Source organism: Pseudophryne corroboree, chromosome 3 (assembly GCF_028390025.1).
Source record: "Pseudophryne corroboree isolate aPseCor3 chromosome 3, aPseCor3.hap2, whole genome shotgun sequence".
Lineage (NCBI taxonomy): Eukaryota > Metazoa > Chordata > Amphibia > Anura > Myobatrachidae > Pseudophryne > Pseudophryne corroboree.
Window position 1 is genome coordinate 738645615 of NC_086446.1, and position 288358 is coordinate 738933972.

General features: G+C 46.4%; 1 protein-coding gene and 1 long non-coding RNA gene across 2 annotated transcripts; one reads left to right on the top strand and one right to left on the bottom strand.

The window, feature by feature from the left end:
- Positions 1 to 55012: 55012 nt before the first annotated feature.
- Positions 55013 to 67139, bottom strand: LOC135056733 (uncharacterized). Its single transcript, XR_010244056.1, has 2 exons — positions 66169 to 67139; positions 55013 to 55367 (listed from the first exon to the last, which is right to left on the bottom strand). It is a non-coding gene; the product is annotated as an uncharacterized LOC135056733 (long non-coding RNA).
- A 393-nt stretch (positions 67140 to 67532) lies between these two features.
- Positions 67533 to 241124, top strand: ENTPD1 (ectonucleoside triphosphate diphosphohydrolase 1). The gene is made up of 10 exons (XM_063962248.1): positions 67533 to 68052; positions 175396 to 175523; positions 204314 to 204431; positions 212111 to 212261; positions 212507 to 212666; positions 220608 to 220841; positions 236631 to 236897; positions 238149 to 238262; positions 239559 to 239696; positions 240418 to 241124. Exons 1-10 carry the CDS (start codon positions 68037 to 68039, stop codon positions 240622 to 240624), a joined length of 1533 nt encoding a protein of 510 aa, XP_063818318.1. The 5' UTR covers positions 67533 to 68036; the 3' UTR covers positions 240625 to 241124.
- Positions 241125 to 288358: the final 47234 nt, after the last annotated feature.

Here is a 288358-nt window from a genome sequence, read left to right on the forward strand (position 1 = left end):
GACAGAGGACCTGGACCAGGCCCCCACACGGAACCTCATGCACCTTTGTTGGAGGCAAACCATCTGAACTGAGGAATCCATATTTACCACCATACCAAGGAACTGCAACATTGCGGGATGCAGAGCCGCTTAATATTCCTTGACAACCTGTGGTAACTATTGCTAACAAAAGACTTTTCTGTTGTTACATTTGGATACAGAAGGGGACTATACTATAGGAACAGGTCCTATCACCTCCTCCATCTTTTCTAACAAATTGAGTCCGGGAGATATGTCATATACCCTTTTCTAGGGTTTATTAACATTTCACGTTATTATTTTTTGTTCCATGGATGTTTTAGTGAACTTTTAAATAAATTGTTTGTGTATTAATCTGCTCATCTCATATATGACCACTTAGCGCTAGAATTTTATTGTTGTTGCAACCTATTGTGGTGCCTGCGGCTACTCGGGACTTGGAGGATTCCAAGTTGCTGGACGTAGTCCGGGCCCTGAAAATCTATGTTTCCAGGTCGGCTACAGTCAGAAAAACTGACTCGCTGTTTATCCTGCATGCACCCAACAAGCTGGGTGCTCCTGCTTTTAAGTAGACTATTGCTCGCTGGATCTGTAGCACGATTCAACTTGCACATTCAGTAAAACAGTAAAAGCCCATTCCACGAGGAAGGTGGGCTCTTCTTGGGCGGCTGCCCGAGGGGTCTCGGCTTTACAACTTTGCCGAGCTGCTACCTGGTCGGGATCAAACACGTTTGCAAAATTCTAGAAGTTTGATACCCTGGCTGAGGAGGACCTTGAGTTTGCTAATTCGGTGCTGCAGAGTCATCCGCACTCTCCCGCCCGTTTGGGAGCTTTGGTATAATCCCCATGGTCCTTACGGAGTACCCAGCATCCACTAGGACGTCAGAGAAAATAAGAATTTACTCACCGGTAATTCTATTTCTCGTAGTCCGTAGTGGATGCTGGGAGCCCGTCCCAAGTGCGGACTTCTGCAATACTTGTATATAGTTATTGCTTAACTATAGGGTTATTGTTCTGAGCCATCTGTTGAATGAGGCTCAGCTGTTGTTCATACTGTTAACTGGGTATAGTTATCACAAGTTGTACGGTGTGATTGGTGTGGCTGGTATGAGTCTTACCCTGGATTCCAAATCCTTTCCTAGTAATGTCAGCTCTTCCGGGCACAGTTTCCCTAACTGAGGTCTGGAGGAGGGGCATAGAGGGAGGAGCCAGTGCACACCAGATATAGTACCTAATCTTTCTTTTTAAGAGTGCCCAGTCTCCTGCGGAGCCCGTCTATTCCCCATGGTCCTTACGGAGTACCCAGCATCCACTACGGACTACGAGAAATAGAATTACCGGTGAGGTAATTCTTATTTTTACACATTGCGGCAGGCAGATTCCCCCTTTTTACACATAGCGGCAGGCAGTCCCCCATTTTTACACATAGCGGCAAGCAGATTCCCCCTTTTTACACATTGCGGCAGGCAGTCCCCCATTTTTACACATAGCGGCAAGCAGATTCCCCCTTTTTACACATTGCGGCAGGCAGTCCACCATTTTTACACATTGAGGCAGGCAGTCCCAAGAAAGAAAGAAAGAAAGAAAGAAAGAAAGAAAGAAAGAAAGAAAGAAAGAAAGAAAGAAAGAAAGAAAGAAAGAAAGAAGAATTATACTTACTCTCTCCGCTGGCTCAGGCTCCTCGGTGCAGCATGACGATTCCCGGGCAGTAGAGAAGGAGGAGGAGGGAGGTGGAGGAGGGAGCCGCAGCAGCGCTGTGTTATTGGTGGAGGCGCTGCTGCTGCTGCCCCTCTGCTTCACTATAGGCTGTTCTCGGAAGACAGCCTATAGTGAAGCAGAGGAGCAGCAGCGCCTCCACCAGTAACAAAGCGCTGCTGCGGCTCCCTCCTCCACCTCCCTCCTCCTCCTTCCCCCGTACCGCTGCTCCTCTCCTCTCTCCGGGCGGCTGTGCGCTGCGGGCAGCGGTTGCCCGCAGCACACAGCGGCATGTAATGAGTCAGTTTGACTCATTACATGCTTTTGGCCCCTGGACAGAGGCGGGCCCCAGTGCAACGCACTGTTTGCACTGGCGGTAGTTCCGCCTCTGCCTCAGGCTGTAATAGACCACAATTTCTGGTAAGCGACACACGTGCTGTGCTGCATGATATAGTGTTACCCTTTCCCTCCTAAACAGTTGTATTTCAAGAGCTTCATCTCCTCCCAGTCTTCAAACACCCAGTGTCTCTTTTCCACTTTCAACCCCCTCCGCTGCCCACCCCTACCTCGACTCCCCTCCTCACTCTCTGCCCTTGACTTTGCCACCTACTTCACATCCAAAATTGACTCCATATGTCATCACATACCACCAGACCCTCAGCAACCCGCTCCCTCCTTTCCCTGACCGCCCCACCGCATCCATCTCACCAATTCTGACTTCCATTTACTCCTGTATCTAGAGAAGTGGAGGCTGCATACAGAGACGTCCTCCATTTTTCTGCTAGATGAATTCAGTGGCGCCCTCTAAGGGCTGGCTCCCTTAAGCAGCCACTTAAATCTTCCTAAAGGTAGAGCCTTCACTGACTGAGATACTTCTTACTGCAATCTAGAGGGTAACCGTGTTACACAAAATGTATTTCAGTCTTCAATATTTTAATCTTTGGTTATAATTTTCTTTATATCCCAAAAACTAAGGGGGTGATTCACATCTTATCGCTGCTGTGCGTTTTCGCACAGCGGGCGATCAGATCCTAATTGTGCATGCGTATGCACCACAATGCGCACGCGCGTCGGACAACAACAAAGGGCATTGCCAGTCAGCGATGGGATGGTGCAAAAAATCAGATTACATGGGCATTTGCAAGGTGATTGACAGGAGGAGACCATTCGTGGGTGGTAAATGGCTGCTTATTGGGAGTGTCCGGAAAAACGCAGGCGTTCCTAAGCGTTTTCATGGAGGGTGTGTGACACCAGCTCCGGCCCTGATCAGCCTGTTCTCAGTTTGCAGCCCAGTGATCAGGTCTGAATCACCCCCTAAAGGTGGGTACACACTGGCCGATATATCGGCCGTTCTTTTGAACGGCCGATATATCACGGGTCCGTCGGCCAGTGTGTACGGGGGATATGTCTGTGAAGTCTGTCGTTCACAGACATATCGCGTCGGCCCTGCAGCACAGCCGACGGCCAATATATCTACCGATATATTGGCGCGTCGCTGTGTGTGTACGGGCGGTCGGCCGACCGCCCGTACACATGCTGCAGCGGCCGGCGGTGATTGACAGCTTAACGGGGCGGGCATGTGTACCCGCCCGCCCAGTTCATGACGTCAGTCCCCGACGGATCGGGCAGTGTGTATGCTCAACACACTGCCCGATCCGTCCATAGATATATCTGCCGATCAATTGATCTGCAGATATATCTATCAGTGTGTACCCACCTTAAGACAGTATCTTTTTTTTAATCCCCTGGCCTTCATTTGACGTGTAGCCAACAACTTACTTAATGCTATGCCCAGTTAAATATTTCAGAATTGTAAAGTTAAACAGTCTGACACACAGTTCAAAACATTGGATTAATGCTTCCCCTCTAATGGATCCGGACATTCAGTTCAATGTGCTGTAATCATTTTTAAGAAGTGCAGTCTAAGAATCTTTAGGTACACGTCCATTACTACAGTAATTAATTCTGTTTAGATCTATTAGTCTGTAGCCAAATCGTTATTTAACTTTATCTACAAGAAATCCTTTTCACATTTTAGTCTCTGCTTAAATGTGACACTAACTGACCCCATCAATACACAGCTTAGGATTTTTATTATACTTATATTTAGCCATAACAGACTGGATGGCAAACCATTTGTAATTGCATAGTCCCTATAATTAAATGGGTGTTTTTATTATTATATGTTGGAACATACAGTCAGTCTTTTCACTTTGGATGCATATTAAAGACTTTCCTTTCACACAGACCTTGACTGAATGTTGTCTTGACTTCCAGCTATTTATCGTACAAGTCATTAATTTTTTTCCATTGTTTGACTTTGAAAATGTCCTTTTGTACTGACGTCACCTCCAGAAAGACACGATTCAGGCCTGGAATGTGCCTTTTGGCCTTGAATATTCATGAAATCTCTGCATAGTACGAGTGTATCAGCATACTAACTGAGAGCAGGAAAATAGGATGACACTATGCCACATGGAAAATGTTGCGCAAACTATTTTGGTTTTGCGGAGTACATTTTTATGCAGAAAATTTATTTAGACACATTCTTAAAGAGCGAGTTCATTGTGTAAAAATTATTTATGTTTCATTTTTCCAGTAAATCTTCCAAAGGCCTTTGGTACTGTATGCAATATGATTCTGCTCTAGTCTCAAGCTGGAAATTTGTCTTTCTCCATTCATAGTGATCTTGGCTTGTCGGCCATTCAGTTTCCTGCAGGCAGGGCCCAGGTACTTTTCAGGGGGCGTGGCCTAATCATAGGAGGCGTGACCATGCATCCTTAGAAAAACAATACTGAAAGAATTGTATTTTAAGCGCCTCCCTGGCCACACTGCAGCCCAGTACTCAGCAGCATGTGCTGGGCTGAGGAGAAGAGTTACAGCTACTGCTGCCAGTTAAGGGGGAGGGGGCCAGGGGCCCCCACTGGGTCCTCACTGGGCCCCTCTATTAGAAGTGGGCCCGGGTAAATGATACCCTCTCCCCCCCTCTCTCGGCACCAATGCCTGCAGGTACAAGCAGACATTGTGCCTCTTTTCCCAGTTGGGTCTAGTAAAGTCTTCCAATGTTGGACCATGTGGATTTAGTTTATCACTTAAGACACTTTCCACAATGGTTATGTTAAAATATATTAGTTTCTCCCCCCAGGGCTTGAGAATTCCACATTTGGAGCCATAAGCGTATTGCAAAAATCAAGGACATATTTGACCCAGGGGGAACCATACCTCCCAACTGTTCCAATTTCTGCTGTGTCCCGCGGTGGGGGGGGGGGGGGGGGGGGCAGTTGGGAGAATAGACGCTGTGTGCATGCGCACAGCATCTATTCACGGGAGGTAGAGGGTCAGGGGGCATGCCAGCAGCTCACAGAGCGCGCGGCATGCCCCCTCAATGACAAAATCGGGAGGCGTGGCTTGAAATCACGGCACCCCCATGAAGCCACGGCCCTTTCTCTGGGGCCACCCCCCCTTTTCAGGCGCAGACACGGCTACACCGCACCGAGGTCCTGAATTCAAATGAAGCAATGTTGGGAGGTATGGGGAACTGTTATCCCATTCAGCACTCTTCTTGAAAAATGTATGATCCCTAACAAACAATTCTTCATGTACCTGCAAATTACACACTATGCCAAATCCGTTGTTAAACAATTACCGATCTTGGGTTCCCCTGATCCACTCCACTCCTTGATGGCATTCTTAGTGCTCCACACATAAAAAACCAAACACCTTAGCTCTGAATTGGCGGAACATACACCAACAAAAGTGTGGAAAAAATCATTGACTATTTATAGTGGCGATATTTCCTCTATTACTTCTGTAGATATTTTGTTGTATCACTTTGATACTTACTTGAGATATTTGCATTGTTCATAGTTACAGGAAGTCCATGTAAAGACAATCAATCGAGTGCATATTTCTCAAGCTAGACGTGTGGTAATGGAGGAGTCTTAAGTGCAAACGCCCCAAAGCAACTTTTTTTCACAACTTTTGGCAATGTCCCAAAATACAGAAATACTGAGGTAAAGTTGTTAACTATATCAATTCTATTTTTCATTTGAAGTGTAAATCGTACTTGCCTACCTGACCCTCTCCATGAGGGAGAAAATGCTCTGTTCCTGGACTTTCCTGGTACTGTATGATTGCCATCACCTGTGGTGAAACACCTTTCTTATCAATTCACTAGCTCACCACAGGTGATGGCAATCATATATTACCAGGAAAGTCCAGGAACAGAGCATTTTCTCCCTCATGGAGTGGGTCAGGTAGGCAAGTATGGTGTAAATCAGACCCTCTTGCCTTGTTGTGTGCAAATCTTTCTGCTTGGTATTTGGTACTTCATAAAGCTTCGATTTTGCCTTTATTGACAAACATAACTATTGCAAAAAAGTTATAGTGTGTAACTGGACCTCCCCATCCCCCACCTTTTTGAGTGCTGTTAAATCCTTGGCCCTACAAACTTTGTATCACAATCGGCAATCTGGTTTTCCAGCATTGGAAACTGGAGTAATTTTCCTTTTTAAGAAACGGGGTGCGCTCATTGAATACCTGGGCCAGAGAGTGCGGGGATTGGCATGGGGACTGTAGGGGGCGTGGCCTAATCATAAAGGCATGACCACTGCCCTGTACTTGCTTCATTTCTGGGATTCTTTCATCCTCGATTCTCCCTCTCTTTTTTTTTTTTAATAAGATTTACATAAATCCTAATGATAATGATTACTGACATCACGGTAAGGGATAATTACCTCCCACAGTAACACCAGAAGGAGGCTCAATAGACTTCTCTAAACATTTGATTGGTGGCCAGTTGTTTAAAACACCCAGGCAACCCAATGTATGGGTTACCCACACTGAGAAAGCACAAGATGCAAAACTTGCATCGGCTACTCTGACGAGTCGGCTCTGTCTGGAGTTGAATGGAATAAACAGCACAGCAGTGAACTCACATGTCTCTGTGTCCTGATGACTGGATTTACAAACATATGAACAAAACATGGTGTCAGAAGAATTTTAACTTGGACTGCTAGTGCTCTCAGAGTGTGAAAGAATCTTGCAGAAGTCTGTAAGGCTGTGATAATAAGTGTCTGCAAAGCCTTCCGTGTGCTCCTATCTTCAAATAGTGAGTAACCATGGATAAACTAGCTCCTCCAACTGGCATGCTGATGTCTGGTAACTTGTCTGAAAACTGGAAAAGATTTAAGCAAAGGTTTAATATATATCTTGGTGCATGTTGAGCTGATACAGAGGCTGACAAAACGAAGGCATCCATTTTCCTCCATGTGATAGGAGAGGATGTGCTGGACATTTATAATAGTTTTCAGTTTGCTGAGGAGCAGAATATGGTGCTATCTTCTATAATGCAAAAGTTTGAAGATTACTTTGTGCCAAGGATAAATGTGACATATGAAAGATATAAGTTTTTCACATGTGATCAGAAGTCTGTAGATGGATTTGATCAGTATATTACAGAGCTGCAATCACTCAGTAAAACCTGTGAGTTTGGTGATTTAAAAGATTCACTGATTAGAGATCGTATTGTCTGTGGAATACCTGATAATGGACTCAGAGAGAGATTGCTGAGAGACCTAACACTAGAAAAGGCAGTGACTATGTGCAGATCTGCAAAAATAACTAGATTTCAAGCCAAAAAGTTACACAAGGAAGTTGATGCTGCTGTCCATGTAGTGCAGGAAACAGAGCCAAGCAAACCTCCATTCTCAAGAATGAAGCAGTCTAAGCCACAGTCTAACAAGGAAATGTGTAGTAGATGTGGAAATGCTCACAATCCTAAAATGTGCCCTGCTTATGGTAAAACCTGCATGAAATGTGGTAGACTTAATCATTTTGCCAAATGCTGTAAAATGAAAAGGGAAACAAGCAATGTGCATGCTGTTAAACAAACAGAGGAATTCTTTGTGGATTGCATTGAACTTTGCAGTGCAGATAAGAAAGAATGGATTGTCCCTTTAACTGTGAACAAGATTGTCATTCCATTTAAGCTTGATACTGGCGCGAAGGTTAATGTAATATCGTTTCAAGACTATAAGACTTTTAGAGTAAAACCTAAAATTCATCCAGCCAAAGTGAAAGTTACAGGGTACACTGGGGAGGAAATTCCTGTGAAAGGTACATGCTTAGTGACACTGAAATATAAGGGACAACAGTTTAAAACATCTCTACTGATTGTGGATAAAAATGTGTAACAGATTCTAGGATTAAGTTCCTGTGAGAAACTAAGCTTGCTAAAGAAAGTTTTTATGGTGACATCACAAGTAGAAGATGACTGCAAATCGATGTTTACAGAATACAGATACTAGATTGAAGTTCTAGGTTGTTTGCCTGGAGAGCATAAAATAAATATAGACACGCAAGTTTCTTCAGTGATACACCCCTGTAGAAAAGTGCCGTTTGCGCTGAGAGAAAAACTGAAACAAGAGTTAAATCACATGGAAGCCTTGGGTGTGATACAGAAAGTTGATGAGCCTACTGAATGGGTAAGCTCCTTAGTTATTGTTGAAAAGAAAAATGGACAACTCAGAATATGTCTAGACCCCAGAGATTTGAACAAAGCTATTAAACGAGGGAGCAAAATGGTTCAGTAAATTGGACGCATCTTCAGGATTCTGGCAAATGAAGCTAGATGAGGCCAGCTCAAAGCTTTGTACATTTAATACACCAGAAGGTCGATACAGATTTCTTCGACTACCATATGGAATATTGTCTGCTCCAGAAGTATATCACAAAAAGATACACATGATTTTTGAACATATTCCAGGTGTTGAAACAATGATGGATGACATTATTGTCTGCGGATCTACAAAGGAAGAACATGATTCTAGATTGAGACAAGTAATGGAACTTGTCAAGAAAGTGAATCTAAAGCTAAACAACTACAAATGTGAATTTGGCGTGAATACACTTACCTTTATGGGCGACGTGGTCTCGGATCAAGGTGTAAAACCAGACCCAAGGAAAATATCAGCCATAGTAAACATGGAACGTCCTAACAACAAAGATGACGTCAAAAGATTCCTAGGAATGATTACTTACTTAGGAAAGTTTATTTCTCAACTCTCTGAACGAACAGCCTCTCTTAGATAGTTGTTGGTGGTCACATGAACAAGAAGAAAGTTGGCAAAACTTGAAACAGATCATTACAGAGCAACCAGTGCTAAAATTCTTTGATCCTGCGAAAAGAATAAGAATCTCAGCAGATGCTTCGCAATTTGGCCTAGGCTCAGTGCTGTTACAAGAACATGAGGATACATGGCAACCAGTAATCTATGCATCAAGAGCACTGACAAGTGCTGAAACAAGGTATGCTCAGATAGAAAAAGAACTTCTAGCGATCACATATGCATGTGAGCGATTTCATCAGTTTGTGTATGGTCAAACATTTACAGTGGAAACTGACCACAAGCCATTGGTAGCTATCATGACTAAATCATTACATGACGGTCCCATGAGAATTCAACGAATGCTTATCAGACTACAGAAATATGATGTACACTTGCTGTACTGTCCCGGCAAATACATGTACATTGCTGATACACTTTCTCGTGCTGTGGACAAAAGTGAAGGTTCCAAAAGTCTGATGGATGAAGAGATAGAAGCCTATGTTAATTTGATCGTAGCTTCTCTACCAGTGTCTCTTGCAAGACAAGAACAGATTAGGAAAGAAACTGAGACAGATGACACAATGAAAGTGTTGAAAGATATCATTCTGAAAGGTTGGCCAGCAGAAAAACATGCGTGCCCGCTTTCTATCCATGATTATTGGATGTACCGCAGTGAGCTTACAGTTGTCGATGGTATTATTTACAAAGGCAATAGGTTTGTCATACCTGTACGACTAAGAAAAACTATGCTGTGCAAGATACATAAAGGCCACTTAGGAGAAGAAAAATGTAAGTGGAGAGCGCGTAAAGTTATGTATTGGCCAAGAATGAACCAAGACATAGCACAGACTACAGCTACATGTGAATTATGTTTTACGTATAGACCGAAACAACAAGTCGAGCCACTGAGTCCTCACACAGTGCCAGAGAGACCGTACCAGAAAGTTGGCACAGATTTGTTTGATTGTAATGGGAAAACATACATTGTCGTGACTGATTATTACTCTAACTACCCTGAGGTGAAGACCCTACATACAACTACTAGTATAGCCGTAATCAATTGCATGAAGTCAATCTTTGCAAGGCATGGTGTTCCTATGGAAGTGTTCACTGACAATGGTCCTCAGTTTTCCAGTGCTAAATTTAGACAATTTGCTGATGAGTGGGAATTTGTCCATACTACGTCAAGTCCCCACTATCCACGCTCAAATGGGTTGGTGGAAAGTTCAGTAAAAACTGTAAAGAGTCTCATGAAAAAAGCTCAAGAAGGTAAAGAAGATTTCTACAAAAGTCTTTTAATCTACCACAGTACATCTTTACAGAATGGACTTTCTCCTGCACAAATGCTAATGGGAAGGAGGATTAGAGCAAATCTCCCGATGCATGATGAACTGCTTAATACACATAACTCAGTGTTGGTCAGACTGAGTAAGGAACGTCAGCAGGCGAAACAGAAACTGTTCCATGACAGGCGAGCAAAAAGCTTATCTGATCTAAAATCGGGTGACCAAGTCCGTCTCAGAGATCACGAGAAAGGTATTTGGGGGCAGAAAGGTATTGTGCATGCACCAAGATCTTATACTATACGTACAGAGCGTGGAACGGAAGTAAGAAGAAATCGGGTGGATTTAAGATCTCAACCTAACCATAATGAAGACAACATGACTGAAGAATACCCTTCATCTGACATGTATGATGATCCTCATAATGGTGAACAAACCACGATTCTAGAAAGGTCCAACATGGTAGATGGAACACAGACTGTGTATGAAAGACCCAAAAGGGAAATACGCAGACCTGAGATACTCATTGAAACGTTTTAGATGATGTTATTAATATGATGTTGTTAATAGTTGCATTGAAGCGTATAGGGCTAATCTTTAAAGAAAAGAGGATGTGATGTTAGTGTATTAGAATGCTTAATATTTGTAGACACTCCCTTACTAATCTGTGTAAACCTGAATCTTCAGTGATGGTCCCTGGGACCAGGGGGATGCTTGGAAGTGGGTGGTCCAGTGTGTAGTGTGTCTTGAGTTGGATGGAATAAACAGCACAGCAGTGAACTCACATGTCTCTGTGTCCTGATGACTGGATTTACAAACATATGAACAAAACAGGCTCCTACACGTCTTTAGTGTATGCTGGACAAATTAAGATCTCTGAGACAGTTAGCAGGTCCTAACAGATTGAGATGGATACCCTAGTACCTCCCCTCCTGTAACCTAACCCTAAAGCTCTGCTGCCTCAGACTAACCCTAACCCTCCCCTTTGTGCCTCATCCTAACCCTCCACTCCTGTAGCATAACACTAATGCTCCGCTGCCGCAGCATAACCCTAACCCTCCCCCTAGTGCCTCATCCTAACCCCCCACTCCTGTAGCCTAAACCTAATGCTCCGCTGCCACAGCATAACCCTAACCCTCCCCCTAGTGCCTCATACCCTCCACTCCTGTAGCATAACACTAATGCTCCGCTGCCGCAGCATAACCCTAACCCTCCCCTTTGTGCCTCATCCTAACCCTCCACTCCTGTAGCATAACACTAATGCTCCCCTGCCACAGCCTAACCCTGACTCTCCACCTAGTGCCTCACCATAATCCTCCACTCCTACAGCCTAACCCTAACCCTCCCCCTAGTGCCTCATCCTAACCCCCCACTCCTGTAGCCTAAACCTAATGCTCCGCTGCCACAGCATAACCCTAAACCTCCCCCTAGTGCCTCATACTAACCCTCCACTCCTGTAGCATAACACTAATGCTCCGCTGCCACAGCATAACCCTAACCCTCCCCCTAGTGCCTCATACTAACCCTCCATTCCTGTAGCATAACACTAATGCTCCGCTGCCGCAGCATAACCCTAACCCTCCCCTTTGTGCCTCATCCTAACCCTCCACTCCTGTAGCATAACACTAATGCTCCCCTGCCACAACCTAACCCTGACTCTCCACCTAGTGCCTCACCATAATCCTCCACTCCTACAGCCTAACCCTAACCCTTCCCCTAGTGCCTCATCCTAACCCTCCACTCATGTAACCAAACCCTAATGCTCTTCTGCCACAGCCTAACCTTAAGCCTACTCCTAGTGCCTCACCCTAACCCTCCACTCCTGCAGCCTAATCCTAACTTCTCCTCCTAGTGCCTCACACTAACCCTGCACTCCTGTAGCATAACCCTAAAGCTTCACTGCTGCATCTTAACCCTGACTCTCCACCTAGTGCCTCACCTTATGTAGCCTAACCCTATCGCTCCTCTCCACAGCTTAACCCTAACCCCCCTCCTAGTGCCACACCTTATGTAGCCTAACCCTATCGCTCCTCTCCACAGTTTAACCCTAACCCTCCTCCTAGTGCCTTGCCCTCACTCCCCCCTACCATAGCATAACCCTGACCATCCTCTGCTGCAGTCTAACCCTAACCTCCCCTCCTGCAGCCTAACCCTAACCTCCTAGTGCCTCACCCTAACCCCCCACTCCTGTAGCCTAACCCTCCCCTACCATAGCATAACCCTAGCACCCTTCAGCTGCAGCCTAACCCTGACCTTCCAATGTAGACACGTCCAATATCGATATTTCAACAATGTCGACATCATAACTGTCAACATTTTTGTGTCCGCATTATGACTGCCGACAATGTAAATGTCGTCATGGTAACTGCATCCCGCCTATTGATATTGGCAAAAGAAGATAGCCCTATATACGCATGCACACAAAAAATATACATTGGTTTAGATCATGTCCAAAAAAGAATTCTGCATAGATCTCAGTATGAATGATAGTGTAAGCGTAAAGGAATTCTGTGCCAGGGGGCAACTCAGGTTTGTTGTTTCATCTCTGGGGCATACATGGGTATCTGGCTCAGTTCAGAATGTAATAAGCGGTGGTATGCAGTCACACGCTGTCAGCAGGACAGATGTGCCTTGTGTGTTCTCTGTGACCCTCTTTAACTCCCACTTTTTGGATTTGCATGCACTGTTTTTGCTGTCAGTAGGGGTTTCACGTAGATTATGAAGTCGTTTTGTACATAAAGTAACAGAGACAGGTTTGTTGAAACAGCAGGTTGAGAAAATTAGGTATATTAATGAAAGAACAGTCATTTAACATTGGGGATTTAAATGATTGATACTTTTACAAGGATTAAAAAGTTGTGGCGGTGTGATGATGGGAAACATGCAGTGTGCGCTACCTTCAGCTTATTATAGTGGATTGTTGTTTTGTGCCATTAGGTGTATACATAAGCCCAGACGTGAATCAGGCACAATCAATTATCCTCTCAATTTTTATATTTGGATTGTTTTTGCGCTGAATGTATGATTGCAACGGACACGTATTTCAGAGGATCGCTAGGCAAACTAGGTAATGGTACTTTGGGATGCGGTCAGAATCCTGGCAGTTGGGATCGTGACAGTCAGAAGACTGACAGCAGGATCCCGCTGAATCCCAGAGGTCAGTACAGGGGTTGGGTTAGTGTTAGGAACTAAGGGGAGGGTTAAAGTTAGGCTGTGGGGGTGGGAGGGTTAAGGTAGGCTGTTAAAGGGGGGGGGGGGTTAGGCTGTGGGAGTCACGGGTTAAAGTGAAATACTTACCCAGAAGCCATCAGGATAACTCGGGATGCCGACTGCCAGGATTTGATACGCAACTCGGTACATTTGATATCTGACATTTGCAGAACCTATATCGTTTCTCAGTTTCTCCATTTGCAGCATTTAAATTGAACCATGTCAGTGTTTCTATTTAAACTACTTATGTGTTGGGCCAGATTTGCATCCCGTTTACTTGCTAGGATTACAATAACCATTGATAAACCATTGCTACCCAAGCTGAAGTCCTGGCAGTATTTAAGTACCAGTAAGTATACCTGGATTTGTGTGAAAGGCAGCTGTTAGGCAGACTTTCTCCATTTCAAACTTATGCTCTCATCCTTCAGTGCTGCCCTTTCTCTTGCTAAACAGTCATACTTCAAGAACCTCATCTCCTCCCAGTCTTCCAACCCCCGACGCCTCTTTACCACTCTCAACTCACTCCTCTGCCCACCTCCACCTCGTCTCCCTTCCTCACTCTCTGCTCTTGACTTTGCCACTTACTTCACATCCAAAATTGACTCCATACGTCAGGACATCACATCACACCAGACCATCAGTAACCAGCCTTCTCCCATCCCTTACCAACCCTCCCCATCCCTCGCATCAACTCTGACATCTTTCTCCCATGTATCTGGAGAGGAAGTCATGGCCCTCATTCGTTCCTGTCTCCTCACCACCTCCCCACTTGACCCTATCCCCTCCCGCCTCCTCCGCTACCTCTCTCCTTCTGCTTGTTCCCATCTTTCCCACCTTCTCAATCTCTCCCTCTCATCAGGCACTGTCCCCTCTGCCTTCAAGCATGCACTCATCTCTCCTATTCTTAAAAAACCTACCCTTGATCCAAACACTCTCTCCAACTACCGACCCATCTCTCTCCTCCCTTTTGCCTCCAAACTCCTTGAGCGTATTGTCTACAACCGCCTTACTTCCTTTCTTTCCTCACACGCACTGCTTGACACATTCCAGTCTGGCTTCCGTCCTCTCCACTCCACTGAAACTGCCCTTACAAAAGTATGCAATGACCTCCATGTTGCTAAATCTAAGGGACACTACTCTCAACTTATTCTACTGGATCTCTCTGCTGCTTTTGACACTGTGGACCATCCTCTCCTACTGCAAATCCTTCACTCCATTGGTCTGCGTGACACTGCCCTTTCTTGGCTGTCCTCCTACCTTTCTGACCGTTCATTCTCTGTCTCCTCTTATGACTCTACCTCCCCCTCACTTCCACTAACTGTAGGGGTACCCCAAGGTTCTGTCCTTGGTCCTCTACTCATCTCTCTCTACATGTCCTCACTAGTTAAAGCTCATTAGTTCTTTAGGTTTCCAATATCATCTCTATGCTGATGACACTCAAATCTATCTTTCCTCTCCAGACCTCTCCCCTGCTCTCCTCGTATTTCCAACTGTCTCTCTGCTACCTCTTCCTGGATGTCCCAGCGCTTTCTTAAACTTAACATGTCTAAGACCGAGCTGATCATCTTCCCTCCCTCCCGCATAACCTCACCTCCTACAATCTCATTATCTATTGATGGCACTACTATCTCCTCTAGCCCCCAAGTGCGCTGTCTTGGAGTAATCCTTGACTCCTCCCTCTTCTTCAAACCACACATTCAGCACCTCTCACAAACCTGCCGTTTTCATCTAAAAAATATTTCCAGGATCAGACCCTTTCTGACCCAGGATGCTACTAAGACTCTTATCCACTCACTGGTCATCTCCAGACTGGACTACTGTAATCTCCTCCTAACTGGCATTCCTGACAAATACCTCTCTCCACTCCAATCTATACTCAATGCTGCTGCCCGGCTCATCTTCCTCACCAAACGCACTACGTCCAACTCTCCTCTCTTACTAGACCTTCACTGGCTCCCCTTCCCTTTCAGAATCCATTTCAAGCTTCTCACACTTGCTTACAAAGCCCTCACCCACTCCTCTCCCATCTACATCTCTGACCTTATCTCCCTTTACACTCCCACCCGTCCTCTTCGCTCTGCTAATGCACGTCGACTCTCCTGCCTACGGATTACTTCCTCCCACTCCTACCTCCAAGATTTTTCACGTGCTGCACCACTTCTCTGGAATTCCCTACCTCTCCCCCTCAGACTCTCCACCTCTCTTCAAACGGGCTCTCAAGACCCACTTCTTCACCAAACCCAGCCAAATCTCATCCTAAACCTCTGTTCCATGCTCTCTATGTACCCCATCTGTCTCACCCCTGCCTGTCTACGCTCACCTTTAGAATGTAAGCTCTCACGAGCAGGGCTCTCTTCCCTCATGTGCTTATCCTTTTCTTACTTTAATAATATTCAACTGCACCAAATCCAGCAGTCTTCTGCCACCTGATACTTATTCCAGTGTCATCTGCTGATGTAGCTATGTTTATTTACCCTGTACTTGTCCTATATTGTCAACTGTAAATTGCTGTTTTCCTGCTTGATTATTTGTTTATGTACTCTGTAATTGGGCGCTGCGGAACCCTTGTGGCGCCATATAAATAAAGGATAATAATAATAATAAATACAAGTGAAACATATGGTTTTGTTTTTTAGTGTGATTCATAGCAAGATATAGGTTACAGTGAAGTCTAAAGGTAGTCTACTCTTCCCTTAATTCTCTCTCTCTTATCTGAAACTATTCTTTTTCTCTAGGATATATTTCCTAAAGATCAGTTTTTAAAGCTGCAAACACTCGCAGCTTTGAGGGCTGGAATTAAAAAGGAAATAGGGGGGGTCATTCCGAGTTGATCGTAGCTGTGCTAAATTTAGCACAGCTACGATCATTCACACTGACATGCGGCGATGTCTTTGTACTTCAAGAGTAGCTCCCGACCAGCGCAGCTTTAGCGTGCTGGCCAAGAGCTACTCATCGCTCCCCGGCCCGCAGCGGTTGCGTGTGACGTCACGCAGCCGCCGCGGCCCGCCCTCCCAACGGTCCAGCCACACCTGCGTTGGCCGGAACGCTCCCCCTCCCGTCCGCGACCGCCTCTGCCTCAGAGGCGATCGCTGGGCAACAATGGCTGCCATGTGCCTGTGCACTGCGGCGCCGGCACATGTGCAGTTCCGACCCGATCGCTGTGCTGTGACAAACTGCAGCGAGCGATCGGGTCGGAATGACCCCCAGTGTGTCTATGGTTGATGTATAGAGCTGCGGGTGCTGGTTAAACGGCTGGTAGATGCGGCTGATGTAGTGAGCAACCCAATTACCGGCCTAAGCAGCGCTGCCAGGGCAACCATCAGGGGGGAACTGTGGGGACTGGAGTCCTGGGCCCTTACGGAGAGGGGGCCCAGCCCTGGCTCTTACTACCAATACCTGTAGAGCTGCACCAGGCTGTGAATCAACAGAAGACTGATGCGCAGGAATCTCTCTGAGCTGTTCCTGTAGGTCCTCAACACTCCACCTATATGTGATGTCACAATTTATGACATCACATAGGGGTTAAGCAGTGCGGCAGAATCTTTTTTGGGGGAGAGACGGGCCCTGTCTATTTTGTCAGCCCCGGGCCCCACATATTCTGATGGCAGTCCTGAGCACTGCATATGAGTACAATGTCCCGCTCAGCAGCTGATCCGGGCCCACACCGATCCTCTCCAGGTTATCAGTACCTGCTCCCCCCCACACACCCTCTAGGTGCCTCCGCCTGAAAGGAGTAACATAAAATTGCCACAATCTTAGTAAAAAGGGGAAATTTTGCATATACATTTAATCAATCAGCATGTTCTGTAGAATACTGTAAATAATTTTAAGTTTTCAACAGATATGATAGGGTGTGTGAGTCTACAGCTCTGATAAACACACTTGTAGCTGTGCATCTCAACAGACCATCTGTTGCACTTGCACATATAGCCAGCCGTTTACTGGAGTGTCTATCCATTCAATGTATTCTGCTGACATTTACACCCCATACCTCACGGGAGTGTTCAAAAATGACATAGCAGAGACAGTTTGAGCCAAATATATTAAGCCTTAAAAAGTGCTAAAGTGGAGATTGCTAAAGGGGTCTATTCATGAAGCAGTGAAAAGTGTGTAGAAGTGAGCCTGTGGAGAAGTTGACCATGGCAACCAATCAGCTGGTACGTATAATTTTATAGAATGCACTTTATAAATGTTACCTTAACATAGGCAACTTCTCCACTGGCTCACTTCCCCACTCTTTTCACTGCTTCATAAATAGACCCCTTACAGTGATAAAGCACCAGCAAATCAGCTCCTAACTGTCATTTCTTAAACACATGGCAGTTAGGAAGCTGATTGGCTGGTACTTTATCACTCATTGGGGTCTACTCATGAAATAGCGAAAAGTGTGGAGAATTGAGCCTGTGGAGAAGTTGCCCATGGCAACCAATCAGCTAGTACGTATAATTTTATACAATGCACTTTGGCTTGTCACACTGCTGTTCAGAAGCTACTTATACCCCTTTTACATCGCACAAATAACCCGGTATCGACCCGGCATATTGTCTTGTCGACACGGGTCAGCGTGCAGTGTGAAAGGGGCATAGCCGAAATCCCGGGTCGCCTGACCCGGCAATTCAACCCGGGAATAAAGCAGTGTTATACCCGGGTTGAATACCGGGTCGGTGGCTGCGTAACCGGGCTCCCGGGTCGATGCGACTTGGGACCCGTTTACTAGATAGGGAGAGGCGGCGCGGAGATGAGCTCATCTCCCAGCGCCGCCTCCACTTCTGCCCCCGCTGCCAACTCCGCCCCCCACTGCTATGGCAACCCGTCCGGCATATTGCCGGGTCGGGGAAGCCAGCAGCAGCGGCCAATGCCGGATCCCACCCGGGAAGGACCCGTTTCCAATTCCCGGGTGGGATATGGCATTGGCGGTGTGAAAGGGGTATTATTGGCATATTTACAAAGCAGTGGATTTTCAAACCCCTTGATTTCTATAGGTATGCCTGCTATATTTAACAGCGGGCAAAAATCGTGTGTTTTGAAAATCCATTGCTTAGTAAATATACCCATTAGGCATTTTAATGTACAGATTTTCAGATGGTGATTTTTTTTCTGCCACCAAAATAAACTATATGAAATATTGAGATTTTTCATTGCTGTTTTCAAACTGAGTTACCTGCAGAGAATCTCTAAATTATAGATATTGTTTACATAGAGGGAAGAAAAATGAGCAATGTTTATTATCACATTCTTATTAACTAACTAGAGTTTGCCTGCGGCTTCACTCACATGGATGTCTGTTATTGGGGGTCATTCCGAGTTGATTGCTCGCTGACGTTTTTCGCAGCATAGCGATCACGCTAAAAACCAGCTGTTCTGCGCATGCGTATGGGCCGCAGGGAGCACGCGCCAAGTAATTTCACACAAAACTAAGCAATTTTACACAGGGGCGAGCGACGCTTTTCAATCGCTCTGCTGATTGGTGAGTGATTGACAGGAAGTGGGTGTTTCTGGGTGGAAACTGACCGTTTTCCGGGAGTGTGCTAAAAAACGCAGGCGTGTCAGGCTAAAACGCAGGAGTGGCTGGAGAAACGGGGGAGTGGCTGGCCAAACGCAGGGTGTGTTTGTAACGTCAAACCAGGAACTAAACGGACTGAGCTGATCTCAATCTAGGAGTAGGTCTGGAGCTACTCAGAAACTGCAGGAAAAGATTTTTGAGCAATTCTGCTAATCTTTCGTTCGCACTTCTGCTAAGCTAAGATACACTCCCAGAGGGCGGCGGCCTAGCGTGTGCACTGCTGCTAAAAGCAGCTAGCGAGCGAACAACTCGGAATGAGGGCCATTGTTCAGCAGAACGAATTTTACTAAAATAGTAGTGCCATATAATATTGTGATGTATATTTTATATTGTCCACATTGATCATAAAATGTATTTGTAAACAATATTTGCAGTTTTTCCTTCAGGGATTAACACAAAAAGATGCTTGGGGCTACTAACTCGTGAGCAAGCCACGTAAAGCTGCGCATGGGAGAAGCAGCTGGTGCTGAGATCTACACTTGCAGCACCGAGCGTTTGCCCCTGCGACTTGTTGATCGTCATAGTGAAGCAGACGCTAACATGAAACTGCAAGCGCTTGAATTGAAGAGGAAAATTATTGGGGATATAGGGTATACGTGGTGTAGACACAGTCTCACCTGCGCCACTTCCTGTTTGTGTTCTGGGTATGCAATATATGTATGTATTGTATATTTAAATCTATATAGTCATTTTGGACTTGAGCCTGTGCAAATTCCAAGAAAAGGGAAAAAATGCTCTGCGCACCAAAAATCACTTAGAATTAATTAATTGATTAATTAAGTGCAGTCTAGCAAGTAGAATGATTGCATATATATGTATTGTTTGTTCTATATATTTTGTTTTGTGTCATTTATTGTTTGATAAAATATTTTTTATTTAAAAAAGGTCAAGCATCATTGAGTCAATCATTCTACTTGCTAGACTGCACTTAATTAATCAATTAATTAATTCTAAGTGATTTTTGGTGCGCAGAGCATTTTTTCCCTTTTCTTGTGCTTCAATTAGTTGTTCAGCCTAACCAGCTGTTTTGCTCAGCAGCCCATTAGGTCACGATTTTTATTGATCACCATCTGGTAAATTATCACCATATATTGTATTTCAGCGCCAGATATATATACAGTTTGAGATCTATCTCTAGCTGTATGTGTTTATAATTTTCCTGTGCAAATTCCGCAAAAAAATAATAATTTTGTTTCCATAGTTCATAAACAGTCCCAACAAATATATATTTATCTACATATAATCATTTGTGGCTTGAGGAGCCTGTACACTGCATGCGCCGAGTGTCAAGCATCTGTTTTTTCCTTTATTGCTCCTCTCCCTGATGTCACACCAAGATAATACATACTTCAGTTTCTGTTTAGGTCACTAAGCTATTCAATAGTGGAAACGCCATCCAAATTCCTCCAGCAGTTTTCGCATGATGCCGACACAAGCAGACAGACAAAAATTCAGATTTATTTTTTTTGTCTTGATAGTTCATACACAGTCCCAAGAAGTACATTTCTCCCCAAAAAATTCTATGTACAAACACAACCATTACAACTTTATTATAAGCATATGTAAATTACAAAAATGTCAAAATTCCCCATCTCCTATGTCATCTCCTGGTTACAGATGACATTGCCACAGCCACACCTACCTCATCCATGCCACACTACATCCTGGCGCCCCAGTATGCACCAGAAAGTGTGTATTCTGTATATTGGGGTCATTACATAAACAAATTATGGGGCAGATGTATTAACTTGGAGAAGGCATAAGGAAGGGATAAACCAGTGATAAGTGCAAGGTGATAAAGGCACTAGCCAAGCAAATCCTAACTGTTAATTTACATATTGGAGCTGATTGGCTGGTCTCTTTATCACCTTGCACATATCACTGGTTTATCACTTCCTTATGCCTTCTCCAGGTTAAAACATCTGCCCCAATATTTGGTAAAATGACTGGAAATCGAAGGTCAAGATAGCCGTTACCAAATGACCTTACATTCTAGGAGGTGTAGCTGGTGGTGGGGAATGTGTATGTGTTATTACTGTAAGGCTGTATCTTTAACAGTCACAGATAATAAAGCAGCCATCGGGTACAGCCAGAGCCGGCCCTAACCAATATGATGCCCTAGGCAAGATTTTGGCTGGTGCCCCCTAGCACCACCGCTAGTTCTGCAGGAGATGCCTGGCATGAGTCAGCTGGCAGCTCTGCTAACGTCAGGCGCATTTTGTTTATGAAAATGCATCTTATTTGCATTGCCGTGTGACTAGAATGCACAAGCAGCTTCTGCTGATTAAAATGAAATGTGGCATGCCTATATTCTGTGTGTGACTGCGGCTGTATCTGCATACGAAATGCTACATTACAGTGATTTCTAGGAATACACGCAACGTAGCATTTCGTATGCAGATACAGCCGGTCACACACAGAATATAGGCATGCCGCATATCATTTTAATCAGCAGAAGCTGCTGGTGCCCCTAAGCATACCAAATGCCCTAGGCATTTGCCTAGTTTGCCTATGCCTAAGGCCGGCTCTGGGTACAGCTACTGTGCAGCTACTGGGGGTATGGTTGGAGTGAGGTGAAACAGTGTGGCTATTAAAACTCTTCACCGCCTTCTACACATTTTGCTGTGTTAGAACATTAAACCTTGATGGATTTAGCTGAAATGTATTCACATAAATCAACACATAGTACTCATTAAATGACCCCCAAAAATATAACCCAACCTTTCACCTCCTTCCAATAGCCATACAAGATTTCTTCTGAAATAACCAGCATTCTACACAATTCACATAAATAGTGTATTGGAGCCCACCAGTGTGCAAGTAAGGGATGTGGAGCTGACCTGTGTGCAGGTAAGGGACGTGGAGCCCACCAGCGTGCTGGTAAGGGATGTGGAGCTGACCTGTGTGCAGGTAATGGATGTGGCACCCACCGGTGTGTGAGTAAGGGATGTGTAGCCCATCAGTGTGCTGGTAAGGTATGTGGAACTGACCTGTGTGCAGGTAATGGATGTGGCACCCACCGGTGTGTGAGTAAGGGATGTGTAGCCCATCAGTGTGCTGGTAAGGTATGTGGAACTGACCTGTGTGCAGGTAATGGATGTGGAGCCCACCGGTGTGTGAGTAAGGGATGTGGAGCTAACCTGTGTGCAGGTAATGGATGTGGAGCCCACTAGTGTGTGAGTAAGGGATGTGGAGCCCACCAGTGTGCAAGTAAGGGATGTGGAGCTGACCTGTGTGCAGGTAAGGGATGTGGAGCCCATCTGTGTACAAGTAAGGGATGTGGAGCCCACCAGTGTGCAGGTAAAGCATGTGGAGCCCACCAATGTGCAGGTAAGGCATGTGGAGCCCACCAATGTACAGGTAAGGCGTGCAGGGCCCACCAATGTGCAGTTAAGGCATGTGAAGCCCACCAATGTGCAGGTAAGGCATGTGGAGCTCACCAGTGTACAGGTAAGGCGTGTGGAGCCCACCAATGTGCAGGTAAGGCATGTGGAGCCCACCAATGTGCAGGTAAGGCATGTGGAGCTCACCAGTGTACAGGTAAGGCGTGTGGAGCCCACCAATGTGCAGGTAAGGCATGTGGAGCCCACCAATGTGCAGGTAAGGCATGTGGAGACCACCAATGTGCAGGTAAGGCATGTGGAGCCCACCAGTGTGCAGGCAAAGCATCCGGAGCCCACCTGTGTCCAGGTAAGAGATGTCACATGACTACAGTAACTGTCTCATCAAGCTCCCCATGCAGTTGTGGAAGATATAGTATGACTGAGTGGAGGAAGATTCTATTGTACGATAATATCAAAATCAAACTCTTCTGCCACAAAGCTAAGTGGTATGCCTAGCACAAACCTGATAGCCTAATACTACATATTCCAGTAAACACACCATTACTACAGTGAAGGCGGAGAGTATATACAAAATTAACCCCTAACTCTCCCCAGTGGCGTGTGTGTGTGTGTGTGTGTGTGTGTGTGTGTGTGTGTGAGGCAGTTCTGAGTACCTCATATGTATATGCTTCACTTAGTTTGCTTTATCAACGAGTTCTGTGACTAATTCAAACTGCCCCTTCAAAAAGATTTATCTACCGACATGGCATTAACCCAGAGCATACAACAGAAGTCTGGAGTGGCTTAAAACAATAACAGTTAACGTCCTGAAGTAGCCTAGCCAACGCTCAGATCTCAGTCCAAATGAGCATCTGGGGCAGCATCTAAAAATTGTTGTTCACCAAAAATCATCATCCAGTCGATAAAGATTGAGTAAGAAGGGGGTGAATAGTAATGCAATCACTTTCAGTTATTGGTTCCTAATTAATTTTGACAAAAAGTTGCATTCCCCCACAACACTATGCTGATCTTGAGGCTGCCAGGGCCGATCTGAATAAACTGCTCTCTGATAGGGTTACATTTTCATATAGGAAGTGCCGTAGCAGATATTATCAATGGGGTAACAAACCCGGGAAATTGCTGGCCAAAGCCCTTAGAGAACAACGTGCACTCACTTTTATTCATTCAATTAAAAATGGTCATGGTCAGCCCCGACATGAGACACCTCAAATTGCTGAGGCCTTTCGGGCATATTATTCCACCTTATACAATCTTTCTGGTCCGACTGGTAAAGTTGATAAATTGTCCCATCGAACAGCCATAGCTAATTACTTACAAGCTGTCATGACTGAGGTTTTGTGAACCCGGTGTTAGTGAAGTCTGTGCGGGCGACTGGAGAGTTATATGAATACTACCACTGACCTGGTTTGGGAGTGTTGTGGACTCGGGGCTTCTTCCGGTGACTGGGAAGAGGAACCGCAGCAGAGATGGCCGAATCTAGGTTCTCCCCATGCAGGATTAGGTCAGCAGACAGGGGGCACGTGTGAACGCTGAAGGTCTCCTGAAAGACAGAACTGGGAAGGCGCTGATGAATCAGTGAAGAATACCAGGTACAACTGCGCTAAAGTGCACTGGATGCTTGGAGACACTGAGGTGCTAGGAGGCACGGAAGTGCTTGGAGACATTGGGGTGCGTAGAGACACTGGGGTGCGTAGAGACACTGGGGTGCGTAGAGACACTGGGGTGCTTGGAGGCACTGAGATGCCGGAAGCACGGAGATGCTGAAGCCTGAGACGCTGGAGGTACAAGGTGCTGAGGCACAGGGGTGCTGAGGCACGAGGTGCTGGAAGCACGGAGGCGCTGAGGCACGGAGGTACTGGAGGCACGAGGTGCTGAGACACGGAGATGCTGGAAGCACGGAGGTGCTGAGGCACGGAGATGCTGAGGCACGGAGGCACCGGAGGCACGAGGATCCGAGACACGGAGATGCTGGAAGCACAGAGATGCTGGAGGCACGAAGTGCTGAGGCACGGAGGTGCTGAGGCACGGAGATACTGAGGCACGGAGATACTGAGGCACGGAGGTGCTGAGGCACGGAGATGCTGAGGCACGGACATGCTGAGGCACGGAGGTGCTGAGGCACGGAGGTCTGAGGCACGGAGATACTGAGGCACGGAGGTGCTGAGGCACTGAGGTACTGAGGCACTGAGATGCTGCAGGGATACGGGAGCTCTGGAGATCACAACTACAACAGCAGTAAAGATGAACCACGGCAGCTGTGGTTTTCAGTTGAGACTATGGAATATAATACTGTGCCTTTAAGATGAACCACTGCAGCTGTGCCTTTACTTTGAGACTCGTGGAAATAGTGATCATCAGTGGCAACACAAAAGTAAACCAAACAGGGTAACAAGGAACAGAGTTTTCACAGGAACTAGAGTATAAAGGTTACCTCTAGGGAGCTCAGCTTGAAGACTCACACATAGCTGTGAGTGTGACACAAGGAACTGGCCCAGTTTCTAACTCACACTACAAACTTATACTTCCTGGTTCTTGGTGATTGGTGAGCAGGATTAGGTGATGCAGAGAGTCTCAGGCTGGCAGAGGATTGGACAACTCTGGATCAGGTGAACAGTCACTGTCATGTGACTACTCCAGACTAGGCTGTGATGTAGAATGAGGCCTAGCAGGCCGAGAGAACACTGAAGCCTGAACTTCATATTACTGAATTCAGCCTCACACAGGAGATCACCACAGGTGGAGCTAATTAACTATTACCTTTCAGGCAGAGAACTCAGGAAAACTCATAGTGCTGACAAGCTGTTTAACTCAGTGAGTAAAAAGACACAGGATCCGGGACAGATGGCACGGGTAAGTCACCAAATATGAAACCTACAGTCAGGATTGTGACAGTATCCCCCTCTTCAAGGGTGGACTCCGGACACCCATCTTGAATCTTAGAGGAACTTGAGAAATTCATACGGAAGAATTTAGGACCTTCGTTGATGCCTCTTCTTCTTACGGGAACATTTGGTTTTGACCAGGGAGAGTGGAATCTCCTGTAAAGAAAAAACTTCCTTAGAAAACATGGGACCTCCCCTGAAAGAAGTAGCATCATGAACTGGACCAAATTCAGAGTCTGAGTCCAAGTCTATTGGAAGATACCAATCTTCTTTGGATACACAGTTTGCAGATGAAAAGGAGGTGCACTGGAGTTTTAAATTCTCTGGGCTAGGAGAGACTCCTACATGAGCAATTTTAATGGTCGGATTCTTACCGAAGGAGATTCTGAGATTATCCCTGGGAGGACAGCACAAACTTCCTTCTGCATTCCCTTTAGAGCGTGATTCTTTTACCAAGTCAGATTCCAAAGGTTTAGGACTAAATTCTTTAACTACAGCGTTACTAAAAGTCTGTAAGTCATGGAACACAGGATCATTACTCTCAAAGAGCATGTTGGCCCACTCCAAAGCTCTTCCTCTGAATGCCAGGAACAGATATCGAGTAACGTTGGAAGGAGTTACTGCACCTGAAGGATCAGACTCCATCAGAGAGAGAAATTGTTCAACCAGAGCGGCATATTGCAATAAATCTCCATCAAAGTAAATAGGTGGTAAACCATCAGACGAAAACTTAGAGGCTGGAACTGGAGAAATCTTTGGCTGGACGAGTAGTACTGGATTGGATCCGAGGATACTTGAATTGGCTGGAGCCAATGGAGACTGACCAGGCTGGTCCTGGAGTATCGCTGGACCGGATGGAACCGGGACGGACTGACCAGGCTGGGCCTGGAGTATTGCTGGACCGGCTGGAACCGGGACGGACTGACCAGGCTGGACCTGGAGTATTGCTGGACCGGCTGGAACCGGGACGGACTGACCAGGCAGAGCCTGGAGTATTGCTGGACCGGCTGGAACCGGGACGGACTGACCAGGCTGGACCTGGAGTATTGCTGGACCGTCTGGAACCGGGACGGACTGACCAGGCAGAGCCTGGAGTATTGCTGGACCGGCTGGAACCGGGACGGACTGACCAGGCTGGACCTGGAGTATTGCTGGACCGGCTGGAACCGGGACGGACTGACCAGGCTGGACCTGGAGTATTGCTGGACCGGCTGGAACCGGGACGGACTGACCAGGTAGAGCCTGGAGTATTGCTGGACCGGCTGGAACCGGGACGGACTGACCAGGCTGGACCTGGAGTATTGCTGGACCGGCTGGAACCGGGACGGACTGACCAGGCAGAGCCTGGAGTATTGCTGGACCGGATGGAACCGGGACGGACTAACCAAGCTGGGCCTGGAGTATTGCTGGACCGGCTGGAACCGGGACGGACTGACCAGGCTGGACCTGGAGTATTGCTGGACCGGCTGGAACCGGGACGGACTGACCAGGCTGGGCCTGGAGTATTGCTGGACCGGCTGGAACCGAGACGGACTGACCAGGCTGGGCCTGGAGTATTGCTGGACCGGCAGGAGCCCCCTCATCAAGAGGCTGGGCTGAGGCAAGAACCCCCTCTTCACGGGGCTGGGCTGAAGCAAGAGCCCCCTCTTCACGGGGCTGGGCTGAAGCAAGAGCCCCCTCTTCACGGGGCTGGGCTGAAGCAAGAGCCCCCTCTTCACGGGGCTGGGTGCACTCTGTAGACTCTCTGGCTGGGCAGCACTCTGTAGACTCTCTGGCTGGGCAGCACTCTGTAGTCTCTCTGGCTGGGCAGCGCTCTGAAGACTCTCTGGGGCTGGACCCTCTGAACCCCTCTCTGGGGCTAAAGACACGGACGCCCCTCGTTGGGCTAAAGACACGGACGCCACTCCTTGGGCTGAAGACACGGACGCCACTCCTTGGGCTGAAGACACGGACACCCCTCCTTGGGCTGAAGACACGGAAGCCCCTCCTTGGGCTGAAGACACGGAAGCCCCTCCTTGGGCTGAAGACACGGATGCCCCTCCTCGGGCTGAAGACACGGATGCCCCTCCTCGGGCTGAAGACACGGATGCCCCTCCTTGGGCTGAAGACACGGACTCCTCTGTGACTCTAAATGGCTTGAATATTCTTCTCTGGACACCCAACTTGGGATAAGGTCTTTTAATCACCGGACCCCAGTCATAAATTTGAGTCTCTTTCAGAGTAGCCATCTTGATACCCCCATCAGCAGTAGCAGGATCGGCTACTGTGGATGACTTGTAGACATGAGCACTGTGATACTGAGATTTGTCACCATTCCCTGGCTTACGAAGAATGCAGTCTTTAACAAAGTGACTGGAATTTCCACAGTAAAGACAGAGGTGTAGCTCCCTACGCCGCTGACGTTCAGCTTCAGAGAGTTTGGGCCGTGGATAGCTCTGATGAACAACTTTTCCTTGCACAGAGGAAGAGACTCTATTAACTGGATGGGACAAAACAGGATCAACAACGTTGGTAGTATTCCTGAAGAGATCAGGCATCACAGAAAGAATACTAGACAAAAGTTCTTGTAACTGTAATAACATCTGTTAGAAAAAATGCAGTTGGTCAGGAGTCTTAGTGCAGAAGGTCAGAGAATCTCTGGAGAAAGAATTCCGCTGCAGACACTGTGCTAATTGATGCTGAGTCGACTCCAGACCTTCCAAGCGTCCTGCAATATTGCTTAGGAGGTCCTGCGTCAGACAAACACTTTCGGCCGGGTCCATGAGGCCAGTTCCTACTGTCATGACTGAGGTTTTGTGAACCCGGTGTTAGTGAAGTCTGTGCGGGCGACTGGAGAGTTATATGAATACTACCACTGACCTGGTTTGGGAGTGTTGTGGACTCGGGGCTTCTTCCGGTGACTGGGAAGAGGAACCGCAGCAGAGATGGCCGAATCTAGGTTCTCCCCATGCAGGATTAGGTCAGCAGACAGGGGGCACGTGTGAACGCTGAAGGTCTCCTGAAAGACAGAACTGGGAAGGCGCTGATGAATCAGTGAAGAATACCAGGTACAACTGCGCTAAAGTGCACTGGATGCTTGGAGACACTGAGGTGCTAGGAGGCACGGAAGTGCTTGGAGACACTGGGGTGCGTAGAGACACTGGGGTACGTAGAGACACTGGGGTGCGTAGAGACACTGGGGTGCTTGGAGGCACTGAGGTGCTTGGAGGCACTGAGATGCCGGAAGCACGGAGATGCTGAAGCACGGAGACGCTGGAGGTACGAGGTGCTGAGGCACAGGGGTGCTGAGGCACGAGGTGCTGGAAGCACGGAGGCGCTGAGGCACGGAGGTACTGGAGGCACGAGGTGCTGAGACACGGAGATGCTGGAAGCACGGAGGTGCTGAGGCATGGAGATGCTGAGGCACCGGAGGCACGAGGATCCGAGACACGGAGATGCTGGAAGCACGGAGATGCTGGAGGCACGAGGTGCTGAGGCACGGAGATACTGAGGCACGGAGATACTGAGGCACGGAGGTGCTGAGGCACTGAGGCACGGAGATGCTGAGGCACGGAGGTGCTGAGGCACGGAGATACTGAGGCACGGAGGTGCTGAGGCACTGAGGTACTGAGGCACGGAGATGCTGCAGGGATACGGGAGCTCTGGAGATCACAACTACAACAGCAGTAAAGATGAACCACGGCAGCTGTGGTTTTCAGTTGAGACTATGGAATATAATACTGTGCCTTTAAGATGAACCACTGCAGCTGTGCCTTTACTTTGAGACTCGTGGAAATAGTGATCATCAGTGGCAACACATAAGTAAACCAAACAGGGTAACAAGGAACAGAGTTTTCACAGGAACTAGAGTATAAAGGTTACCTCTAGGGAGCTCAGCTTGAAGACTCACACATAGCTGTGAGTGTGACACAAGGAACTGGCCCAGTTTCTAACTCACACTACAAACTTATACTTCCTGGTTCTTGGTGATTGGTGAGCAGGATTAGGTGATGCAGAGAGTCTCAGGCTGGCAGAGGATTGGACAACTCTGATCAGGTGAACAGTCACTGTCATGTGACTGCTCCAGACTAGGCTGTGATGTAGAATGAGGCCTAGCAGGCCGAGAGAACACCGAAGCCTGAACTTCATATTACTGAATTCAGCCTCACACAGGAGATCACCACAGGTGGAGCTAATTAACTATTACCTTTCAGGCAGAGAACTCAGGAAAACTCATAGTGCTGACAAGCTGTTTAACTCAGTGAGTAAAAAGACACAGGATCCGGGACAGATGGCAGCGGTAAGTCACCAAATATGAAACCTACAGTCAGTGACACAAGCCTTAGACTTCCCTACACTGTCCACAAAAGAGATAGAAGATCTGGATGCCCCTTTCTCTACTGAGGAGGTTCTGAAAGTCATCGACTCTTCTCCCAACGGCAAAAGTCCAGGCCCTGATGGGTATACCATCGCATATTATAAAGCTTTCAAGGAGAAATTGGTCCCTCTCCTCACGAAAGCCTTTAACACTGTATCAGAAAATTCGCATTTTCCCCCACAATCTCTTGAAGCCCATATTGCAGTCCTTCCTAAGGAGGGCAAAGATCCCAGTCTTTGCTCTAGCTATCGGCCAATTTCGCTATTGAACATAGACATAAAACATTTTGCCAAACTGATTGCAAATCGCCTTAAACTATTATTGCCCAATCTGATTCATGGAGATCAGGCTGGATTCGTTTTAGGCCGTGAAGCCAGAGATAACACCTCTAAAGTGCTCAGTATGATTCACTATGCTGGCCAGATTACGTCCCCTCAAATATGTTGTCGACCGATGCTGAAATAGCGTTTGACAGGGTTGACTGGGACTTTTTGTCTGGCGTCCTGAAACATCTTGGGCTCAGCAGTACCTGTCTCCATAGAATCCTATCCCTCTATACTTCCCCGTCCGCCAAAATTAAGATTAATGGCTCCCTTTCTGATTCCTTTTCTATTACCAACGGCACACGACAAGGTTGCCCACTATCCCCATTGCTTTTTGTCCTTTGCATGGAAGCATTAGCTCGAAGCATCAGGGCCAATTCAAATATCTCTGGCTTGCGAATAAGGGGGACTGAATATAAATTAGCTTTATATGCTGATGACTTGCTCGCCATAATTTCAAAACCGGTCACCTCACTGCCAAACCTGATGATGGAATTTGAGAAATTCGGAGCCCTCTCCAATTTTAAGGTAAATTATTCCAAATCTATTGCTATGAACTTAACTACTTCTCCTGATGTAGTAGAGGGTTTGAAACGCTCCTTCCCTTTTACTTGGCACGACCACAAATTAAAATATTTGGGGGTACTACTATCCAATGACTTTTCCAAATAATTCTCCCTGAATTTTAGCCCCCTGTTGGCGAAGCTTCGCCTCGACTTCCAGAAGTGGAGGAAATTACGATTATCGTGGTTTGGCAGGATCAATGTTGTCAAAATGAATGCCCTCCCTAGGATATTATTCTTCCTCCAAACCCTTCCTATACACATCCCCTTACTTTGGCTCAGAGACGTTCAGACTCTCATTCGTGCATTTGTTAGGGGATGCAATACACCTAGATTTAAGCACAATATTTTATATAGGAGAAAACATCAAGGCGGGCAACAACTTCCACACATTTCTAGCTACTATCATGCTGTACATCTGAATAGGATTCTGGAATGGTCACGGGCTAAAGATCGTAAACAATGGGTTCTATTGGAGGAAGGTTGCCTCCCACATTATATTGAAATTATACCCTGGCTTCCTACCCTTCCGAAGATTACCCACCCCACGGTCTCCCCCACGCTTAAACTATGGGCCACACTGAGGTCTAAGAGCCATATATCCTCCAAATGGTCCCCTTTAACTTCTTTTCTCCATAATCCCGAATTTGTTCCAGGTCTCCATGGGACAGCCTTTGCTCCATGGGCGAAAGCCGGGATCTTCAGGGTCGGTCAGCTGGTGAGCTCGGGTAGGGTGCGCTCATTCTCAGATATTCAGTCTCATTGGACTACACATAGTTCTGATTTTTGGAAGTTCCTGCAGGTTCATAATTTCATAACATCTTCGAAGAACCTTTCTAATATAACTAGGGCTCTCACCGTATTTGAAAAAATGTGCGTCTCTCCTAGTTCTCCTACACATACTATCTCCCAAATTTATGCGCTTATTATGGAAGACCTGTTTCCGCAACCTCCTACCTTTATGGCTTCCTGGGAGAGGGAACTGGCAGGGCTCCCTACACAGATCAATTGGGACTCTGTATTTAGTAACGCCCAGGCAAGCTCTTTATGTTTATCAACATTAGAGACTCTCTATAAACTCATATATAGGTGGTATAGGACTCCTCTTGTTCTTCATAAAATGTTTCCCTCTCTGTCGAATCTTTGCTGGAGATGTAGAAACGCCCCAGGGAGTTTTGTGCATATATGGTGGGACTGCCCTCTCATAACTCCGTTCTGGACAGAGGTATTGAAATGTTCCGAGCTGATAGTGGGGGATGTAGTCCCAAAAGACCCTGGATTTTGGCTCCTAAATCACACCTCCGCGGACGCGCATTCCTACAAATGCTCTCGATTGAGGCATCTTGGCAATGCTGCAAAAGCGGTTATCCCAACTCTTTGGAGATCCACCTCACCGCCCTCGAATAAATTATGGTTTAAAAAGATTGATTACTTTTTGGATATGGAGGATCTTATCTCCTTCTCATCAGGGAAGACCATTGACTTCACAGCCATATGGTTTCCTTGGTATGACTTCAAGAAGTCACCTGTGTATCGGTCTTATATGACTACTTAGTTTTTCTCCCATTATGTACACTGTGTCTTTCTAGCATGTTTCAGTTCACTATTTGAATGGGTCCTCCCCCTTATCTCCCAATGGACTCATCCTTCCTATGCAGATGCTCTTGCCTACCTCCACATTTCACAACTTTCCCTTTTTCTTTTCCCCTCTTTTTCCCTCTCTTTCTATTCTTTCCTATATTTTCATAAGCTGTTTTATTGAATGTCCCTCTTTTACATGTGTGATGTTAGAAAATAAGCAGACGTTTTCCATGCTTTGGGTGCTCAAATGTTATATATTGTTATATACGATATGCGATGATCATGTCCCCCCCTTTTTTTTTTAAATGTACTGTTGTGATGATTTGTCTGCTGTCTTAATAAAAAACAGTTTAAATAAAAGAAAAAAAGTTGCATTCCATTTTCTTGTCATGTTATTGAGTATTTTGTGTTGATTTGTCAGAATAAATGTAAATGAAATCCATCGCGGTTACACGTGGTAGCACAGCAAAATGTGAAGTGGGACTGAATGCATTATATAGCCAATATATAAATCCTGTCCTGGACTAGTCATTGTAGAAATCTTACAGTAGTCATCTGCTGGCCATGACCACTGTTCGTCACCGCTAATATCATCCTTCCTCTCCTGATTCAGGATAAGGGTGGTAATTTCGAGTTGTTCACTCGTTGCCGTTTTTCGCAACGGAGCGATTAGGTGGAAAATGCGCATGCGCATGGTATGCAGCGCGCATGCGTTCACTAATTTAACACAAAACTTTGGAGATTTGCTCGAGCTACGTTTTTTCATCGCTCGAGTGATCGTAGTGTGATTGACAGGAAGTGGGTGTTTCTGGGCGGAAACTGGCCGTTTTCAGGGAGTGTGCTAAAAAACGCAGGCGTGCCAGGGAAAAACGCAGGAGTGGCTGGAGAAACGGGGGAGTGGCTGGCCGAGCGCAGGGCATGTTTGTGACGTCAAAGCAGGAACTAAACGGACTGAGGTGATCGCAATCTAGGAGTAGGTCTGGAGCTACTCAGAAACTGCAAGGAATTATTTATTAGCAGTTCTGCTAATCTTTCGTTCGCTATTCTCCTAAGCTAAGATACACTCCCAGAGGGCGGCGGCCTAGTGTTTGCAATGCTGCTAAAAGCAGCTAGCGAGCGAACAACTCGGAATGACCACCAAGGAGTATGGTTTTGTGCAGCATGGGCTTGTGGTTGCCATTCTACTGAGCCCAGTGAAATAGTTTGGTATCATACCCACTGCTGGACACAGAGCCAGGAGATTTGTTCCCCATGTACAAATAAGTCATGGTAGTGGTTGCTGCTACCAAAGAGTCTACGGAGACCATGGAGCATGAACAGGGATAGCCACAGAAAGTTGAGTGGAGATGGTATTCAGAAGATCTACAAAACAACTGTGTCACGATCCGGGTATCTGGACGCCATTTCTTACCTATCAGATGCCTCCTAAGGCTGGCTCAGCGCTCCAGGACCGGATCCCATCTGTTATCCTGATGTGCACATTCCCGCATCCTCTCCTGTCTCTCTGGACGCAGTCACAGTAACGCCTTATACATCTGGCATGGCGTCTCCCGCGGCCTCCGCCGCCGTCCCTGAGCTTCTGCATTCAGAGTGGCGACTACGTCAGCCGCGGCCTCCGCTGTGTCCGCGTGGTCGGATGTGCATCTGTCAGCCTGGCGTCTCCTGTCTCCGGTGGCCGGCGCCGCCATTACTGTTTTCCAGACCACATGGATTACAATCCAAACTTCCCTCCAAGTGTCTGCATGGGCGCAGCCATCTTGGATTCTGTCAGCTGATCATTCCTTCCAATCCGTTGTCAGTATTATTAATTTGCATAATTGCCTAGCCAATGCCTTCCTTGCTGCAGGTATAAATAGGTTGTGCCTGAGCAAGGAAGGCGTCAGTGCTTTGGTTGTCAAACCTAGTTCCAGTTTGTCTCTCTTCTGTGAATGTCTTCCAGGTTCCAGCTCCTGTCTCCAGACTTCTGCTATAGAGACCCGCACCAGCATTCCATCTGCGGTGTAGCCTGACTCTCCGATCCATTCTGGACTCACCTGTTTCCAGCTACAACATCACCTGCTTCCAGCTCAGCTTCCAGCAGTGTACAGCTTCTCTTAAAGGGCCGGTGTCCTTTCTGCAGTTTACCACTCTCCACCGGTATTATTATTTCTCCGCTCTCAAATTCTACATTTCATCTACATTGCATCGCTCTCAAGCTTTATTTATTATTTAACTGGTTCCAGCCAGTATCCACTCCGTGCCAACACCTGTCTGGTTCTAACCAGTACCCACAGCAGCATTTTATCTACAGCAGTCCAGCTTTCCCTGGAACATCAGCTGGTACGACCCTGGGCTTTCCTCATTGCTACAGTTGAGCCTGGTAAGGACTTTCCAACTTGTAGATAATAAGAACTGTCTCATACCACCAGAGCTCTGTGGCCCCTGCCACCCTGTAGTACCCAGGAACTGGATTATTATTTCTCTGCTGATTTTTATGTTACTTTTTACTGCTACTGTGATGCATGGAGTTTGTCATAAATAAATATCATTGACTTTTACTCAAGTTGTCGTGGTCACGCCTTCGGGCGGTTTCTCTTCATGTTACTTACATGTCCAGGGGTCTGATACAACCTCCCAGGTTCCGGTACATCTCAGCCCCTACAACTGAGGCTGCCTTCCGTCAGCTCAGGCCCTCAGTTGTGACAAACTGTCCTTGACAGACCTGTCAAGAGCTGAGATGGGCCTGGGTACAGGGGGCATGGCCAATTACTGAACACATGACCATTCCCTTCCCCCCTGCACCCACCCCACCAAAAAAATGAATTCAAAATGTAATAAATTAAAACTCGGATAAATCGCCCCTTTTACCCATGACAGCATTGAGTGATATGTGTGAAGACATTCTACGTGCTGCCGACGTCAAATGTATGAGGTGAAAAATGTGAATCGACCGTATATATGGGATGAGTCTACCATATCCAAAAATGCTTGAGACCAGCAGAAACCCGAGTCTAAATACATAAATGTTAAAATACCGTGGCTAATTACCTCGCCCGGGGCTATCCAATTAGCCGTGATGCCATCACTTATCGTGATTTTGTTTTGCCTGACTCAGGCAGGCGAAATCAAATCTGCAATAAGAAATCCTTATTCACCGATCGCAGATGCGAAATACATAGGTCCATAACTTTTTGCGGATCCTATGTGTTTTCGAGAGAAAACCAAAAACATTTCGGACATAAAAAACACGGTTTAATTGAATACCCCTAAAAAAATTGGGCACATTTTTTTTAAAATAAAAATTGCCAACATGCAAAAAATGCTTGTGGCTAATAGGATAACCTCATAGCCTGAAGATAATTTTATAAAATATATTTAATAATGTTTTGCATGAACAAAGTTGGTTTACAAACACAAAATGTATTTACTATATGTTTCATATGCACCTTATACACATAGCCTGAAGGTCATTTTATACAATATTTTTAATAATTTGTGCAAAGTTTGTGGTACACTGAACTGAAAGCAAAGGTATCAGTATCTCTATAGTGCTGAAATTGTGGGGGATTTTCGGAATATTTCAGATATCAGATTTTCGGTTATAAAAGATTCAACCTGTAACTAAATAAATCAGTGAATACAATATGATAATGAATATAGTAAAATTAAAAATGACAATAACCAATTTACTTTTAAAAACTACTTTAGCAGTTGGATAATTTAATTAAAATGGAAAAAAAAAGTAGAAATTTAATGCATATCTATTTGGGGATTTGTAAATGGCCATTTCAGATACTTAAAAGTCTCTGGTTAAAAAAAATAATAATAATTAAATTAAAAACACTTTGTAACAAATCTGAATAGCTTAATTAAAATTAAATTTTCTAAACCTATACTAGTGAATTAGACATATACTGTAAAAAAAATCCTTAGCTAATGGTCATAAATAAAAAATGTACATCAGTGAGAAAAATCTATATGTCCAGAATAAAAAGTATAAAATTATAAAAATTTATTTGTGTTGGTTAAAAATAAAAGATAAAATAAGTAGATATTACCAGTAAAATTGTGCAAAACCATGGCTTAAAATGTAATATGGATGGAAATCCTCTCTAATAATAGACTGAAGAAATATAAAACCAAATATGATTATTCTAAAGAACAAAAAAAAAATATTGCTTCCACTTTATAGGCCAGCGTCAACCAGTTCCTATCATCTTACTGCAATCACAATGACATAGTTAGCATGATATTAATTATTATTAATTATATCTTAGTGCAATGGAATGTGGAACTGGGCCAGCACGTTACATGGGTTTACCATGCTGTCATAGTAGTAACAATACCATAATTATGTTTACATTAGAAGCACCTGCCAAAGCACGAGATACACCTTGTTCCAAATATTAGGATATTTCTTGTTCTACCAGCCACAAGCTTAGACAGATATCAAAATTACCCAGTGACCACAATGTATAATACAGTTATCTGACAGTTGACATAAAATTTGATCCATGCATCATCATTTAGAACTCCATTGATCTCTAAATTGATCAAAGTCTTGTCAAGCCAGAAAACTATGTACATTGCAAACTTCACCTCTACCTTCACAGATGTACAAATCACTGAGCCATTTATAACTCTGTCAAACACGTGTCATACAGTATGTCTTCTAGAAAACACAACAATCTAAATCTACTGTAAGGTTAGGTGCAATGAATATAGTGGTGATAGAGCTACCTGTACTCTGTCCTCCTCGGACATGGAAGTTTCTATGGGATGTAGTCAAAACATCGACAATAACAAGTCGACGGTCACTATGGCAACACTAAAATGTCGATATTTATGTCAACATTGTTAAATGTCGACATGCAATCTGTGAGATGTCGACATTAGAAGAATGTTGACATTAGAGTAAGGAGTAGTGTTGGAGGTATGCCAGATTATGGGAAACCCTTTGAATTGTACGGTACGGAAAGTGCTGGGTGTGCGGCAGGTGTCCTAACCCAGAGACATGGTGATGCCAGCAGGCCGGTAGCTTACTACAGTGCACAGTTGGACACCGTAGCGCGGTCTCTCCCCACATGCTTGCACAGTGTTGCAGCGATAGCTTTGCTAGTAAGTAAAAGTGAAGACGTAGTGTTAGGACACAACCTGACCATCCATACACCTCATGCTGTATCAGCCTTACTGAACTCTGCCCAAACCAGACATGTCTCATCCGCGAGGTTTACAAGGTGGGAATTAGCACTAATGGCCCCTGTAAACATCACCATAAAGAGATGCAGCGCACTAAATCCTGCAACTTATCTGCCAAGTGTGCCTGGACAGGCACAAAGGGTGGAGGATGAGAATGATGGTGAAGGAGGATTTAGTGCAGACACTGATACGCATGATTGCATGGAATACCTGAATCAGACTTTCACTGCGAGACCTGACATTAGTGACAACCCATTGGAAGGCGTAGATTTTACCTTTTACACTGACGGTAGTTGCCACAGACAGACGGACTCGGGAGACCTGTGCACTGGATACGCAGTTGTAGACGACAGAGGTATCATAGAAGCTGAACCCCTGGGCCCACCGCACTCAGCACAAGTTGCTGAGCTGGTCACCCTAACCAGAGCGTGTGAATTGGCCAAGGGTAAGTCAGCTAATACATATACACAGATTCTAGGTATGCCTTTGGAGTGGTGCATGATTTCGGGGCCCTATGGCGCCTCAGAAATTTCATGACGGCAGCTGGCACACCTGTAGCGCATGCGTCCCACATAAAAAGGCTTCTAACAGCGATACAAGAACCAGACAGAGTGGCTGTTATCAAGTGCAAAGCACACACTTACAACCAAGACCCAATTTCACTTGGTAACAGCCGGGCAGACGAAGCTGCTAAATCAGCAGCCAGCACCCCCATACAAACAAATATCACATCACTGATGACATTCAACACAATCAACACACAAAAATTAATTGAAATGCAAAATTTGTGTTCTCCACAGGAAAAGGCGGTCTGGAGGTCAAAGGGGTATGGCCAAGAGTCCTCAGGACTCTGGACAGGTGGACACGGTAAGCCAGTGGCCCCCAGAGCATATCTTCCAAGCTTAGCTGAGGCAGCACACGGTCTGACTCATCTGGGTAAAGAGGGTATGTGTAAGCTGGTGAGAGCAAACTGGTGTGCGCCAGGATTCTCTTCTCATGCAGGTAAGGGAGCAATGACATGTCTTACTTGCTTGAGGAAGAATATTGGAAAGTCAATACCAACAGAGCCATCCCATATCCCTCCGACAGACAGACCTTTTCAGGTAATACAAATTGATTTCATACAGTTACCACCCTGTAGGAATTTAAAATATGTGTTAGTCTGTATTGACGTATTTTCAAATTGGGTAGAAGCGTTCCCTGCTGCCACAAATACTGCTACGTTCACTGCAAAGAAAATTGTGCAGGAATTTGTGTGTAGATATGGTATCCCTAGAATAATTGAAAGCGATAGGGGTACCCATTTTACAGGTGAAGTCTTTCAGGTTATGTGCAAACTGATGGGAATTAATAGCAAGCTACATACTCCGTACCGACAACAGGCGAGTGCGAAGGTGGAGAGAGTGAACAGCACTATTAAGAACAAGCTGAGCAAACTGATGGCTGAGACTGGATTGTTGTGGCCAGAAGCTTTGCCACTAGTATTGTACAGCATCAGAACCACTCCCATGTACCCCCTTAACCTGTCACCCTTTGAGATTCTTTTTGGCCGACAACCCCATGTAATGATAGACCCCCAGGATGATTTGAAATGCAATAACGAAGTGACTGTGAAATATTTGGTTAGGATGAGCCAGCAGCTGAGAAATCAAAATAGAAATCTAAAGCTGGTGATTCCTGACCTACCGAACAGTAATTGTCATGACATTGAACCTGGGGATTATGTAATGATTTGAAATTTTCTACGCTCAGGTTGCCTCATTGACAGGTGGGAAGGACCGTACCAAGTCTTGCTAACCAGCACGACAGCATTAAAGGTTGCCATAAGAGAGACTTGGGTCCACTCGTCCCACTGTAAGAAGGTCGCTGACCCGGAGAGAACCCGTGAATAAGAGCAGAGTGTAGAGAACATCGTATCACTGGAGTGTATGTTCCGGGAAGGTTGAGAGGCAGGACTGTTGAGACGGCACCTGAACGCGGAGAACAACAAGACCAGAGGTGGTTGTCGCACCAGTTTTTCTTTTTTTTCTCCATCTCCCCCTACCCTCCTTCTCTTCTCTTTCTCCCCTCTTCTTGTCTCCCTTCTCTTCCCTTAACAAGATGGATCTACCCCAAGAGACTGCGTTTCGGGTTTTCCTGTTAATCCTGTTGTTGACCAGGACAGTCTGTTTCGGTGAGGGTCCCAGAGAGGTCGAGCAAGGATCTGGAATGGGTTCTGATGGCGAGGATGGATTTGTAGAATCTCAAGAGCAACGCATTACTCGAGCAAAGGCGAGTATCAGAAAGCGCTCTGGTAGTCAAGGAGCTCGGAGGCACTGTGAAGGGTTATTGTCTGAGGAAAATTGCATTTGTAGGAATTGTGAGAACATAGTCGAGGATGGGTGCATCCAGAAATGTCAGTCCAGCCTTAATATCGACATGGACCGTCATCCGTTGAGTGATTACCACTCACTAGTGGGTAAGGTCTTAAACCAGACAGAATGCTGGGTGTGCTCACAAGTACCTCAAGGTCAGAGCAAGTCAGGATCCTTTAGCAATAGATGAGGTACTCGAATTACGGGGTGGGAGACCGGTGGACAAGAAATTCAACATTTCTAGGCCCCCTAGTTTGAAGCTCCACCAGTATCATGTAGATAGATCCTTGTTATGTTTCAATATTTCCAATTACCGAAAACCGGGAAATTGGGAAGTGACGTGGAATAACCAGACAATGACCTTTTCACACAGAGCTGATAGGATACCCATAGACTCTGAACTTGTACGCCAAATAGCCAACAGTGGAAGGTATTTTCGGTATAGGTATACTCGAGGAAGCAAGACCATGTGGGTTGGAAAAGTATCACCAGGGTACTGTGCTCATATCATCCAGTCCGATACTTGTACTGAGCAGATGGGAGAACTAGGGATTGGGTTTTTCACTTGGAAAGTTTGTAATATGGTAATGTCATATTCTGTCCCTATGTTCTCCCCAATGATGCCTATTTCATATGTGGGAGGAAGGCGTACAAGTGGCTTGCCCCGAGCTCAGAGGGATTGTGTTATATTGGAAGAGTACTGCCAGAGGTCATGACCATAACCCATGATAAGATGAAAGATGTTCACCGCAGTGCTCAGGCTCCTTATACTCATACTTACTATGAACATATCGTCAAGAGACACCTCATAGATAGGACAGAGCACGCAGCCTCTGATTTGATCCACGAATCCACCGGGATTCAATTCCTTCTCGCATTAGACATCACCGGTACTGCCAGAGGAATTATAAATTATAGGTATATCCATGCGCTAGCGAACTTGATAGATAATATCACTGAGATGTATGATGACACCTTCAGGTATACGGGAAGGGAGTTACAAGCTTACAAGAAGGAACTGATTCAGCACAGGATGGTCCTAAATTATATCACAGCCATGACGGGTGGGTACTGTGTTACTCTGGCAACTCAATATGGTGTGAAGTGCTGTACATATATCACGAACAGCACTGACGACCCCATGGAGATAATCGATCAAAAGATGGACGATATCTTGCAGTTGAAGTGGGAGTTCCGGAGGAGACACAACCTTACCCTGACGGCTGTGGGTAATGAGCTGACCGGCTGGGTCTCATGGTTGAACCCACGAAATTGGTTCTCAGGATTAGGAGAGTGGGCTCAAAATGTTATTATGAGTGTAGGGAAGTTTCTCCTTTGTATCCTGGGAGTCGTCATAATTATTGGCTTGATATTTAGGTGTGTTCGAATTCTGATGCGGCGCAAGCACGGCACAAATTTGATGAGTCTAAGGAGCGAGGGCATTGTTATAGCAGCAGATTTAATTTATGACCCATCCATAGAGACAGTGTTATGATAAGGATTGCAAATGAATTCCATGGCCTGTTTCTTTCACCCGTTTTTCTTTTGTCTCCCCCTCTGCCCAGATACACCCATCCGGAAAAAGACATCAGCCCTACCCAAGAATGTTTATGTAAATGTTTATGTGAATGTATTTTAGATATGTGTCTTATTTTCATCTCTACAAACTTCAGTTAATGACACACATTGTCGACAGGTGATATCCACATATACTAGCACTCACATATGTTCCCCCTCCATGTATCATCAACTAAATGTGCACCCCATTTGTTGTAACAAGAAGCTGAAAAGAGCTTGGTAGTGTTTGTCGGCCCACTTACAGACCCTTAATACGGGATAAGAAGGATTTAATGTATACTTCGCAATACCTCGAAGCTTATTTAGAACATATACGGCACGATGATGCATGCCCCTCAGACATGGATTCATACATACATGCTTTTTACTATCCCACTAGGTCATACCTTTCCTACCTACCACTCTCCCCCGACCATCCAATTTTCTGTAGATATTGTGTAGATATTTTTCTGTTTAGTGATTAGATAGTGGCAGTTATTGGTGACTGCCAAAGGGTGGACTGTCAAAGTCGAAAAATATTGCAGTACACACATCACGTACAAACAACACACAGATGGCCTCCGCGCGTGTACTTGTTCTGCTGTGCGTGCACATATTCGCAATTTGCGTATGTCGCTCCCGCGGTCGTGCACATCAGTGCGTGGTATGGGTATTTACGGTAGAGTTTGTGAACGCATGGAGAGCTATCAAAACACATTACATATTTAATCCAAATAGTGCACAATGTACACATAGTCCCCCTGCACCACACCAGAAAGTAACAACAGTTTAAATGATTCCAGAACAAAGGGATTCACCTTTACAGGATAAGAGGGGACAGACTAAGGTTATAAGGTGGTGTTTGGTATCCAGCTGTAGGGTATTTTAAGGGTAACATTCCGGTGTTGGTCTGCGGAAGATCGCATGTTCCTGCGGATAGTTATGTGCAGAAGCAGAATATAGATATAAACTATATTTACTGTATATTATGTATGCGGCGGGAATCCAGAGGAGACCACCCACAAGAGCAGTTGGGAAAGACATCGCCTACCTTTTCAAATCGACCTATGACCTCTCCTGTACTGTAAAAGTGCATTCCTGTGTCCAATGGACAAAGGGATTACAGTATCCATTGTATTGCTTTTGGAAGAATTGTATAAATAAAGCCTGCTGCAGCCTGGCCTGACACAAGACTCACAACGTTATCTATTAGATGACGGAGGACCGGATCGGGAAGCGCACGCGAATATACTCACGTATGTACATTGACTGTAGCCATTTACTCTGTTATATTGTAGTGTATTATTTGTTTTGTAAACCTCCTTTCAGCAATAATCCACTGTGGTGTCGGAACCCAGCAGTAAAATCACAATTGGTGTCGTGTCCTCATTGCCCTGCTAAGGTTTAAAGTGTTTTATCATTGCATTACATTACTGTTAAGGTTTAAAGTGTTTTATCATTGCATTACATTACTGTTAAGGTTTAAAGTGTTTTATCATTGCATTGCATTACTGTAAAGGGTTAAAGTGTATCTCTGGGTGTGCGCGCGCTGTGTGTACTTTGTACCCCCAGCGCGGCGTTTGTACGCAAAGTCCGTACAGTGATACGGGACTCCGTATGCAAACAGTGTATAAAGTACGTAGCGTGTGTACTAAGGTAAGCGGCCGCAGCGGCTCCATGGTAAAGTGTATTCTAAGTGTGTGTAAGGTATAGCTTTCATTCCTGTAAGATAATCAACATTATCAGCATGGTTCACAATATAGTGCCTACATACTTGACGGTGTGAATGATATATCGGCTGCAGATCGTCGAGTGTGTACTCAGCCTAAGCCTGCAGCCGGTAGGGTTAGGCTAGGAGGGGGGATGGAGGGGGTTAGGCACTAGAGGGAGGGTTAGGGGTAGGGATTATGTACAGGGTAGAAATACTTACTGGACCTCTGCAACATTGGAAATCTGACCTGGAAGCGAAGGTCACATGACTGCCAGGACCTGTAAGACACCACTAGAACCGTTGCGGCCACCAGGTGAAGGTAAGTAACCGTAGGGCCACCAGGTACTATAGTCGACATGTCAACATTTAATCAGTGCCTACATGATGAATGTCAACATAGTCAACGTCAACATTATTACCATGTTGACACTGGCGTCGACATGATGAATGTCATCATTGTGACTATCGACATATCATTCACAACCTGTATCTACTTCATATAATTCTTATTCTCTGTCTTAAAAGAAGAGAAAAAGCCTATAGGGTTGCACAGAACTCAAGGGCCTCAAAAGAATCATTGCCTAGCCGCTTGTTGCCCACCAGTGAGTTAGGCAACGACAGGGCACTGTCTGGGTTTTAGTGGTGCCCACTGGGGCTTCTGGCCCTGCTTGTGCTGCTACTCCTTTCTTTGCCAGTAAAGCTTTCACATCACCCAGCCTGGGAAATTTCTGGAAGCAGCATTAAATAGGGGGTGGGTGAGAACCATGGAGAGCAGACATGGGTCAAAGTACTGGTGGGGCGTAGCAAAATATGGGGAGACGTGGCCACCCCCCTCGCAAAAAAAATCCTCCTCTACCCTTATTCTATGCCTTTCAACACCCTCCCCCGCCCTTTATATATCTTATGCCCATCTCCCCACCACATATACAGTATTTTAAGCGAATCAGCCCACCAAACACCCCTTTTGCTCTTGTATAATTTATACACATCCACCTCAACAGGGTTTTCCAGTTTCCACAAGGCTGTAAAGGTGGCCGTCTAGGGTTCTGTGGACCCCAGTGGGCCTGCCTCCCAATTGCCTGAAGTATCCACTGATTTGTTGTCAGCCCATACCCTAAATCCTATTCTCTTATTCTGCCTGTCGTATGGCTGTCTGGTGGGAGGAAGCTGGGGGCGGATCACCTGCTGAGCCAGAAGCACATAGAGAAGTCAGTGCCAGAGGGTGCGGGGTGGTCTAAGCAGGTGGGGCTAATGCTGGCCATACATTGGTACGACTCTAACTAGATGCGAGTCGTACTACGATCCCCTCCGCCAGACCCTGGGCATGCAATAGATTATTACGGTGCTTTTGCACCGTACAATCTATCGTACCACCCGCAATGGATCCCTACCCGGATCGACTGATCATATGTGCAGCATCGCGCATCACATTGTAGGGGTCCATAAAAAGTATACGTTATGATGCATCAAAATCATGCATTCGTATACGATACCACGCAAGTGTATGGTCAGCTTAAGCTGTGTGTGTGTGTGTGTGTGTGTGTGGGGGCAGGGGTCTGTATCAGAAGGGGAGAGCTCTGTGAGGAGGGGATCTGGGTGAGGGGGAGAGCTGTTTGGGGGATCTAAGCGAGTGGGGAGGGGCTGAGTTGCATGTATGGCGTTGGGTGGTGTGGTAAGAAGGGGAGAATTCTGTGAGGGGGGATCTGAGTGAGGGGGTGAGCTGTGTAAGAGGGAGAGAGCTGATTGGGGGGGATCTGAGTGGGTGGGAAGAGGCAGAGCTGTGAGTGGAGGGGGAGTTGTGGGCTCTGCCCATATATATTTTACGTTGCCACCTAATTTATCTTTAGTTGGCTGGCTGTGGCTGGGGGCGGTTCTTTCAGGATGACAGGTTCCTCCTGCAAGTGTTTTTATCTCCCACAGGCAGACAAGAGTGTAGGAGGCAGGGAGAAAAAGATGAAGGGAGACAGGGAAAGCCGAGACCAGGTGCATCACTAGCTCGTTATTGTTCGGCAGCAGCTGTTCAGTGTAGTGTTTGGGCTGAGGCAGGCACCGGCCGCACTAGTACACTCACTGAGACTCTCCTCAACTTACACTGCAGCGCTGGTTGTCATGCCATGGGCACCGCAGCCCAGCCCCAGGAAACAGTGGTAGCGGCAGCAGTGGGGACCCCCTGCCCTGTGAGGGGAGGGGAGGTGGCGCTGCATAGCTGGGCCTCATTGAGCTTCCGCACATTCACAGAAGCTGTCTCCTTGCAATTCCTGATCAGAGCTGAGCTTAAATCTCAGCAGCCAGCCTGGCGAAGTGGTGAGTGAAGGCCACTGAGGGGAAACCGGGACCAGCCTAGCGGCTACCATCCCAGCCTCCCGGCGACCCAATCTGCCCCTGAGTACTAGCACTGTACTAGTGACATTCCAGGGTTCTTGAAAACACTTCTGTAATGGCGGGGCATGAATCCAAGTGATAATTAGACACATAGGGAAAGCAGTGTCACACGGATCTCCAGCCTCATGTATCACAGAAGGACCCTGATAACAATGGGGGTCAATCCGAGTTGATTGCAGCTGTGCTAAATTTAGCACAGCTACGATCAGGCACTCAGACATGCGGGGGGACGCTCAGCACAGGGCTAGTCCGCCCCGCATGTCAGTGCCCCCCCCCCGCAGAAATGCAAAAGCATCGCACAGCGCCCACTCCCCATCCCCCCCCCCACCGCAGAAATGCAAGAGCATTGCACATGCTTTTTCATTGCTAGAGTAACTCCCGGCCAGCGCAGCTCTTCGCTGCCTGGGTCGCAGCGCCTGCGTTGGCCGGACAGCACCTCCAAAATGGTGGCCAAACACTGCCGTGCCCCCCCTCCCGCCCAGCGACCGCCTCTGCCTGTCAATCATGCAGAGGTGATCGCTAAGGAGTGACGGCCTTTGGTTGTCCGTCATGCACCGGCGCACAGCGGCGCCGGTGCATGCGCAGTTCCGACCCGATCGCTGCGCTGCGATGAACTGGAGCGAGCGATCGGGTTGGAATGAACCCGCAATGAAAAAGTCTATGGCTGTATAAGAAAACACATGTGTGCTGTACATTTTTTGCCAACTCTTTTATAAATTCTAATAAGTGATTTTATAATTATAGAATTTTTTTCAAATCCTGCTTATAATACACACACACACACACACACACACACACACACACACACACACTGTAGCAATTACAGTATATACAATACAAACTGCTGTGCAAACGTTGGGATAGGTATATACCGCAAATGGGCTGTCTGGTTGTTCCCAGGTGGAAGATGATTGAGAACCACTGCGATAGATTGTAAGCTTGTGAGCAGGGCCTCTGATTTCTTTGTCTTTTACTACCCAGTCTTGTTTCATTACTGTGTTCTGAAATCTAAAGCACAAAAGATATAATGCCATATAAATGCTCAGAATAACTTCCCATCCGCCAGTTCAAACGTCTGCTGCTCCAGACAACCAGGCACTTTGGCAGCAGAAATCTTGGCTCAACAGTGCAAATGGAGTTAATGCTGCAAAGTTATTTAGTACTGCACTGCTTTGTGTTTCGTAATGGCCTCCAGTAGAAGCCATACCTCCCAACTTTTGGTCCCAAGGACTCAGAACCCTTGCGCGCTGCAGGGGCACCCGCCTGAAAAAGTGTAGTGACATTGGTTGGAGGGGGCGTGGCATTTAATGAGAGGGGTGTGGCTTCATTGTACAACCCTGTTTTCTGCATCTTGGGGGCGTGTCTAGCATGCGCACAGCATCTATTCAGTGATCACCCGCTGCTTTGTAGAGCAGAGCAGCATTGATCAAAGGTTCCACTAGCCTTCCCTCCCACTCAACGAGACATTGTGGCCTGTGGGTGGGACAGCAGGACAGTGAACGGACTCTTCCGCTGGAAACGGGACAGTTGGGAGGTATGAGAAGCAACCATTTTGTGATCTGAGCAGATATTATTGAGAATGTAGCCTATTAATCCACTAGGAAACACGTAGATCTCTGAGCCACAAGATTCTCTTACACTAAGTTAAAGATCACAAGGGTGCAGCTTTCTTCCTCTTAATATATATTTTTGACAGATGCTAAATGAGAAATAAGAGTAATAACTTGAATCCCTTCTTAATAAATTGTGTTTGTTGATGCATCCTAAGACTTGTGCATCTTCAGGTAACTGGTCTGTTGGTGCAAAACTAGTTTTTCAGAACGTGTGTCCTTCTATTGTTTAAGTTTTAGTTGATGTTAGGTCAGTGGTGGCATGCGAAAGAAAATTACATTTGTGTTCAATAATCTGAACAGGAAGTGACAAAATTGACATGTGGGTGTTAATCTTACATGTTCAAAGAGGGTTCTTAAAGCCTATATAAACACACTATAATGCTACTGGATCATTAAACAAGGCTAGTTAATGCACCAAACACACACACCCTTTCTAAACCCAAATTTGACATTGCCTGTAGCATTCAAAAAGTTAATGGTACGACATGATGGAGTCTTATAGGAATACAGTACACTATATATTTCAGGGAAGATTTTTTTATGACAGCTATGCACAAGCCCTTATTATATGATGCAGAAGAAGAACCCCCCCAGCCCATGTTAGATGAATGCACTAACATACAATTGGCAAATAAATGATCATTCGCACAAGAAGATCCTCCAAACTCAAGCGTTCTGAAAACATACCTCTTGGGGAAATCTTATCAAGTTCCTTGCACAGCCTGAACACAGTTACAGCCTCAACACAGTTCAAACAAAACTTACATGTGTTTTCTTTCTACGCTGAAACCACCCCCCTGACCAACATTGCTGTGTGACTGGCTCATGTGACCCACTAAGCACTTACAGGTTGAGTATCCCTTATCCAAAATGCTTGGGACCAGAGGTATTTTGGATATCGGATTTTTCCGTATTTTGGAATAATTGCATACCATAATGAGATATCATGGTGATGGGACCTAAATCTAAGCACATAATGCATTTATGTTTCATATACACCTTATACACACAGCCTGAAGGTCATTTTAGACAATATTTTTTATAACTTTGTGCATTAAACAAAGTGTGTCTACATTCACACAATTCATTTATGTTTCATATACACCTTATACACACAGCCTGAAGGTCATTTAATACAATATTTTTAATAACTTTGTGTATTAAACAAGGTTTGTGTACATTGAGCCATCAAAAAACAATGGTTACACTATCTCACTCTAACTCAAAAAAAGTCCGTATTTCGGAATATTCCGTATTTCGGAATATTTGGATATGGGATACTCAACCTGTACTAGGTTTACAATCTGGAAGGACCAATATGCAATATGTAGCAGTTGACCTTGTATCAAATTCCAATGTCCATATAGATTGCAAGCTTGCAAGCAGGGCACTCTTACCTCTTGGCCTGTCAGTTAATATATAGCCTCTTGTTACTGTGTTCCCAATTATAAAGCATTTTTAACAGATTTTTTTGGCGCTATATAAATAAAAATGTTTATAATTATTATTATTAATAATAATAATAATAATAATAATAATAATAATAAGTTTATCTTTCACTGTATTGTCTTTTCCATTTCTGTGACATTGAAAGGTGGAAGTGTTTACAGAATAATAGAGACAGTGATCTCTTTGCTCATGTGTTTTGCTGTAGAGTTCTAGAAATAGCGCAATAGTTTAAATAATGTCTAAAAAAAAGACATTAAGGCACTGATTCAGTCATGCGCAAAGTGGATGTAGTTGCGGTAGACAGGTTTACTACCTTATCCTACCTTATGCTTTGGAGGCATAAATTTATCCTTTGGACAAAGTTGTATTGGAAATTATTTCGTACTTACCTTTTAAATGTTCTTTGATGCCAACCCCTGAAGAAGTCCTCAGGACGAAACGCGTAGGTTTTCAGTTAAAAGTCCAGTTGAAATCCTTCCCTGAGCTCACACCTGAACAAGGTGGAGGAAGGTTACTGTAACAACTATCTTGCATTGGTTGTGGCCCACTGATTTCATTTATGTATGTAAAACTATTGTTTCTAAAAGAATACATCATTATATTTTATAATTGAGAATAAATATTTGATATCTTTTAATGGTTGGCCATTTGGCTCTTCTTTTGGGTGATTTTTCTGGTGATAGGGTAGTTTTACAGGATTGCGTTCTTGACCAATGTTAGACTAAATTGGCATAGTAAGAAGAACCTTACATACTGTACAAGAAATTTCTCTTCAAGAAAATTCACTCTACCAATAGACATTCAAGTGTGAATAATTGAAAACAGAATAAAATGCAATTGCATTATATACCAGCGCACTCTGGAATTTTTTTATGTTTATGTATTGTATTGGTTCCTACTAACAGGGGTTCCTCTACAGTTGCAGCTTGAGTGCACATGCGCAAACCACCGGCTGCTATAGACTGCATCGGCAGCAGCCCATAGAAGACAGATTGGGCTGACGACTAGTCCCAAAGGAAGCCAGCTCTCTGCTAATCGCAGCCTGGTCTGGCAGTCCCACAGGTAGGAAACACCTCCCAATGGGACTTCCGGTAGTGTCTGTGACTAACAGGTAGGACTTCCAATAGGAAGTCCTAGCTAGTCACAGTGAAACCAGTGCCTGTCATGCACTGCATCTGGCTTCACCGATACTGAGCTCAAGTGGCGGATATTAGCTGGGGATGCTGCAGTCCTGCTGCCCATAGGTAAAATCTGCCACTGCTCCCAGCAGTCCTGATATTGGTTGAACAATCCTGCTTTTCAGGTCGCATTGTCCCGTAGTAGTGGTAGACCAGGACGCCCCCTCTCACCTGCTGCTCTGCTTAGGTGAGCAAGTGGTGACTAGATGCTGTGCACATATATGGGGCATCTATTCAGTGCATGAAGAGACTGGGGGCGTGTCCAGCAGCTCCCATAGCGCTGGGCATGCACCCGACGTGATGAAAAGGGGTGGCTCACAGGCACAGCAATCCCCATGAAGCCACGCTCCTTGCTGTGAGGCCGCGATCTATATATAGCATAAGTTTGGAGATATGTCATTAGTAGCTGCACCTGCACCAACTGCATGCTAGGGGCAAGAGAGCCGTCAGAAAGGGTGTGGCTCATTAGTTCAACCAGAGTTAGGTCAACAGTCAACACCCCATATGGTCGACATGCAAATGGTCAACAGGGTCAATAGGTCGACATGTAAATGGTAGACACTTTAAAAAGGTAGACAGGTTAACACAGTAAAAATGTCAACATGGAAATGGATGACACAAAAGGTCGCCACAATTTGTATTTAGTGTTTTATTTTCATCATTAACCCACATGGACCTCCAATTAGTACACCGCATCCCGTTGCAGCTCCGGGCAAGGTGCCTTGCTGCATTCGGCACAGGTTACTATTCACGATCGCATTGTCACCGACCAGTTCACACCCCAAACATCCTGGTGGAAAGAAATATATGTCCGAGCTCTGTCCGATTAGGATGAGACATACACAAAGATGCGCAAATTCACATCTGTGAACCCGTGCAACTCAGAATGAGCCCCTAGAACACTATCTACCGCTAACACTCCACAACGATGCACAGAGTCCGTCCTGGCTTAGAGTTGCTCTGCAGTGTAATAACACCTTTATAATACAGCAAGGAGATATGTGACAACTTATTTTTCCCCCTCAGCTCTATTAAGAAATTCACATTCATGTGCTAAGGGCTGTCAGATTGCCAGCAAGTGTCCTCGCCTTCTGCTTGTATCTCCCATACAAACACCCACGTGAGGGAACAGATTAAGTTTATCTCCATAACACCAGGATCCCCGTCTTCTCCTCCCACATCCTGCACAAAAGGAGGGGACCCTGTGACGATATTGTAGCCACACAGATGGATTTATTTTCTGGCGTTTTGCCTCAATTCCCCGGCAGAGCTCAGAGAATCAAAATTCCTTTAATGGAGTTATCACTGGTACTTGCACGTCGTCTTTGAGCAGCGTTGCCTTCTTACGTATTTGTGAATGAAGTAGAACAGACTGCATTACTCTCGTGATGACTAATAAGGCAATCGCCTGTAGTAATTGTTACACCTATGTTGTAATTGTAATGGCAGAGAATAGAATGAGGCCCTATGATTTTCCCATGGACTGCAGCATCCTCATTCTCCGATATCTCCTATAGAAACGTACAGCAATAGATAACATAAAAATAAATAATCACCACTGCCTCATCCAAACCACTTGTTTATTAACATTTACTTATATAGCGCCAACATATTCCATTGTGCTGTAAAACTGGGAACAAAACTGTAGCAAAACGAAACTGGATAGTAGCGATGGCAACTGCCTGTTTAGTTAAGGGGGCTTGCAACTGTGTTCAAGTGAGATCCGCACCTGTGCACAAGAAAACAAAACGGCTTCTAGGGACTGCATCAGCTGCAGTCCATAGAAGTCAGATAGGACAGGTGGATTAGTATGGGAGTGGCAAGGCAGTGTACAGTAGCGGTTCTTGTTGTGGGCAAGCAGGCTTTTTGCCCGGGGCGCCGCTGCCCTGAGGGTGCTGACGCCACTGCTGTGGCAAGAGCCGCCCGCTACTGTGCCGTGCACCTGACGTCATCACGCACAGCATTGTGTGAGTGGCTGCAGACGCTAGGAGTCATAATTGACCTCTAGTGTCTGTGCAGTGTGTGGCGCTATGGGAGAGACGTCATGACGTCTCTCCCATAGATCCAAGGAACAGTGGCTGGAGATGGAGGATAACAGCAGCAGCAGCGGTCGGGAAGCAGGAGCGGGGCTGGTGAGTATTTATTTTTTAAAGCGCCGCTAAGAGGGGCAAAGCAACAGGGGGCACATCTACTGAGGGCACAGCAACAGGGGCACAACTACTGAGGGCACAGCAACAGGGGGCAAAACTACAGGGGCACAACTACTGAGGGCACGGCAACATGGGGCAAAACTACAGGGGCACAACTACTGAGGTCACGGCAACAGGGGGTAAAACTACAGGGGTACAACTTTTGAGGGCACAGCAACAGGGGGTAAAACTACAGGGGTACAACTTCTGAGGGCACAGCAACAGGGGGCACAGCAACAGGAGGCACATCTACTGAGGGCACAGCAACAGGGGCACAACTACTGAGGGCACAGCAACAGGGGGCAAAACTACAGGGGCACAACTACTGAGGGCACGGCAACATGGGGCAAAACTACAGGGGCACAACTACTGAGGTCACGGCAACAGGGGGTAAAACTACAGGGGTACAACTTTTGAGGGCACAGCAACAGGGGGTAAAACTACAGGGGTACAACTTCTGAGGGCACAGCAACAGGGGGCACAGCAACAGGGGCACAACTACTGAGGGCACAGCAACAGGGGCACAACTACTGAGGGCACAGCAAAAGGGGGCAAACTATAGGGGCACAACTACTGAGGGCACAGCAACAGGGGCACAACTACTGGGGGCAGAGCTGCAGGGGGCAAAACTACAGGGGTAAATCTGGGGGCACAGCTACAGGGGGCACAACTACGGGGGGCATATCTGTGACCATGCACCTTCCCTATAAACCATTCCCCTTCCCTATAAAGCCATGCCCCTATTTTTTGCATCACGCCCACGGCACACACGGGGGGGGGGGGGGCAAAGGAAACTTTTGCCCTGGGCACCACCACAAGGTCTAGAACCGGCCCTGGCAGTGCAACAGATGTATTGAAAAGGGTCTTTCACCAAGTAGAAACAAATAGCAGCCATATCAAGGAGGGGTTACCCGCTAGGCAAACTAGGCAATTGCCTAGTACCCAGCCGCCGCTGCTGCTTCTGGCAGTTAGCAGCAGGTGGCAGTGACTCTAGAACCCCTGACACTGCACTTCCCTAAGAAGTAGATGTACTAACCCTTGAAGTGTGATGAAGTGGAGAGAAACAACCAACCATCAGCTCCTAACTGTAAGCTTTCAAATACAGGGCGGGATGTACAAAGCATAAAAATGCAGCCAAAACTGAGCAAATGCCATTTTCAGAGTTTTGGCCGCATTTCCATATATACCAAGTTTCTTGGTGCCATCTTTAGATGGCATTACCCAGTACAAGCCTATGGGCTTCTCTTCATGTTCCTTCTGAGAATGATCAGTACCCCCTGCGGAGGTGCACGTTATTCTGCTCATGCGCAAAATCATTCCTGGGTCATAGCTCCGGCACTCCTTCTATCGCAAAGGTCAGCTCTTATCAAGAGAGCTATCCTTTGAAATTTTATTCACATTTCTAGGTATATCTTAACACTGGTATGTACCCGATAAGTGTCAGGATGCAATATGTAGTACATTCTGCTCCCAGTCTGTAACATGGCATTTAGGACCTGACGTGCTGGTACTTTAGCTATCTCCACAGCTTAGTACATCTGCTCCTTAGACCCTTTCTCTTCTTTCTCCAAGGCTTCACCCCTTCCCCTTTAACCTACATGTATCCTTCTCCTCTTCTTAAAGTCCTACCAGTTCTCTTCTGGACCATATTTCTGTGCCTCTCCTCCCCTATTTCCTGCCCGGGCCTCTCCTCTACCCCTGGGCCGTCTCAATCCTTCTCCAATCCTCCACACTGTGTAGAGACCAGAAAGCCTCTTCTTTCATCTGAGATAAGTATATGGAGAGGGGTGGGGGAGGTCTGCTAAAGTAAGCAGTGGTGACTTTCCCATTAGGGGCGCGATGTGTGAGGGGGTGGTCACTCCGAAATTTCCCATTAACTACAAAATATTTCCACTGTATTGTAACGTAGCCAACTTAAGTGTAAAGTGGTCAGGTAGGACATGTGCAGGTTGCCACAGTAAGTTGTTAATAAATAGCTAATAATAAGTTTTAAAGTCATAGTGTATGGCTTGTTTTATTAGTATATTATATTCAACTGCCAATCTCCAAATGAGGGCTTATAATCAAACGATGACAATTATAAAATTGGGAGGTGGCCTGTACTGTTGTGCCTAGGGACGTCCTGGCCCTTAAATTCGTCCGTTTGCAGGTGGATTTAGGGGGTTTATTGGTAGGAATCAGGTGGAAAAGGGGCTGACATGTAATCGCACAAGTACGCAATCATCGACATTACGTGCACATTGCGAGAGACTCAGAAGCAGGCCCAGGCCCAATGTCCCCCCCCCCCCCCCCAATGTAAGCAGATACTTCAGACTTATGTAGGCGTCTCCACAGAGTGACAAGAGAAATGTCTGGCTAGTATATCGGAGTGAGTCCAAAACAAGTACAGCGCTGGACAAGTGGCCACTGATGGAATCTGCATAAGTAATGCTGTGCGCTTATCCACATTCACTCACAAAAAAAGGCTTTTGGTATGCATCAAATAACCGCAATCAAACATTGGTTCTCAAATCTAGTCACGCTTACCTTGGCAAGTGGTTGGCGGGAGTGGAGGGTGGGTTTCTGCTAGAGAGGATAGATGGGTAGTTATAGATATAGAGAATTGATATAAGTAAAGTAAGACTAGGAAGTAGTGGCTATAGCTTATTGAGCATTTATAGAGTACTCAGAGACAAAAAGTTTGGTATATTTAAGTGATATCCTTAAGGGGCATCTTTATGCAAGTTTGTGTTTTTTTAACATATTTATGATGTTCCTTACCCTTTTAACCAAGAAACAAAATAATAGCCAAACAAAATGCATAAAATAAATAATCTATTCTAAAGTTGTCAATTACTGTGTCTGGGGATGTGGGTGCCCTTGCCTCTCTGTCGTGGTATGAGGTGAGAGAAGGAGATGAAAACGACTGCAGCAGTCACAAACCTCTTCAGGAAACCTGTGAGCAAGATCCAATCAGGTATTTTGTTCTACCAAGTACAGAGAAGTCCTAGCGTATACAGTTTGTTCTGAAGGCAAATAGAAAATGTAAAATTATAAGCCCTGGAGAAGTTATGTGCCCATATAATTTGTTCTATAAATGGAACACCAATGTGATCCACATCCGGGTTGACCTGACCCAGCACACAGTAATGAAAACCAAGGTTGAAAATGGTTAGTAAAAATGGCTCAGCAGCAATCACAGCAAGGCGGGATGCAATAGTCACAACTGTACAGTTTTCGCCAGAAGTTGATGGGCAAGAGTTTGCTACATCTGTTGTATTACTTTCTCGGGAGGCTACATCAGGATGTGATGGGGGGGGGGGGGGGGAGCACAGAAACCAAAGGACTTGGTCTTCATTGGCTTATGGTAGAAAAACCAATGACAGAGAGATTTCTATCATGGGTCAGTCACTTTGTTTTTTTTTTCTTTTTAACTAAAAACAGGAAGTCATTTATTTTTAACCTTTGTACAATCATGTATACATGTGCAAGTGGTTGTTCAATTTATTTATTTTTTTGTTTGTTTTTTAAGAACTTCAACCAAATTTACATTTTTACTGGGAGTTGTGTACTTCTAAAACGTGTGATGTCGTTCCTTATGTTTTCCCAAAGCAAAGAAAATAATAGAAAACCTTTGTTCTATCTGCTCTGATCTATGTTTGGAAAAATGTGATATGTAAACAACCACAGAGGAAAAACTGCTCTAGCCTAACATGTGGCTCACAGGTTTATTATTGTTTCAAGTCAATGACTAAGCACGTGAGAGGAACTTTCAGGAAGATATGCCATTACTAAGAAGTATACCGTGATCAAGCTCCTGATTCATTGTATGGTTATCCAGAAAGCATTCTGTAGGGCAAAACAACAATCAGCTCTCCTGTAACATGTCAAAATATGTTTTGTGGTTATAGCATCATGCAGGGCTTAAAGTGGTCCTGGAGAGGTGGGGGAACTCACCTCGCCCGCAACACCGTAGAAGGGGTGTGGCCTCACAAGGAAGGGGTGTGGCCACACAAAGTACCACCAATTCAAAATAATGCTTCACATTTCCCGCCCCACATACTAGTGCCCTTTACACACACAATGTCCACAATAGCAGAGTCCCCCTTTTACACAGTACGGCAGACAGAGCCCCCTTTTACACAGTACGGCAGACAGAGCCCCCTTTTACACAGTACGGCAGACAGAGCCCCATTTTACACAGTACGGCAGACAGAGCCCCATTTTACACAGTACGGCAGACAGAGCCCCATTTTACACAGTACGGCAGACAGAGACCCATTTTACACAGTACGGCAGACAGAGCCCCATTTTACACAGTACGGCAGACAGAGCCCCATTTTACACAGTACGGCAGACAGAGCCCCATTTTACACAGTACGGCAGACAGAGACCCATTTTACACAGTACGGCAGACAGAGACCCATTTTACACAGTACGGCAGGTAGAGCCCCCTCCAAGGGCAAACGCAGGATTTATGAGGGGGTTTTCCAGCTAGATATATACATATATACATACTGGGGGGATGGTGAGGGCATGGGGGGACACATACTGGGGGGCCGGTGAGGGACATGGTAGAACATACTGGGGGGCCGGTGAGGGACATTGGGGGACACATACTGGGGGGGTGAGGGACATGGGGGGACACATACTGGGGGGGTGAGGGACATGGGGGGACACATACTGGGGGGCCGGTGAGGGACATGGGGGGACACATACTGGGGGGTGAGGGCCATACATACTGGGGGGATGGTGAGGGACATGGGGACACACATACTGGGGGGGGGATATGGGAATGCACATAGTGGGGTCAGGTAAGGGATATGGGGACACATACTGAGAGATGGGTGACTAGTGACACACTGGGGCCTGGGTGGGAGGGGACCTGGTTACATGCACATGTACATTAGAGCCTGGTAGATCAGCATTGCTCCCCTCAGATTGTGAATGAGCTGCACCCAGCAGAGGAGGAGCTCAGGCAGCACACAGGACGCAGTACACAGGACGCTGCAGATCCTGAATAAAGATCCTTCCATCGGCTCCACCATAATTTTTTCTATTGACCTGAGCGTTGAGATGAAAGAGAAGTGACAGGCAGCAGTGTACACTGCTAGAGCCTACCTCACTCTATGTCAGCACTCGCGGCTCCGCGTTCCGCCCCCACATGTAGTTGCAGCCGGTGATCATGATCACTGATCAGTGATACTTTCTCCCCTCACCCTGCACGCAGCGGCGCGCGCCCGATTCCACTTCCTGTATGGCAGAACACTAAACACATTCTGCCGGGGGTGACAGGGAGAGCGGAAGTGAGCAATGGAGGAGGGTAGGTGGGGACAGGCAACGAACATGCAGCTCCAGCCCCAGGCAAATCCAGCAGCGGCCAACGAGTGAGCATGGAGTGGGTGCTTCACATCCCTCATGCTGTTCCACTCTGTTCCGCCCTTTAATTGTTAGCGCTCATAGGCAGCTGCCTAGTGGTGGCGCCGGCCCTGGGAGAGGGCACTTTGAATCTGGCGCCGACTGTGCGCCATTCACGGCTCCTGGACCGCCAGCTAATGAGAAGCTGCCACTTGGCAGCTTCTCATTGGCTGGCGGTCTGCGAGCCGTGATTGGCTCACGGCAGATTTTAAAAAAACCTTCCCTTCTTCTGATTGGTGCTGCAGCCGGTCCGCAAGCCATGATTGGCTGGCGGCCGCTGCCACCTTTACAATGGAACAGGGACATGATGCTGTGGCCGGGCGGAGGCGGAACTGGTTCCGCCTGCAATTAGAGGTGACGGAACGCAGTTCCGCCCCGTTCCGGCCCACTTTAACCACTGGCATCATGTAACAGTGACTTGTACTCCAATGTGTCTGAGTGTCACTCTGAGAGGATACAGCACACTAGGATATATAGTTCCAGACAACGGTTACTACACAATACATTCCAGAGCTTTTTTTTATGAGGTTGAAACTCTGGGGGTAATTCCAAGTTGATCGCAGCAGGCTTTTTGATAGCAATTGGGCAAAACCATGTGCACTGCAGGGGAGGCAAATATAACATGTGCAGAAAGAGTTAGATTTGGGTGGGGTGTGTTCAATCTGCAATCTAATTTGCAGTGTAAAAATAAAGCAGCCAGTATTTACCCTGCACAGAAACAAAATATCCCACCCAAATCTAACTCTTTCTGCACATGTTATATCTGCCTCCCCTGCAGTGCACATGGTTTTGCCCAACTGCTATCAAAAATCCTGCTGCGATCAACTTGGAATTACCCCCTCTGTCTGGACATCCATGAGGAAGTTGAACATTGTTAGAGTTATATTGGTAGTAAATTGCATTCACATCTTCATATGTATAACCTACAATAGGTCATTGGTTCTCCGCCTTTTGGCATTTTAAGCTCGGAACCCAAGAGGCAACAAACAATTGTTTTCTGGGATCCTAAAAGAGGCAGTTTCCCAATAAAATGTATTGCATTGTCTTACAATTAAGGGGCCAGAAAAAAAAGGTTATGTGAACCAGAGGTCCAATTTCACAGGTTTGACTGGTTATTGGGTGATTTTGAAAACACTGAAAGAGAGGCTTGCTTTAAAGGAAGTAGTAAATACATTTTTGGGGACCTTCACAACTACAAGCAAATTGTGGAAAACATGCTACAAAAATACAAAGCATTAGGTTGTTCAATGAGCTCGAAAATGCACTTTCTGAACAATCACTTGGAAAATACTTTTGCAGCAAGGATAAATATTCCATCAGCCATTGCCCCAAAGTAAATAATGTTTAACCGCAGTATTTATATGATCATCATTCATAGCAAGAAAGAATCTACAGAGATTTCTGTGCAAATCGGCAGGGAAGGTCTGAGCGAGACAGTTATGTGGCAGAGGGGGGACACTTGAGATTCGATGAGGTCTCTAACTGTGGTGATCTGCAGTACTATTGCTGTATGCTCACGATCAATGCCATCTGACAAGGGTGTTCAAATCTAGTTGAAGTGCAGTCTCTTTCCTCATACCAAGGCAGGATGTGTACTTTTAGATGGTCCTCTACCGCCACACCTCCTACAGCATAGAATTGTGATCTGCCAATGTACCACTCAGAGTGATGTACCACCACGTGTTCCATGCTCTGCCGTTGTTCACTGCCCAGGGACGTGCAGTGAGGTAAATGGCTGAGGAGGCACTGGCTAGTACCAGAGCCAGATTTACACACAATACATGAGCCAAAGGGTTCATGTGGGCAATATACACAGGTGCAGCAGTATATACATGTTGGCATTATACACAGGTGCAGCAGTATATATACATGTGGGTATTATACAGAGGTGCAGCAGTATATACAAGTGGGTATTATACAGAGGTGCAGCAGTATATACATGTGGGCATTATACACAGGTGCAGCAGTATATACATGTTGGCATTATACACAGGTGCAGCAGTATATATACATGTGGGTATTATACACAGGTGCAGCAGTATATACATTTGGGTATTATACACAGGTGCAGCAGTATATACATGTGGGCATTATACACAGGTGCAGCAGTATATACACGTGGGTATTATACACAGGTGCAGCAGTATATACATGTGGGTATTATACACAGGTGCAGCAGTATATACATGTGGGCATTATACACAGGTGCAGCACTATATACATGTGGGCATTATACACAGGTGCAGCAGTATATACATGTGGGCATTATCAGCAGTATATACATGTGGGCATTATACACAGGTGCAGCGGTATATACATGTAGGCATTATACACAGGTGCAGCAGCATATACATGTGGGCATTATACACAGGTGCAGCAGTATATACATGTGGGCATTATACACAGGTGCAGCAGTATATACATGTGGGCATTATACACAGGTGCAGCAGTATATACATGTGGGCATTATACACAGGTGCAGCAGTATACACATGTGGGCATTATACACAGGTGCAGCAGTATATACAAGTGGGCATTATACACAGGTGCAGCAGTATACACATGTGGGCATTATACACAGGTGCAGCAGTATATACTGCTGAAACTTTGGTAAGTTTGTATCGATGTGTGGAAAAGATAGGTGCATCACCTGCCATAGACTTTTACTCCAGCGTTCTGGCTAAAAAAATTATTAGAATAATACAAATAATAAGAATTTACTTACCGATAATTCTATTTCTCGGAGTCCGTAGTGGATGCTGGGGTTCCTGAAAGGACCATGGGGAATAGCGGCTCCGCAGGAGACAGGGCACAAAAAGTAAAGCTTTAGGATCAGGTGGTGTGCACTGGCTCCTCCCCCTATGACCCTCCTCCAAGCCTCAGTTAGGATACTGTGCCCGGACGAGCGTACACAATAAGGAAGGATTTATGAATCCCGGGTAAGACTCATACCAGCCACACCAATCACACTGTACAACCTGTGATCTGAACCCAGTTAACAGTATGATAACAGCGGAGCCTCTGAAAGATGGCTCACAACAATAATAACCCGATTTTTGTAACTATGTACAAGTATTGCAGATAATCCGCACTTGGGATGGGCGCCCAGCATCCACTACGGACTCCGAGAAATAGAATTATCGGTAAGTAAATTCTTATTTTCTCTATCGTCCTAGTGGATGCTGGGGTTCCTGAAAGGACCATGGGGATTATACCAAAGCTCCCAAACGGGCGGGAGAGTGCGGATGACTCTGCAGCACCGAATGAGAGAACTCCAGGTCCTCCTTAGCCAGGTTATCAAATTTGTAGGATTTTACAAACGTGTTTGCCCCTGACTAAATAGCCGCTCGGCAAAGTTGTAAAGCCGAGACCCCTCGGGCAGCCGCCCAAGATGAGCCCACCTTCCTTGTGGAATGGGCATTTACATATTTTGGCTGTGGCAGGCCTGCCACAGAATGTGCAAGCTGAATTGTATTACACATCCAACTAGCAAAAGTCTGCTTAGAAGCAAGAGCACCCAGTTTGTTGGGTGCATACAGGATAACAGCAAGTCAGTTTTCCTGACTCCAGCCGTCCTGGAACCTATATTTTCAGGGCCCTGACCACATCTAGCAACTTGGAGTCCTCCAAGTCCCTAGTAGGCGCAAGACACCACAATAAGCTGGTTCAGGTGAAACACTGACACCACCTTAGGGAGAGAACTGGGGACGAGTCCGCAGCTCTGCCCTGTCCGAATGGACAAACAGATATGGGCTTTTTTGAGAAAAAAACCACCAATTTGACACTCGCCTGGTCCAGGCCAGGTCCAAGAGCATGTTCACTTTTCATGTGAGATGCTTCAAATCCACAGATTTGACTGGTTTTAAACCAATGTGTTTTGAGGAATCCCAGAACTACGTTGAGATCCCACAGTGCCACTGGAGGCACAAAAGGGGGTTGTATATGCAATACTCCCTTGACAAACTTCTGGACTTCAGGAACTGAAGCCAATTCTTTCTGGAAGAAAAATCGACAGGGCCGAAATTTGAACCTTAATGGACCCCAATTTGAGGCCCATAGACACTCCTGTTTGCAGGAAATGCAGGAATCGACCGAGTTGAAATTTCTTCGTGGGGCCTTCCTGGCCTCACACCACGCAACATATTTTCGCCACATGTGGTGATAATGTTGTGCGGTCACCTCCTTTCTGGCTTTGACCAGGGTAGGAATGACCTCTTCCTGAATGCCTTTTCCCTTAGGATCCGGCGTTCCACCGCCATGCCGTCAAACGCAGCTGCGGTAAGTCTTGGAACAGACATGGTACTTGCTGAAACAAGTCCCTTCTTAGCGGCAGAGGCCATAAGTCCTCTGTGAGCATCTCTTGAAGTTCCGGGTACCAAGTCCTTCTTGGCCAATCCGGAGCCATGAGTATAGTTCTTACTCCTCTACGTCTTATAATTCTCAGTACCTTAGGTATGAAAAGCAGAGGATGGAACACATACACCGACTGGTACACCCACGGTGTTACCAGAACGTCCACAGCTATTGCCTGAGGGTCTCTTAACCTGGCGCAATACCTGTCCCGTTTTTTGTTCAGACGGGACGCCATCATGTCCACCTTTGGTAATTCCCAACGGTTTACAATCATGTGGAAAACTTCCCCATGAAGTTCCCACTCTGCCGGGTGGAGGTCGTGCCTACTGAGGAAGTCTGCTTCCCAGTTTCCATTCCCGGAATGAAACACTGCTGACAGTGCTATCACATGATTTTCCGCCCAGCGAAAAGTCCTTGCAGTTTTTGCCACTGCCCTCCTGCTTCTTGTGCCGCCCTGTCTATTTACGTGGGCGACTGCCGTGATGTTTTATCCCACTGGATCAATACCGGCTGACCTTGAAGCAGAGGTCTTGCTAAGCTTAGAGCATTATAAATTTACCCTTAGCTATATTTATGTGGAGAAAAGTCTCCAGACTTGATCACACTCCCTGGAAATTTTTTCCTTGTGTGACTGCTCCCCAGCCTCTCGGGCTGGCCTCCGTGGTCACCAACATCCAAAACTGAATGCCGAATCTGCGGCCCTCTAGAAGATGAGCACTCTGTAACCACCACAGGAGAGACACCCTTGTCCTTGGATATAGGGTAATCCGCTGATGCATCTGAAGATGCGATCCGGACCATTTGTCCAGCAGATCCCACTGAAAAGTTCTTGCATGAAATCTGCCGACTGGAATTGCTTCGAAGGAAGTCACCATTTTTTTACCATGGCCCTTGTGCAATGATGCACTGATTTTAGGAGGTTCCTGACTAGCTCGGATAACTCCCTGGCTTTCTCTTCCGGGAGAAACACCTTTTTCTGGACTGTGTCCAGAATCATCCCTAAGCACAGGAGACTTGTTGTCGGGATCAGCTGCGATTTTGGAATATTTAGAATCCACCCCTGCTGTTGTAACAGTATCCGAGATAGTGCTACTCCGACCTCCAACTGTTCCCTGGACTTTGCCCTTATCAGGAGATCGTCCAAGTAAGGGATAATTAAGACGCCTTTTCTTCGAAGAAGAACCATCATTTCGGCCATTACCTTGGTAAAGACCCGGGGTGCCGTGGACAATCCAAACGGCAGCGTCTGAAACTGATAGTGACAGTTCTGTACCACGAACCTGAGGTACCCTTAGTGATAAGGGCAAATTTGGGACATGGAGGTAAGCATCCCTGATGTCTCGGGACACCATATAGTCCCCTTCTTCCCGGTTCGTTATCACTGCTCTGAGTGACTCCATCTTGATTTGAACCTTTGTAAGTGTTCAATTTTTTTTAGATTTAGAATAGGTCTCACCTAGCCTTCTGGCTTCAGTACCACAATATAGTGTGGAATAATACCCCTTTTCTTGTTGTAGGAGGGGTAATTTAATTATCACCTGCTGGGAATACAGCTCGTGAATTGTTTCCCATACTGCCTCCTTGTCGGAGGGAGACCTTGGTAAAGCAGACTTCAGGAGCCTGCGCAGGGGAAACGTCTCGACATTCCAATCTGTACCCCTGGGATACTACTTGTAGGATCCAGGGGTCCTGTACGGTCTCAGCGTCATGCTGAGAGCTTGTCAGAAGCGGTGGAACGCTTCTGTTCCTGGGAATGGGCTGCCTGCTGCAGTCTTCTTCCCTTTCCTCTATCCCTGGGCAGATATGACTCTTATAGGGACGAAAGGACTGAAGCTGAAAAGACGGTGTCTTTTTCTGCAGAGATGTGACTTAGGGTAAAAAACGGTGGATTTTCCAGCAGTTGCCGTGGCCACCAAGTCCGATGGACCGACCCCAAATAACTCCTCTTCCTTTATACGGCAATACACCTTTGTGCCGTTTGGAATCTGCATCACCTGACCACTGTCGTGTCCATAAACATCTTCTGGCAGATATGGACATCGCACTTACTCTTGATGCCAGAGTGCAAATATCCCTCTGTGCATCTCGCATATATAGAAATGCATCCTTTAAATGCTCTATAGTCAATAAAATACTGTCCCTGTCAAGGGTATCAATATTTTTAGTCAGGGAATCCGACCAAGCCACCCCAGCTCTGCATATCCAGGCTGAGGCGATCGCTGGTCGCAGTATAACACCAGTATGTGTGTATATACTTTTTATGATATTTTCCAGCCTCCTGTCAGCTGGCTCCTTGAGGACGGCCCTATCTATAGACGGTACCGCCACTTGTTCTGATAAGCGTGTGAGCGCCTTATCCACCCTAAGGGGTGTTTCCCAACGCGCCCTAACTTCTGGCGGGAAAGGGTATACTGCCCATATTTTCTATCGGGGGGAACCCACGCATCATCACACACTTCATTTAATTTATCTGATTCAGGAAAAACTACGGTAGTTTTTTCACATCCCACATAATACCCTCTTTTGTGGTACTTGTAGTATCAGAAATATGTAACACCTCCTTCATTGCCCTTAACGTGTGGCCCTAATAAGGAATACGTTTGTTTATTCACCGTCGACACTGGATTCAGTGTCCCTGTCTGTGTCTGTGTCGACCGACTAAAGTAAACGGGCGTTTTAAAACCCCTGACGGTGTTTTTGAGACGTCTGGACCGGTACTAATTGTTTGTCGGCCGTCTCATGTCGTCAACCGACCTTGCCGCGTGTTGACATTATCACGTAATTCCCTAAATAAGCCATCCATTCCGGTGTCGACTCCCTAGAGAGTGACATCACCATTACAGGCAATTGCTCCGCCTCCTCACCAACATCGTCCTCATACATGTCGACACACACGTACCGACACACAGCACACACACAGGGAATGCTCTGATAGAGGACAGGACCTACTAGCCCTTTGGAGAGACAGAGGGAGAGTTTGCCAGCACACACCAAAAACGCTATAATTATATAGGGACAACCTTATATAAGTGTTTTCCCTTATAGCATCTTTTTTATATATTTCTAACGCCAAATTAGTGCCCCCCCTCTCTGTTTTAACCCTGTTTCTGTAGTGCAGTGCAGGGGAGAGCCTGGGAGCCTTCCCTCCAGCCTTTCTGTGAGGGAAAATGGCGCTGTGTGCTGAGGAGATAGGCCCCGCCCCTTTTTCGGCGGCCTCGTCTCCCGCTCTTAACGGATTCTGGCAGGGGTTAAATATCTCCATATAGCCCCCGGAGGCTATATGTGAGGTATTTTTAGCCAAAAATAGGTTTTCATTGCCTCCCAGGGCGCCCCCCTTCCAGCGCCCTGCACCCTCAGTGACTGCCGTGTGAAGTGTGCTGAGAGGAAATGGCGCACAGCTGCAGTGCTGTGCGCTACCTTAAGAAGACTGAGGAGTCTTCATGCCGCCGATTCTGGACCTTCTTCTTGTTTCAGCATCTGCAAGGGGGCCGGCGGCGAGGCTCCGGTGACCATCCAGGCTGTACCTGTGATCGTCCCTCTGGAGCTAATGTCCAGTAGCCAAAGAAGCCAATCCATCCTGCACGCAGGTGAGTTCACTTCTTCTCCCCTAAGTCCCTCGTTGCAGTGATCCTGTTGCCAGCAGGACTCACTGTAAAATAAAAAACCTAAGCTAAACTTTTCTAAGCAGCTCTTTAGGAGAGCCACCTAGATTGCACCCTTCTCGGCCGGGCACAAAAATCTAACTGAGGCTTGGAGGAGGGTCATAGGGGGAGGAGCCAGTGCACACCACCTGATCCTAAAGCTTTACTTTTTGTGCCCTGTCTCCTGCGGAGCCGCTATTCCCCATGGTCCTTTCAGGAACCCCAGCATCCACTAGGACGATAGAGAAAAGAGATTTATAATATATACTTCGTATATATTATACAAAGTATATATTATGGCGTATACGTTAGTATGACAGGAAAGGCTCTGCCTCACCACACATCACTGTCACTGCCATGTCCCCGCATTCACACTGCAAAGGTCAGTTGCCAGGGTGGGGAAAGAGGGCAGTCATGTGATCAGTGTTTTAATAGTGAGGTATGAAATGTCAACATGAACGTTATGTCAGGGCCATGTCGACCGTTGGCATGTTGACATAGTGCTTTTAGTGTTTGAGCCCTAACTGAAACTAACCCTAATACAGTATGTACTGTCAACATTTAAACTATCGACTTTCAAAAGTCGACATAATGACTACATAACGTGTTTTAACTATACTTTTTCAAAGAGAAATTTGATCAGAATCAGGAGTAGTTTATCAACTTATACGCCTTTCAGGCCGAAGCCCCGACTCTGACCCGGGCCATTTAACATGGGTCAGTAAGGAAGTTTCATATCGCCGTCGGGACCTGGGTCGTCGCTGTTCACACAGGATGCTTGCAGATGACATCATCACTAAGCGCTCCTGAGCCCACCAATCAGCAGCCTTTTAGGCATGACCCTGGTCTGCTTTTCTCATTGCCTGGACCCAGGTCACGTCGGCTAGCCTCGGCAATAACCCGGGTCATAGTTAGTGTGAAAGGGATATTAGTGTTTTTTTCCCTGATTACGGAGAAATTTGGTTATGACCGGACCAAATATCCTTGAAATCAGGAAAATGACCTTTTCAGTTTTGGTAATTTTAAAAAAAATCTCCTTACTGTACTTCGTTTCGTTATCTTTCATGTTATGTATGTACCAGGAAAAGCATGTAGAGACCTGAACTTCTAGAAATGTGAAAGTGACATCATTCACATGGACAGCACAGTTGGTAGTGGTTAGCATATCTGCTTCAAACCCCCAAGGACACGACTACATTGCCTAAGACATAATGGGTGTGGAGTTTGTATGTTCTCACCATATTTGCATGGGTTTCTACGTGTTCTCCGGTTTCCTCCTACACACCTAAAAAATAAAAATACTTGTCGGTTAATTGGCTTCTGACAAATAAAAAACCCTTGTGCGTGTCCATATATTAGGGAATATAGATTGTAAGCTCCACTGGTGCAGGGACTGAAGTGAATGACTGAAATATTAAACCGCGGCGTAATATGTGCGTCATATAACTTGCGCACACACTCCTCCAGGGGCTCATTCTTTGTGAATACAAATTGCCTAGTATACTAGTTTAAGTTTCACTTCAAAATCAAACATTTTATTTAGATTTTGGGGGGTCATGTCCAATCTGGTCAGGGAGGGCATCCGGTCTTTAGGTCGACAGCACTTAGGTCGACACTCATTAGGTCGACATGGTCTATTTTTCGACATGGTCACTATGTCGACATGGACAAAGGTCGACATGAGTATTCCACTTTTTTTTTTTTTACTTTTTCATACTTTACGATCCACGTGGACTACGACTGGGAATAGAAACCTCTGCCAAGCGCAGCGGCAGTGGAGTGAGGCACCTCGCCCAACGTTCGCTCGCCGATGTGAGGGGATACGGTGCACTAATTGGGGATCCCGGTCACTTTACGAAGGAAACGACACCCAATTTTTTTTTAACCCCATGTCGACTTTTCCCGTGTCGACCTAATGACCGTGTCGACCTAATCACTGGCGACCAATAGTGGTCAACCTAATGACTGTTGACCTAGTTACTGTCAACCCTATGATCCACACCCGTCAGGGAGCATCACCCTGGATTCCCCTTTCCAGCGCTCACCTAGTCAATAGCTCTGGCTGGTTATTAATCCTGGAATAGAAAGGATCATTCCTATAATTTGAACTCTAACCACACCTTATAATTATCTGCATTTATTTAGTGCCAACCCATCCTCTCCATTCTCTTTACCAAAAAAAAAAAAAGAAGAAGAAGAAGGGGGTCAAAGCAGACGTCACAGACGTGATACCGAGTGCAAGAGCTCGGAGTTCTCCCACCAGGCATCCCTGCTGCTGCTGGGAGTAACGTGTCCACATGCGATGCCTCCCCTGGATGATGCCAGCAGCCCTGTGCCCAGTCTCCTAGCTGCTGCTGCTCAGCTCTCCCAGCCCTGCAATCAGTCTGAGCAATGAAAGGTGATCTCATAGAAGACATTGCTGCATTGCTGCTGCTGCTGGGAGTAACGTGTCCACATGCGATGCCTCCCCTGGATGATGCCAGCAGCCCTGTGCCCAGTCTCCTAGCTGCTGCTGCTCAGCTCTCCCAGCCCTGCAATCAGTCTGAGCAATGAAAGGTGATCTCATAGAAGACATTGCTGCATTGATGCTGCTGCTGCTGCTGCAGGCAGGACTCTGGCTCTTTAACAACAGGGACATTTAACTCTCTCCTCTTCTTCTTCTCCTCATATGTATTCCTTCCAGTGCTGAGCTGCTGCTGCTGCAAAGAATGAATAATGACCGCCTCTGTCTGCAGCAGCCCAGGGTTGTTGTTGCTGCTGCTGCTGGATGCACAGAGCTGGGGATACATTGCTCTCCTGGGCAGGGAAGCTGAAGGCAATGGGCTGTCTACACCGGAGAGCTGCTGCAAGTAATCCATCCTGCTGAGGGGTCGTGTGCATGATCTACCAGGCCTGTGTGTGGTGGTGCCTCCATCCCTAGCCAGCCAGCCAGCCCAGCATCCACACAGACTGACTGACTGACCTGCTGGCTGCTGCTGCTGCTGCTGTTGGGAGAGAGAGAGTCCACCCACATGCATAGACCGTTAAATAGGCAGCGAGTCTCATGTGCATCTCTCAGTGAGACCGCAGCACTAGGCACAAGCTGAGCAAAGGAGCAGCAGAGCTGATGGAAGAACCAAAGGGTGAGTGGGGTGCTGATTTACACTGTGCTGCTGCTGCTGGCTGATTAACCCTTTCCTGCACAGCTCAGCAGGGGCAACTCCCAACTTTTTTTTATTTTTGGGGCTTTTTGTTTTGCAATGTTCAGATCTTTCAAAAACAATCAGATTGACAGTTTGTTCATTCGTTCATTCATTCATTCATTCATTCAAAAAGTCAAAATTGCCTGAATTGTTTTTGTTTGTTTGTTTTGTTTTGTTTGTTTAAGAATTGCAAAAGTTTTCAAATAATATTGGGATAAGTTTGCGTTGATCACAGCAGGGTTTTATTATAGTAATTATCGGTCATCTGCCGCAGAGTATCTAATTGTTTTATAATATATTAGTGATTGTACTTATTTGACCTTTGGCGGCATATACTGTGTGTCAGTGTATCTTATTGTTTTATAATATATTGGTGATTGTACTTATTTCACCTTTGGCGGCATATACTGTGTGTCAGTGTATCTTATTGTTTTATAATATATTAGTGATTGTACTTATTTTACCTTTGGCGGCATATACTGTGTGTCAGTGTATCTTATTGTTTTATAATATATTAGTGATTGTACTTATTTTACCTTTGGCGGCATATACTGTGTGTCAGTGTATCTTATTGTTTTATAATATATTAGTGATTGTACTTATTTTACCTTTGGCGGCATATACTGTGTGTCAGTGTATCTTATTGTTTTATAATATATTAGTGATTGTACTTATTTTACCTTTGGCGGCATATACTGTGTGTCAGTGTATCTTATTGTTTTATAATATATTGGTGATTGTACTTATTTCACCTTTGGCGGCATATACTGTGTGTCAGTGTATCTTATTGTTTTATAATATATTGGTGATTGTACTTATTTCACCTTTGGCGGCATATACTGTATGTCAGTGCTGCCTACTGGTTGGACTGTAACGACACAAGGGTCTATAACCAAGCTCCCTATATGGAGTATGTTATGTCTATTTGCATAGCGCCAGCATATACCGTTCTGCTTTACTGCCTTCTGTACAGCCCGTTGGCAGTCTGTATTGCAACCCAAATACATGACTATTTTTCCATCAAAATGACACTATGGCTCTTATCATTAATCTGTTTGATCACTTAGGGCAGGGATAGGGAACCTTTGGCCCTCCAGCTGTTGCTGTACTAGACATACCAGCATGCCCTGCAACAGTTTTGCAATTTGGCCACGCTAAAACTGTTGCAGGGCATGCTGGGATGTGTAGTTCAACAGCAGCTGGAGGGTCAAAGGCCCCCAATCCCTGACTTAGGGGGACATTTACTAAGCAGTGATGAGAGCAGAGAAGTGCGCAAGTGGAGAAGTTGCCTATGGCAACCAATCAGCACTGAAGTAACATCTATAAATTGCATACTATAAAATTATACAGAGCTGCTGATTGGCTGATGGGGCAACTTCTCCGCTCTTACCACTGCTTAGTAAATGTCCCCCTTTACGTCTGTGAATTCACCTTACGACCCATGGTATCATTTTGTTACTGTATTGTCTTGTAGTTCCATTACTATTAGCTGTAAGTTAAGTGTGTACTATATATATATATATATATATATATATATATGCACAATGGGAAATAAGAGGCGGCACTCAGCAGACTTGTGAAGCAAAATCAACGTAGTGTATTCAGTACGGCCAACGTTTCGGGGACCACCTCCCCGTCTTCACGACCATATATATATATATATATACACTAAACTATTAAGAAACTGAAGAGCTGCTACAAAATGCTGTAATACATTGCATTGATTCACATTGTATATTATACTATACGTTTGCAAGAACGGTATCATTGGGACCTGCGCTAAATGACATAGCAAACCATCTTTTGTGCCCAGACCTATGTATTGTACAACATGGCAAGCTGTGTTGGAGTTTGAATAGGTGCACGTTACAGTATGAGTGCCAAGAGAAATAATAGGGTGGAATATCTGATGATCTGAGTCCTGCAACTTTGTGTCCAGCAGCTGTGAAGGAAGCAGGTGTTTTTGCGCTACTATAGGTAAGGGTCTCCTTGTGTCCTGTGTCTGTGTTCCCAGAGAGTTGGGAGGTATTTGTGAAGCAGTGGTGCATACAGTCTGCATTATCTGTATAGATCTGAGGCATGCTCCCCCCAATGTTTGTACTCCCTGCTCTGGAAAAGCAGTGTGGTGTTAGTACCCTTGAGCCTGAGTTACTCATCTGAATGGTAAGGGGGAGGGGCACCAGTCCTCATTCCTGGGGTGCTGCTAGAAGTTATGTTTCTCATTTTGCAGAACAGAATGACCTTGCTGTGAAGTCAGATAGCGCTGGGCAGAAATGCTGAGAGCTCATCCTCACGGCTTACACTATTGGGGGTCATTCCGAGTTGATCGCTAGCTGCCGTTGTTCGCAGCGCAGCGATCAGGCTAAAAAATGGCTTTTCTGCGCATGCGTATGCACCGCAATGCGCACACGTGTCATACAGGTACAAAGCCCGTTGTTGTTTTGCACAGGTTCTAGCGAAGTTTTCAGTCGCACTGACGGCCGCAAGAAGATTGGCAGGGAGGGGGCGTTTCTGGGCGTCAACTGACCCTTTTCAGGGAGTGTTTGCAAAAACGCAGGCGTGTCTGAAAAAACGCAGGCGTGGCTGGGCGTTCGCTGGGCGGGTGTATGACGTCAAATCCGGACACGAATAGGCTGAAGGGATCGCAAGCGCCGAGTAGGTTTAGAGCTACTCAGAAGCTGCACAAACTGTTTTTGCAGAGCACGGCTGCACATGCGTTCGCACTTCTGCTAAGCTAAAATACACTCCCCAGTGAGCGGCGGCATAGCGTTTGCACGGCTGCTAAAACTAGCTAGCGAGCGATCAACTCAGAATGACCCCCATTGTACAGGAAATGCTGGTTACCCTGGTTTTGGATTTGCACCTGTGATGGAATTGTGCACGAATCGATTTGGGGAAACCTCTTTTTTTTTTTTACTTTCGAGTTGGCATATGAAGATCTCCACAGTTAACTTTTTAAATGACGCGTTATTTCATAGGATAGAAAGTGTCTCTCTTCTCTCCGTCTTGGCCGATGCACTGTCACTAATCTGTTACTGAGTCAGAGCTTTATCTGCTCAGCACAAACATGTAGCCAACATTATCTGGGAAAGCCATCTTCGCAGCGACCTTATCAGACACTGTCGGCGGAGTTTGTCGTCACAAACCGCTAAATGTCAACTTTAAGACCTACTCATCCTAAGATGCAGCACATATAAAGTGTAAAAGAACTTGGAATTCATTTCAAACGTACATTTTGATAGGTGGGGTTCCCTGAAGAACTACTGTACTGTGACTATAAAGTGGCTCATCTAGTATCTACCTATCCTTTTTAAGGTATATTTCACTCTAGAGAGATTTTGTAAAGGTTATTAATGTGTAGGTCCCCACCCCCTCATGGTCTTTCTAAGTAGATCAACCGCAATTCTAACCAGTGGGAGGGAAACTAATGACGGAATTGGGTTCTTCATTTACAGGTACACATGCTTCAAAGTAACCAATTCATTTAACGGAAGATTAGTCATTTTTTGACAGTAGACTCATACTGCCCCCTTATCACACTGTATGTGGCCAGTCTGCAGAGGGGGTGTGGCCTGCCACCTCATTGGTTTGACTAACCATTAGAGAGTGCAATGTCTGGGCCCCTTCATAAATATATACAGTAAATTCATCTGCTGCATGAATGATAATGTACCAGATTAATAACAGCAATGCACTGTAGAAAATACACCATAGTCCAGTATAAATAAGGTAATATATGTATAATGTATAATTCAAGTGCACAGTCTGATTCTTAGAGCAGGAGATGGGCCCCCAGGCAGTGGGGCCCACCAGTGATTTCCCCTGCACCCCTGTGGGCCAGTCCAAGCCTGCAGATATACTATAATATGAGCCATTGTTTTTGCATGGCTGTCCCTGCAAGTGCTGCAGGGGGATGCGTCTTATGGCTGCAGTTTTATGTCACGCCTCTCAGTCAGTGTACGTCAACTTTACCCACTTTACCGCCGCCCCCAGGTGTTGTTTTCACAGTCTCCCTGAAATGCTAAAAAGTAGGCAAGTTTGGTGTGGGTGGAATAAGGTTTGTGGGCACCTCAGGGCACAAAAGTTGTGGGCACCCCACCAATACAATTGCCAAAATGTTATACTGACAATGCTATTAAAAGGTATAAGGGCCCTCATTCCGAGTTGATCGGTCGCAAGGCGAATTTAGCAGAGTTACACACGCTAAGCCGCCGCCTACTGGGAGTGTATCTTAGCATCTTAAAATTGCGACCGATGTATTCGCAATAATGCGATCACAAACTACTTAGCAGTTTTAGAGTAGCTCCACACTTACTCTGCCTGTGCGATCAGTTCAGTGCTTGTCGTTCCTGGTTTGACGTCACAAACACACCCAGCGTTCGCCCAACCACTCCCCCGTTTCTCCGGCCACTCCTGCGTTTTTTCCGGAAACGGTAGCGTTTTCAGCCACACGCCCATAAAACGCCGTGTTTCCGCCCAGTAACACCCATTTCCTGTCAATCACATTACGATCGCCGGAGCGATGAAAAAGCCGTGAGTAAAAATACTTTCTACATAGCAAAGATACTTGGCGCAGTCGCAGTGCGAATATTGCGCATGCGCACTATGCGGTATTTCACTGCGATGCGATGAAAAATACCGAGCGAACGACTCGGAATGACTGCCAATGTGTAAAGGTGCATACACACTTAGCGATATAGTAAACGATATCGCTCGTTTTCCCCCTCCTGAGTGATATCGGTTACTACATCGCCCAGTGGGTATGCAGCTGATGATGGCCGATGCGCGGCCCTGCGGGTCATAAACGACCCTCTGTGTCGGCCGTAGATGCAGCTTAATTTAGACTCGGCGTCCAAAGCTGTATGTACAGCCCGGCCGTGGCATGACGTCAATGTGTGATATCGCTAGCGTTATCGCACAGTGTGTATGCCCGCACATCGCCTAGTGTGTACCCACCTTGAGTCATCCCAGCACTACAAATGGGCTGAACAGGATGTAGTGCCCCTATTCACATCATTACACACAGTGCCTCCTGTTCACATAACGGAATACAGTACACTCAGGCGGTCCTGGGCGATCGCCCCAGCTGCCCTGTTCTTCATCCAGTATTGGGTCTGGAATGTCGCTTAGGTCTACCAGGTTGTGCGCTAAATATTGTACCTGTTTTCTGATTGGTAGTGCTGGTTGTGCTGTAGGAAGGGATCCGGACTATGGGTCGACAGTCATTAGGTCAACCCCATATGGTCGACAGGCACACGGTCAACATATGAAAGGTCGACACTAGAAAAGGTTGACAGGTTCATATGGTGGACATGACAAAGTTTTTAGACTTATGCCATCCTTGACTATCCATGTTACAAATCATAACCTTTAGTAACTTTGCGGTGAGCAAAGCGAGACACCGTGCCAAAGCGCGGCAAGCGGACGTGTTTCTACAAATGGTGGCCCCAATGAAAAAACTATCCACACTATCCCCAATAATGCAAAAAAACATTTTTGTGTTGACCTTTTCCACTGCCGACCTTTCATACAGTATGTCGATCTTTTGTCCATGTCAATCTTTTACTGATTCCATGTGGGAAGATGCCTTGGTACTCCAGCATAATAGGAATCACATATTGGTAGCGTCTAGTTTCTCTTCGTGCAGAGGACCTTTTCCATAATCCCCTGGGTCCATGTCACAATCTATTTGGAATAGAAAAGTGTGGCGAGCGAAGCGAGACACCGAGCCCGAAGCGTGGCGAGCGAAGCGAGCCCGCGAGGGTCCAATGCTGCATAGAAAAAAAAAATTCTCCCAAACGAACGGAGAACGAAGAAAACATTTAGGAGCTGTAAGGGCGGAAGTTCTCTCCTGCCCACTCATTTTGTCACGTCCAGGTCCTGAGCACGAAGGTAACATAGACACAACCGTCACATATTGCACGAGTCTCTGTGGTACATTTTTGCTGAATTTTTTCATATGACCATTTCAGAATATTCAAGGCAATTGTCTGATTTAAGGTGCGTTACTTACAGCATTAATCTTACTCCATAAGTACCTGTCTGCATTACAGTGCACTACCTGCCTTTAAAATATTATTTCACACTGAGTTACATTTTCATGATGATCAAATCGAGAACCTCAAATCATTTTGTGCCTTGGTAACTGTAATATTATATGCTGGGTTGTTAGAGCTGAACCTCTGGAGGCTACAGAGAGAAGAGTATTACTCTGGAGACTCTCTATGCTTTGTTGTAAACACCAAATGTACTTTTTGGAGCTGTACAGCTTGGATAACCATTAGGGAATGAGGCAGGTATACACGTAGCACTTGTGTAAAAAGCTCCTCTCATTCTCCCATAACAAAAATTAAACGTTGGGTTCTTGATAATGTGAAACATCTGCCTTGGTGAGTGTGGTGAGTGCATTGGAATATATGGGGCGAACGGCTCTAGACTGCACTTCCTAATTTCTAGCAATGAAAGGTTCTGTCTTGCTGAGATTTATAGTACTACTCATAGAAAAAATAGATGCAGATGCAATGTGCAACCATTACTACTCAAAATATCATATAAGAGGTTGTTAGCATAGATTTGGCCAAAGAGACAGGCCTGCCCACCAACGTCAAGGTCACCTCTTGTCGGGCAAGTCCTTAACACTCTGCTCCCCATATGTGAGCCCCAGAGTGTTAGGGACGTGCTCGGTAACAGGTGACCATGACATTGGTGGGCAGGCCCGTATCTTTGGCCAAATCTATGCTAACAACCTCTCATATGATATTTAATTGTGATATATATTGCAATTATGAGTAGTAATGATTTCACAGTGCATCTGAATCTTTTTCTTTCTATGCTGAGTACATTGGCAGTAAGATGGGAATTGTAGCACTTACATCACCAATGTTACATTTAGAACTTATGAGTGAATCTATAGGGTCTGGTGCATTCTCTAAGTACTTATGGAGTTTGAGAAATCCTGCTGCAGCATCTTTTACCCCCATAAAAAACCCTACACTCTTTTGCATATGGCAAGCATGCAAGTAGGGCCCGATTACATCTAAGTCTGTTTGCTCATAAACAGTCTTTTTTTTATTACAGTCTTCAATTCCGACTGTAAAGCGATGCATCATCTACTGGCGCTATACAAGGAAATGATAATAAAACGAAATTTTGCCTATATAATCAGTGGCGCACAAAAGAGGGGGTAGATCATATAAACTGTATAAATCTGGTGATACTAAAATAGATATCCTATCATCAAATGGGTGATGGGGCATGTGTCAACAACATCCAATTTCCAGGTCACCGTAGAGACTAGATAATTTACAGTGGTTCTAAGTTTTTAAGGAAGGGGGGGGGGGGGGGCCCATCCCAGGTCTCCGTCTATCTTCTAACTGTCCTGGGTTTCTAACACTGCTGTGATTGTCTGGCAGTGGATCTATATGAATCACTGCCAGACTGTTACTCATTTGAAGTATTCCGGAGCTCTTAGAGAGGCATGATCAGTCCCACTCATGATACTAAGCTTGTCACCAAAGCAGGCTTGTTGCTGCTGCCTGGCCACCCATGAAGCCACCTCGCAGGCAGCACAGGTGGGAAATTATACTTAGAAGTTTCTGGTACCTAGGTTTTGGGCATTGTTCCTTGGCCATGCCTCTATAGACTGCCCTATGTCACCTGCATAAAACTAGCAGGATGTATGGAATGGCAACCTACAGCTTGTAGTACTGCTCAGAGCGCCCCCTGCAGCCTGTACAGTTGCTGAGGATACTCCTGGTAGTGCTGTACTTCCTAGTGCTGGCGGCCTGCACTAGGACTTGGCTTGATGTCTTGCAGTCATGTGTTCAGGGCACAAAATTGCCCTGCCCTTAGCTCTGGTATAAAGACAGCATGTTGCATATGTCATATACTAAAGTACTGTATATAAGGTATGCGGTCTTTAGGTCGACAACACTATTGGTCAACATGCATTAGGTTGGCATGGTCACTAGGTCGACATGGCAAAGGTCGACACATGAAAAAGCTCATCATGAGTTTTTCAAAAGAAATTTCATTGTTTTAAAAACTTTTTCATACTTTACGATCCACGTGGACTACGATTGGGAATAGTAACCCGTGCCGAGCGCAGCGAGTCACCTTGCCCGAAGCTCGCTCGCCATGCGAGGGGGCACTAATTGGGGTTCCCGGTCACTTTACGAAGAAAACTTCACCAATTTTTTAAAAAAAATTCATGTCCACCTTGTTGACCTTTTCCATGTCGACCTAATGATCGTGTCAACCTATTTCAGGTGTCGAGCTAGACACTGTCGACCAATAGTGGTTGACCTGATGACCCTAGTACTGACATAGCACCTCCTGCACCCATTGCAGCTATGCCTCTATGTAGAAACCAAGGCTGACTTTATATATTGGCAATACGGAGGGTGTGATGGTGAGCATTACTGCCTCACAGCACTGAGGTCATGGGTTCGATTCCCACCATGGCCCTAACTGTGTGGAGTTTGTATATTCTCCCCGTACTTGGGTGGGTTTCCTCCGGGTACTCCGGTTTCCTCCCACAATCCAAAAATATACTGGTAGGTTAATTGGCTCCCAACAAAATTAACCCTAGCGTGAATGTGTGTACCTGTACATGTGGTAGGGAATATGGGGCCAGATGTATTAACTTGGAGAAGGCATAAGGAAGTGATAAATCAGTGATATGTGCAAAGTGATAAAAACAGCAGCCAATCAGATCCTAACTGTTAATTTACATATTGGAGCGGATTGGCTGGTTTATCACCTTGCACATATCACTGGTCTATCACTTCCTTATGCCTTCTCCAGGTTAATACATTTGCCCCATGGATTGTAAACTCCACTGGGGCAGGGACTGATGTGAATGGGCAAATATTCTCTGTACAACGCTGCGGAATATGTGTGCGCTATATAAATAACTGATGATAATAATAATAATATAGGATGTAATAGCTGCAGAGCTACACAGTGCAAGCTATCAATATAATAAACAGGCCAGGGATGTTTTCCTGAGCATTATAAAGCATGAGAAGCAGGTGTGTGAGCCGCTAGGTGTTTTCATGCTCATCTTGATACTGGTTCTGTTGTGTAAATAATCTATTGTCATCACACCTCTGTCAATGTGACACAACAATGCAGATCCATTTACGATTGTTCTCATCTAGCTCATGACCAAAACCCAGTGCTGAATGACTTATGGGGAGATATATCAATACTTGTAAAGGATTTGCCTAGAGCAACCAATCAGATTCCATCTATCATTTTATGGAATGTACTCGTTACATGACAGCTAAAATCTAACTGGGTGTTACAAGCAGCATCTCTACCTGTCCCCTTTAAAAGGTTTGGTTCATTAAGCCCTCCCAAGACGCAACAGCCTCCTAATGCTGACTGAATGGTAGGTTCCCTGGTGGGAGTCAGTTGTCTATCTCTATTCCATCGTTTCATTTTATAATCATCGGAGCCCTCCGCAGTGTGTCACCATTTTACATGACAAATCCAAGTACTCCCTGAAACAGAAGGGTGTGGATCATAGGGTCAACAGTTACTAGGTCGACAGTCATTAGGTCAACCACTATTGGTTGACAGTGACTAGGTCGACACCTGAAATAGATCGGCACAGGCATTATGTCAACATGGTATAGGCTGACATGGAAAAAGGTCGACGTGAGTTTTTTGTAAAAAAATGTTGGTGTTGTTTTCTTCGTAAAGTAACCGGGAACCCCAGTTAGTTCACCGTGTCCCCTTGCATGGCTCGCTTCGCTCGGGAATGCTCACTATTCCCAATTGTATTCCGCGTGTATCGTAAAGTATGAATACGTTTAAAAAAAATTACAAAAATTTGAAAAACTCATGTCGACCTTTTCATGTGTCGATCTTTGCCATGTTCACCTAGTGACCATGTCGGCCTATTGACCATGTCGTCCTAATGCATGTCAACCAACAGTGGTTCACCTAATGCGTGTCGACCTAGACCGGATCCCAAACAGAACATCCTCTCTTTCAGTAGAATTATTTATTATTTTTTTATTAACAGTTTCTTATATAGCGCAGCATATTCCGTTGTGCTTTACAATTAGAACAACAGTAATAGAACAAAACTGGGTAAAAACAGACAGACATAGAGGTAGGAAGGCCCTGCTCTCAAGCTTACAATCTATAGAATTACCTGTGTCACTCACACCTTCAGGAAGTGGCTTGGTCTGTACCTATTTGTAACTCGCTTTATCATACATACGTACATACATACTGTATAGTGCTTATCACATCTTGTGCTACAATCTGCTATGTGATGAATAACCGGCTGTGTCATATTACAGTCATTTACTTCTCATTTCCTCACAATTTTCTTTTAAGAATACAGGCTCTCTTCCGGCAGGGCTTCCCTTCCTGTTGTTTCCATATTATGTAAATGTTACATTGATGTTCTAATACCCTTCATGTGCTGTTGCCTCAGTGGAGCCCTGTAGAATAAGTTGGCGCTTAATAATACAGTGGAATACAGTGGTAATAAGAGTGTTGGGGGTGAGAGCATGATCTGTTGGGGTGGGAGCATGATCTATGATACACTTTTGGAGTGGAGTGTTCCTCTTCTAGCCGGACGGTAAGGTTCCGAGCTGCAAGTGTTCTTACGTGAAATATACTGTGGGGGAGATATATCAAACCTTGGAGAGAGATAAAGTGGAGAAAGATAAAGTACCAAGCAATGAGCTCCAAACGATCCTTTTACAGGCTGTGTTTGAAAAATGACAGAAGCTGATTGGCTGGTACTTTTTCTTCTCTCCACAATATCTCTTTCCAAGGGTTGATACACCACCCGCTACATATATCCTGTCCATTGAATATTTTCAATATAAGATTCCCTTTGAAATATTTGCATTGATGGAAACAGCATGGACGTTGCTACAAACTGAATGTTCCTAATTTTGTACAGTTATACTATTTTTTGTGCATGGTTATTTATCTTTGTGTGATGACATTTTGATCATATGTGTTTTACTATTTGGAAGTACATATTTGGGTTACTTTTGTAACCTTACTTTTGTGTTTGTAAACACAAACTGTTTCTTGGTTTTACTTAATGTACGACTGCTAGTATTCCTGCTGTACTTCCCGTCGCTTGTTATACAGAAATGAGGAACCTGAAAATAAAGGAAGTCGGGATGGCACAACTTCTACCACTGCGCTTTTCCTCTTCCCTTATCACCAACGTTGTTATTATTATTCATTGTTATGTACCATTGATATACCATGCTTGTAACCCCTCTTTCCCTGTTTAATGGGAATACTACTGATAATTAGTGCCTCCACCAAAGCTGTTTGATGGGTAAAAGGTCCTGGCTTTCCTCCAGATACTTTACTCCCACAATCCAAATACATACTGGTAGACTAATTGGCTTCTGACAAAAATTACCCCTGGACCCTGTTGGGGATCACAGCACTGAGTCTGATTCTTATGGTATTGGTATGGTATGGCTCTTGGTATACAGAGCCACCTGGCCCTATTCTTCCAAATACCCTGATGAATTTGTCCACTGATCTGATATTGCTGGTCTGAGAACACAAGTGAACAAGTGGGGGAAAATGGCCAGATAAAGTACCAGCCAATCAGCTACTAACTGTCATTTTTCAAACACAGCCTTTAACATGGCAGTTAGGAGCTGATTGGTTGGTACTTTATCTTTGTCCCCTTTATCTCCATCTAATGCTTAGTAGATAGACCCCATAGTCCTTGGCAAACCGCCTTAACGTTTAAGTAGAAGAAGCTTTTTTAATTTCCCTGGCCATCTAACGTTCATGGCCATGCAGATCAGCTGCTGAGGCTGCACAAACTTGTAATGTTTAGTTTTATTAAACACTTGCAGTGAAATGCAAACCATGGTAATGACCATTAACCACTTAACTGACAATTTGTCCCTTCAGAAGCGTTCATAACATTGATTTAAAAATAAATACATTTATTTTTATTTATTTAATATAGTTAAAAAAGTATTTAAAAAAAAATATTTAAATATTATATTATGCACGTCTGCAGAAGGGTTCTCATTGTCAAAAACTGGGGGACACAGTGGGGCAGCCTGGTCGCATGTAATCTGGCCATGCCAGTTAATTGGTTAAGAGCCCACCAAGGCCAATTGTCCTTTTATTACTATCTGGGTCAAAGGAGGTGCCAGGTGGCCTTAAGCATTTATTTGCAAAGACTCAGACACTGGGCCTAATTCAGACCTGATTGCTGGTGTGCGTATTTGCAGCGGTCTGCGATCAGATAGCCGCCGCCCATAGAGAGTGAAAACCTGCCCCGTGCAAGTGTGCAAATGCATATGTACACCGTGCGTAAACTTCACCAGACAGCGGATATCTGCAAATCCATTTCGCAACTCACTCACCACCTAATGAGTTTTCCAGTCTTTGCAGTCTGTGCGTAACTCCTACAGTGCGATACAAACAGGCTGATCGGGGTCGGAGCTGACGTCACACACCCTCCCAGAAAACGCTTAGGAACTCCTGCGTTTTTTTGCTGACAGAAAACTGCCAGTTACCACCTACAAACGTCCGCTTCCTGTCAATCACCTTGTGAACGTATAGCAATCAAAATTGTTGCACCATTCTGTCGCTGTTTGGCGTCGTGCCTGCACATTGCGGTGCATACACGTGAGCAGTCGTTCGAGAATCAGCCGCTATGTGATTTCGCACAACAGCGATCAGGGGTGAATCGGGCCCACTACCTTTTGCCATACTGGGTGGCTGAGATACACTGAAATATAGGCCACATCTCTGGGGGCTGTTGTAGAATATTGCCACTACATAACCAAAATGTTTTTCTTTTTTTTTGTTAAATGACCAAAATGTCATTTTAAACATACCACCCAACATTTCTGACTAAAAAACTGGGATGCTTTTGCGTTGTGCTCAAATATACCCAGGAAATGCCCTGTCTTATCCAGCCATGCCACCAATTTAACCCCCCCCCCATCGCCGCCCCCCCACCCCCCCCCCCCACCCACACACACACACACACACACACACACACACACACACACACACACACACACACACACACACACACACACACACACATGTTAGGCACAACCAACTGTCTTTTTTATACAACAATTTTGATTGGCCTTTAAAAAATGGAAAACCTAGAGTATGAGTATTTTTAAATATTATCTGTGTGTGTACATCTTCTGGAACAAGTCCACTGCTAACTTTTACCGTCAATCGCCATAATTAACCTTTGCATTCGGGTTAAGCAGGTTCAGCACATGACCTCTTTCTGCATTTCCTTCCCCAAAAGCACAGACGTTGTATTTACATGGTCATGAAATCTGAGCTTCTTTGTGTCACTCTGTACAGAAAAAAAAGGAAATGCTTAAATTCCTCACACACACCATTACATTATTCTCAGAAAACCATTCACAAGTATACTTCTCCATAACATAGAAACATAGAATGTGACGGCAGATAAGAACCACTTGGCCCATCTAGTCTGCCCCTTTTTTATCCTTTAGGCAATGTCAACCCTTTTTGAACCTTAATTCTTAGTAATGATATTCATATGCCTATCCAAAGCATGTTTAAATTGCTCTACAGTCTTAGCCTCTACCACCTCTGATGGGAGCCTATTCCACTTATCCACTACCCTTTCTGTGAAGTAATTTTTCCTTAAATTTCCCCTGACCCCCCCCCCCCCCCTCTCTCTCCCCCTCCTGTCTCAGTGTATGTCCTTGAGTTCTAATACTTCTCTTCCTTTGTCTCCTTCCTGAACTTTGTTAAGACCCTTGATATATTTTAAAGTTTCTATCATGTCCCCCCTTTCCCTTCTCTCCTCCAAACTAAACATGTTAAGATCTTTTAGCCTTTCCAGGTAAGTTTTGTGATGTAGGCCTTGCACCATTTTAGTTGCTCTTCTTTGTACACTCTCTAATGTATTTATATTCTTCTGGAGATATGTTCTCCAGAACTGGACACAGTATTCCAGATGGGGCTGTACCAATGACCTATACAGTGGTATTATCACTTCTTTTTTTCCTGCTACTGATTCTTCTCTCTATGCAACCAAGCATCTGACTTGCCTTTCTCATTGCTTTGTTGCATTGCTTTCCTGACTTCAAGTAACTTGAAATAGTGACTCCTAAATCCCTTTCCTCCTCAGTAGTTTCCATTATAGTACCCTTGATACTGTATTTAGCCTTTGGGTTTTTGAGACCCAAGTGCATTATTTTGCATTTTTTAGCATCAAACTGTAGTTGCCACGTTCTTGACCATTTCTCAAGCCTACCTAGGTCATCATTTGTTTTACACCTCCCGGTGTGTCTACCCTGTTGCATATCTTTGTATCATCTGCAAAAAGGCATACTTTCCCTTCAATACCATTTGCAATGTCACCAACAAAGATATTAGAACTGGACCACGTACAGATCCCTGGGGTACTCCACTGGTAACATTTCCCTCCATAGATTGCACTCCATTTACTACAACTGTCTGTTTCCTATCCTTCAACCAGGTTCTTATCCATTTACCTGTTTTATAATCCACCGCCATGCTTTATTTAGCAGTCTGCGATGTGGGACAGTGTCAAATGCCTTACTAAAGTCTAGATATGCTACATCTACAGCTCCCCCTTGATCTATTATTTTTGTCACAGAGTCAAAAAAGTCAATAAGATTTGTTTGGCATGATCTCCCACCAGTAAATCCATGCTGCTTTGGATCCTGTAAGTTGTTTGATTTAAGATATACCAGAACTCTTTATTTTAATAGTTTTTCCATTACTTTCCACACTACTGATGTAAGGCTTACTGGTCTGCAGTTACTTGCTTCTTCTTTGCTTCCACTTTTGTGCAGTGGAACTAGATTTGCTCTTTTCCAGTCCTCTGGAATGGCTCCTGTATTTAGTGACTGGTTAAAAAATTATGTTAAAGGTATAACCAGCACATCTTTTAGCTCTTTGAGTATCCTTGGGTGTATCCCATCTGGCCCTATTGATTTATCCACTTTTAGTTTTGAAAGTTCCGTTAGGACCTTCTCCTCTGTAAATGTAGTTTCATCTACCTTATTTTTTATGAATGTCCTTGCAACTTAACTGTGGCCCCATCCCTTCACCTTCTATAGTAAATACTGAGCAAAAATAATTATTTAGGTGATCTGCTATTGCCTTGTCTCCCTCCACCAAATTCTCACTCTCTGTCTTATGTCTTATTATTCCTCCATTTGATTTTCTCCTTTCACTTATATACTTACAAAAAGTTTTGCCCCCTTTATCTACTGACTGGGCCATTTTCTCCTCAGCTTCTGCTTTTACACGTCTGATCACCTCTTTGTTGTTATTATTTTGAGTCTGTTTGTATTTCCTAAAAGCCATCTTTTTTGCTTTCACACTAGTTGATACTTCTTTTGTGAACCGCACTGGCTTCCTTTTCCTGGTGCTTTTCCTAACCCTTTTGATACAAAGGTCTGTTGCCCTTATTATTACACTTTTCAGTTTTTCCCATCGCTCCTGCACCCCTTCCAAGTTCCTCCAGTCCACCAATGAATCACTTAAACGTCTCCCCATTTTTGCAAAATCAGCATTTCTAAAATGTTTTTGTGTGACAGGAGTTGGATCCTGTCTTTATACTAAACCATATTGCTTGATGATCACTGGATCCCAGGTGCTCGCCCACATATATGTCGGATATCCTGTCACCATTTGTAAGAATTAAATCTGATATTGGGGGCGATTCAATTGTTTGAAAAGTCAGTTGGGTGTCTGTTTTTTCCTATCTAATAGACAGGAAAAAACAGACACCCAACCGACTTTTCAAACATTTGAATTCCCCCCATTGAGTCTTTGCGAGTGGGCTTCCTCACCAATTGCTTGAGAAATGCTCCCTGTAAGGAATGTAGAAATTTGCCACTTGTAGCTGAACTTGCAAAAGACCCCTCCCAATTTACATCAGGTAAATTAAAGTCTCCCATGATTATGACTTCTCTCTTTAAAGCCATCTATATATTAGTAGCGTAAGGACGATTTTTGTGAGTGACTTATTTTTATGATGCTGTTGGCCGAGCAATCATATACCAAATGCTCTGTAGATGTGCAGAATGGAATACATAGGTATTACCGGTGGCCGGAATTCTGGCTGTCATGATCCCGACAGCAGGATCCCGGCAACCAGTATGGCGGCAGCGGGACGATCGCTAGAAAGCCCCTTGCGGGCACGGTGGCTCGCTGCCGAGGACACCCCTAGAGGGATAAAAACCGGGGGGGCGGGATAACGGCGTCAGTATTTCACCGTCTGTCGGGATCCGCATTGTGACTGTCGGGATCCGAACAGGCGGTGTAGTGATTGCCTCCCTGCAGAATTATGTTGGCGTTGTAATTGGTTGCTTTGTTCCGGAGTTATGTGGCGAAAGTCTGCCTGCCAATCACAATGCATCACCACTGTGTTCCTGCCAGGTGACCTGGAACATGTGACCTGCCGAATGGTCTGGAAACTGTGACAGCTATGTGCAGCCACTCACTAAGCAGGAATACTATGGGGTATCGACTTTCTTTTTGTGGGATGAGATTATTAAGATGACAACGTGAAGAAGATGTATTTTCAGGGGAATTTTCTGGTTTGCACACAGGTGAGACTAAACCGCAGTCTTTAGAACAAAGGGGCAGATATATTAAGCCTGGAGACTAGATAAAGAAGTGATAAATCAGTGATAAGCGCAAGGTGATAAAGCACTAGCCAATCAGCTCCTAAATGTCATTTTTAAATCTGTAATGATTGGCTGGTGCGTTATCACCTTGCGCTTATCACTGCTTTATCACTTCTCCAGGTTAATACATCTGCCCCAAAATTTGAAAAGTTTAAATGAAAGGGACGTTCTTAGAACGACACGCTATTGGTCATTTCAGTGATGTTTTTGCTTCTGTACATGGTCAGTTGGACCAGCAGTCCCGCAATAGGTTCTGGTTCCAGTGACTAGGATGTGAGTTTATTCTCTACACGTATACACAATTCAACATTCCTAAATGACTTTTATAGAGTCAGATGCTCTTATCTGAAAAATAGCTGGATGAGATCTGGTTTCAGCAAGGTGAATATTTATACTAGTAAAATGACCTGGCATATGACGGGTCACCATGGCCCCTGCCCCTGCTCCAGACCCTCCCCACTACATTCCAGCTGAATACTTAACCGGTTCCCCATGACGGCAGAGTGGTCCTTTGTCTTCTAGGGTATGTCCCTTCATTCTCATTGACTCCCACTGTGCATGTCGGAGATGGAACAGACCGAAACAAATTATTATATAGATTCTAGGCCCATCGTATATGTAAATTCATTGTGGCTTTTTGTCCTCTTAAAGTTGTTCATCTAATGTGCAATATGGACTGTAATGCATTGGGTGTTTTATAACAATTTTGTTTTGGTTCCAACGTGTGTAGAAAGTAAGGAAGTTAGGCATGTTATGGTATGTAGAGGTTAACACTTACCTTTGTACAATTGCGCTACAGTTCTGTTAACCCTTACTACTCGGCAAACCTCATCATTGCACAATATAGAACTGTAGAAGTGTAACAGCAAGTAGCAGACTTGAAACGGTGAGATAAAGCGTCATATTCCAGCAATTGTAGTATAAATCTGTAATAGTCCTATAAAAGTAATAGGACCACAGCGTATTCTGTTGTGACTCTTGTACAATACTGACAATAACTGCTCCTCCTGACCTTTCAGTAGGCTTATCCAGAGATGGTGAGAGGAGGGGATGGAGTGTGGGTGCCTGGCCTGTTGGAGGGGGGGGGGGGGGCTCAGCCACAACTCCAAGATGGCGTGGCCACATGTCATTCAGTGGATGGTACAGCATGTATATAGTGCCCTGGTATACACTGTGGAACATGGCAACCCCCCCCCCCCCCTTCTTACATACTTGGTCAGGAACCCTAGTACCCTGGACTGATAGATTTCCTGGTGGCCTTGGGCTCACCTGGACGTCTGCATCACACATCTATCAGACCTTCTAAAGAGGATAATTGGAAGTGTTGCCCATAGAAAACCAATCCATGAAAACTTTGCACTATTTTTTTATTTCCCTTTTGGATGTTTTACACAATTGGTTTGTGATTACATACTGTAGAAATTATTATTTTAAAAAAATTCTAAAAAGCTGTGTTGCACCAACCCACAGGGGATAATTCAATTGTTTAATCGCGCCCAATCACCCATCTAAAGTAACGTGTGATCGCGGGGCGATATTCAGTTGTCCCCCGCTATCATGAAAATAGTCCAGTTTGGGCGCCCAAACCGGTCACTTTTTGCGCATTTCAGCTCACCACTCCCCTGGGTTAGCAAACTGAAATGAAGTTTAAGTGCCCATCGGCAGCAACATTTGAATATCTGCCGGCGCGCACGCGTGAGTGCGAGGGACCGCAATAACGCGAATTCTCCCCCACAATGTCTTTTATTTGTATCTTTTATTTTTATTTGATTGAAGCAAAAACAATCTCTTTTATATCCCATTGTCATTCTGTCACTGTGTTTTCCTTTTGGCATGTGATAGTAGAGCTATATTAAAATTACATGTTGTTGTTTTTTTTATGTTATAGGTCAAAACTCATTGGCATTTATCAGAATAATACAACTGTCACTATTTATAAAAGGCCTGTAATACCTTCTATGACTAAGAATTTCCTATGCTAACGTGTTGCAGACGGTCTCGAACGGTATCTCAATGTGTGTTCGCTATGTGCAGCTAATAATATATCAGGCCGTGATAGATTGTGTGAGTGATAGAACATGAATCCGCACTGTAGTCCATCTTCTCACAAACCTATGGGGTCTATTTACTAAGCCTTGGATGGAGATAAAGTACCTAACTGTCATTTTTCAAACACAGCCTGTGGCATATCAGTTAGGAGTCGGTTGGCGGGTACTTTTTCTCCAGCAACTTTATCTCCAGCCAAGGCTTAGTAAATAGATCCCTTAATTGGTCATAAGAAAGAAACTGCGTTTAATTCTTTTGGTGATAAAATACCTTCCACGCAGCAATAGTTTTCCAACGCCTGCGTGTACGGAGTCGCTAATGACATCATATCCGAGGGACACGGTCCCAGGGTAGAGCAATAGCTGACAGTTTGACATATCAGATGCTACTTACTTCTTCTACTTGTCATCATCCAGCGTTCCATGTGAGGGCGCCAGTGGGGAATTTGCAGCACTGAATGAAAAATCCCCATTTTAAGGTCAAAATGTTGGGATTTGGGGGGTAATTCAGACCCGATCATAGATGTGCAAAAAAAAAGCACACATCTACAATCAAATTCTTTGACATGCGGGGGGACGCCCAGCACAGTGCACGTCCGCCCTCCATGCGGGGTCCTGCCCCCTCCCTGCAGACATGCGAAAGCAGCGCACGGTGGCGATACTTTTGCTTGTTTTGAGTAGCCCTCAGCCTATGCAGCCTAGCTACCCGCCATGTTTTGGGTCACGGCTGCGTGTGTACGTAGCCGCCACGACCCGCCTCAGCAGCGGTCCGGACATGCCTCCATTGTCCGGACCACACCCCTTAAACGGAGCATCGACGCTCACAAAACGCGGCGTCGACACCCCATTCCCGCCCCCCTCCAGGTCTTAAACTGCGTTCTGAAGAGAATGCAGTTTAGGACCTTGCACATGCACGTACCGGTGTACGGTCATGCGCAGATGTGCAAAGATCTATCCGTAGCGATTTTCGCACATCAGTGACGGAGTCTGAATAATGCCCTTGGTTTTGTACCTCCGAGACACCCTACTTGATGACTAATTAGGCCCTTTTAAGTTTTTTATTATTTGTAATTGGCCAATAATAAAAAAAATTTGAGGGTGAAAAAATGCAAAATGATGGAAATAGGGGTACAAGCTATGGGACAGGTATATTAGGGTGCTTTATGATTAGGACAAGTGTTTTTTAGGCTTACAGATGGGAGTAATCAATTTTTTTTGGGAAGGCTTAAAATGACCCAAACAAATACTTACTGTATACCCATTGTTATGTACCCCTAATTTAAGTAAAGTATTTATTTTGTACAAAAACACTTGCTTTCTATCATTGTTTAACTTTTTTTTGTAGAAAAATGCATATAACAACCATGTAACCCAATTTAAGTACCCCAAATACTTCCCGTATGACCACTAATACACTTCTATACTGTTATCCTATTATTAGTTTAGCATTTTTTGGCAAAAAAGCACTTTTTTGCACAATATGTGCAAAAAGTTTACTAGCTGCAAATTACTGCGTTTTTGCGGACAATGGTCCGCGGAGAGATAAATAATCCCCACGTAGCAATAAAATGAATTGTAATAAATCAAACACATGCATAATTAAACAAATAAATTAAAAATATGTTGTTTTTCTTTTCTTTTTAACAAAAGGAAATGATTTTAATAGTAAATAAACGTTTATTCAGAGAACAATTAATAGTGGACAGATTCTGATGTATTGTATGCAGTTCTTAGAACGGATGGATCATAATAAATTACAGAGCAGGACACTCCTGCGTGCGATGATTAATGGAAGCCTCAGCGATACGCTCAGCGGGGACGTATGCAAATTAGAGCGCGTTCGTTGTATAATAATAGGAAATAGGAGTAAATTTGCACTTTAATGTAAGCGTCTTGTGATCGGCTTGTCAGCTCCTTGGTATGTTTGTGGATGTACATGTGTTCCCCGGTGGGGAGCGAGGAATCCACCCACTTGTTCTCCCTCTGCCCCTTTGTTTGGTTACTAGATGCTACAGAAGTCTGACTGGGCCAAGAAGCTACATGGAACGTTAATTACTCGCCCCGCTCCCCAAACTATTTTGAGTATTATTTGTAATACCTCTCAACCCTTCAGCTTTTTAATTGGCAGCAGTGTGTGCTTTTTGGCAGTGATCTACACCAGGAAATGTGGCGTAGTAGTGACATGATATCCTGAGATAGTGATAACTGGTATCGTGGAGATCCAAAACTGTTTAAAAAAAAATAATAATCCTAATAAGGCGCATCCACAGCAAAACAGTATACGGTTATCATACCGTTCGTCGGGATCCCGACTGCCACAATACCGACGCCGGGGATCCCGACGGGGGCACCATGCCGCCACCAGTATACCGGCGAAGTAGGCGATTCCCACTCTATGGGTGTCCTCAACACCCGCCACTGAACCCGCAGCGTGGTGAGCGCAGTGAGCCCGCAAGGGGCTTTGTTGCGCTTGCCCCACTGCCGGCATTCCACCGCTCAGGATGCCAATGTCGATATACTGACATTCGGCATCCCGTGCGGTGGGATATCATACCGAATCCCAGAAAAACAGCACTCAGTCTGTACCGGAGGCACCGGGATGCCACTTTAACTGCACAGGAATTCTTTTTGAATATGTACAAAGTCACAAATGAAGCACATTTGAATTTGGCTGGGAAAAAGCTGCGGCTGCTGCATGGTAGCACTTTGTCTACTGACTCAGACGCTTTTGCACATAGATGTACAAGTGTAGCACATCAAAGTAATCAGTGCCGTGTCATTAAGTGCTTTTGTCACATCCAATTGTTTCATTTGTGGTTTCATTTGAGCGACAAGGACACTTGGCTCAGGCTGAGTTGCGTGAGGATATGGTGCACCGAGCAGGGCCGTTTGGCACGGCTGCTGCAAGAGTGTATGAGGACAAATCTGGTTTTGGCTTATGCTTGTCTCTTACGCCAGAGATTATGCACTGTAAAGTTTCAGAATTAAATGACCACTAAACCTAAACTTTCCACAGAAGTAGATTTAAATGTAAGTTCAAACTTGATAAAAAATTAAAAATGTTTTTTTTCCTTCAATATGTAAGCCAGTCCTTGTAAACATAATTTATACCCTTTCACACCGCACAAATAACCTGGTATCGACTCGGCATATTGCTGGGTCGACACGGGTCAGCGTGTGGAGTGAAAGCGTCATAGCTAAAATCCCGGGTCGCCTGACCCGGAAATTCAACTTGGGAATAAAGCAGTGTTATTCCTGGGTTGAATACCGGGTCAATGGCAGCGTAAACGGGCTCCCGGGTTGCATCCCGTTCACTCCAACAGGGAGAGGGGGGCGGAGATGATCTCCCAGCGCCGCCTCCGCCCCTGCTGCCGTCTCCCCCCCCCCCACACTGCTATGGCATTGGCAACCCGTGGTCGAGGAAGCCAGCAGCAGTGTTCAATGCCGGATCCCACCCGGGAAGGACCCGTTTCCAATTCCCGGGTGGGATCCGGCATTGGCGGTGTGAAAGGGGTATGAGTCACGCTGGCCGGTTCTTATTTCAGTCCGAGCGCTGGATCACTTCCTCCTGCATCTCCTATGACCTTATAGAAGTTGTCTAGCTCGCCTCTCCAGTCACATAATGTGTTACGACCCCACTGGAATAAGGAAATGTTGGGGACAAAGGGGAGTGCATTTACCATGTACATTTCTCAAAAGAGCAACTTTGCAGCTCTAATCTGTTACACACATTCCTCAGAAGTTTCTTTTGTATGTATCTTGTAACTTTGTAAAATGTTACATACAGCAGTGGTGCAATATATTACCCCATACATACCTAGGAACAGGATTTTACGTCAGATAAGAACCACTTGGTCCATCTAGTCTGCCCTAAACACGTGTACACACTTACACACTAGGGCTCATCCAGTCAGTAGCCAAATAATGGACCAGTATATATTTGTATTGTGGGAGGAAACCGGAGTACCTGGAGTAAACCCACGCAAGCACGGGGAGCATATACAAACTCCACACAGTTAAGACCATGGTGGGAGTTGAACCCACCAGTGCTGTGAGGCAGTAATGCTAACCATTACACCATCCATACTGCTTATTTATGCATGCATAAAACCAAACAATCTTGCAATGTTTCATTTTAGGAAACACTTTCCTAGACAGCCTGTGGGGTGAAAATTCATCTGGTCACCATACTCTCTCTCTCTCTGCATGGGGCAACAAGAGTTCAAGCCTGATCGCAGGACTTTTATTACTCCAATATTGGGTAGTGACTCTGCAGATGCACATGTCGGTCATTCTCAAATTTCTATGTACTAAAGAATTTGTAATGAAGTGTAATGACACCCAGGTCTCCTGCACAGAGAGAAAGAAAAGAGAAAATATCAATAGAAAATAGATCCTCCCGATGTTGCCTGGATGATGCGAGAGCCTCATATGGCATGGGTTATGGATCAGTGGGTCAACCTGAAAAGGTCGGCAGTGTTTAGGTCGGCCCAAAAAGGTCGACAGGCACAAGGTCAACATAAGAAATAGATCGACATTGAAAAAAAGGTCAACACGTTAAAGGTTGACACAGGAAAATGTCAACTTGGGTCTTAAAAGAAAAATTGGCGGTTTTCTCCGTAAAATGACTGGGAACCCCAATTAGTGCACCGCGTTCCCTTGCATGGCTCGCCATGCTGTGTGCAAGGTGCCTCGCTCCGCTACCGATGCACTCCACACAGGTTACTATTCCCTATCGTAGTCCACGTGGATAGTAAAGTATAAAAACGTTGAAAATTGATTTTTTTTTAAAAACCCTCATTTCGGCCTTTTCCTGTTGACCATTGCCATGTCGACCCTTTTGTCTAAGTTGACCTAATGCATGCCGACCAATAAAAGTTAACCTATTGACCTATCATCCAGCACACCATGGGCGGGATGTACTAAGCGGAAAATGCGGTAAACACCCTGTTTACCGCATTTTCCTGATGTACTAACCCCCGGCCGGCAGGTCAGCGCCGCGGCGGGGTACGCCAGCTTTAGCTGGCGATAGTCCATAGAAGCCTATGGGCTTCTCTCCGCGGCGCTGTGTGAGGGATCCGGTCGGATCCCTCCCAGCATGCCCTGCGGCCGTCCCCGTCACCCCGCGCATGCGCAGACTGACTCCTGGGGACGAATCCCGGAAGTCAGGCTGCCGCTGCGCATTGCGGAGGACAGCTCTTATCGGAAGAGCTGTCCTCCGCAATGCTGATCGCATATGTTAGTACATATGCGATCAGCATCGTGGCGCAGGGAGGCGATGGGCGCTGATGTACATTAGTACATCCCGCCCCATACACCTTAGGGCTGAGACATATTATACTTATGTATATGGAATGTAGGAAATATACCCACACCCATTTGTGTATTAGAAACGACGTTGCACAAAGAGACACGTGCAGCTGCTGATTGCTTAATCGTTCTATTTTTAAAGTAATTAGCAGCATCGTCAGTTTATGATTCTGCAGGGCAACGTGGACATACATCCAGTGCAGCAAAACAATACATGGAATCAGAGTATTAGAGGATTGTATCATCTTGCTATATTTGTATGAAATGGGGCGTGTTCATACGATGGTGTTCGCCCGCTGAGAATTCTGTCCTGCTCCATCGCCTTACCTGCAGCCGGTAACGAACATGTAACTTGGCCAAATGCCAGAAGTATAGACATAAGAACCCTTTCTACTGCATGCACAGTATACAGAGAGTCCTCAGAATTGTATACATCTGCCTTGTAATGATATCTTGCTGAGGAAGGGGGGAGACTGCTATTTCAGTCATCCAGCGCCACAGGTGGGCAAGCATGGCTATACTTAAAACCTGGCCTGTTGGGGTGCTTACGTGCAGTACATTGCATGTGAGATCAGCGGCAGAGCACGCAAGAGCAGAGATTGAGGAGTTTTACCGTCTCGTTTTAGTCCATTGGGGGTAATTCTGAGTTGATCGCAGCAGCAAGTTTGTTAGCAATTGGGCAAAACCATGGCCCTCATTCCGAGTTGATCGCTCGCAAGGCGATTTTAGCAGAGTTGCTCACGCTAAGCCGCCGCCTACTGGGAGTGTATCTTAGCATCTTAAAATTGCGAACGATGTATTCGCAATATTGCGATTACAAACTACTTAGCAGTTTCAGAGTAGCTCCAGACTTACTCGGCATCTGCGATCAGTTCAGTGCTTGTCGTTCCTGGTTTGACGTCACAAACACACCCAGCGTTCGCCCAGACACTCCCCCGTTTCCCCGGCCACTCCTGCGTTTTTTCCGGAAACGGTAGCGTTTTTTCCCGCACGCCCATAAAACGGCCTGTTTCCGCCCAGTAACACCCATTTCCTGTCAATCACACTACGATCGCCGGAGCGATGAAAAAGCCGTGAGTAAAAATACTATCTCCATTGTAAAATTACTTGGCGCAGTCGCAGTGCGAATATTGCGCATGCGTACTAAGCGGAATTTCACTGCGATGCGATGAAAAATACAGAGCGAACGACTCGGAATGAGGGCCCATGTGCACTGCAGGGAGGGCAGATATAACATTTGCAGGGAGAGTTAGATTTGGGTGGGTTATTTTGTTTCTGTGTAGGGTAAATACTGGCTGCTTTATTTTTACACTGCAAGTTAGATTTCAGTTTGAATACACCCCACCCAAATCTAACTCTCTCTGCACATGTTATATCTGTCCGCCCTGCAGTGCACATGGTTTTGCCCAACAGCTAACATATTTGCTGCTGCGATCAACTCAGAATTAGGCCCATAGGGGGTAATTCCAAGTTGATCGCAGCAGGATTTTTTTTAGCAGTTGGGCAAAACCATGTGCACTGCAGGGGGGGGGGGGGGGGGGGGCAGATATAACATGTGCAGAGAGAGTTCGATTTGGGTGGGTTATTTTGTTTCTGTGCAGGGTAAATACTGGCTGCTTTATTTTTACACGGCAATTTAGATTTCAGTTTGAATACACCCTGAGGATCTGGTGAGGGGGACCTGCTCAGGGCCAGAGAAATGGATACCTAGCAACAGGGCCGTAACTAGACATTTTAGCACTGTGTGCAAGAAACGGCATCGGAGCCCCACCCCTGCATGCAAAACAGGGGCAGTGCGCGCCGTAGGCGCGCGCAAAAATACATAGTGGCGTGGCTTCGTGGGGAAGGGGTGTGGCCACAAAATAATAGCAATTCATAAAACGGTGCACAGTGGTCTCCATTCTTCAAATTACGCCGCACAGTAGCACCACTACACCAGGTAGAGACCCTTTTACACCTTACAGCGGACAGATTCCTCTTTTTACACATAACGGCAGACAGCGTCCCCTTTTTACACACTACGGCAGACAGCGTCCCCCTTTTTACACATTACGGCAGACAGCGTGCACTTTTTACACATAACGGCAGACAGCGTCCCCTTTTTACACATAACGGCAGACAGCGTGCCCTTGTTACACAGCGGCAGACAGCGTAAACTTTTTACACATAACGGCAGACAGCGTGCCCTTGTTAAACATAGCGGCAGACAGCGTACACTTTTTACACATAACGGCAGACAGCGTCCTCCTTTTTACACATTACGGCAGACAGCGTGCACTTTTTACACATAACGGCATACAGCGTCCCCTTTTTACACATTACGGCAGACAGCGTGCCCTTGTTACACATTACGGCAGACAGCGTCCCCCTTTTTACACATTACGGCAGGCAGATTCCCCCTTTTTACACATAGCGGCAGGCAGATTCCCCATTTTTACACATAGCGGCAGGCAGTCCCCCCTTTTTACACATTGCGGCAGGCAGATTCCCCCTTTTTACACATTGCGGCAGGCAGTCCCCCGTTTTTACACATTGCGGCAGGCAGATTCCCCATTTTTACACATTGCGGCAGGTAGATTCCCCCTTTTTACACATTGCGGCAGGCAGTCCCCCTTTTTACACATTACGGCAGGCAGATTCCCCCTTTTTACACATAGCGGCAGGCAGATTCCCCATTTTAACACATAGCGGCAGGCAGTCCCCCCTTTTTACACATTGCGGCAGGCAGATTCCCCCTTTTTACACATTGCGACAGGCAGTCCCCCATTTTTACACATTGCGGCAGGCAGTCCCCCATTTTTACACATTGCGGCAGGCAGATTCCCCCTTTTTCCACCTAACGCTGCCTTTTCTCCTGCAAGAAGTTGCCAATAAATAAAAATGGGGAACAGCATGGTTAGGAAAAGTTGGGTTACGACAAGGAAACTGTATCTAAATAGTTGCAAATGCCTGACAATTGAGGACACACACAAGAACTGTGCCTATGTATGGAAGTATTTAGTATATAACGTTATGTGACTATTTTATGAGTCTAGTCAGTAATGTAAGCAGTCTGTTATTGTGTGCTGCCCAAGTCTAATAGCAGCCATATGTAACTGCGTTCTGCAGTATAACTGTACAAGTATTTTCAGAACAATACTGCAGCAAGGTAAAGGATGCAAAGGAGTAATACTTATGAAGCAGTATTTTTACCAGACTACTGTGGTGAATGGGGTTGTCTCTCACCTGAATAACCCACATTCCTGTGTGATTAGCTCCCTCCTAGGGAGATTAAAGCAAAACCTGCACAGTTTGGCAGTAGCAGTGGACAGTGGTGCCGTAACTAGACATTTTAGCACTGTGTGCTAAAAACAGCATCAGCACCCCCCCCCCCCCCATATTCAAAATAGGGCAAGTGCGCAAAAATATAGGGGCGTGGCTTTCCATGGGGAATGGGTGTGACCACAAAATAATACAAATTCATATTACGCTGCACAGTAGTCTTCATTATTCAAATTTTGCCACACAGTAGCGCCACTTACAAACATTACACAGGTAGAGCCCCTTTTGCATATTACACCAGTTAGAGTCCCTGTCACACATAACTCCAGGTAGAGACCCATTTTACACATAACTCCAGGTAGAGCCCCTATCACACATAACTCCAGGTAGAGACCCATTTTACACATAACTCCAGGTAGAGCCCCTATCACACATTACTCCAGGTAGAGACCCATTTTACACATAACTCCAGGTAGAGCCCCCATCACACATTACGCCAGGTAGAGCCCCTATCACACATTATGGCAGGTAGAGTCCCCTTTTACACTTTACGGCAGGTTGTTGTTCCTCCTCTTTAACGTTAACCAGCAACCATTTTGATTTTTATGTGTGTCTATTACAGTAGTCAAGCATGAAATAAATGTGCATATATTTGTTAATATATATAGGGGTAAATTTACTAAAATTCGTATTTTTCCGAATGAGGTTAAAGTTCAAACACGAATGACATCGAAAGTGTAAATTTGCAACTTTTTGAATTTATTACGACTAATTTACTAAGCTGTCGTATTCTGCATTTTCGTATTTACCGATGTCGATGTCATTCGTATTTTTTGGCAGTGTTTTACGGGAGTGAATTGTAAAACACTGCCAACTTTAACACAATGAATCTCGGCCGGATCTGTGAGATCCGTGCTGGGCTTCATTGTGCAACTTTCGTAAAAAATACAACATTGTTAAAAATAAAAAAATAAAAATGCGTGGGGTCCCCCCTCCTAAGCAAAACCAGCCTCGGGCTCTTTGAGCCGGTCCTGGTTGAAAAAATATGGGGGGAAAAGTGACAGGGGTTCCCCCATATTTAATCAACCAGCACCGGGCTCTGCGCCTGGTCCTGGTTCCAAAAATTCGGGGGACAAAAAGCGTAGGGGTCCCCCGTATTTCTGAAACCAGCACCGGGCTCCACTAGCCAGGTACATAATGCCACAGCCGGGGGACACTTTTACATTGGTCCCTGCGGCCCTGGCATTACATACCCAACTAGTCACCCCTGGCCGGGGTACCCTGGAGGAGTGGGAACCCCTTAAATCAAGGGGTCCCCCCTCCAGCCACCCAAGGGCCAGGGGTGAAGCCCGAGGCTGTCCCCCCCATCCAAGGGCGGCGGATGGGGGGCTGATAGCCTTTTTGTCAAAATGTGAATATTGTTTTTAGTAGCAGTATTACAAGTCCCAGCAAGCCTCCCCCGCAAGCTGGTACTTGGAGAACCACAAGTACCAGCATGTGGAGGAAAACCGGGCCCGCTGGTACCTGTAGTACTACTACTAAAAAAATACCCCAATAAAAACAGGAGACACACACCTTGAAAGTAAAAGTTTATTACATACATCCACACCTCCAAACATACATACTTACCTATGTTCACACGAGGGTCAGTCCTCTTCTCCATGTAGAATCCATGGGGTACCTGTGGGAAAAATTATACTCACATAATCCAGTGTAGATCGGTCCTCTTCTGTTCTTTTTGTAATCCACGTACTTTGCAAAAAAAAAAAAAAACGGACACCCGACCACGCACTGAAAGGGGCCCCATGTTTTCACATGGGATCCCTTTCCCCGACTGCCAGGAACCCCCCCTGACTTCTGTCTAAGAGGGTTCCTTCAGCCAATCAGGGAGCGCCACGTCGTGGCACCCTCCTGATTGGCTGTGTGCTCCTGTAGTGTCTGTCAGGCAGCACACGGCAGTGATACAATGTAGCGCCTATGCGCTCCATTGTAACCAATGGTGGGAACTTTGTGGTCAGCGGTGAGGTTACTTTCGGTCAACCGCTGACCGCAAAGTTCCCACCATTGGTTACAATGGAGCGCATAGGCGCTACATTGTATCACTGCCGTGTGCTGCCTGACAGACACTACAGGAGCACACGGCCAATCAGGAGGGTGCCACGACGTGGCGCTTCCTGATTGGCTGAAGGAACCCTCTTACAGAAGTCAGGGGGGGTTCCTGGCAGTCGGGGAAAGGGGTCCCATGTGAAGACATGGGGCCCCTTTCAGTGCGTGGTCGGGTGTCCGTTTTTTTTATTTTGCAAAGTACGTGGATTACAAAAAGAACAGAAGAGGACCGATCTACACTGGATTATGTGAGTATAATTTTTCCCACAGGTACCCCATGGATTCTACATGGAGAAGAGGACCGACCCTCGTGTGAACACAGGTAAGTATGTATGTTTGGAGGTGTGGATGTATGTAATAAACTTTTACTTTCAAGGTGTGTGTCTCCTGTTTTTATTGGGGTATTTTTTTAGTAGTAGTACTACAGGTACCAGCGGGCCCGGTTTTCCTCCGCATGCTGGTACTTGTGGTTCTCCAAGTACCAGCTTGCAGGGGAGGCTTGCTGGGACTTGTAGTACTGCTACTAAAAACAATATTCACATTTTGACAAAAAGGCTATCAGCCCCCCATCCGCCGCCCTTGGATGGGGGGGGACAGCCTCGGGCTTCACCCCTGGACCTTGGGTGGCTGGAGGGGGGGGACCCCTTGATTTAAGGGGTTCCCACTCCTCCAGGGTACCCCGGCCAGGGGTGACTAGTTGGGTATGTAATGCCAGGGCCGCAGGGACCAATATAAAAGTGTCCCCCGGCTGTGGCATTATGTACCTGGCTAGTGGAGCCCGGTGCTGGTTTCAAAAATACGGGGGACCCCTACGCTTTTTGTCCCCCGTATTTTTGGAACCAGGACCAGGCGCAGAGCCCGGTGCTGGTTGATTAAATATGGGGGAACCCCTGTCATTTTTTCCCCCCATATTTTTTCAACCAGGATCGGCTCAAAGAGCCCGAGGCTGGTTTTGCTTAGGAGGGGGGACCCTACGCATTTTTTTTCAACAAATTTAACACTTTCCCACCCCTTCCCACTGATAAACATGCACGGATCTCATGGATCCGTGCATGCCTATCAGAACACGTTAAAAAAAAGCAGGTCTGTTTTATTTTAGCACTTTTTTACGATTTGTATTTTTTCACGGCAGTGTTTGGCTATTGCCGGCAGTGTTTGTGAATTACACTTTTTAGTAAATTACTGAGTTCTACCAAATTACAGGCGTATTTGACCGATGGTGTATTAATTCGTAATTTTTTTCTTTGAGTTCCAAAAAAATACGAATGCCCTCATCACTGCCGTGATTTGAGTTTAGTAAATTCCCGAGATGACACTTTGAAGAAAAAACACCATCTCGGTCAAAATCGGGAGCTTAGTAAATTTCCCTAATAGTTGGTAATTGTTGGTGCTGTTTCCCCATCTCCTCCTCTCCTCCTCCTGGCCTATCGCTTCTTCTATATCTGCTCCTCCTGACCTGTTGCTTCCCCATTTCCTGCTCCCAACCTATCGCTTTTTTTATATCTTTTCCTCCCCATCTGTTGCTTCACGATCTCCTCCTCCTCCTGACCTGTCGCTTCTATATCTTCTCCCCACCTCCTCCTCTTCCTTCTGACCTGTTGCTACCACATCTCCTCCTTTGGACCTTTCGCTTCACCGTCTCCTCCTCTGGAGCTGTTGCTTCTATATCTTCTCCTCCCGACCTGTCACTACCCCATTACCTCCTCCCCACCACCTGTTGCTTCCCCGTCTCCTTCTCCTCCCGATATGTCGCTTCCCTATTCCCCCCCCCCCCCCCCCCGCTACTCTCATCATGCCCATACTGGTATCTCCGTCACACAAACACCTCCACTGCTCTGCTTCAAACTCACACTAACAGCACATGTATGTATGTGCAAATACCTGTCTCCCCTCCCCCTGACAACTCCTTCACACACACACACACACACACACACACACACACACACACACACACACAACCCCCCACCCTGACAGCACGCTTACAGAAGTCCTCTTCTCTGCACTTAGGGGTCTGGTTTCTCGGCAGGTGGCAAGCTCTAGCTCACAGCGCAGTCCACCGTGGCCCTGGGACTGTCACACAGCAGCTACCAGGTCTTCTCTATTCAGGGGCTTAGTCAGGGAGGCAGGATGCAGCGCACCAGTGTTTGAGGCCACTCCCAACGCCGAGACGTGCTGCTGGCTGCTCAATGATCCTGCGGCTGCATGTTCTCTGTTTCCATTTTAATTGTTTGAATTTGACATTAAAAAAAAAAAGTTCACTATTGCCCTTAATTTTTTGGCTGACCAGTTGAAGCGACCAATAGAATTGCTGTATTGCACTTGCTTTCTCTCTCCAGACATCCTCCTGTTCCTTGTGCAGCTCCTGTGTGTGACTGTGCCCTCCCGTCCTCCCGCCTCCTCCTTCTCTGCAGCCTGCGTGCCGGCCAGTATCTGAGCCGCAGACTGCATCCTCCTGTTCCACTGGACAGCCGCCAGGCACACTTGCGCTGCTCAACGGCGCTGGTGGCTGTCTGTCATTGTCAACATGAGTGTGCGGGACGAGAGCCTTGTGACGTGACATGCGTGCGGCGCGCCCGCCTGAGACTGGGTAAGCCGGGAGGGGGCAGTGCTGCAATGCTGTACGCTGTGTATGTCTAGCATGAATGTAGTGGTTTGCTCAGCAAGGAAGTAGTTGAGCACTGTATACTGTACATGACAGCGGGTAGCATTGCATCTAGCGGCAGGGAGCAGCCCTGTGGGTGTTGCCGAACGGTGCGCCCACAACGCATATGTGCTGTGTGCCAGGTACCTTCGGCACACACCTAGTTACGGCTCTGGCAGTGGAGGTTTGGAACCTTGGGTTTTCTAGGTGGCACAGATCCAGCTGGAACTCATCACTGAGAAACAGGAAGGGTTTAAAACTCTCAAGCACACGTTGCTCCGGACACTGATGCCGAATAGCGGTAAATAAGTAAGTAAGCCAGAGTCTCCTTAGTGTGAGGGACTTTTAATATTTGCTGTGCCAGAGAAGCATAACAGGTTGTGGCTGCATGACATTGCAGCAGACTTGCAAGATAAAATTTACCTATAAACAATATTTAGGGGTCAATATTCTTTATTTTTAAACATATGAGAGCGCTGTTTTTCCCTGATACAAACCGCGCAGAGGAATTATTGGTGATCAAAGCTGCATTAGGCCAGGCATCCCTGTGTTTACAAGTATCTGTGTAAGTAAATTGATATGCATTAAAAACGGGCTATAGCTCTTGCACGTATAGGGGGTGATTCAGGGTTGAATGCAAATCTGTTTGCATGTGGTATCTTGCATGCCTATTCTCGTCGCTCGCCACTGAGTAGGAATAAAGGGGCTGTAATTAAGCATTCTCTCATAGGCAAAGTTGGAATCTTTTTGCAAAGAATAGGGTTAGTGTAAGTGCGCCGTGGCAATGACTGCTCTGTAACCAAGGGCACGGAAAGGGTCAGTCTGGCTGCAGAGACGGGTACAACTTTGCATAAAGACGAATATACTCTTTTATTTCCATACACACAATGATGTCTGTCTTACATTCAGCTCTGCCCCATAGTATATAAGTTTTTCAGTGTATACTCCTATTAACACAATGTTTATTATTGCACCTAAGTACAGATGTCTTCCGTTTTCAACCAGCAGTCACCTGTATATCACAGCCAACACTTGCTGATATTATATAGACACATTTCCAAATGACTAGTAAAGCAACGCACGGAAGATGTATTACATGTGTGTTGCACAGCTCGGGGTCACTTCATGACATTTCTGGACATTTTCCGTTTATCAGTTCAGAAGCAAGTAATCCTGTATTCCGCTGTACAGAACGATGTCTCCAGGTAATGATGAAACCCTTAGATCTTCTGTTACACAAAGAATATGCCACTGCAACATGAATCCCGTATTGTTCGCGTGTGTGAACGCTAACATTTGGTCAGGTGTGTTCTGCTTTTTTAGATAGTGACGTAAATGTGGAAATATTGCAACAGCATCTCAAGGACGAGAAAATCACATTTCCGCTGGCAGTTTCTTTTCTACCTTCAGTGGGCCATGCATTCTGCAAATCCATATTGTATTTTAAATATAGGCGGACTTAAAATATACATTACTTTTAATGAAAGCTTGCATGCAGCCGATGTTCTTCGGCCACAAAATAATTTTTCTAGTGATGCTCGTCGGGTCAGCGCATGTTTAATGATAAATTCATTGATGGTGCTATACATCTTTTTTTTTTTAAGACTACCGCAGCCACTTAGAAATATACTGTATATTTACAGATGTGTCCTCAGCGGTGCCACTGAGGGGAAGGTGGGGCCGGGCTTCTGGAGGGGCCCGGGTTCCGCAACCCCTACCCCAGTATACCTGTGCTGTGGCACCATCTTCATGCAGCGATTAAGTGAAAAAACTGCAAAAAATGCGCATGCGCATGGTACGCAGCGCGCATGCGCTAAGTACTTTCACACAAAACTTTGTAGATTTACACAAGCTCGAGCGACGGTTTTTCATCGCTCGAGTGATCGTAGTGTGATTGAGAGGAAGTGGGTGTTTCTGGGCGGAAACTGGCCGTTTTCAGGGAGTGTGCTAAAAAACTGAGTCGTGCCAGGTAAAAACACAGGAGTGGCTGGAGAAACGGGGGAGTGGCTGGCCGAACGCAGGGCGTGTTTGTGACGTCAAACTAGGAACTAAACGGATTGAGGTGATCGCAGTCTAGGAGTAGGTCTGGAGCTACTCAGAAACTGCAAGGAATTATTTAGTAGCATTTCTGCTAATCTTTCGTTCGCTATTCTGCTAAACTAAGATACACTCCCAGAGGGCGGCGGCCTAGCGCGTGCAATGCTGCTAAAAGCAGCTAGCGAGCGAACAACTCGGAATGAGGGCCTGTGTCATCTTCCCAAATACCACTGGGAAGATGGAGCTGACCAGGGAAGAGGGACCTGCTTCCTGTTCAAGTAAGGGAAATATTTTTATAGTAACGGGTGTAATCACGCCCCCTTTTTAAGCCACTCCCCTTTACCAGGACCCGGGTGGATCTCTAAGCCCCTGCTCACAAGTGCATTTTAGCACTACTGTCACTTTTGCACTATACTTGTATTGCACTTTCAAATGCACAAATATTTGCAAAAAATAGCATAATATTAGGGGAAAGTACTGTAGCATTACAGTAGTGAAAACAGCACAAAGTGTCAAGACATTGCTGTACAGAAAACTGATAATGCGGCTTAATGTGGAATATCATGTCATACTAGATATACATTGTTGTTCGTCATGTATGTAATAGATCACCGTATTATATGGTACTGTATGTAAGGCTGGGGCCACACATAGCGGCCAAGCGGCTGGCCGCGAGGGGGGATTTGTGCGCACACGGATCCTGTTCTGCAGGATCCCGCAGAACAGGATCCGGCCAGTGACACGCGAGATTTCAATGTGTTCACGTTGAAATCCCGCCAACCTGTCATCCGGCCCAACCACAGCATGCTGCGGTTAGATCTGACGGCGGCGGGACTGCCGCACATGGTTGCATAGGCGCCAATGTGCAGTCTCCTTGCGGCCAAACGGGTCCCGTTCACTTGGCCGCTATGTGTGGCCGCAGGCTATGACATGATACTTTACACTCCTGCTTATCATACCCAAAAAAGTAAAAAAAAAAAGGAACATTTTATATACTCCCTGAAACCCTAATTCACTATTTTATTAAACGTAACAAGATTTTCTTTGATTTCTTGCTCTGATGTGATCTGATGGAAGGAAAAAAAGAAAGTATATCGCCACATCCTGCCATATGGAACAAAATGCTCCATGAGTGTCCTTCTCTGGCCAGCCTCTCACAATATGACATTCGTCATCTCCCTGATGTCATTGTATAACCGTGTTATAATGAAAACCAACCCTTGTTGAATATTTGTTGTCAGTGTTTTAAATTTGTTTTTGTATACTTTAGACAGTATGGTATATACGCAGACTTCCTAACCGTGCTGATTTAGGCGGAACAGTCCCGCTTTTCGAGCACTGTCCTGCCATCACACTGGAGGGTCACAGAGTCCCTCATGGGGGAAAAGTTAGGAGGGAACTCTCTCACCACTGCTCAGAGACAAGGAACAGGTGTATGATGCATGGCTTGACCACACGCCTTATTCTGCGCACGCCTTCGTCTACCTCACTACCCCATCACGACCTCCAAAATCTTTCCATTGTTTTGTTGGTGTTTTTGCCAAACTTTGTTAACTTCATTTCCTTTACTTTGACATATTGAAAAATAAATAATTGCGCAGAACGGTTGGCATACTAGTTAGAGTTGCCATTTCCAGGGCCGGATTGGCCATTGCCTTTACCGGGGAATACCCCGGCGGGCCGATCGGGGTTCGGGGCCGCCTGTCATGAGTGGCACCGTCCCCCTTCACGTCACCTGCCAACTTGTGAGTGCCGTGGCCGCTGTCAGGAGAGCCAGCCGGCCCGCCCTCCACATGCTTATTAGTGAGCCGGGCAGCGGCCGCTGTCAGGAGAGCCGACCATACCCCCTCCTCCCTGTCACCTGCTTACTGGTGACCGCTGCGGCCAGCGGCCGCTATCTAGAGAGCTGGGTCCACCGTGTTGCAGGCGCAGCCGCTCCTCCAAGACTCCTGGTCACAGGAGCTGTATGTCCGCGCTGCTCTGGCGGTAATTCCTGTCATGTGGGTGCGTGACTGTGAGAGGCCTCCTGCCCCCCTTGCCAGCACCAGTGTGCCCCATATCCTCCCTGCCAGCATCAGTGTGCCCCCATCCCCCCTGACAGTGCCAGTGTGACCCCCTATCTCCCCCTGCCAGTGCCAGCTTGCCTCCCCCTATCTCCCCCTGACAGCATTGGAGTGTCCCCATCTCCCCTCCTGTCAGCAGCATTGTGCCCCCTCATCCCTCCCCCTGGCCAACAGTGTGCCCCCTCATCCCTCCCCCTGGCCAACAGTGTGCCCCCTCATCCCTCCCCCTGGCCAACAGTGTGCCCCCTCATCCCTCCCCCTGGCCAACAGTGTGCCCCCTCATCCCTCCCCCTGGCCAGCAGTGTGCCCCCTCATCCCCCCCCCCCCCTGGCCAACAGTGTGCCCCCTCATCCCCCCCTGGCCAACAGTGTGCCCCCTCACCCCTCCCCCCGGCATCAGTGTGCCCCCTCATCTCTCCCCCTGGCCATCAGTGTGCTCCCTCATCCCTCCCCCTGGCATCAGTGTGCCCCCTCATCCCTCCCCCTGGCCAACAGTGTGCCCCCTCATCTCTCCCCCTGGCCAACAGTGTGCCCCCTCATCCCTCCACCTGGCCAACAGTGTGCCCCCTCAACCCTCCCCCCGGCATCAGTGTGCCCCCTCATCCCTCCCCCCGGCAGCAGTGTGCCCCCTCATCCCTCCCCCCGGCAGCAGTGTGCCCCCTCATCCCTCCCCCCGGCATCAGTGTGCCCCCTCATCCCTCCCCCCGGCAGCAGTGTGCCCCCTCATCCCTCCCCCCGGCAGCAGTGTGCCCCCTCATCTCTCCCCCCGGCATCAGTGTGCCCCCTCAACCCTCCCCCCGGCATCAGTGTGCCCCCTCATCCCTCCCCCGGCATCAGTGTGCCCCCTCATCCCTCCCCCCGGCAGCAGTGTGCCCCCTCATCCCTCCCCCCGGCAGCAGTGTGCCCCCTCATCCCTCCCCCCGGCAAACGTGTGTTTGTGTGGTAGGGAACATAGATTGTAAGCTCCACTGGGGCAGGGACTAATGTGATCGACTGAAGTATTCTTTGTAAAGCGCTGCGGAATATGCGCGCACAAAATAAAAAAACAATTTTTCAGTTTTGCAAAAGCTGTGCTTTTTAAGTATATTAGTCTGGGTGGTGTTGTCTTATAAAAAAATATGTATATTTGCGATGGGGTAATTCCTACATCACCTATTGAATACCTGACTACACTTCCCTGGAATGTCCAGGAGACTCCCACATGCCATACAGTTCTGGGGTGAAGTGGCTGAAGACATGCTGACGCACTTTGCTGGGAATTGCGTCATCGCAGCCTCACCACTTACCCCCCCGCTGCAAAGTGCGGCAATTTGCACTATTTTACAGTGGTGGCAGAGGCGATATATTGAGTTACACAACACCACACCCCCTGCAGTGGCGCAAAGGACCTCCCATTCCAGAGTCTCCCAGAGGGGAGTCCTGCAAATACGACAGTTATACTTGTTGTAAGCTACTCTGTGGGGTGTGGATCATCAAATCGACAGTGTCTAGGTCGACAATGTTTAGGTCAACCACTATAGGTCGACAGTCACTAGGTCGACAGGATCTGAAGGTCGACAGGGTTTCTAGGTCGACATGTGCTAGGTCGACATGCGTTTTTCATGTTTTTTTGGTGTCGTTTTTTCAGTACAGCGACCGGGAAGCCAAATTAGTGCACCGTGTCCCCTCGCATGGCTCGCTTCGCACGCCATGCTTCGGGCAAGGCAGATTACCGTTCCAATCGTAGTCCACGTAGATTGTCAAGTATGAAAAAGTTCAAAAATTTTTTTTTGGAAAACTCAGGTCGACCTTTTGACCTGTCGACCTAGCACATGTCGACCTTTTGACCTGTCGACCTTCAGACCCTGTTGACCTAGTGACTATCGACCTATAGTGGTCGACCTAAACATTGTCGACCTAGACAGTGTCGATCTTCAGACCGGATCCCACTCTGTGTACTAGTGTGAATAGAATAAAAGTACAGTTACAGTTTTGCTACGGAATTCTTAATTTACAGATTTGAAGAAAATTGCAAAAAAAAAGTTAAACCCTGTACAAATTGGATTCCTATATTGCATTGCTTCCTATTGAGAGTTGGCTGCTGATACAAGATTTATTACAAATCTGATTAGTAATGTTGGAATCGTGCACCTGCATTCTTTCTCTTTGTGGGCGGGATGTACTATCAGTGATCGCGGGCCATCGCCGGTCATCGCAACGATGCTAATCGCATATGTACTAACATATGCGACTAGTATTGCAGTGCAATGCCAGGGGCGCCCCGCGATCCCTGATGGTCCGGAGGAGAGGGTTTGCGGCGGCCTCGGTCACCTCCCAGCATCAGGAGGAGACTTGTGCTGGGAGTCCCTGGGCTGGAAGGAGACAAGGCTGTGATGCGGGGGAGGAAGAGGCGGGGGATCCTGGAGCCGAAGAAGCAGGCTGCAAGGACACAGGTTTGGGGGTTCGGCGGGTGCGGCTGCGACGGGATGCGGAAAGAAGCCCATAAGCTTCTATAGGGTATCACCGTAAAAAGATAGCGATATCCTCCGCGGAGATACGTGGGAGGCCGAGTCTTAGTACATTTGAAAATGCTGTAAAAACCCAGAAAACGGGGGTTTTACCGCATTTTTCCCTTAGTACATCCCGCCCTGTGTGTGGTACTAAAAGTCTCAGCAGTAGCACTCTGTCATTACATGTAGTTAGGGTGTGCAGTCTAGCCGCCACCTCCCCCTTTATATATGGTACAAGAGAAGTCAGCAATAGTACTTGTCACAAGTACATCGTACCCTGGGAAGTGATGTCATGCAGTATAAAGGAATGACTAAACCCAAGTCGCCAGCACGGACTGTGTAGGTGTCCTGTGTTCTATGCTCCGTCAGCATATGCATCAGAGCTGAGGTTTCAGCGCATTGTCCGTTTCATCTTCCTCTCTCTCCCTTTATGTCTACAGCACATTCCTGAGGTCTGTGAGATAATGTGTCTGAGGTTTCCTATTGTAATCTAGGCACAATGATTTATGCTGATCCTGATTTATACCTCGGTATGGCAGAAACAGCTCTGATGATATACAATCATAAGCTTTAAGATTACAAAAGTAGAAAGTTGCATGTTTGCAAAGTTCATCTTGGATATTGATATTGGGTTTAATTCAGACCTGATCGCTAGGTTGCGTTTTTGTTGCGTTTTCGTACAGCCTGCAATCAGGTCTAAACTGCGCATGCGTGTGCACCGCAATGCGCAGGCGCGTCGCACGGATACAAAGCGGATCGCCGCTTAGCGATGGCTTTGTGCGAAGAATGCATTCGCACGGCCGATCGCAAGGAGATTAACAGGAAGAGGGCGTTTGTGGGCGACAACTGACAGAGCACTGGACTGCAACTTCTATGACCTTGGGGTAAATTTACTAAGATGGGAGTTATATTTAAGATAGGATGTTGCCCATAGTAACCAATCAGATTCCAGGTATTCTCTTCTAGAAGGTGCTAGATAAATGAGAAGTAGAAGTTGATTGGTTGCTATGGGCAACATCCCATCTTAAATAGAGCTCTCATCTTAGTAAATTTATCCCATTGTGTCTTGCAGTGTGTACAGTATATATATATATATATATATATATATATATATATAATATATACTGTATATACAGTACTGTACAAAAGTTTAATCTAGATCAATTCAATATTTAGTGTGACCACTCGACCATCGAGTATATCTGGGGTTACATGAAGAGACAGAAAGATTTGAGCAAGCCTACATCCACAGATCTGTGGTTAGTTCTCCAAGAAGTGTGGAACAACCTCCCTGTCGAGAGAGTGTACCAAGTAGCTGAGTACTGAGTAACGAGTACTGAGTATATTGTGAACTGATAACCCCAAACAGGGTTATCTGAGGATAGGTGTACATGGGCACATCTGTGTGTGTATATGTGTGTCTGTATGTATGTGTGTATATATATATATATATATATATATTTATTCTTATTATTAGTAAAGTGCTACAACTACTGAAGTGTCGCACACACATGAGAGCATTGTAATTGTTATATAATTGTAACATTACACATTATGGAGAACAAAGTAGTGTCCTTAAGATTTAATTCAATTTAACGTAACAAGGGACAGAATGTAAAGGTTGGTGCATCTGCAGGAGGATTGTAAAGTTGGGAAATGTTCTGTCCCTCCATGTGCTGGGCAGCCGCCAGCGTGACCTCTCCAGCCCTCCTCCTCTGTATCTGTCAGCGTGACCTCTCCAGCCCTCTTCCCTCCTCTGTATCTGTCAGCGTGACCTCTCGAGCCCTCTTCCTCTGTATCTGTCAGCGTGACCTCTCCAGCCCTCCTCCCTCCTCTGTATTTGTCAGCGTGACCTCTCCAGCCCTCCTCCTCTGTATCTGTCAGCGTGACCTCTCCAGCCCTCCTCCCTCCTCTGTATCTGCCAGCGTTACCTCTCCAGCCCTCCTCCTCTGTATCTGTCAGCGTGACCTCTCCAGCCCTCTTCCCTCCTCTGTATCTGTCAGCGTGACCTCTCCAGCCCTCCTCCCTCCTCTGTATCTGTCAGCGTGACCTCTCCAGCCCTCCTCCTCTGTATCTGTCAGCGTGACCTCTCCAGCCCTCCTCCTCTGTATCTGTCAGCGTGACCTCTCCAGCCCTCTTCCCTCCTCTGTATCTGTCAGCGTGACCTCTCCAGCCCTCCTCCCTCCTCTGTATCTGTCAGCGTGACCTCTCGAGCCCTCCTCCTCTGTATCTGTCAGCGTGACCTCTCCAGCCCTCCTCCCTCCTCTGTATCTGTCAGCGTGACCTCTCCAGCCCTCCTCCCTCCTCTGTATCTGTCAGCGTGACCTCTCCAGCCCTCCTCCTCTGTATCTGTCAGCGTGACCTCTCCAGCCCTCCTCCTCTGTATCTGTCAGCGTGACCTCTCCAGTCCTCCTCCCTCCTCTGTATCTGTCAGCGTGACCTCTCCAGCCCTCCTCCTCTGTATCTGTCAGCGTGACCTCTCCAGCCCTCCTCCTCTGTATCTGTCAGCGTGACCTCTCCAGCCCTCCTCCCTCCTCTGTATCTGTCAGCGTGACCTCTCCAGTCCTCCTCCCTCCTCTGTATCTGTCAGCGTGACCTCTCCAGCCCTCCTCCTCTGTATCTGTCAGCGTGACCTCTCCAGCCCTCCTCCTCTGTATCTGTCAGCGTGACCTCTCCAGTCCTCCTCCCTCCTCTGTATCTGTCAGCGTGACCTCTCCAGCCCTCCTCCTCTGTATCTGTCAGCGTGACCTCTCCAGCCCTCCTCCTCTGTATCTGTCAGCGTGACCTCTCCAGCCCTCCTCCCTCCTCTGTAGCTCTGTGATGTGTTATGAAGTCTCTGCAACTAATAGGAAAACAGAGCTGTCCCGCTGGTCCTGGTTTCCTAAGGGCTACCACGTTCATTTATTAAATAGAAACCAGATCAGTAATAGGCATATATTCCCTCTAATTTGCATCAATAATGTGTGTGTGTGTGTGTGTGTGTGTGTGTGTGTGTGTGTGTGTGTGTGTGTGTGTGTGATGCACTGTATATGTATGTATGTATGTATGTATGTATGTATGTATGTATGTATGCATGAACACATGAAGACAAAGCAAAAACAAGTACGTAGTATAAAGACATTGCTGCATCAGGGGTCATAGCACTCAGATAAGCAGCAAGGTGGCAGAAACCAAAGGTCAAGTGCCATTGAAGGGAACATGGAGTAGATGATAGTATTAGGGAAACCAAAGCACATTAGGGCAGAAGGCCCTGCTCGTGAGAGCTTACATATATAATACAGCATATATATATATATATATATATATATATATATACATTCAGAAAAAAACGGCGTCACTCCAGGTCTTAGGGTGTTAATGGTGTATTTAAAATTTTCATCACGGAAACCAACGTTTTGGGGCCCGTAGCCCCTTTGACAAAGCCAGCTCAGAGGAGGGCACCCAGGCAACTCAAAGCTGCAGGACCAGGAGTGCCGGGCACCATTGCCACATATATATATATATATATATATATATATATATATACACTGCTCAAAAAAGTAAAGGGAGCAATTAAACAACACAATGTAACTCTAAGTCAATCATACTTCTGTGAAATCAAACTGTCCACTTAGGAAGCAACACTGATTGACAATCAATTTCTCATGCTGTTGTGCAAATGGAATAGACAACAGGTGGAAATTATAGGCAATTAGCAAGACACCATAGTATTTGATAGCAGATAGCAGATAAGAACCACTTGGCCCATCTAGTCTGCCCCTTTTTTTTATCCTTTAACTAACCTCAACCTTTTTTGATGCTTAGCTCTTTGTAAGAATATTCGTATGTCTATCCCATGCATGTTGCATTTGCTCTGTCTTAGCCTCTCACCTGTGATGGGAGGATACACTATCAAGTTCCATAAATTCATTGTGTTCTCTAAAGGAGTTGTTCTGCAGGTGGTGACCACAGACCACTTCTAAGCTCCTATGCTTTCTGGCTGATGGTTTGGTCACTTTTGAAAGCTGGCGGTGCTTTCACTCTAGTGGTAACATGAGACGGAGTCTACAACCCACACAAGTGGCTCAGGTAGTGCAGATCCTCCAGGATGGCACATCAATGCGAGCTGTGGCAAGAAGGTTTGCTGTGTCTGTCAGCGTAGTGTCCAGAGCATGGAGGCGCTACCAGGAGACAAGCCAGTACATCAGGAGACATGGAGGAGGCCGTAGGAGGGCAACAACCCAGCAGCAGGACCGCTACCTCCGCCTTTGTGCAAGGAGGAACAGGAGGAGCACTGCCAGAGCCCTGCAAAATGACCTCCAGCAAGCCACAAATGTGCATGTGTCTACTCAAACGATCAGAAACAGACTCCATGAGGGTGGTATGAGGGCCCGACGTCCACAGGTGGGGGTCGTGCTTACAGCCCAACACCGTGCAGGACGTTTGGGCTGGGTAAGTTGTATATTATTGGTGGATAGCTATATAGGAAAGTTGTATGTTATTGGTGGATAGCTATATAGGTAAGATGTATGTTATTGGTGGATAGCTATATAGGTAAGTTGTATGTTATTGGTGGATAGCTATATAGGTAAGTTGTATGTTATTGGTGGATAGCTGTATAGGTAAGTTGTATTTTATTGGTGGATAGCTATATAGGTAAGTTGTATGTTATTGGTGGATAGCTATATAGGTAAGTTGTATGTTATTGGTGGATAGCTATATAGGTAAGTTGTATGTTATTGGTGGATAGCTATTTAGGTAAGTTGTATGTTATTGGTGGTGGATAGCTATATAGGTAAGTTGTATGTTATTGGTGGATAGCTATATAGGTAAGTTGTATGTTATTGGTGGATAGCTGTATAGGTAAGTTGTATGTTATTGGTGGATAGCTATATAGGTAAGTTGCATGTTATTGGTGGATAGCTATATAGATAAGTTGTATGTTATTGGTGGATACCTATATAGGTAAGTTGTATGTTATTGGTGAATAGCAATATAGGTAAGAATTTTGTTAATAGTGTATTGCAGACACAACAAATGGAAAGGTCCGTACCAGATAACAACTTGTGTTAGGGCCTATCGATTCCTTATCCAGTAGGTGTTCTCCACCAGATAACAACTTGTGCTAGGGCCTATCGATTCCTTATCCAGTAGGTGTTCTCCACCTCCCAATATGACCCTCTCCGGGAGGGACACAATGCTCTGCCACTGGACATCTCTCTTAATCATAAATTAAGAGAGAAGTCCAGTGGCAGAGCATTGTGTCCCTCCCGGAGAGGGTCATATTGGGAGGTGGAGAACACCTACTGGATAAGGAATCGATAGGCCCTAGCACAAGTTGTTATCTGGTGGAGAACACCTACTGGATAAGGAATCGATAGGCCCTAACACAAGTTGCTATCTGGTACGGACCTTTCCATTTGTTGTGTCTGCAATACACTACAGTATTAACAAAATTACTGCACCATAAGGCGCTTGTTCTTCTCTCCTAGTACTATAGAATTTCCAATGACTGAATATACCCGGGTAATTTACTGAGGAACTGAGCTGCCGCCAGGAAGTCTGGAGTGTGCCCATAGGATTTAGATGATCCTGCCAATTTACTGAGGACAGTGACATTTTTGAGACTTTTCAAACTGTTAATGACTGACCCTTAGAGGGGATTCCCGATTGTTGGATAAGCGCACTGATCTATAAAAACATTTAGCTATATAGGTAAGTTGTATGTTACTGGTGAATAGCTATATAGGTAAGTTGTATGTTATTGGTGGATAGCTATATAGGTAAGTTGTATGTTATTGGTGGATAGCTATATAGGTAAGTTGTATGTTATTGGTGGATAGCTATATAGGTAAGTTGTATGTTATTGGTGGATAGCTATATAGGTAAGTTGTATGTTATTGGTGGATAGCTATATAGGTAAGTTGTATGTTATTGGTGGATAGCTATATAGGTAAGTTGTATGTTATTGGTGGATAGCTATATAGGTAAGTTGTATGTTATTGGTGGATAGCTATATAGGTAAGTTGTATGTTATTGGTGGATAGCTATATAGGTAAGTTGTATGTTACTGGTGGATAGCTATATAGGTAAGTTGTATGTTACTGGTGGATAGCTATATAGGTAAGTTGTATGTTATTACTCACTTTATACCTGACGAAAGTGCCACGCTATTAAAGGGCACTGAAACGTTGCCATAACGAAATGATGCCTATAACTGTCTGATATACCAAGCCACTCGTAGTGCTGCACCGCTGTACACATTGTTTTTCTATTTGTGCGGGCACCCAGCGCAGCATTGATCAGCTGAGGGAGAGCCGGACAAACATGCCTTATATATATATATATATATATATATATATATATATGTATATTAAGGATGAGAATAGCTCCCTCTGGCGTAGTATGTTACTTCAGAGGCGTCACTGTGTGTGGTAACACCCAGTGCATACTCCTGATCTCCCGGCACACTTTGCGGCAAAAAGGGTGTGTGGCCTTATATACAGGGGGCGTTGCCTCGCTGGGATCCCGGAATCGGCACTCTGGGGGCGTGCCCAGCATCTCCAGAGATTCTGGGCTGCCCCCGGAGACAGTCTCCGTGCGCTGTCGGCTCCTCTTCTATGACAGGAACCGGGTTCTGTAGGAGACTTTCACACTGCAGCACAGGGCTTCTGTCACTGCAGAGGAGCTGACATTTGGTGTCACCCCCCTCCAGGTATCACACACGGGTGCGGGCCGCACCCCCCGCTCCCGCCTTGGGACGCCACAGTGTCACTTGTTCTTAGTGGGTTCCCATCAGCAATTTTAAGGCATCCCAAGAATGTAGGTGTACCGCATACGGTGGTATAGAACCACTTTCTAAAGTGCAGCTCTCACATATGATACCCAGGATAATATCCACCATACATTAATGCCAATCCTCATAATAGTATAGTTCAATAATAGAAGAGAGAAAGCAGGCACGATAGTGTAATACAATTTTCTCTATCGTCCTAAGTGGATGCTGGGGTTCCTGAAAGGACCATGGGGAATAGCGGCTCCGCAGGAGACAGGGCACAAAAGTAAAGCTTTTACAGGTCAGGTGGTGTGTACTGGCTCCTCCCCCTATGACCCTCCTCCAGACTCCAGTTAGATTTTTGTGCCCGGCCGAGAAGGGTGCAATTCTAGGTGGCTCTCATAAAGAGCTGCTTAGAGAGTTTAGCTTAGGTTTTTTATTTTACAGTGATTCCTGCTGGCAACAGGATCACTGCAACGAGGGACAGAGGGGAGAAGAAGTGAACTCACCTGCGTGCAGGATGGATTGGCTTCTTGGCTACTGGACATGAAGCTCCAGAGGGACGATCACAGGTACAGCCTGGATGGTCACCGGAGCCACGCCGCCGGCCCCCTCACAGATGCTGAAGCAAGAAGAGGTCCAGAATCGGCGGCTGAAGACTCCTGCAGTCTTCTTAAGGTAGCGCACAGCACTGCAGCTGTGCGCCATTTTCCTCTCAGCACACTTCACACGGCAGTCACTGAGGGTGCAGGGCGCTGGGGGGGGGCGCCCTGGGAGGCAAATGAAAACCTTTAAAAAGGCTAAAAATACCTCACATATAGCCCCAGAGGCTATATGGAGATATTTACCCCTGCCTAAATGTACTAAATAGCGGGAGACGAGCCCGCCGGAAAAGGGGCGGGGCCTATCTCCTCAGCACACGGCGCCATTTTCTGTCACAGCTCCGCTGGTCAGGAAGGCTCCCAGGTCTCTCCCCTGCACTGCACTACAGAAACAGAGTATAACAGAGAGGGGGGGCAAAATAAATGGCAATATATTAATATAAAAGCAGCTATAAGGGAGCACTTAATCATAAGGCTATCCCTGTCATATATAGCGCTTTTTGGTGTGTGCTGGCAGACTCTCCCTCTGTCTCCCCAAAGGGCTAGTGGGTCCTGTCTTCGTATAGAGCATTCCCTGTGTGTCTGCTGTGTGTCGGTACGTGTGTGTCGACATGTATGAGGACGTTATTGGTGTGGAGGCGGAGCAATTGCCAAATATGAGGATGTCACCTTCTAGGGGGTCGACACCAGAATGGATGCCTTTATTTGTGGAATTACGGGATAGCGTCAACTCGCTTAAGCAGTCGTTTGCCGACATGAGGCGGCCGGACACTCACTTAGTGCCTGTCCAGGCGCCTCAAACACCGTCAGGGGCTGTAAAACGCCCCTTGCCTCAGTCGGTCGACACAGACCCAGACACAGGCACTGATTCCGGTAGTGAAGGTGACGAATCAACCGTATTTTCCAGTAGGGCCACACGTTATATGATTTTGGCAATAAAGGAGATGTTACATTTAGCTGATACTACAGGTACCACTAAACAGGGTATTATGTGGGGTGTGAAAAAACTACCAGTAGTTTTTACCGAATCAGAAGAATTAAATGACGTGTGTGATGAAGCGTGGGGTGCCCCGATAAAAAACTGCTAATTTCAAAGAAGTTATTGGCTTTATACCCTTTCCCGCCAGAGGTTAGGGAGCGCTGGGAAACACCTCCTAGGGTGGACAAAGCGCTAACACGCTTATCAAAACAAGTGGCGTTACCCTCTCCTGAGACGGCCGCACTTAAAGATCCATCAGATAGGAGGATGGAAAATATCCAAAAAGGTATATACACACATGCAGGTGTTATACTACGACCAGCTATTGCGACTGCCTGGATGTGCAGTGCTGGGGTAGTTTGGTCAGAGTCCCTGATCGAAAATATTGATACCCTGGACAGGGACAATATTTTACTGTCGTTAGAACAAATAAAGGATGCATTTCTTTATATGCGTGATGCACAGAGAGATATCTGCACACTGGCATCACGGGTAAGTGCTATGTCCATTTCGGCCAGAAGAGCTTTATGGACACGACAGTGGACAGGCGATGCGTAGAGGAGTTATTTGGGGTCGGTCTATCGGATTTGGTGGCCACGGCTACGGCCGGGAAATCCACCTTTCTACCTCAAGTCACTCCCCAACAGAAAAAGGCACCGACCTTTCAACCGCAGCCTTTTCGTTCCTTTAAAAATAAGAGAGCAAAGGGCTATTCATATCTGCCACGAGGCAGAGGACGAGGGAAGAGACAGCAACAGGCAGCTCCTTCCCAGGAACAGAAGCCCTCCCCGGCTTCTACAAAAGCCTCAGCATGACGCTGGGGCTTCGCAAGCGGACTCGGGGGCGGTAGGCGGTCGTCTCAAGAATTACAGCGCGCAGTGGGCTCACTCGCAGGTAAATCCCTGGATCCTGCAGATAATATCTCAGGGGTACAGGTTGAAATTAGAGACAGAGCCACCTCGCCGTTTCCTGAAGTCTGCTTTACCAACGTCCCCCTCAGAAAGGGAGACGGTCTTGGAAGCCATTCACAAGCTGTATTCTCAGCAGGTGATAGTCAAGGTACCTCTTCTACAACAAGGGAAGGGGTATTATTCCACTCTTTTTGTGGTACCGAAGCCGGATGGCTCGGTAAGGCCTATTCTAAATCTGAAGTCCTTGAACCTGTACATAAAGAAGTTCAAGTTCAAGATGGAGTCACTCAGAGCAGTGATAGCGAACCTGGAAGAAGGGGACTTTATGGTATCCTTGGACATCAAGGATGCGTATCTCCACGTTCCAATTACCCCTCACACCAGGGGTACCTCAGGTTCGTTGTACAAAACTGTCACTATCAGTTTCAGACGCTGCCGTTTGGTTTGTCCACGGCACCTCGGGTCTTTACAAAGGTAATGGCCGAGATAATATTTCTTCTTCGAAGAAAAGGCGTATTAATTATCCCATACTTGGACGATCTCCTAATAAGGGCAAGGTCCAGAGAACAGCTAGAGATGGGTTTAGCACTATCTCAAGAGGTGCTAAAGCAGCACGGATGGATTCTGAATATTCCAAAATCCCAATTAATGCCGACAACTCGTCTGCTGTTCCTGGGGATGATTCTGGACACAGTTCAGAAAAAGGTTTTTCTTCCCGAAGAAAAAGCCAAGGAGTTATCTGACCTGGTCAGGAACCTCCTAAAACCAGGAAAGGTGTCTGTACATCAATGCACAAGAGTCCTGGGAAAAAATGGTAGCTTCTTACGAAGCAATCCCTTTCGGCAGATTCCATGCAAAGGGATCTGTTGGACAAATGGTCAGGGTCGCATCTTCAGATGCACCTGCGGATAACCCTGTCGCCGAGGACAAGGGTATCCCTTCTGTGGTGGTTGCAGGAGGCTCATCTATTGGAGGGCCGCAGATTCGGCATGCAGGATTGGATCCTGGTGACCACGGATGCCAGCCTGAGAGGCTGGGGAGCAGTCACACAGGGAAGAAATTTCCAGGGAGTGTGGTCGAGCCTGAAAAAGTCTCTTCACATAAGCATTCTGGAACTAAGAGCAATCTACAATGCTCTAAGCCAGGCGGAACCTCTGCTTCAAGGAAGACCGGTGTTGATCCAGTCGGACAACATCACGGCAGTCGCCCATGTAAACAGACAGGGCGGCACAAGAAGCAGGAGGGCAATGGCAGAAGCTGCCAGGATCCTTCGCTGGGCGGAGAATCACGTGATAGCACTGTCAGCAGTATTCATCCCGGGCGTGGACAACTGGGAAGCAGACTTCCTCAGCAGACACGACCTTCACCCGGGAGAGTGGAGACTTCATCCAGAAGTTTTCCACATGCTATTAAACCGTTGGGTAAAACCAATGGTGGACATGATGGCGTCTCGCCTCAACAAAACACTGGACAGGTATTGCGCCAGGTCAAGAGATCCGCAGGCAATAGCTGTGGACGCGCTGGTAACACCTTGGGTGTACCAGTCGGTATATGTGTTTCCTCCTCTGCCTCTCATACCAAAGGTATTGAGGATTATACGGCAAAGAGGAGTAAGACTAGTGGCTCCGGATTGGCCAAGAAGGACTTGGTACCCGGAACTTCAAGAGATGGTCACGGACGATCCGTGGCCTCTACTTCTGAGAAGGGACCTGCTTCAGCAGGGTACTTGTCTTTTTTCAAGACTTACCGCGGCTGCGTTTGACGGCATGGCGTTTGAATGCCAGATCCTAAAAGGAAAAGGCATTCCAGAAGAAGTCATTCCTACCTTGATAAAGGCAAGGAAGGAAGTCACCGCGAAGCATTATCGCCGTATTTGGCGAAAATATGTTGCGTGGTGCGAGCAGCGGAGTGCTCCGATGGAGGAATTTCAACTGGGTCGTTTTCCTACATTTCCTGCAATCAGGATTGTCTATGGGTCTCAAATTGGGATCTATTAAGGTTCAAATTTCGGCCCTATCAATATTCTTCCAAAAAGAATTGGCCTCAGTCCCTGAGGTCCAGATTTTTATCAAAGGAGTACTGCATATACAGCCTCCTGTGGTGCCTAAGGTGGCACCGTGGGATCTAAATGTAGTTTTAGATTTCCTCAAATCCAATTGGTTTGAACCACTAAAGAATGTGGATTTGAAATATCTCACATGGAAAGTGACTATGTTACTGGCCCTGGCTTCGGCCGGGAGAGTATCTGAACTGGCGGCTTTGTTTTATAAAAGCCCTTATTTAATTTTCCATTCGACATAGGGCAGAGCTGCGGACGCGTCCGCATTTTCTCCCTAAGGTGGTATCAGCGTTTCACCTGAACCAGCCTATTGTAGTGCCTGCGGCTACAGACGACTTGAAGGACTCCAAGTTGTTGGACGTTGTCAGAGCCTTAAAAATATACATTTAAAGGACGGCTGGAGTCAGAAAATCTGACTCGCTGTTTATACTGTATGCACCCAACAAGTTGGGTGCACCTGCTTCTAAGCAGTCGATTGCTCGTTGGATTTGTAACAAAATTCAACTTGTACATTCTGTGGCAGGCCTGCCACAGCCTAAATCTGTTAAGGCCCATTCCGCAAGGAAGGTGGGCTCATCTTGGGCGGCTGCCCGAGGGGTCTCGGCATTACAACTCTGCCGAGCAGCTACGTGGTCAGGGGAGAACACGTTTGTAAATTTTTACAAATTTGATACCCTGGCAAAGGAGGACCTGGAGTTCTCTCATTCGGTGCTGCAGAGTCATCCGCACTCTCCCGCCCGTTTGGGAGCTTTGGTATAATCCCCATGGTCCTTTCAGGAACCCCAGCATCCACTTAGGACGATAGAGAAAATAAGAATTTACTTACCGATAATTCTATTTCTCGGAGTCCGTAGTGGATGCTGGGCGCCCATCCCAAGTGCGGATTATCTGCAATACTTGTACATAGTTATTGTTAACTAATTCGGGTTATTGTTTAGGAAGCCATCTTTCAGAGGCTCCTCTGTTATCATACTGTTAACTGGGTTTAGATCACAAGTTGTACGGTGTGATTGGTGTGGCTGGTATGAGTCTTACCGGGATTCAAAATCCTCCCTTATTGTGTACGCTCGTCCGGGCACAGTACCTAACTGGAGTCTGGAGGAGGGTCATAGGGGGAGGAGCCAGTACACACCACCTGACCTGTAAAAGCTTTACTTTTGTGCCCTGTCTCCTGCGGAGCCGCTATTCCCCATGGTCCTTTCAGGAACCCCAGCATCCACTACGGACTCCGAGAAATAGAATTATCGGTAAGTAAATTCTTATTAAAACACCATTTACTTATTAAAAACAAACATATGCCCATACATTTAAAAAAATAAAATAAATAGCTTATCTGAAAGATCTCTTAATCCACTGTAGGATCAGGTAGAGGTTCAGTCAACATCCTCAACATGTTTCACGCAAGTAGCTGGACTTCATCAGGAGTGTGTAGCCAAAATGTCCCTGTAGCTATATTTATATCCCATATAATTAATTATGCCTGGGGGTGGGGGCGCTGACAAAAAACCCCGGTGATCGTGTCACTTCCTGTGAGTGTGTCCACATGAAGTGTCCATCTTACCCTGGTAATGGCGTCTCCCGGAAACGGTATGACGTCAAGACACCGTTTAATGAAGCTTCTGTGTTGCTCTGACATCATTAACCATTACCAGGGTAACATGAACACTTCCGGTGGACACACATAGGAAGTGACACGATCACTGGGGAGTTTTGGCGGTACACCTGTCCCAGGCACAATATATATATAGATATGTATTACCTCCCAGTTTAAAAAGCTTGAATTATATCAGAGACTCAGACGATACTGATGGTACTGTAAGTACCATCTTAAAAGCAAATCACCAGCTGATACAGCAATGTGATTTTGCCAATGTGCAAAAGACTGTGGACCTATGGTGTTTAACCGATGGGGATTCGGTCTAAAGATGCCCCAGTTCTGGAAGTTGATTCTTATCCTGGTCAAACAGGCATCAAATACATCCCTGCTAACCACCTTATCTTGATGCTGATCAAGTCCATAAAAGTCCAATGACTGACAATACAATACAATTTCATGTACATGGCAAACAGTATTGTACCCAGGAACAAAACAGGGCTGTTCCCGCCTACTCATTAATGTTTTATTACAGCGGAATACTGTGCGACTGATTCCACCTGCAGAACATAAGTAAATATTAGCATTTCCAGCAGTCTCTAGGCAGCACTGTGGCTATGAATCCCGCTGCTTATCTCCTGGTGCATGTATACAGTATGTTGGAGCAGGAGATTATGTATTACACCTGGGAGTCTTGTTTGGTGTAACCGTGTGTCAGGTATAACGTAATGGGTAGGGTGTACTGACAACATCTTCACATGATATCTAGTAAAAGTTCAAATCTGTTCATTTTGTCATGATTATTATATATAATAGATGTGAGACGTTGCACAGAAGATCAGTAAGAACACATCATTAGTGAGGCATACAGTAAAAGCCAGTTATATGCCATAATGAAGCCCTTCACGCCAGGGGTGATGCCAGCCATTCTGCAGCTTAAGTGTCCCTTCTCATCCGATATTACAAATGACCAGAAACATTTCAGCTGTATGTACTGTGATAGACAGGTACTGTCATTTTTAAGCATTGTTAGATGACGTGATCCCATTCTCAGTGCTCAGGTGTTCCTTTCTACTGACGTGAGAACCAGTGTTCAGGGGGTCCCATTCTGCTGATGTGGGAGCCAGTGCTCAGGTGGCCCCATCTTTCTCCCATGCATCTGGAGAGTAAGTCATTCGTTCCTGTCCCCTCACCACCTCCCCACTTGACCCTATCCCCTCCCGCCTCCTCCGCTACCTCTCTCCTTCTGCTTGTTCCCATCTTTCCCATCTTCTCAATCTCTCCCTCTCATCAGACACTGTCCCCTCTGCCTTCAAGCATGCACTCATCTCTCCTATTCTTAAAAAACCTACCCTTGATCCAAACACTGGCCCTCATTCCGAGTTGTTCGCTCGCAAGCTGCTTTTAGCAGCATTGCACATGCTAAGCCGCCGCCTACTGGGAGTGAATCTTAGCTTTGCAAAATTGCGAACGAAAGATTTGCAATATTGCGAAAAGACTTCTCTGTGCAGTTTCTGAGTAGCTCGAGACTTACTCTTCCAGTGCGATCAGTTCAGTGCTTGTCGTTCCTGGTTTGACGTCACAAACACACCCAGCGTTCGCCCAGACACTCCTCCATTTCTCCAGCCACTCCCGCGTTTTTCCCAGAAACGGTAGCGTTTTTTCACACACTCCCATAAAACGGCCAGTTTCCGCCCAGAAACACCCACTTCCTGTCAATCACACTCCGATCACCAGAACGAAGAAAAATCCTCGTAATGCCGTGAGTAAAATACCAATCTTCATAGCAAATTTACTTGGCGCAGTCGCAGTGCGAACATTGCGCATGCGCAATTAGCGGAAAATCGCTGCGATGCGAAGAAAATTACCGAGCGAACAACTTGGAATGACCACCACTGTCTCCAACTACCGACCCATCTCTCTCCTCCCTTTTGCCTCCAAACTCCTTGAGCATATTGTCTACAACCGCCTTACTTCCTTTCTTTCCTCACACTCACTGCTTGACCCATTCCAGGCTGGCTTCCGTCCTCTCCACTCCACTGAAACTGCCCTTACAAAAGTATGCAATGACCTCGATGCTGCTAAATCTAAGGGACACTACTCTCTACTTATTCTACTTGATCTCTCTGCTGCTTTTGACACTGTGGACCATCCTCTCCTACTGCAAATCCTTCACTCCATTGGTCTGCATGATACTGCCCTCTCTTGGCTGTCCTCCTACCTTTCTGACCGTTCATTCTCTGTCTCCTCTCATGACTCCACCTCCCCCTCACTTCCACTAACTGTAAGTGTACCCCAAGGTTCTGTCCTTGATCCTCTTCTCTTCTCTCTCTATACATACTTACTAGGTAAGCTCATTAGTTCTTTTGGTTTCCAATATTATCTCTATGCTGATGACATCCAAATCTATCTTTCCTCTCCAGACCTCTCCCCTGCTCTCCTCACTCGTATCTCCAACTGTCTCTCTGCTACCTTTTCCTGGATGTCCCAGAGCTTTCTTAAACTTAACATGTCTAAGACTGAGCTGATCATCTTTCCTTCCTCCCGCATAACCTCACCTCCTACAATCTCATTATCTATTGATGGCGGGTGGTCATCAGTATGCCGACTGTCGGGATCCCGGCGCACAGTATACCGGCGCCGGAATCCTGACAGCCGACATACCGCCACTTTTTCTCATTCGTGGGGGTCCACGACCCCCCTGGAGGGAGAATACACCATGCCCGCAAGGGGCTCATTTGCGCTCACCACGCTGTCTGTATGCCGGCGGTCGGGCTCCCGGCGCTGGTATGCTGGTCGCCGGGAGCCTGGCCGCCGGCATACCATACTACACCCATTGATGGCACTACTATCTCCTCTAGCCCCCAAGTGCGCTGTCTTTGAGTAATCCTTGACTCCTCCCTCTCTTCAAACCACACATTCAGCACTTCTCACAATCCTGCCGTTTTCATCTAAAAAATATTTTCCAGGATCAGACCCTTTCTGACCCAGGATGCTACGAAGACTCTTATCCACTCACTGGTCATCTCCAGACTGGACTACTGTAATCTCCTCCTGACTGGCATTCCTGACAAACACCTCTCTCCACTCCAATCTATCCTCAATGCTGCTGCCCGTCTCATCTTCCTCACCAAACGCACTACGTCCACCTCTCCTCTCTTACTAGACCTTCACTGGCTCCCCTTCCCTTTCAGAATCTATTTCAAGCTTCTCACACTCGCTTACAAAGCCCTCACCCACTCCTCTCCCATCTACATCTCTGATCTTATCTCCCTTTACACTCCCACCCGTCCTCTTCGCTCTGCTAATGCACGTCGACTCTCCTGCCTACGGATTACTTCCTCCCACTCCTACCTCCAGGATTTTTCACGTGCTGCACCACTTCTCTTGAATTCCCTACCTCTCCCCTTCAGACTCTCCACCTCTCTACAAAACTTCAAATGGGCTCTCAAGACCCACTTCTTAACCCAACCCAGACAACTCTCCTCCTAACCCTCTGTTCAACGCTCTCTATGTACCCCATCTGTGTCACCCCTGTCTGTTTACCCCTCTCCTTTAGAATGTGAGCTCTCACGAGCAGGGCCCTCTTTCCTCATGTGCTTATCCTTTCTTACTTTAGTAATCTTCATCTGCACAAAATCCAGCAGTCTTCTGCCACCTGATACTTATTCCAGTGTCATCTGCTGATGTAACTATGTTTATTTACCCTGTACTTGTCCTATATTGTCGTCAACTGTAAGTTGCTGTTTTCCTGTTTGATTATTTGTTTATGTACTCTGTAATTGGGCGCTGTGGAACCCGTGTGGCGCCATATAAATAAAGGATAATAATAATAATCATAATAATAATAATACTAGTGATGTGAGAACCAGTGCTCAGGTGGCCCCATACTAGTGATGTGAGAACCAGTGCTCAGGTGGCCCCATACTAGTGATGTGAGAACCGGTGCTCAGGTGGCCCCATACTAGTGATGTGAGAACCAGTGCTCAGGTGGCCCCATACTACTGATGTGAGAGCCAGTGCTCAGGTGGCCCCATACTACTGATGTGAGAACCAGTGCTTCGGTGGCCCCATACTAGTGATGTGAGAACCAGTGCTCGGGTGGCCCCATACTAGTGATGTGAGAACCAGTGTTCAGGTGGCCCCATACTAGTGATGTGAGAGCCAGTGCTCAGGTGGCCCCATACTAGTGATGTGAGAACCGGTGCTCAGGTGGCCCCATACTAGTGATGTGAGAACCAGTGCTCAGGTGGCCCCATACTACTGATGTGAGAGCCAGTGCTCAGGTGGCCCCATACTAGTGATGTGAGAACCAGTGCTCAGGTGGCCCCATACTAGTGATGTGAGAACCGGTGCTCAGGTGGCCCCATACTAGTGATGTGAGAACCGGTGCTCAGGTGGCCCCATACTACTGATGTGAGAAACAGTGCTCAGGTGGCCCCATACTAGTGATGTGAGTACCAGTGCTCAGGTGGCCCCATACTACTGATGTGAGAGCCAGTGCTCAGGTGGCCCCATACTAGTGATCTGAGAGCCAGTGCTCAGGTGGCCCCATACTAGTGATGTGAGAACCAGTGCTCAGGTGGCCCCATACTAGTGATGTGAGAGCCAGTGCTCAGGTGGCCCCATACTAGTGATGTGAGTACCAGTGCTCAGGTGGCCCCATACTACTGATGTGAGAGCCAGTGCTCAGGTGGCCCCATACTAGTGATCTGAGAGCCAGTGCTCAGGTGGCCCCATACTAGTGATGTGAGAACCAGTGCTCAGGTGGCCCCATACTAGTGATGTGAGAGCCAGTGCTCAGGTGGCCCCATACTAGTGATGTGAGTACCAGTGCTCAGGTGGCCCCATACTAGTGATGTGAGAGCCAGTGCTCAGGTGGCCCCATACTAGTGATCTGAGAGCCAGTGCTCAGGTGGCCCCATACTAGTGATGTGAGAACCAGTGCTCAGGTGGCCCCATACTAGTGATGTGAGAGCCAGTGCTCAGGTGGCCCCATACTAGTGACGTGAGAACCGGTGCTCAGGTGGCCCCATACTAGTGATGTGAGAGCCAGTGCTCAGGTGGCCCCATACTAGTGACGTGAGAACCGGTGCTCAGGTGGCCCCATACTACTGATGTGAGAGCCAGTGCTCAGGTGGCCCCATACTAGTGATGTGAGAGCCAGTGCTCAGGTGGCCCCATACTAGTGATGTGAGAACCGGTGCTCAGGTGGCCCCATACTAGTGACGTGAGAGCCAGTGCTCAGGTGGTCCCATACTAGTGACGTGAGAACCGGTGCTCAGGTGGCCCCATACTAGTGATGTGAGAACCAGTGCTCAGGTGGCCCCATACTAGTGATGTGAGAACCAGTGCTCAGGTGGCCCCATACTAGTGATGTGAGAACCAGTGCTCAGGTGGCCCCATACTAGTGATGTGAGAACCAGTGCTCAGGTGGCCCCATACTAGTGATGTGAGAACCAGTGCTCAGGTGGCCCCATACTAGTGATGTGAGAACCAGTGGTCAGGTGGCCCCATACTAGTGATGTGAGAACCAGTGCTCAGGTGGCCCCATACTAGTGATGTGAGAACCAGTGCTCAGGTGGCCCCATACTAGTGATGTGAGAGCCAGTGCTCAGGTGGCCCCAGACTAGTGATGTGAGAACCAGTGCTCTGGTGGCCCCATACTAGTGATGTGAGAGCCAGTGCTCAGGTGGCTCCATACTACTGATGTGAGAGCCAGTGCTCAGGTGGCCCCATACTAGTGATGTGAGAACCAGTGCTCAGGTGGACCCATACTACTGATGTGAGAGCCAGTGCTCAGGTGGCCCCATACTACTGATGTGGGAACCAGTGCTCAGGTGGCCCCATACTAGTGATGTGAGAACCAGTGCTCAGGTGGCCCCATACTAGTGATGTGAGAACCAGTGCTCAGGTGGCCCCATACTAGTGATGTGAGAACCAGTGCTCAGGTGGCCCCATACTAGTGATGTGAGAGCCAGTGCTCAGGTGGCCCCATACTAGTGACGTGAGAACCGGTGCTCAGGTGGCCCCATACTAGTGATGTGAGAGCCGGTGCTCAGGTGGCCCCATACTAGTGATGTGAGTACCAGTGCTCAGGTGGCCCCATACTACTGATGTGAGAGCCAGTGCTCAGGTGGCCCCATACTAGTGATGTGAGAGCCAGTGCTCAGGTGGCCCCATACTAGTGATGTGAGAACCAGTGCTCAGGTGGCCCCATACTAGTGATGTGAGAGCCAGTGCTCAGGTGGCCCCATACTAGTGATGTGAGTACCAGTGCTCAGGTGGCCCCATACTACTGATGTGAGAGCCAGTGCTCAGGTGGCCCCATACTAGTGATGTGAGAGCCAGTGCTCAGGTGGCCCCATACTAGTGATGTGAGAACCAGTGCTCAGGTGGCCCCATACTAGTGATGTGAGAGCCAGTGCTCAGGTGGCCCCATACTAGTGATGTGAGAACCAGTGCTCAGGTGGCCCCATACTAGTGATGTGAGAACCAGTGCTCAGGTGGCCCCATACTAGTGATGTGAGAACCAGTGGTCAGGTGGCCCCATACTAGTGATGTGAAAACCAGTGCTCAGGTAGCCCCATACTAGTGATGTGAGAACCAGTGCTCAGGTGGCCCCATACTAGTGATGTGAGAACCAGTGCTCAGGTGGCCCCATACTAGTGATGTGAGAACCGGTGCTCAGGTATCCCCATACTAGTGATGTGAGAACCAGTGCTCAGGTGGCCCCATACTAGTGATGTGAGAGCCAGTGCTCAGGTGGCCCCATACTACTGATGTGAGAACCAGTGCTCAGGTGGCCCCATACTAGTGATGTGAGAACCAGTGCTCAGGTGGCCCCATACTACTGATGTGAGAACCGGTGCTCAGGTGGCCCCATACTACTGATGTGAGAGCCAGTGCTCAGGTGGCCCCATACTAGTGATGTGAGAACCAGTGGTCAGGTGGCCCCATACTAGTGATGTGAGAACCAGTGCTCAGGTGGCCCCATACTAGTGATGTGAGAACCAGTGCTCAGGTGGCCCCATACTAGTGATGTGAGAACCAGTGCTCAGGTGGCCCCATACTAGTGATGTGAGAACCGGTGCTCAGGTATCCCCATACTAGTGATGTGAGAACCAGTGCTCAGGTGGCCCCATACTAGTGATGTGAGAGCCAGTGCTCAGGTGGCCCCAGACTAGTGATGTGAGAACCAGTGCTCTGGTGGCCCCATACTAGTGATGTGAAAGCCAGTGCTCAGGTGGCCCCATACTACTGATGTGAGAGCCAGTGCTCAGGTGGCCCCATACTAGTGATGTGAGAACCGGTGCTCATGTGGCCCCATACTACTGATGTGAGAGCCAGTGCTCAAGTGGCCCCATACTACTGATGTGAGAACCAGTGCTTCGGTGGCCCCATAATAGTGATGTGAGAACCAGTGCTCAGGTGGCCCCATACTAGTGATGTGAGAACCAGTGCTCAGGTGGCCCCATACTAGTGATGTGAGAAGCAGTGCTCAGGTGGCCCCATACTAGTGATGTGAGAGCCAGTGCTCAGGTGGCCCCATACTAGTGACGTGAGAACCGGTGCTCAGGTGGCCCCATACTAGTGATGTGAGAGCCAGTGCTCAGGTGGCCCCATACTAGTGATGTGAGTACCAGTGCTCAGGTGGCCCCATACTACTGATGTGAGAGCCAGTGCTCAGGTGGCCCCATACTAGTGATCTGAGAGCCAGTGCTCAGGTGGCCCCATACTAGTGATGTGAGAACCAGTGCTCAGGTGGCCCCATACTAGTGATGTGAGAGCCAGTGCTCAGGTGGCCCCATACTAGTGATGTGAGTACCAGTGCTCAGCTGGCCCCATACTACTGATGTGAGAGCCAGTGCTCAGGTGGCCCCATACTAGTGATCTGAGAGCCAGTGCTCAGGTGGCCCCATACTAGTGATGTGAGAACCAGTGCTCAGGTGGCCCCATACTAGTGATGTGAGAGCCAGTGCTCAGGTGGCCCCATACTAGTGACGTGAGAACCGGTGCTCAGGTGGCCCCATACTAGTGACGTGAGAGCCAGTGCTCAGGTGGCCCCATACTAGTGACGTGAGAACCGGTGCTCAGGTGGCCCCATACTACTGATGTGAGAGCCAGTGCTCAGGTGGCCCCATACTACTGATGTGAGAGCCAGTGCTCAGGTGGCCCCATACTAGTGACGTGAGAACCGGTGCTTAGGTGGCCCCATACTAGTGACGTGAGAGCCAGTGCTCAGGTGGCCCCATACTAGTGACGTGAGAACCGGTGCTCAGGTGGCCCCATACTACTGATGTGAGAACCAGTGCTCAGGTGGCCCCATACTAGTGATGTGAGAACCAGTGCTCAGGTGGACCCATACTAGTGATGTGAGAACCAGTGCTCAGGTGGCCCCATACTAGTGATGTGAGAACCAGTGCTCAGGTGGCCCCATACTAGTGATGTGAGAACCAGTGCTCAGGTGGCCCCATACTAGTGATGTGAGAACCAGTGCTCAGGTGACCCCATACTAGTGATGTGAGAACCAGTGGTCAGGTGGCCCCATACTAGCGATGTGAGAACCAGTGCTCAGGTGGCCCCATACTAGTGATGTGAGAACCAGTGCTCAGGTGGCCCCATACTAGTGATGTGAGAACCAGTGCTCAGGTGGCCCCATACTAGTGATGTGAGAACCGGTGCTCAGGTATCCCCATACTAGTGATGTGAGAACCGGTGCTCAGGTGGCCCCATACTAGTGATGTGAGAGCCAGTGCTCAGGTGGCCCCATACTACTGATGTGAGAACCGGTGCTCAGGTGGCCCCATACTAGTGATGTGAGAACCAGTGCTCAGGTGGCCCCATACTACTGATGTGAGAACCGGTGCTCAGGTGGCCCCATACTACTGATGTGAGAGCCAGTGCTCAGGTGGCCCCATACTAGTGATGTGAGAACCAGTGCTCAGGTGGCCCCATACTAGTGATGTGAGAACCAGTGCTCAGGTGGCCCCATACTAGTGATGTGAGAACCGGTGCTCAGGTATCCCCATACTAGTGATGTGAGAACCAGTGCTCAGGTGGCCCCATACTAGTGATGTGAGAGCCAGTGCTCAGGTGGCCCCATACTACTGATGTGAGAACCAGTGCTCAGGTGGTCCCATACTAGTGATGTGAGAACCAGTGCTCAGGTGGCCCCATACTACTGATGTGAGAACCGGTGCTCAGTTGGCCCCATACTACTGATGTGAGAGCCGGTGCTCAGGTGGCCCCATACTAGTGATGTGAGAACCAGTGGTCAGGTGGCCCCATACTAGTGATGTGAGAACCAGTGCTCAGGTGGCCCCATACTAGTGATGTGAGAACCAGTGCTCAGGTGGCCCCATACTAGTGATGTGAGAACCAGTGCTCAGGTGGCCCCATACTAGTGATGTGAGAACCGGTGCTCAGGTATCCCCATACTAGTGATGTGAGAACCAGTGCTCAGGTGGCCCCATACTAGTGATGTGAGAGCCAGTGCTCAGGTGGCCCCAGACTACTGATGTGAGAGCCAGTTCTCAGGTGGCCCCATACTAGTGATGTGAGAACCAGTGCTCAGGTGGCCCCATACTACTGATGTGACAGCCAGTGCTCAGGTGGCCCCATACTACTGATGTGAGAGCCAGTGCTCAGGTGGCCCCATACTACTGATGTGAGAACCAGTGCTTCGGTGGCCCCATACTAGTGATGTGAGAACCAGTGCTCAGGTGGCCCCATACTAGTGATGTGAGAACCAGTGCTCAGGTGGCCCCATACTAGTGATGTGAGAACCAGTGCTCAGGTGGCCCCATACTACTGATGTGAGAGCCAGTGCTCAGGTGGCCCCATACTAGTGATCTGGGAGCCAGTGCTCAGGTGGCCCCATACTAGTGATGTGAGTACCAGTGCTCAGGTGGCCCCATACTAGTGATGTGAGAGCCAGTGCTCAGGTGGCCCTATACTAGTGATGTGAGTACCAGTGCTCAGGTGGCCCCATACTACTGATGTGAGAGCCAGTGCTCAGGTGGCCCCATACTAGTGATCTAAGAGCCAGTGCTCAGGTGGCCCCATACTAGTGATGTGAGAACCAGTGCTCAGGTGGTCCCATACTAGTGATGTGAGAGCCACTGCTCAGGTGGCCCCATACTAGTGACGTGAGAACCGGTGCTCAGGTGGCCCCATACTAGTGATGTGAGAGCCAGTGCTCAGGTGGCCCCATACTAGTGACGTGAGAACCAGTGCTCAGGTGGCCCCATACTACTGATGTGAGAGCCAGTGCTCAGGTGGCCCCATACTACTGATGTGAGAGCCAGTGCTCAGGTGGCCCCATACTAGTGATGTGAGAACCAGTGCTCAGGTGGCCCCATACTAGTGACGTGAGAGCCAGTGCTCAGGTGGCCCCATACTAGTGACGTGAGAACAGGTGGCCCCATACTACTGATGTGAGAACCAGTGCTCAGGTGGCCCCATACTAGTGATGTGAGAACCAGTGCTCAGGTGGCCCCATACTAGTGATGTGAGAACCAGTGCTCAGGTGGCCCCATACTAGTGATGTGAGAACCAGTGCTCAGGTGGCCCCATACTAGTGATGTGAGAACCAGTGGTCAGGTGGCCCCATACTAGTGATGTGAGAACCAGTGCTCAGGTGGCCCCATACTACTGATGTGAGAGCCAGTGCTCAGGTGGCCCCATACTACTGATGTGAGAACCAGTGCTTCGGTGGCCCCATACTAGTGATGTGAGAACCAGTGCTCAGGTGGCCCCATACTAGTGATGTGAGAACCAGTGCTCAGGTGGCCCCATACTAGTGATGTGAGAACCAGTGCTCAGGTGGCCCCATACTAGTGATGTGAGAGCCAGTGCTCAGGTGGCCCCATACTAGTGACGTGAGAACCGGTGCTCAGGTGGCCCCATACTAGTGATGTGAGAGCCAGTGCTCAGGTGGCCCCATACTAGTGATGTGAGTACCAGTGCTCAGCTGGCCCCATACTACTGATGTGAGAGCCAGTGCTCAGGTGGCCCCATACTAGTGATCTGAGAGCCAGTGCTCAGGTGGCCCCATACTAGTGATGTGAGAACCAGTGCTCAGGTGGCCCCATACTAGTGATGTGAGAGCCAGTGCTCAGGTGGCCCCATACTAGTGACGTGAGAACCGGTGCTCAGGTGGCCCCATACTAGTGACGTGAGAGCCAGTGCTCAGGTGGCCCCATACTAGTGACGTGAGAACCGGTGCTCAGGTGGCCCCATACTACTGATGTGAGAGCCAGTGCTCAGGTGGCCCCATACTACTGATGTGAGAGCCAGTGCTCAGGTGGCCCCATACTAGTGACGTGAGAACCGGTGCTCAGGTGGCCCCATACTACTGATGTGAGAACCAGTGCTCAGGTGGCCCCATACTAGTGATGTGAGAACCAGTGCTCAGGTGGACCCATACTAGTGATGTGAGAACCAGTGCTCAGGTGGCCCCATACTAGTGATGTGAGAACCAGTGCTCAGGTGGCCCCATACTAGTGATGTGAGAACCAGTGCTCAGGTGGCCCCATACTAGTGATGTGAGAACCAGTGCTCAGGTGGCCCCATACTAGTGATGTGAGAACCAGTGGTCAGGTGGCCCCATACTAGCGATGTGAGAACCAGTGCTCAGGTGGCCCCATACTAGTGATGTGAGAACCAGTGCTCAGGTGGCCCCATACTAGTGATGTGAGAACCAGTGCTCAGGTGGCCCCATACTAGTGATGTGAGAACCGGTGCTCAGGTGGCCCCATACTAGTGATGTGAGAGCCAGTGCTCAGGTGGCCCCATACTACTGATGTGAGAACCGGTGCTCAGGTGGCCCCATACTAGTGATGTGAGAGCCAGTGCTCAGGTGGCCCCATACTACTGATGTGAGAACCGGTGCTCAGGTGGCCCCATACTACTGATGTGAGAGCCAGTGCTCAGGTGGCCCCATACTAGTGATGTGAGAACCGGTGCTCAGGTGGCCCCATACTAGTGATGTGAGAACCAGTGCTCAGGTGGCCCCATACTAGTGATGTGAGAACCGGTGCTCAGGTATCCCCATACTAGTGATGTGAGAACCAGTGCTCAGGTGGCCCCATACTAGTGATGTGAGAGCCGGTGCTCAGGTGGCCCCATACTAGTGATGTGAGAACCAGTGCTCAGGTGGCCCCAGACTAGTGATGTGAGAGCCAGTGCTCAGGTGGCCCCATACTACTGATGTGAGAGCCAGTGCTCAGGTGGCCCCATACTAGTGATGTGAGAACCGGTGCTCAGGTGGCCCCATACTAGTGATGTGAGAGCCAGTGCTCAGGTGGCCCCATACTAGTGATGTGAGAACCAGTGCTCAGGTGGCCCCATACTACTGATGTGAGAACCGGTGCTCAGGTGGCCCCATACTACTGATGTGAGAGCCAGTGCTCAGGTGGCCCCATACTAGTGATGTGAGAACCAGTGCTCAGGTGGCCCCATACTAGTGATGTGAGAACCAGTGCTCAGGTGGCCCCATACTAGTGATGTGAGAACCAGTGCTCAGATGGTCCCACTCTACTCCCAGTAAAGTGAGTGCATGCATATGTGGCCATGCAGATTTATGGGATTCTTCCTTATAGATGTATTGGCTTGATCAGCAGGACTGAGGCATTCCAAAATAGGCTGCATACAGTTAAGTGTGAGTTCTCTCAAATACAAACTGGGAAAAAGACGCATATATGCCTAAGAAAGATATACTATTTGCGGGTGGTCAGAAGTGGGCACAAGAAGTGAACGCTTGTGATTGTCCGTTCTGCTCTACTAGTGCTGAGTGGTGATTTCTCTGTCACTTGAGCATAGATTATAATGTGCTTTTCCCTTTTGTGTTTTTTTTTTTTCTTTTTGCTTTGCTTTATTTCTTAAACATACATGAGACTGGAAGGTTGTTTCTATTCTATTGCAAAGATTTTTATTTTTCATGTTTAATTGATGCCTAATAGAAAATATGTTGCACATAAAATAAATGGTTAAAACCACAGGCATAAGTGGGACATTTAAGTGTTTGTGAAGTGTTCTTGGCTTAAAGCGTCTTGAGTCCTGTTAAAGAAAGAGCGCTATATAAATAAAAGTTTTATTGTAAATAATATTTAACCAGACACGTATGCTCCCGTTGCCAAGCGGAACACATATTAAGATTCTATCCGCTGCTTGCATTGTTATGTCATAGGTCACTCCACTCAATTTCCTACCGAGGTCATGCAGGTGCCTTGTATCATTTTCAGTTAAAGAAGATGCAACGTTTTTTAATTTTTTTTATTTGCTCCAATTAAATTTTATGTTTTTGAAGTAAGATGATTAAAGAGAGAAAGCATAACATAACCTTCATTTAGGATTTCACTGGTAAAATAAAAAAAAGTGAATTTTTTACATTCCATAGTATTCATTACCCATAAAATGGTTTAAGGGGGTAATTCAGACCTGATCGTAGATGTACGAAAAAAACGCGCATCTATGATCAAATTCTTAGACATGCGTGGGGGTCGCCCAGCACAGGGCAAGTCCGCCCCCGCATTCCAGATCCACCCTCCCCACGCAGACATGCGAAAGCTTTGCACGGCGGTGTTGCTTACGCATGTTTCAAGTAGCCCTCAGCAAAGGCAGGCGGCTACCCGCCATGTTTCGGGTTGCAGCAGCTGCGTGTGACATCACACCCGCACTGCATATGGTCCAGACACGCTTGCGTTGTTCGGACCATGCCCTTCCAACGCCGAGTCGACGCCCCTTTTTTACGCCGCCGCAACGCCCCCTCCCACCCCGTGAACGCAGGCAGAGGCGCGTGGCTGCTGCGTGGCGTGGCTGCGTGGCGTGGCTGCTGCGCTTGTGCACACTTCACCGGGCTTCAGCCTGCGACCGCTGCCGCAGCAGCGTCCAGGTCTGAATCAGCCCCTAAGTCCATGGTGCTGGAATCACTTTGCTGTTCGTGGAAGTTGGTTTGTTGTGTGACAGCATGACGCTGCAGCCGTTATTGCTCAGCTCTAGAGCCGTGCTTTGTGAGTGTCACGCACTGAATTCCTATTGGGTATGCCAACAAGCCTGTTTGGATGTCGTGAGCAGATCTGGCGTCACATGTCATGCAGACTGAGAATATACCAGGGTCTGATTACACGCGAAAGTGTACATGAAAGTTTGTTAGCTGATTACATAGGAGTCTGTCCCTGCTGAATAGAAGTAATTAGCACATCTCCGAGGAATTGATTGGCCATTGTTCTGTGTGGCAACGAACGCATGCAGTTTACTTGCAAACATTTTGAACACAGTTTAATTCCAAATATCATTTTACGTGGGTTCTAGGATTTGGTTAGAAGGCATTATTATTTAAAAGTCTCTAAATTGTCAACAGGTGCTGTCACGACACTGCTTACGTACTTATGTAGGGCTGTATAACTAATTGCAGTCTTGCGTATGAGATAGTCATTTCCATATTAAATGCTGCAGCAACAAACGTTTTGTATTATTTGTAATGACGCACTGTACCCATACATAGAGGCTAATCTGCCAAATACTGACACTGCTCACTGACGTACTGTACATACAGCTGAGATCTAGCAAATCCTTCCAGATGTATTTATAGGGGATTTTTGCTATGTAATATTGGAATAAATTGGACTAAATATGTTCTGTTTGTTTTTGTATATTTAAGTTTTTGTTTATTAATTATAAAGGGGTCTATTCATGAAGCAGTGAACAGAGTGGAGAAGTGAGCCAGTGGAGAAGTTGCCCATGGCACCCAATCAGCATTGAAGTAACATTTATAATTTGCATACAGTAGAATTATACAGAGCAGCTGATTGGTTGCCATGGACAACTTCTCCACTGGCTCACTTCTCTACTCTTTTCACTGCTTCATGAATAGACCCCAAAGTCTTGGAATCTAACATTTTATTTTCAGATAATGAAAAAATATGTTGATGTAGAGCTGGGGTGGGGAACCTTTTTTCTGCCAAGGGCCATTTGGATATTTGTAATATTCTTCGGGTGTCGTACAAAAGCTATAAACCGTGGCTGTGAGTAGTAGGGTAGCTGTGGTCACATCTGGATCAAGTCCGTGGCTTTTGGGACTCCTGTGTAGGCTGCAGTGAGACTATTAGTGCGCTTGCGAAGGCTTCTAGTGGTCAGGAATGCTTTTGTTTTGCAGGAGCAATGCTGATGTTTCTGCTGGGAGAACTAAGATGGCGGGCAGGCGCGGAACTCCTGTCCCTGGCCGCAGGGAGCCGCTGATACAGCTGGATGGGGGAACGGGAGGGCAGCGGACGGCAGTGCTGACCCCAGAAGCCCGGGGGCAGAGCTGCAGAGATCGCTGGTGCCGAGCAGGTTAACAGCCGGGAGGGGAGCTTCCAAGTTAGGCTGCGGCTTCACTTCTCATATAGGCCCCAGTTGGAGAGGACGCTGCTGCCCAATCCTCGTGACCAAAGCCAGCCAGGCTACACCCCCTCCTAGTCCTGCCTGCGGTTGCCTTGGTACCTTGACTCGGCCACTCGAGTCAATGGAACAGGGAACTCCTCGGCAGTCAGGCTACACCCCCTCCTAGTCCCACCTGTGGTTGCCTTGGGGTCTCGGCTGCGCCAGACCTCGGATGGACCAGACCAAATTATTTTGCGGGCCTTATACAGCCTGCGGACCAGACGTTCCCCACCCCTGATGTAACTATAGATTCTGATTGACACGCAGCAGCATGTATTGCTGGTTACCCATCTGTGAGTTTATGCAAACGACGCTACAAACGTGTTTCCTTATGTCAGAAAGCAGGAAATAATAAAAAAACAGCGCTAGTATAAACAATTACTATATGGTGGACGGAATATGGTAAGAAAAATGCATACGCATTAAAATCACAATAAAAATAAATAAATATAATCACAAGGTGCTTAATAACAACCACTAGTTGGGTCATAAGTGTGTTGGTAAATTAATGTTGTACGATCAGACTGACTCCTGTATTAATCAATGTTTAAATTAGGACTTTCTCCATTGTGTCCACAAAGGATCCAGTTTCAGCAGCACGTTATTACTAGTATGTAAATCTGTATAGCACAACTGCAGATGATTCGACTGAAGAAATATCCACCAGGCATTCAGATCGCTGTAGATGTTCATGAGGAAGCTGAGTGACTATAACCCAGTGAAATGCGTTGAGCCTGTGTATCAAACTTCTGTTACCTTATTAGACTTTGCCATTTTCCTTGGAACAACCTGCAGCGTTCTGGACGTTTTCAGAAATTTTTGCACTTGCACATTTGCAAATAGTTGCTCACCTATGTGAGCATTTGGCATTGCACTCATACAAAGGCCCATAATATATTCTTTTCCATCTTAGGCAGTAGCGGATCTTGCTACGGTCACGCAGGATTTTTGCCCGGGGCACCGCCTTTCGGAGGGTGCCGCCGCTGTCCGGAGGGCACCGCTGCTGTGGCAAGATCCGCTACTGGTGCCCCCCGGTGTCCGGTAGATGCGGTGCGTGATGAAGTCATCGTGCACCGCATTGCATTGTGGGAGCGGCACATAGACACTAGGGGTCACAATTGACCTTTAGTGTCTATGCGGTGCTATGGGAGAGACGTCATGACCTCTCTCCCATAGATCAGAGGAGCGGCGCCGGCGGCCGGAGATGGAGGGCAGCAGCGGTCGGGAAGCAGGAGTGGGGATTGTAAGTATTAATTTATTTTTTAAGCGGCGCAACTAGGGGGCACAACTCTACAGGGGGCACAGTACTGGGGGCACGGCGCAACTAGGGGGCACAACTCTACTGGGAGCACAACTCTACAGGGGGCATAACTGACCACGCCCCTTCTCTGTTAAGCTACGCCCCTATTGTTTCGCCCTGGGCGCCACAAAGTCTAGATCCGGCCCTGATCTTAGGGATCAACTCAACACACTGTGCACGCAGTGCAGCTGGAATGGTTGGGGTGAAAACACTTTGCGGCCAAGCTTTTTGCTCATTTTTCCCCACAGGCCACAGCTGTATGTGGGAAAATTTGCAATTTCCTGCCGTTTTAAATGGTAAACTGCACAGCTGAACATCTGCCGATCCTCCGGTCAGCAAAACACAGCATGATAAAAAAGCCAACTTCAACTCTGAAGTGGATAGGTGCTTTGTTCACTGGTCATGTTTACAAAAGGGGAAAAGGGTGGAGCACACACTAGATACCTCCCCCATGCTTGAAGCAACCAATACGTAATAGCCTGCGAAATGCAGTCTGTGTGGAAATTTCTGTTAGTCTGCCCGTATTTTTAAAGGGGCAATCAATTACAAGGCAAACCCGACCTGGTTTTGCCTTGTAAATGATTGGCGCTTTCAAAATACGGGCAGACTCGCAGAAATTCCAAAACAGCCTGCACCTCACAGACTATTACATAGTGCCCCAAGAGTGGTATGAAACAAGTATGGGGGAACAAAGCACATTATTTGCTACCAACTTATATTTCTTTATAGTAACTAATGGGAAGAAAGTATTATTCAAAGGTTGGTGGTGCTTCCCCGAGTCGAATATGTACAGTAATAAGAATATAGAATTTACTGGAAATAAGAATGTCCCCAAAAAAGAGTATTTTTTTCTTAATTTGTATCTTGCTTTATTGGTCATGCACTAGCTAGCTATTTCTGATTAGCTGATTGTAGCTTCACTTCTGAAGTAGATTGGTGCTTTGTTCCATTGGTCATGCATATAGCATATGAGTTTGTGGACATATTGTGGTCTGAATTTGTCGTGACTTTTAATCGTACAAAAGAAAGATTATAGCTGCGGTATACTGGTGTTTGGGTTTTATTTGTTTAAATCTAATGTTAGCAAAGTATTTTAATTAGGACTGGCTGTGAATAATACCGACCATACATCTATGTCCACGATTTTCCATTATGTTGATCCGTTCCGCGATCAGATTCGACAGTTGGTGGCCATTGACAACTGATGATCCAGTGGGGGGAATTCAGCATATTAAAATCCATTATGTATGCCACCGTTTCCCGGTGGCTTGGATGTGAAAATTTAAAACAGCACTCACAGCGCAAAACTCGGCAAGCTTTACACTTACTGCGAGTGCCGTTTTACATTTTCATCTATCGCCTGCCAGCAAGAGGCAGCTTACAAGAATGCTTTAAAGAAAGCCCTTGGACTAAGTACAGTGGTATATGGATGGGATAAAAACAGGTGCCCGAGGGTTATTGAATATCACATTTGGGATCATTAGAAAAGACAGGGCAATACTTTGACAATTGACTGAAACTATTAAAAGTTCAGTTAAAACATATATTTGAAAGTGACATTAAATGGAACTTGGCAGCTGAATCTCATGAATCTTTCATACTTGACCCGATGAACCAGCGGGATTGACATATATCTCATGGAAGTGACAAGCAGGCTGCAGGCTCCATGACATATTCACAGTTTCAGTGTGAGAGGTTGAATATTTTGCTACGGGCCTGTGGAGGCAGGTGAAGGACGTGCTAGGAGCGCTGCCGGCCTGGCTGTCAGTCCGGAAAATTCAGCCGTCTCGCTGACAAATGACGTACAGTTCACATTGAAATGTATTGTTCTGATAACGGTTTAAGTGGGTGACTCCTATTGTGTTTAACTTTTAACAGTACACTAAGAATGATCAGAAAGTTCTGCTGCGTAGAGACATATAGAATTACTGCGCGCTTACTACTGTTTTGATAATTAAAACAAAGAATTACAATGTTTAAGATTCTACATACCTCCTATGTATTTTTGCAGAATGTGCTATATTTCATAGGAATGGAGAAATGCTAATCCCTTCCCCAAAGTCCTCCCGTGTTAGTCAACTTCAAGTTAGATTGGTTGGGAGGAAAGCAGCAAAAATGGACATAAAATGAGAAATACCTCAGCTCCCTCCTCTACGTAAACATAGGTTAATTGACCCCCCCCCCCCACACTGCCTATTCAATTATCCCCGATAAACCGGCACGTGTCGCGGTTTATTGGGGATTAAGGGGCTAATTTAGTCCTGATTGCTGCTGTGCATTTTTCTCATACGTCCTAGAGGATGCTGGGGTCACCATAGAACCATGGGGTATAGACGGGATCCGCAGGAGACATGGGCACTTTAAGACTTTGAAAGGGTGTGAACTGGCTCCTCCCTCTATGCCCCTCCTCCAGACTCCAGTTTTAGAATTGTGCCCAGTGAGACTGAGTTTCTCTGAAAAATACTTTTTATTAGGTTTTTTATGTTCAGGGAGGCTGCTGGCAACAGTGTCCCTGCTTCATGGGACTTCAAGGGCTCTGCTTCTGGCTACAGGACACCATTAGCTCCTGAGGGTGCTGATCGCTGGGTACGCCTGAATGCTCACTCCCGCAGCCGGCCGCCACCCCCTTACAGAGCCAGAAGTCAGAAGACAGGTGAGTAACCGAAGAAAAGAAGACTTCTTCAGTGACGTCATTTTCTGAGGTACCGCGCGGCGGGCAGACGCTGCGCGCCAAGCTCCCACACACAGCACTACAGGGTGCAGGGCGCGGTGGGGGGGGGGGGCCTGGGCAGCTAAAAATCATCCTCATTATTACACTGGCAAGAGGGGACATTAGTGCCTCGGCACTGTCCTAACCCCCGCCAGTATAAATATTAGAAAAAGCGGGAGAAGCGCGCCATTAAGGGGGCGGAGCTTCTTCCTCACAGCTCACGGCGCCATTTCCTCTCCACAAGCTGCAGAGACGCTGGTCCTCCTCACAGACAAGTACCATGGGTGCAAAACGGGGGGGAGGCATATCAATTGGTGCAGTATATGTGATAGAAATAGCGCTATAGGCCTGAGGCAATTTATTGGTGATTTCAGACCCGTTGTTTTAGCGCTGGGTTGTGAGCTGGCAAATCCCCTCTGTGTCTCTCTGACAGACTTTACTGTGGGTCTGTCCCCTATATGCCCGGTGTGTCTGTGGGTGTAGGGTACACGTGTGTCGACATGTCTGAGGCTGAAGGCTCTTCCCAGGAGGAGGCTGTATTGGGGACACAAACGGCTGCGGGGGTAACCTTGTCGGCACAGCCGGCGCCTGATTGGGTAAATGTGTTGAACGCCTTAAATGCTAATGTGGCCCTTATTAGTAAGAGGCTAGATAAGTCTGAGTCTCAGACCCAGGCATGGAAGAAATCTGTGGAAGATATGTTATTGCAAAGTCAGGTCCCCTCAGGGTCACAGAAACGTACGCTGGCCCAGTTGGCAGACACTGATACCGACACGGACTCTGATTCCAGTGTCGACTATAGCGATTCCAGATTAGATCCAAAATTGGCAAAAAGCATTCAGAACATGATTGTGTATTAAATATCACTGAGGACCCGGCTGTCCCTGATAAAAGGGTCTGCATGTATAAGGAAAGGAAACCTGAGATAACGTTTCCTCCCTCTCATGAACTGAACACGCTATTTGAAAAAGTCTGGGAAGGTCCAGACAAAAAGTTTCAGATTCCCAAAAGAATTACGGTAGCTTATCTGTTTCCCTCGGCGGATAGGGAAAAGTGGGAATCACCCCCCACTGTAGACAAGGCCCTGTCACGTTTGTCTAAAAAGGTGGCTCTCCCATTACCTGACACGGCGGCCCTTAAGGATCCTGCGGATCATAAACAAGAAACTACGTTAAAGTCCATTTATGCGACCACAGGTACGCTACTCAGACCTGTCATTGCGTCTGCGTGGGTAAGTAGTGCTATCGAAAAGTGGGCAGACAACTTGTCTTCTGAAACGGATACCCTAGATAGGGATAGCATCCTCTTGACGCTGGGTTATATCAAGGACGCTGCAGCATACCTTAAGGAAGCTGCGAGAGATATTGGTCTTTTGGGATCAAAGGCCAATGCCATGGCAATCTCAGCTAGACGAGCGTTGTGGATTCACCAATGGAATGCTGATGCGGATTCCAAGAAAAGTATGGAATCTCTACCATATAAAGGTAAGGCCTTATTTGGTGACGGCCTTGATGATTTGGTATCTACAGCTACCGTGGGTAAGTCATCCTTCTTGCCTTATGTTCCTCCACAACAAAAGAAAACGCACCACTATCAGATGCAGTCCTTTCGGCCCAATAAATACAGAAAGGGACGAGGTTCTTCCTTCCTTGCTACTAAAGGAAGGGGAAGAGGTAAACGTTTACCAGCCTTGTCAGGCTCCCAGGAGCAGAAGTCCTCCCAGGCTTCTGCCAATTCCACCGCATGACGTTGGGACTCCTATGCGGGAGTCCGCACCGGTGAGGGCACGTCTCAAACTCTTCAGTCAGTTTTGGGTTCGTTCGGACCTAGACCCATGGGTTTTACAAATAGTTTCCCAAGGGTACAAGCTGGAGTTTCAAGACGTTCCCTCTCGCCGTTTTTTCAAATCGGCCTTACCAGCTTCTCTTCTGGACAGGGAGGTAGTTTGCGACGCAATACAAAAGTTGTGTCAAAATCAAGTTATCATCAGGGTTCCCTGTCACAACAGGGAGAAGGTTTTTATTCGAGCCTGTTTGTGGTCCGGAAGCCGGACGGCTCGGTCAGACCAATCCTAAACCTGAAATCCCTAAACTTCTACCTAAAGAAATTCAAATTCAAGATGGAGTCTCTCCGAGCAGTGATCTCCAGTCTGGAGGAAGGGGATTTTATGGTGTCATTGTACATAAAAGATGCCTACTTGCATGTTCCCATTTATCCTCCGCATCAGGCTTACCTGAGGTTTGGAATTCAGGATTGTCATTACCAATTTCAAACGTTGCCGTTTGGTCTGTCCACGGCTCCGAAGATTTTCACCAAAGTGATGGTGGAGATGATGGTTCTCCTTCACAAGCAGGGAGTCACGATTATCCCATACTTGGACGATCTCCTGATAAAGGCGAGATCCAGGGACCAGTTGGTGCAAAACGTTGCACTCTCCCTGACAGTTCTTCAGCAACATGGTTTGCTCCTAAACTTGCCAAAATCACAGTTGATTCCGACAACGCGGTTGTCGTTTTTGGGAATGATATTGGACACAGAACTACAGAGAGTATTTCTTCCAGTGGAAAGGCTCTGGAACTTCAGAGTCTGGTCAGACAAATTCTGAAACCAGCAAGAGTGTCAATCCATCAATGCATTCGGTTGCTGGGGAAGATGGTTGCGGCCTACGAGGCCATTCAGTTTGGCAGGTTCCATGCCAGAGTGTTCCAGTGGGATCTGTTGGACAAGTGGTCCGGGTCCCACCTACACATGCACCGGAGGATAATCCTGTCCTCCAAGACCAGGATATCACTCCTGTGGTGGCTGCACAGTTCTCACCTCCTAGAGGGGCGCAGGTTCGGGATACAGGACTGGATCCTAGTGACCACGAATGCAAGCCTCCGTGGCTGGGGAGCAGTCACAATGGGAGTAAACTTCCAAGGAAGATGGAAACAGAATGTGTCAGGGTAGTCCTAACTGGCGCTAAGCTGCTCAGATGTAACAGATTTCGGAATAAATGTCACCACATTTAGATCAAGAAACAAAAACCAGCAATTTGAAACACTGTCATACACCACAAGCGCTAAATTAAGATATCACCGTAACGTCCCTTTTAGGTTGAATGACGGATCATTTCCTCTCAGATGTATCTCCAATTCAAGTCAATAGAATATATAGGCTTCCCAGGTATGGATATCATAAAAGAGACAAAATAACAAGAACAAACCAATGTGTAGTAAATAATATCAACACCTATTCAAGTTCGTATGATGCCTTTGAAAAATTGAAGTGGATTCAAAGCGTACCCCACTCACACTGAAAAAGGAGTGTGAGTAGCTATTTTATCCGGATTTTCCAATCATTTTTTTATTTTTAATTAAGTGTTTTTTGTTCTTTTTTGCAAGAGGTTACCATCTCTCCTTGCCATTTTTTTACTCATCTATTTTATGTACTGCTATGCAAGGTCTTCCATGCATTCAATTTTTACCTTCATGTATTGTTAAATAAAATCTGTAATCCCCTATTTTTTACTCACTTTGGTATGAGCATTGCTATTTTTTCTTTTTTCTGGGGTTCATGGAATAATACACGATTTTAATATACAAGCCGCATTTGCTACTTGAAGCCCAAAGATACCTTGATAGGAGTCTTTTAACACATCAAACTGTGAGTTGGGGTACGCCATATTGAATTTCCATCTATCACTCTGGGAAAAGTAAAGATACCTTGATGAGTTTGCCACCTGCCTCCAGAGTATTATACCAGAAACTTTACAGCTGTGATCCTCATATGAAAATCTAAAGATACCTTGATAGGAGTTACACAGTTCTTCTAATTGTGAGTTGTGGTACGCGATCTTTGGATTGTCCTTTTCCCTGAGGGAGAGAAAGATAGAGAGAAAGATACCTTTACGTGTTTGCAACCAGTCTATCGAGTGTGAGTGTTGGGGTACGCATCTCCTGCCTTCCTCAGGAACATATCATAGGTCACCCTTGAGTCTGAGTGCGATTCTATCTTTGGCACGCTGGGTGTTATACGAACTAATGAAGGTGACCCCCACAAAGAAACCCTGATGTGCTTTACACTTCCTTTTTCAGTGTGAGTGGGGTACGCTTTGAATCCACTTCAATTTTTCAAAGGCATCATACGAACTTGAATAAGTGTTGATATTATTTACTACACATTGGTTTGTTCTTGTTATTTTGTCTCTTTTATGATATCCATACCTGGGAAGCCTATATATTCTATTGACTTGAATTGGAGATACATCTGAGAGGAAATGATCCGTCATTCAAATTGCTGGTTTTTGTTCCAAGGAAGATGGTCAAGTCAGGAAACTTGTCTACACATAAATGTTCTGGAGTTAAGGGCCATTTACAACAGCCTTCTGCAAGCGGAACATCTTCTTCGAGATCTGCCTGTACTGATCCAGTCGGACAATGTAACAGCAGTAGCGTACATAAGCCGTCAGGGCGGAACGAAAAGCAGAGCGGCGATGGCAGAAGCCACAAGAATTTTCCGCTGGGTGAAAAAACATACAAGTGCTCTGTCAGCGATATTCATTCCAGGAGTGGACAACTGGGAAGCAGACTTCCTCAGCAGAGACGATCTCCATCCAGGAGAGTGGGGCCTCCACCAAGAAGTCTTCACAGAGGTGACAAGTCATTGGGGAGTTCCTCAAATAGACATGATGGCATCTTGTCTCAACAAGAAGCTTCAGAGATATTGTTCCAGGTCAAGGGACCCTCAAGCAATTGCGGTGGATGCTCTGGTGACACCGTGGGTGTTTCAGTCGGTGTATGTATTCCCTCCACTTCCTCTCATCCCAAAAGTTCTAAAGATCATAAGAAGAACAAAGATCCGGGCGATCCTCATTGTCCCAGACTGGCCAAGGAGGGCCTGGTATCCAGATCTTCAGGAATTACTAATAGGAGATCCCTGGCCTCTTCCGCTGCGCGAGGACCTGTTACAACAGGGGCCGTGCGTGTATCAGGACTTACCGCGGCTGCGTTTGACGGCATGGCGGTTGAGCACAAAATCCTAGCCCGTAAGGGTATTCCCAGTGAAGTCATTCCCACACTTATTCAGGCCAGAAAAGGGGTAACATCTAAACATTACCACCGTATTTGGAGAAAATGTGTTTCTTGGTGTGAATCCAAGGGGGCTCCTACGGAAGAGTTTCGGCAAGGACGTTTTCTCCATTTTCTACAAGCAGGTGTGGATGCGGGCCTAAAATTGGGCTCAATTAAGGTACGGATTTCAGCCTTATCGGTTTTCTTTCAGAAACAATTGGCCTCCCTTCCAGAAGTTCAGACTTTCGTGAAAGGAGTATTGCACATCCAACCTCCATTTGTGCCTCCAGTGGCACCATGGGATCTTAATGTGGTGTTGCAGTTTCTTCAATCACATTGCTTTGAAGCTTTACGGAAGGTGGAGTTGAAATTCCTCACTTGGAAAGTGGTCATGTTGTTGGCCTTAGCATCTGCAAGGCGGGTGTCTGAGTTAGCGGCCTTGTCTCACAAGAGCCCTTATTTGATCTTCCATGAAGATAGAGCTGAATTGAGGACACGTCAGCAAATTTTACCGAAGGTGATTTCCTCTTCCACATAAACCAACCTATTGTGGTACCTGTGGCTACTGACGCCTTTGCTGAGTCAAAATCTCTGGATGTGGTCAGAGCTTTGAAGATTTATGTCGCCAGAACGGCTCAGATTAGGAAAACAGAGGCTCTGTTTGTCCTGTATGCTCCCAACAAGGTTGGGTATCCTGCTTCCAAGCAGACCATTGCACGCTGGATCTGTAACATGATTCAGCATGCTCATTCCATGGCTGGATTGCCATTACTGGAATCGGTGAAGGCCCATTCTACTAGAAAGGTGGGCTCATCCTGGGCGGCTGCCCGGGGGGGTCTCGGCATTACAACTTTGCCGAGCAGCTACTTGTTCGGGGTCAAACACATTTGCAAAGTTCTACAAGTTTGACACCTTAGCCGATGAAGACCTCAGGTTCGGTCAATCGGTGCTGCAGAGTCATCCGCACTCTCCCGCCCATTTTAGAGCTTTGGTATAACCCCATGGTTCTATGGTGACCCCAGCATCCTCTAGGACGTATGAGAAAATAGTATTTTAATACCTACCGGTAAATCCTTTTCTCTTAGTCCGTAGAGGATGCTGGGCACCCGTCCCAGTGCGTACTGTATCTGCAGTTATTAGTTGTGGTTACACACACGTTGTGTTACGTTTATTGCCAGCATGTTGCTGCAAATTGTTCATGCCGTTGGCTTGTATTCTGTTGAATGCCACGTTGTGCTGCGTGCTTGAGGTGTGAGCTGGTATGAATCTCACCTTAGTTTAACAATAAATCCTTTCCTCGAAGTGTCCGTCTCCCTGGGCACAGTTCCTATAACTGGAGTCTGGAGGAGGGGCATAGAGGGAGGAGCCAGTTCACACCCTTTCAAAGTCTTAAAGTGCCCATGTCTCCTGCGGATCCCGTCTATACCCCATGGTTCTATGGTGACCCCAGCATCCTCTACGACCTAAGAGAAAAGGATTTACCGGTAGGTATTAAAATCCTATTTTTTGCACAGTGGGTGATCAGGTTTGAACTGCGTATACACCGCACAGGCCAGAGGTGCGATTGGCATCTCAGCCCAGCGATCACCTCTGCCTGATTGAGAGGCAGAGGTGTACGCTGGGCAGGAGGGGGCAGGCCGGCGGCATTGGGCTGTCGTTTCGGGGGCGCGGTCTGGGCAACGCAGGCGTGCCTGGACCGTGCGGGGGGCTGGTCATGGCGGCTGCGTGACATCACACGCAGCCTCTGCGACCCGGAGAGCGACGGATAGCTCCCTGCCAGCATGCATGAGCTGCGCTGGTAGGGAGCTACTCTTCAGGTACAAAAGCATCGCCGCTGTGCGATGCTTTTGTACCTGTGCGAGGGGGGGAGGGGCTGAGGTAGACATGCGGGGCAGACTAACCCTGTGCTGGGCGCATGTCTGTGAAAGTGATCGTAGATGTGCTAAATTTAGCACCTCTATGATCAAGTCTGAATTACCCCCTAAATCCCTGAAAACAGCTAAAAACGGGGCTGTTTCTCCGGAAGACACACAGATTTTACTGAACCTGTGTGTTTTCCGGAGAGATTATATTTTTTTTCGAGGCAGCCAAATTGGATAGCCTGAAAAAATAAATACAGGATTATCATTAGGAAAAATCACTCCCTATGTTTATTGTCTTCTAAATGAATTCCCAACTAAAATTATAATTTACAAACATTGGATTCTTACAGGTCCTGCGTATGTGAAAGAAAAATGCAGGTGCACACTGTAAGCACTAAGAATACTGAACTTAGCACAAATTCGTTCCCTAACATCCATAATACTAACACTTGCCAAATTTGCGCTAAGCACTTCACTTATACTCCATATTAATTGTAAGAGTTTATCACAATTATTTTGACTATCAGTGTTCTTAGTGCGCTGGCATTTTTTCTTTCTCCTGTATGGTACTAGAAGCCTCAGCATGGTAGCACCGCTTATTGTGTTTAAAATTTGGGTGTGTAGTCCAATCTTCCCCTTACGTCCTGCACGGTATGCGGTCAGCATATCGCTCGGTGGGATTCCAGCTGTCACAATACAGACGCCGGGATCTCTACTGGGGCATGATACTGGCGAGGTAGGTGATTTTCATGCAAATAAAACTGAAATGCAGCAGGAGGTATCTGTAAGAGATAGACACGTTTTTAGGCAGCGGTCAGTCTGTGTACCATAGGATCTGGACACCCAGGCACAGGCACACCTACAAAACAGAGGGACGACGACAAGCCACCTTTTTGAAGAATGGTGCCACTTTCCACCCAACAAATGCCACAGCATAATCAGTCATGCTGCAGCTGACAAAGGTCTGTCTGCGATATCGCTAGACATGTTCCACACATTTGCAGAATATCAGATATGTAGGTTAACCATCTGGTTTACGTACATGTCTGAATTAGTCACTGTGTGTAATTGGGAAACAATTTCCTTCTTCTTTAATTTGATTTTTCAGCCACACTGAATATTTACAGAAGATTATTCTAAACCAGAACCACAATTTACATATTAAAAATGGCCATCAGTGACCTAAATTATTAATTGTTTTTTTAATAAACAAAAAAAGTTTAGGTTTTGAAAGAGGGCCTAATACAAGGCTGACTGCAAAACAACATTTTCCTCTAATGGACAAAACCATGTGCACTGCAGGTGGGGCAGATGTAACATGTGCAGAGAGAGTTAGATTTGGGTGGGGTGTGTTAAAACTGAAATCTAAATTGCAGTGTAAAAATAAAGCCAGTATTTACCCTGCACAGAAACAATATAAACCACCCAAATCGAACTCTCTCTGCACATGTCATATCTGCCCCCCCCTGCAGTGCACATGGGGGGTCATTCCGTCCCGTTCGCACTCAGCGGTTCTTCACTGCGGTACGAACGGGTCAGAACTGCGCATGCACAGTGAAAAAAGAAGACGCAGTGCCGATCGAAAGAAGATTGACAGCAGAGAGGCGTTCCGGGGCGGATACTCACCGTTGGATACCGTTTTCGAGGAGTGGTCGTCCGAACACAGGCGTGTCCAGGCAAACGGAGGGCGGATGTCTGACGTCAAAGCCGGGAGGAACGTCGCTGGATCCGTCGAACAGGGTAAGTAGTTCCAGGGTCACTCTTCAACTGCGCAAAACCTTTTTAGCTAAGCAGGTCTGCACAAGCGAACGCAGCCATGCTAAGCTAAAATACACTCCCCCATAGGCAGAGATTAGTTGATCGCACCAGCAGCAAAAAGTTTTGCCCATTAGAGGAAAATGTTGTTTTGCAATCAACCTTGAATTAGGCCCTGTGTGTGGTAAAATCACAGGAATATCAGGATTTAAAAATGTTTTTCAAAATAGATGACTTTAATATACTGGCTTGCTGATGCAATTTTAGTAGTCATTGCTATTTTTTTTCTATCCTCCTTCTGTGCTTTCTAGTCATATATCTGTATCATCAGGTACCTGTGTTTTTGTCTGAATACACCACATATCTGCTTTATACTTTAACTGTGTCTTGTGTGAGAATACAGCATACCAACGCAAAAGGCTACAGCTCTGCTTTATCATATAAATACATGGCTGAAAGGCACAGGGGGTAACTAGAAATATGCAGTAGTATAATGTTTAATTACAAGCTAATGAATGAAAGTGACTTGAGTGTGGAAACCCCCTTGAAAGAATTGGCTATATTTTATGCATTGATAAATCTCTCAGTTTTCAACTGAATCCCAAACTAAATCTTTGGTGCCTCCTTGGCAAACACACTGCAATATTGGCATGTGTGCTGTGCAGAGAATATGTCTTGACATGAACTGGAGTAGATTAGCGTATAAATATATTATGCAAAGAACTCCCCAGAGAGCATCAAGTCCCAAGGTCCCCACCAAAGAGGTTGGATGGCAAGCACAGCAATGGGAAACTACTGTCTCTGGGCATCATATGTTCCCGCTGCTGTCATTAGGTAAATTGCTGGGAGGCGCATTTGTATTTTATATATAGCTATCTCTGTAATAAACAAGTTGGTATGATGGTTTCACATAGTGTGCATCTATGTTATCCATTACCTATGGCATTAATGTGTATATATGATTAAAACATATCCAAATATACCTGTAATAAAAGTCGCTTAGCTTAACTTCTTATTTACTAAGCTGGAAAACACGGACAAACTGCCAATAATAAACTGTTGATTGGCCAGGACTCCATAATTGTTAAACTATGAACGCTTACAGGAATAGTAGTCTTGATACAGTATATTATATTCACATCTGTAAACTCAATGAAAGAGTGAAAAGAAAAAGGCTACAAATTTCCATTTGGTTATTTTCTTTTTTTTATTTTCATTAGAGCGGTCTTATTCTGTAATACCCCTTTTAGACCGCCAGCTTTGAACACAGGTTATTGCACATGAGCGCGCATTACCCTTGTTGCTGTGCGTTGTAAAAGGGCCCAATTGGAATAATCTGGATCGAGCGACTCGGTATTATTCAACCCGGCTCACTGTGCTGTGTGAATGGGAAGCCGGTTCGATGCAAACCGGGTCCCGTTCACTCTGTGTGGATGGGCCGCGCTTAGAGATCATCCCCGGGTTGGGGACAGCGGCGGCAAGGGGCCTGAGGTGGGTTGTACCCTGACAGCACCAGTGGCAGGCTTCCGGGTGCAACCCACCTTGGGCGGTCTAAAAGGGGTATAATTCATTATAATGTCCCATACAAAGCTCTAGCCAGTAGAATTGTCAAGACCTTATGTCACTCTTTCACAACTTTAGCACCCTTTGACCCATTGGTGGTCTCATTGATTCTCAGAATCGGTCTTCATGACCCCAAGCAGTTCATGTTTTCCGTATCTCCTCACAGAATCACAAATGAAATACAGTAATTAGCTCCATCTGTGGATCTTTTAAAATGTGTAGCTGATTAATGACTACACCTGTGCACCTGCAGGGTGATCTGGAAAATGTGGGCGTTTTTTTTGTGGTCCTGAGGACTGAGAACCTCTGGCCTAGATGAATGCCTATGTTTGCCTAATGGTAACACCAACCCTGCTTCATGGTTTACAAACAGCTCCTGTTATTGACTTCATTACATTTTAATTAATGCAGGTGATATTCAAATTGGTATAAAGTTAACGTTTTCCTGAAAGTCTGTATGTAGTCTGAACTGTGATAGGGAAGGTGGTCCCTCTCAGCTCTGGGCCCCATAGCAGCTGCATTCCCTGCACCTATAGTACTGTAGTGACGCCCTTGATGTGTGATGAATGCCTGATGTTAATGCATGAAGCCTGTGGAATCCAGAGCAGCATGTAATGTAATCAGCTGAGCTTACAGTACCAGTCTACATCTGTTTATGTAGCTAAATTATATTATGAAACCTGAGAAAACCTTTTTGTTTTCTTTCACCGAAGACTGACATGACCACAATAAAATGATGCAGCTTCTGAACACAATAGCTTTTGTATTTAAAATTGACAGAGCTAGGTGAATAGATACACCACAATTACTTTACAGAGGATTCTGCGGTTGTTTACGATGTAATTTTACTTAGTCATACAATGGTTATACTATACTACAGTGCAGTGACGTGCGGTGGGGTGAGGCAGGTGAGGCAGAGCCTTTCCTGTCATATTTACGGTTAAACCAGAGTTTTCACTGAATAAAATATAAGAAAAATACTGATAATTTGTTTGAAATATCTTCTTTGCATTATTGCAGTGGTTCTCAAACTCGGTCCTCAGGACCCCACACAGTGCATGTTTTGCAGTTCACTCAGCAGGTGCACAGGTGTATTAATTACTCACAAACACATTTTAAAAGGTTCACAGGTGGAGCTAATTATGTCACTCCTTATTCTTTGAGGAAACCTGCAAAACATGCACTGTGTGGGGTCCTGAGGACCGAGTTTGAGAACCTGTGCATTATTCTAATCATTTTTATAGCACAAACTCTGGAGTAAAAAGATGTACCCTTTGGCTCATATATTGCATGTAAACCTGGCTCTGTGGTTAGCCAGTGCCTCCTGAGCCATTTTGCTCACTGCACGTCCCTGCTACAGTGTACACCTTCTTCTATAATTTTTGTTTTGAAGTGGACATGTGATTGAATGCACAGAATTGATGATGTTACACTATTGGCTATTAAATGGAAATTTTTAATAATTGTGCACCACAGAACAGATGCAGTGTGTCACAATGCTCTTGAGCTTATACTATTTTTACTAATTACTATTATTATTATTATTATTATTATTATTATTATTATTATTATGTGCGGGACTGCAATTGGCAGCAGCCTGTTTACATTGGAGGTAATTCTGAGTTGATAGCAGCAGGAACTTTGTTAGCAGTTGGACAAAACCATGTGCACTGCAGGGGAGGCAGATATAACATGTGCAGAGAGAGTTAGATTTGGGTGGGGTGTATTCAAACTGAAATCTAAAATGCAGTGTAAAAATAAAGCAGCCAGTATTTACCCCGCACAGAAACAAAATAACCCACCCAAATCTAACTCTCTCTGCACATGTTATATCTTCCAAGCAGTGCACATGGTTTTGCCCAATTGCTAACAAACTTGCTGCTGCAATCAACTCAGAATTACCCCATTGCTCCTTGGAAATATATCAACAAATTGTGTTCGCATACCTCCTAACATAGGGGGCATGGTCATGTAACAGTGGGGCGTGGCTACACAAACACACAGTGGCCCTTCCCTCTCCAGTGGCCCTCCTAATACCCCTTTACTCTCACATGTGCATGCAGGGTATATAGTATATTGACATGGCTAAAATGTTGATATCATAAATGTTGAAAGTTGGAAAATGTCAACATGACAAATGTCAACATCATGAAAATGTCAACATTACGGTTAGGGTTATGTTGAGGCGTTAGGGTTAAGTCATGTAACAGTGACATATTGTGATAATTTCCCAACTCCCCGACAGCCAGGTCCGGGTATTGGGAATATTAAACATGTTTAAAAATCCAGATTCTGCAATCTCGACTGTTTTTGGTTGGGATCGGCAAATCTGGCTTTTTGAAAATCAAGAATTTCCTCATTCCCTAATGGATCGGGGAAGCGGGTCACCTGATGTTAGGCACTAAGGGGAGACATTAGGGTTAGGCTGAGGTAAGGGAGGGTTAGGTGTGGGGAGTGATAAGAATCAGTGGTACAAGTAGAATTTTTTTCTTAGTGGCACTGATTGTAAAAATGGGCATGGTCATGTATCATGAGGGAGCGTGGTCACACGTAACTAGGGGAGTGGCTACATGACAATAGGGGCATGGCCACATTATGCCACACACCGTAATGCCCCTTAGACATTATGCCAAACACTATAATGCCCATTACACATTATGCCACACACCGTAATGCTTATTACACATTATGCCACACACCATAATGCCTATTACACATTATGCCATACACTGTAATGCCATACATATTATACCACACACCATAATGCCCATTACATATTATGCCACACACCATAATGCTTATTACACATTATGCCACACACCGTAATGCCCATTCCACATTATGCCAGACACCGTAATACCCATGACACATTATGCCACACACCGTAATGCCCATTACACATTATGCAAGACACTGTAATACACATTATGCCAAACACCATAATGCCCATTACATATTATGCCACACACCATAATGCCTATTACACATTATGCCAGACACTGTAATACACATTATACCACACACCATAATGCCCATTACATATTATGCCATGCACCATAATGCTTATTACACATTATGCCACACACCGTAATGCCCATTCCACATTATGCCACACACCGTAATACCCATGACACATTATGCCACACACCGTAATGCCCATTACACATTATGCCAGACACCGTAATACCCATGACACATTATGCCACACAACGTAATGCCCATTACACATTATGCCAGACACTGTAATACACATTATGCCAAACACCATAATGCCCATTACATATTATGCCACACACCATAATGCTTATTACACATTATGCCACACACCGTAATGCCCATTACACATTATGCCAGACACCGTAATACCCATTACACATTATGCCACACACCGTAATGTCCATTACACATTATGCCATACACTGTAATGCCTTACATATTATACCACACACCGTAATGCCTATTACATATTATGCCACACACAGTTATGCCACTGGCACCACACACAAAAATGTCCCTTATAAATTATGCCCCAGTGGTGGGCTGGTGATACTGAGTACCAACACCATATTTCTTAATGGTACTCCGTACCATCCCGTACCACCCTACTTTCAGCACTGGTAAGAATACTTACCTCACCCCTGTTGGGATCTTGACCCTCGGTATGCCGGTGTCGGTGTCCACCGGTATCACATACCGATCCCCAATAGGCTTTCTCATATGTCCTAGAGCAGGCATGTCCAAACTGTGGCCCTCCAGCTGTTGAGAAACTACACATCCCAGCATGCCCTGACACAGCTTTAGCATTCTCTGACAGCAAAACTGTGTCTGGGCATGCTGGGATATGTAGTTTCAGAACAGCTGGAGGGCCGCAGTTTGGACATGCCTGTCCTAGAGGATGCTGGGGTCACATCAAGAACCATGGGGGTATAGACGGGATCCGCAGGAGACATGGGCACTTTAAGACTTTGAATGGGTGTGAACTGGCTCCTCCCTCTATGCCCCTCCTCCAGACTCCAGTTTAGAATTGTGCCCAGGGAGACTGGATGCAGACTGAGGAGCTCTACTGAGTTTCTCTGAAAAGACTTATGTTAGGTTTTTTATTTTCAGGGAGAACTGCTGGCAACAGTCTCCCTGCTTCGTGGGACTTAGGGGAGAGAAGTCAGACCTACTTCTGTGAGTTTCAAGGCTCTGCTTCTTTGGCTACAGGACACCATTAGCTCCTGAGGGTTTGATCACTAGGTACGCCTAGGGGCTCATTCCCAGAGCCGGCCGTCACCTTCCTTGCAGAGCCAGAAGTCAGAAGACAGGTGAGTAGAAGAAGAAAAGAAGACTTCAGTGACGGCTTATGAGGTACCGCACAGCGATCGCACGCTGCGCGCCATGCTCCCACACACAACAGCACTACAAGGTGCAGGGCGCGCGGGGGGGGGCGCCCTGGGCAGCCTATAAACCTCAAGAATAAGACTGGCAAGAGGGGACATAGGTGCTTAGGCACTGTCCTAACCCCCGCCAGTATAAAGATTTAGTTCAGAAAAGCGGGACTGAAGCGCACCATTGAGGGGGTGGGGCTTAGTCCTCTCAGCTCACACAGCTCAGCGCCATTTTCTATGCAGACACGCTGGTCCTTCCTCACACTTCTGAATAAATATCAGGGTGCAAAACGGGGGGGGAGGGGAGGGCACAGAAATATTGGTGCAATATATATATATATATATATATATATATATATATATATATAAAATATAAAAGCGCTGCAGGTCTGGGGCATTCCTTAGGCTGGCAATCGTCATCTGTGTCTCTCTGACAGACTTTACTGTGGGTCTGTCCCCTATATGCCCGGTGTGTCGGTGGGTTTTGGTACACGTGTGTCGACATGTCTGAGGCTGAGTGTTCCTCCCACAAAAGGCTGTGGGAGTGAGCCTGTCGGCACCGCCGGCTTCTGATGGTACTTGGTACATGTGTGTCGACACGTCGGTGGCTGAATGTTTTTCCCAAGAGAAAACGATATTAGGGACACAGACGTGTGTGGGTGGCCATGTAGGCTCCACCAATATCTGACTGGGTAAAAATTTGCATATCAGAAAGGGTATATATGTGTGTGTGTGTGTGTGTATATATATATATATATATATATATATAGTAAGGTTGCATCTATGGAGGATGTCATGTTCATAGCTATATTTCCCTCAGACCCCTCGGGGTCGCAAAAATGTTATTTTGCCCAGTTACTACTCCCTGATATCGACACGGATACTATTTCCTGTGTCGACCATAATGTTTCCTGATTAGATCCGCAAAAATAAAAATAAAAATGGGCATTCAGTACATGAGTAGTGCACATTAAAGACGTCACTGAGGACTCTGGCTGTTCCTGACATAGGGGTCTATGTGTGGATATGTATATGTATATATATATATATATATATATATATATATATATATATATATAATTTGTGTGTGTGTGTGTATATATATATATATATATATATATATATATAAAAAGTTATAATGAAAGCTGAGGTATCGTTCCTCCTTCTCATGTGCTGAGAGCTCTGTGTGAGAAAGTCTGGGTCAGCCCTGACAAGATGGTTTTCAAATCCTCATGAGGATTCTGATTGTTTATTTCTTTTCCCGCCGCGGACAGAATAAAGTGGGAGTCGCCCCCTGTTCTGCAAGGGGCCCTGTCACAAATCCAGCGGATCGTATGCAGGAAGCTACCTTCTATTCTAGTTATGTGTCCACGACTACGTTAGTTAGTCCTGCCATTACATGCGCATGGGGGAGTAGTAGTATTCAAATATTGTCGGGTACCTTGTCATCCGATGTAGATACCCTGGGGAATACTCCTGATGTTGGGTCATATCAAGGACACGGCAGCATACTTTCGTGCGACTGCAAGGGATATAGGACTCTTGAGTTCACGGGCCAATTCCATGGCGGTCTCAGCTAGGAGGGCGTTGTGGATTCACCATTGCAATGATGATGCTGACTCCGAGAAGAAGGGGAGTCTCTTCCCTATGAAGGTGAAGCCTGGTTGGGTGATGGCCTAGTTAATTTGATCTCGACAGCTGCCGCTGGTAAGTCCGCCTTCTTGCCCTATGTTTCCTCACTAGGGATGTACTAGGGATGATGACACACCATTGTCGGATGCAGTCTTTTCGGCCCAATACATACAGATTCCTCTTTCTTTGCATGTAGAGGAAGGAGAAAAGGGAAGAGGTCCGCAACCTCTTCAAGATCACAGGAGAAGAGATCATCCTCTGTTTTCTGCCACATCCACCGCATGACGCTGGGACTCTCTTGCAGAGCCCACACTGGTGGGACCACGTCTAAAACTCTTCAGTCAGTCCTGGAACGGACCTGGACCCGGTGGCTTTTACGAATAAGGTCCCAAGGGTTCATACTGGAGTTTCCAGATGTTTCTCCTCCCCAGTTTTTCAAATTACCGATTCTCCTCCGGACGGGGAGGTAGTATGCGACGCAATACAAAGGTTCATTTCAAAGATCAGGTCATTGGCCTGGTTTCCCCTGTTACAACAGGGAGAAGGCTTTTATTCAAGCCTGTTTGTGGTCCCGAAGCCAGACGGCTCGGTCAGACCAATCCTAATTCTGAAATCCCTCAATGTCTACTTAAAGAAATTCAAATCCAAGATGGAATCTCTCAGGGCAGTGATTTCCAATTTGGAAAAAGGAGGGTTTTTTTTCATGGTCTCAGTAGACAAGGAACCAGTTGGTGCAAAACATTGCACTCTCCCTGACAGTTCTTCAACAACATGGTTGGCTCCTGAACTTGCCGGAATCACCGTTGGTCCCAATGACGCGGTTGTCGGTTTTGGGAATAATACTAGACATAGAACTACAGAGAGTTTTTTCTTCCAGGGGAAAAGGCTCTGGAGATCCAGAGTCTGGTCAAACAAATTCCGAGACCAGCAAGAGTGTCAATTCATCAATACATTCGGTTGATGACAAAGATGGTTGCGGCCTACGAGGCCACTCAGTTTGGCAGGTTCCATGCCAGGGTGTTCCAGTCGGACCTGTTGGACAAGTGGTCCGGTTCCCACCTACACATACACCGGAGGATAATCCTGTCTTCCAAAACCAGAATCTCACTCCTGTGGTGGCTGCGCAGTTCTCACCTCCTAGAGGGGCGCAGGTTCGAGATCCAGGACTGGATCCTAGCGACCACTGATGCAAGCCTCTGAGGTGGTGGGGGGGGGGGGGGGGGCAGTCACACAGGGGGGAAAACTTCCAAGGAAGATGGTCAAGTCAGGAAACTTGTCACAACATATACGGTCTAGAGTGAAGGGCCGTTTACAACGGTATTCTACAAACGAAGAGCAGAGCAGCAGTGGCAGAAACCACAAGGATTTTCCGCTGGGCGGAAAAACATACAAGCGCTCTGTCGGGTCGGCGATGTTCGTTCCAAGAGTGGACAACTGAGAAGCAGACTTCCTCAGCAGGCACGATCTCCATCCAGGAGAGGGGAGACCTCCTCCAAGTAGTCTTCGAAGAGGTGACATGTAGTTGCGATTTCCTCAAGTAGGAATGATGGCATCTCGTCTCAACAAGACGCTTCAGAGTTCCAGGTCAAGGGACCCTAAAACAGGATGTGGGTGTTTTTAGTCGGTATATGTATTCCCTACATTGTTTCTCGTTCCAAAAGTTCTGGGATCATAAAAAGGAAATTTGAGCGAGCCTCATGGTCCCAGACTGGCCAAGGAGAGCTTGGTATCCAGATCTCAGGAATTACTCATAGGAGATCCCTGGCTTTTTCCTTTGCACAAGGACCTGTTGCGGCAGGGGCCGTGCGTGTATTAGGGCTTACCGCAGCTACGTTTGACGACATGGCGGTTGACCGCAAAATCCTAGTCCGTAAGGGTATTCCCACGGAATTAGTTCTCCACACTTATTCGGGCTAGAAAAGGGGTAACGTATAAACATTACTGCCGTATTTGGAGAAAATAAGTTTCTTGGTGTGAATACAAGAAGACTCCTACGGTAGAGTTTTCAGCTAGGACGTTTTCTCCATTTTCTACAAGCAGGTGTGGATGCGAGCCTAAACTTGGGCTCAATTAAAATCGGCCTTAGCGGGTTTCTTTCAGAATAAATTGGACTCATTTCCAGGAGTTCAGACTGTCGTGAAGGGCGTGTTGCACATCCAACCTCCATTTGTGCCCCAGAGGCACTATGAGATCTTAATGGGGTGTTGCGGTTCCTTCAATCACTTTGGGGGTTCATTCCGAGTTGTTCGCTCGGTAAAAATCTTCGCATCGCAGCGATTTTCCGCTTAATGCGCATGCGCAATGTCCGCACTGCGACTGCGCCAAGTAAATTTGCTATGCACTTAGGATTTTTACTCACGGCTTTTTCTTCGTTCTGGCGATTGTAATGTGATTGACAGGAAATGGGTGTTACTGGGCGGAAACAGGCCGTTTTATGGGCGTGTGGGAAAAAACGCTACCGTTTCCGGAAAAAACGCAGGAGTGGCCGGAGAAACGGGGGAGTGTCTGGGCGAACGCTGGGTGTGTTTGTGACGTCAAACCAGGAACGACAAGCACTGAAATGATCGCAGATGCCGAGTAAGTCTGGAGCTACTCAGAAACTGCTACGAGGTGTGTAATCGCAATATTGCAAATACATCGTTCGCAATTTTAAGATGCTAAGATTCACTCCCAGTAGGCGGCGGCTTAGCATGAGCAAATCTGCTAAAATCCGCTTGCGAGCGAACAACTCGGAATGACCCCCTTGGTTTGAACTTTTAAGTAAGGAGGAATGATTTTCCTCACTTGGAAAGTGGTCGTCTGGTTGGCCTTGGCATACGCAAGGCGAGTGTCTGAGTTAGCGGCCTGGTCTCACAAGAGATCTTATTTGATCTTCCATGAAGATAGAGCAGAGTTGGAAACTCGTCTACGATTTCTACCGAAGGTGGTTTCTTCTGTTCACATGTACCAACCTTTTGTGGTGCCTGTGACTACCGACGCCTTCGCTGAGTCGAAGTCTCTGCATGCGGTCAGAGTTTTGAATATTTATGCCGCCAGGATGGCTCCATTTAGGATCACAGGCTCTGTTTGTCCTGTTTGATCCCTACGAGATTCGGTGTCCTGCTTCCAAGCAGACCGTTGCGCGCTGGATCTGTGGTACGATTCAGCATGCTCATCTCACAGCAGGATTGCCGTTACCGAAATACTGTAGGTGAAGGCCCATTCTGCTAGAAAGGTGGGCTCGTCCGGGGCGGTTCACCGGGGAGTCTCGGCATTGCAACTTTGCCGAGCAGTTATTAGCCAACAATTTCTCTAAGTAATACAGTTTAATACCTTGGCCGAGGTTGACCTCACGTTTGGTCATTCGGTACTGCAGAGTCGTCCGCACTCTCCCGCCCATTCTAGAGCTTTGGTATAACCCCATGGTTCTTGATGTGACCCCAGCATCCTCTAGGACGTATGAGAAAATAGAATTTTAATACCTACCGGTAAATCCTTTTCTCTTAGTCCGTAGAGGATGCTGGGCGCCCGTCCCAGTGCGTACTATATCTGCAGTGATTATTTGTGGTTACACACATGTTGTGTTACGTTTCTTGTCAGCCAGGTGCTGCAATTGTTCATGCCGTTGACTTGTATTCTGTGGAATGCCACGTTCTGCGGCATGCTTGAGGTGTGAGCTGGTAAGATGCTCACCGCGGCTTAACAATAAATCCTTTCCTCGAAATGTCCGTCTCCCTGGGCAGTGGGCACAGTTCCTATAACTGGAGTCTGGAGGAGGGGCATAGAGGGAGGAGCGTGTTCACACCCATTCAAAGTCTTAAAGTGCCCATGTCTCCTGCAGATCCCGACTATACCCCCATGGTTCTTGATGTGACTCCAGCATCCTTTACGGACAAAGAGAAAAGGATTTACCGGTAGGTATTAAAATCCTATTTTTAATGTCTAACTATTGTCTAATAAGTTGGCGCCCAGTCCATTTTTTAATTGTTTCTTTTGGCCTTTTCCAGACCCACAGTGAGGTCACATATCCTTGGAAAGTACATGACCCTCCAGCCCATTTGCAGAAAACCTGCAGAATAACACTATCATTACATTTTACATTCTCCTCATAGACCCTTATACGTATAGGAGCTGAGCAGCCTTATTACTCTGTACTAATCTTACACGCTGGACACCACAGGCCTCTCTTCCCTGACATTACGCGTCAAGTGCAGAGTGATTTAATGTTGATAGACAGTCCTAGAGCTATTGTCACCAAGCCGGGTCTGCACAATTACTAATAGCCTGAATAAATGGTCTCTAGAGACAGACTCTTCTTTGAAAACTTGGCCTTGCAGGATTCTTTCCTTAAATGCCCTTACAACATCTATTTCCTCTTGTTTGATGCTTGTTGCTGGGGGGATGGTGTAGTCAATATTTCCTAAGGAACAGGTCTTGCATAGTTTGTACCACACAAATGCCTAGCTTATTGCAGCCAGCCTTAATGTCAAGCGGTGGCAAAAAGAATGTGGTCTGTTCCCTTGTTTATCATGTAAATGCAGCTGGATAAAGGAGAGCGGTTCAGCTGCGGAAAGCGATTCTATATTGGGCACTTCTGCTGCTTTTATTGCTGGTTTGGCTGAGCGGGAATATATCCAGATGGAAAGAATGTGCTTTGTAAGAGGCAGTGAATGGTACAGATTGTTAGTATGTACAAGGCCATGCCGTAGGGAATCCCGTCTTACACTGCTGTGACATAATTCCACCGGAAAACAGTGTATTGCCCCTCTCTCTCTCTCTCTCTCTCTCTCTCTCTCTCTCTCTCTGTCTAGCTTTTTATCTATTTGTCAATATTTTATCATTGTTTTTATGTAGCACAACTAATTTTCTCAGCTCTGTAAAGAGAATATATATCATTCAGTCCCCGACCCGTTGAAACTTACATTGGCACACACTATATATACAGTATCATTCATTTTAGTCCCTGCTCCATTGAAACTTACATGGTCAAACACTATATATACATTACCATTCATTTTAGTCCCTGCTCCGTTGGAGCTTACATGGGCACACACTATATATACAGTATCATTCATTTTAGTCCCTGCTCCGTTGAAACTTACATGGTCAAACACTATATATACATTACCATTCATTTTAGTCCCTGCTCCGTTGGAGCTTACATGGGCACACACTATATATACAGTATCATTCATTTTAGGCCCTACCCCGTTGGAGCTTACATGGGCACACACTATATATACAGTATCATTCATTTTAGTCCCTACCCCGTTGGAGCTTACATGGGCACACACTATATATACAGTATCATTCATTTTAGTCCCTACCCCGTTGGAGCTTACATGGGCACACACTATATATACAGTATCATTCATTTTAGTCCCTACCCCGTTGTAGCTTACATGGGCACACACCATATATACAGTATCATTCATTTTAGTCCCTGTCTCGTTGGAGCTTACATGGGCACACACTATATATACAGTATCATTCATTTTAGTCCCTGTCTTGTTGGAGCTTACATAGGCACACACTATATATATCATTTATTTTAGTCCCTCTCCTGTTGGAGCTTACATGGGCACATACTATATATGCAGTAGGATTTATTTTAGTCCCTGCCCCGTTGGAGCTTACATGGGCACACACTATATATATACAGTATTCATTTTAGTCCCTTCCCCCCGTTGGAGCTTACATGGGCACACACTATATATACAGTACAATTAATTTTAGTCCCTGCCCCCGTTGGAGCTTACGTGGGTGCACATATACACACCCGTGTTAATTTTGTCAGAATCCAAATAACCTACCAGTATGGGGTTGGAGTGTCGTAGGAAACATGATGGGAATTTACAAACGCCGCACAGATGGACCATGACTGGGAATTGAACTCATGACCTCAGAGTTGTGACAACACACACACAGCACAGCAATAGTCTATATTTAGCAGTAACACTTATATGTACATAGTCCTCTTAATTTCTCCTGTGTCAGCCAGATGTCCCATTTTAATGGAGTGGTGTGCAGGGGGGTGGAATTATTTGTACACAACAGTTTAACTTTTGTTAACACGTCTCCTTGGCCTCTCTACTTGTATATGTTGGACGCCATCCTCCCTCCGTATTCTGTGTGCTGTCTGAGTTGAGATGTTTTATTGCGTGACGCACATTGTAGGCATGCTGCCAGTAGTAGTGTCTTGCACATTGTAGGGAATCCCGCTCAGCCGACATGCCAGATAACGTGCCAACAATGCAGTGTTGTGCACATTCACAGTATATTTATGTACCCCTATCCCCAACGTCTGGGTCTATTGCCTATGAATTGTAGAAGCGTATTCCCAAATTAAATAAGGTATTTATAAATAGTTTCATCATTTTTGGAATGCTAGCTGTCAACCGAGAGAACAAAGGTCTTTTCAGGCTGGGTTACAGTCATTTAATCATGAAATATAAAGGTTTTTTTTTTGTTTTTGTTTTTAAAAAGGGGCTATTACAAGACAAAACCATGCCTTGTGGGTGATATGGGGGGCTGGGTTAGGTTTAGGCTGCAGGTAGGGTGGGAGGTGGGGGAGAGAGTTAAGGTTAGGCACCTCCGGAGAGGGTTAGGGTTCGGCTGCAGGTGGGAATAGGGTTAGGGTCAGGCTGCGGGTTAAGTTAGTGATTGGGCAAACCCATATTGCACTGCAGGTGGGGCAGATGTAACATGTGCAGAGAGAGTTAGATTTGGGTGGGGTATATTGTTTCTGTGCAGGGTAAATACTGGCTGCTTTATTTTTACACTGCAATTTAGATTTTAGTTTGAACACACCCCACCCAAGTCTAACTCTCTCTGCACATGTTACATCTGCCCCACCTGCAGTGCACATGGTTTTGAACAATTGCTAACTTTTTTGGTTTGCTAACAAACCTGAATAAGGCCCACACTCTCCATACATTCAGGGCCATGACGAGAATTTTAGAGCCAGTTATGTTATGTTTAGCAATGGTTTACACCAACCATGCTGCCCACATGAGACATGTATGTTTTAGTCATCGGAGCTTGTAAAGGCATATGCAGCAGCTACATGTGCATGTGCACACAGTAAGATGCGATTGCCGAGGTCGAGGGTGTGTCAGTGGCGATAGGGGGGGTTTGTCGGCGGCATTGGGGCGGGGGTAGGTGGGGGGTGTGGTCAGGCAGGCTTGTCTGTGCTTCAAGCAAGACCTGGAACGTCTCAAAACTCTCCGCTGCCTCAGAGAATGTGAGCACCCCGTCTCGGCCTTATGACTAAGGATACGCCACCATTGTTTTTTAGTTAGCCAAAGGACTAGGTTAATTCCTGTGACAGCCTCATGGTTGTGTTGATGTAGGAAATATATTCTATCTACATTATTTAAGAATTGAGCTTCTACTGAATTATTAGCGTACAGGCAGCTCTTGACCATGTAGCCAATCCACCAAGTAGTGTTTTGGAAATGATTGCCCACATTCGATTTAGGCGGACAGTTTTATCAGATTAGTACGTGGTCGCTTTCCATGGCAAATGAACGTTTGAACATTCATTTAGTATCTCTATGGGTGGCATTAAATTCCTTTGTTGGAAAATGTATGAGAACTCAAGAGCTCAGTATCCGGAGTCGACCCCTTAATTAACTAAATGACTTCTACCAAATGGTAACGGTCTTTCGCCTGCAGTAATGGTGGCCCATTCATTTTTACTTCGGGTTGGAGTGTCGAAGTAAACCAGAGAACCTGGAGGAAAGATGATGGGAATTTACAAACGCCACACAGATGGACCATGACTGGGAATTGAACTCGTGACCTCAGAGCTGTGACAACACACACACAGCACATTACAGAATGCTGGCTACCTTGCATAAAATCCAGGCGTACCGTCCAATTTACCCATTTTTTGCAGGACAGTCCCGTTTCGCGAGCCTGACTAGGGACAGTGCTTCATCCCAAAGTCTGCGTTTCTGGTTGGAGTACGGCGAGATTTTATTAGACTGTTTTAATATATAGCACGTCCGCTGATTACATTTGAACTCCATTCCGTGACTCTACTGTTGCGGAGGGTGATCTCGTTTGCATTTATCTAATTAATTAACAATATGCTAAGTGTGTGAGCTTTTGTAAGTTGTGAACAATTGGACTAGTGTGTTTTTGAATACAAACCCCAGCAGAACAGGAACACAATGCCGGCTTACCTGCCAGGGGCTTGCGACCTGATCAAACACAATCCAACAATAGCAATGAGTTCAATGCCCAACAACACAATACATTTGATGACAGCAGCATTCTACACTTAATGTGCTGCTCTTGTCGCAGAATTGCAGAAAGTATTCATTTCCCTGTGAAAATATCAGCAACAGTGTAGTGTATAAAATGTCATATGTCCTTGAACACCGAGTCCTGTGATATCACTGATGACTATATCGCCGCACAATAAAACGCGTCCCATGGCTTGCCTTGAGATATTAGGAGTTTATTTATCAGTATGTGGCAATATCACTTGCTCGGGTATGGTATCTAACACCACTCGTCAGGATCACATGACTGGCATCCCGTCATTGAAGATCCTGATGTTGGAGGGGGTAAGTTTTTACACCCCCTCCCCTCACACCCCCCCTACCCTAACCCTCGGGCGGTGGTGACTAGAGCTAACCCCCCTGGGGGTGGTGGCTAGTTCTAACCCCTCCCTCCCATTAGTGCCTAACCCCCCCCCCCCTTCCCTGGGCCCTAACCATTGGCGTGTCTATAATGGTTGCAATGGGTGCGGTGCACACGGGCCCCTGGGTCCAGGGGGGGGGGCCACACCGCACCCATTGCACCCATTTTATTACTTACCTTTCCGGAGTCCAGCGCCGGGAGCTGTGATTGCGCCGGAAATCGCAGCCAAATTGGTCTCCGGATCATGGCGGACGCCATGTTTCCGGAGACCTGCGCATGCGCAGTAGACTCCGGCAAAATGCCGTAGTCTACAGCGCCGTGCAGAGGAGGGGGCCCACCCGGAAGTGCACACGGGCCCCCTCCTCTGTAGAAACGCCCCTGGCCCTAACCCTAACAATTACCCCAAAACTTTTCTTCTGGATGTCAACTGTCTGTGTTCCGGTGACAGTCTCCCAAGTGGTGTCGGGATTCTGGCGTCCATCGGGATGCCCACTTGCTCAGCTGAGGGATTCTCCGCTACAATCTATAGAGTATATAGAGCAACGGCACGCCCAATTAAGGGACGATTTCATTTAATTGATTTCATATTAATGCAGTGACCTATTAGTTCTATTTACAGATCTCATGATTTTTTGCAGACTGCATATTCCAGCTCCTGCATATGAAAGTGAGAGTAGTTACGGGCGATTCAGAGTCATATAGATCTCAGTTGTATCATGGCAGTCAGAACGGACAGCTAATGAGTGGAGCCACTTGACGCAAGCTCACCTCAGACAACCTCTGCATGGGCCAACTGCCCTAACAGCAACGGCAGAGAAGTGAGAGGTCTCAGACTTCCATACCAATAACACACACTGTGCCCACCAGGACAGGTGAAATTGGCCTAGCCAGCGTACTGAAGGGGAGTGCACCTGACCAGTGCAGCAAGATGGCTGCTGGACTGCCGTTCTTTCCTGACAACCATTCTCTGAACAAACAAAAGGACATGGCAAAACAGTGAGGGTGGGAAATTAATGTAACAAAGCAGGAGATCACAAGCCGCTATAAACCTGTAGCCATACCCAGTCTCTGCCTTCCCACAGCTCTAGACTGATCAGTCTGTCACCAAAACATGACTAGCATTTTCCACACAACTTGTCCCAGCCTTGGAATTTATAGGCAGTCACGCTTACTTTGGCCCACTATTATTTATCGATCTAATCAGAGGTGAGTGTATGCAGAGGTCCACCCGCTTTCAGTCAGATCTCTTCCGCTTTCGTGTAGATGAGGCAGACATTCATAAATACAGGGGTAAATCCGCGCTTATTTCCGGATGTGTAAATGGCGCAAATCTGAATCAGACCCATTAACCTTATACTTTTAGGAGAATTCAATTTACTACTTGGACTAAGCACAAACAAACACTGTTCTTATTTTCCTGCACATCTTTCTATTTTGCTGGTTTTAATTATTACTTTCTTACCTTAAGGTCCCTAATTTCCTGTTATATATAGTATTAATACTGGTGCAGTGATTGTGTTTTCTGTTTTCTCCATCTATAGTGTGTAATGAGCCTTATTATGAGAAATGACTCACGCAGGCCACTGTATCCTGTTTGTCTAATTATACATTAACACTAGAAGAAGGTGGGCGGGAACTGTGGAGATATACAGTATGTGTAATACGCTAGCTTTTGCGAACAAGATAAAATTAGCAAATACTCCCGTTGTAGGGATTGACCTCACAGTACATTTCCGGCCCACATGGTTTAGCACACTGTAATTCATATTCCATACCTCCCACCTGTCCTGATTTAGAAAGGCCAGTCCTGACTTGAGGGCTTTGTCGTCATCACGGAAGACTGGTTGTGCGGGGCTTTCAAATGATGCTAGTAGAAGATCGGGACAGGGTGGCCCATTGCATTAGAAGAATCCTACCACTTGGTCAAGTTACAGACCAGTCTCCCTATTAAATACGAGATCTGGATGATAAATAGACAGTGTCTAGTGAGACAGTCAATAGATAGACACCACATGTTAGACAGACATTAGGTCAACAGGGTCAAAAGCTCGACAGGGTCAAAAGGTCGACATGAAAAGATAGACAGTACAAAAGGTTGACTGGGTCAAAAGATGGACATGGTCAAAAGGTTGACATGAAAATGGTCAACATAGAAATGATAGACACGTTTTAAAAAAATATTTTTGCATGTTTTTGGACCTTTTTCATACCTTCTCTATCCATGTCGGCATAGAGTTGGTTATAAACCTTGTGGCGAGCGCGAGCCACTGTGCCCGAAGTGTGGCGAACCCTGCGAGGGGAGGCCTTTCTACAATTGGGGGTCCCAGATGACAAAACTATGCACACAAACCACAAAAATGCACAAAAAATGGTATCTTTTTTTATGTCGACCATTTTCATGTCGACATTTTGACCCTGTCTGCGTTTTGACACAGTCGACCTTTTGTACTGTCTACATTTTTCATGTCTACCTTTTGACCCTGTCATCCTTTTGACTGTCTAACATGTGGTGTCTATCTATTGACTGTCTATCTGTTATACCACACCCATTAAATATGCTATAGAAACAAGAACATAACATTTTCCAAAGAGTGGGGGCTGGAGTGGATGGGGGGGGGGGGGAGCTAAGAATAAAGATGTGGATAGTGATATAGTCAAAATAGTTTAAATGAGTGATCTCCAACCCGTAGCTCTCGAGCTTCTGGTAGCTCGCCGTAGTATTTTCGGTAGCTCACAGAGCGCACGGGCTTGGGCAGTCACTGGCACTCCTCGTCCCTTCATTTTTAATATGGTGCCGGCCGTCAGCCAATCAGAGCTCATGGACCGGCAGTGGCTGCACCTGATTGGCTGCCGGACTGCAAGTTTTGATTGGCTCACTTACCGGCACCATATTTTAAATGCCCGCCGCCGCCGGAGACTCTGTCACCCTCACCGTAGCCGCTCTCCGGACTTCACAGGAGAGGTTCGCGCTGCGCTCTCCTCCCCTTCCGTCCCTCATACATGAGGAGAAGCACCGGCGGCAGTAGAAGAAGCCAGCAAGGGTTAGCACTGTGTGGGGCACTATATCGGACACTGCTGGAGGGCATTATTTGTGTATCTGGCACTGCTGGGGGCATTATTTGTGTATCTGGCACTGCTGGGAGGCATTATTTGAATATCTGGCACTGCTGAGGGGCATTATTTGTGTATCTGGCACTGCTGGGAGGCATTATTTGAATATCTGGCACTGTTGAGGGGCATTATTTGTGTATCTGGCACTACGTGGGGGGCATTACTTGTAGTTGTGAGGCCACACGCACTTTCGCAGGAACGCACGCGCATTGCGGGGAGGGGGTAGCTCCTTCATAGGTTTTATTTTCCGAAAGTAGCTCACACCTCAATTAAGGTTGGAGACCACTGGTTTAAATATAGTGATACTGTATGTATATTGGATGTTTTTTTATGAGGTTGGTGGGCCTGTATGAGGATTAGTGCTTCCCCTCACAAACTCTCTGGTAACAAACCTAACAGCTGAAGGAAACAATCCTATATAATAAAAGGCTACCGCTGCGCCTAACCTCTATGGGGGGAATTCAAACGTATTGCGTTCCAGCAGTCAACTCTAAAATCTCTAAAAATAGCTTTAAGGATGTTCATTATACCTAATAATATCACAAAATTATTGCACTGACACCCATCAACATGGTATAATTACATTGCACAATACCCTCCTGTGTGTCTCAGTAATGGTAGTATCACTGACGTCAAGACTTCGATGTAGTAACACTTGCTAACAGCTTCTTCCCCTTCTGACAGAGAATTGCGTTTAGATGGATGGTGATGTGTCAGCTATTAGCTAAAGTACAACCAGTCAGGGGCCCATACATTAGGGGAGAATCAGGACAATTCTATATTCTCCCGATGGCTAGGTTAGTGAATGGGGAAATGTATGTATCTCAGTGGGTACAAAATACTGTATCATGTATGCAATAATGAATGGCAATTGGATTTACCTTTAGAACAAATACAGCTAATGCTGGCTGCTGCACAGAGTTGGACCAATAAAGGAATTCTCTTCTGCCGGGTCTTCATCCCATTTTGAAATAAAAGTTGAAGTTAGGGGGCAGGGCAGTAGTTTCGGGGGAGCAGGAGGAAGTTCTGTAACACCCAAGGACCAGTATGTGATTGATTGATTGATTGATTGATTGATTGAGATATCAGACTGATTGCCCCTTATTAGTCGTCTTGAACCATTATTCCATGTAAATGACAGTTTGGATTCGGTATGATATACTGATGGACGGGATGCCGGCATCCTGATTATCAAAATCCCGACAGCCCCCAGAAAGTACCCTAACCCTCCCCTGCCCTAACCCTCCCTTGTGGGTGCCTAACCCTCCCCGGTGGTGCCATTCCCTAACCGCCCTTTGTAAGTGCCTAACCCTAGCCCCTCCCTGGTCCCTGCACCCTAACCCCCTTCTAATGCCTAAACCTAACCTCCCACCCCCCGCAGCAGGACGCAAGCGCGTCCTGCTAACAGCACGTTCAGGATTGTGTTGCCGTCAGTATGCCGCAGTTCGGGATTCCGGAATCGGTATTTTAGTTTAACTACATCCTGACAGTTTGTGCCCCTGTGTTGCCATAGTGACTTCCTCTAGAGCTTGGTGGTAATGCTTTGGGAGGATGTATGAAATATTATTACTTAGACATTTCAGAAGTTCCGCAGGAGCCAACAATGCAGGACTAGCTATGCCAATAATATCCCGCTTGGCGCATACTAAACGCAAAACAAATGTGAGTAATGCAAGTGTTTGTCACCAGGGATGATGGACGTGGGTGTAACTGGTTTTGTTGCTGTAGCTGCTGTGCGGAACCAAATATGAATTGAAAATTGCCTTCTTCAAAAGAGCTACTCATAACATTCGCAAATATATATACGGTGTCCAAATGTCTCCACGCCTTCTAACCGGCTGGTGGTTAGAAGTGTTATAATCAAGGGTGTGCTTCCCTTTCTCAAACTGCGATTCATTCCTCCATCTTTCCTAATTCATGGTCTGATCACTCTATTCTCGAAGCTTCCTTTGGGCTCTCGGAGTCCACCTCAGGAAGGCCCTCCTGGAGACTGAATGAAACCCTGATGAAGCTCCCTCAGTTTTAGGATATGGTTAAAGAATGCTTGCAGGAATACTTCCGTCTTAATATGTCTGAGGACGTCCCTGTTTCCACAGTTTGGGAGGCACATAAGTCTGTGATTAGGGGACATATCAATCAATTCGCTTCTCGCCGTAAGAAGTCTCAAGAAGCCTTGATTGTATCCCTTACCTCGTCCATCGCTTCTCTGGATCAAGAGCATAAGAGGACTTTGTCCAAGAGGACTTTGTCTCAACTCTCCCAAAAACGGGCAGAGTTACAGGTTCTTCTTGCTGAACGTGTTGAGCGGAGTCTCAGATGGGCCAATCAAATGTTTTATGATAGGAGTAATAAAGCACATACCTTGTTGGCCTGGAGACTTAGAGCTAAACGAGCCTCACAGATCATTTCTGCGATCAAAAGTCCCTCGGGTGCTCTGCTTTATAACCCTAAAGATATTAATGGTGCATTTACTCATTATTATAAAGCTTTATATAATTTGTCTGCCCCGTCTGACACTGAATCCCATGTTCAGGGTATTGAACAATATCTGGACTCTTGTACGCTTCCCAGTATATCTGAATCTACGGCCCGGACCATGGATGCGGATATCACTGAAGAAGAACTTGCCTTGGCCCTTAAATCACAGAAACCGTCTAAGGCACCTGGCCCCGATGGTCTCCTTATGTCCTACTATAAATCGTTTGAGTGACTACTTTCTCCCCAGTTGATCCGTTTGTTCAATTCTGTTCTACATGGTGCCTCCTTCCATCCTGACTCTACTGTCTCTAGAATTATTGTTATTCCCAAACCTGGGAAAGACCCCTCTCTTTGCGCTAGTTATCGTCCCAATTCCCTGATCAACACAGATCTTAAATTATTTGCCAAGATCTTGGCCACTAGGCTGAATGTAGTTTTTATCTTCCTTAATTCACCCTGACCAGGTGGGCTTCATCCCTCAGCGCCAAGCCTCTGACAATACAAGACGTACTATAGATCTGAAACATCACTCCACCGCCCATAGGATTCCATCAGAAGTCTTGGCCCTGGACGCAGAAAAGGCGTTTGACCGCCTATTATGGCCTTTTATGTTTAAAACCCTAGCCTCAGTAGGTATCTCAGGAAATTTCATGCAGGCCATAAAATCTCTCTATTTGCACCCGTCTTCTACGGTGATGACCAACGGATTACATTCGCCACGTTTTGCTCTGGGAAATGGAACGAGACAGGGGTGCCCCCTATCCCCTCTTATTTTTGCTATTTGCATCGAGCCATTGGCGGCTAGAATTAGAGCTAACCCCGATATTGGAGGCGTAAAGGTGGGAGATGAACAATTCAAGTTGTCTCTCTTTGCCGACGACTTCTCCCTTAATATCACTCCCTAACCTCCAATCGGAATTACTAACATACGGCACCCTCTCTGGATACAAAATTAATAGCTCTAAGTCTGAACCCTTGGCTCTTTGTGTTCCCTCACAACAACTTTCCACGCTTACTACCTCTTTTCCTTTTATCTGGCGTCCCTCGACAATTAAATACCTTGGCATTTATATCACAAAATCATACTCTTCACTATACCAAGCAAATTGCACCCCTATGTTTCAGACATTGGAAAAAGATTTGTCGCGATGGCAGTCCCTCTTTATATCGTGGATTGGTAGAATTAAGACGATTAAAATGAATCTCCTCCCTAGACTGTTATATTTATTCCAAACCTTACCTATACCTATCCCGATTTCAGCCTTGGACTCCAAGCAAGCCCTCTGCAATCGCTTCACCTGGGCACATGGTAAACCTCGCATTCGTAGAGCCATTTTGGCTAGGTCTGCTTCTAATGGCGGATTGGGTTTGCCAATACTCCGCTCTTATTACCACGCCGCCCAGCTGAACCATGTTGTGTTGTGACACTCCGAACCTGGATGCAAACGATGGGTAGATTTAGAGAATTCTCTGTTGCAGATAAGTCGAGTGGATGACATACTATGGTTACCCAGACCGCTTAGACCAGCCTCGGCCTGTGAGACTCCGACCATACGATTTACTCTTAAGATATGGGATAAACTCCGTCCTTCGCTGGACCTAGCACCCTTTCCCTCACCTATGTCCTCTATCTGGAACCATCCCCGGTTCCCCCCAGGGCTGGACAAACATATGGCATCTTATTGGCGAAGTCTACACATTACCAGATTCAAACATGTAAAAGGTCAATATGCTCCAACTTCATTTACTGACCTCCAAAACTATTCACTCAATCCCCGCCTCCCACCATTTTCAATATAATCAAATTATGAGCTTCGTTAATTCACAATTTCCCTCTAGTAAAATTCGGATGCTGACCCACTTTGAACGCATCTGCTCTCATTCAGTTGGCCATAAAGGTAATGGGCCAGATGTACTAAGCCTGAAAAGTGATAAATATCACAGTGATAAAGTACCAGCCAATCGGCTCCTAACTGTCATTTTTCAAACACAGCCTGTGACATGACAGTTAGGAGCCGATTGGCTGGTGCTTTATCACAGTGATATTTATCACTTTTCAGGCTTAGTACATCTCCCCCAATATCTCTGTTCTCTATCATTCCGTCCTGGCCCCAGACCCCCCAGAACAAGATCCTCATGAACTGGCTTGGGAGTTAGATCTCCCGTCCATTTTTGACGAGGAGGACTGGTCCACAATCAGGACTAGAATCGCTAAAGCCTCCATCAGTGTAACTATCAGGGAGACATGTTATAAAGTATATACCCGGTGGTATTTGACACCCTCCAGACTTCACGCTATCTTTCCTTTGACCTCGGATCACTGCTGGAGGAACTGCGGGGAGATTGGTACATTCTCTCATATATGGTGGTTTTGCCCGATAATTCAGTCATTTTGGGAACAAGTGTGGGCGCTCCTTTCACAGGTTTTGGAACATCCAGTCTCAGGTAACATTTCCATTGCACTGTTATGTGCTCCAACTCCTTTGCTTGGCAAGTACCAAGACAAACTTGTAACTCATGTATGTAACGCAGCTAAATCCCTTATAGCCAAACAATGGAAGTCCTCAGTGGCGCCTTTAACCACTGCCCTTTTGAATCGTATACAGTTTGTTGCCTCAATGGAATATATCACGAGTTTACAAAATAACACGGTAACATCCTTTCACAAAATATGGTCCCCCTGGTTCCTTTTTCGTTCTTCCCCCTTCCCTGGCCTCAACTGATATCCCTATGTCTTTGTGTATTTTATCCACTACGCCCACGAGATCTTATTTTTTTTATTTTTCTTCTCTTTTTCTTTTCTATTCTGGTCTCTCCCTTTGTATGTTTTGTCTATCTATTAGCAGCTTATTCTATGGCTATTCTATTATATGCTCTATGTTTCTGTGTACTTTTTGTTGCTTTCTGATATTGCAATGCCCGTACATCACAGTACACTCTTTGTATTACTTGTTTGTTTCTAAAATAAAATAAAAAACATTGTTTAAAAAAAAAAAAAAAAAAAGAAGTGTTATAATCTATGGGGAAAATGCATTTGTAACATAACAATGTGTGAAGTCATCTTTCAGCCACAGTTACAGGTCCACAGTACTGTACACAGCATTTCAGCCTGGGTCACGTACATCTTGGAATAAAGGGGGTCACTCCAACCTGACCGCACGCTGCCGTTTTTCGCGTGTCGTACGGATACAAAGCGGATCGTTGCTGGGCGATGGACTTACAAAGAATCCATTTGCACAGCCGATCGCAAGAAGATTGACAGGAAGAAGGCATTTACGGGTGTCAACTGACCGTTTTCAGGGAGTGGTTGGAAAAACACAGGCGTGTCCAGGCGTTTGCAGGGCGGGTGCCTGACGTCAATTCCGGGACCGGACAGGCTGAAGTGATCGCAGCGGCTGAGTAAGTTCAGACCTACTCAGAAACTGCACAAACTGTTTTTGTACCACTCGGCTGCACAGGCGTTTGCACACTTGAAAAGCTAAAGTACACTCCCCAGTGGGCGACGACAATGCATTTGCACGGCTGCAAAAAGTAGCTAGCGTGCGATCAACTCGGAATGACCCCCAAAGTCTAATAACGGAGAGAAAACATGTTAATGAGCTAGTGAAGGTGATGACACTTTGTGCCCCTGCACCTCCAGCGTTTGTTTTTACTCTGATCTTATCCAAGTTCATTGGCTCCTCCCAGAGTGCCTTGTGTGGTGCGGTCCAGGCGGCTCCCACAGGATGGGGAATTGTAGCTGCACACCGTGCATCCACTGCACCAGCCTTGCAGCTTACCTGCTGACTACTGGTGTGTTTTCCGTTGGAGCTCCTGGACCTATTGCCAGAATTGATGAGCAAATATTGGCTCGTACATCCAATGAACGTTCGGTTCTGTACTGCTGTAAGTGCAGCTAAACTGTCGGAACTTGCCGCCTCCTACATATTGCTATGCTGCCAGTCTCTTTCATCAAATGGAATAGCCCATTGTGGAGTTACATTGTATAGCACCACGGATATTTCTGCACACTAAGCGGAGCTAATAGGATTTCCAACTGAGTGCCCTACATACTTTTATTATACTGTATATGTGTCTATTGTATATTTGTTTTTTAGTATGCTTTTTTTATGATTTTATATACGTGTCACCAGTGGCGTAAGTTTGTCCCAGTTGCCCGGAGGCAAGAAAAATATTGGTGACCCCCCCCCCATATATATATTTGCTCCTGCATAGCAAGCCTGGAGATGCTAACTATATGAAGCTACTACAAAACCGTTGCAACTAGGTTGATCTATGTAGGGGTCCAGCCACACTCTACATAGATCTGCTCAGTCACTCACAATGCTGATTATTTCTCTGACAATTAATTTGCAAGTGTCATATCCAGGATTAGAACCCACAACCTATTACACTGGAAGCATGCACCTTACTGATGGATATATTTGCTCTTGCATAGTAAGTATGAGAGTTCTAACTATATGAAGTTACTTGTAATTGTCAGAGAAATAACTTAATATAGTTAGAATTCTAATGCTTCCTTTATAGGAGCAAATAGCTTCATCAGTAAGGTATATGCTTCCAGTATATCTATAATAAAGAGGGTGTGATTTTTAATGTGTAGTGACTAGTGGGGAAGTCGGCTAAGGAAGAGATACCGGCTGCTGTCAATTAACTTAATTGATTAATGTCGCTGAACACACAGAACCGGAGGAGAAGTGCCCCCCTTCAAAGCAGGAGCCCAGCGGCAGTTGACTCCGTTGCCTCCCAGAGTTCTGCCTCTGCGTGTCACCCTTCTTGCAATTACAACCATATGTGAATGCAATAGCACCAGCAACTTACTATTTAGTACAAATAGGCAAAATGCGGGATACGCAGGGTTTCCTCCTGTGGTTATGCTGGTCTAGGAGATTTGAAGGCTTTTTAAGTGTAGTTACACCCTGGGGCAGATGTATTAAGCCTGGAGAAGTGATAAAGCAGTGATAGTGCAAGGTGATAACACACCAGCCAATCAGCTCCTAACTTCTCATTTACATATTGGAGCTGATTGGCTGAAGCGTTATCACCTTGTACTTATCACTGCTTCATCCTGCGTTATCACTTCTCCAGGCTTAATACATCTGCCCTATATTGTTAATATAACTGTCCTGCATCTGTATTTTATTTGTTATATATATACAGGTTGAGTCTCCCTTATCCAAAATGCTTGGGACCAGAGGTATTTTGGATATGGGATTTTTCCGTATTTTGGAATAATTGCATACCATAATGAGATATCATGGTGATGGGACCTAAATCTAAGCACAGAATGCATTTATGTTACATATACACCTTATACACACAGCCTGAAGGTAATTTTAGCCAATATTTTTTATAACTTTGTGTATACATTCACACAATTCATTTATGTTTCATATACACCTTATACACACAGCCTGAAGGTCATTTAATACAATATTTTTAATAACTTTATGTATTAAATAAAGTTTGTGTACATTGAGCCATCAGAAAACAAAGGTTTCACTATCTCAATCTCACTCAAACAAGTCCGTATTTCGGAATATTTGGATATGGGATACTCAACCTGTGTGTGTGTGTATATATATATACACACACAGGTGGCAGTACACGAACTACAGCATCTTCTGACAGTTGTTTGATTCAGGCTTGCTAAAGAGACTGAAAAGATTTTGTATGTTATTTTGTGAAGTTTTTATCCCCCAAATAAGACCTGTGTACTCGGGACAAGATGACCTAATCCTGTGTGTATATAACTGATTGTACATAGAAAACTAATTATGTAACTAATCTATTTTATGCTGCGTACATATGTATCACATGTGTGTATCAGTCACACTGTTTTCCGCTTTCTTACAGTTGCAAAACAGAAGAAGACATGGAACAGAAAGCTCATTTTCTTCCTGGGAGTTCTGTTTGCCTTGGGGATAATTGCTTTAGTTGTAACAGCAATAGTGCAGAATAAACCTCTTCCACAGAAAATGAAGGTAATGCATATCACATTATAATAGCCAATCACAAAGTGAATGATCTACGTGCTCTAAAATATCCTCTTATGAAGCAGTCAGATCATCTGGGGAAAGTGGACGAAAACCCCTGCAGAACTGGTTACAGACTAATCCACAAATGCATGTTTCAGTCGGGTCTGGGACTCAGGGTCGACACCAATTGGTCGACACACCGTGGGTCGACACCTGGAATAGGTCGACATGGAAAAAGGTCGACATGAGTTTTTTATGTTTTTGGGGTCGTTTTCTCCGTAATGTGACCGGGAACCCCAATTAGTGCACCGTGTCCCCTCACATGGCTCGCTTCGCTCGTCATGCTTCGGGCAAGGTGCCTCGCTGCGCTCGGCACAGATTACTATTCCCAATTGTAGTCCACATGGATCGTAAAGTATGAAAAAGTCCCAAAAAATGAAACAAAAATGTGAAAAACTCATGTTGAACTTTTTCCAGGTCCACCTTTTGTCCATGTCGACCTATTTCAGGTGTCGACCTAAGGTGAGTCAACCAATTGATGTCGACCTGGAGTCCGGAGACCGTTTCAGTCATACTCAAATTATGAAATACTGCATCATTGTAGCCAATCCCTTTGCACGGAAATTCACAACATGTATTACAGGGTTGACTGCTTTAAACCAAATGGTTTAAAAGAAAATATAAAAAAACACGTTTGTTTTTTTATTATGCTGGGACTACAGGAACGGCACCATGACTTTTTAAAAAAAAAGCCTATTATACCAAAAACTAGTGTTTTTATTCAAAATGTTTAATGACAGTGGCATGCCCAGTGATAACTTCTGAAAAGTGCTTTTGTAATTGTCATTTTGTATTACTATTCAGATTTATTTAATTATAATAAGTAATAAGTAGGACTAATGCTTAACATTAACTTGTTGTTCTTACTTTCAATTTTTCATCTATCTCTGAATGCACTTTGTATGTATTAATATGTTTAGTCTGTCTACATATATTCAGATGTAATAGGAATGATAAACTAAAAAATTGGTTTTATTGAAAGACGTAAATTAAATCAAATCAAAACCTAATAACATTATTAATGTTAAAAAGCATTAAAACATGGTTAATGAAACTTAGTTTAAAAAAAAAAAATGGTTTAAACCCCCAAAAAGTTTTTTTGTTTTGTTTTGTGTTTTTTTACTGTTTTATTTTCCATCCCTGGTGTATTATACCTAACACTTGGGATTATCCTTTTTAGAAGCTGTTTAGTAATAATCATGTATCTAATGCAGTCCGTACACTGCCAATTATTGGACTGATCAGCTGATAATCATCTGTACAGTGTATTGCTGTCAGTCTTAGTCTGTTGGACATGCACATTGCTCAGTGTGTCTCATAGATCTGGTAACACTGATCTATACTCATTTTATTGCTAATATATTAGACCGATTTTGGGATAACTTTGTGGTGCTTATTCCGAATACGTCGCCTTTGCTAGTTTAGCTCTAAGTTTTGTGATACACAGACGAGAAACAAGAAAAATAGGCAACGTGAACCGCTCACTGACAGCGGCCGATCACTTATGTATTGAGGGGGGAATATTCTAGAATGATCACGGGGTGAAGACCTAGAATTTTTCGCGTGTCTCTAGAACAGGCTTGGCCAACCTATGGCTCTCCAGCTGTTGATAAACTACAAATCCCAGCATGCCCTGCCACAGTATTACATTTGGGTAATGCTATATCTGCGGCAGGGCATGCTGGGAGTGGGGTGTGTAGTCTCTGGAGAGCCACAGATTGGCCAGGCCTGCTCTAGAATGTTCCTATAGATTCCCATATGCACGTTTTATGGCTAAGTTCATGGCAACTTAACACAATTTTCTGCTGCGGGGTACACTGGGCTCCACAAGTATAGACATTGGGGTGTAGAGTAGGATCTTGATCCGAGGCACAAACAGGCTCAAAGCTTTGACTGTTCCCAGAATGCACAGAACCGCCTCCTCTATAACCCCGCCTCCCTGCACAGGAGCTCAGTTTTGTAGTTGGTGCTGCAGTAAGCAGGCACATAACAGAGGGGCTGCTCCAGGCAGCCCTAAGAAGAGATTTTTTTGAAGAAAAAAGTGAAGACTACAAGGGCAGCAGCAGTGGTAAATGTCAAAAGACATTGAATGCTGCAGCTCCAACTCTCCCCAGCAGCGCTGTACACTCCCGAGCCCTGGTTGCCGGGTAACTGCAGCAGGAGGCTCCGGTTTTCTTCACGTCAGGCACACACGACGGGGGCTCTCCAGGATCGCGTGGCCGCGCTTCGCGAGGTGGTGAGTGGGTCCCGTTTGCGGGACCCTGTCTTTATCGCGATCCGACGCGGTCAGTGGGAGGCGGGCCGCGCGCACTGGCGGTGGACACTGTGGCAGTACAGGCGATCCCACTAGATCACCATGGCATGGATGCAGGTCAGGTTTTCTCTCTAAACCATTTTCAGTAGCCCACAGTACCCGGTGGTTTTGCCAGCAGGGGGATAAGGCTTAGACCTGAAGCCTCTCCCCCAGGGCGCCATTTCCCGCAAATGTTCCCGCCCTGGAGCTGCATATCTGTCTCTCCCTCACTCCCTGTCAGTGTCTGGGCGCCATTATCTCTCAGCTTCACTGTTCCTGGGACTGCTTGGGCAAATCCTCCTGTGTAAAGCCGCCTGGTTGTCAGTGCTGTGACTTTACATGACACTTAAGTATTCTACCTGCCTTTTTAGACAGTGCTAGTTAAGAAAGAGTGCATTTAGTCAGGGTTTTCTAGTACAATTACCCTGTGATATACATCCAGTTCTTACTGTGTAGTGTTATATCTATTGACTATATAGCTATATTTATAAGCTAGTCCAGTGCAGTATTATTGTTAGTAATAACCTCTGCATTGTACAAACTGTGACTATCTGTGTGTGCATTAGATAGCTGAGTGGTGTCCATTTCGTGTCTTTCACTCAACTTGCTATCCCTATATTCTATAACCTGACGGGGCTTGGTGCGTCAGGTTTTATATTGATATAGGATTTTCAAAAAGATATACTTTAATACGTATTTTTCTCTGTGATTTAGTCACCATATATCTCTTTTATCGCTGCTGGTGCTGACTACACTGCGCAGGGGTTTGGGTAAGAGGTATTGTGCTGCTGCCAATTGTACTGTGTTACCTGATACTGCAAGTTATATCATGTCTGCCGGTGTTGCTGAAGCCGCAGATCCCTATGAGGAGAATATAGCAACTGTGGGCTCTGGTTCTGGGGGCTCCTTGCCCCCCAGCGGGACTGTGGCAACGGAGGTACATGATGACCCACCGTGGGCCACTTTTTCCACGCTTCTACATACGCTAGTTAATAAACTAACACCCCCTATGGGACCCCCTATGCCGGTACAACCGTATGTGGTCCCTGCAGCTAACCCGCCGTGGGTGGACGATTTATCTGCTCAATTGAAGAAGTTGAACCAGTCCCTGACTACTAAAAAGTCTGACCATCGCTCGCCTAAGCCCAAGGGGTCCTCTAAGCGAGCGCTTGTCTCCTCACAATTCACTGCTGTCACTGATACCTCGTCTGATGAAGACGGCGCTTACACTGACCCCACAAGTTCTGACTCAGATACTGGTGATGGGGAGGGTAGTTCACATGTGGATGTTCCTAATCTTTTGGAGGCTATTAAGTTAATTCTACAGATTACGGATGATCCCGAGCCATCCGTTCCTCCTAAGAAACCAGATAGGTTCAAGCGTCAGAAGGTGGTTAAACAAGTTTTACCTCAATCTGACCACCTAGTGGATATACGTCAGGAACCCTGGGAAAACCCGGGTACGAAGTTTGTGCCTCAAAAGAAGAGGCTGGCTCGCTATCCCCTCGCACCAGAGCTGTCTAAGAATTGGGAAACGCCTCCTCCAGTAGACTCACATGTGGCTAGGATGGTGGTTTCCTCAGCTCTACCTGTCACTACCGTCACGTCTCTAAAAGAGCCTACAGATAAACGTGTGGAGAGTTGTCTGAAAGTGATTTACACCCTCACGGGTGCTGCACAAAGGCCCACTATTGCAGCAACATGGGCTGCAGAGGCTATTGTAGCATGGGCCTTGGAGTTGGAAGCTGAAATCTTCTCTGACCATGCTAGACAATGCTTGTCATATATTGTCACAGGTTCTCGCTATATTAAAGAGGCGGCTTCTGATGCCGGTATCCTAGCAGCCAAGGCCTCTACTACGTCAGTCCTGGTTCGCCGGATATTGTGGCTGAGATCCTGGTCTGTGGATCTGGATTCTAGAAAAACCCTGGAGGTACTCCCTTTCAAGGGAGATATTCTGTTTGGGGAGGACTTAAATAAGATAGTGGCTGACTTGGCTACTGCCAAAACTGCCTGTCTGCCAAGTACCGCTCCTTCTGTGTCGAAGGCTGAAGGTACTTCCTTTCGCCCCTTTTGTCCTTCAGGTAAAGCAAAAGGTCAGGCGTACAACAAGCAGGCCCGCACTTCCAAACCTGGTAAGCAAAAGCCCAAAAGAGCATGGGCGGCCCGTCAGCCAGCTTCCAAGGCCGATAAGCCTGCCGCATGACCGGGTGGGCCTTCCCCTGGGAGATCCCAGGGTGGGGACCGGCTTCTAGGGTATACCCAGGAATGGTTGAAGACCACTTCAGATGCCTGGGTACGGGAAGTCGTCACTCAAGGTTACGCCATAGCCTTCAAAAACTGACCCCCTCATCAATTTTGCCAGACAGATGTCCCGTTGGACCAGACAAAGGCAAACACTCTGCATTCGGTGGTACAGACCCTCCTGGATACAGGAGTCATAGTACAGGTGCCTCTTGCGCAGAGGGGCCGGGGGTATTATTCTACGCTGTTTCTAGCCCCGAAACCGAATGGGTCCTCCCGGCCCATTCTCAACCTCAAGGCATTGAACAGGTTTGTGAAGGTTTCCAAGTTCCGTATAGAAACCCTTCGCTCTATAGTTCTGGCCTTGGAACCTGGGGACTACATGGTCCCCCTGGACATACAGGATGCTTACCTGCATATTCCTATAGCAGCGTCACATCAGCAATACCTGAGGTTTGCTATTGGCAACCTCCATTACCAGTTTCGTGCGTTACCTTTTGGTTTAACAACGGCTCCGCGAGTCTTCACCAAAGTCATGGCGGTGATGACGGTGGTACTCCGTCGTCAAGGGGTCAGGATACTGCCGTATCTGGACGACTTGTTAATCCTGGCCTAATTCCCCAGAACTTCTCCTACGTCATCTAGATATGACGGTCCGGTTTCTACAAGCCCATGGGTGGCTCATCAACTGGAAGAAATCCTCCCTGATCCCTGCTCAGAGCATGGTGCATCTGGGAGCGCTATTGGACACTCACAACCAGAGGTTGTTCTTGTGTCAGGAGAAAGTCCTGAAGATTCAGGACAGGATTCGTTGCTTCCATTCTCGTCCGCAAGTGTCGATACATTCGGCGATGCAGGTGCTGGGCCTCATGGTATCAGCATGCGACATGGTGGAGTATGCTCAATTCCATTCTCGCCCCCTCCAGAGGCTGATTCTAGCCAAGTGGGACGGCCTGCCTCACCGGATCAGGTCTCAAATGATCTCATTGACTCTGGAGGTCCGTCTGTCGCTGCTCTGGTGTCTCCGGGACCAACAATTGTGCAGGGGCCGTCCCTTCTGGATATCCAACTGGGTCCTGTTGACGACAGATGCCAGTCTAAGAGGTTGGGGCACGGTACTGGAGCAACACTCCCTTCAGGGTCGGTGGACCAAAGAGGAGTCCCTCCTCTCAATCAACATTCTGGAATTGTAGGCGGTCTTCAATGCATTGAACCTAGCCCAGCATTTAATTCAGAACCGTCCTGTTAAAGTGCAGTCGGACAACGCCACCACAGTGGCTTACATAAATCATCAAGGCGGCACTCGAAGCCGTCTGTCAATGAGGGAAGTCTCACGGATTCTACATTGGGCGGAACGCCATCTACCGGCCATATTGGCAGTCTTCATTCCTGGAGTCCTGAATTTGGAAGCGGACTTTCTCAGTCGTCAGGACGTACATGCCGGCGAGTGGGGCCTCCATCCAGAAGTGTTTCAACTCCTAGTGGAAAAGTGGGGTTTTCCAGACGTAGATCTGATGGCGTCTCGACACAATCACAAGATTCCGGTCTTCGGAGCAAGGACAAGGGATCCTCAAACAGCATTCGTGGATGCGCTGGCGGTGCCGTGGAGGTTTTCGGCTGCCGTCGTGTTCCCTCCGGTGTCACTCCTGCCCAGGGTAATTCGGAAGTTCAAGCAAGAAAAAAGAATTCTGCTTCTCATAGCTCCAGCGTGGCCCAGACGGCACTGGTTCTCAAACCTGCAGGGCCTATCGTCAGAGCGTCCATTTCTACTTCCACAACACCCAGACCTCCTCGTTCAGGGCCCCTGTGTCTACCAGGACCTAGCCCGGCTGTCTTTGACGGCGTGGCTCTTGAAGCTTCCGTCTTAAGGGCTAAAGGTTTTTCTGAGGCGGTCATTCAAACTATGTTGCGGGCCCGGAAACCGGCTTCGGCTCGGATTTACTATAGGGTCTGGCATTCTTACTTTATTTGGTGCGCATCTAACGATTATGACGCTTCCAAGTTTAGTATAGCCAAGTTGTTGGCTTTTCTTCAGCAGGGCCTGGACTTAGGCCTGCGTCTGGCCTCCCTCAGGGTTCATATTTCTGCCTTGTCAGTGTGGTTTCAGAGAAAAATTGCGACCTTACCTGATGTGCATACCTTTACTCAGAGTGTGTTGCGTATCCAACCTCCCTATGTCCCGCCTGTGGCTCCTTGGGACTTGTCGGTGGTTTTGGAGGCGTTACAAGAGTCTCCGTTTGAACCTCTTGGTTTAGCTGATCTTAAGTGGCTTTCCCTTAAGGTGGTGTTTCTGCTGGCTGTTGCTTCAGCTAGAAGATTGTCGGATTTGGGTGCCTTGTCCTGTAGTTCCCCATATCTGATATTTCACCGTGACCGGGCGGTTCTTAGGACTCGTCCCGGATATTTACCTAAGGTTGTTTCCTCGTTCCACCTTAACCAAGATATTGTGGTTCCGGCACTTGTTTCTCCTGATCTGTCTCCCAAAGAGAGGTCTTTGGATGTGGTACGGGCTCTCCGTATCTATGTGAAGAGAACTGCTTCCATTAGGAAATCTGATTTCTCTCTTTGTACTGTTTGGATTTCACAAACGGGGCTGGCCTGCTCACAAGCAAACTTTGGCCAGATGGATTAGAATGGTGATTGCACATGCTTATGTGAGGGCTGGTCTGTCGGCTCCGGCTCACATTACGGCCCATTCTACTCGGTCTGTTGGACCTTCTTGGGCGGCCCGCCGTGGTGCGACCCTTGAACAATTGTGCAAGGCGGCTACGTGGTCCTCAGTGAACACGTTCATAAGGTTCTATGCCTTCGATACTGCCACTTCCCAGGATGCTTCCTTTGGACACCAGGTTCTTGTGCCCGCTACAGTGCATACCCTCCCATAAGGAACTGCTTTAGGACATCCCCAATGTCTATCCTTGTGGAGCCCAGTGTACCCCGCAGCAGAAAACGAGATTTATGGTAAGAACTTACCTTTGTTAAATCTCTTTCTGCGAGGTACACTGGGCTCCACAAGGCGCCCACCCTGACGCACTTAGCTTCTTTGGGTTGGTATGGCATTAGCCGCTGACACTTCTCCTGTTGTGAGAGTGTGGTGTGTATGGCTACTAACCATTGTCGTCTCTTTTCCTGCTACTGCATTGGGCTGGTTAACTAAAAACTGAGCTCCTGTGCAGGGAGGCGGGGTTATAGAGGAGGCGGTGCTGTGCATTCTGGGAACAGTCAAAGCTTTGAGCCTGTTGGTGCCTCGGATCAAGATCCTGCTCTACACCCCAATGTCTATCCTTGTGGAGCCCAGTGTACCTCGCAGAAAAAGATTTAACAAAGGTAAGTTCTTACCATAAATCTCGTTATTTTTTTGTTAGGCTGTGTAACGGGTCAGCCGCATCTGGTTGTGTTTGCGCTTCCGCGGCCACCCGCCTGATGTTTACCCTGTTCCTTCATATGGGAGGAGCGGGGAAGTGTTTCCACCCCAGGGAAGGAACGACGATAACGTGAACATACACTGTGAGAGATCTCAGTGCTATATGCTATATGGTCACGATATCTGATGGGTTTCAGCTTGGCAGATAAAATGCCTGTTGATCTGACAGATGTTTTATCGCACAGTGTATGCTCAGCAACACCTAGAACTGAGTACACACTATTTGGTTTGTGATTGAAACATACATTTTTTAAGTAACCATTAATGTCTACAAAGGCTGAGAACAGCCGGACAGGAGTAAAATGACTTGATGGTTGATCACTTCAATATGGGAACGTGGGGGGAGGGGGTGGGGGGGTTGTTCCACATAACTTTCTACAGGGAACCTTCCTGCTTGAGAGTTGTAACACATAATTATCATGGCAAAGCTTACTCAATAATATCATTTATCTCCCTTTTGTTGGGTTTATTTTCATTGTGCAGCTTTTCTACAAGTGAGAACATTATTAGTGTCAGCTTCAGACTGTAACGTACCATTTACTGAGTCTGGGAGAGATTCCAGGGCTTGAAGTGCTGAGAAATGAGTAAGATTATATACAGCATTACAGAATTAGACAGCTTTTACATGTGTGATCGTACCAGCCTATATTTATCCTATAGCGACGTACATATGTGGATGGTGGTGGAAGCTGAGAGAATCTGCTTATTAATATAAACAAGTTGCAGACGGATAAAGCTCTCATTAACATGGCACTTTGGGGGTAATTCAGACCTGATCACTCGCTAGCAGTTTTTTGCAGCGCTGCGATCAGATAGTTGCCACCTACAGGGGAGTGTATTTTAGCTGTGCAAGTGTGCGAACGCATGTGCAGCCGAGCAGTACAAAAAGATCTTTTGCAGTTTCTGAGTAGCCCAGGACTTACTCAGCCGCTGCGAGCACTTCAACCTGTCCGGGACCGTAATTGACGTTATACACCCGCCCTGCAAACGCCTGGACACGCTTGCGTTTTTCCAAACACTCCCAGAAAATGGTCAGTTGACTCCCATAAACGTCTTCTTCCGGTCAATTTCCTTGCGATCGGCTGTGTGAATGGATTCTTTGTAAAACCCATCACACAGCAACGATCCGCTTTGTACCCGAGCGACACGCCTGCACATTGCAGTGCATACGCATGTGCAGTTCTGACCTAATCGCAGCGCAGCAAAAAAAGCTAGCGTGCGATCGGGTCTGAATTACCCCCTTTGTCCGTTCAACTCAAGTAGCAACCCTGCAATGAGCCGGTAACATTGGTTCTCCAGGCTGTAAGAGTCACAGGAGTGCAGGTGTCAGTGCGATGAGTAGCTTTTGGGCTACCAGGGCCCTACAATATGCCTTTTTTCAAAAACATTTTTATTAGGTGTTTTTACACAGGAAAGAAAAACAATCAGTACCGGGAGCAATACACAATGGTAACAGTCATAACCATACATGATGATGAAAACAGTAAAGTCCCTGACATACAAAAATAAAATAAAAATAAAAAGAGGAGGGGTAAAGAGAAGAGGAGGAAAAAAGGGGAGGGGGTGGGAGGAGCAAGGGTAAGGAACTTTAAACATTATCCGTCACTGATTATAACAATTGAGTGAACCAACAACATTTAAAAAGTCCAAAATGTAAGATTGAAGTTTGGTACAACTGAAAGAGCAATACATTAATAAAAAAGCATCTATCAAAATCGATATAAAATATAAGATAGGGAGAGCAGGTCACTATGTTGTGTCAGACATCCCGCGAGTATTCGGCTATATGCCAGCAGTAAGATTACGTTTGAGAAACCAGCTAGTAGTGTCAAACACCTGCATAACTTTGTCTCGAGTAGGGGAGTCAAGTGATTCAACAAGGGGGTCCCATTTCTTATAGAATGAGATTACACCAGATTCTAGAGCTGGAAAAATGGATCATAATAAAGAGTTTTCAACAAAAGGGATTTAACCGTTCCCAAAAAATGGGGGTGGGGTGTGTGTGTGTGTGTGTGTGTGGGGGGGGGACTAGTCCAAACACATAAAATTGCCTTCTTGGCAATTGTTACTAATAAAGATGGAAGCCATATTTGTTCATAGGACTCCATTTTATAATTGACATCTTACAAGCTGTTTCAAATTGTTTTTCAGCTTAGAGCTGACACAGGAAAAGTACAGACCTGTACTTTGTTTGAACCCATATTGTGAAGCTATGACCTTTATCTAAGATATACTTTCCTTGCAGAAATATATTGTCAACAGCTAAATGTGAAGGCTTCAAAGGTATTTGTCAGTTTGCGGTATAACAGGTGCGAAAACAGAACCAAACATATGTAGGTTATAAGTTTAACAAAAGTCCCCTGTTGCCCCACATAAAACCGCAAACTGGAATTATAGCGTGCTAAAAAAATAAAAGTTTATTAACCAATAGGATAAAAAAAGTATGTTAACCAATAAAATTAAAAAGATCATTAACCAATAGGATTATGTTTTGTGTAAGGAAGCTACGCCACTGTATACAAATATGTACCTCTTTATAATGTAATGTTTTCAGGAAATAAAGCAGCTCCGCACTATTATTCCTCACTAAACACACGTGGCTAGTTATTACAAATGTTAATTTGTTAATTTGTTGACTGGTCACTGGCTGCAGCCGTGTATGAACCTGATGCTAACTGACTAAATGCGTGCTTGAACTTGGTTAAGCAAAGGGTGCCCTTTCCTGGGGTTACCTTTAACAATATGGAGGTTCCGAATCCGAGATCCCACATCACCTGTTGAACAGCGGACGACTGGGCGGACGGTTCCTGGACTGAGACTCAAAATCCATGCATGGTACGTAGAGATATTTCTCTGTAGACTCTCATTCCTGTTAACTGTCCACTCTGTTCCGCTGGGAGACAGGCATCGGGATCGCACGCACAAAGTTCACTCAGTAAACAGGTTTTTCTCATTTTCATTCTATCTCTTGCTTATATGTGCTTATATATGTGTTATAAAGGCGTAACAATGAATGAATGTGGAAGTAAATGGATTCTGAGTATTTAGAGTGTGTCTGCATATAACCAACTGATGGGTTGTTAAACTGGATGTTGCTGCAACCACTGTCTTGTTTTGTCTTATATTGAAAATTAGAACGTAGGTTAAGTTTGTGTTACTGCAGTGTATATGTGTAGGATATTGTAGAAAGACTTTAAAAAATAAGTCAGAGTTATGAAACAGACATGTCCCCTTTGTAAGTGTGTAGTACTCTTAGTAAAGGCACACCACAATCAGAAATTTTATTTACATTATATTTGTAATCCAGGAGAATCACCCTTATTCTCCGAACCGTGGAAATAGGGGTTTAACATTTTTGTACCAATAGGTTGTCATTTTATTCCTAAAGTAAGAAATATTGGAAAGGATTGGTCAGATATACTGTCTAAATTGGAAGGTTCAGAACAATACAGTATATTGTACATAATATATGAGTCTAAGTTGTACTCACGGTAGAATATCATTGCATCTGACTTGCATACCTTGTTAGTACCATAAAGCACGTCCTGTCGCTTTAAGAATTATAGCGTACAGAGTTTAAAAAATCAGGAACGGAAGCTGTTTAAAACTTTTTTTCTCTCTCTCTTCCGTGAGCTGTAACCACAAACTGCTGCAAGCAATAAATGCAAGTTAAATGTCCTGTCAGGATTGTGTCTGCATAGCAATCATACACAAGTTAGGGGAGGGACATCCATTTGTTTTAAAAGCAGTAGTGTACTCTGCAGAAGAAGGGGTTTGGAAAAATGGAGAAAACCCAAATGATGTGTTCATATTGATGGGATGTCATTTCATTCCAAAAGATAGTGACATAGGTAAAAATTGGTTACAAATCACCTCTGTTTCAGGCAATTTTCCTCACAGTTATATCTCTAAGGATCCGTTAGATCCAGGTTACTGATATTTCCCGGATTTTATTGAATACTTACTGGCCATAAGTATGGGAAATACAAATACTTATCCTTCGGATGAAGCACCTCGGAGTGCCATGGACATTATAAAGAATGTACATGGTGAGCAATGCTTGAAGGATATGAGACGATTGTTTCAATGGGCAAAAGTGACTACTAATGGCACTCTAAACCCGGATAGGTTAAAACAAATTAGAGTAACCTATGGGAGATATGTGAAGGATAATAATCTGGAACAGAGTCTTGATTTGTGAATTAAAACAGGTAAATTACTTCAGTATAAAAAAAAGTTAAAAGATTTAGGACAAACTCAAGAACAAATGGCTCTAATTAATATGGATGATTTTAAAGATGCAGACATATCTGAACAGGGAACAATTAAACGTAAAGGTCCCAAGAAAACCAAAGGGTATCCTTACTGGGCATGTCCAAATTGTGGACATTGTAACCCACCAAATAACACAATATGTCCAGTTTGTCAGACACCCTGGTCTTACAAATGTAAACCCTGTAAAGAACCAAATGTTAGGAAATCTGTTAAATCTAAAAAGTTAATCAGTAAATGGTTGCCAGTGTTAAAAAAATAAAAGACCTACTAATTATACCTGAAGATGTGCATGCCACAGACTAATATATTGGTAAACTAAAAATTGTACAGCATGTAATGTCAAGAGACCAAAAATGTCTCCTAAATTTTTTTTATGTATGGTCTCAAGCTTGGCATCTGCACCTCCAGTGTATAATTTACTTAAGGATTTGGTCCCTGCAAACTATATCCGGTGTGCACATAAGATGCTGTCACACCTGGTGTAGCTGCTGACGGACCTAATCCAGTGCGCCAAAAGTTGCGCTGAACCACTGCATAATATAAAAAATTCAGAACTGTTAACATAACAGTTACAAAACTCCCTGATGTTAAACAACAATTTATGGAGTTCATTAAACATGTAAGAAAATTAAAAATAATTTAAACCTAAAAATAAAATCCAAAAAGGGTTATAAGTTTTCTGGATCCTGCTTAGTGATGGACAATTGGACTCAGGTGGCATGGAAATGCAAACATAAAACCAGCTGGTGGTAATCTATTCTTTACTCCTTTTTGCCTTCCCATGTGGGCTGGTCTGGTTCGTCATTAGGTGAAACTGGGGTCTAAAGGTCTCAGTTTCAGGCTGCTTTTGTAAAAGTCTCAGTTTCAGGCTGCTTTTGTCTCTGAAACTGCATGCTTATCAAATTGTGTAAAGAAATTATTCATAAATTGTAATCAGTGTGTTTGCACTTTTCTGTAATTTTGTGCCACAAAATAGCAAAATATATAGTCTGTAAATTACATTGGTAAATATGTATTGAATCAGTGGCTACAAATGACTTGTAAACTTCAATAAAAGTGTATAATATAATGTATTATGTAAGTTCTAATGGTTTATCATTAAACTCCAGCTAACCCCTGTTCGGAGTTGGGAGAGTGCTGGCTCACTCTCTGTGTTTTATTTGTGTGTGTAAAATAGTATTATCTTAGTATAAAGTTTTAAATAAGTATAATAAAATGTGTTGTGGCCAAATAAATATTGCCCCAGCCAATAGCAAAGGGCTGTCATAAGACTACAAATATAACATGTATTTGCATTAAAAAAAATCTCCACAGTAAAATTAATATCTGTGTCTAAAACAGTAACAGTTCATAGGTAAATAATTAGAAACATGTTACAAATGTAAGAAAATATTTTCTTTAATGTACAGCTCGTTGCTGTTCCAGTTACAGTGTGTAATGAAATGTCAGAGAATCAGGAAGTGTTTGGGTAACTATTACAAGGGGTGGGGCCAAGTGATGAAGTAAACTAGGTATGAGAAGTGGGCAAAACTGTAGTCATAGTCCATACCCCTAAAATAAAAGTCTGCCCTCATGATACAATTACATTTACATGGTATAAAATCAAGATTGTAACTGTAAACTGTAACAATGCATAAATAATACCTCTAAAAGATGTTAGGTGAACATACATTAACATTGCATCACTGTTGATGCTTGGCATATAACAGTAAAGGAGGAAGGTTTATTTTAGAAATATCTCTATGACGCACCTTACAGCAGCTTAAGTCATTTCTAAAATGAATCACCTATTGTACAAAATACATTCCAAGGGCATCACAGAAAACTAAGTTTTATATGATGCCATCAAAAAAACCACAAGTGTAAGGTATTTTTAAATAGAACCCAAATGTCAACCCTTGTTGCTATTCATATATAAAAAAATGTAGGGTACATAGAAATAAGTTACAATATGCACAAAACAAAGTACAATTTCTAGGACACTGCATTTCTGCTTATAGTAAGCATATCACTACAAAAAGGAGGAAAATTATTTCAAAAGTTAAACCTCCTCAAACATGTAAACAACTCATATCCTTTTAGGACTGATCACTTATTGCAAAGAGTGAATTGTAGGCGCATCACAGAAACTACTAGTGTTATATGATGCCCTAAAGGGACAAAATGCACAAGGTGCATTACTCATAACACAAGAACAGCTAAATGCTTTTTGTCAGCTAAAAACAGACATAATATCAGCACCAGCATTAGGACTTCCTAATTATGCAAGGCCTTTCAATTTGTTTTGTTGTGAAATTTCAGGCCATGCGCAAAAAATATTAACGCAGGTATATGGTGACAAACAGCGACCCCTAGCGTATTACTCAGTACAGTTAGACCCAGTCATACGGGCAGCACCAACATGTGTCAAGTCAGTAGCAGCAGCAGCATTACTGTTAGACAAGGCTGCTGATATTGTTCTGGGTCATCCCTTAACTGTACAGGTACCTCACTCAGTGACTAAAATTCTGAACCAAGCACAGACTAAACATTTATCTGCTGCTAGACTAACCAAATATGAAGTAGCATTGCTTACACCATCCAATGTCATTATCAAACGTTGTACTTCTTTGAACTCAGCGACATTATTGCCGCTGGTTTCAAAAGAGGGGAATGGTGCGAGTGATGATGAAATGACAGGCACAGAAAACCAATCAAATTTTTCCATTTCTATACACGATCAAGAACATGATTGTATAGAGTTAATGAATCTTGAAACCGCAAGTACACCAAAAATACAGGGACATCCTCTACTAAATGCAAATTTACATTTATTTGTGGATGGCTCCAGGTACTATGTGGATGGGGAACCGCATACAGGTTTTGCAGTTACTACAGAAACAGACATCTTAATACAGGAACCCTTGCCATCAGGTAGTTCAGCGCAGGAGGCAGAACTTAGGGCACTGATAGCAGCCTGTATTTATGCTGAAGGTCAAACAGTTAACGTTTATACAGACTCAAGGTACTGCTTTGGTATTGCCCATGACTATGCAGTTATCTGGAAAAGCAGAGATTTTATAGGTTCTTCAGGAAAACCAATAAAACATGAAAACTGTATTAGAGCATTATTTGCTGCCTTTCAATTGCCAAAAAAATTAGCAGTTATAAAGGTCAAAGCGCACACTAAAGAGGATACTGCAGAGGTCAGAGGAAAAGCGCTAGCTGATCAGGCTGCAAAAGCTGCAGCAGTCCAGCCTCTGCCAGACACTCAGGTGATGTTAACTGTCACGCCAAAGTCATTAGACTTACAGTTATTGTGCAAATTACAAGCACAGGCCTTAGGCAAGGAGAAAAAGGATTGGGAAAAATTAGGTGGGCGAATACCACGGTAACAGATGGATGGTGGAAAACCGTATCTGTTTACCACGCTCACTTTACCCAGTCTTAGCACAAATATTGCATGGAAAAACTCACCAATCCACAGATGCAATGGTGAGGATTCTGAACCAGCATTGGGTGGCACCAGGTTTCACACAGGCAGCACAGGCTTATGTTGCAGGGTGTGTAGCTTGTGCTTTACATAACCCAGGAAAGGTTGTGAAGGTACCAGCAAAAAGTACCCCACAAACTTGCTACCCCTTTCAGAGATTACAAATAGACTTTGTCCAGTTACCCAAATGTTCTGGGTATGAAAATGTACTTGTGTGCAAAGACCTATTCTCAAATTGGGTTCAAGCTTGGCCTTGTAGAGCAGCAAACGCCAAAACTGTTGCAAAGAAGTTAATGCAAAAAGTAATATGTAGATATGGAGTACCTTAAGTTTTTGAAAGCAACAGAGGTACCCATTTCACAGGAAAAGTATTAGGCAAAATTCTGTCAAATTTAGGTGTTACTCAGGCCTTTTACACTCCCTATAGGCAAAGTAGTAAACATGTAGAAAAACTTATTACCTTAAAACTAAAGCTATAAAAATAAGTTACAGAAACAGGCAAAACATGACTAGAAGGTTTACCCATTGCTTTGTTCTCACAAATACTTCAAGTGAAAAGCATGGGTTAATACCATATGAAATCTTATTTTGGTATTGTTGCTAGGACAGTATGCTATTTTCCACAGCAACTGCAACATGAACATGGTAACTTAACTTATTATGTAATGCATATACAACAGCAACTAACCAAATTGCATGGCAAAGTTTTTGATTCTATTCTCAAATTCCAACTGTTCCCAAGACTCACATGAACTAAAGCAAGGTGATTGGGTGGTCACTAAGAAAGAGAAAGTCTCTTGAGCCCAAATTCAAAGGACCGTTTTAAGTTCTGTTGACTACCGCCACTTCAGTCACGTTGAGTGAAAGAAACTCGTAAATAAACGCATCTCATTGCAAAAAAGGTAACAAAGGAAGTATTATCCAATCACGATACATAATCAAAATATATAAATACAATTTAATAGGCCCCAGGCCATATAAGGGTCTGGGGGATGTATAATGTGTAACTTAGTTCTTCTTGTTAGCATGGTTATTCTTATATAAACAGTAATGATTGAATCTTACTTATATGAGGAGTCAAGTGATAGTGCAATAATCAGTAACTATGCCAAAAATAACAGAACAAAAGGGAATACACATAGGATGTCAACAATTACCCAGGTAAAGACAAATAGGCATAAAAGATGCTAGTCATTGAATGTAAAATAGGACCAATATAAACAGTTGTCACCAATTGTTTACTGTATCTGCAGGCTATTGTGTCACGTTACAAACTGTATATGTAGTTAAATGTTGCACTTATTTAACTAATGATACTAACCCAGAAGATATTATTGATAAAAAGATGAATGAAGTAATACAGTTAAAAAATCAGTTTGCTACTAATCATAATTATACCAGTGTATTTCCAGATTCTTTCTTTTCTTGGTTTTATAAACACTATACAACCAATTGCTTTTCAAAAATATTATCTATTGTTGCTTAGGAACTTGTTTTGCTGTTAATTGCATATTTTATGGTAAGGCTTATTATGTGGATACTGATACTAAAATGTTTTTCTACCTAAAGCATTGCTGAAACTGCTAAACCGCAACCAATTTATATGAAACTTATTGGAGGAGCTATAATATACAATTCCACATTCTTCTACTGTGAAACTTGCCATACCAGATACACAGAAGCTTCCAGCTGTCCCTATTGCTATGATGACGTGATCTAAAGGAACATTGCTGTCACAATATGAAGTTATAAACATTTTCAAGGACTATGAACATTATAATAATTTAATCTTAAGAAACCGCTTCTCCTTTGTGAACTTTCTTTTGTGGTTAAAAATAAAAAATAGGGAACATTGGTTCTACCCGAGCATAGGGATGTTAAATGGACTAGCCCATGCCTGGAGTGCCCTTATGGTACACCAGTCGTAAAAGTAGGTGTCCCTATAAAATCAATGACCAGGTAAAGGAAGGGTAAATTAAAATTAGAAACAAAGAGGGGAAGTTAATAAAGATGGAAGCCATATTTGTTCATAGGACTCCATTTTATAATTGACATCTTAAAAAGCTGTTTCAAATTGTTTTTCAGCTTAGAGCTGACACAGGAAAAGTACAGACCTGTACTTTGTTTGAACCCATATTGTGAAGCTATGACCTTTATCTAAGATATACTTTCCTTGCAGAAATATATTGTCAGCAGCTAAATGTGAAGGCTTCAAAGGTATTTGTCAGTTTGCGGTATAACAGGTGCGAAAACAGAACCAAACATATGTAGGTTATAAGTTTAACAAAAGTCCCCTGTTGCCCCACATAAAACCGCAAACTGGAATTATAGCGTTGCTAAAAAAAATAAAAGTTTATTAACCAATAGGATAAAAAAAGTATGTTAACCAATAAAATTAAAAAAATCATTAACCAATATGTGGATTATGTTTTGTGTAAGGAAGCTACGCCACTGAATGCAAATATGTACCTCTTTTATAATGTAATGTTTTCAGGAAATAAAGCAGCTCCGCACTATTATTCCTCACTAAACACACGTGGCTAGTTATTACAAATGTTAATTTGTTGACTGGTCACTGGCTGCAGCCGTGTATGAACCTGATGCTAACTAACTAAATGCGTGCTTGAACTTGGTTAAGCAAAGGGTGCCCTTTCCTGGGGTTACCTTTAACATTACTATATTGGTCAACAAGGTGATGAAGTTAGGACCATCAGAGCCTAAGAACCAATGTTTAAAATTTGCGCATAATAGAGCAAGGGGTTCAGCTTGAAGTTGTAAATGAAAAATAGAACTGATATAGTTTGTTACTTTGCCCCAGAATTTACGAAGGTTGCGTTCAGGCGTTTACACTTTAGACAATCATCCGGCTCCCCTGAAACCATATGCTTCTTCTGGCCTGGGAGATATACACCCTATTAATTGTGTTAATGTGAACCTCTTGTAACCAGGTGCATCGCAAATATTTCTATGTGGACTCGAAATGATCGAGTAATAGGTCAGGAGAGATTATAGAGGGAACATCTCGCACCCATGCTGCTACATTCTGCTTCCAAGCTCTAATAGGTACTGATCTTGTCAGTTCGGCACTCAAGTATTTTGTCTTATATGGGGGTAAAATGATAAATGCTAAGAGTGATTGTATAGGATCAGGTGATGGCAAGAGCGACAGACGTGAGGTAATTGACTTAGCATGATTAGAAGCTTGGAGATACATAAAAAAACTGTTGGCGTGGAATATGGTAGGTGGCCTGCAAGTCAGAAAACTGTAAAATCGTGCCGCCAGGGTCAAAAACATCCCTCTTTTTTGAGATACCCTTTAATATCCAGTGTGAGAACATAACATTGTTTATCCCCGGGGTGAATTGAGGATTTCCACAAAAAGGTATATATCGAAACGCAGTATATGGCCTAGAGAGCTTAAAACAAATTGCCTTCCACACCACATATGTGTCATGGAACATAATATTATTACAAATATTGGGTGGAATAAGGCGTTTCGAGGTGTGGAGCAGGGCTGCCGCAGAAAAGGGGTCAAAAAGAGCCCCTTAAGACAATGCATGGGTATATATCTCCCTACCTAACAACCAGTCGCTGATATATCTATAGAATATTGAGTGAGTAAACAGTTTAATGTCTGGGAGACCCAAACCACCTTTAGATTTGTGGAGCAATAATTTGGTAAGAGCTATGTGGGGATGTCCTCACTTCCAATAAAAAAGTGGTAAATAAACGTAAACAGTGTTTGATATCAGTTGGGGATAGGGCGATAGGTAGCATTTGAATTGGGTAAGACAATTTGGGGAATATTATACTTTTAATCAAAGCTATCCTTCCCAGCAGTGACAAGAATTTCCATGAGTCCAGTAATTTTGCAATTTGAGAGATGACCGGGGGCAAGTTAGAGCAATATAAAGCTGACAGTGACAAACGGATAATTATACCTAAGTATTTAAATTGAGTACGGGTAACACGGAAATGACTGAACGTGGGGTCTAAAAGGTCAGAGGCACTAAGGCCCAGGAGAGGTAGAAGTTCAGATTTATGTAAGTTGATTTTATAATCCGCAAATGACGCAAACATAGACAACAGCGATATTATCTTTGGAACTGAGGTTTTGGGATCTGAGACAAAAAGTCTGCAAAGAGGGATAATTTTAAATCAGACTGACCCAAGGCAATCCTTTAAAGCTGTCAGAAGAGCGAAGAACTATAGCAAGCTGTTCCAACGCAATTGCTAACAATAATGGGGACATCCCTGTAGGACATCCCTGCTGAGTGCCTCGATAAATCTGGAAAGGAGAAGAAAGATAACCATTGCTGGACACCTGGGTAAGGGGGGAGGAGTAAAGAGCTTTCAGCAAAGAGATAAAATTCCCCGGGAATCCAAACCTCGTAAGAGTGTGAAATAAATACTCCCAGGTACCTAGGTCAAGCGCCTTTTCTGCGTCCATAGAAATAATAGACTGATGGGAAGGGTTCGCAGAGAAGGCGGTCGACTGTAGCACCGCGATCACCTTACGTATGTTAACAGTGGAGTGTCTACCACTACCCAGTTTCCTCACATAGGAAAGGATTCTCGTGCGTTTAATGGGGGAGTTTATCCCTCCCACATTCCACGAACAGATCTTTAGGGGGGCCATATCGAAGCATTAACCAAAATAGAGAGTGGGCTTTTAAAGTAAAGCAGGAACATAATGAAAAAAACTGAATTAATCCATAAGAAAAATACAAAAATGTTCAGTTTGATACCATACTTGGAAGAGCAATGAGAAGATGAACCAGCGCAATAGGACATATCAGTACTTTTGCTTGAAGGGCGAGGAAGGGTAAAATAAAGACAAACTTGAAGCAAGACATATAAAAATAAAAACAAACAAAACATAGAAATAATAATTGCAGAGAAATAAATTCCCTGCAGCCAACAGGCAGACTTCCTGGGAAATACACTTAAGAGTCCACAGGCGGTAAACAAGGACACCACGCAAGGAATCCGAGCGAACAGAGATTGGATAGGGGGAAGGGAGAGAGGAGGGGGAGTGGGCTCCAAGAAGCCGCAGCGGGGAACAAAAAGATAGAAATCCCACCCTTCAAACCACTTCAATACAAACAAGTACATTATGGAAAAAGTTGTAAGGTGGGGATACATACTACCAATAGTCGGACCAGCACCAAAACAGCTTCTTCTTTATTTTATTGTATATAAAAAAAGAGAAAGAGAAGAAAGAGAAAAGAAATTCACTAATTGCAATAACAAGAAATAGTAGATAATAACAACCAGGGGTACCCCTGCAACAAGACGGTACACAACAACAAAAAAGAAAACACTACACAAAAATGACACTCAGGTATTAAAAGAGATTCATACGATACCAATACTGTCCAAATCAAAGCGGCAGAATATAAGCAAACTGTATATGGGAAAAGAAAATCCAAGGAGAGACTTGTCGAAAAATGCAGCGCTGTCCAAATGTCCACAAGGCTCAAATGTTATCAATATTTTCAATTTGAAAGGACTAGTAAATGAGGATAGGAGAGAAATGAGCTAGAAAATAGTCTCAGCAAATAGTGCAGGAGGATGTCAGTCCTGGTCGGTCATTCTGATAGGGGAGCCCGCAGCAGACCGCGCTTGGCCTTCGTCGCGGAGATAATCAGACGCCTCATCAGGAGTAGAGAAATCCATGCAGAGGCGTATCTAGGGTAGGGCGAGTGGGGCACGTGCGATGGGCGCCTTGGCAGGCCCAGGAGAGGGGGGCGCCGCCGGCGGCCAGGGCATCATGCCCCACTCGCCCCCGTCACGCCGAAAGCCGAAATGTGAGGGGAGGAGAACGCACCGTCTCTCCCTCACCGCCGCTGAAAGCCCTAGCAGCGCTGCTGTGTCCGGCCTCCGGCGGCGTTAGCCAATCAGAGCTTGCGGACCGGCTCCTGATTGGCTGCCGGTCCGCGAGCTCTGATTGGCTAGCGAACCGGCGCCACACAGCCGCCGGAGACCTGTCCTGGAGCGGTGAGGGGAAGGAGAGGCGCTCTCCTCCCCTCACATAGAACAAGCGGCGGCGCTGCGCCGGTGACTCAGTAAGTGACCGGGGGGGGGGGGGGGGAGAGCACAGAGGGGCATGTAACTGGCACAGTGGGGATTGTAACTGTCACAGCGGGGCATGTATCAGGCACAGTGTGGGGCATGTATCTGGCACAGTGAGGTATGTAACTTGCACAGTGGGGCATTGTATTTGGCACTGTGGGGCATGTATCTGGCACTGTGGGGCATTGTATCTGGCACTGTGGGGCAATGTAACTGGTACTGTGGGACATGTATCCGGCACTGTGGGGCATTGTATCTGGCACTGTGGGACAATGTAACTGGCACTGTGGGGCATGTATCTGGCACTGTGGGGCATTGTATCTGGCACTGTGGGGCATTGTATCTGGCACTGTGGGGCATGTATCCGGCACTGGGGGGCATTGTATCTGGCACTGGGGGGCATGTATCTGGCACTGTGGGGCATTGTATCTGGCACTGTGGGGCAATGTAATTGGCACTGTGGGGCATTGTATCTGGCACTGTGGGACAATGTAACTGGCACTGTGGGGCATGTATCTGGCACTGTGGGGTATTGTATCTGGCACTGTGGGGCAATGTGACTGGCACTGTGGGGCATGTATCCGGCACTGTGGGGCATTGTATCTGGCACTGGGGGGCAATGCAATTGGCACTGTGGGGCATGTATCCGGCACTGTGGGGCAATGTAAATGGCACTGTGGGGCAATGTAACTGGCACTGTGGGGCATGTATCTGGCACTGTGGGGCATTGTATCTGGCACTGTGGGGCAATGTAACTGTCACTGTGGGGCATGTATCTGGCACTGTGGGGCATTGTATCTGGCACTGTGGGGCATTGTATCTGGCACTGTGGGGCAATGTAACTGGCACTGTGGGGCATTGTATCTGGCACTGTGGGGCATTGTATCTGGCACTGTGGGGCATGTATCCGGCACTGGGGGGCATTGTATCTGGCACTGGGGGGCATGTATCTGGCACTGTGGGGCATTGTATCTGGCACTGTGGGGCAATGTAATTGGCACTGTGGGGCATTGTATCTGGCACTGTGGGACAATGTAACTGGCACTGTGGGGCATGTATCTGGCACTGTGGGGTATTGTATCTGGCACTGTGGGGCAATGTGACTGGCACTGTGGGGCATGTATCCGGCACTGTGGGGCATTGTATCTGACACTGGGGGGCAATGCAATTGGCACTGTGGGGCATGTATCCGGCACTGTGGGGCAATGTAACTGGCACTGTGGGGCAATGTAACTGGCACTGTGGGGCATGTATCTGGCACTGTGGGGCATTGTATCTGGCACTGTGGGGCAATGTAACTGTCACTGTGGGGCATGTATCTGGCACTGTGGGGCATTGTATCTGGCACTGTGGGGCATTGTATCTGGCACTGTGGGGCAATGTAACTGGCACTGTGGGGCATTGTATCTGGCACTGTGGGGCAATGTAACTGGCACTGTGGACCATTTTCAGTGGCCACACCCCTTCTGGAGCGTGGCCACACTCCTTCTGGTTTTTGCCGCTCGCGCACATGCTTCTTTTGATATGTTTTTTTTTCTTTGGGGGGGGGGGGGGGGAGGGGGGCGCCATTTTACATCTTGTACTGGGCTCCAAAAACCCTAGTTACGAAACAGTTCTGAACAAAGACCAGAAAAAGCTTTCTGGGCACGAGTGACTTCGGCCGAATAATCTTGAAACAGGAACAACTTGTGGCCTTCCCAGGTAATAGACCGATTGCGTCTGGATGCCTGCCAGAGTGCCTCGCGGTGAAGGAAATTTAAACATCGGAAAATAGTCACTCTGGGTCTAGAATCTTTACCACTCCAGGGAGGCCGGATGCGGTGTGCTCTCTCGACAACCATATCTGCACAGGAATCACTCACATCCAGTAAATCAGGCAGAGATGAGGTAATAAAGTCAGTCAGAGAATCACCTTTAAGTGACTCAGGAAGACCCACTATCCTCAGATTGTTCTGAGTGAACGATTTTCCAGGTCATCCACTTTACTGAGCACTTGCACATATTGGGGCAGATGTATTAACCAGGAGAAGGCATAAGGAAGTGATAAACCAGTGATATGTGTAAGGTGATACATGCAACAGCCAATCAGCTCCTAACTGTTAATTTACATATTGGAGCTGATTGGCTGGTTTGTTTATCGCCTTGCACATATCACTGGTTTATCACTTCTTTATGCCTTCTCCAGGTTAATACATCTGCCCCACTGTTTGTACAAAGAATCATACTGCTGCTTGAGCACGGTTACATAGTGGAAGGTATCGACAAGCCGATTTTCTGTGATTTGGACCCTCTTAGTGAGTTGCACAATGTTATTATTAGCTTCCATTAGTAATTGCTTGAAAAAGAGGCTGCCTGTTCTTGCATTAGGGGAGCCATAGTCTCTCTTGTAGCTTTCACAATGTCTCCATATGCAGCTACATCTATAGGCACTCCGTCCACAGGCTGAGGGGCAGGAGAGGCATGGAGTGTTGCTGGAAGGGCTGCAGGGATCCAGGCTGTGAGGAGGTAGCAGCAGGAGGGGCAGGCACAGGAGCCGCAATCGCAGGAGCCGCGGCCCCCATTTTGGATAGGCGTTTTTGTTCCTGGTGCCCGGCTCTGCTGTCTGGATGGCATGAGAGTGGGGAAATACCTTTCCATACACCAGGGAGGTGTTCCCCTGATCTTTGGTGGTGCTGGTCCGGATAAAATCGCCTCAGAGGAGGTTAAAACAGAATTCCCGCTGCAGCTTGTGAGGAGCTGGATTAGGCAGCTTCCATCTCTGTTGGCGGTGTTGCCGGAAGCCCTCCACAATATGCCTCTTAAATGTAAGAGTAATGGTGAAGTGTTTTAGGTCTAGTAAATTAAGCTTTATTAGCAAATACTAAATTGGGATTTTTCCTTATAAGATCTCAAGTGGTGACAACCTGGTAACACATTAGTGCCATTATGTGGATGCTATAAATGCTATTCTCAGTTTACTAACTAAACTATTCATTAACATGGGAAATTAGACTCTAAACTTCTTGATATTTTTCTATGGCTGATCCGGCTACCCTGCACCACCAACAATAATCAGAGGCATCTGTTTCCTGTATGGGCTGATCCGGCTGCCCTGCACCACCAACAATAATCAGAGGCATCTGTTTCCTGTATGGGCTGATCCGGCTGCCCTGCACCAACAACAATAATCAGAGGCATCTGTTTCCTGTATGGGCTGATCCAGCTGCCCTGCACCACCAACAATAATCAGAGGCATCTGTTTCCTGTATGGGCTGATCCGGCTGGCCTGCACCACCAACAATAATCAGAGGCATCTGTTTCCTGTATGGGCTGATCCTGCTGCCCTGCACCAACAATAAACAGAGGCATCTGTTTCCTGTATGGGCTGATCCGGCTGCCCTGCACCACCAACAATAATCAGAGGCATCTGTTTCCTGTATGGGCTGATCCGGCTGCCCTGCACCACCAACAATAATCAGAGGCATCTGTTTCCTGTATGGGCTGATCCGGCTGCCCTGCACAACAATAAGCGGTATCCGTTTCCTATATGTGCTGATCCTGCTGCCCTGCACCAACAAGGGCCCTCATTCCGAGTTGATCGGTCGCAAGGCGAATTTAGCAGAGTTACACACGCTAAGCCGCCGCCTACTGGGAGTGAATCTTAGCTTCTTAAAATTGCGACCGATGTATTCGCAATATTGCGATTACTAACTACTTAGCAGTTTCAGAGTAGCTCCAGACTTACTCTGCCTGTGCGATCATTTCAGTGCTTGTCGTTCCTGGTTGACGTCACAAACACACCCAGCGTTCGCCCAGGCACTCCCACCGTTTCTCCGGCCACTCCTGCGTTTTTTCCGGAAACGGTAGCGTTTTCAGCCACACGCCCCTGAAACGCCGTGTTTCCGCCCAGTAACACCCATTTCCTGTCAATCACATTACGATCGCCGGAGCGAAGAAAAAGCCGTGAGTAAAAATACTTTCTTCATAGTAAAGTTACTTGGCGCAGTGCGAACATTGCGCATGCGCACTAAGCGGATTTTCACTGCGATGCGATGAAAAATACCGAGCGAACAACTCGGAATGAGGGCCAATAATCAGCGCAATCCTTTTCCTATATGTGCTGATCCTGCTACCCTGCACCAACAATAATAAGGATCCGTTTCCTATATGGGCTGATCCTGCTTTCCTGCATCAACAATAATCAGTGGGATCCCTTTCCTGTACTAGCTGATCCTGCTGCCCTGCACCAACAATAATCAGTGGGATCCGTTTCATATATGGGCTGATCCTGCTGCCCTGCACCAACAATAATCAGTGGGATCCATTTCTTATAAGGGCTGATCCTGCTGCCCTGCACCAATGATAATCAACAGGATCCATTTCCTATATGGGGTGATCCTGCTGCCCTGCACCAATGATACTCAGAGGGATCCATTTCCTATACGGGCTGATCCTGCTGCTCTGCACCAACAACAGTCAACGGGATCTGTTTCCTATATGGGCTGATCCTGCTGCTCTGCACCAACAATAATCAACGGGATCCGTTTCCTATATGGCTGATGCTGCTGCCCTGCACCAACAATAATCTGCTGGATCCATTTTCTATACGGGTTGATCCTGCTCTCTGCACCAACAATAATCAGCGGGATCCGTTTCCTATACGGGTTGATCTTGCTGCTCTGCACCAACAACAATCAGCAGGATCTGTTTTCTATATGGCTGCTGCTGCTGCCCTGCACCAGGGATAATCAGCGGGATCCATTTCCTATATGGGGTGATCCTGCTGCCCTGCACTAACAATGATCAGCGGGATCTGTTTCCTATATGGCTGATGCTGCTGCCCTGCACCAATAATAATCAACGTGATCGGTTTCCTATATGGCTGATGCTGCTGCCCTGCACCAACATAGAAAAGTAGAAAAATAGAATTTGACGGCAGATAAGAACCACTTGGGGGTATAATATGTTATGCCGGCGCTTGGGATCCCGGCGCCCAGCATACCGACCGTCGGCATGCAGGCAGTGGGGTGAGCGCAGAAGAGCCCCTTGCGGGCTTGCTGTGCTCGCCACGCTGCGGGCACGGTGGCGCGCTACGCTATTTGTTCTCCCTCCAGGGGTGTCGTGGACATCCCAAGAGGGAGAATAGTTGTTGGTATGTCGGCTGTCGGGATTCTGGCGTCAGTATGGTGAGTGCCGGGATCCCGACAGCCGGCATATCAAATGCCTCCCCCACTTGGCATATCTAGTCTGCTCCCTTTTTACCATATTTTTACCTAAAATCTTATTTGATCCTTATTTCTTTGTAAGGATATCATTATGTCTATCCCATGCATTTTTAAACTGCTCTACTGTCTTAAGGGCCCCATACACTAACGCGACATGTCCGACCATCATGTCGCAGGCTGCTGTCCTTTTGCATACGATGTATCTTTGGCGATCCCAGCCATGCCTGCGGGGTCGGACATGATCGTTGGTGCAGCACGGTCAATCTGGAGGATCCGATCCGATGCTCACGGGAACGCGCATCGGATTGGAAACACCTCCAAAATGCCCGATTTCATCCGATATATCGGGCCGAATGCCCGAAATCGGATGAAATCGGGCATTATCGTTCTAGTGTAGGGGGCCCTTCAGCCTCTACCACCTCTTAGCCTCTGCCACCACTTGCCCACAACCCTTTCTGTGAAGTGATTTTTCCTCACATTTCCCCTGAACCTCCCTCCCTCCAGTCTCAGTCCAACAATAATCGGAGGGATCCATTTCCTATATGGGCTGATCCTGCTGCCCTGCACTATCAATAATCAGCGGGATCCGTTTCCTATACGGGCTGATCCTGCTGCCCTTCAGCAACAATAATAAGATGGATCCGTTTCCTATACGGGCTGATCCTGCTGCCCTTCACCAATAATAATCAGCGGGATCCATTTCCTGTACGGGCTGATCCTGCTGCCCTTCACCAATAATAATCAGCGGGATCCGGTTCCTGTACGGGCTGATCCTGCTGCCCTTCACCAATAATAATCAGCAGGATCCGTTTCCTGTACGGGCTGATCCTGCTGCCCTTCACCAATAATAATCAGCGGGATCCGTTTCCTGTACGGGCTGATCCTGCTGCCCTTCACCAATAATAATCAGCGGGATCCGTTACCTGTACGGGCTGATCCTGCTGCCCTTCACCAATAATAATCAGCGGGATCCGTTTCCTGTACGGGCTGATCCTGCTGCCCTTCACCAATAATAATCAGCGGGACCCGTTTCCTATACGGGCTGATCCTGCTGCCCTTCACAAACAATAATAAGATGGATCCGTTTACTATACGGGCTGATCCTGCTGCCCTTCACCAACAATAATAAGATGGATCCGTTTACTATACGGGCTGATCCTGCTGCCCTTCACCAATAATAATCAGCAGGATGTGACTGAGCTGGAGGGTATTACATTGTTCTTTTCTTCCCAAGAACTACTGACAACAACATAAGAACTTATGCCGTAGGGAAGAGGAATAGGTCCCAAATGAAAGTAGAGATACTATGTATACTGTATATTAGTTGTTCCGCAGGCTATGGCAGTTTTCACAGTAAAGTGATATAACTTATGTACTAAAACTAATAGCTACAAGAAATAAGGTTAGTGTAATGTTATGGTGGAGCAAAATGGTGTCTTTTTATAAGGAAGTTGCACATTGGCGACTGCTGAAATGTAATATGTATTTCGACCCTCTACCCCAGGCCTGGCCAACCTGTGGCTCTCCAGCTGTTGTAAAACTACAAGGCCCATCATGCCTTGCCACTGTTTTGCTATTAGGGAATGCTAAAACTGTGGCAGGGCATGCTGGGATGTGTAGTTTCACAACATCTGGAGAGCCACAGGTTGGCCAGGCCTGCTCTACCCAATAGAATCAGTGCAGCCAAGAACAAGCTTATTTAGTAACCGCTGGATAATAAGCTGCCTTATTGTGTTTTACCTTCCCCAGTATGGCATTGTGCTAGATGCCGGTTCCTCACATACCAGCCTGTACGTTTACCAATGGCCAGCGGAGAAGGAGAATGACACGGGAGTCGTTCATCAGCTAGAAGAATGTAAAGTTGACGGTCAGTGAATCTACACTTTCATTTTCCATTCTCTTTGTTACACTTTATAACATGTTAAGTATACTTTATGCATATTATTATTATTATTATTATTATCCTTTATTTATATGGCGCCACAAGGGTTCAGCAGCGCCCAATTACAGAATACATAAACAAATAATCAAACAGGAAAACAGCAACTTACAGTTGATGACAGTATAGGACAAGTACAGGGTAAATAAACATAGCTACATCAGCAGATGACACTGGAATAAGTATCAGGTGGCAGAAGACTGCTGGATTTGGTGCAGTTGAAGATTATTAAAGTAAGAAAGGGTAAGCACATGAGGGAAGAGGGCCCTGCTCGTGAGAGCTTACATTCTAATGCTTACTTACAATATATAGTAGAAACATAGAATTTGATGGCAGATAAGAACCACTTGGCCCATCTAGTCTGCCCCTTTTTTTTTTTGTTTACCATATTTTTATCTTAAACCACCAGGTATGGAAAGCAAACAAGAAAGATCCCTGTCCTAAAGAAGGGGTCTATTTACTAAGCCGTGAATGGAGATAAAGTGGACGGAGATAAAGTCCCAACCAACCAGCTCCTAACTGTCATTTTACAAACACAGCATGTAACATGGCAGTTAGGAGCTGATTGGCTGGTACTTTATATCCATACGCTTTATCTCCATCTATGGCTTAGTAAATAGTCCCCTTACTATCTCGTTATTTGCATTAGTTGGGGTTATGAAGCTCCACTATAATCTGTGATTGCAGATCTGCCACTTACAGATGTGTCCTCTTACACCTTTGCTCCGTGCGCTACAAGTCGCGTTACACACAACGCGTGAGTGCCATGTGACTCGGTAGCGGCGAGCATCTTTTTTTTGCTTTCTTTCCCCCCACAAAAATATGTCTTATTGTAGTAATGTAATAGGACGCACAAGCAGCGTCTGCTGGTAAATCCTTTGCGTCTTAAGACGCATTTTCGAGGAAAGCGGGGAAAAAAGACGCTCAGCTGAGTCCTGCCACCGCATTTAAAGACTTCAAGGGCTGTTTAGCGGGAGTGCAGCAAGGGTGTAAGAGGACACATCTATAGCTACGGGAGAGACAAACATAAGCATCTGAGAAGATAAATTGTTTTCAGCCCATCACACATCTCTTCTGAAGCGTCTCCCTTTGTCCAATTTGTGGCTACCTCTGTTTGTGTGGACGTTGTATCCCCACTCATCCATTCTTATGACTAACGTAAACTGTAGAAATAGGATATACTGTTTTGGTTTACAAAAATAGACATCAATGAGTAATTAATGGTACCATGATGTATACGCACAGCTGCTTTTCCTGCTAATTCAGTCCAAAGACGTGAATACCAGTTGGGTGAAGCACAAGTCCTGGCCCTCGCTCCCTGAGTCTCTGCGTTTGGGTCTGAAGGAAAGTACAGCAGAATTCTGAAGTGTTTATTTTATCTCTGTCTCACATTGTCAGAGCTGTATGTCTGCCAACACTAGAGCTGGAAGATAATCAAGGGAAATTATAAATGTCATCAAAGCACGGATGATTGCTCACGGACAATGGAGCTTACTCAGAATAGTGTCAAAAACCTTTGCAAGTGTAAATATTTTAATCAGAGACGTCTTCCTGATGTGCAGTTCTTTTCCAGTGGAAATTGTAAGCTAAAGACTGGTGCAGAGCGTGTACTTACTAAGGCCGTTTGCGTGCAATTACATAATGATAATGACTGTCGCTGTACAGTGACGCTGCTCTGCGACTGTACGGTGGCACTAACAAACCGTACGATGTGTATAGCTCAGCATATGGGTGTCAGGAGAGGACAGATGTAACTTCTCTTTGGATCCTGAAATCACTAATATAATGCAGTGTATCCTCACTTATGGTAAGATATCATAGACTTCTGTCTCACCCTATCACAAGGTGTGAGCTCCCGAAAGCAGCACCACCTTGTGGTAGGTACAGGTACTTCTGCTACTTCACCCTACACGTTTCGTCTTAGTTAATACTTCATCAGTGGTATATCAAATACCAGATGGAACTGTGTCTTACTATCGTAAAAAACAGTGCCTTTGCTTTCAATAGGGAGAAGTATGCTCTGGCAGACATGACGGACCAACTATGCGAAGTAGTAATAATTGCTGTGCATTAAAGGAGCTAAACCTAAATGTTACATAGAAAAGTAGAATGTGACGGCAGATAAGAACTGGAAAGCCCATCTAGTCTACCCATGTACATGTACACATTAGAGCTAATTTTTGTCGGGAGCCAAGTATATTTTTGGATTGTGGGAGGAAACCAGAGTACCCATAGGAAACCCACACAAAAACGGGGAGAATATACAAACTCCACACAGTAAGGGCCGTGGTGGGAATCAAACCCAGGACCTCAGTGCATTGTGACAGTAATGCTAACCAGTACACCATCCGTACTGTTATGTCTGCAATTGATGGGCAGCAGATGTCATGTCATTGAGCTCAGCCATTCATAGTAATAGTAAATTGGTGGTGTAAGCACTTATCTAATTTCCTCTCTAATTGCATCTGTGATACAAGGTCTTGCTTACAGGGTGAATTTAAGAATTAAGGCTAAATGTGTATTGTAACACTGTAAGGGTACAAGGTGCCGTTTCCTGGGGTAACTGGCAGCACGCAGCAGCTGAGGAACCACACAAGTCCAGTTTCTGGTACAACTGGCCCCAACCAGTTTTATTATACAGAAAATAAAACAAACACCAAAAGAAAATACCTTGCCTGTCCGGCACTAACTAAACACAAGATGTTCCTAACTATCACTAAACAAAAAACACAGAGTATTCCAGTAAACACTGTATAGCTCACTTGTATCAGGAAGCGTGTTTCTCTCACAGAGATCCTGCAGTCTTCCCAGGCAGTCTGCACACATTAATCAGGCTAGAAGCCCTATAAGACTCTTGCACAGCTGAAAGCCCAGATTAGCCCTCTGTGAGGCCAAAGATCCGAACTGGGCCCAATGTCTGGAACTCGCCCAATCTCTCTCTCAGGGCCCTTATCCAGCTTTTCCAGCAAACTGAAAAGGTTCTAACAAAACAAAAGCATTTTCCTAGAAGTTTTCATTTTCTAAAACATGTAAGACAAGAACCCGGGACAAACATACCCGCCCTCAAACACTATCCCAGTGTTCTTGTCACATATCCCCCTCCCCTGTTTCGACCTAGGGGCCGGAACACTTGTAGCCCCCAAACAGAAGATGCGGGACAATGCATCTGCGTTGGCCAATTGTGTACCCGGTCTATGTTCGACAGTAAACTTAAAATCCTGCAACGCTAGAAACCATCTAGTTACACGAGCATTCTTGCCTCTATTTACATACATCCATTTTAAAGGGGCATGATCTGTCACTAGTCTGAATTGTCTACCCAAGAGGTAATATCTCAAGGTATCTAGTGCCCACTTAATGGCCAAAGCCTCCTTTTCCACAATGGCATACCTTTTTTCATGCTCCTTAAGTTTCCTACTCAAATAAATGATAGGGTGTTCGTCCCCATCTCTGGTTTGGGACAACACAGCCCCTATCCCTACCTCTGAGGCATCTGTCTGTACCACAAATTCTTTTGAAAAATCTGGTGTTATCAATACCGGTTGTGAACACAAAGCCACTTTTAACGCTTGGAACGCTTTTTCTGCATCAGGGTTCCATTTCACCATATTTGACTGCTTCCCTTTGGTAAGGTCTGACAACGGCACCGCTGTGGCCGCAAAATTGGGAATAAACCGTCTATAGTACACAGTTATTCCCAAAAAAGCCCTTACCTGTTTTTTATTCACTGGACGAGGCCAGTTTTGAATAGCATCAATTTTATTCAATTGGGGCCTAATCAGACCTCTGCCTATGGTGAAGCCCAAGTATTTGACCTCCTCCATTGTGAGGCAGTACTTCTTTGGGTTAGCAGTTAACCCTGCCTATCTGATTGAGTCCAGTACTGCTTGTACCCTAACCAAATGGGACCCCCAGTCTGTACTGTGAATTACCACATCATCCAAATAGGCAGCTGCATATTTTCTATGGGGCCTCAAAATTTTATCCATCGCCCGTTGAAAGGTTGCTGGAGCCCCATGCAACCCAAAGGGTAACATCTTATACTGGTACAGCCGCTCCGGAACCGAAAAGGCTGTTTTTTCTTTTGCGCTATCAGATAAAGGTATTTGCCAGTAACCTTTGGTCAGGTCCAACGTGGTGAGAAACCTGGCTGTTCCCAGCCTTTCTATAAGCTCATCCACACGGGACATGGGGTATGCGTCAAACTTGGACACCTCATTTAACTTACGAAAGTCATTACAGAAGCGTATGCTACCATCGGGCTTCGGGATGAGAACTATGGGACTGGACCACTCACTGTTAGATTCCTCTATGACTCCAAGTTCTAACATGGTTTTAACTTCTTTAGAAACAGCTTCTCGCTGAGCTTCAGGAATCCTATATGGCTTTAAATGAACCCTGACCCCTGGTTCTGTGACAATGTCATGTTTTATTATGGTCGTTCGGCCAGGCAGCTCTGAAAATATCTCCCTATTTTGGATGAGAAATTATTTAACCTGATTGTTCTGATCAGCTGATAATGTCTCTGACACCTTTACTGCGGGAAGCAACCGAGGTGAAGACACCGAAGGGCAAGGCTCCGCTGACAGAGACAACCTATCTTTCCAGGGTTTGATTAAGTTAACATGGTAGATTTGTTCGGGTTTTCTCTTCCCCGGCTGGTATACTTTGTAATTAACCTCATTCACTTTTTCCCTAATCTCAAATGGACCCTGCCATTTAGCTAGGAATTTGCTTTCCACAATGGGTACCAAAACAAGAATTCTATCTCCAGGAGCAAATTCCAGTATCTTGGCAGTCCGGTTATAGACCCTCTGTTGAGCACTTTGGGCCTGTTCCATGTGCTCTCTGACAATAGGTACCACGGCTGCAATCCTATCCTGCATTTGTGTTACATGTTCAATAACGCTTCTATAAGGAGTGGGCTGTCCTTCCCACGTCTCTTTGGCAATGTCCAACAGCCCTCTGGGGTGTCTACCATACAACAAATCAAATGGAGAAAACCCCGTAGAGGACTGAGGAACTTCTCTGATGGCCATTAACAAGTAGGGCAACAAACAATCCCAGTTTTTCCCATCTCTCTCAACAACCTTTTTTAACATACTTTTTAATGTTTTATTAAACCTTTCCACCAACCCGTCAGTTTGGGGATGGTAGATGGACGTCCTGAGGTGAGTGACCTTAAATAATTTGCACAATTCTTTCATGATCCTTGACATAAATGGAGTACCTTGGTCAGTCAAAATTTCTTTTGGTATTTCCACTCTACTAAAAACCAGCACCAGCTCCCTAGCTATCGCCTTGGTTGTGATAGTGCGTAAAGGGACAGCCTCAGGATATCGAGTGGCATAGTCCATAATTACCAGGATATACTGATGGCCCCGAGCAGACTTTAACAAGGGCCCCACGAGATCCATGGCTATTCTGTCAAACGGGACCTCTATAATAGGCATGGGAACTAGTGGGCTCCTGAAATGGGGTCTAGGGGCATGATACTGGCATTCAGGACAGGAAGAACAATATTCAGACACTTTTTTATAAACCCCTGGCCAAAAGAACCTTTGTAAAACTCTTTCAGTGGTTTTTTCTGCCCCTAAATGTCCTGCGGTAACGTGACTATGAGCTAAATCTAGTACCGTTCTCCGATAAGGCTGGGGAACTACCAGCTGTTCTACCACATCCTCACCCCTTTTGACAATGTGGTACAAGAGCTCATTACAGATGGCCATGTGGGGATACGTAACCCTGTCACCTTGTACCACAGGTTCCCCATTAACAACCTTAACATTCTCTCTAGCCTTTATTAAGGTAGGATCCTTTAACTGTTCAGATGCAAACAGATCCTTCTTTACCTCCAGGTCAGGCACGCTTTCAGTTCTAACTATTATGTCTCTGTTCCCAGCAAGAGGGTCCTCACTGGACTCCCCATCTGTCACTTCCCCAGCCAAACTAGCAAAAGGCAAAGGGTCAGAAAGTTCCGAAGACACACGTACATCCATAAAATCACCGGTATTATCAACTGGCTCTTTAGTTTATCATAGTCCCGAGCCTCAGCAGGGCTTAAATCAAAGTACACTTTTTGGGGCTCACCTGACAGAAAAGGTGCCAGCAGACTGGCCCACTGTGCTTTCGGCCAGTTCTCACGCTCGACAGTCCTTTCAAACGTGGTCAGGTAGGCCTCCACATCATCAGCCTCTGTCATTTTCTGCAGGAAGTGACTGGCCCGTATAGAACTAGAGCTGGTCGGAGCACTGACGGCCATATCTCCAATCTGGGCTGCAAGGCTCTGCATCACTTCTGTTAAGTCCTCTCGCTGTAGTCTCCAATTTTCCTCCATTGCCACCTGCTGCTGTCTGTTGGCCTCCTGCTGAGCCACTGTAGCTTGCAGCAAGGCTTTGAGCAGTTCCTCCATGTCGACAGACTTTTCAGGCGGCTTTGTAGCTGCTTTCACCCAGGACATATATCAAATCCTCAGGGCGAATCTCAGTAACTTCACACTGGGCTGTATCTGCATAAACACCGTTTTCTGCAGGCCTCACAAAGCTGCTGCTTTCACGCAGAACGGCATGCTCGCATTCATGCGCAGAACGGCATGCTCGCATTCTCCACCAAGTTGTAACACTGTAAGGGTACAAGGTGCCGTTTCCTGGGGTAACTGGCAGCACGCAGCAGCTGAGGAACCACACATGTCCAGTTTCTGGTACAACTGGCCCCAGCCAGTTTTATTATACAGAAAATAAAACAAACACCAAAAGAAAATACCTTGCCTGTCCGGCACTAACTAAACACAAGATGTTCCTAACTATCACTAAACAAAAAACACAGAGTATTCCAGTAAACACTGTATAGCTCACTTGTATCAGGTAGCGTGTTTCTCTCACAGAGATCTTGCAGTCTTCCCAGGCAGTCTGCACACATTAATCAGGCTAGAAGCCCTATAAGACTCTTGCACAGCTGAAAGCCCAGATTAGCCCTCTGTGAGGCCAAAGATCCGAACTGGGCCCAATGTCTGGAACTCGCCCTATCTCTCTCTCAGGGCCCTTATCCAGCTTTTCCAGCAAACTGAAAAGGTTCTAACAAAACAAAAGCATTTTCCTAGAAGTTTTCATTTTCTAAAACATGTAAGACAAGAACCTGGGACAAACATACCCGCCCTCAAACACTATCCCAGTGTTCTTGTCACAGTATTTATACCCTTTGTATTGTGAGAAGTTGGATTAAGCTTGTGAGACACTTTGTGATAGTTTTGAGGTGGAATCTGTTATGGGTCTATGTACTAAACCTTGGAGAGAGATAAAGAGGTAGATGTATGAAGCAGTGATAAGAATGGAGAAGTAAGCAAGTGGAGAAGTTGCCCATGGCAACCAATCCACTGCTACCTATAATTTTATAGAATGCACTTGATAAATGTTACTTCAAACCTTCTCCACTGGTTGGTACTTTATCTCTCTGCAAGGTTTAGTACATAGACCCAACAGAGCTCATACAGGATACATCCATTCCTTACAGAAAGACCTTCCGGAGGTGTTTAGAACCATGGCCCCTACAATAGCGCTTTGGCAGTTACATGGGTTCCTAAACTTGTCTTTTTCTTTTCTTCCTAAAAGGCAACGGTGTATCTAGTTACTATCAAAATCCAGTAAAAGCTGGCAAATCTCTTCAGGCTTGCATGCGCAAGGCTCAAGACGCAATTCCTGTCATTCAGCATAAGGAGACGCCTGTATATTTAGGAGCCACGGCAGGAATGCGACTTCTCAGGTACAGTCCCTTGTCCTCTAAGACAACTGTTTGTCTTAACCTTAGAGCAAGATAATGTTACATGTATGTAGGTGCTGCACTTATGGCTCTTGTAGATCTGTCATAACCTAAACCTCATCCACAGCCTAACGTCAACTAGTCTGTCACTTGTATAATAATGTACCTATTAGACATATATAATAGTAATAATAATGTAATTAAAGACATGTATATACATTGACTTATGACGCTTCCTATCCCTGTAGGCGCAATAACCCAGCAGTGGCTGATGAGGTCCTTTCCTCGGTGGAGAATGCATTGCGCTCTACTCCCTTTGATTTTCAAGGTGCCAGAATAATTACAGGACAAGAAGAGGGCGCCTATGGCTGGATTACCATTAACTACCTTCTAGGAAACTTCTTACAAGTTAGTACTTACCGATCTCTGCAGTTTGAGCAATGAGTCCTGCCACCCAAGGCCATCTTAACAGCATTACAGGAAACAATTTAAAAAAAAAACGCCCCTCCCGCAGTCCTGCACCGTCTCTCTACATGCTTCCATACAGTGAATGACTGTCCACCCTGATTTGTGGATGTCTGGAGCTATCTACCAATCAGCATGCTGCCAGCCATTCACTGTGTGGCTGCAGGCTGGGAGGCAGGTAGAGAATGCTGCCTGCTCCTGCTTGGAGCCCCCTAGAATTGTGGGGCCCTTGGCAGCTGACCAGTGTGCCTACACGTTAAAATGGCCCTGGTGCCACCGCCCTGTGCACCACTTCTTGTACAGCGTGTTTAATATTTCTCATTTTGTCCGAGTCGTACTCAGACTTGCATCCTGTTGGAGAAGGCTGGTATCAATGGTTGCACCATACTTGGTAGTACTGGAGGTTTGGAAGGCTTTGAGCTAGTGGACCAGTTTCTGTCAGATGGACTTTAACCTTCAGTCGATTTATGAGATACAAGGTAGGCTTAGAAAACATGTGCAACTTGATATAAAATATCATGCTCTGTAGAGTGGTGACTGTCATTTGGTGCAGGGAGGGTCATGTTCACCGTATGTATTGGGGTCATCTGGTGGACTTTCAGTGATTTAAATTATATAGATTTTATTCCCACGTATTGAATTTGTGACAGGGTGGTGGTCTTGCCTTTAGTGAGGTCATGAGCTAAATGGGGGTGTTGCAATGATTGGGTGTATTTGCACTGAATCAGTTTTGGATGAACCATCAGATGATGTTGCCCATTAAAGGCCACAAAGTTTTCAGGCATTAGCGCCGGTCCCAGTAGCACTTGGCATTGTGTGGTCTGCTAGTTGCTTAAATACCAGATCACTAGGTACGTAGTAGCTCCTCAGAGGTTTGATGATGGTGGTCCCGTTGGAGTGCTCTAGGTGTTGTGATTAGTCTAACACTCTGGAATAGAGACATATATGTAATTTGACCAGAAAAGTTTGAGTTAGTAGTTTGGATTCATTGATAACAAGCTGAAAAATGATTGCAAGTCAAACTGAAGATATTGGGCCTGATCACATATACCAGGGTATGGAACGTTTGTAGAACTTGGGTATAGTAAGGAGTATGGTGTTCTGCACCCAGTGGGGAGATGTGGCAAGCTTTGGAGATAGAAAAAATGGAGAAGTTGCCCAAGGCAGCCAATTATCTTCTCTCATTTAGACATATATAGTGGTAGATGCTCAATTAGCTTAGTGATATCACTCATGTGCTTGCAAGGGAGGGGTATTTCTAAGCAAGAAAAAAAGCATTTCTCTATCGTCCTAGTGGATGCTGGGGTTCCTGAAAGGACCATGGGGAATAGCGGCTCCGCAGGAGACAGGGCACAAAAGTAAAGCTTTCCGATCAGGTGGTGTGCACTGGCTCCTCCCCCTATGACCCTCCTCCAAGCCAGTTAGATTTTTGTGCCCGGCCGAGAAGGGTGCAATTCTAGGTGGCTCTCCTAAAGAGCTGCTTAGAGAAAGTTTAGCTTAGGTTTTTTATTTTACAGTGAGTCCTGCTGGCAACAGGATCACTGCAACGAGGGACAGAGGGGAGAAGAAGTGAACTCACCTGCGTGCAGGATGGATTGGCTTCTTGGCTACTGGACATCAGCTCCAGAGGGACGATCACAGGTACAGCCTGGATGGTCACCGGAGCCGCGCCGCCGGCCCCCTTGCAGATGCTGAAGTAAGAAGAGGTCCAGAATCGGCGGCTGAAGACCCTTGCAGTCTTCTAAAGGTAGCGCACAGCACTGCAGCTGTGCGCCATTTTCCTCTCAGCACACTTCACACGCAGTCACTGAGGGTGCAGGGCGCTGGGGGGGGGCGCCCTGGGAGGCAAATGTAAACCTATATACTGGCTAAAAATACCTCACATATAGCCCCCAGAGGCTATATGGAGATATTTAACCCCTGCCAAACTTCACTAAAGAGCGGGAGACGAGGCCGCCGGAAAAGGGGCGGGGCCTATCTCCTCAGCACACAGCGCCATTTTCTCTCACAGAAAGGCTGGAGAGAAGGCTCCCAGGCTCTCCCCTGCACTGCACTACAGAAACAGGGTTTAAACAGAGAGGGGGGGCACTAATTGGCGATATAAATATCTATATAAAGATGCTATTAGGGAGAAACACTTATATAAGGTTGTCCCTATATAAAATTATAGCGTTTTTGGTGTGTGCTGGCAAACTCTCCCTCTGTCTCTCCAAAGGGCTAGTGGGTCCTGTCCTCTATCAGAGCATTCCCTGTGTGTGTGCTGTGTGTCGGTACGTGTGTGTCAACATGTAGGAGGACGATGTTGGTGAGGAGGCGGAGCAATTGCCTGTAATGGTGATGTCACTCTCTAGGGAGTCGACACCGGAATGGATGGCTTATTTAGGGAATTACGTGATAATGTCAACACGCTGCAAGGTCGGTTGACGACATGAGACGGCCGACAAACAATTAGTACCGGTCCAGACGTCTCAAAAACACCGTCAGGGGTTTTAAAACGCCCGTTTACTTTAGTCGGTCGACACAGACACAGACAGGGACACTGAATCCAGTGTCGACGGTGAATAAACAAACGTATTCCTTATTAGGGCCACACGTTAAAGGCAATGAAGGAGGTGTTACATATTTCTGATACTACAAGTACCACAAAAGAGGGTATTATGTGGGATGTGAAAAAACTACCATAGTTTTTCCTGAATCAGATAAATTAAATAAAGTGTGTGATGATGCGTGGGTTCCCCCCGATAGAAAATTATGGGCGGTATACCCTTTCCCGCCAGAAGTTAGGGCGCGTTGGAAAACACCCCTTAGGGTGGATAAGGCGCTCACACGCTTATCAAAACAAGTGGCGGTACCGTCTATAGATAGGGCCGTCCTCAAGGACCAGCTGACGGGAGGCTGGAAAATATCATAAAAAGTATATACACACATACTGGTGTTATACTGCGACCAGCGATCGCCTCAGCCTGGATGTGCAGAGCTGGGGTGGCTTGGTCGGATTCCCTGACTAAAAATATTGATACCCTTGACAGGGACAGTATTTTATTGACTATAGAGCATTTAAAGGATGCATTTCTATATATGCGAGATGCACAGAGGGATATTTGCACTCTGGCATCAAGAGTAAGTGCGATGTCCATATCTGCCAGAAGATGTTTATGGACACGACAGTGGTCAGGTGATGCAGATTCCAAACGGCACAAAGGTGTATTGCCGTATAAAGGAGTTATTTGGGGTCGGTCCATCGGACCTGGTGGCCACGGCAACTGCTGGAAAATCCACCGTTTTTACCCTAAGTCACATCTCTGCAGAAAAAGACACCGTCTTTTCAGCCTCAATCCTTTCGTCCCTATAAGATCATATCTGCCCAGGGATAGAGGAAAGGGAAGAAGACTGCAGCAGGCAGCCCATTCCCAGGAACAGAAGCGTTCCACCGCTTCTGACAAGTTCTCAGCATGGCGCTGAGACCGTACAGGACCCCTGGATCCTACAAGTAGTATCCCAGGGGTACAGATTGGAATGTCGAGACGTTTCCCCTTCGCAGGCTCCTGAAGTCTGCTTTACCAAGGTCTCCCTCCGACAAGGAGGCAGTATGGGAAAAAATTCACAAGCTGTATTCCCAGCAGGTGATAATTAAATTACCCCTCCTACTACAAGAAAGGGGTATTATTCCACACTATATTGTGGTACTGAAGCCTGAAGGCTAGGTGAGACTTATTCTAAAAAATTTTTTGAACACTTATAAAGGTTCAAATCAAGATGGAGTCACTCAGAGCAGTGATAACGAACCAGGAAGAAGGGGACTATATAGTGTCCCGGGACATCAGGGATGCTTACCTCTATGTCCCAAATTTGCCCTTCTCACTAAGGGTACCTCAGGTTCGTGGTGCAGAACTGTCACTATCAGTTTCAGACGCTGCCGTTTGGATTGTCCACGGCACCCCGGGTCTTTACCAAGGTAATGGCCGAAATGATGATTCTTCTTCGAAGAAAAGGCGTCTTAATTATCCCTTACTTGGACGATCTCCTGATAAGGGCATAGTCCAGAGAACAGTTGGAGGTCGGAGTAGCACTATCTCGGATACTGCTACAACAGCACGGGTGGATTCTAAATATTCCAAAATCGCAGCTGATCCCGACGACACGTCTGCTGTGCCTAGGGATGATTCTGGACACAGTCCAGAAAAAGGTGTTTCTCCCGGAAGAGAAAGCCAGGGAGTTATCCGAGCTAGTCAGGAACCTCCTAAAAACAGTGCATCATTGCACAAGGGTCCTGGTAAAAATGGTGGCTTCCTACGAAGCAATTCCATTCGACAGATTTCACGCAAGAACTTTTCAGTGGGATCTGCTGGACAAATGGTCCGGATCGCATCTTCAGATGCATCAGCGGATAACCCTATATCCAAGGACAAGGGTGTCTCTCCTGTGGTGGTTATAGAGTGCTCATCTTCTAGAGGGCCGCAGATTCGGCATTCAGGATTGGATGCTGGTGACCACGGAGCCCAGCCCGAGAGGCTGGGGAGCAGTCACACAAGGAAAAAATTTCCAGGGAGTGTGATCAAGTCTGGAGACTTTTCTCCACATAAATATACTGGAGCTAAGGGTAAATTTATAATGCTCTAAGCTTAGCAAGACCTCTGCTTCAAGGTCAGCCGGTATTGATCCAGTGGGAAAAACATCACGGCAGTCGCCCACGTAAACAGACAGGGCGACACAAGAAGCAGGAGGGCAATGGCAAAAACTGCAAGGACTTTTCGCTGGGCGGAAAATCATGTGATAGCACTGTCAGCAGTGTTTCACCCCGGGAATGGAAACTGGGAAGCAGACTTCCTCAGCAGGCACGACCTCCACCCGGGAGTGTGGAAACTTCATCGGGAAGTTTTTTCCACATGATTGTAAACCGTTGGGAAATACCAAAGGTGGACATGATGGCGTCCCGTCTGAACAAAAAACGGGACAGGTATTGCGCCAGGTAAAGAGACCCTCAGGCAATAGCTGTGGACGTTCTGGTAACACCGTGGGTGTACCAGTCGTGTATGTGTTCCCTCCTCTGCTTCTCATACCTAAGGTGCTGAGAATTATAAGACGTAGAGGAGTAAGAACTATACTCATGGCTCCGGATTGGCCAAGAAGGACTTGGTACCCGGAACTTCAAGAGATGCTTACAGAGGTCTTATGGCCTCTGCCGCTAAGAAGGGACTTGTTTCAGCAAGTACCATGTCTGTTCCAAGACTTACCGCAGCTGCGTTTGTCGGCATGGCGGTGGAAAGCCGGATCCTAAGGGAAAAAGGCATTCCGGAAGAGGTCATTCCTACCCTGGTCAAAGCCAGAAAGGAGGTGACCGCACAACATTATCACCACATGTGGCGAAAATATGGCGTGGTGTGAGGCCAGGAAGGCCCCACAAAGAAATTTCAACTCGGTCGTTTCCTGCATTTCCTGCAAACAGGAGTGTCTATGGGCCTCAAATTGGGGTCCATTAAGGTTCAAATTTCGGCCCTGTCGATTTTCTTCCAGAAAGAATTGGTTTCAGTTCCTGAAGTCCAGAAGTTTGTCAAGGGAGTATTGCATATACAACCCCCTTTTGTGCCTCCAGTGGCACTGAGGGATCTCAACGTAGTTCTGGGATTCCTCAAATCACATTGGTTTAAAACCAGTCAAATCTGTGGATTTGAAGCATCTCACATGAAAAGTGACCATGCTCTTGGCCCTGGCCTGGACCAGGCGAGTGTCAAATTGGTGGTTTTTTCTCAAAAAAGCCCATATCTGTTTGTCCATTCGGACAGGGCAGAGCTGCGGACTCGTCCCCAGTTCTCTCCCTAAGGTGGTGTCAGTGTTTCACCTGAACCAGCTTATTGGGGTGCCTTGCACCTACTAGGGACTTGGAGGACTCCAAGTTGCTGGATGTTGTCAGGGCCCTGAAAATGTGTTCCAGGACGACTGGAGTCAGGAAAACTGACTTGCTGTTATCCTGTATGCACCCAACAAACTGGGTGCTCTTGCTTCTAAGCAGACTATTGCTAGTTGGATGTGTAATACAATTCAGCTTGCACATTCTGTGGCAGGCCTGCCACAGCCAAAATATGTAAATGCCCATTCCACAAGGAAGGTGGGCTCATCTTGGGCGGCTGCCCGAGGGGTCTCGGCTTTACAACTTTGCCGAGCAGCTACTTGGTCAGGGGCAAACACGTTTGCTAAATTCTACAAATTTGATACCCTGGCTAAGGAGGACCTGGAGTTCTCTCATTCGGTGCTGCAGAGTCATCCGCACTCTCCCGCCCGTTTGGGAGCTTTGGTATAATCCCCATGGTCCTTTCAGGAACCCCAGCATCCACTAGGACGATAGAGAAAATAAGAATTTACTTACCGATAATTCTATTTCTCGGAGTCCGTAGTGGATGCTGGGCGCCCATCCCAAGTGCGGATTATCTGCAATACTTGTACATAGTTACAAAAATCGGGTTATTATTGTTGTGAGCCATCTTTTCAGAGGCTCCGCTGTTATCATACTGTTAACTGGGTTTAGATCACAAGTTGTACGGTGTGATTGGTGTGGCTGGTATGAGTCTTACCCGGGATTCAAAATTCCTCCCTTATTGTGTACGCTCGTCCGGGCACAGTACCTAACTGGCTTGGAGGAGGGTCATAGGGGGAGGAGCCAGTGCACACCACCTGATCGGAAAGCTTTACTTTTGTGCCCTGTCTCCTGCGGAGCCGCTATTCCCCATGGTCCTTTCAGGAACCCCAGCATCCACTACGGACTCCGAGAAATAGAATTATCGGTAAGTAAATTCTTATTTTTGTTTCCCCCAGCACCCTGTATTTCTAAGCAAGAAAAAAAGCATTTTGTTCCCCCCAGTAACCAGATTTTAATCCTACACAATATTAGAATTCAGAGATCTTGGTTACATATATTTGCGCAAATGTATGAATAAGCCCCCAAGCCACGTCAAGGCCTCTCTGTATATTGGGGGTCCCTATCGCTATATCTAGGTGCAGGGTGCGGCACCCCAAAAATCAGCATAAGCCAGAAAGCCCAGGGCAGCATACCAGTGAAAAAACTATAGTGTTAATAAGTTAGTGTTAGTGGCATTTAGCTAGCACAGTCTATGAAATGACAAATACTGTAGATGCTTATTGGTAACTATAGGGAACTTTACCATTTTATATCTTTCAAAGGTTTCATACAGTACCTCTCCTCTCAGACAAGGTTGGCAACTAAATCTTGGTGATCACTCACAGTTGGGGTCACTGACGACCATCTTCAGGCTGGAAGAATACTGCGGTTGATGCCAGTTGGCTCCAATCAGATTTGAGAGTTCCATGATGGGAACCCAGTGAGCTCAACCATGCAAAGGCCGATATGCCTTTGTTAGAAGGCACTTAGAATATGTCAGTGGTTGGCAGGGGTTCCAAAAGTGATATAGATACTCTGCTTGGTAGGGCCTTCATGCAGCGCATATTGGGGGATATGTATCAAAGATTGATGATTGGTTGGTACTTATATCTCTCCATTTTATCTCTCTCCAAGCTTTGATACATACTGTATCCCCCATGGGGTGATACGGAGCTAACGAGAAATAGATTTGTTCGCTTTTTTTCTTTGAAAATGAACCCAAATGTCTGGTTGCTACTGGTTACAACGACCTTTGTACTATTTTTCATATAAGCCCTGTGTTCTTAGTTTGGACGCAAGTACTGTATTCGATACTGAGACATTAGTCAATACATCTGCTTAGTTTGATGTAAGAGCCAAGCTCTCTTTAATCCTACGCTGATTTTCCATGTTGTTACTGTCATGATACAATCCTGTTTATGCTTGTAGAGTCTACAGTTTATATGGAGAAACTAAATATAACTTTTACTTGTTTCCCTTTGTTACATTAGAATTCACCCTGGTTAAATTTTATGCCAAGTTCTAAGTCGGCAGGAACATCCGGTGCCCTGGACCTCGGAGGGGCCTCAACGCAGATCACATTTGTGCCCGGGGAAAATATTGAATCGCAGGATAACTCCCTGCACTTCCGCCTGTATGGACAATCCTATAACGTCTACACCCACAGCTTCCTCTGTTACGGGAAAGATCAGGCTCTCCGCCTGCAGGTGGCCAACAGTTTGATGGTACGTTCCTGGTTACAGCACCTGTGTTCTGATCTGCAATTCCACGTTCTATCAATTCAGAATTTATTTCACTAGAGAATAATGCATGTTTATTGCATGTTTTGTTTTATAAGGATAATCGAGAAATATACTAATATATACTGACATTTTCTCGTAGTGTAATAGGCAACTGCAGTGTATTGTCCTGAGATGTCCCAAACTCAGGTCCAGATGTATTAAGCCTTAAAAAGTGATGAAGTGGAGAGTAATAGAGAGATAAAGTACCAACAAATCAGCTCCTAACTGCCATTTTTCAGTCATATCATGTAACATGGCCGTGAGGAAGCTGATTCTTTCTGTTTATCACTCTCCATATTCTGGGTGGGATGTACTAAAGCAGAAATGCAGCGGCTTTGACTACATTTCCAAATATACTAAAGTTCCGGGGCCAGGGCTCCAATGTGGAGGGTAGCACCAGCTGTAGCTGGTGTTACCCTATAGAAGCGTATGGGCTTCTTACCGCGTCGGATCCCTCCCAGCATGCTCCACAGCAATCTCCAGGGACCGGAGCGCATCGCAAAGGACAGCTCTTATCGTTAGAGCTGTCCTTTGTGATACTAATTGCATATGTTAGTGCATATGCAATTAGTATCGATGCGATGTGTGGTACACCGCAAGGTTAGTACATTCCGCCATATATACAACTGCATCGTACATAGGCTGCAATGGTACACGCATGACAGCACCATACAGGATACCGCTGCTTGTATGGAAAGTAGAGGAGGCTATGAGGTAAGAGGAGGCATAGGCACGTGGGGAGGTATTGTGCAGAAGTGCTTCCTATTGGCTGACGTCTCGCTTGTTACATATGGCAGCTGATTTTTCAGTTGCAGGGGATGTTGAGGGGAAGAAAAGGTATTCTTACATTTAACATACATTTAACAACACTAACAAACCTTTGAGAGCGATAGGGAAGTATATTAATACATTAGAGACTGTACAAAAACATACTCAGAAAGACTAAAAAATCTCAATATGTATATTTTTTTCAGGTGACTTAAAGGCAGGTAAGCAATGTAACAAAGCAATGAGGAAGGCTAGTCCGATGCTTGGCTGCATAGGGAGAGGAATCAGCAGCAGAAAGAAAGTAATAATGCCACTGTATAGGTCATTGGTACGGCCTCATCTAGAATACTGTATTCATTTCTGGAGGCCATATCTTCAAAGGGATATTAATACATTAGAGACTGTCCAAGAAGGGCAACTAAAATGGTGCATGGCCTACATCACAAAACATACCCAGAAAGACTAATCTCAATATGTATAGTTTTGAAAAGAGAAGGGAAAGGAGGGACATGATAGAAACTTTCAAATATATCAAGGGTTTTACCAAGGTCCAGAGGTGGTAGAGGCTAAGACAGTAGAGCAATTTAAACATGATATCCTTACAAAGAAATAAGGATCAAATAGGGTTTGAGGTAACAATAAGGTTAAAAAAGGGGGGACTAGATGGGGCAAGTGGCTCTTATCTGCCGTCACATTCTATGTTTAGGCTGAAGTTGTCTATTCAAGCAATCATTTTCTACCATTTAATAGACTGTGCTAGATAAATGGTAGCTATGAGCTGTTTGGTCGCAAAATTAGTATTTCTCTGACGTCCGAGTGGATGCTGGGAACTCCGTAAGGACCATGGGGAATAGACGGCTCCGCAGGAGACTGGGCACATCTAAAGAAAGAATTAGGACTATCTGGTGTGCACTGGCTCCTCCCCCTATGACCCTCCTCCAAGCCTCAGTTAGATTTCTGTGCCCGGCTGAGCTGGATGCACACTAGGGGCTCTCCTGAGCTCCTAGAAAGAAAGTATAATTTAGGTTTTTTATTTTACAGTGAGACCTGCTGGCAACAGGCTCACTGCACCGAGGGACTAAGGGGAGAAGAAGCGAACCTACCTAAGTGGTGGTAGCTTGGGCTTCTTAGGCTACTGGACACCATTAGCTCCAGAGGGATCGCACACAGGACCCGACCTCGTTGTCCGTTCCCGGAGCCGCGCCGCCGTCCCCCTTACAGAGCCAGAAGCAAGAAGGTCCGGAAAATCGGTGGCTGAAGACTTCTGTCTTCTCCAAGGTAGCGCACAGCACTGCAGCTGTGCGCCATTGCTCCTCATGCACACCACACACTGCGGTCACTGATGGGTGCAGGGCGCTGGGGGTGGGCGCCCTGAGCAGCAATAAATAACACCTTGGCTGGCAAACTGACACCATATATAGCCCCAGAGGCTATATAGGTGTATATTAACCCCTGCCAGAAATCTTAAAATAGCGGGAGAAAGCCCGCCAAAAAAGGGGCGGAGCCATCTCCCTCAGCACACTGGCGCCATTTTCCCTCACAGCTCCGCTGGAAGGATCGCTCCCTGGCTCTCCCCTGCAGTCCTGCACTACAGAAAGGGTAAAAAAGAGAGGGGGGGGGCACAAATTTAGGCGCAGTATATATAATATATATGCAGCTATAAGGGGAAAACACTCTTTATAGGTGATATCCCTGTGGTATAAAGCGCTCTGGTGTGTGCTGGCATACTCTCCCTCTGTCTCCCCAAAGGGCTTTGTGGGGTCCTGTCCTCTGTCAGAGCATTCCCTGTGTGTGTGCTGTGTGTCGGTACCGCTGTGTCGACATGTATGATGAGGAAAATGATGTGGAGGCAGAGCAAATGCCTGTAAGTGTGTTGTCACCCCCTGAAGGGTCGACACCTGTGTGGATGGACTTATGGAAGGAATTACGTGACAGTGTCAGCTCCTTACATAAAAGGTTTGACGACATAGGACAGCCGGCTACTCAGCTTGTGACTGTTCCAGCGTCTCAAATGTCATCAGGGGCTTTAAAACGCCCGCTACCTCAGATGGCAGACACAGATGTCGACACGGATACCGACTCCAGTGTCGACGACGATGAGACTAGTGTACCCTCCAATTGAGGCAATGAAAAATGTATTACACATTTCTGATAGTACCCCAGGTACCACAAAAAAAGGGTATTATGTTCGGAGAGAAAAAACTCCCAGTAGTTTTTCCTGCATCTGAGGAATTAAATGAGGTGTGTGCGGAAGCCTGGACTTCCCCCGATAAGAAATTGATAATTTCTAAACGGTTATTGGCAGCGTACCCTTTCCCGCCTGAGGATAGGTCACGTTGGGAAACATCCCCTAGGGTAGATAAAGCGCTTACACGTTTATCAAAACAGGTGGCACTACCGTCTCCGGATACGGCCGCCCTAAAGGATCCTGCCGATAGAAAGCAGGAAGCTACCCTAAAAGCTATATATACACACACGGGCATTATATTGCGACCAGCGATTGCATCAGCATGGATGTGCAGTGCTGCTGCTGCGTGGTCAGATTCCCTGTTGGATAATATTGATACCCTGGATAGGGACAATATTTTGCTGACAGTAGAGCATATAAAAGACGCTGTCTTATACATGCGTGATGCACAGAGGGATATTTGCCGGCTGGCATCAAAAATAAGTGCAATGTCCATTGCCACCAGAAGGGGGTTATGGACTCGGCAGTGGTCAGGTGATGCCGATTCAAAAAGGCACATGGAAGTTTTGCCTTATAAGGGGGTGGAACTGTTTGGGGATGGTCTTTCAGACCTCGTTTCCACAGCTACGGCTGGGAAATCGACATTTTTGCCACAAGCTACCCCACAGCAAAAGAAAGCACCGTATTATCAAGTACAGTCCTTTCGGCCCCAAAAACACAAGAGGGCTCGAGGCGCGTCCTTTCTGCCGAGAGGCAAAGGTAGAGGGAAAAAGCTGCAGCATACAGCCAGTTCCCAAGAGCAAAAGTCCTCCCCCGCGTCCGGTAAGTCCACAGCATGACGCTGGGGCTTCACAGGCGGACCCGGGTACGGTGGGGGCCCGTCTCAGAAATTTCAGCACACAGTGGGCTCTCTCACAGGTGGATCCCTGGACCCTTCAAGTAGTATCTCAGGGGTACAGGCTGGAATTCGAGACGTTCCCCCCCCCCCCCCCCCGCCGTTTTCTAAAATCTGCCTTATTAGCAACTCCCTCTGCCAGGGAGGCAGTGTTGGTGGCTATCCAAAAACTGTATTCACAGCAAGTGATTGTCAAGGTACCCCTCCTTCAGCAAGGAAAGGGTTACTATTCCACAATGTTTGTGGTACCGAAACCGGACGGTTCGGTGAGACCCATCTTAAATTTAAAATCCTTGAACACTTATATCAAAAGGTTCAAGTTCAAGATGGAATTGCTCAGGGCGGTTATTGCGAGCCTGGACGAGGGGGATTACATGGTCTCCCTGGACATCAAGGATGCGTACCTACATGTCCCCATTTACCCCCCTCACCAGGAGTATCTCAGATTTGTGGTACAGGACTGTCACTATCAGTTCCAGACGCTGCCGTTTGGGTTATCCACGGCACCGAGGGTCTTTTTACCAAGGTAATGGCCGAAATGATGATACTCCTTCGCAAGAAGGGAGTTTTAATTATCCCGTACTTGGACGATCTCCTGATAAAGGCGAGGTCCAAGGAACAGTTGGTAGTGGGGGTAGCACTTTCTCGGGAGGTGCTACAACAGCACGGCCGGATTCTCAATATTCCAAAGTCACAGCTGGTCCCGACGACACGTCTTCTGTTCCTGGGAATGATTCTGGACACAGACCAGAAAAAAGTGTTTCTTCCAGGGGAAAAAGCCGAGGAGTTGTCATCTCTAGTCAGAGACCTCCTAAAACCGGGACAGGTGTCGGTACATCAATGCACACGAGTCCTGGGAAAAATGGTAGCTTCGTACGAAGCGATTCCATTCGGAAGGTTCCACGCAAGGACTTTCGAGTGGGACCTGTTGGACAAATGGTCCGGGTCCCATCTCCAGATGCAACAGCGGATAACCCTGTCGGCAAGGACCAGGGTGTCGCTGCTGTGGTGGCTGCAGAGGGTTCATCTACTAGAGGGCCGCAGATTCGGAACACAGGACTGGGTCCTGGTGACCACGGATGCCAGCCTTCGGGGCTGGGGGGCAGTCACACAGGGAAGAAATTTCCAAGGACTGTGGTCAAATCAGGAGATTTTGCTTCACATAAATATTCTGGAGCTAAGGGACATTTACAATGCCCTAAGCCAAGCAAGGCCCCTGCTTCAGAACCAGCCGGTACTGATCCAATCAGACAACATCACGGCGGTCGCCCATGTAAACAGACAGGGCGGCACAAGAAGCAGGAGGGCAATGGCAGAAGCCACAAGGATTCTCCGATGGGCGGAAAATCATGTGTTAGCACTGACATCAGTGTTCATTCCGGGAGTGGACAACTGGGAAGCAGACTTCCTCAGCAGGCACGACCTCCACCCGGGAGAATGGGGACTTCATCCAGAAGTCTTCCAAATGCTGGTAAACCGGTGGGAAAGACCACAGGTGGACATGATGGCGTCCCGCCTTCACAAAAAGCTAAAAAGATATTGCGCCAGGTCAAGGGACCCTCAGGCGATCGCTGTGGACGCTCTAGTAACACCGTGGGTGTACCAGTCGGTTTATGTGTTTCCTCCTCTGCCTCTCATTCCCAAGGTACTGAGAATAATACGAAGGCGAGGAGTGAAAACTATACTCGTGGTTCCGGATTGGCCAAGAAGAGCTTGGTACCCGGAACTTCATGAGATGCTTTCAGAGGACCCTTGGCCTCTGCCGCTCAGACAGGACCTGCTGCAGCAGGGGCCCTGTCTGTTCCAAGACTTACCGCGGCTGCGTTTGACGGCATCCTGAAGGAAAAGGGTATTCCGACGGAAGTCATTCCTACCCTGATCAAAGCCAGGAAGGATGTCACCGCAAACCATTATCACCGCATTTGGCGAAAATATGTTGAAGCAGGGGTAACGTTGGGCCTCAAATTGGGGTCCATTAAGGTCCACATTTCGGCCCTGTTGATTTTCTTCCAGAAAGAACTGGCTTCCCTGCCTGAAGTTCAGACTTTTGTCAAGGGAGTTCTGCATATTCAGCCTCCTTTTGTGCCCCCAGTGGCACCTTGGGATCTCAATGTGGTTTTGGAGTTCCTAAAATCACATTGGTTTGAACCACTTAAGACTGTGGATTTGAAATATCTCACGTGGAAAGTGGTCATGCTGTTGGCCCTGGCTTCGGCCAGGCGTGTGTCAGAATTGGCGGCTTTGTCCTATAAAAGCCCTTATCTGATTTTCCATATGGATAGGGCAGAATTGAGGACTCGTCCTCAGTTTCTCCCGAAGGTGGTATCAGCGTTTCACTTGAACCAGCCTATTGTGGTGCCTGCGGCTACTGGGAACTTGGAGGATTCCAAGTTTCTCTAACATCCTAGTGGATGCTGGGGACTCCTTCAGGACCATGGGGATTAGCGGGCTCCGCAGGAGACAGGGCACATCTAAAAAAGCTTTTAGGTCACATGGTGTGTACTGGCTCCTCCCCCTATGACCCTCCTCCAAGCCTCAGTTAGGTTTTTGTGCCCGTCCGAGAGGGTGCAATCTAGGTGGCTCTCTTAAAGAGCTGTTTAGAAAAGTTTTTTTTTAGGTTTCTAATCAGTGATTCCTGCTGGCGACAGGATCACTGCAACGAGGGACTTAGGGGAGAGACTTGCAACTCACCTGCGTGCAGGAGGATTGAAGTCTTAGGCTACTGGACACTGAGCTCCAGAGGGAGTCGGAACACAGGTCAGCCTGGGGTTCGTCCCGGAGCCGCGCCGCCGATCCCCCTTACAGACGCTGAAGAACGGCAGAACGGAGGTCCGGAAACAGGCGGCAGAAGACTCCTCAGTCTTCATGAAGGTAGCGCACAGCACTGCAGCTGTGCGCCATTGTTGCTACACGGCTCACTGATCTCGGTCACGGAGGGTGCAGGGCGCTGCTGGGGGCGCCCTGGGCAGCAATATAGATTACCTTAGAGGCAAATAAATACATCACATATAGCCATTAAGGCTATATGTATGTATTTAACCCAGGCCAGTTTTCCTAATAACCGGGAGAAAAACCCGCCGAGAAAGGGGCGGAGCTTATTCTCCTCAGCACTCAGCGCCATTTTCCTGACCAGCTCCGCTGGTGAGGAAGGCTCCCACTCTCCCCTGCACTACAGAAACAGGGTTAAAGAGAAGGGGGGCATAAATTGGCGATATAATTATATATTAAGAGCGCATATATATATAGAAACAACACCTTCTAGGGTTGTTATATACATTATGGCGCTTTTGGTGTGTGCTGGCAAACTCTCCCTCTGTCTCCCCAAAGGGCTAGTGGGTCCTGTCCTCTATCAGAGCATTCCCTGTGTGTGTGCAGTAGGTCGGTACGTGTGTGTCGACATGTATGAGGAAAATGTTGGTGAGGAGACGGAGAAAATTGCCTGTAATGGTGATGTCACTCTCTAGGGAGTCGACACCGGAATGGATGGCTTATTTAGGGAATTACGTGATAATGTCAACACGCTGCAAGCCGGTTGACGACATGAGACAGCCGGCGGACAAATTAGTATCGGTCCAGGCGTCTCAGACACCGTCAGGGGCTTGTAAAAACGCCCATTTACCTCAGTCGGTCGACAGACACTGACACGGACACTGACCCCAGTGTCGACGGTGAAGAAACAAACGTATTTTTCCTTTAGGGCCACAAGTTACATGTTAAGGGCAATGAAGGAGGTGTTACATATTTCTGATACCACAAGTACCACAAATAAGGGTATTTTGTAGGGTGGGAATAAACTACTTGTAGTTTTGCCTGAATCAGATAAATTAAATGAAGTGTGTGATGATACGTGGGGTTCCTCCGATAGAAAGTTATGGGCGGTATACCCTTTTCCCGCCAGAAGTACGGGCGAGTTGGAAAACACACCTTAGGGTGGATAAGGCGCTCACACGCTTATAAAAAACATGGCGTTACCGTTTCCAGATACGGCCACCCTCAAGGAGCCAGCTGATAGGAAGCTGGAAAATATCATAACAGTATATACACACATACTGGTGTTATACTACGACCAGCAATCGCCTCAGCCTGGATGTGCAGCGCTGAGGGGGCTTGGTCGGATTTCCTGACTGAAAATTTTGATACCCTTGACAGGGACAGGATTTTATTGTCTATAGAGCATTTTAAGGATGCATTTCTATATATGCGTGATGCGCAGAGGCATATTTGCATTCTGGCATCAAGAGTAAATGTGATGTACATATCTGCCAGACGAAGACACGACAGTGGTCAGGTGAGGCAGATTCCAGACGGCATATGGAAGTATTGCCGTATAAAGGGGCGGTCCATTGGATCTGGTGGGCCATGGCAACAGCTGAAAAATCCACCTTTTGTTACCCCGAGTCACATATTGGCAGAAAAGGACACAGTCTTTCAGTCTCAGTCCTTTCGTCCTCATACGGGCAGGCGGGCAAAGGCCAGTCATATCTGCCCAGGGGTAGAGGAAAGGGAAGAAGACTGCAGCAAGCAGCTCATTCCCAGGAACAGAAGCTCCTCACGGCTTCTGCCAAGTCCGCAGCATAACGCTGGGGCCGTACAAGCGGACTCAGGTGCGGTAGGGGGTCATCTCAAGAGTTTCAGCAACACTCGCAAGGGAACTCCGGGATCCTACATGTAATATCCCAGGTGTACATTGGAAATTCGAGACGTCTCCCCCTCACACAATTCACAGGCTGTATTCCCAGCAGGTGATAATCAAAGTACCCTTCTTACAACAAGGAAGGGGGTAGTATTCCACACTATATTGTGGTACTGAAGCCAACCGGCTCGGTGAGATCTGAAATATTTGAACACTTACATACAAGCGTTCAAATCAAGATGGAGTCACTCGGAGCAGTGATAGCGAACCAGGAAGTAGGGGACGATATGGTGTCACTGGATATCAGGGACGCTTACCTACAGGTCCAAATTTGCCCTTCTCACCAAGGGTACTTCAGGTTCCTGGTACAGAACTGTCACTATCAGTTCAGACGCGGCCGTTTGGATTGTCCACGGCGCCCCGGGTCTTTACCAAGGTAATGACCGGAATGATGATTTTTCTTAAAAGAAACATGGACGCTTTCCTGATAAGGGCAAGGTCCAGAGAACAGTTGGAGGTCGGAGTAGCACTATCTTAAGTAGTTCTACGACAGCACGAGGGGATTCTAAATATTCCAAAATCGCAGCTTTTTCCGACGACACGTCTACTGTTCCTAGGGATGATTCTGGACACAGTCCAGAAAAACGTGTTTCTCCCAGTGGAGAAAGCCAGGGAGTTATCCGAGCTAATCGGGATCCTCCTAAAACCAGGAAAAGTGTCAGTGCATCATTGCACAAGAGTCCTGGTAAAAATGGTGGCTTATTACGAAGCAATTCCATTCGGCAGATTTCCCGCAAGAACTCTTCAGTGGGATCTGCTGGACAAATGGTCCGAATCGCATCCTCAGATGCATCAGCGGATAACCCTATATCCAAGGACAAGGGTGTCTCTCCTGTGGTGATTACAGAGTGCTCATCTTCTAGAGGGCCGCAAATTCGGCATTCAGGATTGGATGCCGGTGACCACGGAGGCCAGCCTGAGAGGCTGGGGAACAGTCACACAGGGAAAAAATTTTTCCAGGGAAGTGTGATTAAGTCTGGAGAATTCTCTCCGCATAAATAAGCTTAGAGCAAATTTATAATGTTCTAAACTTAGCTAGACCTCTGCTTCAAGGTCAGCCGGTATTGATCCAGTGGGATAACATCACGGCAGTCGCCCACGTAAACAGAAAGGGCGGCACAAGAAGCAGGAGGGCAGTGACAAAACTGCAAGGATTTTTCGCTAGGCGGAAAATCATGTGATAGCACTGTCAGCAGTGTTCTTTCCGGGAGTGGACGACTGGAAAGCAGACTTCCTCAGCAGGCATGACCTCCACCCGGGAGAGTGGAAACTTCATAGGGAAGTTTTTCAACATGATTGTGGACCGTTGGCAAAGACCAAAGGTGGACATGATGGCGTCCCGCCCGAACAAAAAACGGGACAGGTATTCCGCCAGGTCATGAGACCTTCAGGCGATAGCTGTGGATGTTCTGGTAACACCGTGGGTGTACCAGTCAGTGTATGTGTTCCCTCCTCTGTTTCTCATAACCAAGGTATTGAGAATTATAAGACATAGAGGAGTATGAACTATACTAGTGGCTCCGGATTGGCCAAGAGGGACTTGGTACCCGGAACTTCAAGAAATGCTCACAGAGGACTAAGGGCCTGGGGAGCTAAGAAGGGACTTGCTTCAGCAAGTACCATGTCTATTCCAAGACTTACCGCGGCTGCGTTTGACGGCATGGCGGTTGAATGCCGGATCCTGAAGGGAAAAGGCATTCCATAAGAGGTCATACCTACCCTGGTCAAAGCCAGGAAGGAGGTGACCGCACAACGTCATCACCACATGTGGTGAAAATATGTTGCGTGGGTGAGGCCAGGAAGGCTCCACGACGGAAATTCAACTAGGTCGATTTCTACACTTCCTGAAAACAGGAGTGTTTTGGGCCTCAAATTGGGGTTCATTAACATTTAAATTTCGGCCCTGTAGATTTTCTTCCAGAAAGAATTGACTTCAGTTCCTGAAGTCCAGATTGTAAAGGGTGTATTGCATATACAGCTTTTTTGTGCCTCTAGGGGCACCGTGAGGTTTCAACATAGTGTTGGGATTTCTTAAAATCATATTGGTTTGAACAGCTCAAATCTGTGGATTTGAAATATCTCACATGGAAAGTGACCATGCTGTTGACCAATATCTCACATGGGAAGTGACCATGTGTTAGCCCTGGCCTCGGCCAGGCGATTGTCAGAATGGGCGGCTTTGTCTTACAAAAGCCCATATTAAAATTTTCCATTTGAACAGGGCAGAACTGGGACTCGTCTCCAGTTTCTTCCTAAAGGGGTGTCAGCGTTTTCACCTGAAACAACCTGTTGTGGTGCCTGCGGCTACTAGGGACTTGGAGGACTCCAAGTTACTAGACGTTGTCAGGGCCCTAAAAATATATATATATATATATATATATATATATATATAGTTAGGACGGCTGGAGTCAGAAAGTCTGACTTGCTGTTTATATTGTATGCACCCAACAAGCTGGGTGCTCCTGCTTCTAAGCAGTCTATTGCACGCTGGATTTGTAGTACAATTCAGCTTGCACATTCTGTGGCAGTCCTGCCACAGCCGAAATATGTAGATGCCCATTCCACAAGGAAGGGGGCTCATCCTGGGCGGCTGCCCGAGGAGTCTCGGCATTACAACTTTGCCGAGCAGCTACGTGGTCAGGGGAGAACACGTTTGTAAAATTTTACAAATTTGATACTCTGGCTAAGGAGGACCTGGAGTTCTCTCATTCGGTGCTGCAGAGTCATCCGCACTCTCCCGCCCGTTTGGGAGCTTTGGTATAATCCCCATGGTCCTGACGGAGTCCCCAGCATCCACTAGGACGTCAGAGAAAATAAGAATTTACTTACCGATAATTCTATTTCTCGTAGTCCGTAGTGGATGCTGGGCGCCCATCCCAAGTGCGGATTGTCTGCAATGCTTGTACATAGTTATTGTTACAAAAATCGGGTTATTACTATTGTTGTGAGCCATCTTTTCAGAGGCTACTTCATTTTGTTATCATACTGTTAACTGGGTTCAGATCACAAGTTGTACGGTGTGATTGGTGTGGCTGGTATGAGTCTTACCCGGGATTCAAGATCCTTCCTTATTGTGTACGCTCGTCCGGGCACAGTACCTAACTGAGGCTTGGAGGAGGGTCATAGGGGGAGGAGCCAGTACACACCATGTGACCTAAAAGCTTTTTTAGATGTGCCCTGTCTCCTGCGGAGCCCGCTAATCCCCATGGTCCTGACGGAGTCCCCAGCATCCACTACGGACTACGAGAAATAGAATTATCGGTAAGTAAATTCTTATTTACTGGACGTAGTCAGGGCCCTGAAAATTTATGTTTCCAGGACGGCTGGAGTCAGGAAAACTGACTCGCTGTTTATCCTGTATGCACCCAACAAACTGGGTGCTCCTGCTTCTAAGCAGACTATTGCGCGCTGGATTTGTAGCACTATTCAGCTGGCGCATTCTGCGGTAGGACTACCGCAGCCTAAATCTGTAAAAGCCCATTCCACAAGGAAGGTGGGCTCATCTTGGGCGGCTGCCCGAGGGGTCTCGGCTTTACAACTTTGCCGAGCTGCTACTTGGTCAGGGGCAAACACGTTTGCAAAATTCTACAAATTTGATACCCTGGCTGAGGAGGACCTGGAGTTCTCTCATTCGGTGTTGCAGAGTCGTCCGCACTCTCCCGCCCGTTTGGGAGCTTTGGTATAATCCCCATGGTCCTTACGGAGTTCCCAGCATCCACTAGGACGTCAGAGAAAATAAGAATTTACTCACCGGTAATTCTATTTCTCGTAGTCCGTAGTGGATGCTGGGCGCCCATCCCAAGTGCGGATTGTCTGCAATACTTGTAAATAGTTATTGTTACACAAATCGGATTATTATTGCGAGCCATCTGTTCAGAGGCTCCTTTTGTTATCATACTGTTAACCGGGGTTCCTATCACGAGTTATACGGTGTAATTGGTGTGGCTGGTATGAGTCTTACCCGGGATTCAAAATCCTTCCTTATTGTGTCAGTTCTTCCGGGCACAGTGTCCTAACTGAGGCTTGGAGGAGGGTCATAGGGGGAGGAGCCAGTGCACACCAGATAGTCCTAAATCTTTCTTTAGATGTGCCCAGTCTCCTGCGGAGCCGTCTATTCCCCATGGTCCTTACGGAGTTCCCAGCATCCACTACGGACTACGAGAAATAGAATTACCGGTGAGTAAATTCTTATTTTTTTTCTCCTACAAAATAAATGACAGCAGTCATGTTCTAGTTTGGAAAACTTTTAGAAAGTGTTTATTATTCTTATTCTAATAATTATTATCTTCTTTTATTTCTATGGCACCAGGAGAGTTCCATGGCATCGTACAGATGTTTTTGTCTGGTGGTCTTTAGTGGTTTATCGCTGGTAAACCCAAACCACAGTCAGGCACATAGCTCGGTGGTGGGGAGGCTGAATCCCCAGATAGGGTTAATCATACTAAAATACATCTTATGGCTGGATACTTAAGCTGCATCAGGAGCATTCTTAAACTCCGTAATTGATGCAGAAAAAAGCCATCTTTCCCCAACCTAACTTCACCATCTCCTGCTGCCAGCCGCACAATGGTAACAATTAACTGTTTTTATTGTTCCCTTCTCTCTTCTGCTGGGTTATTATATCACTTGCTTCAAAATCGGGAGAGTATTTTAGTTTGGTAATTGTTTCGACAAATTGCTGCGCCGTTTTTTTCCATCGCTTCTGAAACTTTTCACTCCAGCAGTTTGGCGTTGTCATTATTTATAGCTAAATATTAAGCTGCTATTCCATGAGAGATGGGATTTTGTAAACTTGGGATGGTTAAATAAAGTCTATTGTGCTTTTAGCGTTGCGTCTCTTTTTAGTAACAGTCGTTCTCCTATCCATTAACTCTTCGTTATTCAGTGGACACTTTTGTGATATTTAAAAATAAATGGTGTAAGTGTTTAAATATGGGTCGCTGTTATCAATGCTACAGAAATAACCCATCAAGTTAATGTTTTCCTGTTTGTATAAGTGGCATGTTCCTGATTGTGCAGGTTCTGTGTTTCTATGCGAGAACCTCTGTCCTCTTATCTGCTAATTACTGCTATTGGTAAGTACCTATTATTTACCGCAGGCCTGGCCAACCTCTGCTTCTCCAGCTGTTGTCAGACTATAAGTTTCAGCTTACTCTCCCACCGATCGGCCGATAAAGCATGCTGGGACTTGTAGTTTCATAACAGCCGGCGAGCCAAAGGTTGGCCAGGCCTGATTTACCGCATAGTGATATCGGGATGCAGTTACAATTCCAACGGTTTGAATCCCGGCACAAGAGATACCTGCGCTGGAATCCCGACACGACGGAGTGCCGACTACGGTATCCCGAAAGGGGCCAGGGCACCGACGCCGTAATCCCGACGATCATCGAGACAGCGGGCGGGTAAGTACTTCTACGTGGATGGGGGTTAAGTTTAGGCGACCCCCGGGGGATTTAGGGTGCAGGGGGTGGGGGGGGGTAATTAGGTTTACAGCGTGGGGAGCAGGAGTTAGGTTTAGTCACCACCAGGGGCCGGTTAGGTTTAGGGTGCAGGAGGGGGAGTTTGGTTTAGGCACCAACGGGAGGGGAGGGGAAGGGTTAGACTATTTATCGACCTATGTCGGGATTTCAACTGTTGGGATGCCACTGTCGGTCCCCCGACCGCCGACAGCCGGCATTTCATACCCAACCCGTGAAAACTGAGAGGCTTTGTGCAGTTTTCTATCCACCCCACTACCAATAGTACAGTATATTTCTAAATGATCTCTGTGACATTGGAAGGTGTTATTACAGTATGTTGTTGATGTCACAGTACTTTTGTCTCTGTCTTTGTAGAGAGACTTATTTTGTCAAAGTTTAAGCTTCCGGTTGCGTTTTACCTTTCGAGCATTCAATGCATTGATACGTTGTGTAGAACAAACACCCGTCTCTCAGGCAGACAGGATCTTGCAGCAATACAAAGATGTAAAGGTGGAGAACAATAAACAAAACGGAATTGGAATATAAAAAGTCCTGACAACATGGCTAGGAGGGGAAGTGATTGTTTGCACAGTGTAATAGCATGTCCAACATCCCTCTTCTGCCTGAGCACTATTTATAGATACAGTAACATATGTTTTTCACTGATAGACTGCTTTTAGAATAGTACTTTGCAGAAATGTTTTATTACATATACTGTAGGATCAATTAAAAAATGTAGGTTTTATACATTTATTTATTTATATATCTATATCTATAGATATACAGTGTATATGTGTGTATATATATATATATATATAATTCCAAAGATCAAATAGGCGGCACTCAGCAGACTGGATACAAAGTGAAATTTATTCAGCAACCGACATGTTTCGGAGTTACCTCCGTCCTCAGGGCAGTAACTGCCCTGAGGACGGAGGTAACTCCGAAACATGTCGGTTGCTGAATAAATTTCACTTTGTATCCAGTCTGCTGAGTGCCGCCTATTTGATCTTTGGAATTATCTAGTGGGATACCATTCCCTCACGGAAGGCACCGCAGCACTTACAACCTCCTATTATCGGAGTGCCGGACATCATTACCATCTCTATATATATATATATATATATACATACACCAGATCCGGCACTCATATCCTCCCACAAAGAAACTTGCCAGGTGCCCTCCGTGACGACCGTGTTGCAGCGGCCCACAATAGAATCTCACCACTCGGCGGCACTCCGGACGAATGAATAAAGACTACAAAGTCATCTTGGATATATATATATATATATATATATATGTGTGTGTGTATAAATATATTTTTATATATATATATGTGTGTATGTATATATATAAATATATACTATATACACCTATATATATATATACACACACACACACACACACACACACACATATATATATATATATATATATATATATACACATATACACTGTATATCTATACATATATATAAATAAATGTATAAAACCTACATTTTTTTATTGATCCTACAGTATATGTAATAAAACATTTCTGCAAAGTACTATTCTAAAAGCAGTATATAGATCGATAGATATATTCCATTTAATCAGTCCATTTAACACCACCCCAGCAGCTTTCTGTGGCTTTAATGCAATTTTAGTGGCATTTATCATGTAAATATGTATATGTAAGTGTACTATGTGTCTTTGTACAGCTCTGGTGTGATTAATGCATTGTTCTCAGTTGCAGGTTGTACAAAATGTATCCCTGATGAATCCTTGCTTTAACCCAGGATATAGCCGGAATCTTAACACAACTGAGTTCTACAATAGCCCCTGTGTGTCCGACCGCAAGATTCTCACTGCACCCAGGAACGTTCAGATAGAGGGCACTGGCAATTACCAGCTATGCAAGAAGCACGTCAATGCAATTTTCAATGTATCACACTGCAACTATTCTCGATGTTCATTCAATGGCATTTTTCAGCCAACTGTACAAGGAGAATTTGGGGTGAGTACATAACGTTTGGGTCTCTGCTTTGTCACCTGCTTGTGCTGTGTGAGATGGATTTTGGCTACAGTGGGGCTGATTCTAAAGGTGGGTACACACTGGAAAGATATATCTGCAGATCAATTGATCTGCAGATATATCTATGGATGGATCGGGCAGTGTGCTGTGCATACACACTGCCCGATCCGTGGGGGACTGACGTCATGAACTGGGCGGGCGTGTGTACACGCCCGCCCAGTTCAGTTGTCAATCACCGCCAGCCGCCGCAGCATGTGTACGGGCGGTCGGCCGACCGCCGTACACACACAGCGACGCGCCAATATATCGTTAGATATATTGGCCGTCGGCTGTGCTGCGGGGCCGACGCGATACGTCTGTGAACAACGGAGTTCACAGACGTATCAGCCGTACACACTGGCCAACGGACCCGCAATATATCGGCAGTTCAAGAGAGCGGACGATATATCGGCCAGTGTGTACGGGCCTTAAGTTAGGAGCAAAGGAAAGTTATTTTGCACCTGGAACAAACAACGTTGCAATGCAAGGGATGCAAATACATTTATTATTTTTGCATGCAGCGTAAATACTGGCTGCGTTTGCATGTAGCCCACACTTGCTGGGCAGCTTTATTTTTATGTTGCAATTTAGATGTGACTTTTTACATGCTCCTCCCTAATTTAAATCTCTCTGCACATTATACATCTTCCCCACTTTCAACTCCTCCCGCAGCACAACATAGTTTTCCCAGGTGCAAAGTTATATGTTTTTTATATTTTGTGCTTTTTACCCAAATCTGAATCAGACTCATAGGTGGATATTCAATTAGCAGCTGGGTTTGCCACACCAGACCTATTCAAATAACGGGGATCAGCTATGAGGTAATGAGGTAAGGTCCACAAGAAAATGGTGAAATCGGGGGTTCATGTGCGGGGATAACTCATTGATTCCGCAGTTTACATGGAATCAGTGGGTTTCCGCGTGGTAATCCCCAATTTTGGGTGCAGGAAAAAGGCTATTTAATTGAATAGCCTTTCCCCACACCGCAGGGATTTTAGCCAGCAATTAGCTGCAGGGTAAATGTGTATATATTTGCAATGGGGGAGGCATTCAGAGGCTGACATAGTGTGCTGGTTCTTGTAGTTCCACTGCAGCTGAAAAGCCTCTGAATGCCATTTTCTGACGTAGGATGTACTTTAAAGGTGTCTGTAGGCTCGGCCTTCTCCTAATACAACGTATGGCATTTTCCCACAGGCCTTCTCTGCGTTCTTTTTTGTAATGGACTTTTTAAAACTGACCAAGGAGAAAGTTTCCCTGGACATAGTGAAGGAGACGGTGGAAAGACACTGCTCTAAGCCTTGGAGTGAGGCAAGTAACAGCATGGAAATTACACCCAGTATCTAGTATATACTAGTATCTTAGCGTCTGCATAAGTATACACATCCCTCCAGAAGAAAGTGCACACAGCCTTATGCTGAACTTACTGCGAGTTGGCCGTAATTTCATTACCAGAACTAAATGCGTCTATTCTCCCTATGCTGACACATGGGCACATATTTATCTAGTATATAGTATATATACTTATTTAGTATATATATTTATATAGTACCAGCCAACCAGCTCCTAACTGTCACTTTTTCAAACACAGCCTGTAACATGGCAGTTAAGAGCTGATTGGCTGGTACTGAACTGAACTGGATGGTGATAAAGTACCAGCTGATTGGCTGGTACTTTATCACCGTGCTATTTATCATTCTCCAAGGCTTGATAAATCTGGGCCTTAGTTAGAAAATCGTCATCACCACCGTTCCCAGGAGCACCAGCTTGTACTGTACTCGCTGCAAATGATATGCCAGTTCTATTTACGATTACATCCGGCTCTGCCTAGCCCGCAGTTCCGTCAACACGTCCTCACCTTTATCTGTTTGAGAATGCTTGGTCCTGGAGCATAGGGAATACCTGGCTTTCACAATCTTTTTCTTGGTTATGGCAACTGATTCAAGTTTTTATTTGTATCCATGTTATATTATTGCGACATTTCTTTAAAGCCCACAACACTGTGTCCAAAGCAGATTGTATTAGTTATTCCAGTCGGGATCAGTATGATTTGCCGATGGACGGGATGCCGGCTGTCATTATACCGACAGCGGCATCCTGCTCATCATAATTGCAATAGCCCCCCAATCAGCCCCCAAACCCTCACCTTTTCCCTACCCTCCCTTCTGGGTGCCTAACCCTAACCGCCCCGCTTGGTGCCTAACCCTAACCTCCGCTACTATGTTCCTAACCCTAACCGCCCTTCTCCTACCTAAACCTAACGCCCCCAACACACACACGCGGCAGGACAACAGCACGATCCTCTGCGAGCACAATTGGAATGCCGGCTGTTGGTAATGTGACACCGGCATCCTGAGCGGCGTCGGTATGTGTACGCTGGCATTGCGTTCTCCTTCGTGATCCCAGTGTCTGTATATTGACAGCCAGGATGCCATAACTGCTTTCCTTCCAGTCCTACATTGAAGACCTGTAGACCCGGCCAGTGTATCCTGATGGATAGCTATGTAGATAACCCCTGTTAGATGATTGATAATCATTTTATCAGCAGCGGCTTTAAGTCTTCTGAAGCTGTTCTCTAATTGTTGTTTTTTTTCTCTTGTATTTAAGGTGAAGAAAGAGTCTGGAAAAATTAAGGAGAAATATCTAAGTGAATATTGTTTTTCCGGGGTCTATATTCTCACCCTTCTTGAACTTGGTTACGGCTTTAACTCCAGCAACTGGAATGAGATCACATTTTTAGGAAAGGTAAGGACTTGTAGATTTTACTAGGATTTAACCTAAAAATATATACAGTACTGTGCAAAAGTTTTAGGCAGGAAAAAATGCTGCAAAGTAAGAATGCTTTCAAAAATAGAAGTGTTAATAGTTTATTTTTATCAATTAATCAAATAAAAAATGGATGAACAGAAGAGAAATCTAAATCAAATCAATGTTTGGTTTGACCACCCTTTGCCTTCTAAACAGCATCAGTTCTTCTAGGTACACTTGCACACAGTTTTTGAAGGAACTCGGCAGGGAGGTTGTTCCAAACACCTTGGAGAACTAACCACAGATCTTCTGTGGCTGTAGGCTTGCTCAAATCTTTCTGTCTCTTCATGTAATCCCAGACAGACTCCATGATGTTGACATCAGGGTTCTGTGGGGGCCATATCATCACTTCCAGCACTCCTTGTTCTTCTTTACGCTGAAGATAGTTCTTAATGACATTGGCTGTATGTCTGCAACTTTGCATGCAATCTTACATTGCACGTTCCTGAGTAAAGCTGCCCCGTCTTCCGAACACAGCCTAACATTGTTAATTAACCTGCTCATCCCTACAGCGGTGCAAGGTAAAACGATCAATGCACGGTGCCATTGCCGGCAATCAGATGCCATCCCAATGCCACCTCTCTGGCATCGCCCCAACATTGCAGGCAGTTGTTTCACCCAACATATAACAAATGTTTTATTTGTTCCCTTTCTGCAGATCCATGGCAGTGACGCTGGCTGGACTCTCGGGTACATGCTTAATTTGACCAACATGATCCCAGCGGAGCTGCCTCTGTCGCCCCCACTTTCTCACGGCGGATATATCGGACTCATGGTTTTCTTCTCCGTTTTCTTAATATTCATCATTTTGACTTGCTGGCTGGGTTTCCGGAAGCCAAGGTGTCTACAGAAAGGCATAATCTAGATTTAGAGAACAGATTACTAGGGATTCATGGAGAGCTGTTCCGCAGATTTTGCTTGCCACGGATTAACACGGTGACTTTGCAGACAGCATCAACCAATAAGAAGAGAACACGGAACAGAAATCAAACAGCGCTTATTAGAAGTTGGGGCCGTACAAGTTTTACATGGACCCGAGCCGTCGCTCTTGAGCGGATTATTTTATCAACTTCATATTTATAAAGCGCGTAATTAACATTATCCTTTTCAAGGGGGATAAGATAGAAGACTGTGAGTAGGAAACAAAAACCAATGAACGTACCAATGGAGCTTGTGTTGAAGACTACAAGAAAAAAAACTCATCTCAGGTTACACCATATAATTAGCTCTATTACTGTATTTTTATAATTCCTTTTCATTTATAATAGGTTGCATTCCTTTGTCCTTGTCAAGAAAAGCCATAGCATTGCTTTTGTGTACGCAAACACATTAAGTTTATATATAAAAAAACACAAAAAACGTCAACTGTCACTCTGGTGTGTGTGTGTGTGTGTGTGTGTGTGTGTGCTTGACGTGAGCTTAACGTGAGCAATACAGGCTTCATTCTGGGTCGCACGTCGTGGGTCCGTAAGCGCCCGCATATAGGGAGTTCCAGCAAACCACATGCGACGCACCAAACATAGGGGGACATTTACTAAGCAGTGATAAGAGCGGAGAAGTGAGCCAGTGGAGAAGTTGCCCATGGCAACCAATCAGCACTGAAGAAACATCTGTAATTTGCGTACTATAAAATGATACAGAGCTGCTGATTGGTTGATGAGGCAACTTCTCCACTGGCTCACTTCTCCACTCTTATCACTGCTTAGTAAATGTCCCCCACAGTTATTTTTGTGTATGTCCAAGCGAGTCATACAGATCTCTTTCTGTCCATGACCTAGGAGCTTCTGTGCATCTACCGGGTGTAGGCACAGAGTGAGAACCCATCCTGGTTTCCAGAGTTACAGCATATTCTGAGTGGTGGGTATAGCCAAGGGGATGCCTCTTTCAGATGGGTCTCTTGCACTCAGCGTGGGCCAATTCTAGTGGCAGCTGCTCTTGCGGATGGGGGGCTGGGGACCGATGCAGTCGTAGAAACTCTCAATTAAATTCCGCTCATACCACAAGTAGAGCTGAGTGCAGCTGAGAATCTGGATCTTCACAGCCAGTGCCGTGCAGCAAGTACTGTACAAATCAAGCAGGATTAGAAATGCCAGCGAGTGCTATTGTCACCACAGCTGTTGCTATTAAAGACTGTATTGTCCAGCTTGCATATATGTTGTACAACCACTAGGAGGCGCAGGAAGATTACTTATTACCGCAGGGTAAATCAATTTGGCCAATTTCTGAAATTTAGATTTTCAAAGAATTGGTAGAATCATTAGAACCCACTGTAAAATTGGGCCAATTACTGTGCATGGAGCACAAAGCATCCAATCAGCAAGCATCAGCAAATATCCCATGTCTATAACATACTGTATATGAGGAGTTTACAAACTTTCATTCATCCTGGATTGTACTAGTGAAAAGCCTATTTGGATGTGCTTTGTGACTGCTAATACCCAGAATACTGTGCACTCATTTCCGCTTTGCACTAGCTGCCCAACTGTAGGCGATGACTCCCATTCCATGGTACTCGGAAGTGTGCACGGAAGAACCCTGTGCAAGGCTCCAGAAGAACACGCTTAACTAAATCTCAACCACTGCCGCCCTGTGCCAGCCCTGCCCCTGAACCTGTGATGTCATGTGAGAGGAGGGGTCAGCGGCAGTAGAAAGTAGATAGCTGTCCTCCGAGCTCAACTGCAGCAGTGCTACTGGCAACAGGGTCAAGTTCCAGGCACCCTGTTAGCCATATGCACAGCCATATGGATACAGCAACCCATGCTGCCCTCAGGACCCTGCACACTGGTGGGTTGTGTCACACAGTCACTTCTCTCAGGTAAAGTGCCCAGAGCAATTCAATTAGAGACCCGCAAGCAACTCCCGATCAGCCCTGAAGGCAGCATATAACTCCAAGGGGTCTATTTACTAAGCCTTGGATGGAGATAAAGTGAAGAGAGATAAAGTACCAGCCAACCAGCTTCTAACTGTCATTTTTCAAATACAGCCTGTGACATGGGGGTTAGGAGCTGATTGGCTGGTGCGTTAGCTCCGTTCACTTTATTTCCATCCAAGACTTCGAAAATAGGCCTCTTATTTCTGATCACACCCTCTGTAAGAACAACAGGTCCCAGCAATGGTGAAAGCGAAGCATATCCGATATTACTATTATCTGCCTGTCATTTATGCAGCTAATAGTAATATAATTTATTTATTAATTAATATATTTATGCAGGTTGATGATCGTGAGCCGTTAATAATGCAGTAATCTCAGAGGTGTGACCCGGATGAGCATGTACTCTTGTGCCATGCTGTGCTGTGATGAGAACTGAAAATACTACCAATCAATAGGCTAAAGTCTGGTATGGGGAAAGTATAGGTCATGTGATTTATGTCGGCTGGAGAAGATGTAGTGCTGTTATCAGGAGTTATCAGGGTCTCACTGATGCAGCCGACGGCTGTATGGGTAGCAGGCATTTGCAGCTGTACATAAGATTTAAGCATTGTCTGTAATGTGTGATAATGCTCCAGGAAATTACACTGCATTAGAAGTTGTATATAGTGGTGATGAAAAGTAAACCGTCGCACAGCTGCCACTCTGCCATAGGCAAATGCAAGGGAGGGTGGGGGGTGTTCCACTTGCCCGGAAAAACCCCTTCCCCACAGCCTGGCCAGCGGCTACTATACGCAGTATAAAGGGCAAAATGGAGCTCTTGCACATGCCCAGTAGGAGCAGATTTTCCTACCAAGTCTGTGTGGTTAGGCTGCTTTGGGGCATCACATTGTAATACTCAATTTAGCGCTTTTTTTAGCACCTGATTATTTGTTACCAATGTAACACCTTTTAACATTCTAATTATTACATTTCACTTATGTAACTCACTTACATAAGAAGCAAAAGCTATGAGTTAACACTTACACTCTAACTTCTCACTAGTGTGGTGCCTTGGGGAGGTTGGCCTGTGCTGGCTTGGGGTGGGGGGTACTGTGCTCTGGATTTGAACCTCAGTGTTAGGGACCCATGAAATGAGTTCACCTGGTGGCAGTTGGTGGGCACATGTTTTTGTCCAAAAATTATGCTAAGCGCCTCAATTTTTGCTCTATGTTAGACTGCAGAGTTTATTATAATTATTCTGATTAGCAGTGCTTAATACTATATAGCGTGCATCTGCATTTTCTCCTTTTTTTCTGTGTGGAACTAATAGGATTCTAATTACCAACCGGTAAATCCTTTTCTCATCCGTAGAGGATACTGGGGTCCACATTAGTACCATGTGGTATAGACGGGTCCACTAGGAGCCTAGGGCACTTTAAGAAATCAATAGTGTGCACTGGCTCCTTCTTCTATGCCCCTCCTACCAGACTCAGTCTAGAAACTGTGCCCGAGGAGACGGACTTAACCTGATGAAGGATGTAACAGAACAGTGGTGAGATTCGAACTAGCACACACAAACAAGAGGAAAGCCATGCTAACCAAACTTGAACAGGGACAGCAACAGCTAAACTAACAACATAGTGCTTGATAAGGGTGGTCTTCTGTATGCCGGCGGTCTGGCTCCCGGCGCTCAGTATACCGGCGCCGGGAGCCCAACAGCCGGCATACGACACTTATTTTCCCTCGTGGGGGTCCACGACCCCCCTAGAGGGAGAATAAAATAGTGATGCGTGCGTAGCGCGCCACCGTGCCCGTAGCGTGGCGAGCGCACACTCGCCACACTGTCGGTAAGCCGGCGGTCGGGCTCCCGGCACCGGTATGCTGGTCGCCGGGAGCCCGACCGCCGGCCAGCCGTAGTGAACCCCTTGATAATTATGACTCTTAAAATTATCAAATCAGGCGCTCTGATATAAGACACAAAATAAAGCTGTTGGTCACCCAATTTATATAATAGAATTGATATACTGATATCTATATACTTATAGCTGCTCCCACATGAGTATTCTGCGATACTCAAATAGATAAAAAGTAATTGTAAAACATGCAAAACCACAAGAGAGCGCTAGATACCGATCATTACTATATAAACCAGCCACACTGGATGTGGACATCTGTGCAATATACAATTGGGCTACAGTATATGGCAGCGTGTAAATAATATCAGCAGTGAGAATAATTATTTTATGAAAATATGCATTGCATTTTTTATGCTTTTATTATATGTAGTAATGATCGGTATCTAGCGCTCTCTTGTGATATTGCATGTTTCACAATTACTTTGAAACTAACAACATTACTTAACGACTACGAGAAAAGGATTTACCGGTAGGTAATTCAATCCTATTTTCTCTTACGTCCCAGAGGATATTGGGGTCCACATTAGTACCATGGGGTTGTACCAAAGCACCCAAACCAGGTGGGAGAGTACTGAGGTTCCTGCGGTACTGATTGACCAAACTGAAGGTCCACAGAGGCCAAAATATCGAACTTGTAGAACTTAGCAAATATGTTCGAACCCGACAAAGTAGTTGCTCGGTAGAGCTGTAAAGCCAAGACACCCCGGGCAGCTGCCCAGGAAGAACCCACCGACCTAGTAGAGTGGGCCTGTACTTTAGGAACCGGCAATCCTGACGTAAAATAAGCCTGCTGGATAGTAAACCTGATCCAGCGAGCAATAGACTGCTTTGAAGCAGGACACCCAATTTTCTTGACTAGAAACGTGGGACTATGTGATTGGACATTACAGATGGTTACTAGGGTTACGGGAATAAACTATATGGGAGCAGCCATTTAATAACAGGTGTTATCTTTTAGGAAATCGGATGTCGTTTTTGATTGGGGGATTTTTAAATAAAAAGGCTGGTTACTTTATGTTGACACACTTACCTTGAAAAAGGGTCTGGAATAGACTTGAAACGCGTTGGTGCAGTGCGAGGAATTACCCAGACGATTTTAGGTGAAAGTGACTACCGGTTCCAGGGAGCTGAAAACCCGGGAGGCTGCCTGAGACTGCTGTAACTTCTATGCGATTCTGAGAACTTTTTAGGTTCTCTTTATGTCCGGTAATAACATCACCTTTATTTACTGGGATAATCCGTGTCACCTGTGTGTCAATTTCTTTTATATACACGGTTTTACTAAAGTTGTTTGTTCTGTTTGTGCAAAATAAAAAAACGTTGTTACACTATTCTGCGCCTATTTCCTCTATTTTATGGCTATCCTGAGAGGAAATAGAACAAGAGGAGGTACACTGTTTGGAATACGGGGGGATTGACCCATTACATGCTGAAGATTCAAGCTGCTTACAGGAATGTATACCGCTGAAATATTCTCTGACATACATTGAGGATATACAGAACACCCTTCAAGAACGTCTGAACTTCAGGGAGGGAAGCCAATTGTTTCTGGAAGAAAATGGATAAGGCCGAAATCTGGACTTTCAAGGAGCCCAAACATAGGCCCACATCCACACCTGACTGTAGGAAAAGGAGAAAACGTCCCAGTTGAAATTCCACTGCAGGAAATTTCCTGTTTTCACACCACGAGACATATTTTTTCCAAATACAGTGGTATTGTTTAGACGTTACCCCTTTCCTGGTTCGGATCAAGGTTGGAATAACTTTGTCCGGAATGCCTTTCCGGGCTAGAATTTGATGCTTCTATGCCGTCAAACATAGCCGTGGTAAGTCTTGATAGACGAACGGCCACGGGTCCTCTAGGAGCATCTCCAGTACATACGCGTACCAGGCCCTTCTTGGCCAATCCGGAGCCATGAGAATTGCTTGAACATTTTCCCTTTTTATTCTTTTGAGAATTCTTGGGATCAATGGAAGAGGTGGAAACAGGTAAACCATCTGGTAGACCCATGGAGTCACCAGAGCGTCTACCGCCACTGCTTGTGGGTCCCTCGACCCAGAACAATACTGCTTTAGCTTCTTGTTGAGACGAGAGGCCATCATGTCTATCTGTGGAATTCCCCACCGACGTGTTAAGGACTCGAACACCTGCGGGTGAAGGCCTCACTCTCTGGGTGGAGGTTGTGACTGCTGAGGAAGTCCACTTTCCAGTTGTCTACTCTCGGAATGAAGATTGCCGACAGCGCCACCGCGTCTTTCTGCCCAGAGGAGAATTCATGTTACCTCTGACATTGCCGCTCTGCTCTTCGTTCTGCCCTATCGGTTTATGTACGTTACTGCCGCCACATTGTCCGACTGAACTTGAATGGCATGATCTTGAAGAAGATGTGATGCCTGTAGAAGGGCATTGTATATGGCCCTTAGCTCTAGAACGTTGATCGGAAGAATGGTTTCCTGACTTGACCATTTTCCTTGGAACTGTTCTCCCTGGGTGACTGCTCCCCAACCTCTGAGGTTTGCATCTGTGGTTGGCAGAATCCAATTTTGAATCCCGAACCTTCGACCCTCGGTCAGGTGAGAAGTCTGAAGCCACCACAGAAGAGAAATCCTGGCTTTTGGCGACAGACGTATCCTTTGGTGCATGTGAAGATGCGATCCGGTCCAACAGATCCAGCTGGAAGGGCCTCGCATGAAATCTTCCATACTGCAGAGCCTCATAAGAGGCGACCATCTTCCCCAGAAGGCGAATGCATAGATGCACCGATATCCGGGCTGGTTTTAGAACATCCTGCACCATCGACTGGATTACCAATGCCTTTTCCAAAGGAAGGAATACCTTCTGTTCCTCCATATCCAGTTTCATCCCCAGGAACGTAAGCCTCCGTGTCGGTTCCAGGTGGGATTTTGGTAGGTTCAGAATCCACCCGTGATTCTGAAGTAGTTTGGTTGAAAGGACAATGCTGTCCAACAACATCTCCCTGGATGGTGCTTTTATCAGCAGGTCGTCTAGGAACGGTATTATGTTCAATCCCTGCTTGCGGAGGAGAAACATCATCTCTGCCATTACCTTGGTGAATACCCTCGGTGCCGTGGAGAGGCCAAATGGCAGGGCCTGGAACTAGTAGTGACAGTCCTGTAGTGCAAACCTTAGATAAGCCTGATGAGGAGGCCAAATCGGAATATGAAGGTACGCATCCTAGATGTCCAGAGACACCAGAAATTCTACTTCCTCCAGACCTGAGATCACCGCTCTCAGAGACTCCATCTTGAACTTGAACACCCGCAAGTACGGGTTCAGTGATTTGATGTTTAAAATGGGCCTTACCGAACCGTCCGGTGTCAGTACCACAAACAGGTTGGAGTAATAACCCCTGTTTTGTAGTTGAGGTGGAACTGGGACAGTGACCTGAGTCTGTACCAGTTTTTGAATGGCTGCCTGTAAGGTCATACTTGCTTCTGGAGAAGCTGGTAAGCCTGATTTGAAGAATCTGTGAGGTGGGAGTTCCTGAACTGGAGTCTGTATCCCTGGGTGATAAGGTCTTTTACCCAGGGATCCTGGCAAGATGTTGCCCATATGTGACTGAAACAACGTAACCGGGCTCCCATCTGCCTGTCTTCCAGGCAGTGCGGTCCACTGTCATGCTGAAGGCTTTGAGGAAGCAGATCCGGAGGTCTGTTCCTGAGAACCTGCAGCTGCTGGTTTTCTGGGTTTTCTTTTATTGCCTTTGAAAGCTGTAAAAGAACCTTTGGGTTTTCCTTTAAATTTCGCTGTCCGAAAGGACTGCAGAGTTGGAGCAGAGTAGGTTTTCCTAGCTGGGGGTGCTGCGGAAGGAAGATACGTAGACTTACCCGCCGCAGCCTTGGATATCCACTTAGCCAGTTCATCTCCAAAAAGGGCCTAACCTGTGAATGGTAGGCTTACCACGCCTTTTCTGGAATCCGCATCTGCAGTCCACTGGCGTAGCCACAAGCCCTTCCGTGCTAACACTGCCATGGCAGTGTGCGTGTGTTGAGCAAACCAATTTCCTTTATGGCCTCCACCATAAAGTTTGCAGAGTCTTGAATATGCTGTAGGAGTAAAATTAAATCACCCCGGGTAAGGAATCTAACCTGCAATTAGGTTACCTGACCACTTTGCAATGGCTTTAGTGATCCATGCACAAGCAATAGTGGGTCTCTGGGCCACCCCAGTAGCAGTGTATAAAGATTTGAGAGTGGTCTCAATCTTGTGGTCAGCTATGTCCTTTAAGGATGCTGCCCCAGGAACAGGTAAGACTATCTTCCGTGACAACCTAGATACCGATGCGTCCACAATCGGCGGGTTTTCCCATTTCTTTCTATCTTCCAGAGGAAAGGGAAAGGATGTAATTAATCTTTTAGGGATCTGAAACTTTTTTTCAGGATTAGCCCAAATTTCTTCAAACAGGGCATTCAATTCCTTTGATGCAGGAAAAGTAGCTGAGGATTTTCTTTTTTACATTAAAATAAGATTCCTCCTCTACCTCTGCCACCCTGTCAGGAATGTGCAGGACATTTCTGATAGCTTCTATCAGGGCCTGTATTCCATGTGACACTCGCATCCACTTTACCCTCCTCTGGATCGGATGTATCGTCATCAGTATCATCCTGCAGGAGCCGGGCCACAGTACGCTTTTATGGGCAAATGGCAGGGCCTGAGACACTGGTATGGGAACTGAATCTCTATTCATCAGGTCATCCATAGACTGTCTTAAGAATTGCGTCTCTTTCTCAGTATGGGATAATTTAGTAGAAATACTGGATATCATCCCTTTAATGGAAGCTAACCATGGGGGTTCAGCCCCACTAGCCTGAGAATGTGCACTATCCTGAGTACAGGGTAGTGAGTCTCCGTGGGAGGACAGACACTCTGCTGTGCAGGAAACACAGTCCCTGGACATGGTAACGTGAAGGGACTCACACACACACAGAAGGTGAAAACACAGTTTAACCCACACAGTGCCCGCAGGGAGACACGGAAAATGGAGCCAGCCACACAGCGCCCTTGTAGCCAAGTAAAAACTCAGCTGGGTCGCCACACTAAGTCCCCTATTAGGGCTTAGTATACTACAACACTCCCCTCCCTTCTAAGACCCCCTGGTACTGCCGAGGAGACGTGGAGTCTTTGTGGAGGAGCTGTGCTTCCCTGTGATTCCTGTCAGTGTAAGCTGCAGAGGGAAAATGGCGCTGGTGAGCTGCTGGATCCGCTTATAGTGAAGCCACGCCCCCGTAATGGCGCTCGGCTTCCCTTTTTTTTATACTGGCCTGAGGTATTAGTGTGCCTAACAGAGGGTTAAAACCCTTGTTAGGTCTGTTGGCCAGTGTGGGTAATCATTGGTGGCTAAGCGCGCCCCTCACAGTGGGACACACTTATGTGTATGTCCTCCTGAGCCCACTGGAGCGCAGCCTGCATCAGCGCTGCGCTCCTACCCTTGTGCTGCCATTCCCGCCGGTGACCCGATAACCGGGACGCCGGCGCTGTACCCACCACTCTTCTATCTTCTGGCTCTGTTAGGGGTGGCGGCGTGCTGCGGGAGGGTACGCTCGCTGTGGCATGACTTGCGAATGACTCTCTCAGGAGCTCAGTGTCCTGTCAGCGTAGAAACTGGACCATTAACTCTTTAGGAAGTTGGGCCGTTCTCCCCCCCAAGTCCCACGAAGCAGGCAGTCTGGTTCCAATCAGACCTGCCTGAAAACAACAAACAGAAAATAAAGGCAGAAAACTCTTCAGGCGCTTCTCTGAGTGTTACCGGCTCCTCCGGCCACATTTTCTAAACTGAGTCTGGAAGGAGGGGCATAGAGGGAGGAGCCAGTGCACACTATTGATTTCTTAAAGTGCCCAAGGCTCCTAGTGGACCCGTCTATACCCCATGGTACTAATGTGGACCCCAGTATCCTCTAGAACGTAAGAGAAATTATGTTTGAAATTAGGGTGTGCAGTCCAAGGTTCCCCCTCCACATATACTGCTGTGCGTGTGAGTCTGTGGATCATCGCACCAGAGAGAGAATATGGTAAGTGAATTACCGTGATCAATGGGCCTGCATATGTCTGAAATCCTGTATTACATAACCTGCACTGTGTTTGGGGGAGACTGTAGCTTGTTACAGGCTAATTATGCATCCTTCATGGGCTAGCAAAAAAACAACAACATTTGGAAACCTCCCCAATCCAGAAATCCTGTATTCGCCCCTGCTCTACAATCACATACAGTAAGTGTGCCTACCCTGTCTATCGCATCTAAGAGGCATCCAGCCCCCAACTCAAGCAATCCTTATACTGTATTATACAGTAAGTTATACAGATAACATCAGTCATTACCACAAAATCCATGCAATGCCAGCCACACACCAGGAAGGCCAGCCACACACCATGAAGGCCAGACACACACCATGAAGGCCAGCCACACACCATGAAGGCCAGCCACACACCAGGAAGGCCAGCCACACACCATTAAAGCCAACCACACACCATGAAGGCCAACCTGACACCAGAAAGGCCAGCCACACAACAAGAAGGCCAGCCACACACCAGGAAGGCCAGCCACACACCATGAAAGCCAACCACACACCATGAAGGCCAAGCACACACCATGAAGGCCAAGCACACACCATGAAGGCCAGCCACACACCAGAAAGGCCAGCCACACACCAGGAAGGCCAGCCACACACCAGGAAGGCCAGCCACACACCAGGAAGGCCATCGACACCCATGAAGGCCAACCACACATCAGGAAGGCCAACCACACACATGAAGGCCAGCCACACATCAGAGGAAGGCCAGCCACACATGAGAGGAAGGCCAGCCACACACCGGGAAGACCAGCCACACATCAAGAAGGCCAGCCACACATCAAGAAGGCCAGCCACACATCAGAGGAAGGCCAGCCACACACCAGGAAGACCAGCCACACATCAAGGCCAGCCACACACCAGGAAGGCCAGCCACACACCAGGAAGGTCAACCACACACCAGGAAGGCCAGCCACACATCAGGAAGGCCAGCCACACACCAGGAAGGTCAGCCACACACCACGAAGGCCAGCCACACACCAGGAAGGCCAACTACACACCAGGAAGGCCAGCCACTACAGCCAGTCAAAAATCATTGATGTATCATTTTTGGTGAGTGGTTTGCAAGCAGGTTTTGCCTTTGAAAATATCAATGTTTTAAATCACTGGGTGAATCCCTGAAAAATCAGCACTTTTAAAAACATGCACCTTATTACAGTACATTGGGGGTAATTCCAAGTTGATCGCAGCAGGAATTCTGTTAGCAATTGGGCAAAACCATGTGCACTGCAGGGGAGGCAAATATAACATGTGCAGAGAGAGTTAGATTTGGGTGTGGTGTGTTCAATCTGCAATCTAATTTGCAGTGTAAAAATAAAGCAGCCAGTATTTACCCTGCACAGAAATAAAATAACCCACTTTTTTTTTTGCCCAACTGCTAAAAAATGTCCTGCTACGATCAACTTGGAATTACCCCCATTGCCCCTTAGGGCTAAATTCAGTTAGCAGCAAGCAAAATCGCTGTTTTCTCGACTTTTGATTTTTTGCCTCGCAAACTGGCTTTTCACGGATATGCACGTCCCTGCGACTGGCCTATTCAATTGCAAATTCGTGTAAACGGGATTACCGCGGAAATTTTTGCAGTAAGTTTAAAGTGAAAAAATAGTTACATCTGCCTGTACCCCACAAAAAAGCTAAACTAACTTCGATACCAGTATAAAAGTTTATTACTGGTTTTAATAAAATTATTTCTGGTACTTAAAAAATAAAAATGATAGAAAGCATTTTTTTTTCCAGCAAAATTAGTACTAAAATTCAATTTGGGGTACATAAAAATGGGTATAAGTATATATTTTGGGTCATTTTAGGGGACTTAAAAAAAGTGGAAACAGACCGATTACTCTCACTTGCAAGTGAAAAAACACTAATCCCACTCATAAATCATCCCAATATACCTGCCCCTTACCTTGTACCCCAATTTCCATCATTTGGCACTTTTTCACCTCAAAAATTACATGTCATTATTGGCCAATTAAAAACTTCTAAGTGCCTAATTAGTCAACAGTGGGGTGTCCCAGGGGTTCTGAACCAAATCCCAAAATTTTTAGCTTAAAATAGGGATTTTCCCCAAATGTAAAGGGGGGTACACACGGAGAGATCCGTGCTTAAAATCTAAGCAATCTTGCTAGATTGCTTAGATTTTAAGCACGGATCTGCCGTGTGTATGCCCTCCAGCGATAGCGATGCGCGGCCCTGCGCATCGCTATCGCCGATGCTAGATTGAGCCTGTATGCAGGCTCAATCTAGCGGGTCGCTCACTTCACCGTTGTGTGAAGTGAGCGGCCCCCCCGTCGGCTTTTCCCCTCGCTCAGCACATCGCGCTGTGCTGAGCGGGGTGAGAGATGTGTGCTGAGCGGTCTGTGTTAAGATCGCTCAGCACACATCTCTCCCGTGAGTACCCCCCTTAACACCTGCTCAGACATGGTGAATTGAAATTCTTGGTAAAATTACTGCAAATCCGTTTTCACAGACAATTGAATAGGCCTTTTCACAAATTTAAAACGAGGCTATTTGAATTTGGCCCTAAGGGGAACATGTACTAAGCAGTGATAAAAGTGGAGAAGTGAGCCAGTGGAGAAGTTGCCCATGGCAACCAATCAGCATTGACGTAACATTTATAATTTGCATACTATAAAAGTATACAGAGCAGATGATTGGTTGGCATGGCCAACTTCTCCACTGGCTCACTGCTCCACTTTTATTACTGCTTAGTACATGTCCCCCTAAGCCTCTTTTGGGAAAATATGTTGGGAAAATTGTAATGGATTGTGATAATCAGAGGAATCACTGACGGAAGTATCTGAACAGAGGGGTCACATGGATTCCTATAGACTACTGAGGATTGTTGTAGAAATAATGCGGTTTATGTTTGTTACCTCTGCATGGTTAGGAATACATGGTCTGTGCATGAGCGGATCTAGGCATGGGCAAGCAGGGCGGGCGCGGCCGCAGGCGTCCGCCGCCCACCCGCATCCCGCACTCCAACTGCAGCAAGCACCATGGGCTGTGTGGGCGCCCGCTGCAGCCGGCGCCATTGTCAGACGCTAAAGGTCTTAATTGACCTGTAGTGTCTGTGCAGCGCTATGGGAGAGACATCATGATGTCTCCCCCATAGAGAGGAGCGTGCGGCCGGAGACGGGGCAGCAGCGGTCGGGAAGCAGGAGCGGGGCTGGTGAGTATTGTTTTTTTGGTTGTTTTTTTTGTGTGTTTGTAAGCGGCTACTAAGGGGCATAACAACAGGGGCATCTCTACTGGCGGCACATCTAATGGGGCAAATCTACAGGGGGCATCTCTACTGGGGCACATCTACGGGGGCATAACTACAGGGGCATCTCTACTGGGGGCACATCTACAGGGGGCATAACTACAGGGGGCACAACTGCTGGGGGCATATCTACAGGGGGCACATCTACTGGGGGCACAACTACAGGGGCTACGCGCCTTCCCTATGAAGCCACACCCCTATTTTTTTTACAAGCGCCCCAGGCGAGCACTGTTTTGCCTGTCGGGGTGGAAGGGGGGCGCCAAAGGCTACTTTCACCCTGGGCGCCACAAGGTCTAGAACGGGCTCTGGGTCTGTGCAGGACGGAGCGGTGCCTACTCAGAGTTAGAACGGAAGCTAATCAGCAATATCATTATCAACATTGTGATCACTTTCTGCCACCTGTCTGCGCTCGTGATTATACTAAAGAGTCATTCCATCCATCCTATTAGGCATGGGTCCTCAGCCTGCAGCCCTCCAGCTGCTGTTGAACTACACATCCCAGCATGCCCTGCCTCAGTTTAAGCATGTCTTCATAGCAAAACTGTGGCAGAGCATGCTGGGATGTGTAGTTCCACAGCAGCTGGAGGGCCGCAGGTTGAGGTCCTATGCTATAAGGGATTTACATATTGCATCAGTATATTCAGGTTAGGAAGCCGCAACCACAAGCCGATTGTCTAATATGTACAATTAATGGTACTGTACAACTTAATAGCAATAGTGCCTGTGCATATACTCGTGTAATGCAGGTGCCATAGCTTATAGGGATGGCTGCACACACGGTATCAGAAAATCACTCATGTGAGTGACACGTATTCACTAGAGGGACCCGGTCACACAGGGAACTTTATTTCATATACTGCACACTAGAAAAGTGACACCACATTATTTTTCTATGCTATTGAAACACCTATTATAGGTGAGTTCTTTAAATGAAACCACTTTTATTTTCTGAATATTACACACAGGTGCTGAAGCCTGGTGAGTACTAGGCCAGGTTGCATAGCATATTGTGGGGGGAGATGTACTAAGCCAGGGGTGGGCAATTATTTCAGCTGGGGGGCCGCTTAACACTTCCAGCGAATATTCGAGGGCCACACACAAAATACTCAAAAAGAGATCCCTTTTTACACATTACGGCAGACAGCGTGCCCTTTTTACACATTACGGCAGACAGCGTCCCCCTTTTTACACGTTACGACAGACAGCGTCCCCTTTTTACAGATTACGACAGACAGCACCCCCATTTTTATAATTACGGCAGACAGCGCCCCCGTTTTTATACATTACGGCAGACAGCGCCCCCGTTTTTATACATTACGGCAGACAGCGTCCCCGTTTTTATACATTACGGCAGACAGTGCCCCCGTTTTTACACATTACGGCAGACAGCACCCCCGTTTTTACACATTACGGCAGACAGCGCCCCCGTTTTTATAATTACGGCAGACAGCGCCCCCGTTTTTACACATTACGGCAGACAGGGCCCCCGTTTTTACACATTACGGCAGACAGTCCCTACCCCCCTTTCCCCACCCTCCCCTAAACCTATATAGCAGTCCTTACCCTCCCCCTCCCCTAAACCTATATAACCGTTTTTAACTCCCCTCCCCTGAACTTATATGGCAGCTTTAGCTTTATCCAGGACAGGGGGTTTACCTATTTGTCAGTGGCAGACGATCCCCGCTGTCTGATGATCCGCGCTGCTGCTGCCGCCGCCGCTTCTCCTCACTGGCCGCCGCTTCTCCCCGCTGGCCGCCGCTTCTTCTCCCCGCTGGCCGCCGCTTCTTCTCCCCGCTGGCCGCCGTTTCTTCTCCCCACTGGCCTCCGCAGTGCTCCCCACTGGCCGCTTCTGCTCCGAGTCCCCACTGCAGTGCCCGCCCAGCGCATGATAGAGGAAATCCCGGTCAGCTGACCCTGTGACGTGACCGGGATTTCCTCAGCGGCGCAGCGTCTGAGAGCAGTGCAATGACAAGCGGCCTGTCGGGCCTCTTGTCATTGCACTCTGGTGGGGCACAGCGGGCCAGGCAGGATCGGTGATGCGGCCCGCGGGCCGCCTGTTGCCCACCCCTATACTAAGCAGTGGTAAGAGTGGAGGAATTAGCCAGTGGAGAAGTTGCCCATGGCAACCAATCAGCTACTCTCTATAATTTGGTTGCCATGGGCAACGTCTCAACTGGCTCATTTCTCCACTCTTACCACTGCTTAGTACATGTCCTCCTTAGTGGTTGTGCACTGCACATGTGCAGAAATAGAAGGCACGCATATGCACACATGCATGTTACAGCTTATGGCTGGATAGGCAGAACAGGGGTGGGATGGGGCACGTGCACATACGTAACGTGCAGGAAGGATGTGTTCTTGTCCCATGCAGACCAGTAAGTAGGCACATATACTGTATACCTGTTTGGAGGCGCATCCTCTGTACCTGCTACAGACCACGCGCAAATACACACCGATCATGATTTGTTGTAAACTTGGTACATGTTCTGCTGATGCGGAGCGCCCACAGCTGGCGATGTCTATGCTCTGCATATGTGAGGACATGCACATTTTCTGTGCACTTTTGCGTAATGTGCTGCACGCCCCTTTTGCTACCAAGTATGCATCCTTCTATTTTGAGGTCCATCTGAGGGGAATTGATTGAAGCCTCAGATTCACTTTGAAGCTGCGTTGAGAAGTCCTACCATATCCTGGCAGCTATCACATGACTATCCCTTATATATAAACTCTTATGGAAAACTGGTGGAATGTTAATCCTTATAATTTGGTGCCGGTTTGAGGGCCAAATTCAGACCTTATCGCAGCAGCAAATTTGTTAGCAGTTGGGCAAAACCATGTGCACTGCAGGGGGGGCAGATATAACTAGTGATGTGCACCGGACATTTTTCGGGTTTTGTGTTTTGGTTTTGGATTCGGTTCCGCGGCCGTGTTTTGGATTCAGACGCGTTTTGGCAAAACCTCCCTGAAACTTTTTTGTCGGATTCGGGTGTGTTTTGGATTTGGGTGTTTTTTACAAAACCCCCTCAAAAACAGCTTAAATCATAGAATTTGGGGGTCATTTTGATCCCATAGTATTATTAACCTCAATAACCATAATTTCCACTCATTTTCAGTTTATTCTGAACACCTCACACCTCACAATATTATTTTTAATCCTAAAATTTGCACCGAGGTCGCTGGATGACTAAGCTAAGCGACCCAAGTGGCCGACACAAACACCTGGCCCATCTAGGAGTGGCACTGCAATTTTCTAGCGAGAGGATGAGTGCTTCCATCCTCATGTGAAGCTGAACCACTAGCCATGAACATAGGCCAGGGCCTCAGCCGTTCCTTGCCACTCCGTGTCGTAAATGGCATATTGGCAAGTTTACGCTTCTCCTCAGACGCTTTTAATTTAGATTTTTGGGTCATTTTACTGAACTTTAGTGTTTTGGATTTTACATGCTCTCTACTATGACATTGGGCATCGGCCTTGGCAGACGACGTTGATGGCATTTCATCATCTCGGCCATGACTAATGGCAGCAGCTTCAGCACGAGGTGGAAGTGGATCTTGATCTTTCCTTATTTTACCCTCCACATTTTTGTTCTCCATTTTTCTAATGTGTAGAATTATATGCAAGTATCAATAGCAATGGCCTACAACCAGGGGTTAAAGTGAGCCGGAACGGGCCGGAACTGCGTTCCGTCAGTTCCACCAGGAGACGGAACGCAGTTCCGCCTCCCCCGGCTCACCTAACCCGATGTCCCGGGCGGCGCTGCAGGGAGATGCCGGGCGCCCGCTGAGATCGCGTTACCAGCGGGCGCCCGTCTCCCTCTCCGCAGCGGCAGCCGTAGGCAGGAGCTCAGTACTGAGCTCCGGCTTCCGGCTCTGTCAGTGCGCGCTATGGGAGAGACGTCATGACGTCTCTCTCATAGTGCAGAGGAGCGGGCGGCGAGAGAGGACTGCGGCGGGAGCGGGGCTAGGTAAGTATAGTTCTTCCCCCCTCCCTCTCTCCCTCTCCCTCCTATATGTGTACCACAGGCGTTTCTACTGGGGGCCTTTACTACTGGGGCAAACTACTGGGGGGCTCTAGTACTGGGGGCAAACTACTGGGGGGCTTTACTGCTGGGGCAAACTACAAGGGGCAAACTACTGGGGGGCTCTAGTACTGGGGGCAAACTACAGAGGGGCAAACTACTGGGGGGCTCTAGTACTGGGGGCAAACTACTGGGGGCCTTTACTACTGGGGAAAACTACAGAGGGGCAAACTACTGGGGGGCTCTAGTACTGGGGGCAAACTACTGGGGGGCTTTACTGCTTGGGCAAACTACAAGGGGCAAACTACTGGGGGCATTACTACAAGGGGGCAAGCTACAAAGGGGCAAACTACTGGCAGCATTACTACTGGGGGCTAAACTACAAGGGGGCATAATTACAGGAGCTAAACTACTGGGGGTATAACTACAAGGGGGCAAACTACTGGGGACATTACTAACTTTGGCAAACTACATGGGGGCTAAACTACAGGGGCTAAACAACTGGGGGCACAACTGCAGGGGGCATTACCACTGGGGGCTAAACTGCATGGGGCAAACTACATGAGGGCAAAACTACTGGGGGCATTACCACTCAGAGGCTAAACTAGAGGGGGGGGAGTAAATTGCTGGGGTCATAACTGCAGGGGCATTACCAGTATGGGCATGACTACTGGGGCTAAACTACAGGGGCTAAACGACTAGGGGCAATACTACACAGGGGCATTACCATTAAGGGCCTTACTGATGGGGTGCACAGCTAATGAGGGCATTGTAAAGGGGGCACTTCATAAGGGGCACTACTGTTGGGGGCATTGCATAAGGGGCACTACTACTGTGGGCATTGTATAAGGGATGCTACTGCTGGGGGCATTACTGTATGGGCCGACAAAGAAGCTGCGTTCCCGGTCCGCCCTCCGTCGCTCCGCCCCTACCATCGCCGCCGCACTGGAAGCCCAGGTTCCAGACTCCCAGCTGCAGCGGATCTGGGACCAGGCCGGCTTTATTATCCCTGCCGCTGCATCGAGCTTCTGTGACCGCGGCACTACTAGTTCAAATCTGTCGCTGATTGGCTGCCGGTCCGCAGCAGTTTTGAAATATTAGCGCCGTGGTCACAGGAGCTCGATGCGGCGGCAGGGATAATAAAGCCAGCCTGGTTCCAGATCCACTGCAGCCGCCCTCAGCCTCTTCTGCCGCCCCGCCCTCGGACCTCTGCGCACCCACAGCCTCCTCCTCCGCACTATCTCCGAGGCCCACAGCCTCCACGTCACGCCTACCACAGCCTACTCATCCACAGCACCGCAGACCACCGCCGCTGCTAAACAGGTAATCTAACCTGCTGCCTTTCTCTCTCCCTAGTCCCTACTGTATTCCCCTGCTGTCACTTTCCATATCCCTGCTGTCACTTTCCATGTCCCTGCTGTCACTCTCCCTGTCACTCTGTCACTCTATAATGTGAATTTCGGCTCATTCTCTGTGCTATAATGTGAATTTTGGCTCATTCTGTGTGCTATAATGTGAATTTCGGCTCATACCGTGTGCTATAATGTGAATTTCGGCTCATACTGTGTGGTGTAATGTGAATTTCGGCTCATACTGTGTGGTGTAATGTGAATTTCGGCTCATACCGTGTGGTGTAATGTGAATTTGGCTCATACTGTGTGGTGTAATGTGAATTTGGCTCATACTGTGTGGTGTAATATGAATGTGGTTCATACTGTGTGGTATAAATGTGAATTTCGGCTCATACTGTGAGCTATAATGTGAAAGGGGTCCTACTATTGTGGTGCATAATGTGTATAAGGGGTATATGGTGTGGTAAACTACACTGAAGGCCACGCCCCCTTTTGCGTGGCCACGCCCCCTTGTCAGGAGTGTGCGCGCCTTCGGCGCGCACATAATTGCACCCTTCACTTTTCCATACCCCCACTTCAAAATTTCCACTTGGGTACTACTACTGTGGGCATTATTACTATTGTGTGACCACGCCCCTTTCTTTTTGAGACCACAACCCCTTTTTGCTGCGCGCGCAATACCTTTATTTCATGGGCGCCGTGGGGAGGGGGGTGAGTTCCACCACCTCTCTAGGACCACTTTAAGCACTGCCTACAACTATATATACTGTGCAAAACTGAAATGCACCACAGGTATGGATGGATAGTATACTTGACGACACAGAGGTAGGTAGAGCAGTGGCCTACTGTACCGTACTGCTATATATTATATACTGGTGGTCAGCAAACTGTGCAAAACTGAAATGCACCACAGGTATGGATGGATAGTATACTTGACGACACAGAGGTAGGTAGAGCAGTGGCCTACTGTACCGTACTGCTATATATTATATACTGGTGGTCAGCAAACTGTGCAAAACTGAAATGCACCACAGGTATGGATGGATAGTATACTTGACGACACAGAGGTAGGTAGAGCAGTGGCCTACTGTACCGTACTGCTATATATTATATACTGGTGGTCAGCAAACTGTGCAAAACTGAAATGCACCACAGGTATGGATGGATAGTATACTTGACGACACAGAGGTAGGTAGAGCAGTGGCCTTCTGTACCGTACTCCTATATATTATATACTGGTGGTCAGCAAAATTATGCACTGTACTCCTACTATATACTACAATGCAGCACAGATATGGAGCGTTTTTCAGGCAGAGAACGTATAATACTGGTGGTCACTGGTCAGCAAAACTCTGCACTGTACTCCTCCTATATAATACTGCTGGTCCCCAGTCCCCACAATAAAGCAGTGTGAGCACAGATATATGCAGCACACTGAGCACAGATATGGAGCGTTTTTCAGGCAGAGAACGTATAATACTGGTGGTCACTGGTCAGCAAAACTCTGCACTGTACTCCTCCTATAATACTGCTGGTCCCCAGAATAAAGATATTTGCAGCCCCCTGAAAGTTCTGAAACAAAGTGAGAGGACGCCAGCCACGTCCTCTCACTATCATTTCCAATGCACTAGTGAAAAATGGCGGCGACGCGCGGCTCCTTATATAGAATCCGAATCTCGCGAGAATCCGACAGCGGGATGATGACGTTTGGGCGCGCTCGGGTTAACCGAGCAAGGCGGGAAGATTCGAATCTGCCTCGGACCCGTGTAAAATGGGTGAAGTTCGGGGGGTTCGGATTCCGAGGAACCGAACCCGCTCATCACTAGATATAACGTGCAGAGAGAGTTAGATTTGGGTGGGTTATATTGTTTCTGTGCAGGGTAAATACTGGCTGCTTTATTTTTACACTGTAATTTAGATTTCAGTTTGAACACCCCACCCAAATCTAATGGGCCCTACACACTCAATACTCAAAGATATGAACGATCTCGTTCATTAATGAACGAGATACCATTCATATCTTTCAGTGTGGAGGCACCAGCGATGAACGATGTGCGGCCCCGCACTCGTTCATCGCTGGTGCCCCTTCGCTTGTGCATGCAGGCCAATATGGACGATCTCGTCCATATTTGCCTGCACTGATATGGAGCCGGGTGACGGGGGGAGTGAGGAAACTTCACTCTCCCCGTCACTGCCCCCCCCCCCGCCGCCGGGTCGCCCGTCGGCCGTATCTGCCTTCGGGCAGCTCGGCGGCGGATCTATCAGTGTGTAGGGTCCATAACTCCCTCTGCACATGTTACATCTGCCCCCCCTGCAGTGCACATGGTTTGGTCCATTAGCTAACAAATTTGCTGCTGCGATCAGGTCTGAATTAGGCCCTAATTCTATTTAATACAGGGAGGAAGAAAATAATCATGCATATGTAGTGTGATAAGAATGATGCTCAATGAATTTGGGGATATTTAACACATACTTATATTGGACAAACATCGTGACTTACCAGTATTGTGCGTGAACATCTATACATTATAAGAAAGAAATGAGATCAAGTAAATATTGATATATATGTGAAGGCACCAAGGGATCAATCCAATTAGGCGCGAGTCGCAAGATGGTTAATGAAACTTGCAGACATTTGCATGGATGCTTACTCCCGAGAATTCTCCAATCCAATTAAAAATGCCTATTCACGGCACTCGCAGTGGAGGTTTGCGAATTGTCAGCCATATGCGATTTGAGAAAAGTGCATGAAAAGTGGGGTGACCTTCCTGAACACTCCAAAAATGACAACTTTCTTTTGCAGAATCTTACAGAAGGCTGTTAGTGGTCATAAGGAAAGTACCGGAGATCTCTAAATGGTGTTAAATGGCTGATTTGTGCATTTATTTATTTTTTTAGAAAATGTAAAAAAAATAATAATAAAAAGGAAACTTTTTTGTTTACTTTCATACATAAAAATTAAAAAAGATGCTGTGGGGTACTTTGAGGTAACTTAAAAATGTTTTAAAAATTGTAAAAATCAATTATTTATATAAATTCTAATTAAATTCGAGGTGCATAAAGCAATGAAAAAGTTATTTTATTGGTATTTGAGGCCATTTTCTTTTATATCGCCAAAAAATGGCATGTAATTATTGGACTAATTAAGCTAATTGGAAACTTCCAATTGCCTAATTAGCCATTAGGGGGTGTCCAAGGGGTTGTGTCCCAACATTTTAACCTTAAAATAAGGAATTTCTCTCACCCTCAGTGAGGTGCAATCGGAAAAATCTGAGTTATCTCTGACTGGTGCAATGCGAGTTTCTAATTGGATTACAAAATGCAAATTTGCAGAGAAAACGGCAACTCGCACCTAATTAGATTGACTCCCTGGTTTTACTTTGGATATTATATAATATATAATTGCAGTATCCAGTTGAATTATAACTGGTACAATAACACTACTCCAGTAAGTGTATTTTGATCTAAAGTAGGGGTAGGCAACAGGCGGCCCGCGGACCGATCCTGCCTGGCCCGCTGTGCCCCACCAAAGTGCAATGACAAGAGGCCCGACAGGCCGCTTGTCATTGCACTGCTCTCAGAAGCGGCGCCGCTGAGGAAATCCCGGTCACGTCACAGGGTCAGCTGACCGGGATTTCCTCTATCATGCGCTGGGCGTCACGGGGGGCGGCGCTGGGCGTCACGGGGGGCGGCGCTAGGCGGGCACTGCAGTGGGGACTCGGAGCAGAAGCGGCCAGTGGGGAGCACTGCGGAGGCCAGTGAGGAGAAGAAACGGCGGCCAGCGGGGAGAAGAAGCGGCGGCCAGCGGGGAGAAGAAGCGGCGGCCAGTGAGGAGAAGCGGCGGCAGCAGCGGCAGCAGCAGCAGCGCGGATCATCAGACAGCGGGGATCGTCTGCCACTGACAAATAGGTAAACCCCCTGTCCTGGATAAAGCTAAAGCTGCCATATAAGTTCAGGGGAGGGGAGTTAAAAACGGTTGTATGGGTTTAGGGGAGTGGGGGGGGGGGGGGAGAGTAAGGACTGCTATATAGGTTTAGGGGAGGGTGGGGAAAGGGGGGTAGGGACTGTCTGCCGTAATGTGTAAAAACGGGGGGCGCTGTCTGCCGTAATGTATAAAAACGGGGGCCCTGTCTGCCGTAATGTGTAAAAACGGGGGCGCTGTCTGCCGTTATGTATAAAAACGGGGGCGCTGTCTGCCGTAATTATAAAAACGGGGGCGCTGTCTGCCGTAATGTATAAAAACGGGGGCGCTGTCTGCCGTAATGTGTAAAAACGGGGGGTGCTGTCTGCCGTAATGTGTAAAAATGGGGGCACTGTCTGCCGTAATGTATAAAAACGGGGGCGATGTCTGCCGTAATGTGTAAAAAGGGGATGCTGTCTGCCATAATGTGTAAAAACGGGGGCGCTTGCTGCCGAAATGTGTAAAAACGGGGGTGCTGTCTGCCGTAATGTGTAAAAACGGGGGCACTGTCTGCCATAATGTATAAAAACAGGGACGCTGTCTGCCGTAATGTATAAAAGCGGGGGCGCTGTCTGCCGTAATGTATAAAAACGGGGGCGCTGTCTGCCGTAATGTATAAAAACGGGGGCGCTGTCTGCCGTAATTATAAAAATCGGGGTGCTGTCTGTCGTAATCTGTAAAAAGGGGACGCTGTCTGTCGTAATGTGTAAAAAGGGGGACGCTGTCTGCCATAATGTGTAAAAAGGGATCTCTTTTTGAGTATTTTGTGTGTGGCCCTCGAATATTCGCTGGAAGTGTTAAGCGGCCCCCCAGCTGAAATAATTACCCACCCCTGATCTAAAGTGACAAAGATTTTCTTAAGAATGAACAAGATGAGGCTACATACTATCCCGTACATTGAAACATTCTGTATCACCATATTCCGCCCACTGACAGTGAGATGGAATATTGATAGAAGATAACTTTTTACACATCCAAGAAGAAATCGATGAGACGTCATTTTTTTCTCCAGATGTTCTGTTTATTGCAGAGTAGACCCACCGTACACAGTAATCCTAACAACATTTTCAGTTCTCTCACATATACGTATATCCTGTGCGACTGGCTTAAATATTTTCCTTGATTCTGTATTAATTGTACAGCATGAGCAAAAGGCACTGGGGGAGATGTACTAAGTAGTGGTAAGAGTGGAAAGGTGATCCAGTGGAGAAGTTGCCATGGCAACCAATAAGCTGCTCTGTATACTTTTATAGTATGCAAATTCTAAATGTTACTTCAATGCTGAGTGGTTGCCATGGGCAACTTCTCCACTGGCTCACTTCTCCACTCTTTCACTGCTTAGTACATCTCCCCCACTGGGTTTGCTAAATCAAAACGTTTTGGCCAATGTCTTTTTAGCTGTAGACATGACAAGTAATGGGGGGGTATCTGTATATTGCTTCTCACCTTTGATGGAACGATCAGATTTCTAAGCAGTGATGATTGTTAACTATATAAAGAAAACTAATAAACAAACTAACCGTTAAACCAAAACAGGCCATACATCTACGACCCAATTCCTCATCCTGGCGATCCATCTAGGAACGGCAACAAACAACCTTAAAAAAATGTGTTTGCTTTTGGCAACTTCTCCACTTTATCTCTCTCCAAGGTGCAGATGTACTAAGCCTTGGAGAGTGATGGGGGGGGTATTCAATTAGTGCCCTTTTTTCGACCAGTCGAAAAAACCACCTTTAACCCGTTTTTAGGTCGAATTTACATTCGACCTATTCAAAGCCCGTGACGTTTTTTCGACTGGTCGAAAAAACGGCACTAATTAAATCCCCCCCTATCATTCTCCAAGACTCAGTACATCTGTCCCTCGGAGAGAGATAAAGTGGAATAGTTGCAAAAAAAAAAAAAAGTGAAAGGCATAGGCGAAAAGGATTAAAAAAATGCTGTAAATGTCCGCAATTAAATACTGTGTCGAATTAGTGCCGTTTTTTTGACCAGTCGAAAAAATTGCGCTTAATTGAATACCCCCCATAGGCTAAGTGCACACCAGACAGACATGATGGTGGACCTGGCGTTGCACTAACAGAGCAGCTGATTTGGGTATGTACATGGCCAAAACTAGGGGGGGGGGGCAAGGGGGCATGTGACCCAGGCGCAGGCTTTAGAGGGGCGCTGAGAGAGAGACCCGGGTACAGTCCAAGGCAGCAGATGCGATACAAGCGCAGCTTCGCTTGGTGCCTGCCAGTGAAGGAGAAGAACACGGAGCTGTGCAGCTGTGAGAGGTGGTCCCGGGGTGGAGCTGTAACACAGAAGCTGGGCTCTCCTTGGAGCACTAGTTGAAGCCGCGCCTCCCGAGTCCGCCTTTCACAGCCGCCACTCACCCTCGATGCTCCGCCTACCAAAGCCACTCAGGGACACACTGCTCTATCCCTGCTGTGTCCCAGCTCTACGGCAGCGAGCCTCCGCCCTCCAGTTACTAGCAGACAGTCCAGCTGAAGGAGAAGAGGCGGGACAGAAGAGTATCAGTGAGTGTATACAATCTCTGCTGCACCCGCCTCCTCTGCAAGTGATCTGCTGTATGTGGTGGCTGGTCCCTGCTCCAGGACCAGCCACCCATGTGCTGCTGCGGACCAGGCCCGTCCCTCCACTGAGTTCATCATTCAATTGTGTCCGGAGCTCCACAGGACAGAGGAGTAGAGATCTTCCTCATGGTAGGCATGTAATGTCAGTGGCAAACGCAGGATTTAGCGAGGGGGGTTTCCGTGGGTGGGTGTGTATGTATATGCGCAGGTATGTGTAATAAATATATATATATAGATATGTACACACACACAAACATACATACATATATATGTACGGAGGCAGGACGGCACTCATTGAGACTGGTAAACCATAGAAAATCAGCACAGGACGCTGAAGCTGTTTGTTAACGTTTCAGAGTTAGACTCCTTTAAAAGAGTCTAACTCTGAAACGTTGACATACAGCTACAGCGTTCTGTGCTGATTTTCTATGGTTTACTAGTCTCTATGAGTGCCATCCTGCTTCCGTACATTTTATCTGATTCTGACGTGCCATTCATCATTTGCAGATATATATATATATATATATATATATATTTGTGTGGTCGTCTGGCACTCTGGATGATAAAAAGCAAAGATGCCAGGGTGGCCTCCTGAAATTAATATATCTGGTAATCCTCCTTGGGTCCTGTGATAGGACCTCTATTGAAGAAAAATAGGTGGCACTCCAAGGACTTAAATAAAGTCAAACTGTATTAAAAAATAATAATTTCATGGATCAAAAAACAACGTTTCAAGGCTCTACAGCCTTTCCATCAGGTTATGCATTATAGGTGAGGTGAAAAAAACAGAGGTATTTTGTTTATTGATCTCACCTATAATGCATAACCAGATGAAAAGGCCGTAGAGCCTTGAAACGTTGTTTTTTGCATCATGAAATGTATTTTTTGAATACAGTTTGACTTTATTTAAGTCCCTGGAGTGCCGCCTATTTTTCTTCAATAGAGGTCCTATCACAGGACCCAAGTAGGATTACCGGTTTTTTATATATCTCACATATATATATATATATATTCACAAACTCACACATGTAAACACACATACATACACTCACACATGTAAACACACATACATACATACATACTGTACATACAAGCACACACACAAACCCACATACATACATACATACATTCATATCATACAAAAACACACTTAAACAATGATTTCAAACTTACATACAGAGGGGCGGCCACGGCAGCGTGAGGCAGAGTGAGGACGGAGGGAGCTGCTGTGGCTGAGCATGCGCAGCCAGCAGCTCCCCCGGCACCCAGGACATTCTCTAAGCAGAGAGCTGCATAGCTCTCTGCTCTTGCTGCAGCTCCGTCCGCGATCGCGGTCTCGGCTTTTGCTTTTGTTGAGACGGAGACAGCTGTGTCTCCGTCTCAAAACATTTTTTGGGGTCATCAGGGGGGGTTTCCAGGTACTCGGCCACTGAATGTAGTGCAGCGTACAGGGGATAGTGTAGTAATGTAGTGTTATTGTTGCTAATGCAGATGTAGTGTAGTGTAAAGAAGTGATATATAGCACAGCATATAGGGTATGTAGTGCAGTATATAGGAGCATGTAATGTAGTGCAGCATATAGGGGATAGTGTAGTAATGTAGTGCAGCATATAGGGGATAGTGTAGTAATGTAGTGCAGCATATAGGGGATAGTGTAGTAATGTAGTGCAGCATATAGGGGATAGTGTAGTAATGTAGTGCAGCATATAGGGGCATGCACGTAGTGTTGTGTATAGGAGCATGTAATGTAGTGCAGTGTATAGGGGATAGTGTAGTAATGTAGTGCAGCATATAGGGGCGTGTACGTAGTGTAGTGCAGTATAAAGGGCACTTAGTGTAATCATGTAGTGCAGTGATGTGGTGCAATGAGTGGGGACACACAGGGGCTATGTGACAGATGCTTAGGACATTTGGAGCACATGAGGCGCAATTTTGTTCAATGGTATACCCTTTCTAAATATATTATAATATAATAATTTTGTGTGTAATAAAGGGGGGGGGGGGGGGGGGGCGCGTGCCAAAATGCTACCTTGCCCCGGGTGATGACAAGTCTAGTTTCGGCCCTGGTATGTATACACAGTTACCGATTGCTGCACGATATGTCAATCAGGACGCACAGCTGGGCAGCCATTTGAATTTGCCTGCGCAGCTGTGATGTCAGCCCCTGCAGCAAGTGTACGAGTGGTCGGCTGTCTGCCCACACACACAGCCAGATGTGATATGTCAATGAACGACATTGGTGGTCATTCCGAGTTGTTCGCTAGCTGCGTTAAGTCGCAGCGCAGCGATCAGGCAAAAAATCGGCACTTCTGCGCATGGGGCAGTGGCGTGTGGTGAGGTCAGTAGCTGGTGAGGCACTGCAGTCATAATGTTCGCCAAGTCCTGCCAATGACCCATAGCGCTGCTATGCTGATGCCCACTACCACCCCCAAGCAGTTACCAGTTTCTGTTGCTGTCCCTGATGCGGCAGCTTGTGCAGGTGAGGGATCTTTTCAGATCCCTCCCCGCTATTTCCCCGCAAGGTCCCTGTCAGGTGGGCAGACTCAGCAGGGGTCACTGTGCCTGCAGACCTGCCTATCTCACGCTGCCAAGCAGACCTAGCAGCAGCGTACTGCATTTACAGCAATCCCTCTCTGCCCGCGGGACTCCCAGTGACTGTACTGATCCCCGCTGCCAGAAAGTCCTTTCATGGATCCATGATCCTCCCCTCCATGGCACTCCCTGCTCACCTGGACCCCTGACCAGCACTCACCTGGACACCCGGCGATGATGCAGTGTAATGAGAGGATCCAGGTAGGGTGCGGGGACACTGGGGACCTATAGACAAGTAGCAAACAACTCTGTAATCCACTGCTGACAGTGCCGGCAGACACCATCTGACCTGACCGACTGGCTGTGGGGACATTAGGAGACACACACAGAGGAAGTGGGAACACCGGGCAGTGCTGTAACTAGACATTTTAGCGCTGTGTGCAAGAAATGGCAGTGGCGCCCTCCACCTTATGTAAAAGAGGGACAGTGAGCGTCGTAGGCACGCGCCAAAAATATAGGGGCATGGCGTCATGGGGAAGGGGTGTGGCTACAAAATAATACCAATTCATATAACGGTGCATAGTAGTCTCCATTATTCAAATTACGCCGCACAGTAGCGCCACTACACCAGGTAGAGCCCCTTTTACACATTACGGCAGACAGGCCCCCTTTTTACACATTACGGCAGACAGCGCCCCCTTTTTACACATTATGGCAGCCAGTCCCCCTTTTTACACATTATGGCAGACAGCGGCCCCTTTTTACACATTATGGCAGACTGCGTCCCCTTTTTACACAGTACGGCACACAGCGTCCCCCTTTTTACACAGTACGGCAGCCAGCGTCACCCTTTTTACACAGTACGGCAGACAGTGTCCCCTTTTTTCACATTACAGCAGACAGTGTCCCCTTTTTACACAGTACTGCAGACTGCGTTCCCCTTTTTACACATTACGGCAGGCTGCGTCCCCCTTTTTACACATTACTGCAGCCAACTTCCCCTTTTTACACATTACGGCAGACTGCGTCCCCCTTTTTACACATTACGGCAGACAGTGTCCCCTTTTTTACACATTACGGCAGACAGTGTCCCCTTTTTACACATTACAGCAGACAGTGTCCCCTTTTTACACAGTATGGCAGATAGAATAGATAGCTAGATACACGGGTAAAGTAAGACGGGGAGCATAGGGGTCGATGTGTACTGACTGTGTCGGCAGCGGAGACACCGTGAGACATACGGGGAAAGAGAGGACGGGGGAGCACAGTGGTCTGCGTGCGCTAACAGAGCAGGGGCCAATGCAGGATTTCTAAGAGGGGGTTTCCAGATATATGCTATGTAGTTTTAGAACGTACATATATTTTATAGACAGAGACATTTATATGAATGATACAGCCAGGGGCGGATTGGGATGGAAAACCAGCTCGGGAAATTTCAGGGAGCAGCCCTAATATATATATATATATATATATATATATATATATACACCACACCAACGGCACACAGGGGTTAGGAAATAATCCAATTCCACAGCAGTTTAAGCCAACGTTTCAAAGTTTTATCTTTTTCGTCAGGGCTACAAACATACAATAAAACAATCTTACCTTTTATTGAAAAACCACCCCGTGCACCTTCCCGCCGTCAATCCACGGCGCTATACTGCTGACGTCATTCCGCCGGAGACACCAGACCTCCAGGCTCCTTTGGATGACGTGTGTGAAAATACCCATCACCTAGCAACAGTGTACACATTAAAACATTAAGAATTACAAGTATCTATACAACCATCGCACTGTTATTACTTCAATGGTTCACACACGGCTAGTCAAAAAATACTGCTTCAATTAAAACAATTCAAATTAAGCATTTCATTTAACCCTTTCGGGGCTAGTGTATTTAAACGCATTATCCAGCGGGATTCACACTGCAAAAGTTTTTTACCCCGATCACCCCCCCTGATGGATCTGGGGACGTGATCAATCATTCTATATCTTAATGATGACAAATTATGATGTGCTTCTAGGAAATGTCTAGCAACAGGTTGATCGCTCGAACCTGTGCTAATGGCTTTTCTAATGGATGACCTATGTGCAGCCATTCTCTCCTTGAAGGTACACTCCGTTTTACCGATATAAGAATATCCACATTGACAGATGATTTGGTACACAACAAATGACGAGTTACACGTCAAATGAAATCTAATGGTATACGTCTTTCCTGACTGTGGGTGTTGGAAGGTGTCACCCTTCAATAAAAAGCCGCATGTTGTACAACCACAGCCAAAGCAGCCATTCTTCTTCTGTAAGAAATGTGTGGGTTTCTTAGAGACTAAGTCTGTGACATCTGTCTTAACAACAAAGTCTCTAATGTTCCTACCTCTCTTATAGCAGGGCATCAGATGTGTATTACTCAACCCTAACTCTGGGTCTGACTTAACAGATGACCATTGATTTCTGGAGTGTTTCTTAATACTCTTACTGCCTACTGTGTAGCTGGTGACCCAAGGTAAAATTTCACTCTTGTCACCTTTATTCCTACCACAAATCGAAAGACGATCATTGTGGTCAGTGGCCAGGACTTTCTGTTTAGCCTTCTCTAGTACCTCTAACGGATACCCCCGCGCTTGGAATCTAACAATCATCTCTTCCATTTGAAGCAGAGCAACCTCACGGTCACTGTTTACCCTCCACACTCGCAGCAATTGAGAATAGGGCAAACCAGTTTTTAATGGAGTAGGGTGAAAACTCCCAAAATGCAGCATGTTGTTCCGATCGGTGGATTTCCTAAATAATGATGTCACCAACTTCCCATCCTCTAATTTGATATTCACATCAAGGAAATTCACCTCTTCCTGACTAATCGAATATGTAAACTTTATGGGGCCCTCACATTGATTATATTTGTCTATCACATCGCACACCCGCCTATTTGCAAATAAAATTCACCCGCATACATAAAGTAATTTTTACATAGTACCATATGCAATAATTCAATCACCCAGTTCACGTCAGGGCCATTGTACAACTGATGATTCTCAATACATTTGGGTTCTCCGGTCGCACCCGCCTATGCAAATATGTTCATGTTCTCGGTGGAACATGATATATTTTTTTCCAATGCTGAAATTAGATCGAATATTTTCTTTTATACAAGATTTATTGATGATTTGTTAATTTTATGGAAAGGAACCAAGCAAGGCTTCATTGATGTGATAGACAAATATAATCAATGTGAGGGCCCCATAAAGTTTACATATTCGATTAGTCAGGAAGAGGTGAATTTCCTTGATGTGAATATCAAATTAGAGGATGGGAAGTTGGTGACATCATTATTTAGGAAATCCACCGATCGGAACAACATGCTGCATTTTGGGAGTTTTCACCCTACTCCATTAAAAACTGGTTTGCCCTATTCTCAATTGCTGCGAGTGTGGAGGGTAAACAGTGACCGTGAGGTTGCTCTGCTTCAAATGGAAGAGATGATTGTTAGATTCCAAGCGCGGGGGTATCCGTTAGAGGTACTAGAGAAGGCTAAACAGAAAGTCCTGGCCACTGACCACAATGATCGTCTTTCGATTTGTGGTAGGAATAAAGGTGACAAGAGTGAAATTTTACCTTGGGTCACCAGCTACACAGTAGGCAGCAAGAGTATTAAGAAACACTCCAGAAATCAATGGTCATCTGTTAAGTCAGACCCAGAGTTAGGGTTGAGTAATACACATCTGATGCCCTGCTATAAGAGAGGTAGGAACATTAGAGACTTTGTTGTTAAGACAGATGTCACAGACTTAGTCTCTAAGAAACCCACACATTTCTTACAGAAGAAGAATGGCTGCTTTGGCTGTGGTTGTACAACATGCGGCTTTTTATTGAAGGGTGACACCTTCCAACACCCACAGTCAGGAAAGACGTATACCATTAGATTTCATTTGACGTGTAACTCGTCATTTGTTGTGTACCAAATCATCTGTCAATGTGGATATTCTTATATCGGTAAAACGGAGTGTACCTTCAAGGAGAGAATGGCTGCACATAGGTCATCCATTAGAAAAGCCATTAGCACAGGTTCGAGCGATCAACCTGTTGCTAGACATTTCCTAGAAGCACATCATAATTTGTCATCATTAAGATATAGAATGATTGATCACGTCCCCAGATCCATCAGGGGGGGTGATCGGGGTAAAAAACTTTTGCAGTGTGAATCCCGCTGGATAATGCGTTTAAATACACTAGCCCCGAAAGGGTTAAATGAAATGCTTAATTTGAATTGTTTTAATTGAAGCAGTATTTTTTGACTAGCCGTGTGTGAACCATTGAAGTAATAACAGTGCGATGGTTGTATAGATACTTGTAATTCTTAATGTTTTAATGTGTACACTGTTGCTAGGTGATGGGTATTTTCACACACGTCATCCAAAGGAGCCTGGAGGTCTGGTGTCTCCGGCGGAATGACGTCAGCAGTATAGCGCCGTGGATTGACGGCGGGAAGGTGCACGGGGTGGTTTTTCAATAAAAGGTAAGATTGTTTTATTGTATGTTTGTAGCCCTGACGAAAAAGATAAAACTTTGAAACGTTGGCTTAAACTGCTGTGGAATTGGATTATTTCCTAACCCCTGTGTGCCGTTGGTGTGGTGTATATTGGAGGATCTTGCTGTGGATCTTTAAACGAGCACCGGGGTAAGCAAAAATTGGTATTGGAGTGCCGGTCTGGAAAAGCTTTATATATATATATATATATATATATATATATAGACAGATGAGGTCCCTGCACTTGCCCTTTGAAATCCACGTGATAATGCTCAGGTGCCATCCGAGGAATGAATCCGATATAACAAACGAATTGGCGGCACTCCGAGACTGCTTAGTGTGAAGAAATGGTGCTTTATTAATATAGTAGCATTTCTTTACACTCAGCAGTCTCGGAGTGCGGCCATTTCGTTTGTTATATAGCTCTGGTAAAATACACATTGAGAATATACAGTGCCAGGACACATGAGCAATTGATTTGTATAACAACATGGGTTTCATATACCCCTTTCACACCGCAGCTTTAACCCGGTAAATTGCCGATTTTTCAGCCTTCCTAAACGGTTCTAGCTGCGGTGTGAAAGGGCCACCTTGAATTTACCGTTTTCAAAATACTGGTATTTTGAAACGGTTAAAAAGCAGAGTCCTACCAGGTTCAGAACCGTTTCACTGTGCAGTGTGAAAGGCTCTGAAACGGTATTTCCAAGCCACAGGAGGTGATAGGCTGTCTCCATGTGTGATGTCACCAGGCAGAAGCAGGAAGCTGGAGGAAAAACACATCACACACATGAGAGTGGGTTTAGAAGCGTTTTCTTACTGCAAATATATTATACAATGGCAACTTATAGAGTTAACTCACCAAGCCCTGAGCCCTGAACACAGGAGAACTCCCGTGCTTCAACCTGTATAGGGGAGGGAGTACAGGGAAAGCATTTTACTTTCTGTTTCTGCTATCCCTGATAGCAGAAGTCCCTGCATGCAGGGAGAGGAACTTTTCTTCCTGTTGGTATGAGAGCACAGGAGTTTCCAGGACTCCCCTGCATGCTGTGGCTGACAAAGAGCAGAGGACATCACTGCTGTGGGGGATACAGTCACTACAAAGCATACTGCCGCCCGCCCGGCTCCCTCTCCCTTCTGCCTGCTCACTGCTCAGTTCTGACAAGCAGCAGCATGACAGCTCGCCAGGAGGGAGGGAGGGAGGAGAGAGAGAGAGATCTCGATCTCTACCTACAAGACGCTGCTGCTCCTTCTTCCCTCGTCCAGCACTGACAGTGACAGCCGGATGCAGTCACTGTCAGTGCTCTATCTAATGCCCAATCACAGGGACAGGGGCGCTGCGGCACTTATACAGGTGCCGCTCCATGACATTTTTCAATGGTCTTTTCGGACACTTTCCTTGGCCCCGCCCCCTGCCACTGCCCGATTAGAATGCACAGTGGGAGGCACCGTTCTCGGTGCCGCACAAGTGCATTTAAAGTTAAACACCCATTTGAGATGAACCGGATGTGATACGGAAGAGAGACATCATAAAGGTCAACCGTCAATGCTGAGTGGTTGCCATGGGCAACTTCTCCACTGGCTCACTTCTCCACTCTTTCACTGCTTAGTACATCTCCCCCACTGGGTTTGCTAAATCAAAACGTTTTGGCCAATGTCTTTTTAGCTGTAGACATGACAAGTAATGGGGGGGTATCTGTATATTGCTTCTCACCTTTGATGGAACGATCAGATTTCTAAGCAGTGATGATTGCTAACTATATAAAGAAAACTAATAAACAAACTAACCGTTAAACCAAAACAGGCCATACATCTACGACCCAATTCCTCATCCTGGCGATCCATCTAGGAACGGCAACAAACAACCTTAAAAAAATGTGTTTGCTTTTGGCAACTTCTCCACTTTATCTCTCTCCAAGGTGCAGATGTACTAAGCCTTGGAGAGTGATGGGGGGGGGGTATTCAATTAGTGCCCTTTTTTCGACCAGTCGAAAAAACCACCTTTAACCCGTTTTTAGGTCGAATTTACATTCGACCTATTCAAAGCCCGTGACGTTTTTTCGACTGGTCGAAAAAACGGCACTAATTAAATCCCCCCCTATCATTCTCCAAGACTCAGTACATCTGTCCCTCGGAGAGAGATAAAGTGGAATAGTTGCAAAAAAAAAAAAGTGAAAGGCATAGGCGAAAAGGATTAAAAAAATGCTGTAAATGTCCGCAATTAAATACTGTGTCGAATTAGTGCCGTTTTTTTGACCAGTCGAAAAAATTGCGCTTAATTGAATACCCCCCATAGGCTAAGTGCACACCAGACAGACATGATGGTGGACCTGGCGTTGCACTAACAGAGCAGCTGATTTGGGTATGTACATGGCCAAAACTAGGGGGGGGGGCAAGGGGGCATGTGACCCAGGCGCAGGCTTTAGAGGGGCGCTGAGAGAGAGACCCGGGTACAGTCCAAGGCAGCAGATGCGATACAAGCGCAGCTTCGCTTGGTGCCTGCCAGTGAAGGAGAAGAACACGGAGCTGTGCAGCTGTGAGAGGTGGTCCCGGGGTGGAGCTGTAACACAGAAGCTGGGCTCTCCTTGGAGCACTAGTTGAAGCCGCGCCTCCCGAGTCCGCCTTTCACAGCCGCCACTCACCCTCGATGCTCCGCCTACCAAAGCCACTCAGGGACACACTGCTCTATCCCTGCTGTGTCCCAGCTCTACGGCAGCGAGCCTCCGCCCTCCAGTTACTAGCAGACAGTCCAGCTGAAGGAGAAGAGGCGGGACAGAAGAGTATCAGTGAGTGTATACAATCTCTGCTGCACCCGCCTCCTCTGCAAGTGATCTGCTGTATGTGGTGGCTGGTCCCTGCTCCAGGACCAGCCACCCATGTGCTGCTGCGGACCAGGCCCGTCCCTCCACTGAGTTCATCATTCAATTGTGTCCGGAGCTCCACAGGACAGAGGAGTAGAGATCTTCCTCATGGTAGGCATGTAATGTCAGTGGCAAACGCAGGATTTAGCGAGGGGGGTTTCCGTGGGTGGGTGGGTGGGTGGGTGTGTATGTATATGCGCAGGTATGTGTAATAAATATATATATATAGATATATACACACACACAAACATACATACATATATATGTACGGAGGCAGGACGGCACTCATTGAGACTGGTAAACCATAGAAAATCAGCACAGGACGCTGAAGCTGTTTGTCAACGTTTCAGAGTTAGACTCCTTTAAAAGAGTCTAACTCTGAAACGTTGACATACAGCTACAGCGTTCTGTGCTGATTTTCTATGGTTTACTAGTCTCTATGAGTGCCATCCTGCTTCCGTACATTTTATCTGATTCTGACGTGCCATTCATCATTTGCAGACATATATATATATATATATATATATATATTTGTGTGGTCGTCTGGCACTCTGGATGATAAAAAGCAAAGATGCCAGGGTGGCCTCCTGAAATTAATATATCTGGTAATCCTCCTTGGGTCCTGTGATAGGACCTCTATTGAAGAAAAATAGGTGGCACTCCAACGACTTAAATAAAGTCAAACTGTATTAAAAAATAATAATTTCATGGATCAAAAAACAACGTTTCAAGGCTCTACAGCCTTTCCATCAGGTTATGCATTATAGGTGAGGTGAAAAAAACAGAGGTATTTTGTTTATTGATCTCACCTATAATGCATAACCAGATGAAAAGGCCGTAGAGCCTTGAAACGTTGTTTTTTGCATCATGAAATTTATTTTTTGAATACAGTTTGACTTTATTTAAGTCCCTGGAGTGCCGCCTATTTTTCTTCAATAGAGGTCCTATCACAGGACCCAAGTAGGATTACCGGTTTTTTATATATCTCACATATATATATATATATATTCACAAACTCACACATGTAAACACACATACATACACTCACACATGTAAACACACATACATACATACATACTGTACATACAAGCACACACACAAACCCACATACATACATACATACATACATTCATATCATACAAAAACACACTTAAACAATGATTTCAAACTTACATACAGAGGGGCGGCCACGGCAGCGTGAGGCAGAGTGAGGACGGAGGGAGCTGCTGTGGCTGAGCATGCGCAGCCAGCAGCTCCCCCGGCACCCGGGACATTCTCTAAGCAGAGAGCTGCATAGCTCTCTGCTCTTGCTGCAGCTCCGTCCGCGATCGCGGTCGCGGCTTTTGCTTTTGTTGAGACGGAGACAGCTGTGTCTCCGTCTCAAAACATTTTTTGGGGTCATCAGGGGGGGTTTCCAGGTACTCGGAAACCCCCCCTGTGTGCGCCACTGAATGTAGTGCAGCGTACAGGGGATAGTGTAGTAATGTAGTGTTATTGTTGCTAATGCAGATGTAGTGTAGTGTAAAGAAGTGATATATAGCACAGCATATAGGGTATGTAGTGCAGTATATAGGAGCATGTAATGTAGTGCAGCATATAGGGGATAGTGTAGTAATGTAGTGCAGCATATAGGGGATAGTGTAGTAATGTAGTGCAGCATATAGGGGATAGTGTAGTAATGTAGTGCAGCATATAGGGGATAGTGTAGTAATGTAGTGCAGCATATAGGGGCATGCACGTAGTGTTGTGTATAGGAGCATGTAATGTAGTGCAGTGTATAGGGGATAGTGTAGTAATGTAGTGCAGCATATAGGGGCGTGTACGTAGTGTAGTGCAGTATAAAGGGCACTTAGTGTAATCATGTAGTGCAGTGATGTGGTGCAATGAGTGGGGACACACAGGGGCTATGTGACAGATGCTTAGGACATTTGGAGCACATGAGGCGCAATTTTGTTCAATGGTATACCCTTTCTAAATATATTATAATATAATAATTTTGTGTGTAATAAAGGGGGGGGGGGGGGGGGGGCGCGTGCCAAAATGCTACCTTGCCCCGGGTGATGACAAGTCTAGTTTCGGCCCTGGTATGTATACACAGTTACCGATTGCTGCACGATATGTCAATCAGGACGCACAGCTGGGCAGCCATTTGAATTTGCCTGCGCAGCTGTGATGTCAGCCCCTGCAGCAAGTGTACGAGTGGTCGGCTGTCTGCCCACACACACAGCCAGATGTGATATGTCAATGAACGACATTGGTGGTCATTCCGAGTTGTTCGCTAGCTGCTTTAAGTCGCAGCGCAGCGATCAGGCAAAAAATTGGCACTTCTGCGCATGCGTATGGGGCAGTGGCGTGCGGTGAGGTCAGTAGCTGGTGAGGCACTGCAGTCATAATGTTCGCCGAGTCCTGCCAATGACCCATAGCGCTGCTATGCTGATGCCCACTACCACCCCCAAGCAGTTACCAGTTTCTGTTGCTGTCCCTGATGCGGCAGCTTGTGCAGGTGAGGGATCTTTTCAGATCCCTCCCCGCTATTTCCCCGCAAGGTCCCTGTCAGGTGGGCAGACTCAGCAGGGGTCACTGTGCCTGCAGACCTGCCTATCTCACGCTGCCAAGCAGACCTAGCAGCAGCGTACTGCATTTACAGCAATCCCTCTCTGCCCGCGGGACTCCCAGTGACTGTACTGATCCCCGCTGCCAGAAAGTCCTTTCATGGATCCATGATCCTCCCCTCCATGGCACTCCCTGCTCACCTGGACCCCTGACCAGCACTCACCTGGACACCCGGCGATGATGCAGTGTAATGAGAGGATCCAGGTAGGGTGCGGGGACACTGGGGACCTATAGACAAGTAGCAAACAACTCTGTAATCCACTGCTGACAGTGCCGGCAGACACCATCTGACCTGACCGACTGGCTGTGGGGACATTAGGAGACACACACAGAGGAAGTGGGAACACCGGGCAGTGCTGTAACTAGACATTTTAGCGCTGTGTGCAAGAAATGGCAGTGGCGCCCTCCACCTTATGTAAAAGAGGGACAGTGAGCGTCGTAGGCACGCGCCAAAAATATAGGGGCATGGCGTCATGGGGAAGGGGTGTGGCTACAAAATAATACCAATTCATATAACGGTGCATAGTAGTCTCCATTATTCAAATTACGCCGCACAGTAGCGCCACTACGCCAGGTAGAGCCCGTTTTACACATTACGGAAGACAGGCCCCCTTTTTACACATTACGGCAGACAGCGCCCCCTTTTTACACATTATGGCAGACAGCGGCCCCTTTTTACACATTATGGCAGACTGCGTCCCCTTTTTACACAGTACGGCACACAGCGTCCCCCTTTTTACACAGTACGGCAGCCAGCGTCACCCTTTTTACACAGTACGGCAGACAGTGTCCCCTTTTTTCACATTACAGCAGACAGTGTCCCCTTTTTACACAGTACTGCAGACTGCGTCCCCTTTTTACACAGTACGGCACACAGCGTCCCCCTTTTTACACAGTACGGCAGCCAGCGTCACCCTTTTTACACAGTACGGCAGACAGTGTCCCCTTTTTTCACATTACAGCAGACAGTGTCCCCTTTTTACACAGTACTGCAGACTGCGTTCCCCTTTTTACACATTACGGCAGGCTGCGTCCCCCTTTTTACACATTACTGCAGCCAGCGTCCCCCTTTTTACACATTACGGCAGACTGCGTCCCCCTTTTTACACATTACGGCAGACAGCGTCCCCTTTTTTACACATTACGGCAGACAGTGTCCCCTTTTTACACATTACAGCAGACAGTGTCCCCTTTTTACACAGTATGGCAGATAGAATAGATAGCTAGATACACGGGTAAAGTAAGACGGGGAGCATAGGGGTCGGTGTGTACTGACTGTGTCGGCAGCGGAGACACCGTGAGACATACGGGGAAAGAGAGGACGGGGGAGCACAGTGGTCTGCGTGCGCTAACAGAGCAGGGGCCAATGCAGGATTTCTAAGAGGGGGTTTCCAGATATATGCTATGTAGTTTTAGAACGTACATATATTTTATAGACAGAGACATTTATATGAATGATACAGCCAGGGGCGGATTGGGATGGAAAACCAGCTCTGGAAATTTCAGGGAGCAGCCCTAATATATATATATATATATATATATATATATATATATATATATATAGACAGATGAGGTCCCTGCACTTGCCCTTTGTAATCCACGTGATAATGCTCAGGTGCCATCCGAGGAATGAATCCGATATAACAAACTAAATGGCGGCACTCCGAGACTGCTAAGTGTGAAGAAATGCTGCTTTATTAATAAAGTAGCATTTCTTTACACTCAGCAGTCTCTGAGTGCATCCTTTTCGTTTGTTATATAGCTCTGGTAAAATACACATTGAGAATATACAGTGGCAGGACACATGAGCAATTGCTTTGTATAACATTGGTTTCATAGAGTTAACTCACCAAGCCCTGAGCCCTGAACACAGGAGAACTCCCGTGCTTCAACCTGTATAGGGGAGGGAGTACAGGGAAAGCATTTTACTTTCTGTTTCTGCTATCCCTGATAGCAGAAGTCCATGCATGCAGGGAGAGGAACTTTTCTGCCTGTTGGTATAAGAGCACATGAGTTTCCAGGACTCCCCTGCATGCTGTGGCTGACAAAGAGGACATCACTGCTGTGGGGGATACAGTCACTACAAAGCATACTGCCGCCCGGCTCCCTCTCCCTTCTGCCTGCTCACTGCTCAGTTCTGACAAGCAGCAGCATGACAGCTCGCCAGGAGGGAGGGAGGGAGGAGAGAGAGATCTCGATCTCTACCTACAAGACGCTGCCGCTCCTTCTTCCCTCGTCCAGCACTGACAGTGACAGCCAGATGCAGTCACTGTCAGTGCTCTATCTAATGCCCAATCACAGGGACAGGGGCGCTGCGGCACTTATACAGGTGCCGCTCCATGACATTTTTCAATGGTCTTTTCGGCCACTTTCCTTGACCCGCCCCCTGCCACTGCCCGATTAGAATGCACAGTGGGAGGCACCGTTCTCGGTGCCGCACAAGTGCATTTAAACACCCATTTAACATCTAAAAACATTAACATAATATAAAGAAGATTCTTATGACACAGATGTGTTATAAGTATCTTCTTTGTATTATTTTAATCAGGAATGATAGGGGAGGCACTGCCTCCCCTGACTGCACGTCCCTGGTATGGGGCGCACTGCGCACGCGCGTCGTACTTTCACAAAAGCCGATGCAGTTTTACACAAGTTCTAGCGATGCTTTTCAGTCGCACGGCTGGCCGCAGAGTGATTGACAGGAAGTGGGTGTTTCTGGGTGGTAACTGCCCGTTTTCGGGGAATGTGTGAAAAAATGCAGGCGCGCCAGATAAAAACGCAGGAGTGGCTGGAAAAACGTAGGCGTGGCTGTCCGAACGCAGGGCGTGTTTGTGACGTCAAAACAGGAACTAAATAGTCTGAAGTGATCGCAAGCTAGGAGCAGGTCTGGAGCTGCTCAGAAACTGCACAATCTTTTTTTGTAGCAGCGCTGCGATCCTAAGCTAAGATACACTCCCAGAGGGCGGCGGCTTAGCGTTTGCACTACTGCTAAAAGCAGCTAGCGAGCGATCAACTCGGAATGAGGGCCATTGTTCACAGACATATCAGGTGTACACGTCCGTCGACCGACTCATGATATAAGCTTGAACAACCGATATATCGCCTACTGTGTACCTGCTATAATCTACTGACAAAACAGCTTGTGTCATTTTTCAAACACAGGCCCAAATGTATTAAGCCTTAGGAAGTGATAAAGTGGAGACTGGTAAAGGATGATAAATGACCAGTCAATCAGATCCTAACTGTCATTTTTTAAACACATCTTGTAACATGGCAATTAGGAAGCTGATTGGCTGGTACTTTATCAGTCTCCACTTTATCACTCTCCAACGCTTAGTACATCTGGCCCCAAGGCTTGATACGGGATTGTGGGTAACTATCACTATAATGTCTTAGAAGTAATGTAATATCACCCCAGGCCCAGTGTTTCACTTTGAGTCACTTTGATGTGTCATTTTTATATCTCGGATATGTGTTAACAGTACAAGGTCGGGCGCTGTTCTAACTGGACCTTGTGTGTAATGTGACAGCAGATAAACCTTGTGACGAATTTGTTATACTGGAAATTTCCATTATCAGATGTACATTCTTATAAGGACTGCTGAACGCAGCTGATTTATATAATAACTGGCTAAAGCTTGTCCTGAGATGAACCGGGTGTGATACGGAAGAGAGACATCATAAAGGTCAACCGTTATTAGGTCGACACCATATGGTCGACAGTCAAAAGGTCGACGGGGTCAGAAGGTCGATGTTCAAAAGATTGACGGGGTCAAAAGGTCAACAGAAAAAAGTAGATTTTTTTTTGGTTTTGTTACTAAAGGTAATAGTTTGTGACATGGATAGTAAATGCAGTAAAAGTTGTAAAAATAGGGGAAAAACAACGTGTGTCGACCATATGTGACCTTTTTTCATGTTGACCTTTTGACTTAACCTTTTGACCCTGTTGACTGTTGACCTTTTAACTGTCTATTTAACAACCACCTCCCGATGGACCTGCACTGTGGGAGCAGGCTGAGGGGAGCACCCTTCCCCACCGAGACAGAGATGGCACAGGCCAGGAGAAGGTAAAACCCTGCAGCACCAGGCCAGACAAAGGGTTAAGTACAGAGCGGCCTATTGGAAGTCCTATCTGTCAGTCACAGACACGCAAGGCAGTCCCATTGGGAGGTGTTTCCTCCTTCCCGGACTGCCAGACTCGGCTGCGATTAGCAGAGAGCTGGCTTCCTGTAGGAAGCCACGCTCTGTCTTTCGTGCAGACCAATCCTGTTTCTATGGGCTGCAGCCAATGCAGTCCATAGAAGCTGGAGGTTTGTGCGTGCGCAGTCAAACCGCAGTATCTGGGCCAGTCCAGGCACCTGCCAGATCCATTACGCAGGTGCTGGGACATGGGCCCTGGATGTCACCTCTCCTCTCCAGTATGGGGGTAGCGGCAGTCCCCCTCCCACATGACAGGGATGGGGAAGAACTGCAGTTATCCAACTGTAATGCTTATGACAGTGGTCCCCAATCTCTGTGCCGTGGCACCCTGGGGTGCCGTGGCACCCTGGGGTGCCTCGGGGCACCTGCAGGGGGGTCCTGAGTTGGTGGTCCAGGACCAATTCAAATTATTTATGGCCAATGTAATAGGCAAAACCAGTGTTGGAGCTGCCAGTCATAAAATCTGTGAACAAACAGAAGCAAATCCTGTCCCTCACCACATAAATGACCCTAAGAATGACATATAAACACAATCTACTTAATTTAATATTTTTTTTCTAAATTTCTTCGCAAGAAACTTTTGGCCTAGGGGTGCCGTTAAATACATTCTTATATTCTAGGGCGCCGTGATTCCAAAAAGTTTGGGAACCACTGACTTATGACGTGGCTGGATGCATAGGCGTGCGCACGGGGGATGTCTGGTGTGCACAAGTACCCCCTAATATCCGGCACTCCCCACTGACACGCCTGCTGCCATTTAATGTATCCCCCCTGTATAGCGTCCGGTCTCCTCGAGTCCTCCTCTGCCTTCACCTGGCGACTCCCTGATGTGAGGCTGCTAGAGGGAGGGGCGTGACGAAACTGCTCGATAGTTACCTTGAGCCGGACGCAATCCAGCCAGTAGCCGTGAGTCAGGAAGAGGAGCAATGGGGGCTGCCTCTCTCTCCCCGACGCTGGCTCCTTCTCTCTGCCTCTGAGTGACAGCGGCGGATGGCTGACAGGGTCGGGCTGTGCCGCTGGCTGAGGGAAACGCACACAGGATTTGAAGGCCCGTCTGTCACCGATACACCTCTGCGTGTAGCCGCCACCTCCGGCAGAGTCAACGTCCTGGTGCTCGACCCGCCGCGTGCAAAGGTATCCACGGACGGAAAGGGTGAGGGAGTCATGTGCAAGCATGTATGTCAGTATGGGGTGGGTGCAGTGTGCAGACATGGATGTCAGTATGGGGGGGCAGCGTGCAAGCATGTATGTCAGTATGGGGTGGGGGCAGTGTGCAGGCATGGATGTCAGTATGGGGGGGCAGTGTGCAAGCATGTATGTCAGTATGGGGTGGGGGCAGTGTGCAGACATGGATGTCAGTATGGGGGGGCAGTGTGCAGGCATGTATGTCAGTATGGGGGGGGCAGTGTGCAGACATGTATGTCAGTATGGGGGGGCCGTGTGCAGACATGGATGTCAGTATGGGGGGGGGGCAGTGTGCAGGCATGTATGTCATATGGGGTGGGGGCAGTGTGCAGACATCGATGTCAGTATGGGGGGGCAGTGTGCAGACATGGATGTCAGTATAGGAGGGGCAGTGTGCAGACATGTATGTCAGTATGGGGTGGGGGCAGTGTGCAGACATGGATGTCAGTATGGGGGGGCAGTGTGCAGACATGGATGTAAGTATGGGGGGGCAGTGTGCAGACATGGATGTCAGCATGGGGGGGCAGTGTGCAGGCATGTATGTCAGTATGGGGGGGGGGGGGGCAGTCTGTCACCATTACACCCCTGCGTGTAGCCGCCACCTCCGGCAGAGTCAACGTCCTGGTGCTCGACCCGCCGCATGCAAAGGTATACACGGACGGAAAGGGTGAGGGGATCATGTGCAAGCATGTATGTCAGTATGGGGTGGGTGCAGTGTGCAGACATGGATGTCAGTATGGGGGGGCAGTGTGCAGACATGGATGTCAGTATGGGGGGGCAGTGTGCAGACATGTATGTCAGTATGGGGTGGGGGCAGTGTGCAGACATGGATGTCAGTATGGGGGGGGCAGTGTGCAAGCATGTATGTCAGTATGGGGGGGCAGTGTGCAGACATGTATGTCAGTATGGCGGGGGCAGTGTGCAGACGTGGATGTCAGTATGGGGGGGGCAGTGTGCAAGCATGTATGTCAGTATGGGGGGGCAGTGTGCAGACATGTATGTCAGTATGGGGGGGGGCAGTGTGCAGACATGGATGTCAGTATGGGGGGGGGCAGTGTGCAGACATGGATGTCAGTATGGGGGGGGCAGTGTGCAGGCTAGTGTGTCAGTATGGGGGGGCAGTGTGCAGGCATGTATGTCAGTATAGGAAGGGCAGTGTGCAGACATGTATGTCAGTATGGGGGGCACTGTGCAGACATGGATGTCAGTATGGGGGGGCAGTGTGCAGGCTAGTATGTCAGTATGGGGGGGGCAGTGTGCAGGCTAGTATGTCAGTATGGGGGGGCAGTGTGCAGACATGTATGTCAGTATGGGGGGGCAGTGTGCAGACATGCATGTCAGTATGGGGGGGGCAGTGTGCAGACATGTATGTCAGTATGGGGGGCTAGTGTGCAGATATGTATGTCAGCATGGGGGGGCAGTGTGCAGACATGGATGTCAGTATGGGGGGGGGTAGTATGCAGACATGGATGTCAGTATGGGGGGGGGGCAGTGTGCAGACATGTATGTCAGTATGGGGGGCAGTGTGCAGACATGGATGTCAGTATGGGGGGGCAGTGTGCAGGCTAGTATGTCAGTATGGTGGGGGCAGTGTGCAGGCTAGTATGTCAGTACGGGGGGGGGGGGGCAGTGTGCAGGCTAGTATGTCAGTATGGGGGCGCAGTGTGCAGACATGGATGTCAGTATGGGGGGCAGTGTGCAGACATGGATGTCAGTATGGGGGGGGGTAGTGTGCAGACATGGATGTCAGTATGGGGGGCAGTGTGCAGACATGGATGTCAGTATGGGGGGGCAGTGTGCAGGCTAGTATGTCAGTATGGTGGGGGCAGTGTGCAGGCTAGTATATCAGTATGGGGGGCAGTGTGCAGACATGTATGTCAGTATGGGGGGGGCAGTGTGCAGATATGTATGTCAGTATGGGGGAGCAGTGTGCAGACATGGATGTCAGTATGGGGGAGCAGTGTGCAGACATGGATGTCAGTATGGGGGGGGGGCAGTGTGCAGACATGGATGTCAGTATAGGGGGGGCAGTGTGCAGACATGTATGTAAGTATGGGGGGCAGTGTGCAGACATGGATGTCAGTATGGGGGGCAGTGTGCAGGCTAGTATGTCAGTATGGTGGGGGCAGTGTGCAGGCTAGTATGTCAGTATGGGGGGGGGGGCAGTGTGCAGGCTAGTATGTCAGTATGGGGGGGCAGTGTTCAGACATGGATGTCAGTATGGGGGGCAGTGTGCAGACATGGATGTCAGTATGGGGGGGCAGTGTGCAAACATGTATGTCAGTATGGGGGGGCAGTGTGCAGACATGTATGTCAGTATGGGGGGCAGTGTGCAGACATGGATGTCAGTATGAGGGGGCAGTGTGCAGGCATGTATGTCAGTATAGGGGGGAAAGTGTGCAGACATGTATGTAAGTATGGGGGGCAGTGTGCAGACATGGATGTCAGTATGGGCGGGCAGTGTGCAGACATGGATGTCAGTATGGGGGGGTAGTGTGCAGACATGGATGTCAGTATGGTGGGGGGCAGTGTGCAGACATGGATGTCAGTATGGGGGGCAGTGTGCAGACATGTATGTCAGTATGGGGGGCAGTGTGCAGACATGGATGTCAGTATGGGGGGGCAGTGTGCAGGCTAGTATGTCAGTATGGTGGGGGCAGTGTGCAGGCTAGTATGTCAGTACGGGGGGGGCAGTGTGCAGGCTAGTATGTCAGTATGGGGGCGCAGTGTGCAGACATGGATGTCAGTATGGGGGGCAGTGTGCAGACATGGATGTCAGTATGGGGGGGTAGTGTGCAGACATGGATGTCAGTATGGGGGGCAGTGTGCAGACATGGATGTCAGTATGGGGGGCCAGTGTGCAGGCCAGTATGTCAGTATGGTGGGGGCAGTGTGCAGGCTAGTATATCAGTATGGGGGGCAGTGTGCAGGCTAGTATGTCAGTATGGGGGGGCAGTGTGCAGACATGTGTGTCAGTATGGGGGGGGCAGTGTGCAGACATGGATGTCAGTATGGGGGAGCAGTGTGCAGACATGGATGTCAGTATGGGGGGGCAGTGTGCAGACATGGATGTCAGTATGGGGGGGGCAGTGTGCAGGCATGTATGTCAGTATGGGGGAGCAGTGTGCAGACATGGATGTCAGTATGGGGGGGGGGCAGTGTGCAGACATGGATGTCAGTATAGCGGGGGCAGTGTGCAGACATGTATGTCAGTAAGGGGGGGGGGTAGTGTGCAGACATGTATGTCAGTATGGGGGGGCAGTGTGCAGACATGTATGTCAGTATGGGGGGCTAGTGTGCTGATATGTATGTCAGTATGGGGGGGCAGTGTGCAGACATGGATGTCAGTATGGGGGGGTAGTGTGCAGACATGGATGTCAGTATGGGGGGGGGGGCAGTAAGCAGACATGTATGTCAGTATGGGGGGCAGTGTGCAGACATGGATGTCAGTATGGGGGGGCAGTGTGCAGGCTAGTATGTCAGTATGGTGGGGGCAGTGTGCAGGCTAGTATGTCAGTATGGGGGCGCAGTGTGCAGACATGGATGTCAGTATGGGGGGCAGTGTGCAGACATGGATGTCAGTATGGGGGGGTAGTGTGCAGACATGGATGTCAGTATGGGGGGCAGTGTGCAGACATGGATGTCAGTATGGGGGGGCAGTGTGCAGGCTAGTATGTCAGTATGGTGGGGGCAGTGTGCAGGCTAGTATATCAGTATGGGGGGCAGTGTGCAGGCTAGTATGTCAGTATGGGGGGGCAGTGTGCAGACATGGATGTCAGTATGGGGGGGCAGTGTGCAGGCATGTATGTCAGTATGGGGGAGCAGTGTGCAGACATGGATGTCAGTATGGGGGGGCAGTGTGCAGACATGGATGTCAGTATAGGGGGGGGGGCAGTGTACAGACATGTATGTAAGTATGGGGGGCAGTGTGCAGACATGGATGTCAGTATGGGGGGCAGTGTGCAGGCTAGTATGTCAGTATGGTGGGGGCAGTGTGCAGGCTAGTATGTCAGTATGGGGGGGCAGTGTGCAGGCTAGTATGCCAGTATGGGGGGGCAGTGTGCAGACATGTATGTCAGTATGGGGGGGCAGTGTGCACACATGGATGTCAGTATGGGGGTGGGCAGTGTGCAGACATGGATGTCAGTATGGGGGGGCAGTGTGCAGACATGGATGTCAGTATGGGGGGCAGTGTGCAGACATGGATGTCAGTATGAGGGGGCAGTGTGCAGGCATGTATGTCAGTATAGGGGGGACAGTGTGCAGACATGTATGTAAGTATGGGGGGCAGTGTGCAGACATGGATGTCAGTATGGGGGACAGTGTGCAGACATGGATGTCAGTATGGGGGGGTAGTGTGCAGACATGGATGTCAGTATGGGGGGGGGGGGCAGTGTGCAGACATGTATGTCAGTATGGGTGGCAGTGTGCAGACATGGATGTCAGTATGGGGGGGCAGTGTGCAGACATGTATGTCAGTATGGGGGGCAGTGTGCAGACATGGATGTCAGTATGGGGGGGGGCAGTGTGCAGACATGGGGCAGTGTGCAGACATGTATGTCAGTATGGGGGGGCAGTGTGCAGACATGGATGTCAGTATGGGGGGGCTAGTGTGCAGACATGTATGTCAGTATGGGGGGGCAGTGTGCAGACATG

What these genes read in the sequence shown, in the direction of transcription:
- ENTPD1 (XM_063962248.1), top strand. An exon ending in CTCTTCCACAGAAAATGAAG is followed by an intron (nt 175,524 to 204,313) that starts GTAATGCATATC and finishes TACCTTCCCCAG; the next exon opens with TATGGCATTGTGCTAGATGC. An exon ending in AGGTGGCCAACAGTTTGATG is followed by an intron (nt 220,842 to 236,630) that starts GTACGTTCCTGG and finishes CATTGTTCTCAG; the next exon opens with TTGCAGGTTGTACAAAATGT.